The sequence below is a fragment of the Podarcis vaucheri genome (genome assembly GCF_965113315.1).
Source record: "Podarcis vaucheri genome assembly, chromosome: 18".
NCBI lineage: Eukaryota > Metazoa > Chordata > Lepidosauria > Squamata > Lacertidae > Podarcis > Podarcis vaucheri.
The window spans coordinates 1,441,138-1,684,146 of NC_138756.1; the positions used below are offsets into that span (position 1 = coordinate 1,441,138).

At 49.1% G+C, this 243,009-nt stretch overlaps 7 protein-coding genes and 2 long non-coding RNA genes across 20 annotated transcripts; 3 read left to right on the plus strand and 6 right to left on the minus strand.

Annotated features, from left to right (window-relative positions):
• Nucleotides 1-3,983: 3,983 nt before the first annotated feature.
• GDF1 (growth differentiation factor 1) lies at nt 3,984-14,275 on the minus strand. The gene is made up of 2 exons (XM_082207009.1): nt 13,933-14,275; nt 3,984-5,732 (listed from the first exon to the last, which is right to left on the minus strand). The coding sequence occupies exons 1-2, from the start codon at nt 14,216-14,218 to the stop codon at nt 4,939-4,941; spliced, it is 1,080 nt and encodes a 359-aa protein (XP_082063135.1). The 5' UTR covers nt 14,219-14,275; the 3' UTR covers nt 3,984-4,938.
• A 1,067-nt stretch (nt 14,276-15,342) lies between these two features.
• Nucleotides 15,343-46,204, minus strand: CERS1 (ceramide synthase 1; the record flags this gene model as incomplete). Its single annotated transcript, XM_082207013.1, has 7 exons — nt 15,343-19,684; nt 20,961-21,094; nt 22,270-22,417; nt 22,746-22,907; nt 25,150-25,330; nt 29,107-29,266; nt 45,986-46,204. The coding sequence occupies 7 exons, from the start codon at nt 46,202-46,204 to the stop codon at nt 19,642-19,644; spliced, it is 1,047 nt and encodes a 348-aa protein (XP_082063139.1). The 3' UTR covers nt 15,343-19,641.
• Nucleotides 46,205-66,150: 19,946 nt separating this feature from the next.
• On the plus strand, nt 66,151-79,086 carry DDX49 (DEAD-box helicase 49). The gene is made up of 13 exons (XM_082206990.1): nt 66,151-66,309; nt 67,011-67,134; nt 67,793-67,878; nt 68,072-68,193; nt 71,402-71,589; nt 72,153-72,293; nt 73,413-73,488; nt 73,890-73,966; nt 74,455-74,552; nt 74,720-74,794; nt 76,118-76,206; nt 76,737-76,808; nt 77,720-79,086. The coding sequence occupies exons 1-13, from the start codon at nt 66,195-66,197 to the stop codon at nt 77,900-77,902; spliced, it is 1,446 nt and encodes a 481-aa protein (XP_082063116.1). The 5' UTR covers nt 66,151-66,194; the 3' UTR covers nt 77,903-79,086.
• Nucleotides 79,087-91,082: 11,996 nt separating this feature from the next.
• Nucleotides 91,083-133,099, minus strand: HOMER3 (homer scaffold protein 3). 3 transcript variants are annotated; one of them, XM_082207011.1, is made up of 11 exons: nt 132,941-133,099; nt 132,431-132,574; nt 110,907-111,066; nt 110,164-110,320; nt 109,289-109,420; nt 108,650-108,757; nt 107,766-107,887; nt 107,350-107,506; nt 100,268-100,375; nt 95,714-95,788; nt 91,083-94,181 (listed from the first exon to the last, which is right to left on the minus strand). In XM_082207011.1, exons 3-11 carry the CDS (start codon nt 110,918-110,920, stop codon nt 93,993-93,995), a joined length of 1,062 nt encoding a protein of 353 aa, XP_082063137.1. In that variant the 5' UTR covers nt 110,921-111,066; nt 132,431-132,574; nt 132,941-133,099; the 3' UTR covers nt 91,083-93,992. The 3 variants fall into 3 exon arrangements, with proteins under 3 accessions (XP_082063137.1, XP_082063136.1, XP_082063138.1); XM_082207010.1 differs by having other exon boundaries at nt 95,708-95,788; XM_082207012.1 differs by lacking the exon at nt 110,907-111,066 and having other exon boundaries at nt 95,708-95,788.
• A 3,238-nt stretch (nt 133,100-136,337) lies between these two features.
• LOC309523198 (semaphorin-4E-like) lies at nt 136,338-160,478 on the minus strand. 3 transcript variants are annotated; one of them, XM_082206972.1, is made up of 15 exons: nt 160,385-160,478; nt 157,478-157,649; nt 156,144-156,289; nt 155,466-155,525; nt 154,480-154,578; nt 153,084-153,183; nt 152,149-152,259; nt 148,701-148,846; nt 148,255-148,430; nt 146,069-146,225; nt 145,714-145,939; nt 144,835-144,950; nt 143,848-144,014; nt 142,275-142,327; nt 136,338-137,230 (listed from the first exon to the last, which is right to left on the minus strand). In XM_082206972.1, exons 2-15 carry the CDS (start codon nt 157,593-157,595, stop codon nt 136,446-136,448), a joined length of 2,460 nt encoding a protein of 819 aa, XP_082063098.1. In that variant the 5' UTR covers nt 157,596-157,649; nt 160,385-160,478; the 3' UTR covers nt 136,338-136,445. The 3 variants fall into 3 exon arrangements, with proteins under 3 accessions (XP_082063098.1, XP_082063099.1, XP_082063100.1); XM_082206973.1 differs by lacking the exon at nt 155,466-155,525; XM_082206974.1 differs by lacking the exon at nt 154,480-154,578.
• A 2,596-nt stretch (nt 160,479-163,074) lies between these two features.
• On the minus strand, nt 163,075-191,093 carry SUGP2 (SURP and G-patch domain containing 2). 3 transcript variants are annotated; one of them, XM_082206949.1, is made up of 11 exons: nt 190,957-191,093; nt 181,858-181,979; nt 178,575-180,047; nt 177,046-177,163; nt 175,486-175,934; nt 173,179-173,290; nt 171,834-172,234; nt 171,664-171,725; nt 170,654-170,796; nt 167,967-168,090; nt 163,075-163,404 (listed from the first exon to the last, which is right to left on the minus strand). In XM_082206949.1, the coding sequence occupies exons 2-10, from the start codon at nt 181,970-181,972 to the stop codon at nt 167,967-167,969; spliced, it is 2,997 nt and encodes a 998-aa protein (XP_082063075.1). In that variant the 5' UTR covers nt 181,973-181,979; nt 190,957-191,093; the 3' UTR covers nt 163,075-163,404. The 3 variants fall into 3 exon arrangements, with proteins under 3 accessions (XP_082063075.1, XP_082063076.1, XP_082063077.1); XM_082206950.1 differs by lacking the exon at nt 163,075-163,404 and adding an exon at nt 167,241-167,758; XM_082206951.1 differs by lacking the exons at nt 163,075-163,404; nt 190,957-191,093 and adding an exon at nt 190,724-190,879 and having other exon boundaries at nt 167,885-168,090.
• Nucleotides 191,094-196,065: 4,972 nt separating this feature from the next.
• LOC309523144 lies at nt 196,066-198,798 on the plus strand. The gene is made up of 4 exons (XR_014215266.1): nt 196,066-196,222; nt 196,811-196,903; nt 197,215-197,367; nt 198,775-198,798. It is a non-coding gene; the product is annotated as an uncharacterized lncRNA (long non-coding RNA).
• Nucleotides 198,799-199,830: 1,032 nt separating this feature from the next.
• On the minus strand, nt 199,831-216,628 carry LOC309522854 (armadillo repeat-containing protein 6-like). Of its 5 annotated transcripts, none has more exons than XM_082206498.1 (8): nt 216,609-216,628; nt 214,090-214,216; nt 212,083-212,165; nt 208,774-209,344; nt 207,603-207,748; nt 205,916-206,047; nt 201,942-202,079; nt 199,831-200,575 (listed from the first exon to the last, which is right to left on the minus strand). In XM_082206498.1, exons 2-8 carry the CDS (start codon nt 214,208-214,210, stop codon nt 200,363-200,365), a joined length of 1,404 nt encoding a protein of 467 aa, XP_082062624.1. In that variant the 5' UTR covers nt 214,211-214,216; nt 216,609-216,628; the 3' UTR covers nt 199,831-200,362. The 5 variants fall into 5 exon arrangements, with proteins under 5 accessions (XP_082062624.1, XP_082062622.1, XP_082062621.1 ...); XM_082206496.1 differs by lacking the exon at nt 216,609-216,628 and adding an exon at nt 216,245-216,429 and having other exon boundaries at nt 214,090-214,211; XM_082206495.1 differs by lacking the exon at nt 216,609-216,628 and adding an exon at nt 216,250-216,428.
• Nucleotides 216,629-216,677: 49 nt separating this feature from the next.
• LOC309523076 lies at nt 216,678-219,028 on the plus strand. Of its 2 annotated transcripts, none has more exons than XR_014215218.1 (3): nt 216,678-216,738; nt 218,128-218,287; nt 218,417-219,028. It is a non-coding gene; the product is annotated as an uncharacterized lncRNA (long non-coding RNA). The 2 variants fall into 2 exon arrangements; XR_014215219.1 differs by lacking the exon at nt 216,678-216,738 and adding an exon at nt 216,777-216,800.
• The last annotated feature ends 23,981 nt before the right edge of the window (nt 219,029-243,009 follow it).

A 243,009-nucleotide genomic window follows, 5' to 3' on the forward strand; every position in this document is an offset into this window, starting at 1 on the left:
TACTGAGGAACTCGAGGTTAACCTAACATGAATGTACTTAAGAGAACTCCCTGCGCTTTTTTTCTTTTTTCTTTAAAAAAAAAAGAATAGAGATTTTGGGATCTCGTTCCTCCTCTTCTCCCCCCACCCCACCAAAGAAAAAGATCAGCCCTACCCCATCCTTCTGCAAGAAGTGTGCTTGGCCTCCTTGGTATCCATTAGACCTGACAACCTGTAGGGAGGTGGGGGGCAAGCAGGGAGGCTCGGAGGGCCTGTTACTCCAGTTCCCACCCCACTGGGTAGGCTATGTTGGCTGTGTAGGTTTTCAAAGCTAGACTTTTAAGCGCTTTTGTCTCTTTTTTGTGCAAGGCGATCTGCTGAGTAAAGATATTCCTCCCCCCAAAAAAAAAATCCTTCTGTGGCTGCCCGATTCCTCCCACCCCTCCTCACATTTTGCTAGTTAGCACCTGCTTGCTTCTGCTTTGTGCTGGGTTACTTTCCCCCTCCCCTTTGTAGCAGTTAAAATGAAATCCTTTTGAGTTTTTATATAAATCCATTTAAAGAAAAAAGAAAAAACATCAGTGCTAGCACCGTGTTTATTTTTTTTATTTTATTTTTTTCCATCTCAAGTTTGCTTTAAAATCTGTTTGTCATCAAATTAATAAAGAGCCTCTTGCATTCAGCCTCTGGGGACTTTCTTACATTTTGTAATATGATGTATGGTTTTTTCCATATGCACTTTTTAGTTTTAGAAGCCTGAACGTTTTCCGATGCAGGTTGAACCCAATCTTATTGGGGGTTTTCCAGGGCAGTGCTGCCTAATCTGTGGCCATTCAGCTGAACTCCCATAGGATGCTGGATGTTGGAGTCTGGCCACAGTTTAGCCACCCTTTCTTACAGACTTAACTTTGCAATCTTCTTCCAAATGAACACTCAGAGACAAATAATGCACATGTGACAGAATTGCACTTGTGTTTATTGCCCAACCTGGATTTTCACTCTTATGATCCCTTGGCGTGCTGGGGGTGGGTGACACATGGGTGCTGTTCTACATATTTGCAGAGTTTATATTCTGGCTTTGGGTAAATTGGAGTCCAGGAATGATTACGCTTCCTTGGGTCACATACAGTGGTACCTCGGGTTACATATGCTTCGGGTTACAGACTCCACTAACCCAGAAATAGTACCTCGGGTTAAGAACTTCGCTTCAGGATGAGAAGAGAAATTGTGCTCCGGTGGCACGGCGGCAGCGGGAGGCCCCATTAGCTAAAGTGGTGCTTCAGGTTAAGAACAGTTTCAGGTTAAGAACGGACCTCCGGAACGAATTAAGTACTTAACCCGGGGTACCACTGTACTTAGATGCTTCCCTGCACGCTAGGGGGAAAAGGTTGTAGAATCTTCTGAATGATTTGTGCATCATTGATGGTACAGTCCCCCTCTGGCATGTTCTAGGCTTTTTTTACCTTCCTAAGGAACTTTCCCCTTTGTTTTAATGACAGCTAAGATTCTCCAGAAGTGGACATTGGCACGTAAGATCCCTCCTGCATGCCACAAAAGGCCTATCTCAGCTGGTGGCAGATCAGATGTCCTTGGCAAAACTTGGTATAAGTTTGCTCACAGCGGAGCATCTATAAAGAGTGTTGACAACTTCTTCATAAAGTTGTCTTGCTTTAAAAAGGGGGAAAGCTTTTGAACTTTCCATTGATGCAAAACAGATGACGCTGGTAGACAGCCACCACCCTGGAGGTAGAATTAACCTGTGCCTCCGTGGATAGCTGAGAGTCCAAAATGACTCCCAGGCTGCACACCTGGTTCTTCCGGGACACAGTGAGCCCACGAGGGACCCATACCTGCCTTCCCCTGTCCACCAGAAACAGTACTTCTGTCTTGTCAGAATTCAACCTCAAGCTGTTTACTGCCATCCATTGTCCAGTCTACCTCGGTACAGTCTACACAGACTGGCAATCTCATCAGGGATTTCTGGACAGGAAGCCAGCTGCTGCTGCTGCTGCCAAGCAGGTACTCCACCCATGAAAGTACATGGCACCTTCAGCTCCTGCAGAGGAAGGCTGCAGGGTGTAAGGTGCCCCTGCCTGTACGGGCCAGTCGTGTCCGACTCTAGGATTGTGTGCTCATCTCACTCTAGAGGCCGGGAGCCAGCGCTGTCCACAGACACTTACGGGTCACATTGTGTGACATCGCTGCTCTGGCGAGCCAGCACCAGCGCAGCACACAGAAACGCCATTTACCTTCCCGCTATAAAGCGGTCCCTATTTATCTACTTGCACTTAAGAGTGCTTTCGAACTGCTAGGTGGGCAGGAGCTGGGACCGAAAGACGGGAGCTCATCCCGCCGCGGGGATTCGAACCACCGACCATACGATCGGCAAGTCCTAGGCACTGAGGTTTTACCCACAGCGCCACCTGCGTCCCCTGTATGATAATACAGGGTGAGTCTTTTAAAAGAGGCCCCGTGGAACATGTGTACTCTGTATCCATGGGGCCTCTCTTAAAGGACTCACCTTGTATAAAAAAATACAGATTATTGTATCCAAAATAGGATGCCCTCCAATCCCTTAAAACCCCGATGGTTCCCATGCAAAACTAGGCAAGCCTAATTAACCAGTGTTGTGTAGTGGTTAGAGTGTTTGCATCGGACCTAGAGCAGGGTTTGAATCCTCTCTGCCATAAAATCTCATTGGGTGACCTTGGGAGCCAGTCACCCTCTCTCAGCCTAAGCTACCTCCAAGGATGTGGGGATTAAATGAAGCAGGCAGAACCATGTGTGCCACCTTGAGTTTGAGGAAAAGGCAGTGGATAAATGTAACAAATGATTAATAAATTAATTACATAGAATTGTAGTTGGAAAGGACCCCAAGGCAGTGTTTGAAATTGTCCAGGTGCCCGGCACAGTTTGCACTTGGCTATTGGCCACTGACCAAGTGAGGATGCCCAGGTGCCAGGATGGCGCCTGACGTCTCCACCTCCTGGAGGTGCCAGCCTGGGGATCCTTGGATCTGGACTGTTTTCACACACTAATACCCCATCCTGTAGAATCTATTTTATCTGCACAGTCAGAATGAATTTCAAGAACCACAACGCTTTTTCTGTACAGCCTGAGCAGGAGCAGGGAACAATGAGTGTTAATTGTCGCTTGTCTTCACTTACCTCACCTCACTGCCCTGCTCACAGTTGTGAAGAATATTCCTGCGTTACCACTAAGAAAAAAGGGTCAGAATAGGCCAGTGTATATGTAGACTGTCTCTGGATGAAGTGGCTTTTCTTTCAGTTCTCAAAGCTCTTAACCTCGCTCAAGGTAGTCATCTGAACTAGCCAAATGTTTAACAGAATTAATCAGTCAGTCCATCCTTTGAAAAATAAGGCTTTAGAACTGTCTTGCCCCAAAACAGCAACTGAATGTTTCATTTTGGTGACTAACCTTGGTTTAAGGAACCATTTGGCACCTGGCTTATATATATGAGTGTCTAACACTGCCCAAGCGTCATCTAGTTCAACTCTGCAATGTGATACATTACCAAAATAGCCTTCAGATGTGCTGGGGTTTCCTGTGACATTCCAGATATTGGGGCACAACATCCCGTCAACCACATTCAACATACATTTAAAGTGCTCTACAAACTATCATGGACGCGGGTGGCGCTGTGGGTTAAATCACAGAGCCTAGGGCTTGCCGATCAGAAGTTCGGCGGTTTGAATCCCCGCGACGGGGTGAGCTCCCGTTGCTCTGCCCCTGCTCCTGCCAACCTAGCAGTTCGAAAGCACCTCAAAGTGCAAGTAGATAAATAGGTACCGCTCCGGCGGGAAGGTAAACGGTGTTTCCATGCGCTGCTCTGGTTCGCCAGAAGCAGCTTAGTCATGCTGGCCACATGACCCGGAAGCTGTATGCTGGCTCCCTTGGCCAGTAAAGCAAGATGAGCGCCACAGCCCCAGTCATCCGCGACTGGACCTAATGGTCAGGGGTCCCTTTACCTTTACTATAAACTCGGATTTCCCCAACTAATTCTGGGAACTGTAGTTTGCTTAAGAATACTGAGAGTTGTTGGGAGACCTCATCTATTGCCCTCCCCTATATCATATATGGGTATGATGACACTGGAATGGCTCAATCAGAGCATAAGACTCACAATCTCAGGGTTGTGGGTTCAAGCCCCATGTTGGGCAAAAGATTCCTGCATTTGCAGTGGGTTGGACTAGATGACCCTTGGGGTCCTTCCCAACACTACAGTTTTATGATTCTGTGTGAAGGTGGCCAAATGCCAGCAGTGATGGGAACTGCAGTCCAGGCCACAAGTCCCCCACCCCTAACCTAGAAGGTGGTTCCCCCATTAAGATAGCTCTCTCCCCACCTGCTACTTCAGTAACCTTCAGCCAGCAAGCTAGCGTTTGTTCTCCAGGTGGAAACTGACCAAAATCACATAGGCATGCAGCCTTTCTTGTTGTTGTATATCACTCTCCATTTTCAGCTCTTAACCCCCATTGATTAAAGGGACCCCAATCATCACCTTTTGTTCTGCTTTAATGACAAATTGCAATTACCTTTTAAAAAGCCTTCACCAAAACCACAACGGCAAAAAATGAAGACCCCCCCCAACCCCCATGAAGCTATTAATACATTTCTTTTTAAAAATCCCCCAAAACTTCAGATTTCTTCATGTCATTCACTATTAGAATTAAAACTTTTACAATAGTTCCACCCTAGGAAAACAATCTGGAAGCGATTAGGTAGTGTTAAAAACCCATGTGCAGTCTTTGCTTTGTGCAGAAAATAAAATACATCTCTGTTTAAGCGAGCGCTGCTTCACACCTAAAGCCCAAGGGGCCAGGAATGCAGGATACTCTGGTTCTCAATGCAGAGCTCCAGCAGGGAGAGGCTGGCCAACGCCCCTCTGCGCGAGTGCCCCACCGCAACAAAGCCATGCCAGGGAACACCCCACCCCTTTTACCGGCACCCGCACTCGTCCACCACCATGTCCTCATAGTGCCTCAGCACAACGTTGTCGTCATTGTCGTAATACAAGATGGAGATGGGCGAGAGGCGGACAGGGACGCAGCAGGGCTGGGGGGTCCCTTCCGGGTCGAGGGAGTGCACCACTGTCTGCAGAATGGCGTGGTTGGTGCTGTTGAGATCCTCGGCCAGTGGGAAGGGGCACTCGCCCAGGCAGTAGTTTGCCAGGTAACCCTGGGGGGCGATGATCCAGTCTTCCCAGCCAACGTCGCGGAAGCTGATGTACAGCCGTCGCGGCTTGCAGACATTGCTGTCGGCTGTCGGGACGTAGTAGGTGCTCCGCCGCTTCCGGGTTCTCCTGCACTGTCCGTGCGCCAGGGAGACCACAAGGAGGGAGGTGTCAAGGAAGGAATCTGCACCAGAGCACAGCTTCCCACCGGCGATTTCAAGCACCAAGCCCAGGTTCCGGGCAGGGGTTTGCCACACCTTTGCTGCCTCGGTCAGGTTGAAGACAAAGGACTTGTGGAGATGGATGAAGCTTTGCTCCACCAAGAGCTTCCGGCTGTAGGCGTGCGAGGACATCCCTCGCAGAGCGGCCTGGGTGGCCTGGTACAGGCTCAGCTCCAAAGGGTGGCCCGGACTGGCGACCTGGTACTGGTTGTGGCGGAAACGGATCTGCAGCTGCGCCATCGTCACCTGCTCCCCTTTGTCTAGGGTGGAGAAATTGAAGTACAGCCGCTTCTGGAGGCACAGCCAACTCCGTGGCTTGTCGCTGTGGATGAATTGGCCTAGGAGAGGAGGAACAATGCTGAGGCAAGGACCAGTCTGGCAAGAGTGAGCCAGCAGTAAATCACACGGTGCACTCCTTATTAGCAAAAACAGGATCTGCACAGGAGTATAAGGCCTAATGAGCGCAGCAACCCATTCCTGGTGGTTGTACTCCATGAAAATCAGTTGTTGAGACCGAAAGGTCCCTCCTCCCCACAGCTGTCTCCAGGGTTTTCCTCAAACAATCTGAGACTGGGCCTGCCCACAGCCAACCTCTCCTCCACCCTTTTCATGCCTCTCCTGGTTCTGGGAGACCAGCGGGGAGGGGAGCTTTTCGCAGCAGGAGGGGGAGACTCCCATGGCTCTTCCCCTCTCTGCCTCTTGGCCTCCCTCCTCTCCTGCTTCAGCTCCTGCCTCTGAGTCTGGACTGCTCTCTGCCTCACACTCTCCCAGCCCACTAAGCCCTGTCCTCTTCTGACAACATCTGTTCCCAGTCTTCTCCCTCTGTCCGCTCATCATTGTCCCACCACCACTAGGGTTACTATGTCTTGAAGAACACAAAAGAGGTCAGCCTGAGCTGGTGCAGGGGCTGCAGCCACTGTGCCCACGTACCTCTTTCCCCAGCTTGGGCTGGCAGCGGCTGCCACCTGCACAGCAGCCCAAGCCGCTGGCAGCCCAAGCGGAGGCAGGACCCCAGCTCCTACCTGATCTTTGCTGTGACAGCCTCACTCCGCCATGGCGCTTCCACTTCTGGGTCACAGCACCCTCCCAAACATGTGTGGGCACCCCCAAACCCCTTCCGAAAATAACTAAAAAACCCTAAACCAGACATTTCCCTTGAAATGTAAAAATTAGCCCAGGGGGACATGTTGACCCCCCCCCAAAAGAGGACATATCTGGGTTTTCCCAGACATATAACCACCCCTCCCTGGGCTCTGAACCTTTTCCCCTTGAGGGTCCCCCAGCTGGTTCCTCCCACCATTCCTCTGTGTCCAGCCTGACACAGCCCTATTGCATGGCGCTGGGAGAGCCACTGTGGTATCAGACTCGGACCTCAGAGACAGCAAGGTTCAAGTTCCCCCTTGGCCTTAAAGCTTCCTGAGTGTGGCCTTGAAGACCACCGGCCTCTGCCTCTCCTAGCCTAAACCACCTCACTGGGTTGTTGTGGGGGGGGATTAAATGAGGAGGGGGAGAGAGACCTCAAGCTCCTTGGAGAAAAAAGGCAGGAATATATAAGGCATTAAATAAAAATAAATAAATCCTGCCCCAAGTGGGTTTCTAAGCTATTTTAAGAGTATCAAAACCCATTTCACTGAATATCTTATTGTGTCCTGTTGTGTCTTATTGTGTTTTAATTTGTTGGAAGCCACCCAGAGTGGCTGGGGCAGCCCAGTCAGTTGGGCAGAATATAAATAATAAGAAAAATTATTATTATTATTATTATTATTATTATTATTATTATTAAGGAGTCCTGCTTAGAATCATAGAATCATAGAATCCTAGAGTTGGAAGAGACCACAAGGGCCATCGAGTCCAACCCCCTGCCAAGCAGGAAACACCATCAGAGCACTCCTGACATATGGTTGTCAAGCCTCTGCTTAAAGACCTCCAAAGTAGGAGACTCCACCACACTCCTTGGCAGCAAATTCCACTGTCGAACAGCTCTTACTGTCAGGAAGTTCTTCCTAATGTTTAGGTGGAATCTTCTTTCTTGTAGTTTGGATCCATTGCTCCGTGTCCGCTTCTCCGGAGCAGCAGAAAACAACCTTTCTCCCTCCTCTATGTGACATCCTTTTATATATTTGAACATGGCTATCATATCACCCCTTAACCTCCTCTTCTCCAGGCTAAACATGCCCAGCTCCCTTAGCCGTTCCTCATAAGGCATCGTTTCCAGGCCTTTGACCATTTTGGTTGCCCTCCTCTGGACACGTTCCAGTTTGTCCGTGTCCTTCTTGAACTGTGGTGCCCAGAACTGGACACAGTACTCCAGGTGTGGTCTGACCAGAGCAGAATACAGTGGCACTATTACTTCCCTTGATCTAGATGCTATACTCCTATTGATGCAGCCCAGAATTGCATTGGCTTTTTTAGCTGCCGCATCACACTGTTGGCTCATGTCAAGTTTGTGGTCAACCAAGACTCCTAGATCCTTTTCACATGTACTGCTCTCAAGCCAGGTGTCACCCATCTTGTATTTGTGCCTCTCATTTTTTTTGCCCAAGTGCAATACTTTACATTTCTCCCTGTTAAAATTCATCTTGTTTATTTTTGCCCAGTTCTCTAATCTGTCAAGGTCATTTTGAAGTGTGATCCTGTCCTCTGGGGTGTTAGCCACCCCTCCCAGTTTGGTGTCATCTGCAAATTTGATCAGGATGCCCTTGAGTCCATCATCCAAGTCGTTGATAAAGATGTTGAATAAGACCGGGCCCAAGACAGAACCCTGTGGCACCCCACTAGTCACTCTTCTCCAGGATGAAGAGGAACCATTGATGAGCACCCTTTGGGTTTGGTCAGTCAGCCAGTTACAAATCCACTGAGTGGTAGCATAGTCAAGACCGCATTTTACCAGCTTCTTTACAAGAATATCATGGGGCACCTTGTCAAATGCCTTGCTGAAATCAAGGTAGGCTACATCCACTGCGTTCCCTTCATCTACCAGGCTTGTAATTCTGTCAAAAAACGAGATCAGGTTAGTCTGACATGACTTATTTTTCAGAAATCCATGCTGACTATTGGTGATCACAGCATTCCTTTCTAGGTGCTCACAAACTGTTTGCTTAATGATCTGCTCCAGAATCTTCCCTGCTATTGATGTCAGACTGACTGGGCGGTAATTATTTGGGTCCTCTCTTTTCCCCTTTTTGAAAATAGGGACAACATTTGCCCTCCTCCAGTCTGCCGGGACTTCGCCTGTTCTCCAGGAATTCTCAAAGATGACTGCCAGTGGTTCTGAGATCACATCTGCCAGTTCTTTTAATACTCTTGGATGCAGTTCATCTGGCCCTGGAGACTTGAATACATCTAAACTAGCCAAATATTCTTGTACTATCTCCTTAGTTATTCTGGGCTGTGCTTCCTTTGCTGAATCATTTGCTCCAAATTCTTCAGGTCGGGCATTGTTTTCTTTATCGGAGAAGACTGAGGCAAAGAAGGCATTGAGGAGTTCAGCCCTTTCTGTGTCCCCTGTTTGTATTTCACCATCTTCTCCTCTGAGTGATCCCATTGTTTCTTTGTTCTTCCTTTTGCTACGAACATACCCATAAAAGCCTTTTTTGTTGCTTTTAACCTCTCTAGCAAGCATGAGTTCATTCTGTGCTTTAGCTTTTCTGACTTTGTGTCTACACGTGCTGGCTATTTGTTTGAATTCCTCTTTGGTGGTTTCCCCCCTTTTCCATTTTTTGTACACATCCTTTTTTAATCTTAATTCAGTTAAAAGTTCTTTAGATAGCCACCCTGGCTTCTTTAGGCACCTTCCATGTTTCCGTCTCATTGGTATTGCCTGATGTTGTGCTTTTAGTATCTCCCTCTTAACAAACTCCCAGCCATCATGAACTCCCTTTCCTTTTAGTATTGTTGTCCATGGGATCTCACCCAGCACTTCCCTAAGTTTTATGAAGTCGGCTTTCTTAAAGTCAAGAAATTGAGTCCTAGTATGCTTGGCTGCTCCTTTCCGCTGTATAGTAAACTTCAGAAGAGCATGATTTTAAGCTTAAAATTGTACTATGAAGCAGCAGCATTCTGCTGGCTGAAAGAGTGGATGCTCCTCGAGAATACAGATATCTTGGACTTAGAAGGTTTCAATAATGCATTTGGCTGGCATGCATATTTATGGTATGACAAAATCAAAGTGCATAGTGCCTTTAAAAATCATATTGTAAGGAAAGCGTTGTTCAAGGTTTGGATGAGATATAAAGATCTGTTGGAAAACAAAACCCCTAGATGGTTGTCACCCTTAGAGGCTAAGGCCCACAAGAAAGTTAATATGGAGGACGGATGGCCAAAGTATTGTGAGATCTTAGAACAGGATGGAGAGAAACTGAAATTAAAGAGCCATGAAAAACTAAAACCCAAAGTACAAGATTGGCTCCACTATTATCAAATAATGGAGGTTTTCAAACAAGACAGGAAAATTGGCTTCCAGGTGGAAAAATCAAAACTTGAGACAGAATTGTTAGAACCCAATACTAAGAATTTGTCAAGAATGTATAACTTGCTGTTGAAATGGAATACACAAGACGAAACAGTTAAATCAGTTATGATTAAGTGGGCACAGGATATTGGTCATAATATTATGTTTGCTGACTGGGAAAGGTTGTGGAACACTGGTATTAAATTTACGGCATGTAGTGCTTTAAAGGAAAATGTTATGAAAATGGTCTATAGGTGGTACATGACCCCAGTTAAGCTAGCAAAAATTTACCATTTGCCTGATAACAAATGTTGGAAATGTAATGAAACTGAAGGTACTTTTTATCATCTTTGGTGGACATGCCCGAAGATTAAGGCTTTCTGGGAGATGATATATAATGAAATGAAAAAGGTATTTAAATATACCTTCCTTAAGAAACCAGAGGCCTTTCTCTTGGGCATTGTCGGCCAATTGGTGCCAAAAAAGGATAGAACTTTTTTCATGTATGCAACAACAGCAGCAAGAATATTGATCGCAAAGTATTGGAAGACACAAGATTTACCCACCTTGGAAGAATGGCAGATGAAAGTGATTGACTATATGACATTGGCGGAAATGACGAGCAGAATTCGTGACCAGGGAAAGGAGACTGCGGAAGAAGACTGGAAGAAATTTAAGATTTATCTTAAGAACTATTATAAACTTGATGAAGCTTAGAATGTCGAGATTTTACAGAGAGAAAGGGTTGCAGTAATATAAGATTAGATTAAGAAAGGACTATGATGAATTAGGATGGGAAAGAACATTTATAAGTTGCTATAAAATTTGGACATGAGGATGCAGAAAGGGGAGGTATGGGGAAGTCCGAGGAAAGAAGTCTATGAAAGGACATTCTGAAATTATATTTGTTTGTTTGTCTGTTTTTCTTTTATGTTTGTTTGTTATAAAAACTTTTGTAAAACTAATAAAAATTTTATAAAAAAAAAAAAAGTAAACTTCAGAAGAGCATGATCACTCGCGCCTAATGATCCTTCCACTTCTACCCCACTAACCAGGTCATCAACATTGGTTAGGACCAGATCTAAAATGGCTGTTCCTCTTGTTGCTTCTCCCACTTTCTGGACAATGAAGTTGTCTGCAAGGCCAGTGAGGAATCTGTTTGACCTTATGCTCTTGGCTGAGTTTGGATCAGTTCAACGCCCCATCTAGTCCAGCACCTTGTTCTCACAGGGGCCAACCAGGATACGAGCAGGAGAGCTGCTCTTGTTCAGACACATGGCTGCCTCCCACCTTGGATGGCCACCTCTGGACTAGATGGGCCATTGGCCTGATCCTGCCGGCTCTTCAGATGTTCTGATGTGCCTGTTCACACCAAGAAACATCTGTGGCACCCAGGTGAGGGGAGCCAAGCATCCAAAGCTTTCTTTAAGAACAGTTGAGTTCACAGGCATTGAGAGGCCCATTATCGCCTGGCTGTGAAAAGTCTCACCAAGGTATAGAAATGGAGGGAGAGGCCAAGGCTCTGGTTTCTGCAGTGGATGGAGGAAAGGAGGTGAGAAGAGCAGGCCTTCAAGGCATCTGGTCACAGAGCAGCTTCTGCTAAAGATGGTCAAATGCTGGCGGGGAAGAAGGATTTCCCAGCCACCAGCAAAGCCCTTTTTTATTTTTGCATACAAACGACCTGCAAAGTTGGAGCAGTTTTCCTTCAGTAAGACTGGGGGGTGGGGACCATTTCAGCTTTGCAGTTTATCATGCCTGACTTCTTATATATATATATATATACTGTAAATGTATGTGTTTAAATCAGGCTTGCATTTTATGAATAAGCACATAAACACACACACAGAACAGTAAATGAACACACAAGAAAATAGTAATTTGTCAACAAGTTAAGCTATTTAAGACAGAGATTAATTGATTAGCCAGTTAATAAAGTAACAAATTAGGAAGGGGGAATGGTTAAGAGGAAACAAAGGGTTAAATCCAATATGAGTTGCACTGATAATTGAAATTAATGGGCATGATTAACCTAAGCTCACTGGGCTGCATAGATTTGCTCTGAGTAGAACTTAATTGAGCCTATTAGCATGTCTATTGCTCTACTCTGAGTAGAACTTGTGGCAAACCCCAGGCCACTATCCCATAAGAAAATTTACTTGGAAGTAAGCTCAACTGGGCCCAGGGGGATTTAATCCTTTGTATGTCTACTCATAAGTAAGCTCTGCTGAGTTCAGCTGGACTTCCAAGTTAAGTTTGTGTAGGATTCCAACTAGCCTCATACGCAAAATACGCGCCAAACTATGCAAAGATCACTTTGAAGGCTATCAAATTTGTGAGGGAATAAGCTTTTCATGGACCCTAGCCCACTTTCATATTAGGCATGAGGTGAAATCTAAGTTGGCAGGTATTGTGTGTGTGTAAAATAGGGATATAAAGGAGAAAATGGGAAGGTGGAATAGTGGAGAAAATTAGTCAGTGATAAACTGGATATTAAAGACAGTCCTTGATAGTCTGCAGATCATAACTCAGTGGGTGGATCATGAGACTCTTAATATTAGGGTTATTGGGCAAGAAGATCTGGGGTCCAAGATGACCTTAACAGATTGGAGAACTGGGCCCAAACTAGCAAAATGAATTTCAAAAGGGACAAGTGTCAGATTCTGCACTCAGGCAGGAAGATGGGGGAAGCCGAGCTTACTAGCAGGACATGTGAAAAGGATCTCTGGGTCTTGGTGGACCACAAGCTTAACATGAGTCCACAGGGTGATGCAGCAGCAGCAGCAACAAAAAAAAAAAAAGTGCCATTCAAGGCTCCATCAACAGCAGTCTAATGTTCTGGTCAAGGGAAGTAAAAGTACTGCTCTGTTCTGCCTTGGTCAGACCATACCTGGAAGATGGTGTCCAGTTCTGGGCACCACAATTTAAGAAGGATATTGACAAGATGGAATATGTGCAGAGGAGGGCAACCAAGACAACCAAGGGTCTGGAAACCAAGCCTGATGAGGAATGGTTGAGGGAGTTGGGGAGGTTTAGCCTGGCGAACAGGAGATAGCCATCTTCCAATATCTCAAGGGCTGTCACATGCATTTTGATGGTCATCTGTCATGGACTCTTTAGTTGAGATTCCTGCATTGTAGGGGGCTGAGCTACATGACCTTTGGGGTCCCTTCCATCTCCACGATGCTATGAACACTTACAATGCAATGATTTAGCTCACAAACGAGGACATCAAACTTCCAGCCCATTACAAGTGTTAATACAACCATCTCAAGAATCCTGGTCTAAAAATTTGATGCCATTACCTGGAGGGTTGCAGGCTATTGTTTTCTTATGAGTCTTTATTTATAATATTGCCCAATCCACACTCATGCTAATTTATTTATCTTTCTTTGTTAATCACTTTCCACACAGGGGTCTCAAGGTGATGTACAGAATGCAGTAAAAATGCCTTTTTAAAAAATCCTTGGGTGAAAATAAGGACAGGGAATAACTGTGGAAATACCACAGAGGAATGATCAGCTGCGATGTTTTTTTTGTGATTTCATAGAATCCTAGAACTGTAGGGCAGGAAGGGATCCTGAGAATCATCTAGTCCAACCCCTTGAGACAAGCCTGAGACAAAGCGCAGCTTTTATAATAATTGCAGACTACTTTCAACACCTCTGGCCTGATGAGTAGTTATTTAAAAAGCATCAATCAAAACAAAGTTTGTTTTTGTCCTGGACTTGGGACTATGCTCTCTGGTGAACTAAGTTCTACTCAGAATAGACCCAATGAGCCTGGGTTAGTCATGCCCAATAATTTCAACGTGTCTACTCTGAGTAGGACTGACATTGCTTACCATCCTGGGCTTTTATTCCCCAAACTGGCCTGATTTTATTAATGTTAGGAGAATTTAAGAGGATGCAGAATCCATTTCTGGTTTTATTGGGTGAAGAAAAGAAAGCTATAATATGACCTCAGTGGGACTTTCTTCTGAGTAGACCTGTGTAGGATTGCACCTCTTCTAACCTCAGGGAGAAAATCATGGCCACCTCAAACCAGAAAACCCATCAAACAGAGCTCCCAAAACCTTTGCAGCAACGTACCTTGGTCTGGGAAGACTCGGATGATATTGCCCGGGACCCTGAATTCTTCCACCCAGCAAGGCGTCCTCGCTTCCTGGGAAGCTGGAGAGAGGCCGGCTCTCTTGTGGAACATCTTCCAGAGCAGATGGGGCACGGGAGGCGGAGATCTGGGGCTGGGCCTGGTCGTGAGTCCCAGAGATTTCAGCACCAAACTTTCCTGCCTTTGCAAATGCATCCCTCCCACCAGCCAGACCCAGAGCATCCCGGCTGCTCCCAGAATCAGCTGGAAAGAGTGCGAATGCGCCATTCTCGTCTAGTCTCTTTTCGGAGACGCCTGGCTTTTCAGAGCCCCCTTGGCTGGCGATGGGGAGAACTGGGGCAAGACTTGCGGAGGAAGAGGCAGCTGATGAGGCTGGATTGGCTAATGGGGCCCTTTGATCTCTGGGCAGCTGGCCAGGGGCCGAGGGGGCTTCTGGGTAAGGACCCGACTTGAGGGTCCGGGTGATGGGCGCATCTGGTTAACCCTTCCCCGCCCAGGGCAAGCCAGGTGAGTTCAGTCCTGGGTGCGCGAAAGAGTTTTGCTGCTTTTATTCTACCCAATTTATCCTCCATATATGGATGCAGTTGTTTATAAAGATTCACAACACCCCTGCGAGGTGGGCTAGCTTGAGAGACCCCAGGTGATTGCACAGGATCATGGAATTGTAGAGTTGGAAGGAACCTGAGGGTCATCTAGTCCAACCCCCTGACTGACGGCTGCCCAACCACTGGAGGGATTCCCCCCCCCCCAAAAAAAAATCCCCCCCTGTAGTCATGGAGGGGGCTTTGGGTGTTTTTTGTTTCAGTGTGCTTACCTATAATCTTTAATGTTTTGTAAGGTATCCTGGGAACCCACTGAAAGGTGGAGAGAGGCAGTGTGGTGCAGTGGTTAGAGTGCCAGGCTTGGCCCTGGGAGAGACCAGGGTTGGGACCCCCCACTCCGCCATGAAACTCACTGGGTTGTGGGGGGATTAAAGGAATGTGGGGAGAGGAGAGACCTTGAGCAAAAAAACTGGAATATAAATGCAATAAATTAATAGAGACAAATCAAATTGTTATCAACCTATTATCTTGCAACCTTGGTTCTCCTTTCCAGTTAAGATGCAGCTCTCTCCCCGTAGCTGTCAACTTTCAGATTTGAAAATAAGGGATCAGCAGCCTCACCTGTCCCAGGGACAGTCTATGGGATGTCTAACAATCCAGGATAACAGCGGGAAGCAGTGGGAATAAGGGAATTTCCCGCAAAAAAGGGAAGGTTGACAGCTATGTCTCTCCCCCATCTTGTTCCCTTTTAAACATGTCAAGCAGCAGCAGAAATCCCAACTCAGGAATACAGAACTCTACACTCAACTTTAAGCAGCTAGAAAGGTAATAAACAGCTCTTACAACAAATGCGATTTCTCCTTCTTTTAATGAGGATTCCGCCACAAGAGAGTTGGCATTTAAATTAACACAGAAACAAACACAGTGCCTCAGATCCCTCTCCCACAGACAAATCCCTCTCTGAAGCAAAGCCACAAGTCATAAAAGAGCAGGGGAGGAAGTGTGAACACAGGTGCAAGGGATGGATCCGGACCAGGCCTAGAAGTCTGGAATGAGCTTTGTCATAAGACAAAGCACCAAACAGGAACCTTGTGTGTGTGAAGACATAATCCACCTGGATGGGATTTGACCCCCGCCCCAAAAAAGCTTGCCTCTAGCTTACTCAAGAGTAGACACATAGAAGAGAATAGGCATGACTAATTTGGGCCCATTAACATCAATGGGCTGCATCCACTATCCAGCACTGAAGCTAACGAACACAACCACTAACACTAGGGCCACTAACTTCAATGAGCCTACTCTGAATAGGACTACCGCCAGGAGCAACCCATTGAAGTTAATGGGGCCCATTAGTCGCATCCATACATTTCAATGGGTCTACTCTGAGAATGATTCAGTTGGCTGCAACCTTGTTTTGCCCAGAAGCATCTGAGATCCCAAAACATGCTAGTCCCTTTTATGGAAAGCCCAGTGGATTTGAAGCCTTGTTGGGTTCTCTGGTGATCCCTGTTTCACATCACACTCGGTTGCGACCAGAAACCTTTCCCCACTTACTCAGAAGTCAGCTGCAATGTGTTGAACCAGCCTTTAGGATTGCAGCCTTAGAAGGGAAGATTTCTGCCCACTCACTGGAGATGGGGGCAAATTTAACTTGACAACACATCCTCACATCTTTTAAGCTAATTACACTCTTCCAGGATACCCATTGCAGATGAAGAATCTGGTGTGGTTCCTGAAGTCTGAACATTTATTTTAAAAAAAATACAGGCTTTGGGGTTTTTTAAGGGAAATATCTGGCAGGGTGCCGCCTTCTTTCGTCCCAACATCTGGAGAGTCGCCAGTTCCCCATCCCTGTTGCACCTGGGTAGCCACATGAAAACAGGGTCTTGAGCTCAATGGGCCCTTAGTAACCACATTTAGAGGTTCACAAATCCATCCCCGCCTTATTTTCCTTCCAAGGGAAGACTCACCAGAAGTCAACAGACTGCTGTGGACAGGCATGCGCAACACTCAAGTGGCAAGGGATCCTCTCTCTCTTGGCCTTGGACAGATTTGGTCAAGGAACAAGCCGTGTCACCAGCGCAGTCCCACTACGGGACACAATTTATTTAAGGTATTCCTAAACTTTTGCTTAATGTTTAAAATCTCTAAACAGTGTGCAAAACAAATTACAGTGCAGGAACACCAGGTGTGTTTGAGTGCAGCATATTGTTTGCGGCATCTGGCTTGCAGAGAACATCGGCTTTCACTAAAGAAACCAAGCTGCCAGCCCTCATGGATGCAATGGTCTGCCTGAATCCTCAGAAACAGGAGCCGTGCACCAAATATGATTCCCAGTGATAGGAGGGGTTCGACGCTCCACACTTCTTCCCTAGGAACGAACCTCCAAACCAGGGTTTCCCAAACTTGGGTCTCTGGCTCTTTTGGGACTACAACTCCCACCATCCTCAGCTAGCAGGACCAGTGGTCAGGGATGATGGGAATTGTAGTCCCAAAACAGCTGGAGACCCAAGTTTGGGAAACACTGACAGGTGTGCGCAAAAAATCAGAGAACTTGTTCAACTTCTCATCATTGATGCAAGTCAGGGAATCTAACTCCCCCCCCCCTCCCTGCAGTGGGGAATTCTACAGTTCTTGGTGCTTTCAATTCTTCCATGGAGGGGAAAGGGAGAGGCAGATTTTTTAAACCTGGCACACATATGCAGGCTGCTGTGACCATGGCCTCATCCTGCAGCACCAAGCAGAAGGGGGCTGAGAGGGCAAATGGATGCAATGGCTTCCCAGATGATTTAATTATCAAAAGAAGGGCTCGTTCACACAGACTCCAGCATCCCAACTTGTGTTGAAAGTGTCTATGCTTGCTGGTTTGTTTAAATCGACCAAACTGCATTTCTGTTGAACAATACATGTGGATAAATGTCCACGTGTCCACAGACAGAAGTTCAAAGATTGTACACTTCTGGGATGTAGTGTGTGAACACCCTGAAAACGCAACTTATGGATCCAGGGGTGCTTTCGGGTACAAATGTCCCCATCTGCATTACAAATTTCTCTCCCTCCTGCATCTTCTTCCACCTTAGCAGGTAATTATTTGCGTCCACATCTACTGTTGCTAACTCAGGGTGAGCAGAATACAAGGAACACCAGAAGCTGCCCTACACAGCGTCAGACCATTGGATGAAACGAGATCAAGACTGTGTGCAGCTCTCCTGGGCCTGGGGGTCACTCCCAACCCAAACTGGCGATGCCGGGGACTGAACCCCCAGCCCTACTGAACGCAAAGCAAATGATCTACCGCTGAGCTGTGGTCATTCAGTTTAAGGTCATTCTGCTCCTCATGGAATATAGAGCTGGCTGAAATAGGAAGCCAATAAGCTGCCTTCTGTTGCATCAATGGGTCAGCGGAGTTCAGTAATGCCTACACAAATTGGCAGCAGCTCTCCAGGCTTCCAGACCCGGGGTGTCCTTTCACGGAGATGCTGAACCGGGGACCCTCCACTGTGAGGCAGATGCTCTAAGCTCAACCCTTTCCTGGGAGATCTCTTGGAGATTTGCTGGAGATGGGAAACTGTTTCTGACTCTGGGGCAGCTGTTGGCAGAGCAGAAGACTCTTAATCCCAGGTTCCTGCACTGCAGGGGGTTGGACTAGATGGCCCTTGTGGTCCCAGCTCTGTGATTCCGTCCCCTGCCAGCCGTGCATTTGCCACTCGGGCTTTCCGCCCCCAAAGGATTCTTGCCACCTTCCTCTGCTTTTCCCTGGGGTTAAAGGTTGGGGGGGGTTAATAGTGTGACATGGATGGGCACTGCCCCAAAGCCAGCTCTGGGGTGCCCAACTGAGCCACAGACATCAATTGGCGCTGTATTAGGGCGCTGGGACTGGCAGAACCATGTTTGAAGCTCTGCTCACCTGCAACCCTTGTGGTGCCGTGAGATCCTTGGAGGCTGGATAGGGTAAAGATAATAAATCTGCCACCAGAGATTGCATTCTATATACCCAAACTTCATTGGAGGTCCATGCTGGTGCTGCTTCAAGGTATTCTCTCGCAGGAGAGAGAATGCAAAACGGGAGTCACCTCCATCCATCTGGATAGAAAGACAGACGCCAAAAGTTTTGGGCTGTCTGAATGGCACCCTCGTGCCCTGGCAGGAAAGGAAGCTGCCCAGCTGCCTCTGCTCATTGGGTGCAGCACCTAGCTCACAGAGACTCCTTTTTCCTTATGGGGCACTGTGGTACAGTCCTTGCAGACAGACTCCGAAGGCAGAGGCTCCACGCAGCCCCATCAGGCAGACACAGCCCCAGCCCCTCTGTCTCCCCGCATTCCTGGTGCCCTGTTTTTTCATCACAAACATTTTAGATATAAAAACAGGCAGCCAATTTCACCATCATCTCCCCCCACCCGTCCTCTGCCCTTACAAACAGAATGTTTTAAAAGTCTGTTTTCAGGAACTAATTTGGAAAATTACAGTAGTTTTGGATACTTCCTTTGCACACAACAGGAAAAATGTACACACCCCCTGAGACAGGTCCAAACACCCTTTCCCCCTTCTGCGGACGATATCCAGTAAAATATATATTTTAAAAAGGCAGGGTGTGCGTGCTTGCAAGGCGAGGAATAAAGTGCCGCAGAGCATTGTGGGATAGCCGTCCCCAGGTGAACACCACCACCCCTCCTGTCAATCCATTCACAAGTGTTATTCCCCACCCCCTCAATCTGATCGGCCACTCGCTTCGCTTTACCAGTCAGGGCTCTGGAGAATGAGGAGGGTGGGGAAAGCTGTTGCATCCTCTCGAGGGGCCACCCCAAAGAAGGCTGCGCAGGGCAGAGCTGGTCTTTACAAGGGGGCGTTGGCGGAGGGGGGACTTTTGCTGCTCCCTTTGTGGGTCTCTTCACTGGGCATGTTGCATCCACCCCAGGTCTGTGAAAAAGGCCCCCTTTCCATCCACTCCGTGGGAGTCCTCACCGCCAGCGCCAACTCTGGCCAAATACAAGAGCTTTTTTAAAGAACAATGCAACCGCCAGTGAGTTTCCTGCAGACGCTTCCCCCTCCCCACCCCACAGCTCTAGGTATCAAGATGGGGGGCGGGATCTTCTCTGGGCTGCCAAACAAGCTGGGGGTCCTTGCCAGCAGGGATCCAGCGGGTGCCGTCTACAACCGCTTGTCTTTCACGAGTCCGTTCTTCAAATGTTTCCTGTGGAAGAGAGAGCAAGAGAGCTGAACCCCCTGGAATTAACAGGCCCAAGTCAGCCCTGTCGAAAGAAGGGAAGACTAGCCTGCCGGATCAGGCCCCAGGGGACCCCTCTGGTCCAGCCTCCTCTTCTCACTGCAGCCAGCCAGGCGCCTGTTGTGGGAAACGGGCAAGCAGGGCACTGATTTCAGAGCCCTTTCCCACAACAGCACCTGGGATGCAGAAAGATTTCTCCCTCTGAGCATCACCCTGTTGACTAGTGGCCGTTCCTCTGTGAGTTTTGAAGCCAGCCAGGTTGGTGGTCATACTGCCTCCTGTGGCAAGGAGTTCCATAGTTTAACTAGGTGCTGAATCTCCCAGCCTTCAGCTTCATTAGATACTCCCAAGCTGTAGCGTTAGGAAAAAAGGTCTTTCTCCCTCTCGCCTATAAACTTTCTCTATGCCATGCATCATTTTTTAATATCAAGCTGCCTCTTATTCACCTTTTCTCAAATCGAAAAAGCCCTAAACACTGCAACCTTGCCTCATAGGGGAGCCAATCCACCCCTTTGAGGGAAAGGGCCCTTTTCTGCCCGTTCATTTCAATAGGACTACTCTGAGTAAGACTAATGTAAGGACACACACCTATGCTTCTGTATAGCAACCTTCCAGAGGCTTTAGTACAGCTTTTGTGTGTTTTAAATTCATGTCACAACAATGAGCTTTATAATCCTGTGGCTGCAATTCACTCAGCGTGCTAAAATTACAAACCACTTTGCGAAGCTTACGCTCCAAAAACCCGACTGGGAATAGTTGAAACTAAAATTCAGATACAAAATAGGCATTTGTCAAACCCTTAATAGTGGTCGCCACGCTCCCCTGGCTTGGCCCTGCCTCCCCCTGGGAAAAACACCCCACTCCTTTCAATGCCAAAGAGCTGAATGGAACATCCACGTTCAGACACAGTCTACCTCAGAGTGGTTTACATGCTCCACCTCTGGGCTTCAAACTAGCAGAATGATGCCCACGGCGAAGGGTTTCATTCAACAAGACGATTCTTGTGGAGGATAGTTGTATCAAAAGAACTCCACATTCAGGTGCAAACTATCCCTGAATGCTGGGGGGGGGGGTGTTGCAGGGGGGGCAGCTAAACATCTGGGAGAGGGCGGGTGCTCTTGCACTCTACTCGCAGGGTTTCCAGAAGAGCGTGGCTGTCCACTAACGGAAGCAGGGAAGCCCGGCAAAATGAATGTTGGTGCGAATTTGATTTTCTTCCTCCCTCCTTCCCTGGCACACTAACCCTTCCTTCCAGCAGCTGGGGGTGTGAAACTCCCGGTCTCTCTTCTTGCAGGCTGCGTCAACATCATATTCCCGGACGTCGTTCACTTCCCGAACTTGCCCCAGCAAGACCTTCACTACGAAGAGGATGATGTACTGCAAAGAGGAAGGGAGAGGGGGCAATCATAGAAATGTAGAGTTGGAAGGGAACTCCAAGGGTCATCTAGCCCAACCCCTTGCAATCCAGGAATCTTTTGCCCAACATGGGGCTCGAACTCATGACCCTGAAATTAAGAACCCCATTCCCCGCTCCCCATGATGCTTTGCACTACATTACCCAGCCCCCCACTTTCCTGAGAACCTGGCTCATCCCAGCCGGGGTGACGTGGGCCTAAGATGGCCTGCACTCCCATGATAAAAACATAATAAAATAGCCATTATGATAAGAGTCCTCTTCCCCCACACTTTCTCAGGCAATAGATTATTGAATAGCCTTGGCCTGGGTAAAGAGGAATGTTTTTGCCTGGCACCTAAAGACATGTAATAATGGCTCCAGGTGAACCTCTGGGGAGAGCACCCCACATTCACTATGTAAGTAAAGCCAACTTTTACTTTTTCACAAAGCAATGTGTGTGGGTGTTATTTCTAAAGGAGAGAAAAACGGCAATACCAGGCAAAATCCAGTCTGCCTTAAAGCATCCTGGATTTTTTTAAAAAAATCTTATTTATTAATTTTTCACATAAAAGAAATCTTTACATATTTTAATATAACCCATAAATTACTTTATCTGTTGACTTCCATGTCCATGGTTTTCATATTTACCCTGAAATGCTGCATATTTTGTCTATACTATTCAATACACATAATTTTACGTATTTATCTTAATAATTTGTGCTGTCACTCATATTTCAAGTCCTGGTCATCTCACTATAGTAGTTCTTTAAATCCCTCCCAAAACATTTCAGTTCTCAAGGCATTTTTCATCATTTTGATCTCTAATCTTTGCTTTGCTGTTAATTTTGCCAGTTGCACGTAGTCCATCCTTTTCAAAAGCCAATCTTCATTTGTTGCTAGATTGGGAAGACGAACAAAGCATCCTGGACTATTGTTTCTAGAAGGTTAAATCAACCTTGCCTTAGCTTCCAAGTTTATCCTGCAAAGGACAGTCCTCTGCTGACTTCATTCACGTGAGAAAGGTAATAACTAAACAACATATCCTCTCCTTGTATCTAAATCCTTTCCCTTCCCACAGCACTGAGGCTCGTGAGGCCTGTCAGCTGGAGGTTCCCAACTCCTGCAGGGCAAGGCGATGGTGAGGCTCGCTACTCACCAGAAACCAGTAGATGTTCATCAGAGTCAGGACAAAGAGCAAAGCATTGAAAAAGAAGTAGAAGGGGATGTCCGGGACCGTCTGGAGGCTGGTGTGGCAGGTGGCGTAGAGTACTTTGAGAGGGAACCAGTACAAGCGGAACCAGAACCTGCGGGGAGAAGGGACCTGGTCTAGGAGGACTAAAATCTTGTTGTGTGTTCACTTAATAAAATCTATATATGGTTTGATTGTAAAAAATAATAATAACCTCAAAGCAATTTACAATTTTGGAAAACTTTTCACACAAGAGCAGTCTATCTGAACAGCAAAATACTGGGATTGCAGCACCACAGCGATATATTTTAGCCGCAACCAAACAATAATTTGTAACATGCCTTCCTGCTGGGTTTTCTTTTTGAGGGGGGTGGAGTTGCAGAACCGCCCCCCCCCTCGGAATGGGCTGCACATGTGCAGAGTTTGAGGGCAGCCAAACTCACCAGCTTACGCTGAAGGAGACGCAACCGGCGTTCGAGATCAAATCGTTCAGACGATGGTAGACCCCGCCCCGATATTTGAAGTAGACATTGAGCTTTGTGAACTCCAGCTGAACGTCGCTGATGTCGTGAAGGAAGAGGACGAGGATTCCCACGTTGTGGTACCTGAAGGCAACGTTGCCAGGAGGGGAGGATACAAGCACAGGTGAGCCACAGCACAACCCTTGACGCACACCTGGGTTCCATTAACGGCATGTAGAGTTTAAGTGCATATACTGTACGGAGAATTTCTGCCCGAGATGTCTGCAAAAGCCACAGTGCCGCCCAAAACAAGAATCATAGAGTTGAAAGGTAACCAAGGGTCATCTAGTCCCACCCCTGCAACCAGGGCACTGAACGTCCTGCCATAAATTATGTGGTGCGGCAGCATCCTCAGTCACTTGTGCGTGGCCTCCTAAAATCTCCACAGTGCTTTGCGGATGAAATATTACATCTCCAGTTAAGACTGAAGCTGGCACCAGCTGATTTTCAAATACCGTATTTTGCGCCCCATAGGACGCTCCGGCCCATAGGACGCACCTAGTTTTTTGGGGGGGAAATAAAGAAAAAAAATTATTCCCCCCCCAGGTGCGGGGCTGGAAGAACCAGGTCGGGGAACAGTGGGAAGGCACGCTCTGCTTCCCCGCTGTCCCCCGAGCTTGTGGGGCTGGCGATGGGCAGGCAGCTCTGTGCCACCATCCGGAGCGGGGCGGGACTTAGCGCCCCGCTCCCGGTGGCCGCGCAAAGCTGCGCTGATCCCGGGACTGCAGGCAGCTCTGCGCAACCCTCGGAGCCGGTCTCCCGAGGGTTGCGCAGAGCTTCCTGAAGCCTGGAGAGCGAGAGGGGTCGGTGCGCACCGACCCCCCTCGCTCTCCAGGCTTCAGCGAAAGCCTGCATTCGCCTCATAAGATGCAGGCACATTTCCCCTTCATTTTTGGAGGGGGAAAAGTGCGTCTTATGGGGCGAAAAATACGGTAATCACCTGGAGACTCTCCAAGTAGCCGGTGGTGTCTAGAATGAACCCCACCTTTTTCTGGTGAGTAATCTACTTTTGAACTTGGAACATAGAAGAAGCTGGTGCCAAACGCCTTGCTCTGCTTCCCTCAGGACCTCAACAATGTCTAGGCAACACGATTTATAGAATTCCTTCAAACCATAGCAAGTTCAAAATGAATGTCTCTGAAAATCTTAAAAGACCCCCCCCCCCCGCCGTCAGTGAGGCCAAGAGGGGGGTCTTATTGTCTGGGCAGACCAGGACCTCCAGACACGCTGCCCAGTCATTTTGCAGCAGCACCTCAGCAGTTACGAAGAGGGACGGGTATCTTCAGCCACAGTGTGCACTGTGATTCTCCAGCGGTTTCACTTCACCACCAGAGGTGCACTCCGTTCTCTCTCGAGATGGATGGGTGCCAACAATAATTTTTTAAAAAACAAGCTGGTGGGAAATGCCCATCTCTGCCCAAGACCCCACAGGGCCTCTGCTAGGCTTTGTATTCCTATAAGTAGTCTGTACTAGTGCAATGCGGCCCCCTATGCTCCCATTTCAGGCGATGAGGACCAGTGTGGGAAACTCAGGGGTATAAGCCAGGGACCAAATGGCTCCTTAAACCAAGGTGACAGTCGCCAAAATGGAATGTCTAGTGGACATTGTGGGGCAAGTCTTATTTTCCAAATGATGGACTGACTGCAAATGATTCCCAGTTGAACATCTGCCTAGTTCAGAGGACAACCTTGAGCTAAGATGAGAGCTTTGAGAAATTAAAGAGGAAAAGTCCCTTGATCCAGGGATGGTCCACATAACTATTGGCCTATTCCGACCTCTTTTTCTTTATGCTGACTGCTCCTGCTCAGGCTGCACAAAGAAAGCGTTTTGGTTCCTGAGATTCTTTCTGATAGCGCAGATAAAATATAATGGATATGATTATACAGAACAGGGTATTAGTGTGTGAAAACAGCCCAGATCCGAGGATCTCCAGGCAAGTACCTCCACATCCTGGCCCCCAGGCATCTTCACTTGGTCGTAAGGGGTCAGAAGCCAGGTGCAAAATGTGCTTGGAGCCTGAGGACTAGAATCTTACTCTATCCTGCGGGGAAGGACCAGAGTTTGGTGGCCTTAAGCATGCTCTCAGCACAGAGGACCCAAGGTTCAATCTCCAACGGCATCTGCAGGTAGGGCTGGGTGCGACCCCCAAGTCTGAAACCCTGGAGAGCTGCTGCCAATCAGTGCAGGCAATGCTGAACTAGAGGGACCTTAGTCTGGTTTGGAACCCAGGACTTTGTGCATGCACAGAGTGCGCTCTGCCACCAAGCAGAGGTGTAGCCAGGCAGGAAACAAGGAGGGAGGGAGCATGTGGGGATGGGGACACACCTGAACATGTAAGAGAAGGTGATGAGCGTGAGGGCCACCACGTGGTGGACAAGCATGACGATCGAGTCCCTGCGCCAGGCGTCCATGTAGAATGTGGCATAGATGGAGTGGCCGTAGAAGCTGCCTTGCATCAGGTAGGCCATGGCAATGTCTGGCGGGACCTCCATGCCCCTCTTCCAGCCTGGAAAGCCGCAAAGGAGAAGGGAGAAAGCAAGGTCAGTGAATCATAGAAGGGACCCCCAAGGGTCATCTAGCCCAACCCCCCAACCCCCCGCAGTGCAGGAATCAATTATTATTCTAGCTGCCATGGAGAATTTGATCTCACACTCTGGCTTTCCATCTACAGCCCCCTACCAACTGAGCCAACGGCTGTAGGAAGCTTGCAAGCAGGGCCAGGGGGCAAGAATAATACAATCAAAGAATTGCAGAGTTGGGAGGGACCCCAAGGGTCATCCAGTCCACCCCCTGGAATGCAGGAAACTCAGCTAAAGCTGGCCATCCAGCTCTGCTTAAAAACCTCCAAGGAAGGAGAGGCCACAATCTCCTGAGGGAATCATAGAATCCTAGAATCCTAGAGTTGGAAGAGACCACAAGGGCCATCGAGTCCAACCCCCTGCCAAGCAGGAAACACCATCAGAGCACTCCTGACATACGGTTGTCAAGCCTCTGCTTAAAGACCTCCAAAGCAGGAGACTCCACCACACTCCTTGGCAGCAAATTCCACTGTCAAACAGCTCTTACTGTCAGGAAGTTCTTCCTAATGTTTAGGTGGAATCTTCTTTCTTGTAGTTTGGATCCATTGCTCCGTGTCCGCTTCTCTGGAGCAGCAGAAAACAACCTTTCTCCCTCCTCTATGTGACATCCTTTTATATATTTGAACATGGCTATCATATCACCCCTTAACCTCCTCTTCTCCAGGCTAAACATGCCCAGCTCCCTTAACCGTTCCTCATAAGGCATTGTTTCTAGGCCTTGGACCATTTTGGTTGCCCTCCTCTGGACACATTTCAGTTTGTCAGTGTCCTTCTTGAACTGTGGTGCCCAGAAGTGGACACAGTACTCCAGGTGAGGTCTGACCAGAGCAGAATACAGTGGCACTATTACTTCCCTTGATCTAGATGCTAGACTCCTATTGATGCAGCCCAGAATTGCATTGGCTTTTTTAGCTGCCGCGTCACACTGTTGGCTCATGTCAAGTTTGTGGTCAACCAAGACTCCTAGATCCTTTTCACATGTACTGCTCTCAAGCCAGGTGTCACCCATCTTGTATTTGTGCCTCTCATTTTTTTTGCCCAAGTGCAATACTTTACATTTCTCCCTGTTAAAATTCATCTTGTTTGTTTTGGCCCAGTTCTCTAATCTGTCAAGGTCGTTTTGAAGTGTGATCCTGTCCTCTGGGGTGTTAGCCACCCCTCCCAGTTTGGTGTCATCTGCAAATTTGATCAGGATGCCCTTGAGTCCATCATCCAAGTCGTTGATAAAGATGTTGAATAAGACCGGGCCCAAGACAGAACCCTGTGGCATCCCACTAGTCACTCTTCTCCAGGATGAAGAGGAACCATTGATGAGCACCCTTTGGGAGATCATTCCACTCTTGAATAGCTCTTACTGTCAGAAAGTTTTTCCTGTTTTTGCTGTCAGAATCTCCTTTCTTGTAACTTGAAGCCATGGGTTCAAGTCCTACCCTCCAAAGCAGGAGAAAACAAGCATGCTCCATCTTCCATGTGGCAGCCCTTGAGCTATTGGAAGATGGCTCTCCTATCTCTTCTCAGTCTCCTCTTTCCCAGGCTAAACATACCTAGTTGCTTCAACCATTCCTCATCAAGTTTGGTTTCCAGACCCTTGACCATCTCCTTCACCCTCCTCTGCACATATTCCGTCTTGTCAACATCCTTCTTAAATTGTGGTGCCCAGAGCTGGACACGGGACTCCAGGTGGTGTCTGACCAAGGCAGAAGAGAGCCTTTCCCTTGGTCAGCCTCCTGGGAGCCAAAGCAATTCAAGGGACAGAGTTGCCACATGCCCCAGATCCACTCTCACCCCCATCAGGAACCCCGGATGCCCCAGAATCCTGCAGTCATACCAACAAGGAAAGAACAAAGCATGCTAGCTAGTGGGCGTCCTGAATGGACATTCCGGGCTGTGACCACAAGGGGGCATTGCTGCAAAAAAAATGAATTTAGATTAATTCACTTTTGAGTCCCATCCTATCCCCAGAGACACCTGTGATTTTGCAGCTGCAGAAATGCAGGCACCTGTATTATCTATTTTGCAAAAGGCAAAGGAAAAAAAGGCTCAATGCGCAGTTAAGAAGGGAAAACATCTAGTGAAAGTGAACTATTAGGTTTTCATCCACGCAGAAGGAAAGGAAGTTTATTTTAGAAATAATAATTGTTGAACTATTGTGGATTGACAATTTGATGAACAGCCTCCCTTGTAGATACTGGAAATGTTAAAATATTGTACGTGCAGAAATTGGCAAGTGGACAGCTGATGGTTCAGGACAAAAAGTTAAAAGCAACAAAAAAAAATGTAATATAAGATTAATTATAGAGAATGGAAGGTGACTCAGAAATAACTAGGAAAATAATGCAGCAACAAAAAGAAATTATGGGCACATTGAGGACGGAATGTGGGAGGCCAGTATTTGGAAAAATTGTATTAAATTTGCTTTGATTTGTTAAAATTTGGAAAATCAATAAAAATGATTTAGAAAAAAAAGAGGCCCTCTTTTATTTTCTTTCAAGGACCAGAGCTTTGTGTGCAGAAGGTTCCTGGTTTAAGCCTTGATGGTATCTGTGTAGGGGAAGGAAACCCCAGAGAAGCTGCTGCTGCTGCCAGCCAGTGTAGACAGTCTTGGGCTGAAGGAAGGAAGAGCTTCCTTTGTTCCCATGACACCAGTTCTTCATTCATAACCTTGAGAACTAGCACCCTGTCTTGATTTTAGGAGAGGGGTGATAGCTTAGCGGCACAGTTCCTGCTGCCAAGAGGAGGCGGGGCAACAAATGTAAATTTTGCCAAGTTTCTTCACACACGGAGCGAAAGACTCAGCTGAGCAACGTCCATCCTCCATCCAGGGAAGCAGAGAGGCATCACTGGAGTTGAAGGAGACATGCAGGTTCAACTGGCAGCTGTCCTACGTAATACAGGATTGCCACGTATTTCAATATAAAATGCTATGTCCTGTATTGATACAGTTTTGCCCTGTATTCCAGGCCTTCTCTCTCTCTCTCTCTCTCTCTCTCTCTCTCTCTCTCTCTCTCTCTGCCAAATTAGGGATCCTCTCCAACTGCATCTTTGAAAGGCAAGTGAAAGGTCACGTTTTTAAGCTCTAGGTACCAAGCACAGACAGATTCACAAATGTGTGTGTCAAATTCTGGAGGGGCCATTGTGTTAGGCTGCAATAGCAGACCCTCCCCGTGCCCCTATTTTCCAGGGACAGCCCCAGATTTACAGAAGCCGTACCAGTTTCTGATTTGATGCCGAAATGTCCCACTTTTCCTCAGGAAGTCCCCATTTTCATCGGGAAAATGTGGGAGGGTCTGGATAATAGGATGTTCCAATTTTCATTGGAGAAAATTAATGTTGGCGGGTATGCAATAAATTGCAATGGATTGCTCTGAAGTCACTTCAGCACCAGATAAAAATAATATCGCCCCCAACCACCCCGCCCTGTCCTGTATTTTGCCAGGACAAAGGTGGCAACCCTAATCTCCACAGAGGACAGCTGCCTAGTTGGACTAGATGATCCTCAGGGTCCCTTCCAACTCTCCAATACTATGATTCTACATCCAGTCTGGTGAAAACACCCCGGGGGGGGTGAGGTGAGGGGGTGGCCTGGGAAGAGTCTCAAGGGTTGGACAGAGAGGTTCACAGGGCCCGAGCTTCCCTGGGAAAAGGTTTTGCAAGAGGGAAGCCTCTGCCCAAATCTTAACTTGACCTGCGCTGCTTACCGTACCATAAAAGACGGAAGGAGGGTCGTGGAAAAAGGGGTATCCAGCGAAGAAGAGCAGGTAGGCGCTGTACGACCAGGAGAGGGTGTAGAAGGCCAGCTTCCAGGCACTCTCGGGCATCTTGGCAGCATCCTTGGGGGGCAGCTGGCACCACTCACCAAAGGGCTGGCAGAGAGAAGAAAGGATAGGCCGTTAATGGAGTCAGGTGGAATCCTGACAAGACAGAAGTGCTGCTTCTAGGGGACGGGGGACTCCCTGGTCCTGAATGGGGTCACTGTGCCCCTGAAGGATCAGGTGCGCAGCCTGGGGGTCATTTTGGACTCACAGCTGTCCAAGGAGGCGCAGGTCCATTCTGCGTCCAGGGCTGCAGCCGACCCTTCTGCAGTGCAAGAATCTCAACAAATGCATCCACAAGAGATGCCACCCAACCTCAGCTTAAAAACTTCCCATTCCCTACTGAAACTAAGAGGTGGAGGAATGAGTCTGTTTAGAAAAGGCCTTTCCTCCTGAGAGATGGAAATGCCTCTTTTTGCATCAGGGATGAGGCACTCTTATCGCTCCAGGTATCGGTAAAGGTAAAGGACCCCAGGCAGTTAAGTCCAGTCAAATTCAACTATGGGGTGCGGTGCTCATCTCCACATTTAGACTGAAGGAGTCGGTGTTTGTCTGCAGCTTTCCGGGTCATGTGGCCAGCAGGACTAAACCGTTTCTGGCACAACGGGACACCGTGACGGAAACCAGAGCAGCGCACGGAAAGGCTGTTTACCTTCCCGCCTCAGTGGTACCTATTTATCTACTTGCACTTTGACGTGCTTTCGAACTGCTAGATTGGCAGAAGCTGGGACAGAGCAATGGGAGCTCACCCCATTGTACGGATTTGAACTGCCAACCTTAAGGGGCTCAGTAGTTTAGACCACAGCGCCACCTGCGTCCCTCTAGCTGCTAGCAGATATCGTTAGAGAGATGCCAGATATCACTAGAGAGATGATGGGGAACCCACAGTGCCAAATTTATGTATAAGCTAAACAAGCTCTAGCTTAGGACCCCACTCTCTTGGGGGCCCCCAAAAATTTTAAAGGAAAAAACCTGGATGTACATTTCACAATACAGTATAAGATAAAAACAAATAAAACCTACATACAGCAACAGTGTTTTGTGTTGTGTAGGCTCCTATGATGTAAGTCATGGGCCAGTCTACTCCCTAAAATATCACTCGTTAGGAACCTATTAGGTCCATAAATTACCACACAGCATATATTCAACACCAAAAAAAAGCAACAATTTGTTGTTGACAAAGGACAGCTGGACATATAACGGGCCCCATTACCTTCCGTAGCTGAGGGCCTCATCAAACCTAAATCTGGCCCTGGGAACCCGCAATTTACAGAAGGCGGCCCAGTCTCTGATTTGATCCCAGAATGTTCTGCTTTTCCCCAGGACGTCCCTATTTTCATTGGAGAAAATTAATGTTGGAGGCTATGGAAGGAGGAAGGCCCCTCTTTCAAAGAGATAAGAGATTCCCTCCAGAGATAAGCGGAAGGCCTCTTCTCAGATCAGAGACAGGGGAACCAAAATCCCGCCAAATGTCGCTGAGGCTCCAAACGCAGCCAGCATGCCCAATGGACAGGGCAAACTGTAGTCCAGCAACATTTGGAGAGCCACAGGTCAGTTTGATTTATTTTTCGGGCGGTGGGGGGGGGCACGTAAGCTGTTCCTCCGATCCCTGATTTTGCCACAGCAGGGCTTGTTCTGCTCCGGCTGTGAACTGATCACCCGAGCAGCTGAGGTCTTAATATAGCATTCCCAAGCAGGGAGCCCGTCTCAAAAGCTGCTGAGGTTGTGGCCTCTGTTTCACGGTCAGGTTTTTTTTTCTTTCCAGTTTCCACCTCCTCGAATTTCCCTCTGCTTTTCCGGCTCCCTTGTGTTGCACGAGTCCCTGGCGGGGTTCCTGCTCTGCAAAGATGCCCAGGAAGGGCAGAAGAAGCAGGCAATGCGCTCGCAGGCGCCCAAGGAAGCCGAAGGCCAGAAGAGTCAGGACTAAAGCTGGGCGATATCTGGTTTTCAATATCGCAATATATCACCAGCTAAACTTCATGATATATTAATACATCACAATGTCTGAAATAAGCATGGAGCCTGCATCGTGATTTTTGCATAGCACACACACACACACACACACACACACACACACACACACACACACACATCTTGATTCATGATCTATTGCCAAGTCAAAAATTATGAAACCAGTATCGTGGTATGGACTTCAAATCAGTAATCCACAAAGACAACCCACCCTCCCACTATTTTTCATACACAAAAGTCTGACTAGTAATAATAAACAAAAACCCTCTCCCTTTTTTATTATACTATTTTGTTGTAAATGATTGGCTTCCTTCTCTAGACTGTGGAGCCTTCCAAAAAGAATAATAGAATTGCAGGGTTGGAAGGGATCCCAAAAAAACATCTAGCCAAAGCCCCAGTGTTGATGGACTCCTCATCATGAATCTGGTAAGTCTTTCAAGGGGCCACAAGACTCTCCATTGTATCCATCCAGTTAGAAGTGGCAAGTTTTACACAGGCTCCTCAGATGCAAAGGCCCCAAAGGAATCAATGGGGCTTCCTGCCAGGTTATGGTCTCCTCAGAAGGTGGTGGCCTCTCCTTCCTTGGAGGTTTTCCAGCAGAGGTTGGGTGTCCATCTGTCAGGGATGCTTTAGCTGGGATCCCTGCATTGCAGGGGGTTGGACTAGATGACCCTAGGGGGTCCCTTCCAACTCTACCATTCTATGATTCTATGAAATTCCACTTAGAGAACAACCCATTGAAATGACTGGATCCAAGTTCGACACACCCTTTAATTTCATACACACACATATACACACATTTTTATTAGTTTTTTAAACATATCATTTCTGACAATCATCTAATATAACTTCTTATCTTATACAATATTTTAGACTTTTGTCAATACCCCTAATGATTCTCCACTCTTTATCACTTATTCTGTATTTCTTAATTTCTCTATTACTCTTAATTATCATTAACTAATAGTTCTCCTCATAGCCTTTCTTGCAATATTTCAAATAGTCCTCCTTCCAGAACTTCTTGCAGTCCTACTAGACTAATCTGTTCATTACTATTACTTTTCAAATAGTTCGTATATTTACTCCAGTCTTCTAAGAATCTCTGGTCCCACAGCAGTGGCGTAGTGTGGGTTGTCAGCACCCGGGGCAAGGCAAGTAATTTGCACCCCCTAACCCGTGGATTTGCGCCCCCTAACCCCCAGATGTTGCGCCCGGTGCGGCCGGCCCCCCCTGCACCCCCCACGCTACGCCACTGTCCCACAGGTTTCGAATCCTTCCTGTTAATTTATCTAATTCTGCATAGTCCATCAATTTCATCCGCCATTCTTCTTTCGTCGGTAATTCTTCTTGCTTCCATTTTTGTGCCAATAATATTCTTGCTGCCGACACACCCTTTAATTTCAATGGGCCTCCTCTGAGTAGGACTATCACTGGATGCAACCCAGTTAAACACATTTTGCCCTAATTTTAAGCAAGTTTTGCTTTGGGAGAAGGCAGGACTTATTCCATCAAATTGTGCGAGAAAGAAATTATTTGACGTTATTCTCCCCCCCCCCTTATCTTTCTCTCCAAACACTAGATTCCAGCCAGGCCCTTTAAAAAAAAGAAAAACCACATGCTTTGGCTCATTTTGGATGTAGGTGAGCCAGAAGGCAGTCCAGTGTCAGTAAGTGGGGCTGTGGTGGTGAACCCTCCCAGAGCAAGTTCTCTGCCTGACCTCCGTCTGCAAAGCCTGCCTCTTACGCAAGAGACAGGCACCACCATCAAAGGCATCCTCTTCCAAGAGCGGTCCCCGGTTGCCCCTAGCAACAGAGGTCTTCCTGTGCTGGTTGCCCTGGCAACAGCAGCTGGCTGGCAGCCAGGGGACCAGACTGCTGTCATTCATGTATCCTACCCTATACTTATTTTAAAAAATGAGAGCGAGGAGCAGGAGGAGGAGAAATTATTGATGCCCGAGGCTGCAGTGCAGCTCTCTCCCCGGGGGCAAGAGAAAGCCCAGTCTTGGGAGGTTATTTTTTGCAATTAAGGATCGGAATATATGAAACACGTCTGAGGAAACAGCCCTCTGCCTGTGTCAAATTATGTTTTTCTCTCTCTCCTCCACCCTCAATTTTCAGAGGTCTCCCACCCCTCTCTTTGAGCTTCTGTTCTGGTGCCACCTAAGTTCTTGAGCTCTAGAACGTCACCCTTTTATAATCAGTAGCAACTGTGAGTGCATTTCTGTATCTTACCTTTCCTCCCCTAGGGGCTCAAGGATGACACCCCACCCCCCACCCCGCCACATGTTCCTGTTTTAGTTCCACAGCAATCCTGCGAGGCAGGGAAGCCCCAGCCCAAGCCAAGGTTTTTTCTTCTAAAAGGCTTCACATGAGCCCAGATTTCCTGACACCCCCCTTCATTTCACTTCACCCCCTAAACATCTCCCGACCTCAACATAAACTCCCATAGGCCTTGCCTCCTTAAATGACACCTTGTCCCCCCTTAATTTCCTGAATTGCAGGAGGTTGGACTAGATGATCCTTGGGATCTCTTCCAGCACAGCTGGATGGCCAGAGGCATTTCACTCCCCTGTTCTCCTCACTATCTAGACTGTTTTTTCCTTGGGCCAAAGACCAGGATTATGGAAATCCGTAAAAAGCACCTGGGTGCACCAACGGAGCCCTATAAAATAGGAAGGGGTGGGTTCCTGTCTCTGCAGGTGAGCTTGCTAGGCAGCCCCAGATCTGAAAGCAAGCCCACGTTGGGCCTCAGTCTTCCCCATCTGCAGTATGGGCATAAACCATACTCGTCCATCTCACAGGGTTGCAGCAAAGATTACCTGAAGACGCTGATTTAATTTTAAAATGTATAGGGGGGAAGTGTGATTTATTTTTCAGTGTTCAATGCATTAAAATAATGAGGAATACATGTACACACACACACATGCACAGTAACTAACATAGCAATGATAGAAATATATAGCAGTGCCTGGCTAGCTCAGTTTGGTTACAGCTGATAATGCCAAGGTCGCAGATTTGATCCCCGTCAGGGACAGCTGCCTATTTCTGCATCACAGGGAGTTGGACTAGATGACCCCCAGGGTCCCTCCCAACTCTACAGTTCTATGATTCTATATATAACACAATAAATTTTTGATTCAGTTTAAGAGGCAGCTGGAGAAGGCGGAAGCTAAAAATACATAACCTGCTGCAAGACAGCAATCTCCCTTGTTACTGTATGTTAGTCATGATAAGCAAATCTAGATTAGGTAATTAACCACATCTTTCTGCAAATCCACCACAATCTTGGCCAAAGTGCTGCTTTTATGCTTTAAAAATGGTTTCCCTCCACAGATGCAGAAACACACACATTTACGTCTTTTTTGGTGTCAGGGAAAAGGAAAGCACACAGACACTTGATTCTCACAAGCTATTGAAACCTGATTACTTTTAAACCTAATTTCTTTGTACTTTGCTGAATTAAAGAGAGCTGTTTTAAATATTGCTACCCTCCTGCTCCACAGACAAGGACTGTCACCCTGGAAGAGTCAAGTGAAATACATGAATGCACGGAGGCATTTCCTGCTGCCTGGCTGGAGCAGAAGACATTTTAACAGGACTGGCTGCCTAAGCAGGGCAGATGGTAACACACAACACTGCGGTGTAAAATGCAACCCAGATTAACTTTACACTCCCTGGTCCTTATCACACCTTTGCCCGCCACAACGACACACCGATCAGGTTCTTTTTCCATTGCCTGCCACAGATCAGATCACTGCCAGAACATAAGATAGCTGCATCGGTAGAGCATGAGACTCTTAATCTCGGGGTCGCGGGTTCGAGTTCTGCGTTGGGCAAAAGTATTCTTGCATTGCGGGGGTTGGACTAGATGACCCTCATGGTCTCTTTCAACCAGTGTTTCAACCACTTGAGACCAAGTGAAGGTGCTTGGGCTCCAGGATGGCGCCTGACATCTCCGCCATCTGGTGGCGCTTGCCTGGGGATCCTTGGATCTGGAATAATTTCACCCACTGATACCCAATCCTGTAGAATCTTGTTTTATCTGCACAATCAGAATGAATTTCAGGGACCAAAATGCATTTTCTGTGCAGCCTGAGCAGCAGCAGCGAAGAGCGTTATGGTTCATTGTTGTCTCTTGTCTTCACCCGCCCTGCTCACAGTTGGGAAGGATATCCCTCTGTTGTCTAGAGTCCCACAGGAGTTTGTCCGCCTGGGAAGGGAGCTCACCTGGGAGAAGGGAAACTGTGGTCCTCAACCTCCACTGACGTTTATCTTGGGGAGAAGAAAAGGGACAGGATTCCACCTCCCTCCACAAATCTGGAGTGGAATCCCTAAGGCAGTCCTTCCACAAACTCCTCCAGCCACGCAGGTGCCAAACGTCTTGCTCTGCTTTCCTTTGGAGCCCATCAGTGAAGCCAAAAACGTTGTCTTGTCATCTGGGCAGCCCAGGACCTCCAGACACAGCCCAGGCTTGCACCCAGGGCAGATCGCCTTGGTGCTGCTCACACGAGGTTCGGCTTCACCCCTGGAGGCACACTCCGTTGTCTCTTGAGACAGACAGATGCCAACAGTATGGGCCTTCCTGTAAAGTCATGCTAAGGTTCTAGTCCTCATGGACCTTTCAAATAGCTGATTTAAGCATAGGAAGCTGCCTCAGACTGCATTGCTCCATCTCACTCAGTATGACCTACACTGACTGGCAGCAAATCTCCAGACTTTCAGGGAAGGGGACATTCCTGGCCTGGCCTTCTTAAGACAACCTCAGCTTCTAAACCAGGGGCCAGCAAACTTTTTCAACGGGGGGGGGGGGGCAGTCCACTGTCCCTCAGACCTTGTAGGGGGGCTGGACTGTATTTTGGAGGGGGGGAATGAGCGAATTCCTATGCCCCACAAATAACCCAGAGATGCATTTTAAATAAAAGGACACATTCTACTCATGTAAAAACACGCTGATTCCCAGACCGTCCACCGGCCAGATTTAGAAGGCGATTGGGCCGCATCCAGCCCCCGGGCCTTAGTTTGCCTACCCATGTTCTAAACCCAACTGAAGCCACAGCAGATCAAAGACCCATTTGCTGAGACAGAGATCGGTCATGGCTGCGAGAAGCCACAACTTTTGCTGACAATTTCTCTCCCCTTGTGGTTTCCTCTGCAGCCTACGCAGAGAGGCTGAAACTACCACGGTCTGATCTGATCCTGAACTAAAGCGGGGAGGGTGGGGTGAGAGAAAAAGCAGCTTTCAGAAAGAGGCAGCAGTTTGCTGAGAGATGGGGAGAGAGTCCATTTCACTTTGCTATGTTCCCATCCGGCCTCCCCGGAGGAGAGGAGAAGCTGAAGCCAAGTTGCAGTGTCTGGAAGCGCTGTGTGGTCATCTCAGCGCAACTGCATGTATCAAGCAGAGGTGACCTTCCCCAAAACTGATGAGCCTGGCGACACAAAACCCAGAGGCAGCCTTGAAGATGGAAGGTTTCTCCCTCTCTTTCTCCGCAGGCCGCATAGAAAAGCAAAGAATCACAACTCTATTTTTTATTGAAAAATTAGGAGGCAGTTTTTTTTAAAAAATGGGAGGCAACTTTCTAGTCCTCAAGCACAGTGAGATTTGGGGAAGGTGATTAGAAACCGGAGGCAACAGAAGCCAGAGCTGCTGTATCTTTAGTAGTTGCATTGAAGGAGTTTTTAAAGGTTGTGATTGTTACTCAGTTTGGACATCTCTATTCCGCAGACCTCCCCAATTTATTTTATTCTTCTGAACTGCTTGATTGTAGCGAAACCACTAAGAAGAGGGAATTTTGGCAAGAAGAGATGAGGAAACTCATCAACCCGAAGCCCTCATTTGGTGTTCTTCAAATTCACCCCTGCAATGACAGCTAGAAACTTGATTCCGTTTTTAAAAGTGAGAAAGAGGAAACAAGGGGTGGGATTAAAACTGACTTTTACTCAATGTAGGGCTATTGAAATTAACAGACCTAACAGGCATATGCCTTAATTTCACTGTGTCTACTCTGAGCAGGCTGAGTGTTGAATTCCACCCATGGAGATTAAAATCACCACTAGTAGAAATTGAATATTATGTCCCATCTCAACCACAGGCAGGTGAAAACCAAGACTTAAAACTACCTCTGTGCTAGGCAGAAATGGGCATTCAGATAATGGCCAAATCATTTCACCTAATGCAAATTTGTCCCATGTAATGCTGTTTCCCTGACTTCCTCAAAGATGGTGAGGCAAGAAAGCCCCACCCCCGCCCCCAGCAGGCAAGTTTCTATTCACAGCTTGGTGAATAAACTTAAAAGTTACAAGTCCACATCCCCACCTATACCTCTTTGCAGGTCCTTTTGTAAAGCCAAAGGTGTAGGTGACACAATACTATTGTATATGCTTCACAGTAAGTGTGAAAACTTGTGCACACTTTGGTTTCCCACACGCACGCACACCAACTTGCCTCCATCTCCTCTCCTTGCACCAGACTCTTCCGCAACCCATAGACAACCTCCACTCCTCTGCAGGCACAATCGCAGCCAGGGGCTCATCCCATGCTTTCTGTGACATCACAGAAGTCTTAGCCAATGGCTGCCAGATGCTTCCTCCTCACCCCATACTGCCTTGGGGCTTCCGAACTTCTTTTTTTTTTAAGCATTTGCACCCAGCCTTTTCTCTCCCCACCCTTTTCCTTCCGCTGTTTTTAACAATAAAAAGAAGAACAAAATGTTTCAACCCCGATCCTTGAAACATGCAGGAGAACATTCCAGATCCCCAAACAAAGGGTTGTTTCAAAATGTTTCCCCTTGACTGCAAGCTTGTCAGTTCTTGCTTCCCTCTTTCTTCCTCCAAGGATCCCGGGGGGGGGGGCGGTGTACACGGTCCCCCCCCCATTTTATCCTCACAACACCCCTGGGATGCAGGCTAGGCCAAGAGGCAAGGACTGCTCCCCGCAGAGGCACCCAATGAGCTTCACGGCTGATTGTGGGGTTGACCCCTGGTCTCCCAGGTCCTGGTCTGACACCCTAACCCAGAGTTTCCCAAACTTGGGTCTCCGGCTGTTTTTGGACTACAATTCCCATCATCCCTGACCACAGGTCCTGCTAGCTAGGGGAGATGGGAGTTGTAGTCCAAAAACAGCTGGAGAGCCAGGTTTGGGAAACCCTGCTCTAACCACTGCACACTGTCTCTGCTGGGAAGGGCCTGTTGTCGCCATCCCTGACCACTGGGCATGCTGGCTGGTGGGGGCTGGCAGGGGCATCCAGAGGGCGCAGCATTAGCCAACCCCAATCCAGCCAGCAGCAGTTTTCCTCTTCCCCAACATCTGGCTCGCTCCATAAGTGGCTGAATTACAACTCCCAAAGACAGCAGAAGAGCTGTGCAGGATGAGACCCAAGGGGCCCCATCTAAGTCCAGCCTCCTGTCCTCAGAACGGCAGACCAGTGAGAGCAGCAGCCTCTTCCCATTCTAAGTTAGACTGCCTCTCTCCATGGAGGCTCCACTGAGGAATCATAAGGAACTAAAAAGACCCCCTTGTGTTTCATAGCAACTGGTATTAAGAGTCAGCCTCCGTTGTCTGATCATTGCAACATTTTCTCCCTCTCTCAAAATGCCGGAACTCGTGGCCGTCCAATGAAGGTTCTGAAGAGAAAAGGAAGTCCTTTGCATGGTTTAAACTATGGAACTCACTGCCACTGGAGGCACCAATGGCCACCAGCTTGGATGGCTTTAAAAGAGAATTGAGCTTACTAGTGGAATGGCTCCGAAGATTAAGAAGGTAGAAATCTGCCCAAAAACCTGTTCCGACCATAACGCCGTGAAGATGGAAATGAAATTTACAACAACTGGTCAGTTTAGATGGAGAATGAATGACACCCTATTTCGAGATAGAGAGATCCACATGAAGGCCCAAAAAACTCTAAAGGACTATTTTGAAATCAATCTAAAGGGCGATGTGGAAAAAAGAGTGATCTGGGACGCAAGTAAAGCTGTGATGCGAGGATTTTTGATTCAACAAAACTCAATAAAGAAGAGAAAACAGAATGAGAAAAAGGAAAAAAATTTGGAAAAGATAAAAGAAGGAGAGAAAAAATTAAGATCAAAACCAAAGTCCCAGGAGATTTTGAGGGAGATTAAGTTGTATCAAACACAATATATGGAATTGATGAACCAAGAGATAGAATGGAAAATAAAGCAAATGAAACAAAAGACATTTGAGTCGGCAGACAAATGTGGTAAACTTCTGGCATGGCAACTTAAGAAAAGACAGAAATTAAACACAGTTACAAGTCTAGAAGTGGATGGAAAAAATATATCTAAACCCAACGAGATAAGAAATTGCTTTGTGAGTTATTTCAAAAAACTCTATTCCCAAGGATTACAAAATGAAGAGGACATAGATAAATTCCTTAATAAATATGGATTACAAAAAATCTCTCATCATAGCAAGGTGGAGCTAAACCAGAGAATAACAGAACAAGAGATAGAGGGTGCCATTCAGGATATGCAATTGGGCAAATCTCCAGGGCCAGATGGACTGACTTCCAGATATTACAAATCTTTAAAGGAATGGCTAATACAACCGTTGAAGGAAGTTTGTAACGAGATCTTAGAGGGAAAAAAGGCACCCGAATCGTGGAAAGAAGCATATATCTCACTCATACCAAAGACAGAGACTGAAAAGACTCAATTGAAGAACTACCGCCCAATTTCATTATTGAATGTGGATTACAAAATTTTTGCAGACCATTTAGCAAAAAGATTTAAAAGAGTATTGATGGAGAAGATTCACAGAGACCAAGCAGGCTTTCTCCCAAAAAGACACCTCTCAGACAATGTTAGGAACATAATAGACATTTTGGAAAAGTTAGAGGTGAATATAAATACTAAAGCAGTTTTGATATTTGTGGATGCGGAGAAAGCCTTTGACAATATTTCGTGGAGTTTTATGAAAAAGAATCTTCATGGGATGGGGGTAGGACAAGGATTTGAGAATGGTATGGGTGCAATATATTCTGAACAAAAAGCTAAGCTAATTGTAAACAATGTAATAACTGAGGAACTTAAGATAGAAAAAGGAACACGACAGGGGTGCCCAATTTCCCCATTGCTTTTTATTTCGGTCCTGGAGGTGTTGCTGAACATGATTAGAGATGACCAGCAAGTTAAAGGTGTACAGGTCGGAACTAAACACTATAAGTTAAGAGCGTTCGCAGATGACCTTGTATTGACTTTGCAGGAGCCAAACACTAGTACAAAAAGAGTGTTGGAAATAATCCAACAATTTGGGCAGGTAGCCGGATTTAAATTGAATAAACAAAAAACTAAAGTCTTAGGGAAAAACCTAACAGATATGGAAAAGAATAAGTTTCAAGAAGAGACAGGTCTGACGGTGGTTAAGAAGGTGAAATATCTAGGGGTTAATTTAACATCTAAAAATTTGAATCTGTATAAGGATAATTATGAAAAATGCTGGTCAGAAATTAAAAAAGATCTAGAAATATGGTCAAATTTGAGATTGTCAATGTTAGGCCGAATTGCAGTGATTAAGATGAATGTATTGCCTAGAATGTTGTTTTTATTTCAAACTTTGCAGATTATTGACAAGATGGACTGTTTCAAGAGGTGGCAGAAAGATATTGCGAAATTTGTCTGGCAGGGCAAAAAGCCCAGAATAAAATATAAAATATTAACAGATGCAAAAGAAAGAGGGGGATTTGCCCTGCCGGACTTAAAATTGTACTATGAAGCAGCAGCATTCTGCTGGCTGAAAGAGTGGATGCTCCTCGAGAATACAGATATCTTGGACTTAGAAGGTTTCAATAATGCATTTGGCTGGCATGCATATCTATGGTATGACAAAATCAAAGTGCATAGTGCCTTTAAAAATCATATCGTAAGGAAAGCGTTGTTCAATGTTTGGATGAGATATAAAGATCTGTTGGAAAACAAAACCCCTAGATGGTTGTCACCCTTAGAGGCTAAGGCCCACAAGAAAGTTAATATGGAGGACGGATGGCCAAAGTATTGTGAGATCTTAGAACAGGATGGAGAGAAACTGAAATTAAAGAGCCATGAAAAACTAAAACCCAAAGTACAAGATTGGCTCCACTACTATCAAATAATGGAGGTTTTCAAACAAGACAGGAAAATTGGCTTCCAGGTGGAAAAATCAAAACTTGAGACAGAACTGTTAGAACCCAATACTAAGAACTTGTCAAGAATGTATAACTTGCTGTTGAAATGGAATACACAAGATGAAACAGTTAAATCAGTTATGATTAAGTGGGCACAGGATATTGGTCATAATATTATGTCTGCTGACTGGGAAAGGTTGTGGAACACTGGTATTAAATTTACGGCATGTAGTGCTTTAAAGGAAAATGTTATGAAAATGGTCTATAGGTGGTACATGACCCCAGTTAAGCTAGCAAAAATTTACCATTTGCCTGATAACAAATGTTGGAAATGTAAGGAAACTGAAGGTATTTTTTATCATCTTTGGTGGACATGCCCGAAGATTAAGGCTTTCTGGGAGATGATATATAATGAAATGAAAAAGGTATTTAAATATACCTTCCTTAAGAAACCAGAGGCCTTTCTCTTGGGCATTGTCGGCCAATTGGTGCCAAAAAAGGATAGAACTTTTTTCATGTATGCAACAACAGCAGCAAGAATATTGATCGCAAAGTATTGGAAGACACAAGATTTACCCACCTTGGAAGAATGGCAGATGAAAGTGATTGACTATATGACATTGGCGGAAATGACGAGCAGAATTCGTGACCAGGGAAAGGAGACTGCGGAAGAAGACTGGAAGAAATTCAAGATTTATCTTAAGAACTATTATAAACTTGATGAAGCTTAGAATGTCGAGATTTTACAGAGAGAAAGGGTTGCAGTAATATAAGATCAGATTAAGAAAGGACTATGATGAATTAGGATGGGAAAGAACATTTATAAGTTGCTATAAAATTTGGACATGAGGATGCAGAAAGGGGAGGTATGGGGAAGTCCGAGGAAAGAAGTCTATGAAAGGATATTTTGAAATTATATTTGTTTGTTTGTTTGTTTTTCTTTTATGTTTGTTTGTTATAAAAACTTTTGTAAAACTAATAAAAATTTTATAAAAAATAAATAAATAAAAGAGAATTGAGCTAATTCATGAATAACAACAACATAATCATTTTATTATTTGTACCCCGTCCATCTGACTGGGTTGCCCCAGCCACTCTGAGCAGCTTCCAACATATAAAAAATATTCCCTATACAGGGCTGCCTTCAGACGTCTTCTATACATTAGATAGTTATTTCCTTGACATCTGCTAGGAGGGCGTTCCATAGGGCAGGTGCCACTACCGAGAAGGCCCTCTGCCTGGTTCCCTGTAACCTCGCTTCTCACAGTGAGGGAACCGCCAGAAGGCCCTCGGAGCTGGACCTCAGTGTCCAGGCAGAACGATGGAGGTGGAGACACTCCTTCAGGTATACTGGGCTGAGGCCATTTAGGCCTTTAAAGGTCAGCACCAACACTTTGAATTGTGCTCGGAAACATACTGGGAGCCAGGGAAGATCCTTTAGGTTATATGGTCCCAGTCACCAGTCTAGCTGCCTCATTCTGAGTTAGTTGCAGTTTCTGAGTCACCTTCCAAGGTAGCCCCACGGAGAGCGCATTGCAGTAGGCCAATCGGGAGATAACCAGAGCATGCACCACCTACAGGCTACAGCTGTGAAAAGTGAGGATACCAGTCTGGCAGCCGCATTCTGGAATGGCTTTTGATGGCTGCTCCCCATGAAGGATCTGCTCAACCTCTGCAGTTGGGAATGACAATGCCTTCCGAATTTTTACTGCAAAGCACAGGACGGCTGAGCGCTGTGGAGCTCGCATTCTGCTTGCAGGATTCCCACAGGTGTCTGATCGGCAGGAGCAGGTGGGTCCCTGGCCTGATGCAGGAGGCTCTTCTGAACTTCTTAAGAACCTAAGACTGGGTCCTGCAGCCGTTGGATCAGGTCAGGGGTGGGGGAATCTAGTCCAGTATCCTGTTCTCACAACGGTTATCTGGTAAGTGTAAGGAAGCTCTCTACATTCCTGTTTAAACTGGCCCTTTACGCTGAACCATGAGGACCAGATCCTTACCTCTCTTGGCATCTAAAGACAGTAACTCACAGGGAATGGCTGCAACTCAGAACCAGGACACCTGCTTTGAAATCAGAAGGTCCCAGGTTCCATCCCCATCATCTCCTCAACCCCAGAGTCAAAGATACTGAGCTAGATGGCCTGACTCAACATGAGGGACCGTAGAATCATAGATTTGGAAGGGACCCTGAGGGTCATCTAGTCCAACAATGCAGGAATCTTTTGCCCTATGTGGGGCTCAAACCTACAACCCTGAGATCAGGAGTCTCCTGCTCTACCCACTGAGCGATGTTCCTTTCTAAAATCCAAACCAATGATGACATTAGGGAGTATCTTATCAATGTATCCAGTACTTGTGAAAGCTTTCAACACGCAATCGAAGGCTTTTCTCTAAAGAAATACTATAGTATGATGAACTCATGATCAGGATTTGAAGTATGAGCAATGGGAGGAATTAGAAACGATTTTATTGCTGTTATAGTATAAGAGACAGAAGACAGGGCACAGCAGAGGGGGAGAAATAAAAACACAACTGAAATGGGGTGGGAAGTTGACAAAAGAAAAGAAAAATGTATTACATATTGGAGTGCATATGTTAAACTTTTGAACATTTAATAAAATATCATTTAAATAAAAGAAGTATTTCAACAGGAGTCTTATTGGACCACCAGCTTAACATGAGTCCACAGTGTGATGCAGCAGCAAAAAGGCTAATGCTATTCTAGGCTGCATCAACAGAAGTCCAGTGTCCAGGTCAAGGGAAGGAATAGTGCCACTCTATTCTGCCTTGGTCAGAATAATGTGTCCAATTCTGGGCACCACAATTTAAGAAGGATGTTGACAAGCTGGAAGGTGTGCAGAGGAGGGAGACCAAGATGATCAAGGGTCTGGAAACCAAGCCTGATGAGGAGCTGGGTATGTTTAGCCTGGAAAAGAGGAGATGGGAGAGCCATTTTCCTATATCTCAAGGGCTGTCACATGGAAGATGGACCAATCTTGTCTTCTACTCTTGAAGGTAGGACTCAAACCAGTGGCTTCAAGTTACAGGAAAGGAGATTCCAACTAAACATTCGGGAAAACTTTATGACTGTAAGAGCCGTTCAGCAATGGAACAGACTCCCACGAGAGGTGATGGACCTGGGAGGTTTTTAAGCAGAGGTTGGGGGCCATCTGTCACAGATGCTTGAGCTGAGATTCCTGCATTGCAGGGGGTTGGGCTGGATGACCCCTGGGGTCCCTTCCCACTCTGCAGTTCTATGATTCTATTATTCTAACATGCAGAGCTTTAAAAAGAAGAAGAAGAGGAAGAAATTCCTATATGCCCCAGTTGTCCCCCCCCAAGAGATGCACACATTTATGAAATGTATATTTTGGAGGCCCCCCCCCCAGTCCCACTGAGTTGGTCACGTCCATCCACTTTGGTCAGTCTACTCTGAGGATGAATCTAACATCAGATGCCATCTTCGAATCTGAACACACACTCCTAAAACTGGGTTTTTTAAAAAGCTAGCCAACTCACAACAAATAAGACTTCTCGTTCCCTGCAAATTTTGCATCCCTGCCTCCCCGCCCCCCATAGGTACCCAACAACAAGCTTCAAGCCACAAGACTTCAAGGCCCCGTTCCAGCGCCACCTCACAGACAACGCCAAGTTTTGCTGCAAAAAATGCCATGTCAAGGATGCGGATTTCGCACCCGGCAGAAAGATGTGACGACATGTTTTGACACACAGAGAGAGCACAATTTTCAAGGCCACCCTGTTCCCCAAGAATACAACACAATGACTGATTCCTCCCCACCCTTGGCAATGCAAAGGACCAAACACTTTCACCTGCCCCTCATTGCACCCCCCCCCCAAATTACAATGGCACATTTCACTTGCCTCTCTGGATATAATGCAAAGACCGTTTTATTCCACCACAGCAAAATAGATTTCTTGGTTGTGCCCCCCCCCCATACACGTACAAACGTAGTTCCCCTCCATGCAATGATCTGACCAATTTTACGCACTCCATCAATGCACAAACGAGATGCTCCTTTTTCTGGAGGCAATGCACTGACCCATTTCCACCGTGGATTTCATTTTTCCCACCACATGCACCAGATTCTTCCTCAAAGGTGATGGTTATTAACCCTCCCTGCAGTGCAAAGCCATCTCACTCCCCACCGCTGCTCAAAAAGAGGGGTTTTTAAAATGACCAGTTTTACAGCCCTGAAGTGCAAAATCAGATTCTTCCCCCCTCACCAAAAGAAGACAGTGTGCAATAGCCAATTTGACCCTTGCGGTACAAAGCCATATCATCCCCACGCCAAAAAATGAAAGGACCAGTGCAGCCCTTGCAATGCAAAACCAGCCCCCCCCCATAAGCCAAGAGCCAATGTAACATTTGCAATGCAAAGTTAATTCCCCCACCCACACAGGAGAAACGAGGCGGGCACCGATTTCACTGTTGGAATGCATTGGAAAGCCACCCCCAGCCCAAAATATTAGGCCAGTTTAGCCCCTTCAAAGCAAAGCTATATTCTCTCCCCCCCCCAATAAAAGTCAAGGGTGGGTTTAACCCCTGCAGCGCAAAGCCACGTTCTCCCCCTCCCCGCATAAAAAGACGAGTCACTGATGGGTTTCAGCCTCTCCCCCCCCCAAATCAAAGCCATGGACCAGCTTAACCCTTGCCAGGAGCCACGAACCCGAAAGAGGCGGCGGGTGGCGGCTCGGCGGGCGACGGTCCAGCCGACGGCGCCCAGCAGGCAGAGCAGCGCCTCGCTCCAGGCCAGCCGCGCGCTCTCGGCCCAGGTCCGGCGGGCCAGCTCCCAGCCGCAGCCCGAGCAGCTCCGCAGCGCCCCGGCCAGGCTCGCGTAGCCGCGCCGCACCAGCGCCTCGTAGCCCGGCGCCGCCGCCGCCGCCATCCTCCTCGCCGCCCCGCCGAGAAGCGCTGCCGCAGCGCCCGCGCGCCCCCGCCAGATGCGCGCAGCTGGAGGGCCGGCCTGGCGCGCACTCGCCCGCCCGCGCGCGCGCCCGCCTCGGGGAGGGAAAGAGGGGCGGCCGGCGGGGGGGGGGGGAGGCTCCGCAGGTACCTGGGGGGCGGGGGTCTTAGAAATGGTCAGAAAAGGTTAGTGATAAAAAAAACTATAAAAAAGACCAAATTATCATCCAAATTATTTCTACTGGATTATGATTTGATATGTTAATTGGATGATTTAATTAAAATGATTTAACAAAAAAATAATGTTAATGGATAGCAAATCCCAGGTATCAGATTTGCAAATTATAGCCCTCTCAGATACCTAATACAGGTAACTGACTTAACAAATGCCGGATATAAAAAATATTTTCCCTAGCAAATCCCGAGTATCTCTCTCTCTCTAATTTGACCAGTTATATATCTGCCAGACAGAAGACAGGCATCTGGGATTTGCTGTCTAATAATTGGTCAAATATTTTGTAACTAAGGGCGGCTCCCAGGTATCAGTTTTGCAAACTATAGCCCCTCCCAGATACCACCTTCCATCTAATATTGTTGTCAGCCAATCCCAGATGTCTCTCTCAACAATGTTTATTAAAAAAACATTTAAAAGACAGACAGATGATAGGCATCTGGGAGTCGCTATGATTTCTAAACTAGATGTCTGGGATTTATCAATAACAACATATTTTATAAAATATACTGTTGATATAGGTATCTGGGATTTGTTATGGTGGAAAATCCCAGATACTGCTTATAATTTGTAAACTGTATTGTTCGATATAATAATATTATTGTATTTAATGATATAAATAATATGGTTGCACTTTTCGATCCAAAAGTGGTACCACATTTATGCTCCAGATTTACTCCTAGGAGCTCAAGATGGCTTCTTCCCACCCCAATTTTTGGATTCACAACGACCCTGTGAGGTGGGGCAAGCTGAGAAAACCTGCACTGAACTTCATGGCTTAAGCTGGGGGTTTAGTTTGCCTTGCATTGAATCTCCTGGGCATTGAATCTCCTGGGCATAGTCGGCCAATTGGTGCCAAAGAAGGATAGAACTTTTTTTATGTACGCTACAACAGCAGCAAGAATACTCATTGCAGAGTATTGGAAGACACAAGATTTACCCACCCTGGAAGAGTGGCAGGTGAAGGTGATCGACTACATGGAATTGGCAGAAATGACTGGCAGAATCCGAGACCAGGGAGAAGAGATAATGAAAGAAGACTGGAAGAAATTTAAAGACTATTTACAGAAATATTGTAAAATTAATGAATGCTAGAAGGATGTTGGATAGAAACTAAGGGGTTTCCAGCTGTAATGCTTTAGGAGATACGAAAAAAAGGTTTACAAATGGGTAAAAGCTTAATGGTAAGGATTTGCTGAACTAACAAATTGAAGTGGAATACAAAGAAGGGAGGTATGAGGAGGTCTGGGGAAATAAGTGTAAGGAAGATATGTTATGGAAAATTATCTGTTTTTTAACTGTTTTTATGTTGTATTTTGTATTTTGTTTTTTTATTTTTCTGTTTCATTGTTATATTTTTAAAAACTTTAATAAATATCTTTTTTTAAAAAAAAAGAGAACGCCCGCCCGGGGGGACTCACCCCAGAGCCGGACGTGGGCAAAGGTGGCCTATCCTTGCCCGTCCGGCCCTGCCACCCGCTTCACGCCCAGTGCTTGGACAGCCACTCCCTGACTCACCCCATGATGTGGACCTCTGCCTGGTGTCCCCGTGCGAGTTTGAGCACCCCAATTCGGAGTGCTCGCCCTCAGCCAACTTTAGCCCCATGAGCGGGGGGGGGGGAGGGAGGCTCCGCAGGTACCTGGGGGGTTGGGGTCTTAGAAATGGTCAGAAAAGGTTAATGATTAAAAAAAACTATAAAAAAGACCAAATTATCATCCAAGTTATTTCTACTAGATTATGATTTGATATGTTAATTGGATGATTTAATAAAAACGATTTAACAAAAAAATGTTAATGATAGCAAATCCCAGGTATCAGTTTTGCAAATTATAGCCCCTCTCAGATACCTAATACAGGTAACTGACTTAACAAATGCCGGATATAAAAAATATTTTCCCTAGCAAATCCCGAGTATCTCTCTCTCTATAATTTGACTAGTTATAAAACAGCATATCCCAGATGCCTATCTTCTGTCTGCCAGGCATCTGGGATTTGCTGTCTAATAATTGGTCAAATATTTTGTAACTAAGGGCGGCTCCCAGGTATCAGTTTTGCAAACTATAGCCCCTCCCAGATACCACCTTCCATCTAATATTGTTGTCAGCCAATCCCAGATCTCTCTCTCAACAATGTTTATTAAAAAAACATTTAAAAGACAGACAGATGATAGGCATCTGGGAGTCGCTATGATTTCTAAACTAGATGTCTGGGATTTATCAATAACAACATATTTTATAAAATATACTGTTGATATAGGTATCTGGGATTTGTTATGGTGGAAAATCCCAGATACTGCTTATAATTTGTAAACTGTATTGTTCGATATAATATTATTGTATTTAATGGTATAAATAATATGGTTGCATTTTTTGACCCAAAAGTGGTACCACATTTATGCTCCAGATTTACCGTATTTTTCGCCCCATAGGACGCACTTTTTCCCCTCCCAAAATGAAGGGGGAATGTGTGTGCGTCCTATGGGGCAAATGCAGGCTTTTGCTGAAGCTTGGAGAGCGAGAGGGGTCGATGCACACCGACCCTCTCGCTCTCCAGGCTTCAGGAACACATCCACAAGCCTTGCAAGCCCGGTGGGAGTTCCCGCAGGGCTGTCTAGGCTTGTGGGCAGCAGCCTGCAGCCCCCGTGAGTGTCTGCAAGCCTCACGCGCCCGGCAGGAGGTCCTGCCGGGTGCGCGAGGCTTGGGGCAGCAGCCTGTCACCCGAAGCACGGGGAGCCCTCCAGAGGGCTTCCCCTGCTTCGGGCAGGTGAGCGCAAGGCTTGGGGCGGCAGCCAGGGCTGGGGGGGGGGGATAATTTTTTAAAATTCATTTCCCCCCCAAAAAATGAGGTGCATCCTATGGGCCGGTGCGCCTTATAGGACGAAAAATACGGTACTCCCAGGAGCTCAAGATGGCTTCTCCCCACCCCAATTTTTGGATTCACAACGACCCTGTGAGGTGGGTCAAGCTGAGAAAACCTGCACTGAACTTCATGGCTTAAGCTGGGGGTTTAGTTTGCCTTGCATTGAATCAGAGGTGTTGACTGAGGTCAGTGTTGTCCACACTGACTGGCAGCAGCTGTCCAGGGTTTCAAGTGGGGGTCTGGAGATGCAGTCAACCTAGGACCTTCTGCCACTGAGCTATGGGCCTCTTCTTGAAAATAAACTAAGTTTGCAGTCTTCATGCTTCTAAATAAATGAAGAACACAGGAACTTGCCTTCTACGGAGTTTCACCTACTTCAGCGTTGTCCACACTGGGTGGCAGTCTCTCCCAGCCAACCTAGCAATGCTGCAGGCCAGACCTGGCGCCTTCTGCATGCCAAGCAGCTGCGCTAGCCCCTCTGTTATTGCCCTTCTGCATTCAAACCCTGGTCATCCAGAGCCAGGTTTCACTTGTTCATTATTTCATTATTATGTATAACTTTTTTATCATGCGGCTCTTCGGCCCCCACCCCCAAAAGAGGCACCCAGAACAGTTTAAACACTCTAAAGAGACACAGCACTAGAGGAAAAGTGACGGGGAGGGAGGAGGAGTTGGAAGCAGTGGTGCCAACTTGAATAAAATATGGGGAGGGGCAGGTAAGCCCCACCCCACATAACCCATCACAAGACACAGCACAAACACACGATTGGAATGGCAATGCCCATCAACTGGCACATTTTGGACGTGGCTTGGACTAGATGACCGCTGAGGGTCCCTTCCAACTCTGATTCTACAACTGCTGTGCGAAGAGGCTGGTCAGCCTCTTCCAGGTTTCAAAGCACGTCCAGAGAACCAGCTGGGGAGGAAAATAGCCCCCACTTCTTGCTGCCAAACCCCAAGAGTGATGCAGGGGGTGGGGAGAGGGGGAAATAAAAGAATGGAATGGGGTCAGCGGCCCTATCGCCTTTGTTCAGGCCGTTCAGAGTCCGGCCATTGTTTCCAAACCACCATGCAGGGGTCCAGAGGCGCTGAGACACACACACTCACACACACACACACACAAGCCTGCCTTTCTTCGGAAAAAGCTCTCTCCCCTCCTACACAGCCCTAGACAAAGGAGACCTTCACTGGGCTCCCCTCCCCATCCACAGGGCTTCTGCCAGGGAACAGCTTTCCCCGCGAAGGACAAAGGGCCCCATTCAGAAATGTTGCATGTGCCGCACAGGACACCACGGCCTGACAGCGGGGGGAGCTGAAAAAGCTCCCCACCACCTTACACAATGTTGCTCCCCCCCCCACTGCAGTGGGGGCCACGGCATTAAGGCAAGCTCTAACCCCTGCACCTCAAAGTCAGCTTTGAAAGAGCACGAGGAAGGAGGGAGGAAGAGAGAAAGTCCCCCATGAGAAGATTTGGTTTGCAACCTCAGCTAGTTTTGCAAAGATTCTTCAGGTGCCTCCAGAAGCTGCTCCAGTTTCTGGTTTGATCCCAGAATGTCCCGCTTTTCCTTAGGATGTCCCTATTTTCATCAGAGAAATGTGGGAGGGCTGGAGTTATGCGACCCCCGAGCCGAGGAGTAACTATACAACCTTTAGAAGACATCTGAAGGCAGCCCTGTAAAGGGAAGTTTTTTAATATTTAAAATTTTATTATGTTTTCATATATGTTGGAAGCTATCCAAACTGACCATGGCAACTAGTAAAATTATTATTATTATTATGCAATAGGACATCCATATTTTCATCGGAGAAATGTTGGAGGGTATGGAAGGGCCTGGGCATATTCTTTCCACAAAGAGCAAGACTACCTTGTGTGGGACAAGCAAGAGGTTTCAATTTCATGAAAGGCAGTGGAAGGTTCTGGGTTCAAATCCAATTCTGGTCTCTGTATGGGAGGGTCCCCAAAGAGCCTGCCCCAGCAGGGCAAAGGGCTCCCCCCCCCACTTTGAATAGCAAGTGCCATTTTTGGCATGAGCTAAAGGGCTCTTCCTGCCCCCTGGAAGGCAGAAAGGAGCTTCTCAACTGCTCCTGTCTTGCAGGAAATGCCCTTTGTCCCCATGAAATTCCATGCATCTTGGCTGGTTGTACTCCTGCGCAGGAGCTGCCCAAGGCCTTGAGAATAGTTTGAGTCTTTTGAGCAGCTTACCCTGGAAAAAAAGGCATCAAGATTTTTGTGAGATCTGATTGAGTTGAAGGCCATCTTCCCAACACTACTTTTTTTTAATTTTCAATACTGTTTTTATTTATTTTCATGGTACAGCAAATAAATTTTGAGAAAACAACTGTTACAACAGTAAACAACAAGTAACGTCCTTCTAAAACCTCGCTGCATTATGGGCTCCCTAACACTCAAAAAATCAAACAGAATCTTGGAACATGCAGAGATGGGAAGATTGATAGCACTGATAAGAGATACAAATTTTGAATATTTCAAAGGAGACTTTCCTAGTCTATATAAAAAGTTGTTTCTCATAAGTGAAAGCCACAGCGGTGTTTGGAGAGTAGGAAAACAGCAGAACATATTAAGAAACATGTTAGGGTGAAATTAGATAAGACAGGACTGTTGGGCGAGTGGGAAGTCACTAGTTCTATTGAATTGGAATATAATTGTTGAGTAATAAATGCAACTTTCTATACGGAAAAGGGATAAAATATTATTTTAAAAACCAAATAAAATCTCTAGGCATGTCCCCAATCTTGAAAGGGGTGCTCCATTTTTGCCAGAGCTTCAGGATGACCCCCCACAAACACACTTCATTTGGTATCTACTAATAAATAAAAAGTAAAGGAAAACCCAAGGGTCAGGAATTGGTTCTTTTATCCCAGGGTGTGAGGAAACCTTTTGAGGGCGGCATGATCTGAATTTCCACCTTGGGGAGGTTGCATGCCAGTGTGTGTAAGGCCCCAGGCAAAAGGAGGAAAGGGCCCCATTGTACAGAGAGGAAGATTTGGGCTACACCAAAAGCCAGAGGCTTTGTTGTACATCCTCCCAAAGCAGGCTTCTCTCTGCCTGGGCAGGAAATAGGCCTCACCTCTGTAATGGCCAGCTAGAAGTGCTCAGGCAGGGGCTTGGAGCTGAGCCCACCGTCCAGGTGAAGTCCTTCTGGTCTGGGGGGCCACAAAACAAACCTCCTGTCAATATCACTGGGCTCCCACGAAGGTGAACTCCGGAGCAGGGAAATGATTTCAGCTGTAAAGCCCCAGGTTCACCTCCACGCTGACGATCCTGGGCTGCCCTAGTCCAAGGCGGCTTAAGGTTTTCACAATCAGAAAGAGCCAGGTAGTTAAATCTAGCAGAGGTTTTATTGGGAATGTTTTGAACTACAGTCTGCAGAAATCTCTTTTCTGCATTGCACAGGGCAAAAAATGTTTTAGGCTTTCGATGCTGTCCCATGGCGGACCAGTGTGGGGAGGACCGGTTTCAGGTTTCACCTGTACGGGAGAAGCGGTGATCCTGGCACACAGAATCCTGCTCTGCAAGACATTGCCATCTGGAGCTTCCTTGCACCCGGCCAGTCTAGGCGCTGGGTGCGTACTGCAAAGCCAGGCGGTCAAAGTCATTCTCCTTCAAGGCAAAGAGACAAACGAAGCAGAAGAGTGTGAATTACAAGGGGATGAAACCTTGATTGAAACAGACCCAGAATCGTAGAAATGTAGAGCTGGAAGGGACTCCGAGGTTCACCTAGTCCAATCTCCTGCTAGGCAGGATTCTGAGCTAAAGCATCCCTGACAGACGGCCGTGGACCTGACAAGAGTGTGCCATTTGTGCAGTGATCATGCACAGTGCATTGGGAGAAGTAAGTTGTTCAAGGCTCCAGAGAACACCCCTCCCCCCCCCAAAAAAAAACATTGTGCCTGTTGCGTCTCTGCATGATCTATCCTTCCGGCATTCTCAATCAGTCTCTGCTTGGGGCCAGAATTTTCACCTCCACGTGACTGGAGGTAGCAGAATTGCCTGACACGAAAGAGGAGCCTGTCGCTCGCCTCTCTGCGTGAACCACACCCAAACCAGAAATCTGCCAGTAGGACGAGAGCACAAGAGCAACTCTCCACTCCCGCAGCTTCCAGCTACGGGGATCCAGGGGTACGGCTGCCTCCCACCGTCCAGGCAGAGCCAGGCCATTGTGGATCGTGGCCATCAATGAATTTGTCTAATCCTCTTTGAAGCCATCCAGGTTGGTGGCTGTTGCTGCCTCCTGCCGGAGGGAGTTCCACAGTTTATGCCCTGCAGGGAATCAAGTCTCCCACGGCACATCCTTGTGAATGTGTGAAGGGGGCCCCTGCTCACCCACTGCTCTCTCTCTCTCTCTCTAACTTTATTCCAGAACCAAAAAAGAATTACAAACATCAAGTTCAAAATCCATATTCGTTTCGTAACATAAGCCTATTACATAGTTGACTAGATTAAAACATACCTAATTGCTATAGACTTCCCTTTGCTATATATAAATGCAACGCAATTAGAAATATTATATTAGAATTTTTTTATAAATTCCCCTATACCCCCCACTCCCCTTCACCCATGTGTGATCTCAATATTTTTTTAACTTCTTCCATCTTGTTGTGTTGTTGTAGTTTAATTATTATTCAATTGATTCTTTTTTTATTTCCTTGCTTACCCCTGCACGCTTTACACATTATCTATTAATATTCCAGTTCCGAAACCATATTTTTTCATGTATTCCTTCACTCCTCCCACTCTTTAATTATTCTCTGATTTGAACGGCCTCTAATGGTTGCTGTCAATTCTGCCGTTTCCACAAACTCACAGAGCCTGCTTTGCCATTCTAATAATGATAGTATTTTCTCCCCCTTCCAATTCTTTGCGATCAATATTCTGGCTGTTGCTGTTGCGTAAAGGAATACATTTTTCTTATCTCTGGGAATTTTGGAACGAGGTATATGAGGAGTTGAAAAAAACTATTTAAGATTTCGTTTATCAAAAAGCCAGAGGCTTTTCTGTTAGGCCTGATCTCTAATGACCTGCCCACCCACTGCTCTCACGGGGGGCAAGTCAACTTCTGGTAGGTCCAAGACAGTGTTTCCCCAACTTGGGTCCCCAGCTGTTTCCGGACTACAGTTCCCATCATCCCTGGCCACTAGGCTGGCTAAATAGGGATGGTGGGAGTTGTAGTCCAACAATAGCCGGAGAACCAAGTTGAGGAAACCCTGGGCTGTCTTTGTTCTTACATCCTTGGATGGCCATATGTCATGGAGGCTTTAGCTGAGGTTCCTGCACTGCAAGGGGTTGGACTGGATGACCCTCGGGGTCCCTTCCAACTCTACAGTTCTATGATCCTACGATCCCCAGCCCAACCCACCCCGGGCTGGGTGAACAGAAGAGACGGTCCTCTTACCTTGGTCTGGTGTTCCTTGATAAAGGGGTGATGTCGGTGGGCATCTTTCAGCTGCGACAGGTAACGGTTGGTGACCTCAAAGGGAGGAAGAAGACGGAGGGTCAGACAAAGGGAGAGTAAAGGGGTCGTCGGGAGGGGAGAACATGGCCCAGGTGGGGGGCTTTCCATGGGATGGGATTGTGACATTTTGCTCTTTGGGGGCTGGCAGAAATTCCTGCTGCTGTTACAGTTACGGAGCAAATTGTCCCTATGGACCCAAAGGTTAGAGTTACACATCTCTCCAGAGTTTCACAGCTTAACAAAGCAAGATTTAATCATGCACCTGAGAACAGCTGCAAAGCTAGTCATCGCCAGACAGTGCAGATCCCTCAGCAGAGACCTTTTTTGAAGCTCAGGTCTCACATGCCTGGGGCTTGATGCTCATGGACAAATTAACTGCCTTGAGGCATGAACATCGTAGGGGGATGAGGAGCGCCATAGTTCCATTTTATTCAACATGCAGAATCCACGGAGCATGGCTTTCACGCACCAGGAACACCATGGAATGACACTTTCCATGAATTACTTTATTGATGCTTGAGAAAATTTAAGAGCTGTACAAAAGCTGCATCCTACTCAGAAGCAAATCCACCCTCTGAAGGAAAGAGTGCTATTTATTATGTAACTATCTTTTAAGTTTTTTAATATAAAAAATGTGTTCTTTAAAATCTAATGCATGTTTCTGTATGGTAACATTTAAAAATCCGCTGCAGGTCGCTTGGAGAGCTCTGAGTAACAAGCAAGTAGAAGTTTCCCATTTTATAAATCACTTTGAGGTTTCCCCACAATCGTTTCATGAAATAAAAAAATTAAAAAATAAGAATAAGAATAAAATAATAATAATAATAATAATAATAATAATAATAAGCACCAACATAAAACCAAAGAATACCCTCTGGTCTTTTTCCAGTAAGTGTAGGAAATCCAGCACCAACATAAAACCAAAGAATACCCTCTGGTCTTTTTCCAGTAAGTGTAGGAAATCCAGATTAACACAAGCAAAAATTTAGGGGAGGGGAATATCCTTAAAAAGGGATGGAGGAGTAGAGATGGGCACTGATTTTCCTAGATGAAGGGCAGTGGAGAGGGAAGAAGGCAAGGAGCTGGGAACAGAAGCTTCTCACTTTGTATGCTTTTTAATGTTAAGGTCTTAAAGAAAAGAAATCCCACTAAGGTCTCAGCTGGGAAGCTTCACTTGGTGCAAATGTCTCCCCCACCCCAGATAGTAGTTGGAATGAAAAGGAAGCACAGATTTTGGAGCAGGTGGGAAGCAGAGAAGGAACCACGAAGCGAGAAACAGGCAGAGGGAAGGCTAGTTTCCAGATATGGAAGGGCAGCATCTGCCCCCCTCCTGGGGCAGCTGGACTCTCGACTGCTGCCGGGATGCTGGGAGTTGGAGCCTGGTGGGTTGCAGAGACCCCCCCCCTAAAAAAAGAGGGGACGGCCCTCACCTCTGGAGGCTTCCCCAAGTGCTGTGAGAGGACGACAAAGTTGATCAGGGTTTCAGGATGGCTGCTGTCCTGTAGGAAAGGAGGAGAAGTCAAGGCTAAAGGAGAGGGAGCCGCTTGTCTTCTGCTGCTTCAGAGGGCAGGACCTGAACTGAGGGATTCAAATCGCAAGGAAGGAGTTTCCGACTCAACTTTCTGAGGGTAAGAGCTGCTCAACTCCCTCAGAGCGTGGCAGACTCTCCTTCCTGGGAGGTTTTTAAGCAGAGATTGGCAGGCCACCTGTGGGGCGGGGGGGACCTTTAGCCGAGATTCCTGCATTGCAGAGCTTGGACTGGATGGCCCTTGGGGGGGGGGGTTCTTTCCATTCTGCGATTCTAACAAGGGAGGACACCTCATCACAGGGCCAGCTGATTAATTCCTCTAGCCCCTGAGCTGGTGGCACAAAACCTGCTCCACACGGGGCTGAGTCTCTCTGCCTGAATTCAATTGGAAGGGAGTCCCAAAGTTTAGGAGCTGCCACCCTGAATGTGGAGCAGGTGTTATGTAGCACCTGTAACAGGGGCAGCTCTGCTGACGGGGTGAGACGACCTCGTAAGCCCCAATGTTCTAGTCCTCATTGAGCAGAGGACAGGACCAGAACAGGAATGAGTCTCTGGTTGGCCCCATCGGCCGTTGGGGCTCCCTGGCTCCCACCCTGCCAGTTCCTATGGGGAACAGCCGCTGCTGCACTGACCGCCTCCCAGGTGGGGATCTCAGAGGCTCTTGGCGGGCAGGGGGGGGGTCCCTCACCTTGTCCAGAGCCTCCTGGAGAACCCCCTCGGCATCATCCCATTTGCCCTGGCCCATGTAGCAAGCGGCCTGGCCGTTGAGGAGCAAGAGGGTGGGCGACCACTTCTCAGACATCTCCTGGAAGATGTAATAGGCGTCCTGCAACTTCTCGCCGCCCTGCAGAGAGAGAGTCACAAGCGGAGAGGCCACCTCAAGCCTTTCTCCAGCCAGAGGGCTGCTTCCCCTGCCTGGGCGGGGCTAAAGGTTAAAGTGGGTGGAGCAAGGCAGGCACATTCCTAGACATGCCCCTCACTCTGCCCAGCAAGGGTTCTGATGACACATTTCTAGCCAGGCAATTTTTTTCACCATTTCTATTTAGTATACTTACATACCGCCCTTCATCAAAAGATTGCAGGGCCGTTCACAGAATAAAACACAAGTAAATAATTTAACCCAAACAACAAAACAATAACCCTTCATAAATAAAATAAACAAAACCTTCCAAGGATGTTGCAAACCAGGGCCAGCAGAGAGGTCTAGAGGGCTACATGTGGACGATATGATATGATAATCTTTATTGTCATTGTCCCATACAGAACAACGAAACTGAAAAAATCTACACCAGACATTCAAAAACCAACAAGTCTGCTATCCCAGCCTGGTTAACCCCCTAAAAACTCTGATATCCCATAATTAAATACAATATACTCCCACAGAGACTACCTTACACTGGGTTTAAAACCAAAATCACATTTGGATAGAAACTGTTTCTCAGGCGGCTAGTCCTAGTCTTTATAACCCTGTACCTTCTTCCAGAAGGCAGAAGCTGAAAGAGATCATTTCTGGGGTGTGCACTATCCTGCGCTATCTCTGCAGCTTTCTTATGGCACCTGGAAGCATAGATTTGATCCAAGGTGGGAAGAGTGCACCCAATTACTCTCTCCGCAGTCTTTACAACCCTGGACACCATTGTTTTTCCCCTGGGCATGATGCTCCCTAGCCACGGCGAAGAACAGGAGAACGGCCCACCGAGCCCAGCGCCCTGTTCTCACAGCAGCCAACCGGATGCTCCAAATGGGAAACCTGCAAGCAGGACCAGATCACAAGAGCACCGTCCCTCTCTGGGGTTTCCAGCAACTGGTATTCAGACGCACGACTGCCTCCAGCCATGGGAGCAGAGCAGAGCCACCCTGGCTAGGAACCATCACTAGCTTTCTCCTCCATGAATTTGCCCAAACCTCTTTCAAAAGCCGTCTAGGTTGGTGGTGATCACTACCTCTTGTGGCAGGGAGTAGCACAGGTCAACAATGGTACTTCCTCTTGTCTGTCCTGGATCTTCCAACGTTCAGCTTTGCTGGATGTCCACAAGTTCTGGCGCTATGAGAGAGGGAGGAAAACCTTCCACTCTCCACGGTTTTCATGCCATGTGTAATTTTGTCCCCTTCTGCCAGGCCATCTTTCTCACCTTTTCTCTGAACTAAATAGTCCAAAACACTGCAAACTCCATTCCCTATCCTGAAGCCTTTTTTGGGGGAGGGGGCTGCTAGGCCATGTCCATCTCCCGGTGTTTTAATAAAAAAATGACAGAATGACTTGGCTTCACCCTTGACACAGGAATGCACGACATGGTACCCACCAGGGCGAGATTCAGCCAAGCCGTCGCCAGCTGGGTCAGAGTCGCGTCTTCGTCTTGCTCCTGCATCTTCTTCAGCTCCTTCCTGGAGGGAGAGAGAGAATGTTACGGGAGATGGAACCTGGGACTTCTGCAGGCAGCACAGGTTCTGTAACACTCAGCCATGTTCGTTCCCATAAAGACACTCGAAGATTCTAGTCCTCATGGTCCACAGCAAAAAAAGATGATTTAAACATAGGAAGCTGCCTTATCCTGAACCAGACGATTTAATCCACGTAGCTCAGTACTGTCTACAGCAGGGGTCGACAAACTAAGGCCCGCGGGCCGGATCAGGCCCAATTGCCTTCAGGATCCGGCCCGCGGACTGTCCGTGGATCAATGTGGGGATTCTGTTCGTTTGGACTGCACAATTTTTTCCCCTGAGCCATTCCACCACCACCCCACACACACACCCCATGGTGCCGCCTCCTCCCTCCCTCCTCCTGGCTTCTCCCCGCCCTGCCTAGAGGAGGAAGGGGGCTGAGCTGAGCTGGCTGACAGCCATTTTTGCAGCCCCTCTCTGGAGCCAGCCCTTTTGCACCGCTCATCTTCCCTCTGCCACTGCCGCCCTGCTGCTCCTGTGGGCCAGAGAACAGAGCAGACCAGCTCGCTCTGCCTACCCACAAGAAGCAGCAGCAGCAGCGGTGGCGGCAGCAGCCCCAGGGAAGGTAAACGCAGCAGCTGGGGCTGGGGGGGAGGACTACTTGCCCCCCTCGGCTCTTTTTCCAGCTCCCCCCTCAGTGCCGCTTCTCTGGCCCGTCACAAGGTCTGAGGGACAGTGGACCGGCCCGCGGCTAAAATTTTTTGCTGACCCCTGGTCTACACTGACCAGCAGAGACTCTCCCAGCCTGGAGATGCCGATGAGGACTGAAGCTGGGACCTTCAGACCAAGGCTCTGCTGCTGAGTTACAGTCCTTCCCCAATGGTTAGGGATGGCCCAGGGCAGATGTCTAGCAGCTGCAGCTGGTACGCCGGCTGAGACTCTGCCTGTCTACTCCCTGTCTCACCGGAGTGGTTATCTCCTGCTTGGACTACTGCCATGCGCTCTCCATGGGGCTACCTTTGAAGGTGACTTGGAAACAACAACGAATCCAGAATGCAACAGCTAGACTGGTGACAGGGACCATATAACCCCAGTCCTAAAGGATCTTCATTGGCTCCCAGTACTTTCTGAGCACAATTCAAAGTGTTGGTGCTGACCTTTAAAGCCCTAAATGGCCTCAGCCCAGGGTACCTGAAGGAGCATCTCCACCCCCATTGTTCAGCCCAGACATGGAGGTCCAGCTCCGAGGGCCTTCTGGCGGTTCCCTCCCGGAGAGAAGTGAGGTTAGATGGAACCAGGCAGGGGGCTTTCTCAGTAGTCATGCCTGCCCTATGGAACGCCCTCCCATCAGGGGGGAGATAAACAGCTATGTGATTTTTAAAAGACACCTGAAGGCATCCCTGTTCAGGAAAGCTTTTAGTGTTTAATGCTGCATTGTGTTTTGACTATTTCTTGTCGGCAGCCAGAGTGGCAGCATATAAACAAATATTAATATTAATATTAATATTAATAATAATAATAATAATAGTAACAACAACAACAACAACAACAACAACAACTGACTGGCAACATTGAGAAGACCCACCCAAAATCACGCCTAAAAGCTTCTGAGGTGCTGCTGCTCAGAGTAGACCTGCTGAGGGCAGAGGCCTCCAATCATGTGGCTCCAAACTGGAACTCGCTTATGCGTGACACAGTCAAGCATTTTGTGGCTGGTTACGCATTGCACCGCACATGCAGGAGGAGGTGGACGAGGGGATGGACGGACGGACAGACAGAAGCCGGCTGGTGCCAAAAGCGACTCCAGTTCTGGGGAAACTTACCGGGCCAGATCCAGGCGATCCAATTTCAGAAGGATCTGAATAGTCATTGCCATGCTAGAGGGAACAAGAGAAAGGAGAGTTTTAGGAACTTGCACCTGTGAGTTTGCTGCCTGTGGACCTTGGGTCAGACAAGAGCCAGGTTCTTAACGTCTGAAAGACTCGTGGGCTTAGTGCCCAAAGAATCCTGGGAACTGTACAGTGGTACCTTGGGTTACAAATGCTTCAGGTTACAGACTCCGCTAACCCAGAAATAGTGCTTCAGGTTAAGAACTTTGCTTCAGGATGAGAACAGAAATTGTGCAGCGGCGGCGCAGCAGCAGCAGGAGGCCCCATTAGCTAAAGTGGTGCTTCAGGTTAAGATCAGTTTCAGGTTAAGTACGGACCTCCGGAACGAATTAAGTACTTAACCTGAGGTGCCGCTGTAGTTTGATTAGGATGCCAAGAGCTGTTAGGAGACACCCCCAAATCCTCTCCCAGAGCTACAGTTCCCAGGGAAGAAGGATTGGTTGCTAAAACATTCCAATAATTAGAACTCTCTTAACTCTCAGCAGCTTTAGAAAACTACACTTCCTGGTATTATTTGCAGTTTAAAAGATAGTGCTTTAAATGTTCAGTGCAAATAGAACCTAACTTAGTTCAATTAATTTCAATGAGCTGTATGTTAGTCCAAATTTGCTATTAGTATCAGTATTATTAATTAAATTTGTGTACCGCCCTACACCAGCAAGTCTCAGGGTGGTTCTCAACATAAAAACACAATATAAAAACACAAAATACATAGCAAAAATAATCCCCCCCTCCCATGACATTTTAAAAGGGCGTTCAGCCAAAGGCCTGGTTGAAGGTTTTTGCCTGGCACCTAAAGGTGAGTAATGAAAATGCCAGCTGAATATCTCTAGGGAGAGCATTCCACAGACAAGGAGCCACTGCAGAAAAAGCTCGGTCTCATGTTACCACCCTCCAGACCTCTCGTGGTGGAGGCACATGAAGGAAGGCCTCAGAAGATGATCTCAGGGTCCAGGTAGGTTCATATGGAAAGAGGTGGTCCTTGAGGAATTGCAGTCCTGAGCAATACCTACTCAAGAGTAGCCCCACTGAAACTAGAAGGCCTATCTTAGCCATGTGCACTCAGTTCAGTGCATCTACTCCAAGCAGAGCAAGCATTAGTCAACTCAGTGCAACTCTTTGAACGTGGTTGGCTATCAGTTCCTCGAAATATGGAAGGAGCCACTCTCCTGGAGAAGCCCCGGCCACAGTTTTGTTTCGACCGTTTGTACTGGGCTCTTCAACCAAAAAGGCTCCCACAGAGCAGCTGACATGCATTCATTTGAAACAAGGTGCTCTGGGCCCAGAGGCTTACAATCTAAAAAGACACACACACACACGAAGAAAAAGGCACAGGGAAGGAAGATGGGGAAAACAAACTCAGGCACCAATTCGTCAACACTTGTTCTTATAAAGGTCAGCTGGCACAGTTCAGGTTTGTGCTATAAGCCAAGAAAGAAAGCCGCCACCACAACAACTCAATTCCACTCACCCCTCTAAGCTGTCCCCCTGGTGCAAGGTCCGCAATGCTGCGTCCAGGTTCTGGTCGTGAAAGTAGACTGAGGCCGCCATAAGAAGGAAAGTGTTGTGAGTGACGTCAATGCTCTTAGCCATCTTCTTGTCCAGTTCAGCCACAATCGCATCTCTTTTGACACAGGGCCCAGGGTGGGGAGAGAGAGGAATGCCACTAAAGTAAGCATCAGGAAATGGAAGCAGCCCAGACCCCTCCACTCCCAGCTGTCACCTGGGAGTTGCCCCAGGGTGTCTTTGAAGACCACAGTTAATGGCAAAAACCACCATTTGCAAGCACACCTGCGAATGCCTCTCCCCACATGATCCCTGGATCCTGCAGTCCTTTTCACAGGCCCCTTGCTAAATGCCTAGTGTTAGAAATTCCCCAAGCGGCACAAGGCCAGCTGTGACCACATGGAGTTCTCCATCTGGCTGGCCCCTCCAGCTTTCTTAAGCAAGTAAGCAGAAGAGCTTATTCATTGCATTTATCTCCTACCTTTTTATCCAAGGGGTCCATTGTTCACCAACACCCCTCCTCAGCTAATCCCTACAACAACACAGAGGCTGTGACTGACTCACAAGGTCATCCAGAAAGCTCCATGACTGAGTGGGGATTTGAACGCTGATCTCCCAGGTCCAGGGCCGGCAAGGTTTACCTCACCTGGGCCAGTTCACTCCCACAGAGATCGCTCCGTGGGCTGGATCACGTCTGCACATGTGCAGACTCAATTTCCAGCGCTGCAGAAGCGAGTCCTGCTCCGTGCTGCACCGGTTTAGTGCAGCGCACAGGGACTCACTGAGCAGGTGGCTTGGTTCGGGGATGGCTCGTGGGCCGTTTAAATGACCCCCGTGGGCCACTTGTCGCCCACAGGTTGCCGACCCCTGTCCTCTCACCACTACACCCCACTAGCTTCCTAGAATCCTTCTGCTATGGGGCAGCTCTATAAATTAAGTAGGCAAATAAAAATGGGGCAGAATGTCACTTAAGGAAAGATCTGAAATCTTTTCCTTGAAGCTTGAATTTGTCTTATTCTGTACTGTTTTATTTGATGTTTTAATGCGCTATAAACCACTTTGAAGGGTTTTTTTCCAAAATATAAAGAGGTATAGAAATGAAATGATTAATAATAAAAATTTCACTGGGGGGGGGGAAATGACACCTAGACATTTTGTTGTGGTGACCATAACCCAGGTTTAAGGTGCCATTTTGCAATTAACTTATACATCTGAGTTTCTACCACTGCATGCATCTCATCTGAGGGGACCACACAAGGCAGGGACTTTTCAGTGGTTGCGCCCCTTTTGCTGTAGGCTCTCCCCAGGCTTTTTTTAAAATTGTTTTTATTACTTATCAAATTGCTTACAGAACCACAAAGACAAATAAACCAACAACAATAATCCCATAATATACAATAATCCCATAATATACAACAACAATAATCCCATAATATACAACAACAATAATCCCATAATCCAACAAGAGGCAGGACCTACAAAAGCTAAGCACATGAATTAACATCAAATCTAAAATCATGGCAACCATAATTCTCTAGATGAAAGAGGGAGAGATATTTGAAACTAAACTACATGAAATAAAATCCCACCACACTGAGTGGAAACGATCAGGATCTTCCTGCCCCTTAGAGACCCATTTTTTCCCCCTGCAATAACTAAATTCAAAGGATTTTTACGGTATATCAGTGGGACAGAGCTAGGTTTTTTTAATGATTTCCATTGCTGCGTGATGGAAAGTTCATCAAAAAGTTCCTTTTGATGGAAAGTTCATCAAAAGTTCCTTCTATCTACATATGTAACAGGGATAACTGGGGACAGCTTTTACATGCTAAGGGTCAACCTGTCATCCAGAGTGCGCTGCAATTTTAAAATCTGGATATTATGCTAGAATCCCATCACCATTCCTAGGAATTTGATTTCCCAGGAGAAAGGCTGCTGCTGTGTCTGGGCACCCAGACCCACCTTTGGCTCTCGTTAGAAAGGTATTCTGCAAACATCCGCACAGCTTGGAGTTCCGGAGGTGAGCTGGGCTTGATTTCATCCAACACCACTCCATATTTTCGCTGTACAAAAGGAGAAATGGGAAGGCTCAAAAGTGAATTTAGAAAGATAGAAGGCATGGCTGTTTCTGAGACAGTTGCTTTCAAGGTGTTATAAAAAAACACACATGGAATTTCAAAACTCAACCCACGCACTGGGCAAACCTGGAAGCAGGCAAACTGTCCTTTTTTTTCAGAAGCCTCACCTGGGCAATGTAGGCACGATACAGGAAGATATCCCTTTCCATCTCTTTGTCAGGACTGGAGGGCTGAAGAAACAAGAGGGGGGAAGTAGAATTATTTGCAGAGTTGAAGGGCAGGAGTGGGAGATGTCCCAAAGCTTCAAGCAGGATTTGAGAAGAAATGTCACATTTTGATCACCTTGACAAACAGGCCTTTGGCAGGCTGTTGACATGCCATCCTCTATCTCACTCCTTTCGCCTGTCCTATCTCCCAGGAAGCTTCAAGGATATGTTTGGCGGGACAGTCCCGGATTTACAGAAGTCATCCCAGTTTCTGATTGATCCTGGAATGTCCCACTTTCCCTTAGGATGCCCCATTGTCATTGGAGGATCTGGAGTTCTGCGACCCCCGAACCAAGGAGATACGTAACTGTACAACCTTTTGAAGACACCTGAAGGGAAGGTTTTTTATGTGTAACGTTTCATTATGTTCCTATATACGTTGGAGGCTGCCCAGAGTGGCTGGGGCAACCCAGGGTATAATAGTTGTTGTTGTTCTGATTATGGACTTGGGCTGATTATGGACTCTTTCCACTGGGGAGGCGCAATCAATCCCCACAGACATCCCCCCGCAGCATCTCTGGCTCTTCTCGTATTTATGGGGACCGCCTCTCCTGGTCTGCCCTGCAGAGGACCTTAAGGTCGATGAATAACCATTGTTAGACATCCCGGGCCCTAAGGAAGTCAGACTATCCTCCGCCAGGGCCAGGGCCTTCTCAATGATGGCTCCGACCTGGTGGAATCCACTGTCCCAGGAGACCAGGGCCCTTCAGGATTTAACTTCCTTCTGCCGGGCCTGTAAGACAGAGCTATTCCGCCTGGCTTTCAATTTGAACTTAGCCTGATCCTTTATTCCCCTTCCTTCCCTCCCCTTTTTATGAAGATTACCCGCTCTGGGATCCCACAGCTAATTCTCCCCTGGTCTCCTCGCTGGCCCAAATAGGACTAATTCAGCCAGCTAGCCCTGGGGATCATCTAATGCTTATTGGATGGATTTCCCCCCTAAATTGATTTTTGAATTCTGAATTTATTGTTATTCACGTTTTATACTGTATTTTATGCTGTTTTTTGTTGCATCAATGAAGTGGTTTAAATTTGTTGTTTGCCGCCCTGAGCCCGGTTTTCTGAACCGGGAAGGGCGGGGTATAAATAAAAAATTATTATTATTATTATTCTGTGACCTTGACTCGCTGCGCTTCATTAATGGCCGCCTGCGAGGCGCCGATGTAGAAGTTGTTCCTGACGTCGAAGAGCTCGTCGGCCTCGCCCTGGGTCGCCGCCGCCGCCGCCATCGCTGCGCTTCCTCGCCTTCGCCTCCAGGACCAGGAGCGGACACGTCTTCGCCGCCGGACTCTCCTCAGCGCCCCTCGCAAGGCACGCCGGGAAGCGCCGATTGGCCGGCCTTCGCCCTTTCGCCGCACCCGCCCGCCCGCCTGACCAATCGGGAAGCCCCGCGGGCGAAATGCTTGCCGGGAGCTGGAGTTTTGGGCCCGGAGGGAAAAGGAGATACGAAAAGGGAAGAGGGACCCGCTCACTGCATACGGGCTCCGCCTGCTGGAAAACAAGCAGCTAGCTAATATTTTAAAGAAAACAACCGCCCTCTTCCTGTCAGAGCCATTGAAACCCCTGAGCCCCGCACGGGAGTTGTATGTGCTGGGACCAGGGCTTGGTTTATTGGGCGCAATGCATGCTGGGCGTCGTAGTCCAAAGGGCGGGCCCTGGGAGGGGAGCGAGGCGTGACGCGCAGCAGGTGCGCCGGCGCCTGTCGCGGTGCCTTGTGGGATTGCTTCCCTTCCTCCTGAGCGGCGAGGGGCTCCGGCCATGTCCGGCTTCCGCGCGCTGGGCCTGTCGCCCTGGCTGGTGTCGCAGGCAGAGCAGCTGGGCCTGTCGAGGCCCGCGCCGGTGCAGGAGGCCTGCATCCCGCCCGCCCTCCAAGGTAAGCCCGGCTCCCTCGCGCCTCAGGAAACGGACACGCAGGCCCCGCCCCTGTCGTGTGAGCTAGGCCCCGCCCACGCCTCGGTCACCCCATGGCTATCTAAGCCACGCCCACTATGCCCGCAGTTCTGGAAGCCACGCCTCTTCCACGAGCCCACCCTCCTGATCTTCTGGCCCCGCCCCTCCGCAGACACCCCGCCCCTTCACGCAGGTCCCGCCCACCCCTGCCTCAGCGAGCTAGGCCCTGCCCACCCTATTGCTGTTTAAGCCCCTCCCACTCTGCCCCCTTCTGGAAGCCACGCCTCTTCCACGAGCCCACCCTCCTGATCTTCTGTCCACGCCCCTCCACAGACACCCCGCCCCTTCACGCAGGTCCCGCCCACCCCTGCCTCAGCGAGCTAGGCCCTGCCCACCCTATTGCTGTTTAAGCCCCTCCCACTCTGCCCCCTTCTGGAAGCCACGCCTCTTCCACGAGCCCACCCTCCTGATCTTCTGTCCACGCCCCTCCACAGACACCCCGCCCCTTCACACAGGCCACGCCCATTGATGGCAAGGCCTGTTGAGCCCCCCCCCCCCATTGCTCCAAAGCAGCTGCCTCAGCCTTTCCTAGGAACGGCTGCCCTGGCTGGGGAAAGAGTGCCTCTGAGCACGTGCAGAGCGCCTCCCCGCTTGCTGCCCTTCCCCTCTGCTTTCCTCCCGCAGGCCGTGACTGCATGGGGTGTGCCCAGACCGGCAGCGGCAAGACGGCCGCCTTTGTGCTGCCCATCCTGCAGAAGCTCTCCGAAGATCCGTATGGCATCTTCTGCCTGGTGCTGACGCCCACGAGGTAAGAGCCAGGCTGCTGCTTTTGCTTGCTGGAGAAAAGTCCTTGGTCCTCATCGAGGGCGGCCCCTGCGTTGAACCAATGCTCAGATATCATTGTTGTTAATCAAATTACTATTATTATTATTATTTATTAAGTTCATATAGGGACGCGGGGGGGCGCTGTGGTCTAAACCACTGAGCCTCTTGGGCTTGCCGATCAGAAGGCCGGCGGTTCGAATCCCCATAACAGGGTGAGCTCCCATTGCTTGGTCCCAGCTCCTGCCCACCTAGCACTTCGAAAGCACGTCAAAGTGCAAGTAGAAAAATAGGTACCACTCTGGCAGGAAGGTGAACGGTATTTCCGTGCGCTGCTCTGGTTCGCCAGAAGCGGCTTAGTCATGCTGGCCACATGACCTGCAAAAACTCTGTGGACAAATGTCGGCTCCCTCGGCCAGTAAAGCAAGATGAGCACCACAACCCCAGAGTCGTTCACGACTAGACTTAACTGTCAGGGGTCCTTTACCTTTATCTTTAAGTTCAGATAGCGCTTTTTTGTCTCGGAGCAGTTCACGACAATATAAAAAACAAGAAATACATCATTATCATCATCATCGTACCCCACTCTTTCTGCCCAAGGAGTGGCGTGTTTTTTTAATCTCCTGTCATTCCTTCTCCGGCAGGGAACTGGCCCACCAGATCGCCGAGCAGTTCCGGGTCTTGGGGAAGCCGCTGGGCCTAAAGGACTGCATCGTCGTTGGTGGGATGGGTACGTAAGCCCTGTTCAGAAAACGGAGGGGATCTTCCTCCGCCCTTCTCCCAAACAAAATTAAGGCATCTTGAAGGGCCACCAAGCAGCTGAAGATAATATATTGGCAAATCTGCACACAGCAGGGTGTGGGGGGTGTCACTCTGCGCCCTTTGAGAGGGCTAAGGTATCCCCTTCTTTCCCCACTTTGCAGATATGGTGGCTCAAGCCCTAGAGCTGTCCCGCAAGCCCCACGTCGTCATCGCCACCCCGGGCCGGCTGGCCGACCACCTGCGAAGTTCCAACACCTTCAGCCTTCAAAAGATCAAGTTCTTGGTAAGTCCCAGAGAGTTCACCCTAATTTCCAAGGAGGCCCCTAGTTCGGCAGCCAGGCCTGGATCCGGCCACTTTCAAGCCTCCGCAGGGCTGTGCGATGCCTCTCTCCCCACAGCGGCTCAGAAAGCTTTTGGCTTTTTGCATTTCTGTTTCTCAGCAAGAAAAAGTGCAAATGCAGCAAAGAAAAGAAACAAAGGACATGTCATGTATAATTTAGTTGCGATTCCTGCATTGCCGGGGGTGGGACTAGCTGGCCCTCAGAGTCCCTTCCAACGCTGCAATGCTATGATTATGTGAATAAAAAATATGAACCGTAAGCCTTGACAGCCTGGAAGGGCAAAAGGACAAAAACGCAGCACAGCTCCAAAGGGACAGGCAACTATTAGCAAAGATTCCCTTTGCAAATAATAAAGATTCATAAAAATAAAAGTATTATCTGCCTCCCAAGTTCCATTATTATTGTGAATAACAGTTCTATAGAGTCTTAAGCAAGCCAGACATTCACATATACTGATGGTTTTGCAGACGCCCATGTCAAATGCCCACTTTATGCAGAACCAAGGAATCGATTTATAAAACCTTTCTGCAGGAAAGGAGCTTAACCATGGCGGAGAGGGTGACTTTACAACTTACAAAGTTGCTCTCTATGCTCTGACAGCCGGGAAATTAGGGCAAATAAATTAGTTAAACAAACCGTTAATTGTAAAGGGGACGCTGAGATCTAACTTACACAATCTGCATGCAACTCCCCTTTATTTTATCTTGTATATGGATAATGTCATGGCATTCAGCTAGCACAGTAAAAGTTTGATTGATATACTGATGCACTGAGAGCTTCCTCTGCTGGTCTGAACGCTTCATTCAATATACGGCCTTGACCCAGTATACCTGAAGGAGCGTCTCCACCCCCATCGTTCAGCCCAGACACTGAGGTCCAGCTCTGAGGGACTTCTGGCTGTTCCCTCACTGCAAGAAGTGAAGTCACAGGAAACCAGGCAGAGACCCTTCTCAGTAGTAGCGCCTACCCGGTGGAATCCCCTCCCATCAGATGTCAAAGAAATAAACAATTATCAGACTTTTAGAAGACAGCTGAAGGTAGCCCCGTATTGGGAAGTTTTTAATGTTTGATGTTGTCTATGTATGTGCTGGAAGAGTGGCTGGGGAAACCCAGCCAGATGAGTGGGGTATAAATAAATAGTAGTAGTAGTAGAAGAAGAAGCAGTAGTAGTAGTAGTAGTATCTCCCCCTCCGCCTTCCATCAGCCATGAACGTTGGCTGGGGCTGCTTGGAGTCCCTTGCCCTGGGAAGGAGTAGAATGGCCTGCCTGGAGGTCTGACATTCCCATGTGGTTTTATGCTGTATATAAAGCAGAGACAGAGGTTAGAACAAAGAGGAAAATTTAAAGGTGGAAAACTATAGAACAGGCATGTACAGTTGCACATGGGTTAGAATAGCGAGGTCCAAGTAAAGAATATCAGCCTTACCCGATTATCAAGTGTCGTTCCAGGTTTGTCTTGTCCAGGTTGTCTTGAAAAAAATGGTTCTGCTGTGTATGTCGTAAAAGACTGCCAGATCATAAAGAAAGTGTCTGGTGCTTCTTGCCCTTGCCCAGATCTCACATTAGGCGACATTTTCTCCTTTATGGCTAAGGGGCAGTGCAAGTGGTGGCAAGCACCCAGTGTCAGATTTGGGGTTGTTTTTTTTTTGTTTTGTTTTTTTTTAATATTTTATTAAGGATTTTCTTTTTTTACAGAAGTGTAGTGCCTCATTTTTGGTTTGTTTTTTTTCATGTAACATTTTTACAAATCCATTTCATTTGTTGAGGCATTAGGGGGAGAAGAAAAAAGAGAGAGAGAAGAAAAGGGGGGTGGCAGGAGGGAAGATGGATGGGGGTGGGGTCGGGTGGCGGTGTTTCTATTATGTTTAATGTGTGTAGAGTTTGGTGTCAGCGTTGTTTGTGTTGTTCACTTGTGTTCCTTTGGTGGAGAGAGAGGTTGGGGTTGGCCTAGGGTGTGATTGTTTGCTTGTGATTGGCTGTGGTGATCTTTGTTTTCGTGTGTGAGTGAGGTGGGTGGGTGTTTTGGATCAGGTTAGCCATATTGATTTGTATGCTGTTGGTGGATTATTGTCAATGTCCTGTTGGGCTGTGTGTGTAATAAAGGGGAGCCATACCGGGGTGAAGGTGTCTTCTTCTGTTTGTCCCCGTGTCAGTTTCAGTTTGTTAGTTAATTTTTCTAGTAGGGCTGTTTCCCATACTATTTGGTACCATTGGTCCATGCTTACTCCTGACAGGTCTCTCCAGTGTCTGGTTATGGTGTTTCTGGTTGCTGAGAGCAGGTGGGTTATGAGTTCTTTGTGGTGTAAATGGGCATTGTTGTCTTGGAAGATGTTTAGTAGGGCCAATTCTGGGGTGATGTCTATTACTTGCTTAGTTATTGTACATATTTCTTGTATGGCTGTCGTCCAGAATAGTTGGATTTTGGGACACTCCCACCACATGTGGAGGTATGTGCCTGTAGAGGTGCACCCTCTCCAGCATTTTGGTGAGGTTCCTGGGTGTATTAGCGCTAGTTTCCTTGGTGTTAGGTACCACCTGTAGGTGAGTTTCAATGTGAGTTCTTTTCTTTTCGTTGATATGGATTTAAAGGGGGGGTTAGACCACATTCTGGTCCATTGAGTGGGGTTAATCTCATAGCCTATGTCATTCTCCCATTGTTTTTTGATTGCGTCTAGGGGATTTGCGGGATTTTGGAGTATTATTTTGTATATTGCGGATACCGTCCCTTTACCGTTTCCCTTTGTTGTTAGGAGGAGGTTTTCGAAGGTTGTCAGGGGCCTAGTTGCTGCTGATTTTACTGTTGGGTTGTTTAAGAGGGCGTGTAGTTGGTGTTGTGTTATTTGGGGTTGTTTTTCATTGAATTGCGGTTACTATTCAGGCTGTCAATATCATACATAACACCAATTCTTTTAACAACACATTGGTATAATCAAAAGCATTCAGTGGCGTTTATTTTGGAAAACAAACAATATTTTATTTAGTAATGTTCATCCTTTCTGTCAAAAGCAAATGCCAAAAACCTTGCAGCAACTTAAAATTCCCACAATCCCTCTCTTTCCCTGGGAGGATTTCCCTTTCTGCTCCGTCCCCTTCCGTCTCTGGCAGTTCACTGGTGACACACCTGTCCCTGCCCCCTCCATTTTGGCTCAGGTCCTAGATGAAGCTGACCGGCTGCTGGAGCAGGGCTGCACCGACTTCACCAAAGACCTGGAAGTCATCTTGGCCGCAGTCCCAGCCAGCAGGCAGACTATGCTCTTCAGTGCCACTCTGACCGACACCCTGAACGAGCTCAAGCAGATTGCCATGAACAAGCCCTTCTTCTGGGAATCCAAATCCGAGTGAGTTTGACCTCCAGGCTCTGAGTGGTAGACAGTGTACATCAAGGTTCCCCAAACTTGGCTCTCCAGCTGTTCTTGGACTACAACTCCCATCATCCCTAGCCAGCAGGACCAGGGGTCAGGGGTGATGGGAACTGTAGTCCCAAAACAACTGGAGACCCAAGTTTGGGAAACCCTGGCTTAAGAGATACCTGAATGGATAGATGAGAGGCAGCCAAATGTCCTAAACGTGCATTATATTGTCATTGGCGTTGTCATTGTTGTTATATATTGTTTTATTATATGGATGATGATGATGATTCGGAGGCCTCGCAACAACCCTCATGTAGCCGGTCTCAGTCCCAACCTGCCATCTTCTTGCCCTGTTGCAAATGGAGGGGAAGAGACTGTATCTCACACTTTGTATGCTGGGAGGTCCCATGTTTAGTCCCCTCCTTTTGGAGAGTCCGGAAAACCACTACTGGAGACTCAGGGCCACTAAGAGACAGCCTTGTGCTGGGGAGGCACAGAGCCAGGTCTGGTGCAAGGAAGTTCTTAAACTCTCCTCTTCCCCATCCTCCCAGAGTCCGGACAGTGGAGCAGCTGGACCAACGCTACCTGCTGGTGCCTGAGAAGGTGAAGGACGCCTACCTTGTCCACCTGGTCCAGACATTCCAGGATGAGCATGAAGACTGGTCCATCATCATCTTCACCAACACATGCAAGTGAGTCTGGGGTGGCCTCCCTCTGTTTCTCTGCCACTCTTCCCTGCTGGCTCAAAAGCTCACCTTCCGTTCTCAATTCCCAAGAGGGGAGAGTTCCCCAGGCTCACAGCTGGCTTGGAGGCAATCCTGAACTTCTGCTCCAGGGAGGGGCAGGTGCCAGGTTCAGCCCAGACTCCTCACTCCTGTCCCCGGAGGATTAACTGAGGCTGTCATTGCCTCCTAGCTATGATGGCAGCGCTCTACCCTCCCCTGTCTGGAGGGAATAAACACCTCTGGGTAACACCAGTTGCTGAGGAATCACAAGCAGAGAGAGTTGCTTTGCTCTGAGCTTGCTTGTGGGCTTCCTGCTTGGGGCAGGTGGTTGACCACAGTGAGGACAGGATGCTGGACTAGATGGTAGGGAAATTCTTATGCCCTCAGGGCTTTTATGGTAGCTGTCTAGAACCCCATGGAGTTCTGTCTTTGAATTCCCATTTCTGGGGAAGAGCAGGAGAGGGCCCTGGTACCCTTCCAGGGGGCTTCCCTGAGGGGCTCCTGGTTGGCCCCAAGATGGACTAGATGGAGGACCTCCTTGGGCCTCTTTGGATGTTCCCCTTGCAGGAGGATGCCTTTGAGGTGGCCGAAGGGCAGTTGGCTTGTGCTCAGAAGCTCTCTTCCCTGCCAGCTGGCTTGTGGAAGCTTTTGACCTGTAGAAGAGAAACAGCTTTGCAGATTCAAGAATATGCTTGGGCAGGAGAGAAAAAGGGTAAGGCAGAGTAAGACAGAAACCTTTTTGGCTCTTTCCAATATATTGCATTCCCCTCTAGGCAAGTCAGGGTGGTATTTGTCAGTCCTCTGAACAGCCCTGCCAGGTAAAGTACAGCTAGCTAGAGATGATGGGTGTTGTAGTCCAAAAACAGCTGGAGACCCAAGTTTGGAAAACACTGACCTCAGTCCTGCATTAGTAATTTGTGGCCACAGAGAACGGAAGCAACAACCATAACGGAAGACCCTTGGCCCCCTGGATGTGGCAGAGGGTTTCCAAGAGTTCCCCTGAAGTGCCACGGTTGACCCTCTTCCCCTCCAGAGAGCAGGGGCCGGCCAGGCCAGAGGAAGGACTTAGGTCTCTTGTTCTTGCAGGAACTGCCAAATCCTGAATATGATGCTCAGGAGGTTCAACTTCCCTTCGGTGGCTCTGCACTCCATGATGAAGCAGGTGAGCCAGAGGCTGGCAGAGGCCTTGCACTAACAGCTGGAGGGGAGGGAGGGAGCAAGCGGAGCCACATGCTGATGTTTCTTAAAGCAAGACGCAGTTGCTGTGTGGATTCTTTGGTGTGAGAGAATCCGTGGTCCCTCTTTGTTTCGCCAGGAGCCCCCACACACCCACAGAGGGAGTTCTTGCTGGGGTTAGTTCTTCCTTCCTCTGCTTCCCCCCAGTGGGTGGACCGTACCTTAGTGGGGAGGGCACCTACTTAGCCTGCAGGTTTCACCCCTGGCACCTCCAGTTTAAAAAGGGTCTCTGCCTCCCCATCCACCTGGACACTTAGCCCAGCCACTTCCTACATTTCCCTGCTCTGACTGCCTTTCCCCCTTCTCTCTCTCCACTCTTTCTAACAGAAGCAGCGCTTTGCAGCCCTGGCCAAGTTCAAATCCAGCGTCTTTAAGATTCTCATCGCTACAGATGTGGCCGCCAGGTGGGTGCTGCCTATCGTTCTTAACCACCCGCTTCCATCTATATTTAATATCCTAATTATTTTTCGCTGCTACTCGCGGCTCAAGTCCTACTTGTAGGTTTATCTGACTGCTTAACTTCTTCAAATACTCTTCTTCAAATACTCTGCAAAGGGTTCCACTCCTCCCTTAACAATGATTCCTCCTGATCCCTAATTTTTGTTGTCATTCTCGCCAACTCCACATATTTTATCAATTTATTTTGACATTCTTCTTTGGTTGGTATTTCTTGGTCTTTCCACCTTTGTGCATAGATTATTCTTGCTGCTGTTGTCACATACAAAGAAAGATTAAAAGTACCTTCTTGGGAACACCTGAGTTTGTTATCCTTCTCTGGTGATTTTAAATGTATATATTTCCCCTTTTTAATTTTTGGTGGGGACAGTGCTGGGTGGATGGTTCTTCCCGACTTCTAACCCTGCCCCTCTCTTCTTCGTCTCTCTCAATTCAGGGGCCTTGACATCCCCACAGTCCAAGTGGTCATCAACCACAACACGCCGGGGCTCCCCAAAATCTACATCCACCGGGTAGGCCGAACTGCCCGGGCAGGTAAGGACGGCTGCTACAACCTGCTGATTAGCCACCATTATCAGAGTAGGAACTGGCTCCTGCATGGATGGAACATGCGGCACTTTCTTTCGCATTGGGGGGTCCCTGGTGGGGAGGAGAATTGTCCTGTGTGCATGAACCCCCTTCTTCTCTCCATCCTTCCCCAGGCCGAAATGGCATCGCCATCACGCTGGTGACGCAGTATGACATCCACCTGGTCCACGCCATCGAGGAGCAGATCAGTGAGTCGAGAAAGAGAGCTTGGGAGCGACAGCCCATCGCACAGGAACTGCCAAGTTACCGGTTTGGCGGCTCCTCCGGCCACCTGGGAAAGAGGGCGAAAAATGGCTGGGAAGGGGTTTGACGCGGCAGCACAACCTCCCTCCTACCTGCCGCCCTCCAGGCGGGAACAGCTCCCGTCAGCACCCACCCAGCACAGAGTCGTAATCCGAAAAGTCCACAGGGCACTGTGTTGGGGAAGGCTGCGGTCAAGCCCTAGTCAGCTTTGCTGACATTTATCAGCCTCCCTTCCCACTGGCAGGCCACTCGTTTTGCAGTTGCTTCCCCCCCCCCCCCGTTCTTCACACTGTTCCTGGTTGCCACCGCTGACCCTCTGTTCGCATGTACAGTGGTACTTCGGTTTAAGAGCAGTCCTTTTTAGGAACGATTTGCAAGACCAGAAGTGGTGTCCTGGTTTGTGAACTTTACCTCGGTCTAAGAAGGGAATCCAAACAGTGGAAGGGCACCAGCGGTGGGAGGCCTCATTAGGGAAAGCGCGCCTCGGTTTAAGAATGGTTTCGGTTTAAGGACGGACTTCCACAACGAATTAAGTTCATAAACCGAGGTACCACTGTACTTCATTTGTGTCTTAAACTTGTAAGCTCCTTAGAAACCTGCTCTGACCTTAAGCAACATATACATGTTCAGTAACAATAAAACTGGCCAATTATAGCAGCCACAGATAGAAAGCCCAAAAAGGCTGAGGAGGTTCGATGGAGGTGCTAAGAAATGTCTCAAATCCTTGCCCAAGATGCAGCCTCATCCCCCTTGCACCACCAGCTCAATTCTGGAAGCGCTCTGTGAGCAGAGGTGGGGGCCCCATTGGCGCCTCCATTGGCACTCACCTAAAAATAATAATTTTTTTATTTATACCGCACCCATTTGGCTGGGTTGCCCCAGCCACTCTGGGTGGATTTGAACACATATAAAAACATAATATAACATCAGACATTAAAAACTTCCCTGAACAGGGCTTTTCTAAATGTCAGATAGTTCCTTATCACCTTGACATCTGATGGGAGGGCATTCCACAGGGCGGACACCACCACTGAGAAGGCCCTCTGCCTGGTTCCCTGTAACCTCACTTCTCGCAGGGAGGGAACTGCCAGAAGGCCCTGGGAGCTGGACCCTGGCTGGCTGAAGGGGGGGGTGGAGACACTTCTTCAGGTATATGGGGCTGTTTAGGGCTTTAAAGGTCAGCACCAGCACTTTGAATAGGGCTCAGAAATGTGCTGGGAACCAGTGTAGATCCTTTAGGAACACCCCCATGCCTTTCTGCCTTGCAGAGATCAAGCTTCAGGAGTTCTCCGTGGAGGAACACAGCGTACTGAACATCCTTACCCAAGTGAACGTTGTGCGACGGGAATGCGAGATTGTGAGTGATGGCTTTGGGGTGGGCCGGGTTGTAGATCTGCAGTCTGGGAATACCAGTGAACTTTGCGGGGAAGCACAGATTTGAACTCAGATCTCCCCACTCCAAGATCAGTGTTTTAGCCTCCTCCCATTTCCCTGCCTCCCCAGGTAAAGCAAAACGGAAGCCTGAGGATACATATATGCTTTGAAAACAGTGGTTCCATGAACTCGTCCCCAGCATCCCCTGCCCTTTAAAAAAGCATGATTCAGAATAGCGGTTTGCATGACCCACTAAGCAAGATAACAACACAATGAAATTCAAAACACTCGCAATTAATTTCATGTTTGTTCAAAATCTGATTAAAACCTTTTTAGCTTAATTAATTCAGCAAAACTGATGGAATCACTTGCTCCAGCGATATCAGCTTTTCAAATCCCAGTAGTCCTTTACAGCACCAGCCCCTCTGTAGGTAATCCCTCTCCCCCCCCCCCGGACAGTACTGCCTGGGAAGCACTGCTTTAAAACAACCTTTATGTTTCTTTTCTTCCTAGAGATTGGAGGCAACCGATTTTGATGAGAAGAAGGAAATAAACAAACGGAAGCAGATGATCCTAGAAGGAAAGGTACAATCATTTCAGGGGAGGGGGTGGCCCTGTGTGTGTGTGTCCCTCCCTCCTCTGCAGCAATTCCCCCTCTCGCCACATCTGTTTGCCTTAGGTGATCTTTAAGAGCGCCACATCTGCAGCAACTAGTTACATCTCCCTTCAAGGCACAAAGGGTCTCTTGGCAGCACAGTTCACAGCCCCCACCCCCTGCCCCCGCTTCTCCACTCCCTGCTCTCAGCAGCAGCAGCAAGCAGCCTTGGCTCGGCCAGATTTCAACATCGCAATGTATCACCAGATCGCAGTGTTTGGCTGGTGATGCATCGCAATGTTGAAAAGCTGACATCACCCACCCCCTAGTCCAGGGGTTCCCAAACTAAGGTCCGCGGGCTGGATAAGGCCCAAGGTACTCGTTTATCGAGCTCGCAGTGATGCCCACTGCCACCGCCCACTCTTACTGGCACTGCGCTTCGTGGCTGCCCACTTCCAGGTCAGAAGAGCACCAGAAATGGCTTGTGCGCATGCACAAGCATTATTTCCAGTGCACATCCGGGTCGGAGGAGGCCCATGCACATGCGCACAAGCTATTTCTGGTGCTCCGACCCAGAAGCGTGCCAGAAATAGTGTGTGCGCACGCGTATGGGCATACGCTCCCCCACCCTCCGGCCCACTGCGCGATTGGTGCTGGAGTCACCGGCCCAAGGCGCGGTAAGTTTGCCGACCCCTGCCCTAGTCCTTGAGCAAACCCTGCTCCGTGCCCTCCCTCAGTAAGCGGCAGGTCCAGCAGGTGCCCAGCCAGAACAGCCCTGGTCAGGTGTCGAAAGAAAGCCTGTGGGAGGTGGGAGACTGGTAAAGTCAGGGTGCTATGCGCTCCTCTGGCCAAGAGGGTCTGCTTCTCAGTCTCCTTGCCTTCTCTCCTCCTCGCTCACCAGGACCCAGACCTGGAGGCACAGCGAAAGGCTGAGCTGGCAAAGATCAGGAAGAAGAATGTCGAGTTTCGGAGCAGAGTCCAGCAGGTCCTGGAAGACAAGAAGCAGGTCGTCCTCCATCGGAAGCTACGGAAGAAGCGGCAGCGGCGGCAGCAACAACGGAAGCAACCGGCGGCAGAGAAGTGAGGCTGCCTCTCCCCGCCCCCTCACCACCCGGGGTTCTTGTGCCTTCCGTCTGGTGTGGGGAAGAAGTGGTGCGGTCCCCCCTCTTTGCCCACCAGGGCTGGCCCCAGGCTGAGAAGGGCACCCCAGAGCCAAGATGGGCTCCATCAAAAGTTATTTCTTGGGGCAGAAGGTGGGGGGACTGCGGACAGGACAGGAGGATTCTGGGAATCCAGTTTTATTGAAATTTTCCATGAGACAATAAAAAGAACGGACTAATCTACAAGGTCTAATAACGAGAGAAATTAGAAGAAAAGAAAGGATATAGGAAACTACAAAGCCCTCTCTCGCTGCTGTATCTTAACTTTTATCCCATACAGAGAAAGGTGAGTCTTCCCAACTCTCACCTGGGAGTATCCCTCTCTCTCACCCTGGAGATCACCAGGAATCCAGTTTCCCAGGAAATCTGAATATGGAACTGGGCACCTTATCTTCATCAGTTTACCGTGGTTACTCTCGTGCCTGTACAGGAGTATCTCTCATTCCACACAGCTGGGACTTTTGTCCCAGTTGCTTTTGACCCCTCAAGATGGTCTGTTTTCAAACTGGTCCCTTCATTACAGGATCACCTTCAGACGAATTCCTTAGTTACAATACCACCTTCATTGTCTACTCTCTTCTTGTACCCACGCTCTGCTGACAGATTCCGAAAACAGTTGCACCACCCAGCTTTTCCTGGGTCCTTTGTGGTTTGGATCCTGAGGACTGCAGCGATGGAAGGTCTCTCAGCCCCAGAAATCCAGCTGGTGGGAAAACAGGGTGCCTCCTATAAATTATAAGCCACGGGGAGGAGGAAATAATCAGCGTTTCTGTCTAGATCTCATTTGGGGTGGCTGCACCTCCACTTGGGAGTTGGGTTGTTAAGATCTTCATGAAGAGAAGCTGAAACCTGCCACCAGTGTGTTCAATTGCAAACTCTCGACACATTCTCAGGGTTCTCGTCCCATGACGAAAAAGTCGGGAACAGAAGAGACAGACCAAAATGAAAATTTGTGAGATAACGACTGTCCTCCTGCTGCAGAGTCTTTGCCCTGCGGGGCTGGAGGGCGGCAGGTTGGAAAGGCTGCTCTCTAACCCCAACAACCAAGACCAGTAACCCCCAAACTCTGTCAATAAATACAAATTCTGTCGAGTCCAACCTACCCAAAGTGCCTCTCTGCATGAGTCTGTGCTCTTTTTTGGGTAGTGAGCAGGTAGTTCTTTGTCTTACACGTATTTCTTTTCATGAAGGGAAAGGCTGAAGGAAATCAGGGTACAGTTGAAACATGCCTTCAGTTTTAATTGGGGAGGGGGAGCCCAGTGGGGGGGCAGACATGCAGATCATTTAATAAAAGTGACTTTTTAGAACTATGATTTGGCTTTGGATAGTTTGGTGTTCACAACAACAAAGCAAAGAGCCAAGCTCCTAGCCCTCATGCCCGCACTGCAGCCCTGTCTCGAAAGTCGGAAGGGGGCCGGGGAAGATGAATTCCAGGGGGTTCCTGAAGGCACCTTTCTCCATCCTCCAGGTGGCCGTACATGATCATTGGGCACTGGAGCTGACGGGAGTTGTAGTCAAGCAACACCCAAAGGATGCCAGATGGAGGAAGGCACAGAGATCCGGCTCTGAGGGTCTTCTGGTGGCTCCCTCACGGCAAGATGTGAGGTTGCAGGGAACCAGGCAGAAGGCCTTCCTGGTGGTGGTCCCTGTGGAACACACTCCCACCAGGTGTCAAGGAGATAAAGAACTATATGACTTTCAGAAAACATCTGAAGGCAGCCCTGTATAGGGAAATTTTTTTATGCTTGGTGTTTAATTGTGTCTTTATATCTGTTGGAAGCCACTCAGAGTGGCTGTAGAAACTCCGTCAGATGGGTGGGGTACGACTACTACTAATAATATGGCTGTCTTGCATGAGGAGGAACACCATCCTAAATCATGCAGAGTCTGCCGCCTTGCTTCAAACTGCAGAGTAGGACTGGGTGATACAGCGATATATCACCCAAAACCGGTTTGAAGTCCATGTTATGATACCAGTTTCATAGTTTAAAGGTAAAGGTAAAGGTACCCCTGCCCAAGCGGGCCAGTCTTGACAGACTCTGGGGTTTGTGCGCCCATCTCACATCTATTGGCCGGGGGCCAGCGCTGTCCGGGGACACTTCCGGGTCACGTGGCCAGCGTGACAACGCTGCTCTGGCGAGCCAGAGCCGCACACGGAACGCCGTTTACCTTCCCGCTGGTAAGCGGTACCTATTTATCTACTTGCCCCCGGGGGTGCTTTCGAACTGCTAGGTGGGCAGGCGCTGGGACCGAGCAGCGGGAGCGCACCCCGCTGCGGGGATTCGAACCGCCGACCTTTCGATCGGCAAGCCCTAGGCGTTGAGGCTTTAGCCCACAGCGCCACCCGCGTCCCTCTAGTTTCATAGTTTATGACCTGGCAATATATTGTGGATCTTCATGTGTGCATGTGCACTATGCAAAAATCACAATGTGGGGAAAACCATCCCTATTTCAGACATTGTGGTATATCAGTATATTGCAGTATTTAGCCAGTGTATTTAGTATATTTCGATGTTGAAAACCGGATATTGTCCAGCCCTACTGCAGACCATGTTTTTTACTGCAGACTCTTGCTTTTCCTTAACTCTGACAGAGGACAAGAATTTCCTTCCCCTCCAAAGGACCTGTGGTCTCTCCCTGAGCGTCTTTTTTTCACGCAGCAGCTTTAGTATTGAGCACAGTTCTGAACTTTTCAGATGGGGATGCTCTGTGTCTTCCTCAACCACACCCTCGCCTAGCAGACTGGCTCACCCACTCCCAGCCCCTCCAGAGTAGCTGCGCAGCACTGACAATGAGGGGGGGGGGACCCCATTTGCTGAAGAAGCAGGCAGATCGGCAGAGGGATTTTGCTCTTCTGGTCTTGCCGCCAGCTGCTCCTCATCTGCCAAAACACCCCTCTGATCTCACATCGCGCTTCTGCCTTGGCAGAGATTAAAGAAACAGGTCTTGGCAGGCAGCCTTCATCTTCCTTATCACCTGCCGCTACCTTTCAAGGTGTTGCTTTTTTTGAAGCAGAGAGCCCCCCCCCCTGTTCCACTCCCAAACCTCCCCTCAGCTATTCAAGAAGAGAGCAGAGGCGCAAAGACTTGTGGGGATTCCAGCATCTCCGATCTGACTTGACAGCTCTTAGTGCTGTTGGATTGTGGTTTTTGAAAAAACTTGCAGCTCCCTGCATATCGCACTCAAGTTTGAAGAGAGGGGGGCATATGAATTTTTTTACTATTCCTAGGGGAGTTGAAACACCAACACCACCCAGGCCAGAATAACGGCCTCCAGTTATTCCTGAACACTGCAGATTTTGAGATACAGGAAACTTCCTTCTGGAAGGTGCCTTGCACGCCTCCTGCAGCCAAGCGGGCTCCAAATGTCTTGCTCTTCTTTGGACACCCTCAGTGAGGCCGTGACGCACAGCCCAGGCTTGTACCCCAGAGAGGTCACTTGGGGGCTGCAGCCGTTTGACTTCAACCCTGGCGGCACCCACTGTGGTCTCTTAAGACAGCCTGGAGGCTTGAACCCGGGACCTTCTGGGTGTGAAGCAGGTGCTCTGACCACAATATCCCTTTCCTTAAATCCAGGCTGCGCCTTTGTGCCTCAGCTGCTGCTCACATGTTCTCGCTCTCGTTCTCCATCAGCTGAGGTTCTTGGAGGGGTTCCCTGATTCGGTTGCCATGGACACCGTTCCCAAGGTAGCAACTCCACTCCATCCACGCCTCTTTCAACTCTTCCCCTTCCGCTGTCGGGGTGCGCCAGCCACAACCAGAAGAAGAAAAGAAACGCACACACCCCTTGCAACAAAGAGATTGCAGCAGCAAACGCTTTTCAAGGACTGACTTCGCGGAGGGCAAACGATCGAGGTGCCACTGCTCTGCCTTTCTTGTAAAGGAAGTGGCAACTGCTACCCACCAACCCATCAAACCACCGGCCACTGGAGGCCTTGTTTATTACCTTGCTTGCTTATTTATTTATTGCGTTTTGCCCCAACATTTTTCTTCAAGGCTCTCTTCCTCCCCATTTATCCTCACAGCAACCCTGCGAGGGAGGACTAAGAATCATAGGCAGTGAAGGGACTGCAGTAATATTCAGTCATACAGTGGTACCTCTGGTTACGAACTTAATTCATTCCGGAGGTCCATTCTTAACCTGAAACTGTTCTTAACCTGAGGTACCACTTTAGCTAATGGGGCCTCCCGCTGCCGCTGCGCAATTTCTGTTCACATCTTTAGGTAAAGTTCTTAACCCGAGGTACTACTTCTGGGTTAGCGGAGTCTGTAACCCGAAGTGTTTATAACCCGATGTAGCACTGTATTGCTCCCTGAGCGAGGCCAACATTTTTTGTCAGACGCAGGTCACCAATAAAGGAAATAAATTATTATTATTATTTGAATATATATACTGCCCTATACCCAGAGGTCTCAGGGTGGTTCACAGAACAAAATAAAAATAGAAAACCACAAAATATATAATCAAAATAAAAACAACAACCCAATAACACACACACACCGGTCATCTCCACTCACGGTGAAGTTAACTCTTTATTTATTTTCATACAACTTAGCAACCCTTCCCAGGTGGTCTTGCCCCTATGGAGGCGTTGCCAGGACGGAAGGTCCCTGCCTTGCACCTTAAGGCTCCTCCTCTCCCAGATGTTTCCCAAACAGTCTCCAACTGTGCCTGCGCACCTCTGGCCTCTGTTTTGCCTTCCGTGTTATTCTGCGTGTTCTTGGAGAGAGCTTGTTGCAGTCAGAGAGGGAGACTCCCTGGTTCTTGACTCCCCTCCTCTGCTTCAGCTGGGAGTCTGAACTGCTCCCTGTCACAGACTCCTCCTGCTCACGAAACCCTGTTGCCCCTTCAGGATCCAACCCCTCCTCCCATTCTCCTCCCTCTGACCTCTCCTTGGTGTCCCACCTCCATTCCCCAGGCTCTGAGCCTTCCTCCTTTTGGGGGGTTCCCCTCCCAGCGCCTCCCACACTCCTCTTTGCCCAGCCTGCCCACCACAGCTCACCAAATGGACCTTCTCAATCATGGAGCGTCTTGGTTTGGCATCCCCTCGGCTCCTCACCCCGTGGGGGGGAACTGCCTGCACTGCCCAAAATCTGGCACTGCCTGTTCTCATGGGGAAACCGAGGGGCTGGGCTGGGGGTGGTGTTTGCCAGGAGTCACACCAAGGTGGGCAGCAACCAAAGCGGGAGGGGGGGTGCCCAGAGCCGCCCCAAGGTCAGTCTGAACAAGGAGCATCTGAACAAGGGAGGGCCAGGTGGGAGGCAAAGCCAGAGCAGTCTGTCTGTCCCCCTCCAGTGCAACCTGGCCACCCCCCAAAGGTTTGGTGTAAGACCAGGGCCTCCACTGGTGAGGAATCCCCAGTGGCGTAGCGTGGGTTGTCAGCACCCGGGGCAAGGCAAGTAATTTGCGCCCCCTAACCCGTGGATTTGCGCCCCCTAACCCTAACCCCCAGATGTTGCGCCCGGTGCGGCCGGCCCCCCTGCACCCCCCACGTTACGCCACTGGGAATCCCCCACCCGCGAGGCTCTGGTGCAGCTGGCAAATCCAAGCCCTTTCAAGATCTTGGCTCTGACTCCTCTTGGCTTCCGCTGCTGATCCTGGGCCAGGCAGTAAATCTCTTCTCTACCCCCCACCTTCTGACCTCATTTTGCCTGCTTAGCATCGGCCTTCGTAGTCTTGCTCTACAAGCCTGCCAGAAATTTGCTGCAGAGGCCTTCCCCACCGCCTCGCTGCCTCCTCACCTTCCACCAAACCTCAGGGCTTGGTGAGGCTTATTTCTCAGCTTAGAAGCATTTTCAGGTCGAAAAAGCCTCATAGGCAAGCTTGCAAATATCAGCAGGAAAGCTGGTGCTCTCTCTCTAAAAAAAGAAGACACATCACTAAAGGAAAAAGGTACTGGGAGGGAGGAGGAATGGAATGGAAAGAGCAAAAGCGCTGGCGCCAGTTCTGCAAGGCACAATTCTTACTGCTTGGGTGACAATATTGAGAGGAGGAGTCGGAAGTGGCTGATCTTTTGGCCGAACCCTGCCTTGCGCTGGGTGGGACCAGATGATCCTCAGGGTCCCTTCCAACTTCACAATTCTGTGATTCTGTGATCCATGGTGAGAATCCCAGCTATCCCTCTCCTAGGGAATTTGATGGCTGTGTTGGGGGGCCTGCCCGATGCCTGTTCCTTGCCTGTTCACCCACCTTTCCCAAAGCGATCAGTAGTTTTTGCCTGCCTCCTATGTGTTGAGCCCAGAGGGTGAGGGAGCCCCAGAAATGAGCTGAGATGGGCTGAGAGTCTTAGTCCCCAAAGCTGGAAACTTCGTGCCCCCCAAGTCATCTTTATGGCTTCTATAGGAACAGAGGAAAGGCTTTCTAGAGTCGGTGTGAGCAACGTCAGGCGCGGGGCCCGAATGCCAGACCCCAGCCCCCCTATCTGGCTCTCGAAACTGTCCTCAGGCCACAGCCCCTCTCCTTGGTCCACACTCTCCACCAGCCCTCTCGTCCCGCTGAGCAGTTGCTCCCTGGCTGGGAATGTCTCCTTCAGCTCTGATCCTAACTCTCGCTCACCTAGAAGGAGAACAAAAAGGAGCACAGAAACGAGCCAAGCCTTTTAAAAAAGTATCAGATAAATAAAATACATCTCTTGCTCCTTCCACTTTTGCGGCCCCCGGAAGCGAATGCGGCCCCCGAGGTCCTCCACCCTTGCTCTCTGCAGCATCAAATGTTTGGGGGTGTTTTTTTCCGGGAAGCCAGGGCTGTTCTCCTGGTGGAATCGGCCAGTGCATGTTCTAAATTGCAGATTTCTTTATTATTTCCAAGGTTCTTCCTGTGCTGTTAATGTGTGGGGCTGACAAGGCAGGAAGAGAGAACAGAAACCTGCCAGGCGCTGCCAATCCTCTCCACAGAGGTGTGTGGGCTCCGTCCTCTCAACCTTGGAGGGAGGAGAAAACGCCACTAGGCTGTTCAAAGGGGGAAGCAGCCTTCCCTCCGCGAGGCTTTGCAAAGAGGCAAATGCTCCACTCCAGAGTGACAAACTGGAGGGAAGCCAGACATTTAATCAATTAACTGATTTAAAAACCAAAAAAAGTTGAGCCGTTTTATGCTCATTTTCTGCTCTTGGCTGGAATCTTGCACGCATCTGTGGTTTCCACCACAGATTAAGATTGTGCCCCTTGTTCAGAGTAGGATTCTGGAATAAAAGAGGCATTAGCATCTAAAGACAGTGTAGTGCAGTGGTTAGAGTCTAGGACGAGGACCTGGGAGAGACCAGGGTTCAAATCCCGCCCCATTCGGCCGTGAAGCTGCCACTAGGTAACCTGGGGGCCGGTCACTGTCTCTCTCAGCCTGACCTACACCACAGGGCTGTTGTTGTGGGGGCTGAATGAGCGGGAGGGAGATCCTTTTATCTGCCTCTGCCTCTGGCTTGCCTGGCTGGAAAGCGGAGAGGGGTGGGAGGGGGGAATGAATTAACATTTGCTGCCCCTCCCTCTCTTGCATCTGCCCTCCACTGCCCTCTCCCCCCCCACCCCAAGGCTGCCTTTAGTTTGGAAAAGGGCTCCCCATACACTCACCGCCCCTGGACCCACATCTAACCTGCCTGCCCCACAGTCTCCCTGGGGGGGAGTTGGCTGACCAGCCACTAGGCGGCAGCACTTGTGGGTCTTCTCATCCCTTTAGCCTCACTTTTGAAAATTCCCTGGGAGGCGACAGGAAAGGGGTGACTTGGGTCTGATCCTGCAAGCCTCGGCTCCTCTCTGCTTCAGCGCCAACCTATTTAGTCACGACTCCTTGTGAACTAGCAGCTGCTTTGCATTTTGAAATGTGGGTGCGGAGAAATCCTGCGGAGGAGGAACCCATCGCTTGCTGCCTCCCAGAGCAGGACTCTGGCTAGATGGGCCAGGAATAAGGGGACTTCCTAGGTTCCTCATCGTCCTGCTCTCTTCTGCTTTGGTCAGGCCAAACCTGGAGTCCAGTTCTGGGCGCCACAATTTAAGGAGGATTTTTAACAAGCTGGAAGGTGTGCAGAGGAGGGCGACCAAGATGATCCGGGGTCTGGAAACCAGACCATATGAGGAACGGTTGAAGGAGCTGGGGATGTTTAGCCTGGGAAAGAGGAGGCTGAGAACAGATAGGAGAGCCATATTCAGACATCTAAAAGGCTGTCACATGGAAGAGGGAGCCAACTTGTTTTCTGCTGCCCCAGAAAGGAGGATCCAAACCAATAGATTCAAATTGCAAGAAAGGAGATTGCGACTCAACATCAGGAAGAATTTTCTGGCAGTAAGAACCAGTGGAATGGACTCCCTCAGAAGATGGGGACTCTCCTTCCTCCCAGGCTTTTATGCTGCTGGGGGGCCACCTGCCATGGATGCTTGAGCTGAGATTCCTGCATTGGAGGGGGCTGGACTAGATGACCCTTGGGTGTACCTTCCAACTTTGCGATTCTCCTCTTCTACTGAGAGCCTACTCTTCCACCCCTCCAATTTAAGGAGAGGCATTCCCTGCTGCACGCAAGAGATGGAGGAAGGCCTCTCCTTGGAACAGGGATAGAGAGCATCTGCATCCTTCCAGATGTTATCGGTCCCCCACTCCCCCAGCAGCAGCCCACTGGAGTCGGCAAGGCCACGGGCAACCCCCCTCCCTGGGCTCGGCAGCCCTCGAGAAGCACCACCTCGCCCCACAACCATTCTGCCGGGATGCCCCCTTTTGAAAGCTGCCCCCGAGCATCCACAATTTCGTTGTTCTCCATGGGACAATGACAGCACAGATTATCGTATCGTAGGGAGTCCCACAGGTGAGCGAGCCCTTGTGAGAAGCAGGAGCTTTTTCCACGCTGTCTCTTTCTCAGTCCCCTCCGCAAGCTGAGCTGAAACTGGAGCCAGCGACAGACAGGAGAGCAGGAGGCGAAGGCCTGCGAGGGAAGATCCATCTGGGCTCCTCGCCTCTTTCTGCCCTGGGAAAAGGGTGACCCCGCCGAGCCGGGACGCGGCTCTCGAGGGAGACACTCGCCTCCGGGCTGCGCAAGGAAGCCGGCAGCGCGCTCTCCCCTTCTCTGCCCTTCCTGCCAGATGCTCCCCCGGAGGATGAGCGAGGGGCGGCCTCTCCCTGAGGATGTCGGTGTCCGAGGCTGAGGAAGGTCACCCTCTTGATTTCCTGGCAGCAGAAGCCGGGGGGGCCCCCAAATGTCCTCTGTCCGCCCGCTGGAGCGAGGTTCCCTGGAGAAGATGCGCAAGTGGCCTTGCGGGGGGAGAGAGGCAGGACAAGGCGTTGCTCTCCTTTTGCGCCAGGGTCCTTCCTCTGGAAAGAAAGTCACGACTCCAGTCCTCGTGGAATTATAGAGTTCGAAGGGGTTCCCGTGGTCATCTAGTCCAACCCCCTTGCAATGCAGGAATCTCAACTCAAGCATCCAGGACACGCCCATCCAGCCTCTGTTTAAAAATCTCCAAGGAAGGAGAGTCCTCGAATCCTAGACCCGGCCACGCTGCCCAGGGAGGCCTGGAGAGCTCCGTCGGCTGACAGTGCCAAGGTTGCAGGTTCGATCCCCATCTGGGACAGCTGCCTGTTCCTTCACTGCGGGGGTTGACTAGATGACCCTCAGGGTCCCTTCCAAGTCTGCAATTCTAGGAGGACTCATTTTCTGCCATCTCCCACCTGCCCCCCATTGAGCTGGAGCTGTGTTGGCACCCCCGGGTGGGGGCGGGGAGGTGGGGTTGCCCTGCTCTCTCCACCTTCTCTCTGGCTCAGGGACAACTGGCAGGGAGCCGCCAGGAAGGGACGCCAGCAGAGGGAACAGCTCCCAGATGCAGCGCCAGTTGGCTTGGAGACCCCTCGGATTCTGGCATCGCCCCGCCCGGACAGCTGCTAGGTTGGATTAAATGCCCCGAGCGCCCACTTGGGGAAGAGAAGGCACAGCTCCCCCCCCCCGCCCAGATTCTTCACACCAAGGCACCTTATTTAACTTGGGGTGCCTTCTACGGCTGAGACGTCCCCCCGATCCAGCCACCAGGCTTCCGCCCACCTTGTCTTCGCAGGATCAGGGCCCCCCAGGCTTAGGCGAGGCAATCCACGGGGTGGGGGCGCTACCAGGTTTTTCCCCCGAGGGGCTCCCAGCCGGTGTCTCTCTGTGTCTCTGAGCAGGGCGAAGGGCAGCCTAGTTTCGCCTCTGCCTCCTGCACGGTGAGGAGAGGAGCACACAGAGAGCCTGCTGAATCGGGACCAGGGCCCATCGAGACAGGATCCTGTCCTCAGTGGCGAGGCCCGAAAGCAAGATCCGAGCACAAGAGTAATCCAGCGGCTGTTACTCCAAAGCAACTGCAGAGGCATCCTGGCTAGTAGCCATCAGTAGAGAGTGAATCTGAAGCCTTCCAACTGGGTGTGGGAGCGGATTCCGTAGTTTCGCAAGGGGCTGGATTGGTGCCATCCATGGACTGGTGGGGGGAGCAGAGGAGGTGGGAGGAACCAGCTGGGGACCCCCCAAGGGAAGGAAGCTGAGAGCCCGAAGGGGGGGGGTGGAGACGAGTGGCCAGAGGGAGAAGCCTGGGAAGAGGAGGGGCTGGAAGCTGAAAGGGCGACAGGGCGGAGTGAGCGGGGAGAGTCTGTGCCAGAGAGATGCCCATGTGGGAAACCCGCAAACCAGACCCCGGCACAAGAGCAACTCTCTCCCCTCCTGCGCTTTCCAGATATTAGGTCTCCAACCGTAGAGGCTCCCACTCTGAATTAAGGTGTCAGCCCAGCTGGCGTCCCCCCCCCCAAAACTCTATAGGTCTGGCTTCTCTATGCAGCAAGCATCCATTCTGGGGGTTGGCTTGGGCCAAAGGCACCCGCTTTGGAGACAGCAGGTCCCTCTTTCTTCACTGCCCCCCCCATCTCTAAACAGGAGTTTCAGATCTGACTGGCACCCATCCCCTTGGGGACACGTCAATCCCTCGGCCTCTGCGGCTGTTGCCTGCCGGCTGCGCCTGTCAAACATTAAGCCACCCGCTTTCTCAGCAGATTCCTCCTCTTCCCCTCTTCCTCCGCTTGCTGCAGCTGGCAGGCTCATTGCCCGACGGGGGTCCCTGAAGCCCCACACCTCACTCTTTGCACACCCCACTTTGTCAGACATGAAGGAGGGACGGGGGGAGGGGCAGCGGCGATGGAGAGAGAAAAAAGGAGAATTTTCTGGGGAAGGGCTTCCATGGCAAAGCAGGCCCAGAGGCCATCACTCTCATGAGGCCTCTCTCTCTCTCTCTCTCTCTCTCTCTGTATATGTATATATCTCCCGCACTTTTCCTCTGAGGAGGTGAATGAGATCCATAGTCCTCCTCTCCCCCCACACGTCAAGGTTGCAGGTTTGATTCCTGTATGGGACAGCTGCATATTTCTGAATTGTACAAAGTTGGAGTGATGATCCTCAGGGTCCTTTTCAACTCTACAATTCTGCTACACTCACTATGACCCTGCGAGGGAGACCAGGCTGAGAGAGGCAGTGACTAGCTCCCAAGATCACCCAGTGAGCTTGAACTCAGGTCTTAGTCCCACACTGCAGCCCCCACACCAGCACTTGGGTCCTGGGCACAAATGGTGGCAAAATTGGGCTTCAAAGCATCTCCTCGCTTTCAAAAGCACAGCTGTGGGGGAGGGAGATGATTCATGGGGCGCAAGGGAAAAGGAAAGGCATTCCTGGAAAGGCCAGACCCCCCCCTTTGTAGTCTTTCTCCCTCCATTTTGCTAAAATGGAGCCACCTGACCAGGCTACACCCCTGAGCACAAGGGAAGTCCCTGTCCCACTCTATTCTGCCTTGGTCAGACCACTGGAACAGTGCCTCCAATTCTGGGCACCACAATTGAAGGATGTTGACAAGCTAGAACAGGGGGAGCCAACCTTTTTATACCTACCGCCCACTAATCATAGAATCATAGAGTTGGAAGAGACCACAAGGGCCATCGAGTCCAACCCCCTGCCAAGCAGGAAACACCATCAGAGCACTCCTGACATATGGTTGTCAAGCCTCTGCTTAAAGACCTCCAAAGTAGGAGACTCCACCACACTCCTTGGCAGCAAATTCCACTGTCGAACAGCTCTTACTGTCAGGAAGTTCTTCCTAATGTTTAGGTGGAATCTTCTTTCTTGTAGTTTGGATCCATTGCTCCGTGTCCGCTTCTCTGGAGCAGCAGAAAACAACTTTTCTCCCTCCTCTATGTGACATCCTTTTATATATTTGAACATGCATCTTTCTTGATGGTAAAATTTCCTTACCGCCCACCAGTGCTCGATGGAAGGATTCAGCTTGTGCCGCAGAACCCCTAAGCCAGAACGTGTGCAGAGATGACCAAATGAGATGACCAAGGAAACTAAGCTTTATGAGGAACGGTTGAAGGAGCTAGGTATGTTTAACCTGAAAAAGAGGAGACGGAGAGGAGACAGAAGAGCCATCTTCAAACATCTTAAGGGCTGTCACATGGAAGAAGGAGCCACCTTGTTTTCCTCTGCTCTGGAGGGTAGGACTCATAGCTTCAAGTTACAAGAAAGGAAATTCTGACTAAACATCAGGAAGAACTTTCTGACAGTGAGAGCTGTTTGACAGTGGAATGGACTCCCACGAGAGGTGATGAGCTCTCCTTCCTTGGCGGTTTTTAAGCAGAGGTTGGGTGGCCATCTGTCAGGGATGCTTGAGCTGAGATCCCTGCATTGCAGGGGGTTGGACTAGATGACCCTTGGGGTCCCTTCCAAGTCTACGATTCCATGACCTCAGAAGTTGGTGGACTCTCCTTCATTGGAGGTTTTCAAACAGAAGTTGGATGGACATCCATCCATCGGGGTTTCTTTAGCTCCTCCGTTTCCCGGCAACTGGGACTCAGAAGCATGGATGCCTGGGAGACTGCCCTCTCCCTCCATGGCAGAGTGGCAGGAAAAGAAAGCATCCAGAAAGATCTTGCACTATTTCGCAATGGAGCTTTGAAACGGATTCCGGCTGGAACCTGGTCAACCTTGAGCAGCCCAGGAGTGGGTGGCCGCGAGATCAAGAGCAGCCTGGTGGATTTGGCTGACGCTGCCAAGCCCCATTCACAATTAAGTTCCCAATTAAAGAGGAGGGAAAGAGAAAGGCAAGGGGAGAGAAACACCCAGGGTCGTAGTTCCACCATTGCTTTGTCTTATTGAACACCTCCAGTAAAACCCGGCAATCATCAGGTCACTTATACACAGCCGACAATCCACAGGTTTGCTTGAATACATTCTTTCTGCGACACGGGGACATTCTGAATTCGTCACCAGGCTAAAACTCTTGTCTACTTAGTCTTAGAGAGACACAACAATAATCTGCTTTGGCTAAATACGGAGGGGTTGTAGCCCCACTCTAAATAATTCCAGCTCAACCCCCACCCACCCGTCCTCCCCTTCAGCATCACCTGTTTCTAGAGCTTCCACTGGGCATTGCCCAAATCTGTCCAAGCTTTCGTCTTCATGCAACAAATAATCAGATTTGCAAAACCAATTAGGGCCATGTTTTCATTTTGTGTTTTTTTTTGGGGGGGGAGGTTTAGAACTTCAAGAAAAGCGCAGGTTTGTGGGAAATAGCCCTGTCGCTGTACAATAGGTATGGCAAGACAAATGGAGGCAGCGTCCCTGGATGCTCAGAGAAAACAAGCAAGCCTCAAGGGCCTCTATCTGAGCCTCCCGGAAGCATGGTCTCTTCTTGGGTTCTTCAAAGTCAGGAGGACTAGAACCTTAACTGAGAGTGGAGTTTTCAAATCTGCCAAATTTCACATGGGGTCTGTGTATCAGTCTGCCTGGTGAAGGCAGCTGCATGGCAAATTCCCAGGCCATTGTCCCAACTTTTCCTCTTCTTTTTAACCACTAAAATAAAATAGGAGAAGCAAAACTGGCGCTGAGCTTTGACTAACCCTGGGCACATTAATTTTGTACGTCTTGGATGCGCTAGACCAGCATTAGCCCCCTTCCCTCCACATTCCATGTGTTCAACCTGACTGGACACGCAGTTGACTCTTTGAGCGCAGGTAATGGAGCAGCCCCCTAGCTTAGCAGGTGCAAGGCAAGGGCAGCTTGGCACACACCCAGCTGTGCCCACTGCCTGCGGCTGCCACCTCACTCTGCCCCATGGCAAGAAAGGGCCCGGCAGAAAGAGAGGGCTTTGGCTGCAGAGCGCTGATTTGTTCCTTCCTTCCAGCCGCAGCTCAAATGCAAGGCAAACTGCTCAAACATTCTCCTCTTTTGTAGATCCATTTCCCAGTGGACACCAGGACAACCCATCAGCTGACTGGTGCAGAGAGAGCGCCTTCAAAAGCGCTTGCAGTAACTGGATTGGCAGGTATGGCAAGCGCCTCTGAAGTCTGGGTGTGGTTGAAACCTAATGGAGACATGCAAATTGAAAATTGCAATGGAGCAGCCTGGCACTGCCATCGTCAGGTGTGCAGCAGGTGGGCACAGGTTGGGGAACCACATTGTAGCCCTGTGGACCATATGAACGTACCAGACCCTGCAATCATTCTCTGAGGCCTCTCTCCCTGTGCCTCCTCAAGAGGTCCGGAGGGAGGCCACACGAGAACGGGGCCTTTTCTGCAGTGGCTCCCTGTTTGTGGGATGCTCTCCGCAAGGAGGTTTGCCTGGCGCCTTCATTATACACCTTTAGGTGCCAGGTGAAAACGTTTGTCTTCAACCAGGTCTTTGGCTGATTGACACCCAATGCCCTTTTAAAATGTGTTGGGGTTTTTAAAATGCATTTTGTGTTTTTATCTTGTGAACCACCCTGAAACTTGCAGGTATATAGGGTGGCATACAAATTTAACCAATAATCAGTGCTCTCCCCCCCCCACGGGGTACTCCTGGGTACGCAGTACCGGCACTTGTTTTCTTAGAAGAAAATCACTGGTTAAAAATGTGGCACTTAGTGTAAGAACTTCATAGTGAGTACCGGCCCCTTTTTTTTCTAGAAGAAAAGCACTGCAAATAATAATAATATTTTCGGTTCATGGGCCAGAGGTCCCATCACCTTTGGGCTAGCAAAGCAGACGAGGACCTACGTTCCTGCCAATGGGTCACCCCCCCCTGCCTGACTTCTTGGAATACGCCTTGAGCAAGCTGCACTTCCTTCTCAAACCAGGAGAGGGTCAGGTTCTTGGTTTCGCACAATATTTGCAGAACTGGGCAACCTGCCAGTTTGGCAGCTGGCTTGGCTTGCTGCCCCTCTCCCACTGGCCCCCTGGAAATAGCCTTTTCCCCTCTGACATTAGCACCCCCCACTCCCCCCCCTCCGCACACACCCCAGTTTCCCCTGCCAGCTTTCCCAAGCTGAATATTCATTCCCACACTCGCATTACCCCACTAAGCCAAATGCCCTCCTCGCTTTGAAAAGAAAACCAAACGTACAATGGAAGGAGGGTGTCGTTGGGAGGAGGGGGGGGCGGAGAGAAGAAAATAGCCCCATTTACTTCCAGGAAGAGAGTCAAGGTTCCCTCGGGGGGGTGAGGGGGAAGTCTCTGATAATCTATAAAAAGCAAGCTTGTTAAAAAGACTCAGCCAGGAGGATTACAAGAAAGGTTTTTGAATCAGCCGCTGGTTCTGGTAAGGCTGGGGGGGGGGGGAGAAGAGTTCTCTATCAAAAACCTACTGGATCAGGGAAGGGAGGGGGGAACCACCGTACTAACTTGGCTAGAAAAAGGATAACTGGGTCTGTAGAAATGGAAGGATCCGAAAGGGAACTAAGGCCAGGAAAAAGAAGCCTGAAGCTGTCAGCCAGGATAGCTCAGCTGGTGAGAGCCTGGTGCTGAGAACGCCAAGGCTGCAGGTTTGATCCCCTTATGGGACAGGTGCCTATTCCTGCCTTGCAGGGGGTTGGACTGGATGATCCTCAGGCTCCCTTCTAACTCTACGATTCTATGATGTCCAGCATCCTCTTGGAGGAGCATTTCTGGAGGACCAAAAAGGTGCCCCACCAGCTACCCACTTCAGAGCCACGTCGCCTGTCCGCTTCCGCCAGGAGGAGAACCATCGGGGCAGCCTCCTCACCTCCCCACTTCTGGCCAGGCTCAGTTGCTCTCCACCAGCTTGGCCAAGTCCTGCCGCAGCTCGCTCAGCTCGAAGATCTTCATGTCCATGATTTCCGCCACTTTGGCCACTTCGTGGTACATCTTCTCCCGCTCAGAAAGCGTCTCCGACAGAGACTGCTCAGCCAGGCGAAGGCGCCGCTCCAAGTCTGTGTTGCGCCTCTCCAAGTCCTGGCGAGAAAAAGGGGGAGAGGAGAATGACCTCAGGGTCCCTGTGGTCATGAGGGACCCTCCTGCTGGCTGCCCCAGGACCATCGCCCCCCAGGGAAGAGGAGCACCTGGGTTGCACACAGACCATCTCTCAGTTCCCCAGAAATGTTCAATCCATGTTTCTTTTGCAGGGGGTCTTGTGTGAGTGCCTGGAGGTGGTTGGAAGATGGATGGCTGAAATGGATTGAGGCTGAATCCTGACAAGACAGAAGTGCTATTTCAGGGTGACAGGGGGTGGGAGGGGGTGGTCCTGAATGGGGTCAGTGTGAAACACCAGGTCCGCAGCCTGGGGGTGATTTTGGACCATGGAGGCACAGGTCAATTCTGTGTCCAGGGCAGCTGTTTACCAGCTCCATCTGGTACGCAGGCTGAGACCCTACCTGCCTGCAGACTGTCTTGCCAGAGTGGTGCATGCTCTGGTTATCTCCCGCTTGGACTTCAATGCGCTCTCCGTGGGGCTTCCTTTGAAGGTGACTTAGAAACTACAACTTATCCAGAATGTGGCAGCTAGACTGGTGGCTGGGAGCAGCTGCTGAGACCACATAACAGCGGTCCTGAAAGACCTACATTGGCTCCCAGTACTTTTCCAAGCTAGGGACGCCGGTGGCGCTGTGGTCTAAACCACTGAGCCTAGGGATTGCCTATCAGAAGGCCGGCGGTTCAAATCCCCGCAGCGGGGTGAGCTCCCATTGCTCGGTCCTTGCTCCTGCCCACCTAGCAGTTTGAAAGCACATCAAAGTGCAAGTAGATAAATAGGTACCACTCCGGTGGGAAGGTAAACAGCATTTCCGTGCACTGCTTTGGTTCGCCAGAAGTGGCTTAGTCATGCTGGCCACATGACCCGGAAGCTGTCTGCGGACAAACGCTGGCTCCCTCGGCCAGTAAAGTGAGATGAGCGCCGCAACCCCAGAGTCGTCTGCGACTGGACTTAACAATCAGGGGTCCCTTTACCTTTCCAAGCACAAATCAAAGTGTTGGTGCTGACCTTCAAAGCCCTAAATAGACTCGGCCCTGTATACCCGAAGGAGCATCTCCACCCCCCATCATCCAGCCCAGACACAGAGGCCCAGCTCCAAGGGTCTTCTAGGGGTTCCCTCCCTGTGAGAAATGAGGTTACAGCGAACCAGGCAGAGGGCCTTCTTGGTGCTGGCACCTGCCCTGTGGAACGCCCTCCTATCAGATGTCAAGGAGATAAAGAAGTATACAAGCTTTAGAAGACATCTGAAGGCAGCCCTGTATAGGGGAGTTTTTAATGTTTTGATGTTTCATTATGTTTTTATGTGTCTTGGAAGCCACCCAGAGCAGCTGGGGTAACAAATAATAAAACAATTGTTGTTACAGGAATTGACAGGCAGGCCTAAGTCACTTAGGGGGTGGCAAACCAATGCTTTTAATTGGGAGCAAATCGTGTTGAGGGAAAGCTGGTGCCTCTGCTCAGGGGGATTTGGCCGAGTCACCATTGCAGCTGCCCCTCCTGCCCCCATTACCTGCACCTTCTGGCGGGTGTCCTCACACTCTTCATCCGTCTCCCAGCTTCCTCCTTTCTGCCCCTTTAGCTGCCGTAGTTCCTGGGTTGTTTAAAAAAACACACAAACAGGAATGGAAGAACGTTCCTTTTGGCCCTTCCTGGTCTGCAATGCTACGATTCTACGAAACAAAAGAGAGAACTATACCTTTAAAGAGCATGGCTCCCCCCACAATCCTGGGAACTGTAGTTTACTGCTAACAAAGCTACACCCCAAGCACCATTAGCAAACTACAGTTCCCAGCATTCTCTGGGCAAGGAACAGTGGGGTCACTCAGAGGAGAAGATGGTGAAATGCAAACAGGGGACACAGAAAGGGCTGAACTCCTCAATACCTTCTTTGCCTCAGTCTTCTCCGATAAAGAAAACAATGCCCGACCTGAAGAATTTGGAGCAAATGATTCAGCAAAGGAAACACAGCCCAGAATAACTAAGGAGATAGTACAATAATATTTGGCTAGTTTAGATGTATTCAAGTCTCCAGGGCCAGATGAACTGCATCCAAGAGTATTAAAAGAACTGGCAGATGTGATCTCAGAACCACTGGCAGTCATCTTTGAGAATTCCTGGAGAACAGGCGAAGTCCCGGCAGACTGGAGGAGGGCAAATGTTGTCCCTATTTTCAAAAAGGGGAAAAGAGAGGACCCAAATAATTACCGCCCAGTCAGTCTGACATCAATAGCAGGGAAGATTCTGGAGCAGATCATTAAGCAAACAGTCTGTGAGCACCTAGAAAGGAATGCTGTGATCACCAATAGTCAGCATGGATTTCTGAAAAATAAGTCATGTCAGACTAACCTGATCTCGTTTTTTGACAGAATTACAAGCCTGGTAGATGAAGGGAACGCAGTGGATGTAGCCTACCTTGATTTCAGCAAGGCATTTGACAAGGTGCCCCATGATATTCTTGTAAAGAAGCTGGTAAAATGCGGTCTTGACTATGCTACCACTCAGTGGATTTGTAACTGGCTGACTGCCCGAACCCAAAGGGTGCTCATCAATGGTTCCTCTTCATCCTGGAGAAGAGTGACTAGTGGGGTGCCACAGGGTTCTGTCTTGGGCCCGGTCTTATTCAACATCTTTATCAACGACTTGGATGATGGACTCAAGGGCATCCTGATCAAATTTGCAGATGACACCAAACTGGGAGGGGTGGCTAACACCCCAGAGGACAGGATCACACTTCAAAACGACCTTGACAGATTAGAGAACTGGGCAAAAACAAACAAGATGAATTTTAACAGGGAGAAATGTAAAGTATTGCACTTGGGCAAAAAAAAATGAGAGGCACAAATACAAGATGGGTGACACCTGGCTTGAGAGCAGTACATGTGAAAAGGATCTAGGAGTCTTGGTTGACCACAAACTTGACATGAGCCAATAGTGTGACGCGGCAGCTAAAAAAGCCAATGCAATTCTGGGCTGCATCAATAGGAGTATAGCATCTAGATCAAGGGAAGTAATAGTGCCACTGTATTCTGCTCTGGTCAGACCTCACCTGGAGTACTGTGTCCAGTTCTGGGCACCACAGTTCAAGAAGGACACTGACAAACTGGAACGTGTCCAGAGGAGGGCAACCAAAATGGTCAAAGGCCTGGAAACGATGCCTTATGAGGAACGGCTAAGGGAGCTGGGCATGTTTAGCCTGGAGAAGAGGAGGTTAAGGGGTGATATGATAGCCATGTTCAAATATATAAAAGGATGTCACATAGAGGAGGGAGAAAGGTTGTTTTCTGCTGCTCCAGAGAAGCGGACACGGAGCAATGGATCCAAACTACAAGAAAGAAGATTCCACCTAAACATTAGGAAGAACTTCCTGACAGTAAGAGCTGTTCGACAGTGGAATTTGCTGCCAAGGAGTGTGGTGGAGTCTCCTACTTTGGAGGTCTTTAAGCAGAGGCTTGACAACCATATGTCAGGAGTGCTCTGATGGTGTTTCCTGCTTGGCAGGGGGTTGGACTCGATGGCCCTTCTGGTCTCTTCCAACTCTAGGATTCTAAGGGGAGTCACAAGCTTTACATGTGATATGTTTGGAGGCCCTCCCAGTGTCCCTATTTTCCAGGGACAGTCCCAGATTTACAAAAGCTGTCCCAGTTTCTGATTTGATGCTGGAACATCCTGCTTTTCCTTAGAACGTCCCTCTTTTCGGTGGAGAAATATTGGACTGCTATGCAACCCTCAAGTCAAGGAGATAAGTAAGTATACACCTTGAGAAGACATCCAAAGGCAGCCCTGGATAGGGATTTTTTTTTTTAACGTTTCATGTTTTCTTGTGCTTTTATAGATGTTGGAAGCTGCCTAGAGTGGCTGGTGCAACCAAGTCACATGGGCAGGGTGTTGGTGTTGAATAGGACATCCTTCTTTCCATTGGGGAGATGTTGGAGGATATGTGTCCACAGCCTCGGTCAGACAGCCCTCCCACCAACCCCATTATTTGTTCTGCAAAATGTGGTTTGGTTGCAGCTTTCAAAACTACAGTGGACACTCGGGTTGCGAACATGATCCATGCAGGATGCACGTTCGCAATCCACAGCGGCGCGTCTGAGCACATGCGGGTTGCGATTCGGCGCTTCTGTGCAAAGCGTGACTTAGTGCTTCTGCGCATGTGCGACTGCTGAAACCTGGAAGTAACCCGTTCCGGTACTTCCGGGTTTCGGCGGTCCATAACCCCAAAAAATGCAACCTGAAGCCTCTGTAACCCGAGGTATGACTGTATTAAAATGAAAAGGGATACATTCTGACCAGCTTTCCACCCCCTTGCAGAATGCAATGGCTGGGAGGCTAAACGAGCCCAATCGCCAACCTGGCCCCCTCTGGGTGGCTTAGACTACAACTCCCAACCGCCCCAGGCAGCAATGAGCCAACTCAGAGGGCCGATGCCAGGAGCACAGAGGCAATTAATGCACCTGCCCCTCTGGATAGTCACATTTCTGCATGCAATAACCTATTTTCCCTAATACTGTACAACCCCCATTGTGTGCTATTCTGACCATGCCTTTTTAGGAATACTTGACGCCAGTGCTTTTTTTTCTAGAAAAAGAGGTACAGGAACTTTCCCCCCTTTTTTTGACGGACAACCCCAATTTCTCCCCAATGCCTACTCATGAGTTTGATGTATTGGCTTAATAAGAATATACACATCTGTATATTAAGGTATGGTAATGTAACAGTGTTTTTTCTTTGTCGTCCACTTTTTTCATTCTTTTTTTCTCACTCTCTCTTTTTTATAAATGAAATTCTTCTAATAAAATATTAATCTAGTCTCAAATCCCGGGGCTCAGCACATGCTCAGAGGAACTCTCGCTCCTTCATTTACGTCCACAGGGCTGAACCACAGCACTGCCCGGGGGACACCTCAGGCACCTAGCAAATTGCAACAAAGCCCCCCCCCCCCGATCCTGAGAGGCTGCAGCTTAGCCCACTCCCTACAGAAATGCTAATTCTTAGAGCTATGAGTCGTGGGGGGGGGGCATGGAGTAGAGAGCACAGAGCCTCTTCTCACCAGTGCACGAGTTTCTGCCTTGCGCAGCATTCTCGGAAAGGCGGATCTGCGTCTAGAGCAGGCGCCTGCCCTGTAATTAAACCTCTGCTTTAAAGTGTTAATTTAATTGGCGCCCCAGCAAGAGCAGAGGTGGTGTGTGGGCTCCTGGCAGCTGCTGGTGTGGAAAGGAGAGCGATGGAGGAGGGAGCAGGGCTGGCAGGGCCAGGAGGGATGGGGGAACTCCAGCTAATCTGTTGTGGGGGGTGGGTGAAAGAGAGGGGGGTGTTGGTCTGTTGGGGCAACAGGGGCAGCCCTGTGCCCAGTCGAGAGGGAGTGTGCAAAAGGGATCTGAGAGACTGTCCTGATGTCTCATCCAACCATGAGACACGGTGGCTCTCAAAGGATGAAGCATGTTCCCACCCTGGTGTGGCAGGAAGATTCCAGGACAGCTAAGAAGCATTTAAACATTTCTGTGTAATATAGCATAGCATCAAAATTTGTTTATTTTTATTTGCAGAATGTGGGAAGATATCTTTTCAAAATGAGAGTAAGGTACCAAGATCCGGAATCGGCGTGACGAACTGTTTCAAAAGGACTGGAGCAAATTTATATTTAATATGAAAGAAAATTGCAAACAGGTTTGAGTTGAAATGTTTCGTAATGTGAAAATAAGGAGCTGATTTACATATAAGGAGGTGAATGTCAAAAGAAGATATAAGGTAAAAAAGCGGCTATAGAAATGTGAAGAATTTGTAAAAGATGTTTGGAAGTCAGAAAGAGGAAGGGAAGGAGGTCAATGCTTTGTTTGAGCAAGTTATGGATTTATGTAATGAAAATGTAATGAAATATGGAAAACTCAATAAAAATTATGTTAAAAAAGAGAGAGAGAGTAAGGTACCAAGAACAAATATGAAAGATCTGAATACAGCAAGGCTTCTTTGTGTTGATGAAAATTTATGGGAAAAGCCACAGCAGGAAGCCACTGTCTGATATCGTAAGCTTTGCCTCTGAGCCACCAGGAGGGCGACAGCGGCCCCTCACCTCGTCCCTGGCTTTCACCAACTGCTCCAGTTCTTCCAGGGCTGGGCTGGACTCCTCCTTGGCCTCCCCTGAGGATTCGTGGCCTCTCTGGGCTTCCAGCTCGGCCACCTGAGGAAGAGGATGAGAGAACGGACAGGTTGAGGGGCAGAAGAGACGAAGGGAGAGACAGCACCCCAGCTCCCCAAGGCCTGGCGCCAGCAGAGCCCTCCATCGCACCCGAGGGCAGGAGCCTGGCTTAGGGGGTGCCCCACACACGGGGCTCCACCTCTTCTCCATACAGTATTCTGCCAGGCCCTCCTGGCACCTTCCCTGGCATCGTTTTTAAAAATAATAATTTCTATTCACTTTTCAAAAGTTTAATATACATACTTCAATACATAATAAGTTGGTCTTTTCCAGACTTCCCGGCCCATTTTCCGCGGTGTTTTACTTTCCCCCCACTGCACAATGCCTACCAATGTCTTATACCAATAACTCATCAATGCTGTTCTCTCAAATTCCTTCCGTTGCTCATATTTCTAATCCAGCTCGCGAGTTCACCAAACTATGCTATTTCCCTAAATAGTCTGAAAAGGACGTCCATTCTTCCAAGAAAACTGTCACTGTCAGAGTCTCTTACTTTGGCGGTCAACTTTACCAATTCCACGTAGTTCGTCACCTTACTTATTCATTCTTCTTTGGTGGGAACTTCTGCCTCCTTCCATTTTTGTGCAGAGAGAATCCTAGCTGCTGGTGTTACATACATAAAGAACCGAATCATCTTTTTTTAAAACTTCTGTCCCTATAATTCCTAAGAAAAAGGCTTCCCGTGGGGTGGGGGGGTGTTTAATCACTTTAAACAGCTTTTTTATCTCATTATACATCATTTCCCGCAAAGCCCTCACTTCCTCACAAATGGTGGAGAAAAGATCCATTTGCCTGCTTACACTTTCAGCAGTTATGCCTTCCCCAACATCCTTTTTTGGGCTAGGCAAAAACTTCTTTGACGGACTAGGAGGGTGATTGTCTGTAAGTATTAAGGAGGGTGTTGGCCCTCTGGGTGTGATTGGACTACAACTCCCGTCAGCCATGACCGCTGAGCATGCTGGGAGATGTAGTTCAGCAACACCCAGAAGGTCAGAAGTTCACCAGCCCCACCGTAAATTGTAAAACTTGTCGCTGTTGGGGGTGTTTGGTGGTTTCCCCCCCTTCTGTAATAATATTTTATTCTTTTTTCCATATAGAAAGTTACATTTGCTACTCAACAATTATATTCCAATTCAACCAAACTAGTGACTTCCCGCTCACCCAACATCAATGTTTATAACTCAAATTACATATATTGCATTTTAAGTTTCCGTCTTATCTAATTTCATCCTCTCTAACATGTTCCTTAATATGTTCTGCTGGGTTTTTTTGTACTTCAAACCCCACACTTTGCATATGGGAAATAACTTTTAGATAGACTAGATAAAGTTTCCAGTCTTCTTTAAACGGTTCTAAATTTGTATCTTTTATCAGTGCTGTCACTTTTGCCATCTCTGCATATTCCAACGTTTTCATCCGCCATGCTTCCTTGGAGGGGGTTCTCTCCTCCTTCCTTTTCTGGGCACAGAGAATCGTTGTCCCTGGAGCCGAGGCTTCCTTTGGGATTTTGCTGTCTAGGATCCCCAGGAGGAAGGATTCTGGCCTCTTGGAAAAATCACTTTAATCTGTTTATTGATTTCATTATAGATCATATCCCAAAAGGTCGTTGCTGCAGGTGAATGGCGCACAATTGAGAAGACCCATATCGAGAAGATCCACTTGTGGGTGCTAAATTCCAGCCTCGCTCAGGGCACCACCATATCCCCAAAGATTACCAGGCAGAGCTCAGCCATCATGTCTAGCAGCCATCAATCGCCTTTGATCAATTATAGCCAATTTGTGGGGGGTCTTACGCAACCAAAGCCGTCTTCCGAAAGACAAGGCCTTTTGCCGATCAGGAGAGCGTATGCATTGGAGCAGCAATATTGAGCTAGATGGGGCCTCTGGCCTGTCTCCAAGACAGCTGCCCATGTTCCTGAGATGGAAGCCATGCTTCGATGCGCCCTTTCTCCCAGCACAAAGGAGGCGACTTCGGGTGTCCTCCCTCCTCCTCCTGCCCCTCCTCGCAAAGCCAGGCCAGCTGATGCAAAAGCGTCCAGCGACAGGGCCGGATCCTCAAGCCTGTGTTGTGGGAAGCTGTGCCGGCAGCCCTAGGCATCGTTGCAAAACCCCCACGACAACAACAACCCATCAGAGAGGTAGCCAGGCACTGCCTCTCTTCCGAATGCCGCTGCCTGCAGAACGGGGTCGGCTGGAGAGAGAGGGAATGTCAATTATTCATCAAGACGGAGGGTTACATTTTTAGAAGTGCATTCTTCAAGCCTGCAGCTGCTGCTTTGGAAAGGCGGGGGGTGGGGGTGGGGGGTGGAAGAGAGCGAGATCCCAGGGACAAATCTGGAACCTCAGACGTTTGAGGAAAGGAAGATTCTAGCCCTCATGGCTATGGTGACAAGCTGAAGGAGGCAAGCGCGATCTTGCAGGATCAGAAGAAAAGACCATGATCCTGACATTTCGGTTCTGTTTGGGGGTTCATGTCTTGTTTGGGGGCTTCCCTGTGGGGCAGTTGGCCGGCCACTGTGAGAACAGGGTGCTGGGCTTAGCTGGGCCCCCTTGGCCGGATCCAGCCGCCAGACTCTTCTGACATTCCACATAGCCAGTAGGTCGCTGTGTTCTGCATGGAGGTTTCTCTTTCAAGGCCCCAAAATGTTAGCCCCCCCCCCCGCAGTAACTCAGAGCAGGGCTTTTAGTGTGGCCTGTTGTTTTTCGAGGGGTGTTTGGGCTTTCCCGAATTTGTTTCTCACAAATTTGTTTCCGTTCCATATTACAGTTGTGTTTTTAGCCTTGCAAAAGGCTTCAGGGTTTCGAAACACAACTCCCAAAACCTCCAGCATGCAAAAAACAAATAATAAACACAACAAGATCCGCTGGAAATGTTAACTCTCCCCCCGCCAAATACTGAAGTGCAATTTTAAAAACACACATCAGTCAAAGAGTGGCGTTACAACCGATGTACTGGAAATGATGGGCTGGAGTCATTCAGGCGACTGAGTCTGCTCAGAGTATGACTAACGCAGGAGAGATCACCTTGATATTTCCTGAAAGTGAAGCCGCCTTGCAGAGAATTGCCTCCAGAATCCACCACTTCTCTCCCCACCAGCAAAGGAATTTCAGCTCCAGTGTGTCCATTTAAGTTGATTTATTTAAAACGCTGACAGCTCACCTTTCCCTGTTCGAGGTGCTTGCAAGCGAAACTGGGGTTGTCATATTTCAACAAGTAAAAACCAGGACACCCCAAAAGTTCTTGAGTTGTTTTTTACGAAAACACACACACACACAAAACCCGCACGATTTTTCAATTGACTTGCCTAAGATCCAGGACAAAGCGCAAACTTTTGGAAAGTCCCCTCGGATGTCAATTCCACCTTTGAAACCCCAGTAATGTCTGGGAAAATCCAGCCATATGGCAGCCCTAACAAAATTCGGTTTTTTATGGTTAACATTTCGAAAGAGGGAGAAGGAATGTGTGTGTGTTTGTGTGTGTATCAGAGGGGTGGGGAACAAACTCCCTTCCTCCCCCCCCCCCAGAAATGAGGAGGGGCTGCAGCTCAGCGGCAGAGCCCATGCTTTCCACAAATAAGGTCCTGAGTTCAGTTTCCATCATCTCCCGGTGGGGCAGGGAAGGCCCCCTGTCTAAGACCGGGCAGAGATGCTGCCACGAATGCAGAGCGCAGTGAGCTGGGGGGGGTCACTGGGTCTGACGGCACAAGGCTCCTAGTTCAATTAGCCCCTTAGCCAGAAGCCTGAGGGCTAGATCCTTGGCTTATTTCAACAAACCGTACCAAAGTTCTGTGGCAGGACATGTGCTTTGGCTGCAGAAGGTTCAGTTCCCCCCCCCCCGCATCTCCAGGTAGGGCTGGAAGAGGCTCCTGGAACCCTGGAGAACAGCTGCCAGTCAGTGCAGGTAATACTGCGCTAGATGGACAAGTGGCCTGGCTCAGATTCCCCAGTTCCTGTAGGATGCGATACTCAAATCATGCGCTCACTGAATCTACTCTAAAGGGTTCCCCATGAATCAGAGAATTGGAAGGAACCCTGAGGATAATCTGGTCCAGTGTTTCCCAAAGCGGGTGATACTGTGGGGTGCTGGAATAATCGGGGGGGGGCAGGGGCGGTAGCAGCCTCAGGTGCAACTGGGAGGGGGGTGAATAAAAATTATTAAATTGATAGCAGCGCACCAGGTTCATCTTTCTCATTAGGATTATTTTTAATATTATCCTTCACTATCTTAATTTTCTGTATGTAATGCGAATGTTACTATGGCTGATTTTAATAAATAATTTTATAATTTCAAGCTTCAAGGTGTCATATTTACAACATCATCTTTCTTCTCTATGTCATAGGGCATAGGCAGAAATACAGGGACATAAAAGAACGCAAATTTGTCGCTGCATCTTTCTGCTTGTTTGCTTAAAGAAGGTAGCTTTCCGGGGGGTGCTGAGTTTTGTTGTTTTTTTCCTGAAAAGGGGGCAGTAGGCCAAATAAGTATGGGAACCTCTGATTCTTGTCCAGCCCCCTGCAAGGCAGGAATATGCTGCTGTCCCACACGGGAATCGAACCTGCAGCTCTGCTCTAACCAACGGAGCTATGCATGCGCTGATAATGGCCAAAAAGCGAGGAGGGAGGGTGAGAGAAAGAGACAGAGGGCATGCTGTATTTACCAGTCCCCGTCCTCCACCCCCCGCCGGCAAAACAGAGTTGCACCAGTCAGGGTGGGGCAGTGACCTCTCCTTTGTCTGCAGAGACTGAAGTGGGGGGGGGGCTTGACAAGAGGTGGCTGCTCTCTCTCTCTCTCTCTCCCTCTTCCCCTCCCCAGCCGCTCCCCCCCCCACCTGACGACCTTGGGCGGGAGCTAATATTAGCAAGCAAGGAGCGTCTTTCGCCATGCAATGAAGCCAGGGACGTGCACAGCGACCTCTGAGAGAGGAATTACACGCATGCCTCTCTCTCTCCCTCCTGCCACATGGAAATACTTCCCCAGAGATGAGCGGCGGATCTGGTGCCGATTCCCCCAAGCTCTGAGTGTCTGGGCCGTATCCTGATTAAACTATCCCCAAAGCGTCAGCTTCTGCTGGGAAATGGGGGCAGATTCCACCAGAGCTCTATGTGCAGAGCGATGGGGTGAGTTGCTCAAAGAGGGAGCTGCCCAAACTAAAGTCTCCTGCTGGCTGCTAAAAATGTTAAAAGCCCTATATGATATATATGGGGGGAGAGAACCCAGGAGGCACCAACAGCACATTCCAGTCCGGCCGCCACGGCACAAGGTGAGGCTAGAGAGCACCCTTTGCCCCCCGGGCGTGATCTGGTTGGTCAAAACAACACATATCGGCAACATTAAGATCACAGACCATGCACCGGTAGAATCATAGAATGGCAGAATTGGAAGGGACCCCGAGGGTCATCTAGTCCTACCCCCTGCAATGCAAGAGTATTTTGCCCAACATGGGGCTCGAACCCACAACCCTGAGATTAAGAGTCCCATGCTCTGAGAACTGAGTTATCCCACAGAGGTCAACCTCAAACTAGAAGAGGAAATACAAACTGCCCCATCATGATCTTTCAGCCCCATATTGTCAGCAAATGAAACAAGAGAGAGTCTCTTGAAGACCCTCCAAAACTACTTTGTGAAGAGACTGAGTTGCTGACCAGGGCTTGCGCACCTCCCTTCCCTCAGCCTCCGCTGGGCAGTGGGCAGTTCTGTCCTGTCCCTCTTCTAGGGGTCATTGTTAGCCCCCAATCGCCCTAAATGCAGAGATGCTGCCGAACCACCTGAGCTCAGAGGAGGCTGTCTTTTTGGGGGGCGAGGGATTAGAGAGGTCCTTATCCTACCCCCCCCCCGTGCAGTCAGCGTCTCCTGGGCCCACAGAGGCTGTATGTCAAAGTCCAGAGGCTTCCGCCCTGGAGACCATATAGCACTGGTCCTAAAGGATCTTCACTGGCTCCCAGTTATGTTTCCAAGCACAATTCAAAGTCTTGGTGCTGACCTTTAAAGCCCTAAATGGCCTCGGCCCTGTAGACCTGAAGGAGCGTCTCCACCCTCATTGTTCAGCCTGGACACAGAGGTCCATCTCTGAGTGCCTTCTGGTGGTTCCCTCCCTGCAAGAAGTGAGGATACAGGAAAGCAGGCAGAGAGCCTTCTCAGTGGTGGCACCTGTCCTGTGGAACACCCTTCCACCAGATGTCAAGGAGATAAAAAACTATACAACATTTAGAACATCTGAAAGTAGCCGTGTATCGGGAAGCTTTTTAATGTTTGATGTTATATGATATTTTTATATCTGTTGGAAACCACCCAGAGTGGCCGGGGTAACCCAGCCATTTGGGTGGGGTATAAATAATGAAATTATTATTATTATTATTATTATTATTATTATTATTATTATTACTACTACTACTACTACGACTACTACTACTACTACTATTCACAGCAAAACCACAGCCCCTCTTACTCCCATAGAATCAGTGCCTATTGGTGTCATAGAACTGTAGAGTTGGAAGGGAACCCAGGAGTCATCTAGTCCAACCCCTTGAAATGCAGCAATCCTGCCCAGAGCCGTCGCTGGGTGGGCTTGAACCACGAACCTTCTGGTTAACAGCCAGGAATGGCATATGAAATGGATGGACTCTGCTGAAATGTCAAAACTGACTGCCAAATTAAGAGGACATAATGTGTCTAAGGAAGAATGGAGACCACAGGTGGATTACCTATCCAATTATCCCCCATATATGAAGTCGCCACAGGCAGGATTTGAAATATAAGCAGCGGAATAATGGAAGATTAAGCAAAACTCTCGCCTTGAAACTTCCCTTGTACCACCAAGACCATCACCTGGAGCAGAATGTCATGGCGCCCAGAGATCAGGATAGCGGTGAGGTGCGCTGCCAAGATGGCGGCCGTCTCGGTCAGCCCCCCAGCCAGGCTCCCACACCAAAGCCCCCCCCCAAGGTCGCTCCCTCACCCGTTGCCGCAGGGTCTCCGTCTCCTCCTGGTAGGCCGCCAGCTGCTTCTTCCACTGCTCCACGTTGGCATTGGCCTCGTTCAATGCGGCCACCAGCTTGTTGTTGTTGTCTTGCAGCGTGAAGAACTCTGCCTCCCACTGGACTTCGCAGACAGAGCTGGGAAGGAGACAGAGAGGGTCAGCGGTGGATGCCAAGGGCCACAGAGTTGGAAGGGACCCCGAGGGCCATCTAGTCCAACCCCCTGCAAGGCAGGAATATTCTGCCCAAGATGCAGCTCAAACCCAGGACCCGGAGAGTCATGCGCTTTGCCAACTGAGCTATCCCAGCTGCTGGGGAGTAAGTGAGATTTGAGCAGGAATAAAATAGCCACTGTTTGGGTGCCCCTTCCCCAAGCCACCTCCATCGCCCTCCTCACCCTTCGGAGAGCATCTTCTTGATCCTCTCCCTCTCCGTTGTCATCTCCATGTCGGCGCTCTGGCTGCGGAAGAGCTTGTCGTCTCCAGGTCCATTGGAACTGATGATGGGGCTGGGGAGGATCTGTGGGGCAGGAGAGCATGGGGAGGGGCAGGTGAAGCAGAGCCCAAGTTCAGGTGCCCTCAAGAGCCGCCTGTCGCATTCCAGGAAGGTGGGATCTCATGCACGGACAAACACAGCCTCCGAGGGGTCAAGTCCCCGTGCCACACTGGGAAATCCCAAACCTTCCAAAAATCCCAGGTGGTTCTCTTGCTATCCAAACCTAGAAGAACCCCCTCCCTTCCTCACCATAAACTTTTTTATGCTCCTCCTCCTCTGGAACTCCATGCCACTGGATGCTCAGAATTCAACTAGAACTGTCGCTTAGCACTTCAAAAGCATTGCTAAGTATTAAAATGGTGGCTTTATTTTTAACAAACGCTCCCTGCTCAATGCGAAGCTTCCCTTCTCTCCTCCTCCTCCTTCTCCAGGCCAAGGGACTGTTCACACTCCCTCCTCCGCACGGGCTGCTGATCCATCTGTCCCCAGACCCGGGAACGTGGCGTCCTCCACCCCCCAGATCCACCTGCCTGCCCCTTTTACCCAGGAGGAACTGCCAAGGAGCAGCTGGGGGGGGTGGTACTGCAATTCTCCTGTTTCTTCACCTGCCCCACACCTGGTGTCAGGTATGGGAGAGGTGGACAGGCTCAAAACAATTTCATGGGCCAAATTAGGGCCCTGCTGGGCCTCGTTTTCAGAGGTTCCCCCTGCCTGGTCTACATCCCAATGAACTGGCCCATCCCCCGCTGCAGGGTTTTGGAGGAACAGGACACCTGGCCTGCTTACCTGGTGGGACGTCAAACTGAGGGCTGGGCTGGTCAGCTCCGTCTTATCCTGCGACTTCTCCCTTGCCAGGCGAGCCGCTTCCTTCACCTCCTGAAACTTCTCTGCAAACTAAGCAGGGAAAATAAAACGGAGGGGTTCGGCCGCCATCTTGGATATTTGTAAAATGGCTCAACAAAGAGGCCCTGCCCTCTTCTACCTTGCTAGCTGAACAGCACCCTTTAACTCCTTTTTATAATTTATTTTTTTTATTACATTTCCCCAAAGTTTCCAAAGCTGCTAGGTAGGAGAACAAGAGCCAGAGAGTTGTGTGAGGGCTGAGCCAGAAGCTGGAGACACAGAGACCTGCTTGCTCTGTGCTGGACCCAAAGCTGTGACTAAGGAAGATCTCTTGGGGTGCGAATGCTGTGAGCCCCCCTCACAATGCTCAGGTCATACTCATGTGCATATATCCTCAGGACACTGCCGTCTCTGCCAATCTTCCTTCCTTCCGACACTGAGCCCTGGTCAAGCAACTGGAACCCCCTGGAGTTTCCCACTGCTCAGAGATTAGGGTAGTGCATCGCTTTGCACTGTGTGTTAAGTTTAATAAAAAAACAAACCCCGTTCCTTCCTTTCCTTGTGCTGCCCCTGAGTTCTTACCTGGGAGAGGTGCTGCTCAGAGGCAAATCCCAGGCCATAGACGGTGTTTGCCCTGCTGTCAGCCCATTGGCCAAATTTCTGTGAGGTCTTGGTGAACGTCATGTTGGGGGTGATGGTGCTGTTGATGATGGCCTTTGGGGAGCAGAGAAAGGCAAGCGTTTTAAGAGTCTCCTTCGGCCTCAGGTCACGAGAAAGTGGCTGGAGCAAAGCTCTCCTCCCTTTCTCAGAACACTAGAATTTGCAGACACCATTGGGACACGGGTGGCGCTGTGGGTTAAACCACAGAGCCTAGGACTTGCCGATCAGAAGGTCGGTGGTTCGAATCCCTGCGACGGGATGAGCTCGGTCCCTGCTCCTGCCAACCTAGCAGTTCGAAAGCACGTCCAAGTGCAAGTAGATAAATAGGTACCGCTTTGGCGGGAAGGTAAACGGCATTTCCATGCGCTGCTCTGGTCCACCAGAAGCGGTTTAGTCCTGCTGGCCACATGACCCGGAAGCTGTATGCCGGCTCCCTCGGCCAGTAAAGCGAGATGGGCACTGCAACCCCAGAGTCGGTCACAACTGGACCTAATGGTCAGGGGTCCCCTTTACCTTTACCTTTAAGGAAGCTAAGGGATGGGAGATTCAGGGCAGAGGAAAGAAAACACTTCTTCGTGCAACGCAGAGTTGGACAGAGGAACTCCCTGCCACAGTGACGGCCAACAACTTGGCTTCGAAAGAGGATTGCGTGGAGGAGAGGGCTATCAAAGGTTACTAGCCATGATGGCTGTGCTCTGTTTTTATAGATTATCTCTTTAAAAAAATAAAAAAGCGCTTTTCCAAAATGCATTCCTACAATGGGGTTTGTTTTCTCCTGCTCTCGCCGCCTCTCTCACCTTGGTGCCTCCCACACTGATGATTCGGTAGACGTTGCGTGTGGCATCGTAGAAGTAGGAGACGGTCAGCGCGTGCTTGCTGGTTGGGATCCAGTTCCTCTTGGTGGCCGGGTCGATCTGGAAGATGTGTGCCCTGGTGCTGAAGATCGGCTGCTCCCTGCAAAGGAGGGCGGGAGCAGAAGGGGGTGCTGAGCAGCGGCTGAGATTGGCAGCCAGCAATTGCTCCCCCCCCCAGCCCACCTCGTGTGCTCTCCTGCTTAGTGCCAGGCCATATCTGAGAGACCTTCTTCCCTGCAATGAACCTGCCTGGGCTCTGAGATCTCGGGGCAGAGGCTCCTCTCTTGGTACCACCACCCTCTCTGCAGGACAGTGGCTTCCTGGTTGCTCCCAGACAGCTTGGGAACTCTCCGTTCCTAGAGAAATTAGACCAGCTCCCTTCTTGTCACTCACCTTTGGTCCCTTTCCCTAAAAACGAAGCTAAGTTTCTGGTCCTCATTCTTCTGAATCAAAGGCTATAGGGAGATAGGAATCAGAAGGTTGATCTCTCCAGCTCTAATGATTCAGCTATACCCATTCCCTGGAAACTGAAGCCCCCCCCCCCTCCCCACCAAGCAACGATCGACTTATGGCAGCTCAAAGCTCAAAATCAAAAGAGGGATTTCAAAGTCTTGGCCTTTGTTAGTTCGAATGTTAACACAGAGAGACGGGGGAGCAGAGCGCAGAGATTAAGGCAAGGCTGTTACCTAATTGTTGACATTGGTTAATTCTGACCGAAGCAGATGGTTAGGTGACAAGTGGGGGTTGGGAGAGGGGTCTGAGGACGGTCATCAACCATCAGGGTAGTCCTTTCGGTCCCTGGGCGAAATTCCCAGTTTGGCTGGGGTCTGGCGGGCGATTCATTTCCTAGCGATGGAAAATGACGGCTGTTAATTGACACACAAAACACAGGAGAGAAAGAGACGGAGGCAGAAAGCAATATTGCTGAGCAAGAGCCGGCCAGAGGTTTTCTGAGCTGTTAATCTGTAATGATTTTGGGCCACTTAGGAAGAAGCGGGAAGGAGGGAGAGACAGACACAGAGAGAATCAATCTTTGCAACCCCTGTATACTGGGCTCCCATGTCTCAGGGAGATTTAGATTTCCTGACACCTAGAGAGGCGAATGCATCAAGAGTTAGCGACACAAACAAATGTTGCATCTCTGCTTCCTTTGCTGCATGTATTTTTTTAAAAAATAGTGGGTGATAATGATGATGATGGTTCTTAATTGAATTTGCATGCAGCCCTTCACCCGCAGATCTCAGGGCTATTCACAACATAAAAATACAATAGAAAACAACAGTAGTTGAAAGTCTGCTGAGAGGCTTGGTGTGGGCAGCAGACCTGGTCCCTTGCAGCCTGCCACAGCAAAGCACATTCGGGAATCAGAGGAGCAGAGAACCACGGATTAAAAACAACCAACCCAAGATGATACAGTGGTACCTCGTGTTACGGACGGGATCCGTTCCGGAGGCCTGTCCGTAACATGAAATGCCTGCAACTCAAAGCGCTGCATCTGCGCAGGCGCATGGCGCGATTTGGCGCTTCTGCACATGCATGAGCAGCAAAACCTGGAAGTAACCCGTTCCGGTACTTCCGCGGGATGTAAGGCGAAAAGACACAACATGAAGCGGATGCAACACAAGGTATGACTGTACAATGGAACCATCGTTTTCAAGACAACCCTAGTCACAAGCCTGGCAGATCTGGAACTAGACTTGATAACGCTGGAATCTTTGAGTTGGACTTTGTGATTTTAGTTCACAGAAACGCCGAGTAGGAGTTAATGAAATTATGCATGACATGGAGAAAGTGGACAGAGGAAAGTTCTTCTCCCTCCGAACATGAGAACTTGTGGACATCCAAGGAAGATTCTGAACAGGTCAAAGTCCTTCTCCACACAGCACATAGTTAACTGCGGAACTCCCTCCCACAGGAGATGGCTTCAGAAGAGGAGAACACACATCCATGGAGGAGGAGACAGCTACTGATGTCCACTGGCCAAGATGGCTTTGCTCTGCTTTTGAATACCAGTCGCTGGGAGTCACAGGAGGGGAGAGGGCTTGTGTTCAAATCCTGCTTGCCGGTTTCCCACAGGCAACAATTTGGCCACTGGGCTGCTGGCCCAATCTAGCAGAGCTCCTCCTATGCTTTTATTTTAGCCCACTCATTCTCCGGGCCTCTTTCAAAGTTTCGTTTGTCATCTTTTAATTCGCACCTGTCGTTCTAACTGCTCTCTCTGGCTTTAAATATATTATAAAACAGAACGAAGAAATATTTACCAAGAAGGAAACACACACAGAGCCAGCTGGGATGGTTCCCTTCGCTCTTCTTCACAATACCTCACTGAGCAGGAGCAGTCTATCTGAGGAGTGTGGGCTCTGAATTTCAGCAGCTATTCTTAAATCACCCTCATAACCCCCTAGCCCGGCTCTTGATGCAGGTTCCTGTCCAGAGAAATCGCACGATTTATTGTCATAACCTGGTCTTTGCTTTGAGGCGGCTCCCAGGCTTGTGGTCCAAAATTGCACCACTTATGCCAGTGGTTCTCAAACTTGTTTCTCTGGGCCACACTTTGAGAATAAAAATGTGCTTGCCCCACACTGATTTTTGTTGCTGTTGACAAGAAGCATCTTGAAAAACAAAAAGAAACCATTCCTAGCAGTGCTTGGTTTATAACACAAACGCTACTGCTTTATAATATGATCACAGGACACCCAGAAGATATTACAGTGGTGCCTCGCAAGACGAAATTAATTCGTTCCGCGAGTTTTGTCGTCTTGCGATTTTTTTTGTCTTGCGAAGCACGGTGTCGGGAAAGTTTTGGAAAAGCTTCAAAAATCACCAAAGTCTTTAGAAACCTCAAAAAAGGCTACCACACCGCGTTCTATGAGTTGCTCCTCGAAGTCAAGTCGCAACTGTATTAACGGTGTTAAGAAAAAGGAAACAAACTTGCAAGACGTTTCCGTCTTGCGAAGCAAGCTCATAGGGAAAATCGTCTTGCGAAGCAGCTCAAAAAACAAAAAAACCCTTTCGTCTAGCGAGTTTTTTGTCTTGCGAGGCATTCGTCTTGCGAGGTACCACTGTAAACAGTGCAGCTACAAAAGGGCACAAATCATTTCCTCACAACCTCACAATGCATATGATAGCAGCGTCGCACAACAAATGTTAACTGACCTGTGGGCAGAGCTCTAGAACTGAAAACAGAGATGATAGATGAACATTTGCAATCCATGAAAATCTTCCAATAAAAACAATTTATATATATATATATATATATATATATATATATATATATATATATATGCAGGTTTTGGTGTCTTCGGGTGTCTTCCCGTGTAAGAGTCGGGGTGTCTGTGCGACGTTTCGACGAGGTCTCACTCGTCATCTTCAGGCTGGTGCTTTCGGCTTCTTGTTACTGGAACAGAGCAGAATCTGGTGTTTGAGTTCCTATAAATACTGTTGAGGGGTGTGGTGTATAGCCTCCAACGTTCTGGGCAGAGAGGAAGTTCCTAGATTAGTGTGCCTTTTCTTCTTTTGTTCCTTAATTACTTGAGGGATATCTTGAGTGATTTCATGAGTGATATTCTGAATACCACTGGGTGGGTCATTAAGTGTAGATTAGTTGCTAAAGCTTTCGTGTCTTGACCTCTTGAGCTTGTGAAGAGTTTTTCTGAGAAGATGGCTGTGCTGCATTTAGTTGTGCTCTGGCTTGGCTTCGTGTATAGGGGCGAGCTGTGGTTTTGTGCCTTGTGCCAGCCAGATCTGTGTAGGGATTGCAGGGGGGTGCAGCATCCGGAGGTGCCACTATAGTTTGGCTACTGGATGGAGTCTGTAATATGTCTGTGGAGAGGGTCTGGGTTTGGGTCTGGTGTGGTTGATTGGTGACGGCGTTCTGTGTGCCTCTGGTTCTGGTGTCGGTTTTTGTGGGGAGGGCTAATTTCCAGATGTCTGGCAGGCGGGACGTGTCGTCACGCTTGTTCATGTTGTGAGGGTGTTTCTCTATCTCGATGGCTTCCATGATTATTCTCTTGTGGTGATGTTCCATGTTAAAGAGCAATTTGGAATCTGCAAAATTAATTTCGTGTCCTGTTTCTTTCATGTGTTGGAAAAGAGAGGAAGTTTTTTCTTCTTTTTTGACGGCATTCTTGTGTTCTGCGATACGTGCATTTATTCGTCTGTTTGTTTGTCCAATGTACGTGGCTGGGCAGACTTTGCAGGGTATTTCATAGACCCCTTGGTTTTCCAGCTGGATTTTGTCTTTTGGGTTTCTGAGGATATTGGCTATTTTTTGGTTGGTGCAGAAGGCTGTTTTGATATTGTGTTTATGGAGGATTTTGCTGATTTTGTCTGTAGTGCCCTTGATATAAGGAAGGAGGGCCATGCCATTGTTTTCTTCTGTGTCTTGGTTTTTGGGGGGTGTTTCTTTTTGGATTAGCTTCGTAACCCTGTTTTTCTGGTATCCATTGGCGATTAACACATTTGAGAGATTCTGTAACTCAGTTGTCAAGTGGTCTTTGTCAGCCAGGCGTTTGGTTCTGGAGATGAGAGTCTTGGCTACGGAGTTTATTTGTGCAGGGTGGTGGTGTGATTGTGCATGTAAGTAGCGGTTGGTGTGTGTTTTTTTCCGGTAGATAGTGTGTCCTAGGGAGCCATCAGGTTTTTTGTAGATTAGGACGTCAAGAAAGGGGAGTTGGTTGTTGTCTTCTATTTCCATAGTGAATTGTATTTTGGGGTGTAGGCTGTTGAGATGTGTGAGGAAGCTATCTAGTTTTTCTTTCCCGTGTGGCCAAATTACAAAGGTGTCGTCAACATATCTGAGCCAAAGTTTGGGTTTGTGTTCTGACTTGTCTAAAGCATTGGTTTCAAAGTGTTCCATGTACAAATTTGCGATGACCGGTGAGAGGGGTGATCCCATAGGTGCTCCTTCTATCTGTTTGTATCTTTGTCCATTGTGGATGAAGTACGTGTTGGTTAGGCAGTGGTTGGTCAGGTCCAGGATGTATTTGGGGGGGTTGTATTTGTTTTGAATGGCTGTCAAGGCTTCATTAATGGGCACTTGAGTGAAGAGAGATACAACATCGAAGCTCACAAGTAGGTCATCGGGATGTAGGTATTGCTTCTTTATTGTCACATAAGACAGACAGACACACCAACAAACTCTACAAACTAGAGAAACGCCAGAAGCCCAGCCACCCTCCACAACAACCCATGAAACAAACAGTACATAACATATCAGACAGGATCCTCACCCCAACTGAAACCAAAGTACTCTCCAAAGGTTTCAACTTTGCAGTCGCCCCGAGACGCATCCCCACGGAAAACATCATATGCGGAGTCGAAGCTAGCCTGACCAAAATCGACCCAGATGAAGCCAATAAAATCAGACTTGAAGTCACCAACATCCTCTGCTCCAGCAAACCACCCAGAAGCAATTTACACAAAGAAGAACAGAAAGCACTCACCAACCTGAGGAAAGACAACAACATAATCATTCTCCCAGCAGACAAAGGCAACGCCACTGTTGTGATGAACACATCGGACTACCAAGCAAAACTATCAAATCTACTCCAAGACCCTACCTACCAACCTATAAAAACAGATCCCACCACCTATCTGGAAAAAACCACCAAATCCAAAATAAAAGCCTCTCCTATCAGTGAAGAAATCCAGCTAAGAATCATCCCCAGAGAAAAATCATCCAGATGCCCCAAACTCTACGGTCTCCCCAAGATACACAAAGAAGGAACACCACTCAGACCAATAGTCAGCTCCATAGGCTCACCTCTACAAAATCTCGCTAAATTTCTCGCTAAGCAACTTCAGCCCTATGCAGAATCCATCGCTTCACACGTTACTAACTCCTTCCAGTTCATAGAAACAATAAAGAAGCAATACCTACATCCCGATGACCTACTTGTGAGCTTCGATGTTGTATCTCTCTTCACTCAAGTGCCCATTAATGAAGCCTTGACAGCCATTCAAAACAAATACAACCCCCCCAAATACATCCTGGACCTGACCAACCACTGCCTAACCAACACGTACTTCATCCACAATGGACAAAGATACAAACAGATAGAAGGAGCACCTATGGGATCACCCCTCTCACCGGTCATCGCAAATTTGTACATGGAACACTTTGAAACCAATGCTTTAGACAAGTCAGAACACAAACCCAAACTTTGGCTCAGATATGTTGACGACACCTTTGTAATTTGGCCACACGGGAAAGAAAAACTAGATAGCTTCCTCACACATCTCAACAGCCTACACCCCAAAATACAATTCACTATGGAAATAGAAGACAACAACCAACTCCCCTTTCTTGACGTCCTAATCTACAAAAAACCTGATGGCTCCCTAGGACACACTATCTACCGGAAAAAAACACACACCAACCGCTACTTACATGCACAATCACACCACCACCCTGCACAAATAAACTCCGTAGCCAAGACTCTCATCTCCAGAACCAAACGCCTGGCTGACAAAGACCACTTGACAACTGAGTTACAGAATCTCTCAAATGTGTTAATCGCCAATGGATACCAGAAAAACAGGGTTACGAAGCTAATCCAAAAAGAAACACCCCCCAAAAACCAAGACACAGAAGAAAACAATGGCATGGCCCTCCTTCCTTATATCAAGGGCACTACAGACAAAATCAGCAAAATCCTCCATAAACACAATATCAAAACAGCCTTCTGCACCAACCAAAAAATAGCCAATATCCTCAGAAACCCAAAAGACAAAATCCAGCTGGAAAACCAAGGGGTCTATGAAATACCCTGCAAAGTCTGCCCAGCCACGTACATTGGACAAACAAACAGACGAATAAATGCACGTATCGCAGAACACAAGAATGCCGTCAAAAAAGAAGAAAAAACTTCCTCTCTTTTCCAACACATGAAAGAAACAGGACACGAAATTAATTTTGCAGATTCCAAATTGCTCTTTAACATGGAACATCACCACAAGAGAATAATCATGGAAGCCATCGAGATAGAGAAACACCCTCACAACATGAACAAGCGTGACGACACGTCCCGCCTGCCAGACATCTGGAAATTAGCCCTCCCCACAAAAACCGACACCAGAACCAGAGGCACACAGAACGCCGTCACCAATCAACCACACCAGACCCAAACCCAGACCCTCTCCACAGACATATTACAGACTCCATCCAGTAGCCAAACTATAGTGGCACCTCCGGATGCTGCACCCCCCTGCAATCCCTACACAGATCTGGCTGGCACAAGGCACAAAACCACAGCTCGCCCCTATACACGAAGCCAAGCCAGAGCACAACTAAATGCAGCACAGCCATCTTCTCAGAAAAACTCTTCACAAGCTCAAGAGGTCAAGACACGAAAGCTTTAGCAACTAATCTACACTTAATGACCCACCCAGTGGTATTCAGAATATCACTCATGAAATCACTCAAGATATCCCTCAAGTAATTAAGGAACAAAAGAAGAAAAGGCACACTAATCTAGGAACTTCCTCTCTGCCCAGAACGTTGGAGGCTATACACCACACCCCTCAACAGTATTTATAGGAACTCAAACACCAGATTCTGCTCTGTTCCAGTAACAAGAAGCCGAAAGCACCAGCCTGAAGATGACGAGTGAGACCTCGTCGAAACGTCGCACAGACACCCCGACTCTTACACGGGAAGACACCCGAAGACACCAAAACCTGCATATATATATATATATATATATATATATATATATATGGTATTTCTTCTTCTTCTTTGTAAATTATTTTACTCTGTGTGCTTGTAAAGGGACCCCTGAGCGTTAGGTCCAGTCACGGCCGACTCTGGGGTTGCGGCGCTCATCTCGCTTTATTGGCTGAGGGAGCCAGCGTGCAGCTTCCGGGTCATGTGGCCAGCAGGACTAAGCTGCTTCTGGCGAACCAGAGCAGTGCATGGAAACGCTGTTTACCTTCCCGCCGGAGCAGTACCTATTTATCTACTTGCACTTGATGTGCTTTTGAACTGCTAGGTTGGCAGGAGCAGGGACCGAGCAATGGGAGCTCACTCTGTCGCGGGGATTCGAACCGCCAACCTTCTGATCGGCAAGTCCTAGGCTCTGTGGTTTAACCCACAGTGCCACCCGTGCTTGTAATTATGTACTTTTCATTTTTCAATAAAGAATATATATATTAAGTAGGTATACAAACTCAGAGGCAGAGCTTGCTTCTGTTGGGCAATCTCTGGATAGTGGCTCCCTGGTTGTGGAAAGCTCTCCCCAGAGAGGTTCACCTCCGGTACCTTCATTCTATATTTTTAGGAACGAGGCAAAAACATTCCTCTTCAACCAGGCCTTTGGGCGATTAATAGCCTTCTGTGGGAAGGGGGTTATTATGGTCTTGCTGTTTTGGTTCAATTATTTTCTTGTGTTTTATCTTGTATTTTCTTCTGTGAACCACACAGATCTTTTGATGAAGGCTGGTATTTAGTAGTAGTAGTAGCAGCAGTAATAATAATAATAATAATAATAATAATAATAATAATAATATAGTGAGTCTAATTTGAGACAAACTCATTTCCTCATCAAAACAAAGAAGCCTTGCTGTTTTCTGATCTTTCATATTTGTTCTCAGTATCGCTAGATCCTCTCTTATTTTGAAAAGATTCTGACCCACATTCTGCAAATAAAAAAAAATGTATTTTGATACTAAACTATACTACCCTGCAATGCTTAGATGTTTCTCTGATCATCCTGGGATCCTTCCCGCCACGCTTGCTATCCTCTCCTGGCGCACCACACCCCTGGGGGCAGGGTTTGGAGGTCCCAAGCGGCAGGGACTGATCTGCCGACTGTGTGAGTCCCACACCCACTTCCATGACAGGCGCACATTCCAGCAAGCCATGTCCCCGCCCACCCCCAGTCTGCAGGCTGCCTTTTTCTCTCTTTCGTTCTTTGGCTTGCTTACAGATGCTTCCAACCAGCCGTTCAGGCTGCAGACAATGGCTCTTGCTCCGCTGCCAGAAACAAACTCCCTTTGCTGATTTCTTTATGCCAGACTGCTCTTTAAAAAAGGAGGGGAAGGCAAAGAGGAGCAGCGTAGCCTGGTCAGTTGGCAACCCCATCTGGGAATCAAAACAAGGCCAAAGGAAGGAAGCCAGGGTGGTTGGGGGTTCGAGATCTAATGCACATATCCTGCAACATTTCTCTGATGAAAATAGGGGCATCCTATTTAGTGGTGGTAGTAGTAGTAGTAGTGTTATATCCTGCCCATCTGACTGGGTTTCCCAGCCACTCTGAGCGGCTTACAACATACTGTATACAGAAACATAATACAGTCATACCTCGGGTTAAATACGCTTCAGGCTGAGCATTTTCAGGTTGCATTCTGCAGTGACCCGGGAGTAATGGAATGGGTTTCGCTGCTCGCGCATGCGCAAACGCTCAAAATGATGTCACATGCAGAAGCGGTGAACTGCGGCATGTGCAGACGCGGGTTGCGTTCTGCTCAGGATGCAAACGGGGCTCCGGAACGGATCCCGTTCGCATCCAGAGGTACCACTGTAATTATTATTATTATTAATAATACCTCGCCCATCTGGGCAGCCTCCAGCAAAATATTAAAATACAATAATTCATCAAATATTAAAAGCTTCCCTAAACAGGGCTGCCTTCAGATATCTTCTAAAAGTCTGGTAGTTGTTTTTTCCTTTGACATCTGATGGAAGGGCGTTCCACAGGGCAGGCGCCACCACCGAGAAGGCCCTCTGCCTGGTTCCCTGTAACCTCACTTCTCTCAAGGAGGGAACCGCCAGGAGGCCCTCAGAGCTGGACCTCAGTGGAGACGCACCTTTAGGTATACTGGGCCAAGGCTGTTTAGGGCTTTAAAGGCCAGCATCAACACTTTGAATTGCACTCAGAAATGTACTAGGGGCCAACGTAGATCCTTTAGGACCAGTGTTATGTGGTCTCAGTGGCCACTCTCAGTCACCAGTCTAGCTACCGCATTCTAGATTAGTTGTAGTTTCTGGGCCACCTTCAAAGGTAGCCCAGCGTAGAGAACATAGTAAAACATTACACATTAAAAAACTTCCCTATGCACGGCTGCCTTCAGACGTTTTCTAAATGTTGTATCTCCTTGTACTTATCTCCTTGGCTCAAGGGTTGCATAACACTCCAACATTTCACTGATGAGAATAGGGAAATCCTAACGAAAAGTGGGACATTCCAGGCAGTGGTGTCGCAAGGGGGGCGGGGGGGGGGCGATGCGCCCTGGGTGCCATGTCTGGAGGGGTGACAAGAGGGCACACCGTGGGGAGCTCACCTCGCCATCCCTGGGCGCGGTGGCACAATGGGCGCCGCATGCGGAGGATCCTCCATTCGTGGCTGCAGCCGCGAGCAGAGGATCCCGCCACCGTCCCTACGGCATTCGAGCGGCACCAGCGGCAAACTGCTACATACAACGCATGCGCAGTGTCGCATGCACGCACTGTATGTAGCAATACCACACAATGCGCCCTATGTAACGATGCTATGCATGTGTCGTACGTAGCGGCGCAATGCATGCGCAGCCAGTGGTTTGCCCCACCCCGGGTGTCGGTTAGCCTTCATTCACCCCTGATTCCAGGATCAAATCAGAAACCAGGATGGCTTCTGTAAATCTGAGGCTGTCCCTGGAAAATAGGGACACTGGGGGGGGGGGGCAAAGTCTGCTTCTTTCCCACAAATGTTCAGACTGGATATGCAAACACTGATGTACGACAGGCCTGCAGCTCCCATGTTGTTAAGCACAGAATCTGTGTGAGATTGTAGACCCGGGGAAAGTTTTTTTCAGGATCATATCCCAAAATCACATGAGAGCACGGAACCCCAAATGGCTGCCAAGCTCTCGCAATTAAAAATGGGACACCCCATTTTCCCCCATGACAGTTGCAATGTAAAATATAGAAATATAGATAGATGCCTTATACAGTGGTACCTCAGGTTACAAACACTTTGGGTTACAGACTCCGCTAACCAGGAAGTAGTACCTCAGGTTAAGAACTCTACCTCAGGATGAGAACAGAAATTGCGCAGTGGCGGCAGCAGGAGGCCCCGTTAGCTAAAGTGGTACCTCAGGTTAAGAACGGTTTCAGGTTAAGAATGGACCTCCAGAACGAATTAAGTTCGTAACCAGAGGTACCACTGTAAAGGTAAAGGTAAAGGGACCCCTGACTGTTAGGTCCAGTCATGGCCGACTCTGGGGTTGCGGCGCTCATCTCGCTTTACTGGCCGAGGGAGCCGGCGTACAGCTTCCGGGTCATGTGGCCAGCATGACTAAGCTGCTTCTGGCGAACCAGAGCAGCACACGGAAACGCCGTTTACCTTCCCGTCGGAGCGGTACCTATTTATCTACTTGCACTTTGGCTTGCTTTTGAACTGCTAGGTTGGCAGGAGCAGGGACCGAGCAACAAGAGCTCAACCTGTCGTAGGGATTCGAACCGCCGACCTTCTGATCGGCAAGTCCTGGGCTCTGTGGTTTAACCCACAGCGCCATCTGCGTCCCATAGTGAGGTACCCAAAGTGGTACCTCAGGTTAAGAACAGTTTCAGGTTAAGAACGGACCTCCGGATTGAATTAAGTTCGTAACCAGAGGTACCATTGTACTTAATGCTTTATTATGTTTTTATATATGTTGGAAGCTGCCCAAAGTGGCTGGGATAATAATAATAACAGCAGCAGCAGCAGCAACAACAACAATAGCAATAGCAATCGAAATAACAACAACAGTAATAATAATAATAATAATAATAATAATAATAATTACACCATATTACCCTGCAAAAGAGCAACAATCTGAAAGCGACCAGGGGCAGACTTTGGACTTTCAAATTTCGGCAAGTCCAAAATTCCCCATGCCCCAACCTCCCGTTCTGCACGCCTACTATGTCACAGTTGCAGTGCCCCCCACCCCCGACTCAGCGGTCACACTCCCTCTGATCTGCCTGCAAAGCTTCATTAACTACGAACTCCAAAATCTGGGATCCTGTTGAATCTGGTGCCAAAGTTTTGCAGTCATTTTGCAGCAAAACCCCCATGTTTTGCAGGACCCCACAAACGTGGGGTTTCCCCCGCAAAACAACTGCAAAGCTTTGGCACCAGTTTCGAGGCGATCCCATATTTTGAGGTTTGTAGTTAAGGATGTCTGCCTCCAAAGTGGCCCTTGAGAGAGGACAGAGCAGGACCAGTTAAGCAGGTGGACGTCACGCGAAGCAGCAGCTGGGACTGCAGCTTTGCAGTCTCGACATGCTCAGCCCAGGACATTCTTCAGAGCATGCCAGCAGCCTCTGGTTGCCTGGAGGCACTGGGAGAGCGCTTCACGCACGGCTGCAGAGGGCTTTGAAGAGGCACTTAGAAACCAGCCGGCCACCAGCAGGGCCTAGCGGGGAGAAAGGAGCGTCTCCGCATGTGAGCGGGTGTGCGTGTCCTGGGGCAGAGGGGCGTGCGCACGCGTGCGTGCATGCGAGAGAGCATTCTCCTCCGCATGCCGGCTCCTCGGGACTCTTGAAGCGTGCAAGATTGGCACTTGATTGTTTGCAGAGAGAGAGAGAGCAAGGATGCTGGGAGCATAGCAAAAAGAAATGAATGAATCTCTTTTTAGATATAAAAGGAGCAGGACAAAGGACAGTGAGGAGATGGGAATGGGAGGGGAGACGTGCTGATAAAACCAGCCTCACAGAGAGAGGAGGCATCACAGCGCAAAGGGCGAACCGGTCGGAGCACGCAGGGCCACAGCGGTGAAGCTTTTTGCTGCTGGGGGCTGCCTGGCCACGGTGGATGGAGCCAAGGGCCACAGGGCCCCGTTCTCTGTCTGGCTGCCTACACACCACACATTCAAAGCATGTTTTCATCCCAACCCTAGAATTCTGGGAGCTGTAGCACATGCCCCCATGACACCTTAACTCCCAGCACCTTTAGAAAACTATAGTTCCCATGATTCCTTTTTAGGGGGATAAATGTATGCTGTGCATGGGTTTCTGGCAAAACCCCCTTTCTGCTGCCCCTTGCACCTCTCTTCCTTGTCACATACACGAAAGGGACTGCGTATGGTTTTGGGGGTGCAGGTTGCTCCCCCCCAATAAAAAGTAAACCCAGAGTTGATGCTGTTGCACCCAGGTCCTCTTTGCAGGCTTCCCATGGGGGCAACTGGTTGGCCACTTTGAGAACAGGACATTGGGCTAGACGGGCCACTGGCCTGATCCTGCCACAGGGGTCTTCTCACAACCTTGCTCCTGGGGAAGCGCTCCAGTGCAAAGCTGGGACAGAATCATAGAATTGTAGAGTTGGAAGGGACCCTGAGGATCATCTAGCCCACCCCTGCAATCCAGCTGTTCCCTACGGGGATTGAACCTGCAGCCTTCGCATTAACATCAGCAACATGCTCTAACCAGCGGAGACTCCTAATCTCACGGCCGTGGGTTTGAGCCCCACATTGAGCAAAAGATTTCTGCAATGCAGTGGGTTGGACTAGATGGCCCTCGGGAACCCATTCAACGCTACAATTCTATGCTTCTATGGCAATGCACCCAGCCTTCCCTTTTCCACGGTAACTTTCAAGCCTGTTTAAAAATAGCCTCCGAACGCTCTCAGGTCAGGCCAGCCGCCTCTCCTTCTCCCCGTTTTCTTCTCTGAGCTCAGAGGCTTCGCAGCAGTAGATGCTGACAATGCCTGACTTTGCTGGTCTCTCTCTCTCTCTCTCTCTCTCTCTCTCTCTCTCTCTCTCTCTCTCTCTATGTGTATGGGGGGGGGGCTGAGATATTTCCACCCAGCCACATGGAAATAAATGCCATTTGCAGAGAGAAATCCACTGCACAGCTACTCCACAGGCAAATTTTCCCTTGCCCTGGTTCCCTCAGGTTTTTCAAAGCGACTATTTTAAAAACAGGAATGGGTAAAAAAAGGAAGAGATGAAAGAGTGGAGGAGAAAGGACTACGGCAACCTCTGCCATCCAGCCATGTGTGCAGCTGCATCTCTTCCTGTCCGCACTTCCTCCCCCCCCCCCCATTCATTAACTCTGCCTCTCTCCTGGCCGCCTTCCCCCAGACATCAGCAGCTGCCTGGCCAAATCCCTCTCCACACCCAAGTCCCGTCTGCATGCCTTGGTTTCGTATCCTGGCCTTCTTCCGATGAACTGGACAGCTCAGCTGGCAGAGCAAGAGATTCTTAATCTCAGGGTTGGGGGTTTGAGTTCCACCTGGGGCAAAAAGGTTCCTGCACTGCAGGGGGTTGGACTAGATGACCCTCAGGGTCCCTCACAGCTCTACAGTTCTATGAATCAAACTCTGGGCGGGGCGAGAAAGTCCACTGGGAGTGGGCAGGCCTTTTTGGACCCTGGGGTCACAGCCTGCAATGGATAAATGCTTTAAATTCTGCTAGCTTCTCTGGAAAAGGATGCAAAGCAATCTCTAGGGGACTAAGAACAGCCTTGCAGGATCAGACCAGAGGGGACCCATCTGGTCCCGTGGTGGGGAACCTGCAGGCAGGATCCTGTGCACAAGAGCGATGCTTTTCCCCTCCCCTCCTGCGGTTTCCAGCCACCGATATTCAGAACAGAAGCATTACTTCTGAATAGGCAGGGCAGAGCCATTGTGACAGCTTCACCCAACATGAATTTGCCAACTTTCCTCAGCAACTTCCACTGCACATTGAGCAAAAGATTCCGGCATCACAGCGGCTAGGACTAGACGGCCTCATGCTCCCTTCCAACTCTACAGTTCTATGAGTGGCAGACTGACTTCTGCATACGGAGGACGCATCCAGCTGCCGTGGCTAATAGTCACCAACAGATCTATCCTCCTCTACGAATTTACCGAATCCATTTTTAGAACAATCAGACCGAGTGGCCGCTAGTTCCACAGACTAGCCTGGTCTCGTGGGAAGCGCTTTTTCGTTCTATTCTTTTTCAAGACCCCAGTAAATCCCCCTTGAGGAAAGAAAGGAGGGCTTTTTGCACATCCAGTATGACCTGATCTACTCTTCCCTGCCAAAACACTGAAAGGGGGTCGCTGGGCTCCTGTTGCCAAGACCTCCCTCCCTCCCTCCCTCCCTCCCTCCCTCCCTCTCTCTCTCTCTCTCCTTCCAACTTTTAAGCAGGTGCCCAGCAGCATCCCTGACCACATGAGTTATTAAAATAGTACTCCTCCTCTCCCCCGCCCCCCAATTTCCAAACTACCCCTCCCTGCTGTGTCTAAAGGGGGCGTGAGGGGAGGAAGGAGATTCTGATTGGTCTCTGCTGACCACCTCACTCATCCAATGGGAGGCTTTGCAATGGGGGGGGGCTGCTAGGAAGAGGGAAAGCGAGAGAAGGTGGAAACCACCAGTGGGCTGAACAGATCTTGTGCATTCATTCCCTTCATCCCTCTCCTGCAACCTCCAATCTGCAAATCTCCCTCAGGGCCATCTTTTCTGCAACCTCAAAAATCTGCCTCTTCTTCAGGTTTGGTGAGTTGTGCCTTTGCCTCACCAGCTCCTTCCTCATGCCCTCCTGTGTGCCTCTGCCCCTTCCTCCCCTCTTCTCTGAATTTCATCTCTGCCCTTGGCCTGAGAGGGCCTCTCCTTGGATGCCACGGCTGAGGACGGGGGCAGACACATCCCGACATGGAGCACAAAATCATAGAATTGTAGAGTTGGGAGGGACCCTGAGGGTCATCTAGTCCAACCCCCCCCCAATGCAGGAATAGGCAGCTGTCCCTTCGGGGATCAAACCTGCAACCTTGGCATTATCAGCACCACACTCTAACCAACTGAGCTATTGCACCATCTATATAAAGAAACACTTCCGTGGCCTGAGGACCAGGGTTTGGGGAAACCCACTGTCTGGTCACGGTGCTGCTAGCAATAGGTGCTGCCAGAGGAGGAATAATAATAATAATAATAATAATAATAATAATAATAATAATATGCCGTCCATCCAACTGGGTTGCCTCAGCCACTCTGATGGCACCCAACCAAATATTAAAAACAACAAAACATTAACCATTAAAAACTTCCTGATACAGGGCTGCCTTCATATGTCTTTGGAAAGTTAGACAGTTCTTTATCTCCTTGACATTTGATGGGAGGGCGTTCCATAGGACGGGAGCCACCACCGAGAAGGCCCTCTGCCTGGCTCCCTGTCGCTTCCCATCTCGTAGTGAGGGAACCACCAGGAGGCCCTTGGCGATCGGCCCCAGTCTCTGGGCTCCATCTAAACAATGTTGAAATGATGCCCCTCAATGAGGCCAAACTTAGATTCACAAAATGTACCCCTGTGTACCCCCAGCAAAAAGCACTGCATGGCACTATATAGAGTCATCGGCTGGCTTCATGGTTTTCCCCACATTGTGATTTTTGCATAGCACACACATACACACAACATGATTCATAATATATTGTCAGTTCAAAAACTATGAAACCGATACCAGGATATGGGCTTCAAAGTGGTTTTGGACAATATATCCATATATTGCTCCTCCCTCTACCTTCCCCAAAGGCTCTCCATGATCTGCTGCAGCTTTTTGCTGGGTATGGCCCTTTGCGGACCCTGCAAGCCCTGGACAGATTCTCCAAGGAGGAGGACAGCCTTCTTTGCAAACTCTCTGCCTTCGCTTCCCGCGGCTGCCTCACATCCGATGAGGCAGCGGAGGAGACGCAGCAGAGAGCTGGCAGCCAGCCCAGTGCCTGCTGAGTCAGCTCAGCTGAACCGGCCAAGGTGAGAGTTTGCTCCTCTCTCTTTTTTTATAGCTCACATGGCTTCATGCACATTGCCCTGAAACGTAGAATGAGAAGGGCATCCCCCAACCCCCCAAGCAGGAAATATGGTTGGTCAGAGGTGGTGGAGGCACACATCCTGTCTCAAACGGAATGGCAGGAGCCCCACACTATGTCCACGGAGCTCACACCTTGCGGAGGAATCCCACTCAACCCTTAGAGAAATATCAGGACAGTCTCATGTGAGCGGGTGGAGAACAGGGCTATTTCATTCTTGAAAATAAAAAGGATTCTAGGGGAAAGGTTATAGGGGAGAACATGTGAGCAGAATTCAGAAGAAGATAAAAGGCTCAGGAACTGGCATTCCCAGGTACAGCTAAGGAGGAGTCTGGAAACCTGAGAGAGATGCTTCTGGTCGATACAGACCAGGAGCAGGGAAGCTTTTTCAATAAATCAACGGACTGAAGTTAGTGAGGACTGTCAGGTGCAGCCCAATGCAGGGTCACAGGTATTAGAATCACAGGATCAAAGAATCATAGTCTTGGAAAGGACCCAAGGGTCATCTAGTCCAACCCCTTGCAATGAGGAATCTCAGCTAAAGCAACCATAGCAGGTGGCCCCCAAACCCAGTGGTGTAGCGTGGGGGGTGCAGGGGGGGCTGGCCGCACCGGGTGCAACATCTGGGGGGTAGGGTTAGGGGGCGCAAATCCACGGGTTAGGGGGCGCAAATCCACGGGTTAGGGGGCGCAAATTACTTGCCTTGCCCCGGGTGCTGACAACCCACGCTACGCCACTGCCCAAACCTCTGCTCAAAAACCTCCCAGGAAGGAGCGTCCTTCAGCTCTTACTGTCAGAAGGCTTTTTCCTAATGCTGAGCTGGAATCTGCTTTCTTGTTACTTGAAGCCATTGTTCCCACCCCCGGCCTGATGCAGGATTCCTCAACCTCAGCCCTCCGGATGTTTTTGGCCTACAACTCCCATGCACCCTAGCTAGCAGGAGCAGTCGTCAGGGATGATGGGAATTGTAGTCTCAAAACATCTGGAGGGCCGAGGTTGAGGAAGCCCGGCCTAATGATTCAAAAAAGGGAGAATGAGAAGCCTTTCCGATTAGTGCCATTAACCACAGTGCTCAAATGAGAGTGGCTGGAAAGGGTTTGGGTTTTTAAATAAAATAAACACATCATCATCATCATCGTGAGTTAGTTCTATTAGCGCCATTTATGAGCTTGATGTCAAACCAGGTTGTAAAACAGCATCTGTTTGGGGGTTGCGGTGAACGCTCACTGGTGGCTCTGAACAACATCATGCTCCACCGGTGCATGTGGGGAACGAGGGCGGGGTGGGTGGGGGTCATGCATGCAGGAATAAGCACAGCGCTTCCAACGGTGTGGAGAGCCAGGGACAATTCCGCTTGGAGCAGCTAGAAGTGGGTGGACTTTTGCACACAGCCCCCCTCTCGCCTTCCATTCTGCATCCTAGTTGTGGTGCCCCAAAGGCTCCACGCCCAGTGCAAGCGAAGCAGCTGCACTCCCTTAATTCAGCCTCTGGTGCCAGAAGTCAGCACACCTGGAAGCAGTCTGCAGTCTGCCCTGAACCTATGGTCGCCCTCTTAAGAACATAAGAAGATTCACGTGGATCAGGCCAAAGTCTACTCCTCATAGCAGCAAAATACCCTATAGAACTTCAGATAGACTGCCTCTGGGCCTGGAAGTTCCATTCCAACCAAGGCCCATCCAGATAAGCATGAGAGCCCCCTCCCCTCATGGGCGTAGCCAGGATTTGTGTTGCGGAGGGCAGGACCAAGCCACCTGCAACACTGCTGGTCAGTTTGTAGAAGCCACGCCTATTGCTCAGTGGGCGGTTGCCAGTTGCTAGAATGCGCCACAACATCACCCAGGTGACCTCGGCAAGCATTTCAATTGCAAATATTCTGATTATTTCTACTTTTAGTAAAGTATTTTCATTCACCTGATTTGGGAGGGGCAGTTGCCCCCGCTGCTCCCTGGCTACACCCATGCCTCTCCTCCTAGGGTTCCCAGCAACCAGTATTCAGAACATGGAGGCAGAGCCTAGCCATTGTGGCCAGGAGCTGCCAACAGACTTCTCTTCCGGGAATTTGCCCAGTCTTTTTAAGCCCTCCAAGCTGGTGTCCATTGCTGCTTCCTGCAGCAGCGAGTTCCATAGTTCTATGCACTTTCACAGGAAGGACCATGAACACGAGTTCTAGCATCACTATAAATGTGGTGTGCAGCCCCAGGTGCCTTTGGGAGGGTGGGCAGGATACAAACTGAATGAATGAATGAATAGGATAAGAATAAGAGAGAAAATCCTTTCACTTCCTTAGTCTCTCGCAAAAGGGTGGCTGATCCTTTTTTCTTTCCACTTTTACATCCCCATGTGCCCATGAGGTCCACGCAGATCAGCTGGGGCAGAAGCATTGTCCCTATTTGTCAAATGATCAGTTTCATAGAATCATAGAACTGCAGTTGGAAGGGACCCCAAGGGTCATCTAGCCCAACCCCCTGCAATGAGGAAACTCAGCTAGTTCATTCCTAACAGATGGCCATCCAACCTCTGCTTAAAAAGCTCCAAGGAAGGAGAGGCCACCACCTTCCTAGCTAGTCCATTCTCCACTCTCGGACAGCTCTGGTGACTTGAAGTCATGGCTTCAATCCTCCCCTCCAGAGCAGGAGGAAACAAGCTGGCTCCCTCTTCCATGTGACAACCTTTTAGATGTCTGAATATGGCTCTCCTATCTCCTCTCAGTCTCCTCTTTCCCAGGCTAAACATACCCAGATCCTTCAACTGTTCCTCATCTGGCTTGGTTTCCAGTCTCCTCTTTTCATGACCAGGGAGAGAGCGTGTGCCCCTGTCTACTGCCCTCCAGCTTTGGACGTATTTCATTTTTTCTTTTTCCGCCATGCCAAAACTGATGAGGTCTACAAGGGCCTTGCAGAACTGGGGTGTGGAGTTGATGGAGCCCCACTGAAAAACGATGGTGAGTGGACAGTTCTGTATAAACCCATCACTAATGCGCTATTCCTGCACTGATGAGCCTTTCTGCTGCTTCGCTTCAATTGTGTCATATTTCTGCACGGGCCTCTCCAGACTGCAGTTTTTTTGTGGGTGTATTACGTATTAATTATTGTTGTTAATTACCCACCCTTCACCCAAAGGTCCCAGGCTGGGTTAAAACACAATACAGTGGTACCTCGGGTTAAGTACTTAATTTGTTCCGGAGGTCCGTTCTTAACCTGAAACTGTTCTTAACCTGAAGCACACTTTAGCTAACGGAGCCTGCTGCTGCTGCCGCGCCGCTGGAGCACGATTTCTGTTCTCATCCTTAAGTAAAGTTCTTAACCTGAGGTACTATTTCTGGGTTAGCAGAGTCTGTAACCTGAAGCGTCTGTAACCTGAAGCATCTGTAACCCGAGGTACCACTGTACAGGCAGCCCCCAGTATTTGTGCATTCAAGATGTGTGTGACCCTCCAACATTTCTCTGATGAAAATAAGGACGTCCTATTCCACAATATTATTATTATTAATAATTTTACTACTTATATCCCGCTCATCTGACTGGGTTTCCCCAGCTGCTCTGGGCAGCTTCTAGCATATATAAAACAATAATAAAACATTTTTTAAAAAACTTCCCTCTACAGGGCTGCCTTCAGGAGTCTTCTAAAGGTTGTCTAGTTACTTATCTCCTTGGCTTGGGGGTCACATAGCTCCAACATTTCCCCCATGAAAACAGGGACGTCCTAAAGAAAAACAGGACACTCCAGGATCAAATCAGAAACTGGGACACCGAACCCAGGAGTGACCCAGAAACATCATAAGACGTCACTGAAATGTCACTGGAATGGGTGCTTGCCAGCTTTTCCAACGAGTTTCAATTATACGCAAGGTGCAAGGTGCCTGGGAACGTAAGCCCCACATAAACAGGGGGCTGCCTGTGCCTCGGTTTACAAACTTAATCCACTCCGGAAGTCCGTTCTTAAACCAAGGCACACTTTCCCTAATAAGGCCTCCTGCCGCTGGTGCCCTTCAACCGTTCGGATTCCGTTCTTAGACCGAGGTAAAGTTCACAAACCAGAACACTGCTTCCAGTTTTGCGGAGTTCGGAAACCGAATAGTTTGTACCTAGGGCTAAAGGTGCCCAAAACGACCATGTCATTGGCACAATAATCGTGCCTTTAGTGGTGGTTATCCTTGACTGTCTACACATTGTTCTGCATTATTACTCATTCCCCCCAGCGTTGCAGTGATATTGCAACAAAGTCGCAAAGAGAAAAATAAACAAGCAAGCAAACCCCAAACTTTGGGGATATGAAAATTTTCAGGATGTCCAACCCAAAACTCTTGCAGGCGCCAATAGTGTTGAAAGCCAGGTCACACGTTACTGTCCGGATGCCATCACAAGCGCAAGTCATCGTGAACACACGCTAAAGGACACCTAGAATATACAACTAAACTGGCGCACTTCCTGAACACTTCACTGGGTCGCCCTGTGGACGCCCTGCCTGCTCAGAACCCAAATTGATTATGAGAGTTTAACAGCTGGGTGTCCCAGGTTCAGATCCTGCCCTGCTGTGAGGACAGCCAGAGCTGGCTTCACATTTTGCACATGTTCCCATGCGCCCTTGGCAAGGAGCCATATTGGTGCCCCCTTTCCCCTTTGCCAGAAGAGCCTGCACACCTCACCCGGCCGCCCAGAGCAGCAGAGGAACAGCCAGGGGAGCGGGCAGGATCCTAGCCACTCCAAGCCACCTTGCAGAGGCGGGGTTATGTGGGGGCCCTGGGCCTACACCCCTGCACCCAAGGAAAGAGAGGCTGGAGGAGCAACAGGCTGTTGCCCCAGTGGGGGTTGCAAGATGGAACTTGTGGAGGTAATGGTGAGGCGGGAGGGGGGGCGGGGAGGCCAGCTGACCCTCGTGCTCCACCCCACTTTCTCCAAAACTGGGGGTCAGGTGAATCTAGTCACTGAGCAGAGTGAGGCGCCCAATGATCCATCCTGCCTTTCAGCAGAGAAGGGCTAGAGAGGATGACTGAAAACAGGACCACTTTTTTCTGCTGTTATCATTATTGCTATTGTTACTGCTATTGTTATTATTTAAAATGAAACTTCTTGCACCCTGTGATGGCCAGAAACAGGGGGGGCTGGGGAGGGGAAAGAGGAAGGGAGCCTGTGGCAGGATCAGTTTAAAAGGTCACTGGCAGCAGAAGAGGGAGGAGATAAATCCTCCCCTTTTGCAGCAGGGGCTGCCCTGACCAGAATCCATTGGCTCCAAATGAGAACCTTGTGGCAGAGAATTTCAGAAAAAACGCCTCTCCCCGGGACCTCGAAACTTTCGAGCGATTCAGCGGTTTGGCTTTGTTGCAAATCTGTTCATTCATGGGAAGCAAAATCTTTTTTTTAACAAAACCCCGCACACACATAGTTTTTTTGTTTTAGAAAGTGGCAAAAAACCATCACCCCCAATTCTTTTTGTGCAAGCTGTGCAAAAGTCAAAGGCTGCTTCTCACCCCATCTTCGTCTCCCGGAGGTCTCTTTTCTTCCAGGTCTCCCTCTGATCCTTTCCACGTTGCTTTCCCCACCTCCTTTCTTCGGCTCTTTCTCTCCGGATCCGGATCCTCCTCAAATTTCCGGAATTTCACTTTGGGAATCCACTAGTTGGGAAGCGGGAGGGGGGGGACGGCGGGGGGGGGCAGGGCGGATGCGGGCGGACAAAAGGGAGAGATTTGAAATAGTGTATGAGTCTGGAGCCATGCATTGCAAAGGCAGATTACCCAGACCGGAGCGACCCCCCTCTCCCCGCAAACCACAAAGGGGTCCCCCCACCCACGAGGGAGCCCCGCCAGAAGAACTTTGCCTCTCCTGCTGAGCAGATGTGTGTGTGTGTCAGGAAGAGGGTGGAAACAGAGGAAGGCTGTCAGCTGGCTCCCCCCCCCCGGGTGTGTTGCAAATATTTCTCCTTCTCTAAGCCCGACCCCAAACATTTGCAAATAAATCAGAATCAAAGTCGGTCTCCTTACCCGTTTCTATGGCCTTTTGTGGGGTAGCTTGGCAAGGTCTTTGTTCTCCTTTTTTCATTAAAAAAAATTCTCTTCCTTCCTCCACCAACTCTCTGCTGCTTCATCTCTCGGTCACATTTCTTCTTTGAGTTATTTCCAAGGGCTGGGGGGGGGGGGAGTGTCCTATTTGTCGGCTCCTGGGCGCCACCTGCTGGAAGGCTCTGGCGCGCATTTCGCTTGCAGACCCTCTGCGGGGGCGCAGAGTCACTTTCAGGACCCCCGGATCTCTTTGGGGGCGAAGCGACTGCAAGGACAGGGAAGGAAGGGCACCCCAGCCCATGCTGGGGTTTGTTTTAAGCACTGCTGTGTTTTCAATATATATAAAGGGGAGGGGCGGAATCTTTGCATCCTGATCCTGGGGGCCGTATCACCTTCCCAGGGAGCCTTCCAGGGCCCACATGCTCTATGTTTCTATCATATTCTTATTTTTGTCATTACTATTATTACTATTGGGGTGTTAGGGAGGTGTGGTCGTTTGACCACCTTTGGTCCCCACCCTGCACTCAGCTGAGCTCTCACCTGTGGTTCCTGGAAGCTGTCAGCAAGCGACCACAATCCCTGGAACGTCTTCTCTAGGCCTGTGAAGGCCGGCTCCAGTAGATGGAGCAGATGAGACCAAGAGTTTCTGCACAGGTTGAAGAGGGAAGTGAGAGGCAGGTGGGGCTCATCCCCCTGGGAAGGGAAACTCTGATCCTAAACCTCTCTTGCCTTGTGGGATGTCTTCGGGAGAAGAAAAGGGCAAGGACTAAACCCTATGCAAATCTGGAGTGGAGTCCCTAAGACGGCTGGATGGTGTCTTGTATGCAAGGGGTTTGACTAGATGGCCCTTGGGGTCACCTTTGCAATGCTTCAATTCTATGAGTGTCCCCAACACAAAACTCTCAAGCAGAACTGAAGCCCGAGAGGACCTCTCTCCCTCCCACCATTTGCATGATCTGTATAGGGAAGTTTTTAATGTTTGATGTTTTATTGCATTCTTCTATCTGTTGAGGGATGTGGGTGGCGCTGTGGTCTAAACCACTGAGCCTTGGGCTTGCCAAACAGAAGGTCAGCGGTTCGAATCCCTGCAACGGGGTGAGCTCCTGTTGTTCGGTCCTTGCTCCTGCCAACCTAGCAGTTCAAAAGCACATCAAAGTGCAAGTAGATAAATAGGTACCGCTCTGGTGGGAAGGTAAATGGCGTTTCCGTGCGCTGCTCTGGTTTGCCAGAAGCGGCTTAGTCCTGCTGGCCACATGACCCGGAAGCTGTACGCCGGCTCCCTCGGCCAGTAAAGCGAGATGAGCGCCGCAACCCCAGAGTCGTCCGCGACTGGGCTTAACAGTCAGGGGTCCCTTCTTTACCTTTACCTATATCTGTTGGAAGCCACCCGGGAAGCTGGGGCAACCCGGTCAGAAGGGCAGAGTACTAATAGTAGTAGTAGTAGTAGTAGTAGTAGTAATGGCTGGTAGCAGCCCTTGGGGATGTGTGCAGGGGGAAGTTTCCTAAATTAAAACTAGATGGACTTGCTTTGGTATATTTCCAGCAGGACTCAGAAAACATCCATTCCTTTACTTAAGTTTATAGAAAGTGGTTGCTTTCTTTTTGGCTATTTTTTCCTCTCCCTTTTAAAAAGACACCTGTCCTCTTTTCAGAGGTTAGGGATCTTTCAGACCTTTCAGAGGGACTCCTCTTGAGCTGGCTGCAACACCAGCACCCAGCACCCCTGCCCTGGGCGTAGCCTCCTTCTCTGAGCAGGAGCCGTCTCAGGGCTCTGAGTCAGATCCTCATGTGGAAACTTGTGAACGGCTGGGTGATTAATGCTCCAAATAAAAAGCACCCCTTCCTTTCCTGTTGAACATTTGGGAGAGGCACTTCTGATCCCAGCAAGATGGGACAAGGCACATAAACAGCACTCCCAGAGCAAGGCCCGCAATATGCCCACATCCCGTTCCAGCCCCCGCCAACCCAATTAAGACAATCTGCCTCGTGCCCAATAATTAGTTTCTAAAATGAGCCTCAAGGCAGGTTGAGGGTGCCCCTACTTGCCCTACTTTCTACGGTGTCTTTAGCACCATTTGAATTTTGTCTTATTTGGCCATGGTGGCGGTAAAAGGACAGGAAGGATGGAGCAAAACAAGGAAACGGGTGATGATGCAGAGCATGGCATTGTCCAAGCGCTTGCCAAATCACACCTTCCTTAAAATAATTCACTTTATCCACCAGTGTCTATGCTTTGAGAAATGAAGTTCAACAAACCCTTCTTGCATGCAGGAGTGTGCCTGCTCTCTCTCTGCACAAGTCCCTGTTCCAGCTTTGCCTCTTCCCTATCAGCCTCTGAGAAAGGCAGGTGATTTTGCCCCGCTTCTGAATTCTACCACTTTGAGGGGTTTTTTTCCTAGCCAAGTGGTATGCAACTTTTACAAAATAAAATGGGTGGCACTGGCTCATTCAGTCATTCCCAATGTAGACACACAGAGGAAGTACCTATCCTCTGAGGAGGCTGCAAATTGCATCCCTGCATGAACTGCTGCCACCACTCTGGCTTACTCTTCTTCCAATCAACCTCCACCGCGGAGGTATGCAGTTCTGACATGTCTCTGCATCTGGGGTGACTGGATCTGTCACTTCTGATGCAGAGATGCAGCAGAATCGATGCCTGCCGGGAGGAGGTTCCCGGTTGCACCCCTGCATGAATGTCTGCTCTGGGTTTCTTCTATGAAGGATGGACTTCTCTTCTTCCTACACACTCAGGCGCAAGGAGTAGTTTCTAATTTTAATTTGGTGTGAGAGGAATAAGCACACCTTGGCAACTATTTGAGCAGAAATGAATGTGTGATGGTGCAGAAATTTCCTAAAAGGAGGGTCACATTTGGATGCAAATGGAGACAGCTCACCAAACAAACTACTTGAACAAACGACTGCACTGCATCCACCCTCCAAAAACAAGTGCGCTCCTGCTTGGGCTTTCTGCCACTATCCCCACACTGAGCAAGGCATGCCACCCTTTCCCAACTCTGGGCTGCTGTGCATGCTTTTAAGAAATGTGTTTTGTTTTCTGCTGCGAACCTTGTAGTTCCCTCTCTCTGGCATGCTGACACTTGTCTCCCATTTCTCACTTACCCTGTTCTGGGGGCGATCCTGGCAGCACTCACCAGCTGCGCTCGCTATTAGGATGAGCAACGAGTGCCCTGGGACTCACATGCTCCCCCCCATGCGCCACCAAGTTTCCGACAACTGCGCTGACCAGCAGCAACAAAGAAAGGAATCCTGGCAAAGGAAGGGACAAGAAGTCATAGTTTTGCCCAATGGACACAACGGCAGCCTAACGACGTGGGAATCAAGCCACCAAGTTAACATTAAAGAAAGGCAGCTTGGCATCAACTTTACTTTTTTATTTATTTTCCAAACCCTCTGAAAATGGGGGGTCCTGGGCACACAATGGGACAGTTCGTGGGGTTTCCGTGGTGTGGACCCTCTGCCAAGGCCGTCATGCTGCAAGGCCTTCTTCGTCAGTGAGCTGGACTTTGCTGACCAGGCAGTTTGAAGAACAGCAGGCCGCCCTGCCTGCGGCGAGGCTGGTGGTCTGCTTTGCCCTTGCGCTGCATGCCTCTTGGGGTGAGCTTGCCAGCAGGGCTGATTCGCTGGCCGAGCCGGAGATGGGACAGGAGGCCAAGCTTCCCTGAATCAAGACTGTTTGCTCTGGCTCAGGACTCGCTGCCCCAAGGGCATCCACCGTTTCTGACCTCCTGCTCCACACACTTTTCCCGGGGAGAGAGAGGTGGCCCTCGTAAAGGTTCCAGGAGAGCAAGGAAAGGAAAAGCAGGGCGAAGGCTCCTCCCCAAAGCACCAATGTGAACGAGAGCCCTTGGACTCTCTGAGGTTGCTCCAGCCTTGCCGGGTCCTCCGTCTGGAGAGACGCCAAGGGCTGCGACTTTGGAGCTGCAGAGACGGCACACTCCCGATTTGATGGATCGCTCTCGGGAGCCACAGCGAAGCTGCTCTCTTGCTGCAGGTAAAGGAAATAGGTGGACATGGAGATGCGGAATTCTCTTCCGTTGGATGTCTCAACAGACTGGCACTCGTAAAGCCCGGTGTCAGAAGCCGTCATGTTAAACACGACCAGTCCCCTGGCGTGGAAGAGATATTTGGGCTCTTCGTCCTGCAGGCTGCTCCCATTGAATGTCCAGACAGATGTGGCCAGGTTGGACAGAGAGCTGCAGCTGAGATGTGGGCTGCTACCCAGGGGGACAGGGAGCCTCCTGACGTTCTTAGCTGAGAAAGGAAAGAAGCCAGAGGTGGTTACCCTTCTGCTACACTCACCTCCCTCCATCATTTCAATGACCTTCCCAACCTCCTCCTATAGCCCTTGCACTGTTTTGCTTCTTATTATGATTGTTTTTAGTAGGAGTAGTACCCCACTCCACCTGACTGGTTGCCCCAGCCACTCTGGGAGGCTTCCAGCATATATAAAACATTAAACATTAAAAACTTCCCTACACAGAGCTGCCTTCAGATATCTTCATAAGGTTGTATAGTTACTTATCTCCTTGACATCTGATGGGAGGGCATTCCACAGGGCGGGTGCCAACGCCAAGAAGGCCCTCTGCCTGATTCCCTGTAATCTCACTTCTCGCAGTGGGGGAACTGCCAGAAGGCCCTCGGAGCTGGACCTCAGTGTCTGGGCTGGTATAGAGGGCCAAGGCTGTTTAGGACTTTGAAGGTCAGCACCAACACTTTGAATTGTGCTCAGAAACATACTGGGAGCCAATGTAGGTCTTTCAGGACCGGTGTTATATGGTCCCAACAGCCACTCCCAGTCACCAGTCTAGCTGCCACATTCCGGACTAGTTGTAGTTTCCCAGTCACTGTTAGGTAGCTTTAAGCTTCTAGTCCTTGTGTTTTTTAAGGGCCCCCACCACCATCTGAGGCGCAGAGGGTGGAAATGTGGGACAGGTTTTTTTTGGTAGCAGTACCCAGAGCTGGCTAACCCCACCCCTTTTGCACATTTAGAATCATGGAATTGTAGAGCTGGAAGGGACCACAAGGGCCATCTAGTCCCACCTCCTGCAATGCAGGAATCTTTCGCCCATCGTGTGGATCGAACCCACAACCCTGAGATTAATAAGTCTCATGTACTACCAAGTGAGCTATCCCAGGTCAAAAATGAGTCAGTAGATCACCTGTTAAACAGGTGGATATTTCATAGAATCATAGAGTTGGAAGGCACCCATCCAGTCCAAGATCTTGCAATGTTGGAATATGCAGCTGTCCCATGTGGGGATTGAACCTGCAACCTTGGCATTGTCAGCACCGCACTCTAACCAACTGAGCTCTCCGGGCTGAGCTGGATATAAATAAATATTATTTAGGGCAACAGTATTTAGAAGCACATTTAATCTAGGCTCGGAGGGTGCTCTCAGACCTGACTTGACTTGGGCTGTGCTGCTGAGGTTCTTTTCCTGCCATTTGTGGCTGCTTTGTTAGTTTACAAGCACTTGAGGGTTTTAGGGTGGTAGCTAGCAGCTCTGAGGTCCCGGTTTCTGATGGAAGGGTGGGAGATGGATGTTATAAAGCAATAAATGACGCTCTGGCAATGGCATGCCATGGTGGCCTAGGTGTGTTTGTGATCCTGAGATTGATACAGCCAACGTGAGCGTTGTCCCTTTGACCCCTATAGGAAAGAGTTTTCCATTTGTGTAGTGGCTCTCAGAGAAAGAGAAGAGATTCTTGCTGTTTCCCCCTCCTCGCATCTTTGGAAGCGCTGCTTAACATGTGCTGCACGGAGGGTTGGGGCTCCTGAAATTTTAATGCGCTTTCTGCTCTTTAATATTTGCCGTCTTGTATGAGATGCGCTCAGCGGCAACGGCACCGACAATCTCTGCTGCAAGCCGCTGTTGCTGGTCCCGCTGACATTCACTCCCCAGCACCCGGGAATTCCCTGGGTTCAGCCTGGGGCTAAAAATTAAAGGCGGCAGCTTTTGAGAGAATGGCTACAAAAGGAAAAAGCGAACATGCCTTCAGTCCCATTCTCTAGAGCCAGGAGGGGGTTCATGCTAACAAAAGAGGGGGGGGGATCTGTGCCTGTGGGAGCAAAGGCAAGCTTTTTTTAAACCAAACACAATTTTTTCATGCAGTGCCTCTGGGAAATATCAGAAGTCGCCATGCAGCAGATTCAAAGGGAGATGCACGCAATTAACCAAAGAGGCAGCAACTGTGATCCTAGGTTCAAATCAGACTCTGGGGGCACAGTAATGATTTGCCCTTAAGTGATAGCCCAGTTGGTTAGAGTGAGATGCTGATAATGCCAAGGTTGGAGGTTCAATCCCCATAAGGGACAGCTGCATATTCCTGTACTGCAGAGGGTAGGACTCGATGATCCCCAGGGTTCCTCCCAACTCTATGAATCTAGGATTCAAGATCATGTAGTTGTTTGCAAAAGGGACATAGGTGGCGCTGTGGGTTAAACCACAGAGCCTAGGACTTGCTGATCAGAAGGTTGGCGGTTCAAATCCCCGTGACGGGGTGAGCACCCGTTGTTGGTCCTGCCAACCCTAGAAGTTGAAAGCACATAAAAGTGCAAGCAGATAAAATAGGTACCGCTCCAGCGGGAAGGTAAACGGTGTTTCCATGTGCTGCTCTGGTTCGCCAGAGGCGGCTTAGTCCTGCTGGCCACATGACCTGGAAGCTGTACGCCGGCTCCCTCGGCCAATAAAGCGAGATGAGCGCTACAACCCCAGAGTCGTCCGCAGCTGGACCTAATGGTCAGGGGTACCTTTACCTTTAGTTGTTTGCAATGTAGACAGAATACCTCCAGGCTGCATGGAGGGCTGAGAGGCCTGAGAGGGTAGGGGGAACTGGATGGCACAGCGTCCACTAGTGGCAAATCTGGAACATGCATTCATGGCCTCTGATGCCAAAAGTGCATTTCGGGTGCATGTGAGAAGTGCCTGCAGGCTTGCGAGGGCATAGTGTCTGTCTGGGTGGAGGACAGCAGCATTACCGCTACCATGGAGAAAGCAACAGGCTCTTTGGAAAGGAGGTGCAGGGCTCCTGGCCACCCGCCTGCCTGCGACATCACTGTTGCCAGGCAAAGTCAAGTTCCGAAGGGCAGTTCCAGATTACCAAATAGGCAGAATAAGCACCAACCTATGGGCCCCACACATATTAGGGGCCCCATGACAACGGATCAAAATAATATTGATTTGATCTTGAAAGAAAATTACAACCAAGCCTGGGCGGAGACTGCCTAGGGGCCTCCACAGGGTTTAATCCAGCACTGCCAAAGGGGTTCTATGGCACTGACATGGCTGGAGCTCTGGACAGGCTGCCGGCTGGAAACAGAGGCTGCAAACGATCCCTTGCAGTGAAGCCTGGCAGGCATTCTCAGCTGGGTCACATCAAGGTCAGAGGATTCCTGGGCTTACTTGGGGCCCTTTAAGCCACAGCTGCCCAACAGGCTGGCATTTTTCTCTCCGATACCCTGAGGATTTCTCTTTCTTTCTTTCTTTCTTTCTTTCTTTCTTTCTGCACTAGCTGCAGCCTTGTCCTGAAGAGTGACCTTTTCACACTGCCTGCTCACATCTGACTTGTCTCTCAAGCTCTGTGATTGACAGGCACCTCTGGTTTTGTGGCTCCCCTGCCCAGCTCCCATGACCTTTGAAATCTCAACCCCTGGCAGCCTCCCTGCTGCCTGGATGGGTGCCTGAACTCCCTTCCCCATTGGGTGTGAGGCCTCCATCTCCCAGCCCTTTTCCTGCAGATCCTGCACAAGCACAGGAATGTTTTAATTGTATATTTGACATCTGCATCGCAGGGGGTTGGACGAGATGGCCCTCGGGGTCCCACCCAGCTCTACAATTCCATGATTTTATGAGTCATGGGTGGTGGTGGGGGAAGAGACAAATGTCATAATAAGACTGAGTGTGAGAGAAGGTGCTCCTCCAGATAACTTGCTTATCCAGAAGCTGCATGATGTCTGTTCTTCAGACAGCATTTGTCCTTATTTCTTTGCAGGGGAGGTTATATGTCTTTCCATCATTTGACAGCTTATCTCACACTTTTCAGCACATCTCCTGATCACAAAAAGTGGGCAACGTCTGAAAGTGGGTGGGTGGCCATGTGGCCAAACTGCTGCCCCAACGGGAAACCAGGAGGCAGGATTCAAGCACCAGAGTCCTCTCTCCCCTCCTGCAGTTTACAGCAAAAACCAGGTTCCTGCAAAGGGAAGCCCACAAAGAGGAGGTGACAGCAGTGGCCTTCTCCCACTCTTGTTCGCCACTCTTCTAAGGTGGACTGGCTCTGTCCATGGAGGATCCATTTAGAAATCATAAGAGCCCTTCAGCAGCTGGGCCAGGCCAGCCTTGTCTAGTCCAGCCTCCTGTCTGCACAGCGGCCACGCAGATGCCCCAAACAGAAGCCGGCAAGCAAGAGTCAAGCACCTCGACCCTCCTGTGGTTTCCATCAACTGAGATCTTTTGTTTTCTTTAATGATTCTTTAGCTGGACCATTGCGGTGGAGACGCTTCTTCAGGTATACAGGGTCGAGGCCATTTAGGCCTTTAATGATCAGCACCAATAATCTGAATCATGCTCGGAAACACATTGGGAGTCAGTGAAGGTCTTTTAGGACTGGAGCTATATGGTCCCAGTCACCACTCTGGCAGCCACATTCTGGATTAGTTGCAGTTTCCGGGTCAACTTCAAAGGTAACCCTATGTAGAGCACATTGTAACAGTCCAAGCAGGGGAATAACCAGAGCATGCACCACTCTGGCAAGACAGTCCACAGGCAGTTAGGTCTCAGGCATGGGGAGGCAAACTAAGGCCTGGGGGCCGGATCTGGCCCAATTGCCTTCTAAATCTGGCCCACGGATGGTCCGGGAATCAGTGTGTTTTTACATGAGTAGAATGTGTCCTTTTGTTTAAAACCCATCTCTGGGTTATTTGTGGTGTATAGGAATTCGTTCATTCCTCCCAAAAAAATATAGTCCAGCCCCCCACAAGGTCTGAGGGACAGTGGACCAGCCCCCTGCTGAAAAAGTTTGCTGACCTCAGACTCTCAGCCGGCGCGCCAGATGGAGCAGTTGCTCTGGACCCAGTATACCTTCTGTAACTTGGCATCCTGTGGATCATTATGGTGCCGGCTTTAGAAAGGTAAAATTCACATGTGTTTCTCTACCCAGTTTAACCTCTGGCCCTGAGCACCACTTGTGAACTGGCTAACTACATCCAGGCAGAGCACTTGCTTACAGAACCTATTATCTCCAGAAAATAATAATAACAACAATATATATATATATATATAAAACATTCCCCTACCCACTTCAGGGCACCTGGAGGCATCACCATTCCTGACACTCTGAATCAGATCCCTGCAGGGAGGAAGATGGCGAATTAACATGAATACTTCATGCAGGCATGAAAAAATAGAAACATCAAGTCAAAGACAAATAGACTGAAAAACAGTTTCTATCCAAGAGCTGTGGCCCTTTTGAATGCTGTAACTCGTTAGTGTGACCTGGGAGTTTGATGGGTGTGGTGTGGGTGTGGCTGGAATGTGGTTTGTTTGGTTGTTGTTGTTGTCTTGCTTTTGTTGTTTTAAGGGATGGCATCCAATTTCGTTGCACTTTGTGCAATGTTGCACTTGTGTAATGACAATAAAGAATCTATCTATCTATCTATCTATCTATCTATCTAAAAAGCATTTGGCGTTGCGCAACCACTTCTCTCAGAAAGCATCCTCGCCTGGCCTTGAAATTCACAGAATCATGGCTGAGGGGCTCGGAGCGAACAGGGACTCTCCTGTGAAGAGCAAAGAACAATGTGCTTCGGTGGCGCACGCTGAAGTGTGGCTGAGAGTGCGTGGGTTTCATAGCCTCACCTTGAGCATTTATTCTCCGCACCGGCAGGGCTGGAGCCTGGTAGGTGGGAAGCACACTGTGCCAGCCCAGTTCAATCTCTGGTAACAGACAGAGAAGCTTTTCCCCAGCCCCATATGGAGATGCCGGTGATGGAACGTGAGATCTTCTGGACATGAAGGGCTCTGTCACTGAACTATGGTCCTCCGCCTCAAAATAAACTAAAATCCTAATCCTCATGGTTCTGAGGAAAGGTTCTGATTCACAGGGGTACAGAGGGGAGCTTCTACTGAGTCAGACCACTGTTCCTTCCTTTACAGATAAATATAAGATTCTAGTCCTCATGGTCTTGAACAAAGAGCTAAGTTTTCCACAGAAAACCACAAAGCTGCCTCGTGTCAAGTCATATCGCTGGTTCATCTTGCTCACGATTGTCTCCAGAGTTTCCCAAACTTGGGTCTCCAGCTGTTGTTGGACTACAACTCCCACTATCCCTAATTAGCAGGACAAGTGGTCAGTGATGATTGGCATTGTAGTCCAAAAACAGCTGGGAGTTTGGGCAACACTGGTCTTGCCTGGAGATGCAGAGGACCTTCTGCATGCTCCAACCCTTAAAGTAAGATTCCAGTCCTCCTGGCTTTGGCTTAAGAGCTTATTGAAACAGAAGCACAGAAAGGTGCCTTACGCCAAGAGATCATTGGTCCATCTGCCCCAGAAGTAGCTCTCCAGGGTGTCAGATGGGGTTTCCCCCCAGCCCTGTGTAGACGCTGGGGTGGATCCTGGCCCTTCTGCATGCCACACAGTTGCTCTGCCACTGAGCTAAGGGAGGTAGAAGTAAGCAGAAGAATAATGTGTGTTCGTTTCAGTTACAGGCACAGAGGTCGCCTAGAGGGCTCAGAGTGAAATGAGAGGCAGTGATGTTAAGTGAATGGTAAATAATGCACGGCGTAGCTTTCAAACCCTCTCAAATGCTGCATAAATGCTAATAGCTATTGTTATTATGTATCCCACAGGGCAGGGGTTGTGCTACTCACCGCAAACCCCCAGACCGGTTCGCCACGGGGATGCAGGCGCCAAGAGGCAGTGACCAGGCACAGTAAGGATCCCTGGCTAAGACGCAGTCGAGGCAGAACTTGTACCGGCTGCAGGTGGCCACGGGAAGCTGCACCAGCCGGGAGGCAGACCCAGCATACAGCAGGCCCTGGAAAGGGAGCACCAAGCAGACAAGACTGCAGTGTAGCTCAGCTGGCATGAGAGCCTTAATCTCAGGGCCATGGGTTCCAGGCTGGACATGTTGCAGGGGGTTGGGCATATGACCCTTGTGGCCCCTTCCAACTCTGATTCTAAGACATCTTTCCTGCACTGGACTAAACTGTACATGAAAGAGATGCACGCAAAAGGGCAGGCAGAACAAGACATGTCAGGCTAGGACTTGGGGTGCCATGGTTCAAATCCCCACTTGGTCAGGAAGCTCACTTGGGGGCAGTGGGCCAGTCCTTGCCTCTCCGCCTGACCTTCCTCACATGACTGTTGTGGGGATTAGAGGAGGAGCCGGAGAAGCAGGTGCACCTTGGGGGGAATGTGGGGTGCAAAGGCAATAACTAAATGAATAAAATGATGTGAAAGGAAAAGGCTAAACGGTGAGGAAGGTGTGGTGTCATGCTGCACAGCCCATGTAGGCATTTAGAGGCCAAGCCGAAAGGCAGCCACTCTTTCAAATTTCAATTTCTCTGGTTTTGGCATTGCAGTTCTCCAGCCAGGCAACACGTACAAAACTGACACATGACAGGTTAAACATAAAAATGCCTAACATACAAAAATGCATTGTGCTGGGGGAAACTGCTCTGCAAAAGGGGAAACTACAACAAAAAAGGTCAACATGGGGAGAAATTCAGACCCAAATGTCACTGGATTTTCAAAACTTGAAAATAAATAAACTGCAAATTGCTGCAGAATTGTAGTTTCGGAAAGATGAGTAACTGAGAGAAACCAGAATGGATGGATCAGGGCAGATGTCCTACCTTTTGTGCAGCCAGCTTGAGTGTCTGCACAGGCTCTGGAGATGGAAACAGCTGTAACTCTTCCACAATGAAAATCTCCCCCTGGAGGTTGACAGCTTTATGCAAATAGCCCTTATCTGCACAAAATCAAGCACACTTTTAAACTCCAATTAAAGTAAATGGGGTGGGGAGAAGAAGAGAAGGGACCACTGTTTTGAAGGAAACATGGTCTAAATTACTCAAAAGCAGGAAAAATGTGAGGTTAAGTCTCCTGCCCTCCTAAAAAGGTGCTTTATTCATCGGATAAAGAAGCCAAAAAGACCTTGGTAAAGTCACTGCTTGCCCCAGCCACTCTGGGTGGCTTCCAACATAGGTATATAAAAAGTCATAATAAAACATTAAACTTTAAAAACTTCCCTATACAGGGCTGCCTTCAGATGTCTTCTAAAGGTATGTGTAGTTACTTATCTCCTCGGCTCAGGGGTCGCATAACCTCCATATCCTCCCACGTTTCTCTGATGAAAATGGGGATATCCCCTGCTTCCTGGTAGCCGCCCTGCCAACCTTGCAGGGGGGGGATGCCTACATCAGCCCCCACCACTCTCACTCCAAGAAAGAAGTTATTTGCCCCTCTCCTTTGTTTGGAACAGATGGGAGGATGACCGTCCCACCTTGGCACCCAGCAAAAGGAAGGCATGTTTAGAGAGGGAGTGTTTGATGTGAGAAAGACTGAGTCAGCACAAGAAGGAACTGAGCGGGAAAAGCAAAGAGTCTCTCAAGCATGGCAGGTTTTTGAGATGTTTCCCAAGACCTTCAGCAGATTCCATGGGAGGTAGCAGAGGGCACACGGGCGCCTGCTTGTGCCATGCTGGCAATTCCCAATCTAGGAAGTTGGCCTACCTGTCCCTAGGAAAAGGATGTCGTACGTTGCATTATCCATGCCACTAGTTTGGTCTACCACAAGATGTGTGTATCGCACGCCTCTTTTGACCAACATCGGCTGGCGGCCAATGGGGTTCACGGTGCCATCCATCAGGGGATGGTCCCTGGCAAACTGGAGGACTCTGTCCGGCAAGTCAAGGGAAGAGCTGTATCCCTCCTGGTGCCTGGCAGAAATGTCGAGGCACTAGAAAAAGGAAGATGGTTACAGTATTCCTTTTATTCAGACGTTCACCTGTTTGGTACAAGTGATATCCACTTGAACACTTACCACATGGGGGCATAGATGGTCAACCAGGGGAGGGGGACAACTTACAGCGCCCGGGCGAGGCGTGGGGACCTCTCCCCTGTGCACCACCCATTTTGCATGTGAATTCTCAACGGCAAGGGGGCCTTTGAAGTTTCCTTTCTGGAAGAGGTCTTGAACAGCTTCCATCCTGAACGCACAAATGGCGGAGATGTCCAATCTCCCCCTGAAACAAGATGGAAAGGAAATAAGTTCTGCGATAGAGCATGTCTTTCCAGAATGCCTCCGTGCTTCTGGAACCAAAGGATTTGTCTGATGAAGAAATTTGCCCACAAATAAGATGAAAACTCCCTCCCACTCTTCAGAAGTGGAAGAAGCAAATCATGCAGAGATGCAAGAAGCAGCCATCTCTGAAGGTGGGGGGGGGGGGGATCTGGGCTCAGCCTATGAAGCTGCCTTATCCTTGGCTGTCCAACAAGCCAAAGATTGTACAGCTAGCATGGTCCAACTTCTCAGGCAGAGAAAGATCTTTCCCTTTCCAACCTTTTCCCCCCAAACAGGAGATGCCAGAGATTGAACTTTCTGTATGCAAAGCGGGTGGCGCACCACAGTGAACTACAGTGCTTCCCGAATAAACAAAGAATTGGTTATTTTACCAATTTACTGTTTACAGAAACAGGCACTTCTCTCCCATTTGCTCCAGCAGAGGCTTGGCAACAATAATTCTACAGGCCGGGGGGAAACAACAACAGCACAGCTCGGCCACACAGTCTGCATGATGCATTAACTGTTTCTCAGGTGCCAATTGCAATCTTCAGATGCCCACTTTTCCCAATCATCCTTTGGTGACAAAGCTTCTTCGTATGAAAAAGTCAGAAACAGAAAGGGTGGGGCAGTGGGGAGAAAATTATTCACACAGGAGACTTCTGCCTTGAGTCAAACCAGGTTACCGAAATGTGGGCCGCCCTTAAGTTGTATCTGTCAATTATTCACAAGACCTCAATAAAAGCTTGTGTTGCTGCCATGTTAGGGGGCCTTTAGTGAGGCTTTTTCTGCCATTCCTGTGGGATGGCTGATGTAGTTCTGTCATCATTGCCATGTGCTCTTATCTGGGCTGTTGGGAGTTGCAGGGAAAACACGCAAAGAAAGCTGGTGTAGCTGCGGTTTCTGCTTTATGCTCAAAACAGCACATGTTCCCCACCATTTTTTGAAGGAAAAACTGGAGGTTGGCTTTTGCTGCCCAACTCCTCAATGAGCTCTGAGTCCCCTAAGTCCATGAGAAGAATGGCTGGAGGTAGGATCCAGAGAAAACAAGGCAGGTCTTTATTTTTCTGTTGCAACAGAGTACCCCGCCCTCCTTGCAAGGATGTGAGAGAGCAAGAACAAAGTGTGAAGAAACTTTTAAATACTTTAGACATTGCCCAACCCCTTAGCCAAAGACTGAACTAAAAGCATCATACATACATCACAGAAAGAGGGTTTCCAGCACAAAAAATTGAGTGTGCAGTCATCTCTCCTGTCTGCCAGGATACCTGATAATGTTTTACTGACTGCATTACCTGGGCAGCCTGGCCATTTTTTTGAGATGTTAAATATTTTAGTTCTTCAATCCGGGTCAGAGGCCCACCCTATTCATACACAAATGTGCCCTTAAAACAGATTTTGTAGGATTTGTAAGTGAAAAGGTTTCTCCGATATATTTCCTTCTGTAGAGGAAATATTTTGGGTTATTAAGAACCAAACTGCGGGAGGCAGTGGAAGACAGGAGTGCCTGGCGTGCTCTGGTCCATGGGGTCACGAAGAGTCGGACACGACTAAACGACTAAACAACAACAAAGAATCAAGATGGCATCAGGACTGCCCCACAGAACAATTTCAGACATGTGATTTATTAACTGATGTATGTGTGCTTACCTTGTGCATTTATGAACATTTATTGTATATTTGAGACCTTAGAATTCTTGTAACACAGTCCTTCTGCACACAGCAAATATTTAAACGATGAAACTCCCTGCCACAGGAGGCAGTGGCGGCTGCCAACTTTGATGGCTTTAAAAGAAACTCAGGTTCTGGCCCTGATGTCCAGGCTCTGCCTCCAAATCCCAGGGGCTGGAAACGAGAGGCGGGGAGGGGGCTCTTGGGCTCAGGCCCTGCTGGAGGGCTTCCCTTTGGGGCAACTGTTTGGCCACGGGGAGGACAGGAGGATGGCCTAGCAGCGTTCCTCTTGTGTTCTTACGGCTGTGAGAAAATCTTACCACTGCTGGGTGAAAATCCCATAAAAGATGCTTTCCTGCCAGTTGGTGGTTTTGATCATGAAGACGGCGTGGAGGACATTGAACTGAAAATCTGATTCAGGAGCTGAGCAGACAAGGGTGGCCTTTAGAAACGAGGTCCACTTTTTCTTCAGGGTGCGCCTCCCACCGAGATCACCCTGTGGAAAATAACCCAACAAGCTGGCAGCGAGCAACTCTTCCCCCTCCCCTGAATCAGGGCCTCATTCCCTGGGCAGGGCTGGGGGAGCTTCATGCCAATAGTGGGCAGGGTCAGAGCTAAAGTGGATGGGGCCCGTCCTTTTCTTCCTGGCACCCCCTTTTCTCTTTCTCCCACCCCTTCCACACAGAACTGAAGGTGCCATGTTCTAGCCTAGGGATGGAGACCTTTTCCCGCACTGGTAAGACAATCAAGGGGTCCAGGTACGCACTGTGCAGATCTGGGCTACCCGCGAGACCAGAAGTTTGTCATAGAAGTCAAACTCAACCGCCGCTTCTGTGAAGAAGACATAAACTCTGTCCGAGTCGGAGCCTGCCCCATTCTCCTGCACGAGATCCATGTGAACAAAGGTGGGCTCTGAAGAAGACAATGACACAGGGTTATTGTTCAATAATAATAATTTATAATAATAATAATTTATTACAGCCGTAGGCCCATACAGATAAAAACAAGACATAAATAACAGCCTGTGCACGTGGAAAAAAACAGCTGCTAAAACACTACTATAACAATAAAATACTATAATATGGAATGGCATACTACGCCTTAATTAGCTTGTGGTGCTCCCTGGCAACGCTTTTGGGTAAGGACAGCGACCAGGAACCTAGCCACTTTCAGGGTCATATGGAGGGTTATTGTTCAATGTCAGGGGTAGAGATCCTAACCAGCTGAAGCACCGTACTCTCACCACTCAGACTTCCAAACTTCATGATTCTTTTAGGAGGGAATCCACCCCCTCTGATACCAAAAGGGGAGGGGGGAAGAGTTCTGCAGCATCCAACAAAAATTATGTTATAGCATCGATATATCGTTCAAAACCACTTTGAAGCCCATATTGTGATATCGGTTTCATAATTTTTGACCTGGCAATATATATATATATATAGAGTGTGTGTGTGTGTGTGTGTGTGCGCGCGCGCGCGCGCGAAAAATCACAATGTGGGAAAAACCATGAAGCCAGCCAATGCCTCTACATAACTCCATTCTTATTTGAGACATTGTGATATATCAGCATATTGTGATGTATAGCTGCTGATATATCACAAAGCTGAAAACCATCTCCATCCCTATTTCAGACATTCTGATGTATCAGTATATTGCGATGTTTAGCTGGTGATACACTGCGATGTTGAAAACCAGGTATCACCCAGCCCTAATCAGTAGTGATAAGCCACCAACCTAGATGGTTTCAAAAGAGGAGGAGGAAGCGAAGTCTATCCATGGCTACCAGTCATGATGGCTCTGCCCTTCCTCCACTGTCAGAGGCAGGCAAGGGAAACCTCAGGAGGGAAGAGTTGCTTTTGTGTGTCCGTCTTACTTGTGGGATTCTCATTGGGACACCTGGCGCCCATGGGGATGGGTAGGGTGGAAGGCAGGGAGCCCAACAGTAGACAGGTAAGACTCCCTGGAAAAGACCCTGATGTTGGGAAAGATGGAGGGCACAAGGAGAAGGGACGACAGAGGACGAGATGGTTGGGCAGGGTTCTTGAAGCTACCAGCATAAGTTTGACCAAACTGCGGGAGGCAGTGGAAGACAGGAGTGCCTGGTGTGCTCTGGTCCATGGGGTCACGAAGAGTCGGACATGACTAAATGACTGAACAAAAAAAACAAGAAACAAGGCAGGCAGGCAGGTGGGGGACAAGTGAGGGCAGACTGAGGCTGGTGGGGAAGTGCCCTTTTCCTAAATGGATCATGTGAACATAAGAAGAGTCTGTTGGATCAGGTCAGGCTCTTCTTACATTCCCAAAATCTTATGGAATGGAACACACTTCATCAGACACTTGAAAGATCCCTCCTCTAGACGTTCCGACACTCAGTGCAAGACTCCCAGGGCAGTCTACAGAAATGCAATAAAGCGCAATAAAATAACAATAAAATAGCACGCAGCAGTCATCAAGAAGAAAAAGGGGAAACATAATCGTCCAGTGATTTCCAAGAGGCCCTGAAACCGAATAAAAGCAGGGAGATGAATTCCCTTATTTTAAAATTTCAAGTGTTTTGTGCATCCTTGCTTGGGTCTCTCTCCCCTTCTGTGTTGAAACTTGCAAAACAGCAAAAATCAGCATAGATTAACATCAGGCATCCAGCGGTACAAAGAAACCTAGATTACTCCTTCATAGAAAGGACAGTTTGTTATCACTCAGGCTAAATGAGAACATTCTTGCCCTCATTTAAATAAAGGGGCCGTTTATAGAAATTAATTAAATTGCCTTGCATCTCCTTTCTGTTGCGACAAGGCAGAGCAAATAAAGCCTTTCTGATGGCAAGGAAAATGGGTGAAAATAGGCCTGTCAACAGATTAAAGAACTTTATTTATGGATTAATTATCTGATTTGGAAGCGCTTAATCACGGGGAGCACGTTTACAAATTGCAAAAACATCGGTGACGGAGCCCCCTTGGGAGGAACTTGATTGCAAGTTAAAAATTTAATAACAAAATTTAATAAGCTGAAAGATGGTGCTTATTGTTGAGACATGAAAGGTCATCCATATTGTAGCTTGCTTATTTGCAGCAGGGAAGCCTGCAAAGCTAATCGGCTGAGAGGCTGTGATAGCATCCATAGGTGGTTCGATGCCATTTGCGGTATTTATTTATTTAGTTATTAAATTTGTATATTTCATCCTTTTTAAAAGTTCACAGGGTGCTTCACAACATAAAATGCAAAATGAGAACACAAAATACATAATAAAACAAAAACAAACTCATAATTCCCCCTCCCACAAACACATTGAAAAGACCATAGAATGTTAATCAGCCAAAGACCTGGTTATAGAGAAATCTTAAAGATATGTAATGAAGGCACAAAGTGAGTCTCCCTAGGGAGAGCACTCCACAGATGGGGAGCCACTGCCGAAAAGACCCGTTCTCATGTGGCTGCCCTCTGGATCTCTCATGGAGGAGGAACATGAAGAAGGGCCTCAGAGGTTGAACACAGGATCAGGGTCAGTTCATATGGGGAGAGGTGGTCCTTAAGCATTGCAGGGGGTTGGAGCCAGCCCAAATTGACTTCCATTTGCTCTAGTGTGCCTTTGTGACCTCATTAGCCATTGCACCAACTGCTGCTGTCACCTCAGCCCTATCTGCAGGGTTAACAGCGTATGCACCACATGCACAGTAATGGGGCGTAAGCAAATGTCAGCCGACTGTGGAGGACACAGTGACAACACGTTTTTACTCACCCCCAACCCAAATCTTTCCTGAACCAAACCTGTGCACCAGTTCCCTGGATCTCTTTCAATCTAAGGACTGGGATACTGTATTTTAAAACATGGACTTGTGCTACTTTTAACATCCCCTCCAGCACTAGCCTGGTTTGATGGTTTGTTTTGTTTTTTTAAAGATCTCCCTTTAACAAAATCTGTTTGGTGTTTTAATGAAAACCTGCTTTTTAAGCTACCATGTAAAGAAAAGCTGTGCACATAGCGTTTGGCTGCTGCGCCGCTTTCTCGCCAGATGATGCCGAGGCAGGGGGTGTGTTTTCCAACAATGGCAGATTTAATTGCATGTGCAAAGGGCCCAGTACATGACAAGAGGCAGAGGCGGGCAGATGCCGTCACGAGATCGAAATAAGCACTGCACCTCCAAGCTCCATTAATTGGCGACATCTGCCTGGCGGAGGGGTTAAAGTGACATACCTTTTTTTAAAAAGAGACTTACCGTTAAGCCATGACGCTTTAAATTCCGTCCTTAAAGGATTCCTCAAACTCCGTAGTATAATTGGCTCCGAACCCAAGAAGTTGTTTGAAGTGGCGGAATAAAGTGCACCGTCTGGGCAGGAGAATAAAGAGACAGGCTTTTTAAAAATCTCTGGCACTAATGACAGAGAACAGGTAAGTATTTTGTGTGTGCATGACAGGCTGATGGCTATATTCAGAAGCAGGGCAAGCGAGCACATGGGCGTAGCCTGGGGGCAGCTGCCCCCCCAATCAAGTAAATAAATAAAAATACTTAACTAAAAGTATAAATAACCAGAATATTTGAAATAATAATTTAATAATAATTTTATTATTTATACCCCGCCCATCTGGCTGGGTTTCCAGCCAAATGTTTTGACAGATTTTTCTGAGTGCTTGGGGTCAAAAGAAGACATTTCATTCCAAATCTGCTAGACAGAGCCAGACAGAGGATGATGACAGGTGGGTGTCCTGGCCCCCGTCTAACATAAATCCTGGCTACAATCATGACCCAGAATCATTCAAAATCTTAAGCACCCAAGATGGAAGGATTAAAGGTGGGTGGAGCTGGAAAATGCTGTTAGCATCTCAGAACTGTATCCAGTGTTAGCCCTATTCAGGGCAGATCCATTGAAATGGATGGACATGACTAACTTTGGGGAAAGTCCACGGGGTGGGGTGGGGGAGGAGGCTGGCTTTATGCAAGCAGACAGACTGGGCTGTGTGTAACAAAATAAAAATAAATCGGCTTTCTGATTCCCTTTTCAAGCCAGTCTTTTGTTCAAGGCCTGAAAGGACACACCAGATCCAAAATATCCCCAGACACCTAATTGGAACAATTAGCACTCTGCAGCCATGACTAAGTGGGAAAGATCTCAGCTCCCTCCGTGGTGGTGTTGTGACAATGAGAAAACTCACCAACCACCAGAGACGTGTATCGTGTCCTCGGCTCAAAGGGGCATCTTCCCCGGCTTTCTACCACCTTGGACAGCAGCTTTAGCTTCCTATTGTCCATGACCTATTTGCAAACCAAGCAAAACCAAATGAGCCGAGCTTTTCTGTTTAGAGACAGCAGCCAAGGTGAAGCCCACATTCCCTCAGGGGGCCACATGGCAGGGATGGAAGGGGCAAGAGGTGAGAAGGGGATGGGCGAACAGATGCAGGCCTCTCTGTTCAACCATCAGGACTCTCCTGGGTTGCCCCAGCCACTCAGGGCAGCTACCAGCAAAATATAAAAACACAATAAAACATCAAGCACTTCTGCTACTGAAAGCTTTGCTCAAAGAACAGGGTTTTAGACATATATGCTTTAAAGCAACATAAACAAATAAATAATGCTTTTAAGGGGAACAGAACTCACAGATCATGGAACATAGAATCATAGAATTGTAGAGTTGGAAGAGACCCCAAGGATCATCTAGTCCAAGCCCCTGCAAAGCAGGAACCAAAGACCTCTTGGACCATAAGGGGATTGAACCCATGACCTTGCCATCATTAGCACCATGCGCTAACCAACGGAGCTAACACAGGACGCTGCTTTTTACTGAGGCAAGTGGTCCAACTGGCCTAGTATCGCCCGCACAGACTGGTAGCAGCTATCCAGGGTTTCAGACAGGAAACTCTACCAGCCCCAGCTGCAGGTGCCACTGGCGACTTGATCCTGGGGGCCTTCTACATTCAAGGCAGTTGCTCCCCCTCTGCGCTACGGCCCTCCCCCAACTACACTATATGAGAAAGGGGAGGTGTCAGGGTACTGTTGACAGCTCCTGGCTGACTGCCCAGGAAAGCAGAAAGGCAGAGAAAACACAGGCTTTTTAGTTCTTTTTACTATTATTCCAGATGCCAAGGCAAGGCAACCAAGCACCTTTCAGTATCTAACATTGCTCTGAGTGAAGCTCCACACACGACACACCCCTTCTTCGTACTTCCCTGTTCATCAGACTCCTCCCCTCTCATACAGTTGCTGTTCAGGGCCACCTGCCTCCAATCCCTCTGCTCTGCTATTCTCAGTGAATGCCTGGTTTGTGGGGAGGGAATGGGTTCTGGGAGTCTCCCCAGTGACTGCTCGGGCTCTGCCTGCTCAATGCTACCTAGATTCTCATCTCCCATTATTTCCCAACTTCTTCCCTCTTGTTCTTCCTCTGGGGTGTGCCCTGTGTCGAACCAGTCCTGTAGATCTACACTACCTGCCCCTTCCTCCTCTCTGGAAGGCTCCTGGGGAGGTGGTCTCCATCACTCCTCTGCATCTGCCCAGTCCCTGACACTAGGGCACGATACTTATAGGTGTTCCACGAAGCTTATTTTGCAAACTTACCACGTAACGACAAGCAGGATAAAATGCATTGGTTCCGCAAACATATAAGCTGGTAGCATTTATCTTATGCAGAATGAGGATGTAATTCTGGCAATCTGCCTTTTAAAAAACAACAACACACACACACAAAATGAAACAGTGGGGGGAAGGGAGAAACAGATCAAAAGCACATGTAGCTCTGAAAGCTATTCTGCTACTGGAGTTAAGCAGCCAAGTCTAGACTCAAAAGTCACCTGACTTACAATACTGAAGATAGCAGGGATTTGTTCATTCATTCAAAGACTCAGCAACTCACTGAGAGAGATGCCTTGGACAGCCACTGCCCGTCAGGGTAGGTGGTGGTGGTGGTGGTGGTGGTGGTGATGATGATGATGATAATAATAATAATAATAATAATAATAATAATTTATTACTTGTACCCCGGCCATCTGACTGGACAGCTTCCAACAGAATCAAAACACAGCAAAATATCAAACATTAAAAACTTACTGATATCCCTTCAGATATCTTGGGAAAGTCTTATGGTTGTTTTATTTCCTTGACATCTGATGGGAGGGTGTCCCATCTTGCTACCCTCTACCCGGCTCCCTGTAACCTCACTTTTTGAAGTGAGGGAACCACCAGAAGACCCTCGCTCCTTCAGGTCTATGGGCCAAGGCCATTTAGGGCTTTATAGGTCAGCACCAACATTTTGGATTTTGCTAGGAAATGTACCGGGAGCCAGTGTAGTTCCTTTAGGACTGGTGTTATGTGGCCGCTCCCAGTCACCAGTCTGGGTTAGATGGACTAAAGGTTTGACTTAGTGTATAAGGCAGCTTTCTAAACCTGGTGAGGGTCTTAAGAGATTTGCAGCCAGAGGTCCCAAATCTGCCTCCGGAGAGTTACCGTCTCCAGGGAGGGCAATTGGAGTCCGTGGATTGCACCCTGTTCCTGGACAGAGACCCACATTGCTAAAGTGACCCAGAAGCACCACGACCAAGACCTACTTTACTCTTTCCTCGTCGAAGGCACTCAAGCTTCCTGTTCTCTGGGGCAAACCAGGCCTCCTGGGAACCCAAAAGCAAATGAAACATTAGGATGAGTGAACGGAGACTGCAGACCAATTCCATTTTCTACTTTATAGTCACCACTGCTTTTAGCTGAACACTTCCTGGGCTGGAAGTAGAAGTACTAGGCTTACTTTTGGGGCAAAGTTGTTGAGCTTTTTTTCTCCAGTTTTTCCCAGAGCTGTGAAGCTTTTTTTGTTATGTTTTTAGGGCATATTCGCCCACCCATAGATGCTCTTTCAGCGGCTTGCCTTGCAAGGGGGCTCACTCACATGCCACGAAGGCAGAAGGTTCCCCGTCATCCCCAGGTAAAAGGATATCAGGTTATTAGGAAAGACCTTCTCTCAGTCTGGAGAGCCACTGCCAGTCAGAGTAGACAATGCTGCACTAAATGGACAAGTCATCTCACCCGGGGCAAGGCAGGTTCCTATTTTCCACCTCCCAGCCCTGACATAAAAAGCTTTTAAGTTAGGCTTTTTTTACTTTTTTTTAAAAATAAAAGAAAACAAGGGACTAGAAATAATCTAACAATTTGGTTTCTTTGCAAAAAGTCTCCTGAAAGACACACAAGTGTGAATATTTTAAACAATGAAATAATAATAAATTAATATTACATACCCTGGTTATTTCTTTAGAGATATCACTCAAGTCCAAAGCAAGGATATAGCCTTTGGCTCCCACATACAAAATGTTGGTTTCTTCACTCAGGAAGAGGGTGGAAAAATGTGATAGTCCTTGTTTCCAAAAAACGTTAAAATTCTCAGCTATAATAATAATAATAATGCCTTTATTGTCAATGTACAACCTGTGTACAATGAAATTTAAATGGAATATAAATGGAAGAGAGAAGACAAGGCCTAAACATGACTTGAAAACGACTATCTGGGTATCTGCATTCCACTTTCCCAGCAACGCTGAGCTCAAAATGGCTTATAGTAAAAGCATTAAAAATTAGCGAACATTACTGTCACTATAATCATAATGATCTGATGTAGAATTATATAATTATATATCATATAATAATTCTATCTGCTGCAAAACAGAGAGATTTACTTATAGTTTCTCTTGCATTGCTTTCTTTTGGTGGGTCTACTCCGTGTGGAACAAAGATCCAAGCCTTTGCTTTTCTGTTTTGTTCCCTGCCAGTGGTAAATTGGTCTACAGGTGATGGGTTGAATCCAAACTAAGTCAGCTGCCCCAAGTTTCTCATGGAAATGCACGGGACTCAGGTTTTGCTGTGCTTAAATGTTCACATTGATTTTGGTGGGGCCCAAGTTCAACAAATGCAAGTCTCCGGATTCAACCTGATGTAAATAAGTTAGCTTTAGAATACAGAGGGGCAATACCCTATGTGGCCTCCAGCATTTTATGGACCCAATCTCATGTGCCCTTAAAGTGTTTTCAACTCAGGAGGAGCTTGTCTTTCCTACACTCCACCTCCAGCAAACATTTGGATTTCAAAAAGAACAAATTTTCCTGTTACATCACACCCACCGCCACCTTGGCAACCTGCCAGTTCTGACCACTCCTGGGTGAGCAGACAATTCTTAATAGCTCAGTGCTTGGTTCCCCATTGTTCCTTAACAGCTAGCCTCAGCTAGCCTGGCCAGGTTGGTTTGCATAAACTAACCCATTACTTCTTTGCCTGGCACAATTCTGAAGCTTGTATTTTCCCTTCATATACAAATATTATCTGAATACTACATTTTATTACTTTCTAATATGCACTGTTACCCCAGCTATAACAATAATGAAAACGATCCCTTCTAAGAAAATAAGAAGTTGCCCTGTTGTATCAGATCTCCCTAGCCCTGACTTTGTCAGCTGGTGCCCTCCAACTCATGGGAGTTTCAGTCCAAAACCTCTGGAGGGCACCAGCTTGGCAAAGGCTGACAGAGTCCGACAGACTGCCTCAGCACCCTTTTCATTAACAATTGTCGTGGGACACCCACAGTGGTACACCACCGTTTTTCTTGGTACACAGTCCAGAAGACCCTGTGTGTTGTTGAGTGACCGGATCGTCCCCCAGAGGGCAAGAAGGTGAAAGAAGGCTGTGATGACGCCCGACATTTTGTTGCAGAGCCCTGCAGTCTCTCCCGCGTTGGCTCAGTAGCCTTGAACAACCTGAGGTGCAAAAGACGGTTTCAAAGGTTTCATACGGCAATGTTTGCAGTCTCTACGGTGGACTTTACAATAAACCCTAGACAATTTCTTTCTTTCTTATAATAATAATAATAATACATTTTTATTTATACCCCGCCCTCCCCAACCACAGCCGGGCTCAGGGTGGCTAACACCAATAAAATTTCAATAAAACATAATGGGGGGGGGGGAGAGAACAAACAAACAAACAAACAAACAAAAAACCAGTTTATTAAAATACGGGTTAAAATGCAATTTAAAATGCAGCCTCATTTTAAAATTAGCCCATAGATCAAAACCCTAAGGGAAGGGAAACTTAAGGGTCAGACTGAGTCCATACCAAAGGCCAGGCAGAACAGCTCCATCTTGCAGGCCCTGCGGAAAGATGTCAAGTCCCACAGGGCCCTAGTCTCTTGTGACAGAGCGTTCCACCAAGTCGGGGCCAGTACTGAAAAGGCCCTAGTTGAGACCAATCTAACCACCTTGCGGCTTGGGACCTCCAGGGTTGTTATTTGTGGACCTTAAGGTCCTCCGCAGGGCATACCAGGAGAGGTGGTCCCGTAGGTAGGAGGGTCCTAGGCCGCATAGGGCTTTAAAGGTCAAAACCAGCACCTTAAACGTGACCCTGTACTCCACCGGGAGCCAGTGCAGTCAGCGCAGCCAGTGCATTTGTATGTAAGCTGTGCATGGTTCTGTCCTGCCCCCCGTTTTAGCCTCACAAGAGGCAGATTCAGCTGAGAAACAGTGACTGGCTCAAGGGCAGCTACGGAGCTTCATGGCTGAGTGTGGATCCAAAGCCAGGTCTCCCGGGTCCCAGCCAACCTATTATTACCTTTAGAACAGAGCCCTTACACGCACACAAATACCAATCACCATTTTTGCTTCTTAAATTGTGGCGTCCAGAACTGGACACAGGACTCCAGGTGTGATCTGACCTGCAGAACAGAGCAGGATTATGACTTCCCTTCATCAGGACACAAGACCTCTAGTGCTGCAGCCTAGAATAGCATTCACTTTTTTCCCTGCTGCATCACACTGTTGATTCATGTTCAGCTTGTGATCTACTAAGACGCCTAAATCCTTTTCACATCTACTACTGGCAAGCCAGGTGTCCCAGGGCTTATATTTGTGCAGCTGGTTGGATGCCATTTTCCAGAGGTGGTATCCAACAAATTCCAATAATAATAATAATAGCAGTTGTAGTAGTAGTAATAAAATTATGCCCCACCCACTCTGGGCGGCTTATACTCAGAACAGACCCATAACATGGTTACAAGTGCCAAATAAAACTCCTGCCACAGCTGTAGGAAGGCAACAATTTTAGCATGGCAGCACCTGCACGTTGGAACTTCCTGCCTGTTGACCTCAAGCAGGCAACTCCACAGCACTCTTTTTGGAACCTGCTTAAAATATTTTTTGTTTAGGCAAGCCTCTCCAGACATGTAGGAGTCACATGCATCCTTGATTTTAGTGCTACTGTTGATTTCAATCACCTTTGAAATGTTTTATGAATACCTGTTTTTAATTGCTTTTATTGATAATCTAATTTTTCTTTTTGTGAACCACTTTGGGGCTCTCTCATAATGAAGTGGTGTACATAAATGTGGAAATAAAATTTAAAAAATAATTAACATTAGGCATTCTGAGCGGTCCTTATCTTGCCATTAACCTTACAATAGTCCTGTAAGATAAACTGGCAAGATAATGTAAAATATGTAATGTCAGGTAATGCAAGGTAATGCTGACAAAGTGTGTTTTAATCTCTTGCTGCTAGGGTTAATTACCTTTTGAAAGGTTTTAGTTGTTTGGAACCGTGCTTTATTGATCATTTCAATATTTTTTTGCAAACCACTTAGAGGTTATTCTTATTATTCTTTATTAAGTTTATAAACTTTCTAAGTTTTGCAATACAAAATAAAGAACTGGGCCTAAGTTGTTGAATTTCATCTGAGGAGGTCTGACATGGGAGACGATCCTTGAATCCTGCTGCTGCCACAATAGTCAACGTGGTCTAAACTACGGAGCCTCTTGCAGATCAGAAAGTTGGCAATTCAAATCCCAGCTCCTGCCAACCTAGCAGTTCGAAAGCAGGCCAGTGCAAGGAACCCTAGCCCCCCCCAACACAAAAAAAATCACCTTGAGGTTTTGTTTCTTTGTCCTGTAATGACCCCATATTTATATGTGTGTGTGTGTGTGTGTACGTGTGTGTGTACACACCCCCTCAGGACACCTCCCTCCCCCCACCAAATATCCCCAAATTCTCTCTCCATAATTGTCCCTCTAAGCAAGGGCGTCTCCCCACAAAAAACAACGCCCTTGCTAGGACAAAAGACACCCCAACCCCAAAATATTCCTCTCAGGAAACCCCCTCCCTGGTCTTCAGTTGCAGCCCCCCCCCGCCCCCAGAATGCTCCTCAGGGCAGCCCCTCCCCGCCAATTTGACCAGCTCCCCCACATCCCCTTATTTCACGCATTCCCGGGGGGCTGGACTGGAGGGCCTTTGGGGTCCCCCTATTACAGCCCCCTCCCCAATTTCGCCCTTATCCACCTCACCTTTCTATTCACCTGCCACAAGCCCCCAGGCGCCACCCCGCTTTATTTTCGGCCCTCACCCCCCACCCAATTATTAAACCTGCCAATATTATTATTATTATTACTATTATTCCCCCCCTTCGGGTTCTCCGCCGGCTTTCCCCGCTCCCCCCTCCTCAAATTACCGGGCGGGGGAGGGGGAAACGGCCGGGGGGGCGCTTTTATACGCCCACGTGACCTGCGCCCCCTCCCACTTGGCCCCGCCCCCTCCGAGCTCCGGCCCGCGCGTCGCTCGAGGGCGAACAAAGGAGCTTCGGGGGCGGCGCTGGAGGCTTCCCTGCGCACAGGCGGCCATTCGGGAGTTCCGAACCGTCAGTCCATCAAATGGATTATTACCTATTGTTATTGGTAATAATTGGGGTCCCTCCACCCTACGCCAAGCTGCAGTTACATATTTTGTAATTACAATAAGTAAATAGTAGTAGTAGTAGTAATACTAGTAATAATAATAATCAGCAGCAGCAGCAGCTTCGGTGCTTCAGTTCTGGACTTTGCAAGAAAGCAATCAATCAATCAATCAATAGGCAGGCTTCAGTTCTGGACTTTGAAACAAACAGATTGCCAATTATTGTGATCTCCTTACACCCTACTCCTTACTGCAATTCTGTGTTTTGTAATAATAATAATAATAATGATGATCCATACATCTCAGGGCAGTTTACAGCATTTTAAAAATGGGGGTGGGGGAGAGAGACACAAAAGACATAATGAAAACAAGAACAAAAAATAATTATATGAATTAGTTTTCTTACGAGCCTAAACTTCTATTCAGTAGATCCATCCAAATTAAATTTCTACTAAACTTCTATTCAGTAGAACCATCCAAATGAATGGAGCCAAGTTAGACCTATCTATTTCATCTTAGGGAGTCTGCTTTCAGGAGGGCTGACGTCTTGGTGTCTTGCGCCACCTTCAAGCGCAGAGCAGCCTAGGAGAAGAGGCAGCAACTTGAGGCCTGCCTAGTCACACCCCAAGCAAGAGGTTCACATGCAGAGTTACTTATAGAGCTGAGTTGACTGAGACTGAGCACCAAGAGAGATGGGGTGCCCCCAGGGTGGAGAAAGATTGCCCATTGCAAGAGTCTAACCCCTGAAAGAATGAGACACACAGGAGGAGGACAGTCACAAACCACACTTCCATGCTCTCACCTTGGACACCGATTCTTGGCCAGAAGAGCTAGGACAGCAGTTGCCAACCTCAGAAGACATGAAAGTGGCTGTGAAAGGTACAGTGCACAGAACAATTATTGCCACCCCCAGAGGAGAGAGAGACAGGAGGAGATGGATTTGGGGGATCCATTCTTGATCTAACCCAATCAGATCCAAGGCTACTGACCATGGATGAGTATGCCAATAACATACTTGCTAACTTCCGTGGAGACAACATTGGAGAAAGGGAACTGCAGCCTAGAGATGATAAGCTGGGAGGAAGGAGTAGGAAGTACTCAAAACCGTAAGTTTCCTCTTTGTTTCTGCCTGGTTTTCTGTTACGTGGAACAATTGTCTTGTTTTAGGGGTGGGAGCTGGGTCTGGCTGACACAACAGACAGGCTGTGAGCTGGTGCTGGTGTTGCTGCTATTAAACATGCTCTAGTTATCTCCCGCTTGGACTACTGCAATGCACTCTCTATGGGGCTACCTTTGAAGGTGACCCAGAAACTACAACTAATCCAGAATGCAGTAGCTAAACTGGTGACTGGTGTAGGAAAATGGTTGTTAGTGCCCATGTGGCAAGATGGGCGCGTGGATGGAAATTTACTGCAGCCTGACCTTTTGGCAGGGCAGGCTGTGCTAGGCATGATGAGCGCGTGAACACCTCATACTAGACTAATGATTGGTTCACACAGCGTAGCCTGGCGGTGGGGTGATGCCCATGTATGGTATTTGTCTTTAGCTGCAGGTTGATACAATGTTGTATTTTCTCCAATAATAGTCGAAGCTGCTGCTGGCGAGAGGCTGGAGGCAGAGAGTATGTTTTGTACTGGACACACAATAAACGTTGAGCTGCAGCAGTCAGACTTTTCAACTCATCTTGGTGTGAGGCTGATTTTTTACTGATGGCGAGCAGGTTCTCGTCAGACTGGGAGTGGCCGCCGAGATCATATTACACCGGTCTTGAAAGACCTACATTGGCTCCCAGTACGTTTCCAAGCACAATTCAAAGTGTTGGTGTTGCCCCTGAAAGCCCTAAATGGCCTCGGCCTTGAAACCTGAAGGAGCGTCTCCACCCCCATCGTTCTGCCCGGACACTGAGGTCCAGCGCCGAGGGCCTTCTGGCAGTTCCCTCGCTGCGAGAAGGGAAGTTACAGGGAACCAGGCAGAGGGCCTTCTCAGTGGTGGCGCCCACCCTGTGGAACAACGCCCTCCTATCAGATGGTAAAGAAATAAACAACTATCTAACATTCAGAAGACATCTGAAGTCAGCCCTGTTTAGGGAAGTTTTTAATGTCTGGTGTTTTAATGTATTTTTAATCTTTTGTTGGAAGCCGCCCAGAGTGGCTGGGGAAACCCAGCCAGATGGGCAGGGTATAAATAATAAATTTTATTATTGTTATTGTTATTCCTGACTCCTGTCCTTGCTCATGGCTGGGGTTTCTGTGTGTTTCCTCCTGTTCCTCCCCTCCTGACTTGCAGCATCAAGTATTTCCCAGCTCTTCTCCTCCTCCTCCTCTGGGGCGTGTCCTGTTTCCCACCACCATGAACCTGGGTCCAAACTGTACTCTCCTGCCATTTTCCTGGAAGCCACTCTTCCTCATCCAGCCAATCCCTGACACCTATGTATGTACAGCAGCTAGAAGTAACAGCCAGGAACTGAAATGAGGCTAATAATCAGGTTCGTGTTTATTGAAGGCTTTTTTGTTAAAAAATAAAATAAAGCAAAAGGATTACATGCCGTTAAACATTTAAAAAAGAAACGATGAATCGGCTAACAAACCTATCTTTCCACTACGGGTCAATACTGTTCAGATGGCACAGGAAAGGGAGAAGGGAGGAAATCCTGATCAAGAGCCACTGAAAAAACACCACCATCCCCAAACGGAGGGTTTGGGGGAGAGACACAGGATAAAGAATACACATGCCCTAGCGACTGCAGCAGCAGGAAAGTGTTCGTGGATGCTTGAGGTCTTCGTGAGAGAGCCTGGAAAACTAGAATAAGAAAAAAAACTAGTGAACCAAATTGGCTAAAGCAGATTGTTAGAAGATATCACACACAGGAAAGGGGTGGATCTTGGTTTTAAAATAACCCCAAAAGATCCTTGGGTGAAAGCAGCAATGGGAATTTAAATAACACCAGTGTTGCTCAGTTCAATGCTGCCCTAAAACAAATCTTAGCATAAAGGAAGACTGGCTGTAATCATGATTATCTTGAAGGGTTGGAGAAGAGTAAAAGTCCTCTTTGGCCCCATCCCAAGAAAAACAGTGTTCCATCTTTAAATAAAATTTTAAAAAATCAAAGTTTGCTATGTACTCCTGCAGCTATGGAGAGAGTCCAGAATCAGGAGGACCACCTCAACGAAATTGGGTTTAAACACACAGCCATTTATTCCCCCAGCCTGGATATGAACATTCATAAATTGACACCCCAGGAATTGGGTTCAAGCCACAAAGGCAACAGAATCAGCTGGAGGAGAGGAACCCAGCCCTCCCACAAAATGCAAGAGAAAAGGTTTGGGTTATGCAGTCATCTCACTCACTGCAAGCTCCTGAAGTCAGGAGGAGAAAAGGTTCTAGCAACTCGAAAGAAGACACGAGAGTTGGCTGTAAATATGAGGTGGGGTGAAAACAAAACTGTGGCTGAACACAGAAGCTTCACATCAAAGGAGAGGAGCTATTTAAACTGCAACAACTCATTTATGGGCCAGGGGAATCAGCAATCTGACTCACAGGGGGCCAAAAGGCCAGGTTGGGCTAAAAGCCAATTTTAAAAAAATAAAAATGCAATGCTCAATTATGAAAGAGAAACCAAAACACCCCTAGAAATTAAGTAAGAGAGTGGTTTTAACAGGAGGGTGGCCAGACCCCTGTGGCAGCTTCAGCTTGACAGAACTGGATCCTGCAGGCCGAAGGGGGTCTCGTGGGGTTCTTCAACATCTTGCTATCAGCAGCAAACTTCTTGGCTCAAACAACGATGGGAGCCCCACCTATTCCCATGAACGACTCTTGCATTTCTCAGAATGGCAGAGGAAGAAGTTCCCCATTGCATGCGCCTGATGGCGACATGGAGCTCAGGCTGACTTCAACACCACACTCTTTGATTTGGAGTTTCCTGGGGCAGAAAAGCTCGTTCTGAGCAGGAAGGAATGCCGCAAACCACAGCGGAGTGCGGTTTCCCACTGAAAAGTCCACTTTGGCTATGAAGGGGGAAGGAGGTGCGAATGATCCTGCACATCACAAGACCCCCACCACAAATGGGTGGCTGTGAGAAACCAAGGTCCACAACGGACAGAATGTTTCAGAGTTAACAACTGGTTTGTGTCCGGTCACCAAGATGAAGTAGCCTTTTGCAGAAAAGCCGGGAGAGGCTTGGTGGCAAATCGTTACTGGAGGACTCCAGAGGGAAAATGGATTAAAGAGAGTGTGTGGACGCTCATCATTCAGAAAACACTGTCAAATTCAAATCGGGATGCTGTCAAGACGGTCGGTTCGTAAGTAGAGTTCTTGCACATTCTAGAGGTGTCCTATTCAGCAATGGAGTGAACCCAAATTTCAGACAACCTTGTACCCCCCGCAAAAAAAAAAAAGCTCTCCAGAGACCTTCCTGCAGGAAAACAGCACTAAGGTTCCTTTGCAGAAGGAAAAGGTAACCAAGACTGTTGAAGAAGACGGAAATGCAGGCCAAGCGAAATCCTGCATGCCTGACAGTGGCACTGATCGCTGATAACACAGAAACAAAAGTGAGATTCTTATCTGCCCTACATGGTATCGGTTTCTACATACTGTTTGTATTTTATTTAAAGCAAACAAAGCGATGGTTCAATAAATCGAACAAGTAATGGTTATTCAATAACTGCTGCTTGTCGTGCAGACCCAAAGCAGTTGAAAAGAAAAATACATCACATTGTGTAAAGGTGGAATTTCTGAATCTTGCGAAAGGCAGGATGATCATATTGTCCACATAGAGGACAGTCCATTTTTTGTCCTGTCTGGAATGGATACAGGCACACACACACACACCTACGCAGGGGTTATGCTCCGGGGGCCCCACATGCAGAAGTGAAGTTGCATAAAGTGGGGAGCATGCTGCTTTAATAGGGAGGGCGCACGGGGAAGAGACAGACTCACATGCGTCAATGGGCTTGCTGCCCTGAGCCTTCCGTCCCATCCCTCCCGGGCAGCAGTCCTGAGAGACTTCCAGGCCACAGCTGTTCACTTCCTTTGATTTCCTCCTCCCCTCCCCTTACCGCTTTGACCCACAGCCCCCCAATCAGCTCAGCTAGTCACACTCTCCCCCCGCCACTCCTTTTCTCCTCTGAGCACTGACCCTGCCTTGTTGGGAGATGGATTTGTGCCTCACCTACTGGCTCAGGGCCGCACGGCTAGTGGGGCACTGGGTAGCCCATCCTCTAGGGCAGTGTTTCCCAACCTTTTTTGGGCAAAGGCACACTTGTTTCATGAAAAAAATCTCGAGGCACACCACCATTACAGCCCCGTGACGTCAGCGCGCAGCGTCACGCCGGGAGGGACATGAATTGCTAGCAAATTACATAATCACCTCCTTGAGGGCTGGCTCATCTTCTCCGAAGGCAGGACCCCATTAATTAACAGCACAGACTCACACCATAGCCAAGACGAGGGGGAAAAACCTCAGTCATGCACAGTCATGCACATGTGGGGGCTAAATGAGGACGAAGACCGGGCAGAGAGCAGGGTTCAAATCACCCCACCTGGCCAGGACAATCCCTGGGTGCTCCCTTGGGCCACTCGCCTGACCCACCTCGCAGGGCTGTTGTTGCGAGGATAGCACGGGGAGAACCACGCGCGCCCCCGGGAGCTCCTTGGAGGAGAAAGCGGGCGATGAATGCAATGCACGAAATATATGAGAGGCGACCAGGTTTTGCAGGTGAGGGGCCCCCGCCAGCCTCCGCTTCCAACACCCGGCGCAACGACGCCGAAGTTTCCCCCCGGGCTCGGCTCGGGGAGCAGCGCTGCTCCCCCCCCGGCTCCCCTTTGCCCTCCCGGCTCTCTCTGCCGTCCACTGGGGACCCCCCTCACCTGCCAAGTCCAGAGCGCCGGTGGAAGTTGCATGCATGCATGCAGGGCGCCGCGTTGCCATTGCATTGCACTGCACTCCATGCAACGCCTGCATGCATGCATTGCCTTGCACGCCCGCCAAGGGGTCTCCTCACGGTCTGATGCGTCCCCTCCGGCGCGGATGCAGCATTGCAAAAATAAAAAACCCCCGACACAGCCCTACCTGGGGGGCAGCCTCCGCCTCCGCGGCTCCGCCTCCGCGGGGATCCCCGGGCTCCATCCTGCCGCCCGATCTCCACGGGGGCGCAGGCAGGCTGCGCGGGGTCTGCGCGGAAGAGCCCCTGCCCGCCCGGACGCCGCCGCTGCGCTCATTCCATGGCCGGGAGAACAGCGCTTCAAACAAAACGCCCGGCCACGCTGGGAAACGTAGTTTGCGCACCCCGCGCGGGCGCGGAGCCCAAGGGCGAGGGGACTACGGATCCCGGCAGCCCCCGCACCGGGGACGGAGGGGGAGAGGCCGGGTGCAGGGATGGAGGGACGGGTGGGTGAGCGAGTGAGTGGCAGCCGCCAAGCCTTGGCCGAGAGCCAGGAAGGGCCTCCCCGGAGGAGGAGGGAGGCGCAGAGCGGGAGGGAGGGAGGGAACCCCAGGGGTCATCTAGTGACGGCGCCCCAATCGAAAATGTGACTTTAAAAAAAAATCTTTCGAATTTTTTAATTTTTCCCGCGGCACACCAGGCAACATCTCGCGGCACACTAGTGTGCCGCGGAACAGTGGTTGGGAAACACTGCTCTAGGGTGTCCTTGAGAGGTGCTTTCAGACCAGCAGTGAAGTGCCCAGGCGCTGATCCCATGTGCCCACGTCCCCTCCCTCTGCCCACTCACACCTTGAGATTGTTGCTGCAGCCAGGACCAGGCTGGTGCGTGTGTGTGTGTGGACATGTGCCCCACAGCACTCAGAGTGGGGATCTGAGCTGCAGGTAGAAGCAGCCAATTGATTTATTATTTCCTGGCACTGCATGCACACGTGGTTGTACGCAAGTCGGCCTTGCGTAAGTGGGGGGGGGGGGAGCCTGACATCCTAGGTTCTTGTTAAGAGATTTGATCAAAAAGCAGACCCAGCCGTTCCCGCATCCAAAGAATGGCAATGTTTGTTTTGATTTGTTTAGGAGGTTACGGATTCTTAAGAGCAATTTGCTCTTCTAATTGCTCCAAATTTAAAAGGGGTGGGGGGTTCTCAGAAGATGGCCTGTCCTCTCTCCAGACCTCTCTCCAGCACAATGATCTTCGCTTCTTTGGTTCAAAGCTCATTCTGGTCATTCATAATGGAAACAAACATGAAAAAACGGTTAAAAGCAAACCCAGATAAGCTTTGTGCACACACCGAAAATATCTCCCTGGTCAAAGAAGAAGAAGAAGAAAAAGCTTGAAAACAGAAGAAGAGAGAAACAGTTATTTTAATCTTGCAATTAATTCAAAAGGGGGTGAGGGACAAAGCTGGCTTGCTGCATACAACCTACCTATTTATTACAGGCTCTTTTCAGATAGTACATCTGGATCATCCTCTGGCGGAAGGTGGCAAAGGTGTCCTCCTTGTTCTCGTCCCCCGCCACACCCAAGCCCTCCCCCGCTGAGGTGGAGCCCCTAAAAGGGAGGCAAAGCAAAGAGAAAGTGAGCACATGCCCAGCCACCGGCTTCCTTGACCAAAGCGCAGGGCCAACGGGCGATGTCTTGGCCGCTGTGTTTCCAAAGAGGTGACCGAGCTCCAGGTCAGTCCTTCCCCACGCCCAGTTCCTTTGGCTCGTGACAACCCCAAAAGCATAGGAGTCCATTTTGGACAGTGCTAGGAAACAGGCAAACAAAGCAAAGAAACAGAAAGGCGTGTTGGGATATGTAAGAACATCAGAAGCAGGTGGAACAAGCCAAAGGGTTCAGCATCCTGTTAGCCCAACCAGATGCCCCCAATGGGAAATCCACAAGCAGGATTCGAACACAAGAGCTGCTCTCCCCTCCTGTGGTTTCCAGCCACTGGCATTCAGAAGCCCTGCTGCCCTCAGTGTGCAGGCGGAGCAGAGCCCTCCTGGCTAGCAGCCATTTGTCTCATCCTCTTTTAAAGCCATCCAGGTTGGAGGCCATCCTGTGGCAGCGAGTTCCACAGCTTAACCACAGACTGCGCAAAGAAGGGCTTCCTTACATCTGTCCTGAATCTCTCAATGTCCAGCTTCACTGGACGTCCATGAGTTCTACAGTGTTACGAGGGAGAAAGACCTCTTTCTGTCCCACTTTCCCCATGCTGTGCATAATTTTATGATGCACCTTTTCTCTGAGCTCCAAAGTCCCAAATGCTGCCTCCCGAAACTCATACAAGTTGGTGGCCATCCCTGCCTCCTGCAGGAGGGAGCTGCATGAAGAAGGCCTTTCTTCGGGTGGGAGACCCTGGGGTCACGGCTCGTAAATGAGCCGCTTGCTTCATTCAGCAGTGGGTCTGTGAGGGTGTTGGGCAGGGGGCGTCCTCCCCACCCCTGCTCTGGCAGAAGGCGAACACAGCTTCCCAGCACTTGCAAAACAGCTGCTCTCACTACAGATGCTCCTGTCGAACACATGAAACTTGGATGCCATCTCAAATCGCTGGTCCAGCACAGTAGGCGCTGTCTGCTTTGAATGGCAGAAGACGTTGGACAAGCCAGCCAAGACCCACTTTAAAGAAGGGGTGGTTGGGATCTTATGGGCGAGCCGTGTAGGATGCTCCTCTGCCAAAAGCACGAAGGCTGGCAATGTGTCTAAGACAGGGATGGGCTGTTCTCAGAGGCTGGGCTCATCTTTGCCTCTGCAGAGGCCATGAGGTCAACTCCCCCCTTGAGGAAGGACCATGTTGCCTCTTAAGCATTTGTAAGAACTCGGCCATTCCACATGGCAGCTCCTGCACTTTGGAGCTCTCTCCTTCCCTATTGCAGCCAGCAGCAGTTCTGTTTATAATTATTATTTTATTATTTATATGCCACTCACCTGACTGGGTTCCCCCAGCCGCTCTGGAGTCTCAACAAAAAATTAAAAACACAATAAAACATCAACCATTAAAAACTTCCCTGAACAATGCTGGCTTCAGATGTCTTCTAAAAGTACCAATTTTTCTCTCTGACATCTGATGGGAGGGCGTTCCACAGGGCGGGTGCCACTGCCAAGTAGGCCCTCTGCCTGGTTCCCTGTACCTCCATTTCTCACAATGAGGGAACTGCCACAAGGCTCTTAGAGCCGAGTGTCCAAGCTAGACAATGGAGGTGGAGAAGCTCCTTCAGGTATACAGGAGCAAGTCAGTTTAGCTGACTGCAGCCTCTGGGAGCTTGTGACAAGGACTTGGGGGCATTGGCATGAAAGGACCAGAGCGCTGTCTTATGGTATATGCAGGACGGCCAGGAAGCTGCCATGTTTGTCTTTCTGCCTGAGAATGTGCAAAACTACAAGAGCAGCAAGTGAAAACTGGTTGCCTTGCTGGAAGAGAGGACAGAACGTGAGGCCCACCTATCCACACATCAAGGCCAGATTTGGAATTTCTAGCTAAAGAGAGCAGACTGTCCTGGAACAGTGATGCAGGGTGAGTGTCGGCCCCTAGAGAAGATCATCAACCACAGCAGGAGACAAACCCTTGGAGGAGAGTTTCTTAAAGATGAAATATTGAAGGCACAAAGGTAGATGATTCCAACCCGAAAGAGAAGTCGGAGGCCCAGCCTCATGCTTTCTGTGGCACGTCACCTGTGTTCTGCTGGTACATACTGTGAAGATCACAGAGTATCTATTTGACACACACCGTGATGCTGTCAATGCCTAACAGAAATGGGGAGCATTCCTCAGCACCGTGAAAAATAAGCCAGGTAGCCACACCAGAACTCACTTCCCAGAAATCACTTAGAAGGTACCTGCAAGTTTCTTTCTGGGAGGGCTAAAGTCTTTGGGGTTTTTTGTTTTCTGTTTCTAAATGACAGCTCAGAGCTGGGGGCGCCTGCCCAGGGGCACCACTGGAAGCCTTTGTGGGCAGAACAAAGATGCTCCTTCAGGTATACAGGAGCAAGTCAGTTTAGCTGACTGCAGCCGCTGAGCTGGCGACCTCTGCAACAGGGACTAACTGTGGTGAGATATCAATCCATTCCAAAACCTGTTTGTTTTTGTTTTTATAAAAAAGGAGTGTGCCACTCGCTCACGTGCTACGTACACTTTGACGGGGTCCTTGATGCCCTTTCCGTGGGCACCAAGCCCAAGGCCTTCCTTCCAGCCCATTTTCTGCAGCATCTGGAAGCCAATGTTCTTCTGGTTCAGCCGCTTGTGGGAAAACTCCAAATCCTGTGATTTTTGCCACTGAGAACAAAACTGATCATCAGCATCATTATCACAAACACCTGGCTCAGCTATTGCATTAAGGCAACAGAATGCCGTAGCAGGATTGTTGTTGTTGTTGTTAATAATAATAATAATAATAATAATAATAATAATTTGCATAATCTAATAACATTATACAATATTATATTAATAATATAATAATAATTTGTTTCAGTCTATTGCAGTGTTTCCCAAACTTGGGTCTCCAGCTGTTGTTCGACTACAACTCCCATCATCCCTAGCTAGCAGGACCCATGGTAAGAGATGATGGGAACTGTAGTCCAAAAACAGTTGGAGACCCAAGTTTGGGAAGCCTTGGTCTATTGTTTTAAATTTTTGTGTGTTTTAAATTATGCTGCAAGATTTTTTTAGTGACAACTTTGCTTTTTCATCGGCTTTTTTTTTTTATAATTAAAAACTTACCCTAAAAAAAAACACAACGCAACACTTTGGGGTTGCTTCTATAGTCAAGCTGTGGGTAACTTTTATGAAGAGAAATAACTAAATAAATGCACTTTGAATAAATGGGCAATTAACTGATCTTTTAAAAATTTTATTGTCTTCTTCAGAAATTTGTGCGAACCACTCCTCTGAACAATGCTTTTTATAGGGTTGGGGACATTGGGGATCAGTTCAGGGAACCAAGGGGGCCTGAGAAAGTTTGGGAACTGCTGGGCTGAGGTTATTGCCAGTACCTAACTGGTGAACAGAAGCTGACACTTACATTTTATGGAGGTTTCAAGCTGGCTTTGAAAGCTGCATTGGGAGGCCTCTGCCTGGAAACCACAGTGCATTAAATCTCTTAAAGAATAAATGCACGTATTTATTATTTTGCCCCCTTCTCACCTTATTTTTGTGGGACTGATAGCCGTGGGGTCGGTCATATGCAATCCGGACGGGGTCGTGGACTGTAATGCAAAAAAAGCAAATCCAGAGGTCAAAGGTCAATCCAGACACAAACAAAATTTGACAAAGAATTCCCTGCCTGGCTTAACCCGCCCAGCTGCCTCACTCACCTTTCGGTTCATCAATGAGACAGACCCTCTTGGAGGCTGGGATCAGGCCCACCTTCAGGGACCTGCTGCTGGCCCTCTTGCGCCCAAAGCCCCTGCCCCGCAGAGGACCCTGGGCAGATGCTTCTGAGGTGGTGCCCTCAGGCTGCCCTTCTCCAGCTGTACTGGAGGCTCCCACGCTGGCAGACCCTGCTTGAGCTTCCCCCTCTTCCATTCCAGGCTGGGGAGCTTCCTCCTCCTCCTCTTCTTCCTCCTCCTCCTCCTTGTTCTCCAAGTCGCCCTCCGAGGGTGCGGGGCTCTCGCTGGCAGGCCCTGGAACGGCGCTGAAGTTCATGGAGGGGCACAGCTCGTAGACTTTCATCCGGTAAAACCTGAAGGCTGAGCTCTCACGGTCATGCAGGAACCTGAGTGAGAGCACAGGAGGACTTCACTGCACTGTGGCTGTGTGACATTTCTGCGTCACTTCCCCTATGAGGACCCTGGGGTGGCCCAGACAAGTATCTGGGGACAAGCTGCAGCTCTGAGCTTCACAAGCTCTGAGCTTCACAACCAGGCTTGCTCACTGATTTATTTCTAAAAACATTTAGATACCACTGTATCAAAGAAATATATCACAGCGGTTTGCAACAAAACTATAACCCATCTGCTGCACTGACTGAGACTAGAATGGAGTCACTGTGCCCCTAAAGGACCAGGTGTGCAGCCTGAGGGTCTGTCCATGTCTCGCCAGAGTGGTCCATGCTCTGGTTATCTCCCACTTGGACTACTGCCATGCGCTCTACGTGGGGCTGCCTTTGAAGGTGACTTGGAAACAACAACTAACCCAGAATGTGGCAGCTAGACTGGTGACTGGGACCATATAACTCCGGTTCTAAAGGATCTACACTGGCTCCCAGTACGTTTCCAAGCACAATTCAAAGGCCTGGTGCTGACCTTTAAAGCCCTAAACAGCCTTGGCCCTGTATACCCGAAGCAGCACCTCCCCATTGTTCAGGCCAGCCACTGAGGGTCTTCTGCTGGTTCCCTCCCTGCGAGAAGTGAGGTTACAGCGAACCAGGCAGAGGGCCTTCTTGGTAGTGGCACCCACCCTGTGGAATGCCCTCCCATCAGATGTCAAGGAAATGAACAACTATCTGACTTTTAGAAGACATCTGAAGGCAGCCCTGTTTATGGTACGTTTTTAATGTTTGATGTTATATTACGCCAATAATAAATATAGTAATAGTAACATGCCACCACTTTACAGATGTTGAGTGCTGTTACTGCAATGCCTGGCTCATGCAATGAGGCTCGGGATGCTCCAGGAGCATGCCACATGATTTGCCCGGGGAGGGAGAGGGTAGCTCACCACAGATCCGGGTTATCTGTGCTGTTGTCAATGCTGAACTGCTCAATCTCAGGTCCCACCTCCGCCACAAACTTGGCCAGCCTCTCTGCTGTCACCATCGTTTTGGGATCCACTGGAAAACAGGGAGTGGGGGGGAGATAACAAAATTATTCCCGCTCCATTTTAAACAGGGCTTATATTGCTGGAACACTGGTGGGATACAGCCACAAAACACAGGGATACAGGACGCTAAATAGGGATGATGGGAGTTGTAGTTCAAAAATAACTGGAGACTAGAGCTGGATGATATCTGGTTTTCAACACTGTGATATATCAGCAGCCAAATACCGCAATATGTAGATATATCATGGTGTCTGGAATGTATCTCGGCTGCAGAAAATAACACAAAATTGGCATGTGCTCTGCTAACTAGGCTCAGGTGGCCTCAGGGGCACAAAGCACCTTCCATCAGGTTCAGGTGGTGGCCCAGCTATGCCCTTAACTTCATCTATGCTCTAGTAACCTCCAGGTTAGATTACTGCAGCACATTATATGTGGGGCTGACTCTAGACAGTTCGGAAATCTCAGTTGGTGCAGAATTTTACAGCCCGGCTTCTCACCAGGGCAAGGTGGTTTGAGCATACTGCATCGATCCTGGCCTGCCAATGAGTTTCTGGGCTGTTTTTTGACCTCTAAACCTTAAATGGCTCAAGGACTGCCTCTCCAACACAGACCCTGCCCTCATCCTCTGAGAGGTCCGGACAGTGGCAATACGAGAACAGGTCTTTTCTGCAACATGGTCTAACTCGTGATAAGACAGCTTCCTATATTCCTGTGTAATAATGTTAAGAAGAGCCTGCCAGAGAGGTCAACCTCCTAAGTGTCCCCATAAGCTACCCACAGCGAAGATCCCAGAGAGAATTATGGGAGCAAAGGCCAGCTCAGGAAAGGAGCACCTCCTTTGGATTCAAAAGCCCCTGGGCACAAAATGCCCACTCCCACTGAAGGAGCAGAGGGAAGAAAACACCATTGTCTCAAGGCAGCTGTTCAGTGGGCCAAAGGATTGACTCAGCGGAAGGCAGCTCAGCAGCTCAAGGGTCACAGGTCCCACCTCCAGCTAAAAAGGAGGGGAAAGAACCTCTCAGTCCAGGACCCCACAGAGGCACTGGCAGGCAATGCAAAGCGAGACCAGGCTAAGACTGGGGGATATCTGGTTTGTTTTCAACATCACAATATATCAGCAGCTAAACATCATGATATAATGATGAATCATGAAGTCTGAAAAAAGGGTGCAACGTCGTACAGTAGAGGCATTGGCTGGCTTCGTGGTTTTTCCTGCTCTTGTGATTCCTTGTAGGGGAGCGCTGAGCCACCAGAGTTAACAGGGGCTGCAGGAATTGAGAGACACACTGACTGGCTTCAGTGTTTCCCCCCAAACTGTGATTTTTGCATACAGCACACAAGCACACACAAACCACAATTTGTGGTATGTTGCCAGGTCAAAAATTATGAAACCGGTATCGTGATATGGACTTCAAACTGGTTTTGGGTGATATATCGCCAAGTCCTCATAATAAATAACAATAAGTTTATTATTTCTATTCCGTCCATATGTCTGGGTTGCCCCAGCCACTCTGGGCAGCTTCCTATATATAAACATAAGAAAACATTGCACATTAAAAAGCTTCCCTATACAGGGCTGCCTTCAGAAGTCTTCTAAAGGCTATTATTATTATTATTAGGTAAAGGTAAAGGTAAAGGTAAAGGGACCCCTGACCATTAGGTCCAGTCGCGGACGACTCTGGGGTTGCGGCGCTCATCTCGCTTTATTGGCCAAGTACAGCTTCTGGGTCATGTGGCCAGCAGAACTAAGCCGCTTCTGGCAAACCAGAGCAGCGCACGGAAATGCCGTTTACCTTCCCAATGCAGCGGTACCTATTTATCTACTTGCACTTTGACGTGCTTTCAAACTGCTAGGTTGGCAGGAGCAGGGGCCGAGCAACGGGAGCTCACCCCGTTGCGGGGATTCGAACCGCCAACCTTCTGATCGGCAAGTCCTAGGCTCTGTGGTTTAACCCACAGCGCCACCTGCATCCCTATTATTATTATTATTATTATTATTATTATTATTAAAATTTGTATACCGCCCTATACTTGCAGGTCTCACAGATATCGTGAGTCCCAATATATTGCCAGGTCAAAAATTATGGAACTGATACCACAATATGGATTTCAATCCAGTTTTGGGTGATACACAGTACTGATATATCGCCCAGCCCTGGAACATACCACATCCTGCCTGCCTTGTCCCCCCTGAAATTCACCTACCGTCAGGGAACTGGCATGCTAGCCCAAGCGAGCTTCCAGCACTCAAACCTTCCCCGGACACATCTTCTGGGTCGGTGGCTGAGTCGCAGACTCCCGCCTTTTCCAAGGCGGTCTCTGCTGGGTGGGCTTTGGGGCTCTGCGGCAGGCCCTGCTGCTGGAGCATTGTCTCGGGGGACAGGAGCGTCTGGGTCCCCACGGTGGCTCGCTTCACCCTCTGGGCTCTCGCCACCCGCCGCTGAAGGATCCTGGGCCTCCTCTTCCAGAAGAACCGCTTCTTGATGTGGAGGACCTTGCGGGCGCGCAGCAAGGCCTGCATGACAGCCAAATCCTGCAGCTCAGGGGTCTTCTCCTGCTTGGGCTTTTCCTTGGCTGCAGACCTCAGCCGATGCATCTCGGACAGCTTGAGCTTGTAATATTTGTGCTCTAGGCTGTCCTCTTCCTCCAGAAACCTGTTTTGACCGGGGAGGGGGGGAAGGAGCAGCTAATCAAAACAGTAGAATAATCACGAGAAACAATTTGCAACAATAACTTAAAATGTACAAAAAGTTAAAAAGAATAGACCAAAACCAGTTAAAATTCACATCAACTTTCTAAACATCTGGGCAGGATTTTCTGAACAAGAATGTTTTCAGCAGGCACCGAAAATGATAGAGTGAAGGCCCCTGACTGATATCAATAGGCAGGGAGTCCCAAAGTGTGAAACGAGTTGAGTTATGTAGATAAATAGCGGGTATTAAAAAGGTAAGTTAGGCTGGCCCGAGAAGCCCTGTTCCTGGAAGGCTCTGAGAGTCAAGGGAGCGGGAAAAACCACAAAACTCCCAGAAGATGTCCTCCTCCTTCTCCTGCGGGTGAGGGGAGCACCCTGTTGCAACAGATCAATAAAGATCAGGCTTACAAGCTGCTCTGCTTCTCAATATTCTCTGGCTGGCCTCTGTTCTTTTCTCCGACCGATGGAGAACCTACAAAGGATTCTATAAGGGCTCTTGTGTTCCCCATAGGACAGGGGTCAGAAACCCACGGCTCCGGAACCGCATGTGGCTCTTTTACACCTTTGCCGCGGCTCCGGGGCGGATACTAGCGAGGGCAGGAGGCGCATTGTGCGCCCCGACACTCCCCACTGTGGCGGGCGCTGTACTGGCTGTGACGTCGCCTGGGGGCAGTGCGTGCGTTAGTCACGCACCGTCCCGACGTCACCTTCCCGCCCACTGTCAGATCAGAGGGCAGCGGCGCACATGTTTGCGGCTCCCAATTTTTTTTTTCTTCGGAAACGGGTCCAAGTGGCTCTTTTTGCCTTAAAGGTTGCAGACCCCTGCCATAAGGGAATAAGGGCAGATTTTCATTTATTACAGATGGCGACCACGAAGGGACACTCGGTTGCCTGGATTCTGGGGGCGAGGAAGAACTGGTGATCCAGCGCCCACCAGGCCATTTGCCAGGAGGGCCACCAGTCCTCCAGCGATCCCAGGGTCTGGAAATAACTGTAGTGCCAGTGGGGCTAACCAGAGGAAGCAACACTTGATCAGGTCAGCCATAAAAAAGACACTACCAGAAGATATTTACCAGTACTCTGGGTTGTCCTTCAACTGAGCTCTCTCTTTCCCTTTCAGAGTGCCGGAAACGATGCCCTCCACCAGCTTCTCGATTGTCTCTGTGACCTTCTGGTCAGCGCGTTGCGGAACTAGGACAAGAAACAGGGGTGGGGGTTAGGATAAAATGAAAAGCTTCCTCGTGGGAACCTCACAGTCACAAACGTACAGTAGGGCCACAACTCACGCGTGATTTACTTATGCATTTGCAGCTTTGTATGGGAGTAGGCGGGGGATAATAAATAAATGGAGAGCTGGGGAGGGAGGTAGGCAGTTGGGAGAGGCCATCTAAAATCTCACGAGACCTTTCCAGAGCCCAGCAAACCAGAGGGCATAAAAAACTATTTCTGCACCAGGTTTTCCTGCTGCAGAAAAAGCTTTTAAGCTTACTGGGCTCCAGGAAGGTCACACGAGACCTCTGGGAGGCGGGGGTGGGGTGTGAGATGTCAGATAGCCGTGAAAGCCTCCAACAGCCTTCCAGAGGCCTCACACCACCTTCCCAGAGCCTGGTTCTCTGTTGCAGTGTTGAGGAGTCCACGGGGCAAATGAGGAAATTATTCCCAAGCGCAGGCTGTATGCAAAAGTAAGGTAGAGAGAGCTATGTGGGGTCAGTTCCCGGGGTCTCACTGACTTTGTATGATTTTGCCTTTGCACATGAACCCCTAGAAAGTAACTCCGCATAGGTTGCAGCCCTCCCATATTACAGATCCTGCAAATAAGACATCAATCCTCATTTTTCTGCAGCTGCCCGAGAAAAAGGACTTTAAAAAATGCACAAATCATTAACATTATTGGCGATTTTGGGTGTGGGTTTTTCCTTTGGGTATATTTAATTTTGGGGAATGGGAAGGCAAGGCAGAGCAAGCCTCACATCATGCCAACAAGCCCCAGACCCAAACTATAACCCTGACAATTCAAAATGTTGGTGCTGACCTTAAAGCCCTAAACAACCTTGACCCAGTATACCTGAAGGCTTCTCTGGAGCCCCCATCATTCAGCCCAGACACTGATGTCCGGCTCCGAGAGCAGCCTTTTGGCGGTTTCCTCCCTGCGAGAAGGGAAGTTACAGGGAAACAGGCAGAGGGCCTTCTCGGTGGTGGCACCCACCCTATGGTATGCCCTCCCATCAGATGTCAAGGAAATAAAGACCGATCTGACTTTTAGAAGACACCTGAAGGCAGCCTTGTACAGGGAAGTTTTTAATGGTTGATGTTTTATTGTGTTTTTTGTATTTTGGTGGGAGCTGCCCAGAGTAGCTGGTGTAACCCAGTCCGATGGGAAGCACATGAATCGTAACATCATCACCATTATTAACCCTTAGAAATAAAATTAAATGCTCACAGGGACAACAGGAGCAAGGTGGGAGAAGAGGACAAAGACTCACAAACTGAAACAACGTGAACACTAGAAAGTCTATAGGTGGAAATAATTCTTCCCCCAAAGAAAAAGGACCCAGCCGCCCCTGACAACAGGCAGAGTCAGTGGGAAGTAGCACCCGCTTACTCTTAATCTTTGGCTTGGTTTCCGGAGCGCCCTGTGGACTGGGGGTCTCCACCCTTGGCCTCTTCAGCTGCATCTGGGACCCGCTCTTCTCCAGCCAGCCCTGCAGGTGTTCAATGTACTCCTTCCCAAACAAGGCCGAGGTGTCAAAATTGGGGAACAAGATGGGCCTAGGGGCCACCCCCTTCAGCCCGATGGCCTCCAGGATCTTCTCCTGCCGGAAGAAGGAGGCCATGGCGAAGGTCTGGCCGACGAGCACCAGGGCCTTCCGGCAGAGGGAGGCAGTGGTCTCGAAGGCGGCCGCCATCTGCCCCGGGTCGCTGAAGCTGCTGGATTTCAAGCTCAGCTCATAGGCATTGCAGGCCATCAGGAGTGGGACGGCGCTCTTCAGGAGGCAGGCCTGGAGGTGCATCATGTGCCGGTCAAAAGGTCTGATGAGCTGGAAGAAGCCATTCTTGGTGGCCACCAGCTTCTTTTCCAGCAGCAGGTTCAAGAACTGGCCGTCCACTTTGGGCGTCCGCAGCGCCGGGTGCTGCAGAGTCCGCACGGCGGAATAGCAGAAGTCCTGGTGCTCCATCTTCAGCGAGCACTTGAAGGAGGCCAGCATCTTGGCGCACGTCTCTGTCTCCAGCTTGAAGAGGATGCGGAACATTTCCATGTACTCCGGGTCTTCCTTGACCTTGTGGAAGCCGGCCCACTTGATGATCTCCACCCCAAAGGAGGTGAAAACATCCAGCGGGCCACTGAGGTCCAGCGGCGGCTCTTTGTGCCGGGCATGGCTCACGGTTTCCGGGTCGTCGTGCTGCAGGGGGCCCCTCAGGGGCAGGGACGGCCGCTGGCCGAGCTGAAGGAGCTGAGGAGCGGGGAAGGCCCTCCTCTTGGAGGGGGCGGCAGGCTCCCCCAGCAGGTCGCCTGAGGACAAAGCCTGGACCCATTTCTTCACGGGGAGGACCGCAGCTGTCTTGCTTTTGACCAGGCCCTGTGGTGCCCGGATGCGTTTTGCCGTCAGGTCCCTCCCCGCGTGTAAAGAGGGAGCAAACTCTCTCTCCGCTTCCAGGCCATGCTCCAGGTTATAATCCTGACTCCGCACAGTCCCAAACTCCTCTTCCAATAGCCCTGGAGAATGGAAGCCACTCGACAGCTCTGCTGAACTGGAGGTCTCTCGGGAGGAGACACGGCCATAGTCCCTTTGCCGAGAGGCCAGGCGACCGTAACCCTGCTCCCTGGCGGATGGGCCGGGGAGCTCCCTTTCCGCAGAAGACAAACGGCCGTAGTCCCGGGAAGGGGCCTGGGCGTAATCTTGGTTCCGTGAGCATGTGGGTGTGTAGTAATCCTCCTCCTCTGACTGATAGGGAGGCACCGAATAGTCTTCGTTGGCGGCTTCTCCCCTCCAGTCGCTGTGCAGGTACTTTCTCTCCTCATGGAAATCCCCGTCCTCATCCTCGTACCGAGTTCGCTGCGCTGGGCGCGAATGAACTGTGGGGGGGAGAAAAAAGAAAGCTATTTCTCATGGCACAAAACCAAGGACACCGGGAGAACTCAACGGGATCTTCTTCAACTAATTAGTGCAACATGATGGCAGCTGTGTAAAAACTAAGTAAAACAAAATTGGTGCAAAGACTCTTTTGTAACAGAATGGCATTATTACGTACATCGTTGAAAGATTAAAATAGAGGCCTCTCCTCTCATTATAAAATCTTCTGAATAACTTTGATAAACATTTTATTGCCTTCTACACAAATAATAATTTGATATAAAAACTGGGAGGTTTTGTGTGCAAGGCAAATGCTCCACTACTGAATCACAGCCTTTCTCAAGGAAGCAGGATTTCCAAACAGGAGCCAAAACCCAGAGGTAGAAAACCCATGTTTTGCACGCTCTTAATCTCAGGGTTGTGGGTTCAAACCCCATGTTGGGCAAAAGATTCCTGAATTGCAAGGTGTTGGAATAGACGACCCTTGTGGTCCCTTCAAACTCTACAATTCTATGAAGGCAAGAGGGTATTTATTTGCAAATTTGCAGAAAACTGAAAGTCTAAAGGTCACCAAAAGGGATCTGGAAAGGGTATCGGTTGAAGGATGGGAGGAGGAGGGGAAAAAGGAAAAGCAGGAGAACTTGCTTCCTTGAACCAATAATAATGATGATGATGATGATGATGACCTTTAGATCACTGGCCTTAACTGATGGGTTGGGACCCACTAGCACAGCGGTTCCAATCTTTTAGGGGCCACCACTCCCTTGGTTCCATAAACTCATCCCCAGCACCCCCTAACCTACCCTCTATAAAGAATGTGAATAGAACAGGCCTGGTTCTTGTGTTGCCACCCTCCAGACCTCTTGTAGAGGAGGCACATGAAGAAGGGCCACAGAACATAATCTCAATACAGTGGTACCTCGGGTTAAGTACTTAATTCCTTCCGGAGGTCCGTTCTTAACCTGAAACTGTTCTTAACCTGAAGCACCATTTTATCTAATGGGGCTTCCTGCTGCCGCTGCACGATTTCTGTTCTCATCCTGAAGCAAAGTTCTTAACCCGAGGTAATATTTCTGAGTTAGTGGAGTCTGTAACCTGAAGCGTATGTAACCTGAGGTACCACTGTATCAGGGTCAGCTCATATGGAAAGAGGCTGTCATGAGGCACTGCAGCAGGTTGGACTAGATGATCCTCAGGGTCCCTCCCAACTCTACAGTTCTAGGATCATTGGGACTTTAATGAGGTTAGCAGCACACTCCACTTGGGGGCTGGCCACTAACCACAAACCCTTTAATGCCAAGCCAAGGGAACCTTTTCTGGCTCAATGGACGTATCCCATTTTGGGGAGACCTTCTGCGCAAGGGTCGAGGCTGAAGGGGTGCAGCAAAGAAGGTGAATCCAACCTTTTGACAGTAGGGTAGGCTAGCTGCTGCACACACTTGCACTCACGCGCCTATCAATCTACCCTCCATCCTGGCAAGCAAAAGGCATGGTCAATGCTCAAGGACACATCCCAGCTACACAAAAGCACTCGTGTGCAAAGCAGGGCTGGCAAGGAGAGTGGCCTGGGGAGAATCTGGAGGGTGGCATCTGCCCTCCGAGGCCAGCGTGTCCCCATCCCTGCTTTAGGGGAGGGTCTCAGAAACAGAAGAGCGCGAGGCCTGTGGGATTATTTTCTGGCTCCGATTAAATTTACTGGGGTCATAACGCTCACCTAAAACGACTTGAGTCTCTGAGGCCGGAAGCAGGACCGGGGTCAAAGGCTGACGAGCAGCAGCAACAAATAGCTCAGGGGCATTGGACCAACCATACCTCTCAGCTGGTGGAGGGCCTCGTCGATGGGGTCACTCCTGTCCAGACAATGCCGTTTCGCCTTGACTTGCATGAGGGCATCAAAAGACTCCCGCGCCATCCGCCGAGCAGCCATCTGGGCTCTGGAATGAGAAAGGAGGAAGAGCTAGGGAGGAGGGGGGAACAGTTGGCATCCATATCGCCAAGCGGTCCTTTAGCATGATTCTTAAATCAGGGAGCAAGTAAAATAAAGCGAGTAAGTCTCTTCTACTACATGCCCTGAATCTTCCAATGTTCAGCTTCACTGGATGCCCAAGAGTTCTACTGTTAGGAGAGAAGGAGAAAAACCTTTTCTCTATGCACAGCAAGGGAGAGAACTAGGGACCTCGCATTCTTGTTTCTGGGCTTCCCAGGGGCATCTAGGTGGCCAGCATAAGGACAAGGGGGGGGTGGATGCAGCAGGGCTTTTCTTATGCTCTACCTGCTCTCAAACGCATCAGGTGACTTACGCCAGGTGACTCAACTGCTACCAGGCCAAAGCCTAATCTATGGTGGGCCACAGCAGCAGCATTGCCGAATAACACTAATAGTAATAATTTTTATTATTTATACCCCACCCATCTGTGTTATATGTAATTTTTTATTTTATTTTAACAAGTGGGTCCCCAACTCATGTTGAAGACTAACCGACTTACACCTCTGTCACCAGATGCAATATTCAAAGCTGCATTACTCCCGCTTCCAACTTTCTTCCAATGAAAGGAGACAGTAACTTTCAGCTCGCTGAGAGACTCCAGGGCAGCAGGTTGGAGGACAGCGGAGTTTTCATTTTTAAGTTTTGCAAGACTGGGCCAACAAGTTTAGAAAGGAGCCTCTGGGGTAGGGTTAAAGGAGTGGCCTATTCTTCTCTTCTCTTGTCCTTGTTTCTGCTGAAAAGCATCCACCATCCATGTTAAGAGGTAGAGCTGGGTATCATCCGCATACTGGTGAACACCCAACCCCAACCCCCTGGTGAACTCTCCCAGCCATTTCATGTACAGTCATACCTCGGGTTGAAGTAGCTTTGGGATGAGTATTTTTGGATTGCGCTCCGCGGCGACCCAGAAGTAATGGAACGTGTTACTTCTGGGTTTCACCGCTCGCGCAGATGCTCAAAATGACATCATGCACATGCGCAGAAGCAGCAAATAGCGACCCGTGCAGAAGCGCGGATGCGGGTTGCGTTTGCTTCAGGATGCAAACGGGGCTCCGGAACGGATCATGTTTGCATCCAGAGGTACCACTGTAGATGTTAAAAAGCATGGGGGAGAGCATGGAGTCCTGAGTGGTCCCGAACACTCATCTCCCACCACTACTTTCTGGACACTGCCCAGCAGGAAGGAGCAGAACCCCTGCAAGGGTCGAGAAGACAGGTTTTGCCATCTTCCGGAGGCGGCGCGAATGGCAATGGCGGTCTCCTTCCAGCTGTGAAGGGGAAGCTCCGCAGAAACGGGTCGTCCGCTACGGCGAAGCGGAGACCCAGGTTGTAAACCCACAGGCAGCGATAGCCTGTGGCCGTGGGACTCGGCGGGCACCATCAGCGCCCCCGAAACGTCGAATTGACCTCGTAAGGGGCTCCGGAGCGTGAAAGGGCTGGCGCGGTGCTGTGAGTCGATCGCTCTTTCTGTGGAGTGAAGCCGCAAAGCTGCTCGCTGACCTCTTTTCCTGGGACTATTCGGCTTAAAACAACTTCCCGTGAGGTGAAGTTTTTCTGAATTTGGGACTAAATTGACTGATAATTTGGCACGGAAGCGGGAGACGCAACCAGGAAGTCCGTTTCCCGGCTTTGTTTAAAGATCCAAAGCAAAGACTTTAAACTCTCTAATGCCTTGAAGCTGTGATTTTTAAAAGGAACTAACCCGTGCAACAATTGAGTTGATTTTGTTTTGATATTAGTGGATTTTATCCTCCTATTTGTGGATGCTTTTTTACCTCTTCCTCAGTGGATTTACAAATATACCAAGAAACCCCGGCAGTCGGGCTGCCAGACTATTAGAACTGTCAGACTGTGGACTTTGCTACACTGGATTTGCTACATTGGATTGCTATCTGAACTGTTTCATTGCTACATTGAATCTGCACTTTTTAGAGACATTGTAAGTACTTTAAAGAATAACTCTGTAAAAGTTAAAGGATCTGGAGGACTTTTGGGACTTTGAGGCTGTTGAACATTGTTATCAATACTTAAGGGAATTGGAGTAACTTGGAAAAATTCTACATGAACAATAGCTTTGTTTTCTCCCTTAAGAAACATCTAAACTCCCTCTAGAGGAACTTTGGATTATAACTACTGGGTTTTTTTCTTCTTCTCTGCTTTTTTTCTTTTTTTCTGACTGTGGTTGTGGATTCCCATGGGAATTGCATACTGACTGACCTTGACACGTAGACAGAAGTGGGATGAGCGGAACTGGGAGAACAAGATCAGCCAAAGCTAAATCACTACAAACTACTATAATCTCACAGCTGCGCAGATCATCTGTCCCTATTGTCTCTGTGACACAAGAAGATGAATTAAAGCAAGCTAGGCCGGAAGTAATGGCTACAGGAGGGGATTCTCCTTCAGTATTAGATAAAATCTTTGAAAAATTGGAGGGCCTGAGTAAACAAGTGGCTGAACAATCATCTAAAATCGACCAAAACACAGCTAGTGTTAACAATTTGACTCAACAAGTTGCTTTAAATGCACAATCAATTGGGAAATTATTGGAAGCCACCACAGAAAATCGTAAATTAGCTGAGGAGACTAAGCAGAAAGCAGAGGCTGTGCAAGAGGAAGTTAAACCTATGTGCAAGCAGATTGGCGAACACCAGGCATATCTGTCTATGATAGAACTAAGAAGTAAGGAAAATAACTTGAGATTGAGGTCAGTTCCAGAACTTGAAAAAGGGGATCTAGCTGAATACTTGACAAAGGAGTTTACAGAATTTTGGCCTTTGGAAAAAGATAAAGACTTTAAAATTGTAAGTGCATTCAGACTTGGAAAAGGAGGGAGGAAGGGCAAGTTTAGAGATTGCCTGATCTCTCTGAGAACGAAGGAAGAAAGAGATAAGATACTGAGTGCACACTTTCAGAAGGCCCTTGAAATTCAGGATTTGAGAGTGGAAATCTACAAAGATATCCCGAAACACTTATTGGAACTTAGATCTTGCTATGGAGATTTGGTGAAATTGCTGAGAAGTAACAGAATTGTTTTTAGGTGGGAGTTCCCCCAGGGAATATCTTTCACTTTTAGAGGGAAGAAAGTGAAAATCAAAACAGCTGAAGACAAGGAAAAGTTTTTGAGTGACCACGGAGAAGACCTTCAGAAAGGCACTGTAGAAGAACCAGGAGCCTCAGGATCCGGGCTACTAACATTCACACCCACACCCTTGGGGCCTGAAGAGCAGGAGAGAGAGATACCACCACTACCAAAGGGAGAATAGAATTGTCCAAGATGTCACTGCAGCTACTAAGTTGGAATATTCGTGGCTTTAACTCTCCAGAAAAAAGGAGGAAGATCTTCCATTTATTAAAAAAGGAACAATTAGATATTATTTGCCTACAGGAAACACATGTGATTAGGCTCCATAGGAAAGTGCTAATCAATAAGAGATTAGGCCAAGAATTTGTTTCATCTGACCGAGTGAAGAAGAGAGGAGTTGTGATATATGCAAAGGAGAGCCTGTCACCAAAATTTCTTTTTAAAGATGAGCAAGGAAGAATTTTGGCAATTGAAATTCAAGGGGAAAAATTCCTGATTTTGGGGATTTATGCACCAAATGAGGGGAAATCGGAATTTTATAAGAAGCTGCATGAAACAATGTTGAACTATATGGACTATAACAACATTATTATGATGGGTGATATGAATGGGGTGGTATCTACGAATATGGACAAAGCGCAAAGTCAAAGTATGACAAAAGAGGGCAGACTACCCAAAACTTTCTTTGAATTAACTGACAATATGGATTTGGTTGACATCTGGAGGATAAAGAACCCCTTGGGAAGAGAGGGGACATTCTTCTCTGAAGCTAAAATGACATGGACAAGAATCGACCAAATATGGATAACTAGAGGACTAGAAAGGTGGAAATCTGCCCAAAAACCTGCTCCGACCATAACGCAGTAAAGATGGAAATGAAACTAACTTCAACTGGTTCCTTTAGATGGAAGATGAATGACACCTTACTAAGAGATCAGGAGATAGTTAAGAAGGCCCAAAAGACCTTGAGTGACTATTTTGAAATAAATCTGAAAACTACAGTGGAAAAAAGGGTAATCTGGGACGCAAGCAAAGCGGTCATGAGGGGGTTTCTGATACAACAGAATGTGATAAAGAAAAGAGCTCAGAATGAGAAAAAAGATAAGATCTTGGAGAAAATAAAAGAAGGAGAGAAAAAATTAAGATCGAAACCAAAGTCACAGGAGATTCTGAGAGAAATTAAACTTTATCAAGCACAATATACAAAATTGATAAACCAGGAAGTTGAATGGAAAATCAAACAAATGAAACAAAGGACTTTTGAATCGGCTAATAAATGCGGAAAACTGCTAGCATGGCAGTTGAAAAAGAGACAAAAATTGAATACGGTTACCAACTTAGAGATTGAAGGGAGAAATATTCAGAACCCTGTGGAGATCAGAAAATGTTTCCAGATATACTTCAAACAACTTTATACCCAAGGGCCGCAAAAAGAGACTGAGATAGACCAATTTCTAAGAAACAATGGATTACCAAAACTATCTCAAGAAAATAAGACAATACTGAACTATAAAATAACAGAACAAGAGATTGAAGGTGCCATTCAGAATATGCAATTGGGCAAATCTCCAGGACCGGATGGGCTTACCTCCAAGTATTATAAGATTTTGAAAGACTATCTGATTCAACCACTGAAGGAGGTTTGCAATGAGATTATGGAGGGGAAGAAGGCACCGGAATCGTGGAAAGAAGCTTTCATCACACTTATACCTAAATCTGAAACTGAAAAGACACAACTTAAGAACTACCGTCCCATCTCCCTTTTAAATGTGGATTACAAAATTTTTGCAGATATTTTAGCAAATAGATTAAAAAGAGTGTTAAATGAAGTGATTCATAAAGATCAGGCAGGTTTTCTCCCAGGTAGACATTTGTCTGATAATACAAGGAACATTATTGACATTTTGGAACTTTTGCAAACGAATACTAATACAAAAGCAGTGTTGATCTTTATTGATGCGGAGAAGGCCTTTAACAATATCTCATGGAATTTTATGAAGAAAAATCTTAAAGGGATGGGAGTGGGACGGGGGTTTGAAAATGGCATAGACGCAATTTATTCAGAACAAAAGGCAAAATTGATAGTCAATAATGTGGTGACAGAAGAGTTTAAAATTGAGAAAGGAACACGACAGGGCTGCCCTATTTCCCCACTGCTATTTATTTCGGTCCTGGAGGTGCTCTTGAACATGATCAGAGGGGACCGGTTGGTTGAAGGAATCCAGGTCGGAGCCAAACAGTATAAACTTAAGGCTTTTGCAGATGATTTGGTTTTGACATTACAGGAGCCAGAATCTAGTACGAAAAGCCCTGGAAGAATGGCAGATGAAGGTGATAGACTATATGACATTGGCGGAAATGACCGACAGAATCCGTGAACAGGGGAAAGAGACGGCGGATGAAGACTGGAAGAAATTTAAAATTTATCTCAAGAAATATTATAAAATTAATGAATGCTAAAATGTTGAGGTTCTTGAAAGGGAGATTGCAGCGGCAGAGGATTGAGTAAAGGGAAGGAACAAATTCGATAAAATTAAGTTTAGGACTTGCTGAAACAATTTTGGAAATTGGGATGTAGAAAGGGGAGGTTTGGGGGAGTCAGAGAAATGAGGCTTATGAAAAAAGGAGATGAAATTATACATGTTTGTTTTGTCTTTTTATTTGTTTGTATTGTTTATAAAAATTTTGTAAAACCAATAAAAAATTTTATTAAAAAAAACAGAATCTAGTACGAAAAGGGTGTTAGAATTGATTCAAGAATTTGGTCGGGTGGCAGGATTTAAACTAAACAAGCAGAAAACTAAGGTTTTGGAAAAAAAACTTGACAATTTTGGAAAAAGAAAGGTTTCAGAAGGAGACAGAGTTAAATGTGGTTAAAAAGGTGAAATATCTAGGGATCAATATGACGGCTAAAAACCTGAATCTATTTAAAGATAACTATGAAAAATGTTGGTCAGAAATCAAAAAGGATTTAGAAATTTGGTCAAAATTGAAGCTTTCCTTGTTGGGTCGAATTGCTGCTATAAAGATGAATGTATTGCCAAAAATGTTGTTTTTGTTTCAGACCTTGCAGATTCTGGACAAGATGGAATGTTTCAAGAAGTGGCAGAGGGATATCTCTAGGTTTGTCTGGCAGGGCAAAAAGCCCAGAATAAAATTTAAAATATTAACTGATGCTAAAGAAAGAGGGGGGTTTGCCCTGCCAGACATGAAACTGTATTATGAATCAGCAGCTTTCTGCTGGTTGAAAGATCGGCTACTTCTAAAGAACACTGATATTTTGGATCTGGAAGGGTTCAACAATGTGTTTGGGTGGCATGCATATTTGTGGTACGACAAGGTTAAAGCTCATAAAGCTTTTAAGAATCATATTGTCAGGAAGGCAGTGTTTAATGTCTGGATAAGATACAAAGATTTACTTGAAAGTAAGACTCCAAGGTGGTTGTCACCAATAGAAGCTAAGGCTCAGAAAAGACTCAATATGGAGGCCAACTGGCCAAAATATTGGGAGATAGTAGAAAAAGATGGAGACACATGGAAATTGCAGAGTTTTGAGAAATTGAAGGACAAAGTGCGAGATTGATTACATTATGGTCAGATCAGGGAGGTCTTTAACAAGGACAAAAAAACAGGCTTCCAAGTGGAAAAATCGAAATTAGAAACAGAACTGTTAGAACCTAAAATTAAGGTACTTTCAAGAATGTATAACTTGCTGTTAAAATGGAACACTCAGGATGAAACGGTTAAATCAGCTATGATAAAATGGGCGCAAGACATTGGCTACAATATTATGTTTGCTGACTGGGAACGGTTATGGACCACCGGTGTGAAATTTACGGCATGTAATGCCTTGAAAGAAAATATTATGAAAATGATATACAGGTGGTACATGACCCCAGTCAAGCTTGCAAAAATATACCATTTGCCAGACAATAAGTGTTGGAAATGTAAAGAGACTGAAGGAACATTCTTTCACCTTTGGTGGACGTGCCCAAGAGTCAAGGCCTTCTGGGAAATGATCTATAATGAACTAAAAAAGGTATTTAAATATACCTTCCTTAAGAAACCAGAGGCCTTCCTTTTGGGCATCGTCGGCCAAATGGTGCCAAAGAAGGACAGAACTTTCTTTATGTATGCGACAACAGCAGCAAGAATACTTATTGCAAAGTACTGGCAGACAGAAGATTTGCCCACTTTGGAAGAATGGCAGACGCAACTGATAGACTACATGGAATTGGCAGAAATGACTGGCAGAATTCGTGACCTGGGAGAAGAGACAGTGGAAGAGGACTGGAACAAATTTAAGGATTATTTGCAAAAGTATTGTAAACTGTATGAATGTTAGAATGATGCAGGATATAAAGATAACGTGGCATCAAGTGATATATGTGAAAGGAGTATGCAAAATTGGTTTATAAGAACAAAGGTAAAATTTGAACAATATTATGTCAAGCTTAAACAATAGATAATAAAAGGGGAAAATTGGAGACATAATAGTTGAAATGTATAATATAAAATAAGATTTGAAAAAAAGGTGAAACATTGCTGAATAAGATTTTGTAAATGGGAACACAGAAAAGGGAGATGTGAGGGAGTCAAGAAAGAGGGTTATGGAAATAACATCTAAGAAAGTGAACCTTTTTTTCTATGCTTTTTTATGTCTCTTTTTTTTTCTTCTTTTTTGCCCGCTTTGTATGTTTTTTCTTGTCTTTCTTGGTGTTTTTTTTTATTGATTGTGATGGTGTTTTTCTTTTTTATTGGTTGTGAAGGTGAAATGTGTTGTATTGTTTAAAACCTTTAATAAATATTTTATATATATATAAAAAAAGAAGACAGGTTTTGCCAATCCAAGCTGCTTGTTTGCATTCTCGGGGTGACAAGTTGAAACTGATCCCATAAAACCTGGCACTCCCACGATTTTATGTGCAAAAGCTTTGCAAAATAGCTGCAGAGGGGGGTGTTGGGGTCCAGCTGCCGCCTCTCAGCCTAGCCTAGCTCCCAGGGGTGTTGTGGGGGACTGAGGGGAAGGGGAGCGCCACATACACCACCTTGAGCTCCTGGGGGGGGGGGGGGCTATCGATACCATAATACATATATTTTAAAAATTCATTTATTGCACAAATAACATAAAGTACATACAATACAAACATTACACATTACTGTACAAATGATCCAAGAAATTACAAACATAGAAGAGAGGGAGGAAAGAAGAGAAAAGAAAAAGAAATAGAAAATGAGTTTGTTTGAAATAAAAAGAACCTTCCAACTACTGTATACCCGTTGTACTATTTTGCGATTTAAATTTTTATTTTTTTTACAGTTTCCTAGAATTGTTTTTTTCTCCTCCTTAATTCCGATTTTCTCAACCGTTGCATTATTTTACAAGACTCATTCGATATCTGCCAGGAGACTTTTGCTACCGTAATAATTTAAAATATCCTCAAATAATGGGGAGAGAGCCCTTTGCCCAGCACCAAAACCAGTGAACAGTGGTGGTAGCAGCAAAGGTTATCCAAGTGGGCCAACGTGCAGACAAGCAGCCCCTCTCTGGAAGGCGCCCAGAGGGCAGGAACCGCGGGGTCTTTTGACGGAGGTTGCCAACTTACCAGGCTCTCCCTTCAGGCTCCGGCATCAGCTCGCAGGGCCCTGGGAAAAGTGAAAGCCGCGCTCGCTGCTTCCCTGGGGCAGGAAACTGGCTGCTCCAAGGCAGAAGAGCAGGCTGCCTCCAGGTCAGTTGGCAACCTCCGGCCTTCCTCCTCCCCCCACTCCCCCTTTTCTTTCTTTCTTTCTTTCTTTCTTTCTTTCTTTCTTTCTTTCCCCCCTCAGAACTTCCACTTACCGAAGGCTGAATAAGAAAAGGGAGGGGCGGAGGTCCCCCCTTATTTAAAATTAGTACAGAATCTCCTCAGCAACACGCAGCCCCGAAACCAGGCAGGGAAGAGGGGGCTGCCACTACGCACGCGCAGAGATTCTACCGCGCACGCGCGTGGAGATTCTACTGCGCGCACGCGCAGCGGCTTTCTATCCAAGCCCCGCCCTTTTTAAAAGATCTCGCGCCTCCAGCCCTTCTTCCCTCCCTCTTGTGCGCACGCGCAACACACGCACACACAAAAGAAAACCCCACAAACCCCGCCCCCTGCAGGCGTTTCCCCGCCCACCAGCCCTAGTTATGCGCAGGCGCGGTGAAGTGCCCTCGGCCCCCCTTCCGCCGCGAGGGCTCTGTCGTGAGGCGCATGCGCACAACGTGCTTGTCAATTTTTCTCTCTTGGGGCTCAGTTGCTTTTGCAGGCGGAAGCGCTTCTTTTTCTTTCTGCTCCAAATGAACGAATCATTAGTAAATCCCATTGTTGTAATTTCATGTTGTAATCCGCCCTGAGCTCTACGGATGAAGGGCGGTATGCAAATTTAATTAATAATAATAATAATAAGTAGTAGTAGTAGTGATTGCTTCCTTTCCAACAGAAACGAGGAAAAGCTGCTTTCCAAACGGGCAAAACTTAGACATGAATCCTAGAATTGTAAAGTTGGAAGGAACCCCCAGGGGTCATCCAGCCCCCTGCAAGGCGGGAATTTCAGCTCCAGCCTCCAGGAAGGCTCCTCACTGCCCTTGAGTCTCTCAGTGAGCTAGAGCAGGGGTCTGCAACCCGCGGCTCCGGAGCCGCATGTGGCTCTTTTACACCTTTGCCGCGGCTCCGGGGCGGATACTAGCGAGGGGAGGAGGCGCATTGTGCGCCCTGACACTCCCCACTATGGCGGGCGCTGTACTGGCTGTGACGTCACATGGGGGCTGTGCGTGCGTTAGTCACGCACCGTCCCAACGTCACCTTCCCGCCCACCTGCCCGCTACATTGTAAGGGGCATGTACGCTGGTCACTGCATTGAAAGGGGGCATGTACGCTGGTCACTGTTTTTAAGGGGAGTGAAGAACACACACACACAAAAAGGTAACTTGCTAATTTAACGTTTATTTCTATGAGGAGGAGTAATTCTGAGGGGTCAAAGAAAGAAATAATAAAAAGTAACAAAAAAGTTATTTTTATAATGACGAGTTTTGCGGCTCCCAGTTTTTTTTCCCTTCGGAAACGGGTCCAAGTGGCTCTTTTTGTCTTAAAGGTTGCAGACCCCTGAGCTAGAGGAAGCCTGAAAGCTGGAGTAATGCAGCTTTGAATATTGCATCTGTGAAGAGGGGTGTAACTCTAACCAACACTTCTTAAAAATAAAATAAAATTCTTCTTTTGGCGACCGCTTGTAACCAAGTAAGATTCTCTTCCATGAATACGGTCTTAACAGTGTGTCCATAAGTGACTGTGGAGGCCAATTCTGGATCCACACATCCTTCCGCAGTGGGGACATTGGTTTCTGGGCAGGAATTGATCATGGAGACAGATTTGCCAAGCAAGCCTTTCTCTTAGCACGTTTCTCCCTTGCGTCCTGAGTTTCTGCTTCATAGTCTGTGACACCTTTGGTTGAGGCTGTTCTCCAACTGGAGCACTCGCAGGCCAGTGTTTCCCGATTTTCCATGCTTATACTGCATTTTTTAGATTTACCTTCAAAGCATCTTTAAACCTCTTTTGTTGTCCACTGGCATTACGATGACCATTCTTGAGTTGGGAATAGAGTAGTTGCTTTGGAAGACAATAATCGGGCGTCCGCACAACATAACCAGTCCAAATAAAATAATACATAAATGGCCATAGAAAACAAGCTTGTTCCATCTTCCATGTGACAGCCTTTGAGATATTGGAAGATGGCTTTCATATCTCCTCTTTCCAGGCTAAACATACCCAACTCCTTCAACCATTCCTCATCAGACTTGCTTTCCAGCCCCTTGATCATCTTGGTCTCCCTCCTCTGCACACCTTCCAAATAGTCAACATCCTTCTCAAATTGTGGTGCCCAGAACTGGACAGAGTATTCCAGGTGTGGTCTTCCCTTGATTGGGACACTTGATGTGGGAGATCAAATGCAGGAAAATCTGAGCTTGCAGGGCAGCAGCTGAAGGAGGAGCAAAAGAGTTTTCTTGTGTGTGTGTTTGTGGCTGATTAGCTGCTCTCCCTGTGCAAAGGTCAGAGGGGGCAGGGTTTCTGTTGAGTCAGGTGATTAGCTGTGGGAGGAAATTATCAGAGCTTGCAGGGCAGCGCAGTTTGATCCATCTTTTAGATTTAGGGTAGCTAGTCTCAAACGTTTGTTGGGGGAGACCTAGGGTTTTTTGGGGGGGTTATTTGTCCTGTCTTCACGCTTTTTAAGATGGAGGACCGCTGTAGCCACCCCCAACGACATGTTTTCAAGATGGAGGGTGAGGGAACAACTGCAGTCGCCTGCGGTTCCTGCACAATGTTTGCCATCTTGCCAAAGGTTGCAGGCAGCTTTACCTGCAGCAATTGTAGGTTGATTGCCCTCTTAGAAGACAAAGTCCAGCAACTGGAGGAACGTGTAGCTACGCTCCAAAGAATTAGAGAGCTGGAGCTCTTCTTGGAAGCAACAGAGAACACCGTCTCCACCAAGGAGGAGACAGGGGACACCCCTGAGAAGGAGGCTAACTTGACATGAGCCAACAGTGTGACGCGGCAGCTAAAAAAGCCAATGCAATTCTGGGCTGCATCAATAGGAGTATAGCATCTAGATCAGGGGTCAGCAACCCGCGGCTCCAGAGCCGCATGTGGCTCTTTTACACCTTTGCCGCGGCTCCAGGGCGGATACTAGCGAGGGGAGGAGGCGCATTGTGCGTCCCGACACTCCCCACTGTGGCGGGCGCTGTACTGGCTGTGACGTCGCATGGGGGCGGTGCATGCGTTAGTCACGCACCGTCCCGACGTCACCTTCCCGCCCGCTACATTGTAAGGGGCCTGTACGCTGGTCACTGCATTGAAAGGGGGCATGTACGCTGGTCACTGTTTTGAAGGGGAGTGAAGAACACACACACACAAAAAGGTAACTTGTTAATTTAACGTTTATTTCAATGAGGAGGAGTAATTCTGAGGGGTCAAACAAAGAATAAAAAAGTGACAAAAAAGTTATTTTTATAATGACGAGTTTTGCGGCTCCCAGGTTTTTTTTCTTCGGAAACAGGTCCAAGTGGCTCTTTTTGTCTTAAAGGTTGCAGACCCCTGATCTAGATCAAGGGAAGTAATAGTGCCACTGTATTCTGCTCTGGTCAGACCTCACCTGGAGTACTGTGTCCAGTTCTGGGCACCACAGCTCAAGAAGGACACTGACAAACTGGAACGTGTCCAGAGGAGGGCAACCAAAATGGTCAAAGGCCTGGAAACGATGCCTTATGAGGAACGGTTAAGGGAGCTGGGCATGTTTAGCCTGGAGAAGAGGAGGTCAAGGGGTGATATGATAGCCATGTTCAAATATATAAAAGGATGTCACATAGAGGAGGGAGAAAGGTTGTTTTCTGCTGCTCCAGAGAAGCGGACACGGAGCAATGGATCCAAACTACAAGAAAGAAGATTCCACCTAAACATTAGGAAGAACTTCCTGACAGTAAGAGCTGTTCGACAGTGGAATTTGCTGCCAAGGAGTGTGGTGGAGTCTCCTACTTTGGAGGTCTTTAAGCAGAGGCTTGACAACCATATGTCAGGAGTGCTCTGATGGTGTTTCCTGCTTGGCAGGGGATTGGACTCGATGGCCCTTGTGGTCTCTTCCAACTCTATGATTCTATGATTCTAAGATCCTGATGTAGAATAGAATGTCCCTATTTTCATCTGAGAACTGTTGGAGGGGAGGCTGGTGCTTCTTTTAACTGCAATTACTGCATTGCAGGAGGCTGGACTAGAGGACCCTCAGGGGTCTCTTGCCGCTCTACAATTCTATGATTATTCTAATGCAGGACTTGATGCAGGACTTGATGCAGGAAGGCTGAAGCAGGTACACAGCTCACCTGGAAATTGGCTTCTCAACTAAAGTGAGATGGGCTTTAGTCACATTGAATCCTTAATCTGTTTAATTCTTTGTGCCTCCACACGTTGCTGAACAAGAACTCCAATCATCCCTGGCTAATGGACTGGAGTTATAGTTCAGCAGCCCAGGAGGACCAAAGGTACCCGGCGCCTGATTTAAAGGGTGGCAGTTTCTTCCTAAATTTGTACCTATACATAATAAAAGAACTTTGTCTTAATTCTATGTGTCTATTGGTCTCCGCTTTTTTCCTCCATTTTCTCTGGGGGAATGCAGTAAGCTGTCACTCTAAGGGGAAACAGGTCCACCCTCAGAGGAGATGGACGGACCCAAGGACAGATATTGTAGCCTTATTGGAGTTCACCGATTGGGTCTGCGTTGCTCTGGGACAGGAGGAAGGAAGTCAAAATGACACAGAGGTTGGTTCAAAGAAAGAGTTTATTCTGCTCTCCGGATAGCAGAAGGCACTTGCGTGATCAAGTCTACAGCAAGTCCAAAGAAATGACAGGTTTCATGCAGTTTATATATCCTCCAGGCACCCTCTCACTCCTCCCCTAGGAGCCCAACCACGTTGGCGTACGTACACAGGTTGACATCACATATGTTCCTGCTCTGGTACTCTCAACCATAAAAGGATCTTCCTTCCTGTACTTCTGACCATAAAAGGATATTCCTGTTCCTACTCCTATCTTGGAGCAAGAGGTCACTACTTCCGAGAACATGCTCTGGCATTAGTCCCAGACTTGGGTCTCCCCGTCATTTGTGGTCAGAACATAAGATATGTCTGTATCTGTTCTACTGGTAAAGTCAAGGCCAGTCTTGACGTCAAACTGATAAGGGAGAGAGCTGTGTTCTTGTTTTGCATTTGTTCAACGGCTAAAGTTTATGCATTTTAGCTAAGGAGAAATGGGGATTTTGGTGCAGTTTAAAAACTGCCTGCACAGTCAGTTTTGGGGTTTGGGAAACCCATTCCTTCAATATGCAACCTGTTTGTGACGTCATCTCAAAACCCCAACCACATTTTGCGGTTGAGGGCCACCCCCCCACCCAGCCTTGGGTCAGCAGCCTGTGGGTGGCTTGGCGTGGCTGGGACAGAATCAGAAAAGCTGGGGGTTATTTTTTTAAAAAATCACCACATATTAAAAAACAAGAAAGACAGCGTGACCATCAGCTAAGTCTCAAGATCAATGGCTGGGAAACTGGTGAGGGGACCAATCTCCATTGCTAACGGGAAATTGCTAAGGGTGTTTTGAGTCCTTATTTTATTCTGGTGTTTCAGTTATGGGTGCCTTGGGTTCTAATTTTTTATTGTGTATTTATTTTGCATTTTAATGTTCATGTTACTGGTTTTTGTATTTTGGAAAGAGCTGCTTATGGCACACTGTTAAAGAAAAAACCCCCTGCCTTCTCAAAAATTCCGGTAACAACACAAATCACTAAATGTATAATAAGCATTCTCTTTCTCCCTCTGCTACAAGCATTCTTTCTTGAAACCCCCTTGTTCCGTGTGGCTTCGATCCCATTAGCTTCCACCCAGCGTAGACCCATTCAGAGTCAAGGGCCAGAGTTATTCCTTCTCATTCATTTCAGTGGGTCTACTCTGAGCATGGCTGATGTCAGATACAAGCCAGAGCCTCAGGATTACATTCCTGGAAAGGCTTTGCCTCTTCCTCATGCTGACACCCTCCCTCTTGTCAGCCTCCTACTGTAGCTTCCTTGGGGCAGAGCCCTGCTTGTGTGGCAGATGCCACGCCTTCTCTCCCCTCACCCTTCTCCCTCTTCCTCCACAGTTCCCTGAAACAGATATTGGGGATTCCGAGGATGTGTGCAGGAGGAGGTCCCTGAGCTTGGAAACCCTGGGGGGCTCTGAAGACATTAAAGAGGTACGTGGCAGAGAGAGGAGGGAAGCCCAGGCAGGGAAGAGGGCCGGCCGGGTCACCTTCTGGACGGGTTGCGAGCAAGGGGGCAGGCAGGCAGGCAGGGGGCTGCTGAGGGCAGGCTGTGCTTGCTGCCCCACTCATCCTGATGGACCAGCCCCCCATGGCGCCAGGGCTTGAGGGCTTTCCTGGCCAGCTACTCAATGCAGGCAAGAGAGTCCAGCTTCTGGGTTCCTTCCTGTCTCATTCTGGGCTGCTGTCTTTTTCTTCACTGCCCCCCACCCCACCCACCCCCTCGGGGGTCCTGTCTCTGCCAGCAGTCAGCATCTGAGGGCCAAGAACCTTGTGACCAAGCGGCTAGCAAGGAGGAAGAGCCCAAGGAAGACCCAGGCAGCCCCCTGGAGGGAGAAGGCGAGGGCAAGAAGGAGGCCCCCAGACCACAGGGCACAGATCTGCTGGATTTTCAATGGGTAGGTGGCAGCGGCCTGAGGGGCAATTGGCAGAAGGGGAGGGGGGCATATCAACCCCACAACTGTTGCAACAAGGTCCTCACACTCCCCACACAGGGAGGAAGGAGAACCCAGAACATTGGTGTGCAAGCCCTTATGTGGACTTTTGAAATTGCCCACCCTGTAGCCCAAGACCCCCCCCCCCAAGGACATACATCCCAGAAGGAGGTGGTCTCCAGCACCTTGCTGATTTGTAAGGCTTCCCACTGCGAGGCCAGGATGCTGGGCGAATGTTTCCTTCTCCTGATCCATCAGGGATCTACTTAGGCCGTTGCGTACACAGTGTGACTATTGAGTGAACAACCCTTTCGGGGGGAGTGTCACCTCGCAGCCAGTTGGGATGAACCTGGAAGCTTCTGGGAAGCAACTTCTGGCTCTCCGTAAGCGAGACCTAGCTCAGTAGTGGAACATTTCCTATGTATGCAGAAGGCCACCGGTTCAATCTCCAGGGAAGACGGAGGAAAGAGCCGTAGCCAAAACCCAAGGCAGCTTTTGACAGCAAGGACAGAGCTAGACAAAACAAGGATCTTAGTTTGTGTGTGTGTGTGCGCGCTCACATGACAGCTTTACCTAGCCCAATGGGTGGGGTGCCTGCAACCCTTCAGATAATGATGGGGTGGTTGGGGAGGGGTGGTAGCTCTGTGGGGGGGGCATGTTGTGATCCTTCTGGGGTCGTTTGTGCACCTTTGGTCTCCACCTGCAGCCAACTCTCACTTGTGGTTTCCAGACGCCATCAGCAGGCAACAGTGGCCACAATCCTGGGAGCAGCTTTCATTGGCTGGCTAAATCGGGTGAGGGGAGCCAATGGGTCTCAAACCCTCAGTGAGTCAGGGGCTTCCCCTGCATGCGAAGCCAGGCTCCTGGGGAGGGAGCCTGTCTCGAAGAAAACTCTGCCTTGTGGGACATCTCTGAGAGAGAAAAGGCCAAGAAGTGAGCCCTATGCAAATCCAGAGTGGAGTCCCTAAGGCGGTTGGGTGGCGCCTTGTCCGCCTCCTTCTGGCAACTCCTGCAGCCCAGCTGGTGCCAATCGTCTTGCTCTGCTTTCCTTTGGACCCCTCAGTGAGGCCGGAAGGGGGGTCTTGTCCTCTGGGCAGCCCAGGACCTCCAGACACTTTGCCCAGGTTTGCGCCGTGGGGAGGCCATTTCAGTGCTGCCAACACAGCAATTCACCCCTGGAGGCGCATTCCACTGTCCCTCGAGACAGGCGGATGCCACACCCGCCCACACCCCTCGCCATCATCTCAGACCACTGGCTGGAGGAACTTTCGATGGGGCTCCGGAGGTTCCCCCTCCCAGCTCTAGGAGGCATTCCCTGCTCTTGGAAGAGCATCCCTCTTCTGATTAGAGGCATTTTCCTTCCTCGTGCAGCCAGCAGGGAATGTCTCCTCTTAGGACCAGGGAAGGAAAACCTGCAGAGTCTGGGTGTTGCTGGATTCCGTCTCCCATCACTCCCGACTGTCTGCAATGCCGGCTGGACTGAGGGAAGCTGGAGTCCCGTGACATCTAGAGAGCTCCTCCCTGTCTCTGCCAAACAAGCTTCTTCAGAAAGAAAAACTGAAGCCTTCAACGTGCATCTTTTATGCTCGTTCCTTCACGCTGCTCCCTGCTTGCATCATACCCTCCAACATTTCTCTCATGAAAATAAGGACATCCATCCTAAGGCATGGGTAGGCAAACTAAGGCCCAGGGGCCGGATCCGGCCCAATCGCCTTCGAAATCCGGCCCGCGGATGGTCCGGGAATCAGCGTGTTTTTACATGAGTAGAATGTGCCCTTTTATTTAAAATGCATCTCTGGATTATTTGTGGGGCATAGGAATTCGTTCATTTTTTCCCTTCCAAAATATAGTCTGCCCCCCCCCCAAGGGGGGCACTGGACCGGCCCCCTGCTGAAAAAGTTTGCTGACCCCTGTCCTAAGGAAAAGAAGGACATTCTGGGATTAATCAGAAACCGGGACGGCTTTTGTAAATCTGGGACTGTCCCTGGAAAAAAGGGACACTGGGAGGGTCTGTTCTTGGAAACATGTTCTTAGAAACCAAAGCCCCAAAGGCCAGCAATCTGCATCTCTTAACACTCATAAGGGCTGAAAACTTGACTTTAAAAAAAGAAAGGAAGAAACGGAGGATGTGAGAGAGCCAACTTTTATCCAACTAGAATGAGAATGGTTGAGTTGGAAGAGATTCCCCGGTCCTCTAGTCCAACTTTCTGCAATGCCGGAATCTCAGCGGATGGCAATCCAAGCTCTGCTTCCAAACCTCCAAGGAAGGAGAGTCTGCAACCTCCCGAAGGAGACCATTCCACTGTCGAACGGATCTTGCCAACAACAGAAAGTTACTCCTAATGTTTAGTTGGAATCTCCTTTCTTGTAACTATCATGAGACCAAAGAGGAGAACCGTAGAGAACAATAATGAGACAGGCACATGGTTGCTTTAAACCGGCAGCATGATGACACAAGAGGAAAAAGAACGGCCAAGGGCCAGAGGATGGCACATCTGGAGGAAGAGTGGAGGACAGCAGGGAGCAGTGGTTGCCTAATTGAAGGTGGAGAAGCCTGCCAGGCCACATGGAGAGCCAGGGTAGGGCCAAAATACAGCTGTAAATGGAACAAGCAGTCTGCCAGCCTCCCCCCCCCCCCATTGTTGCTGCTTTTTGCTCTTGGCCATTTTTATAGAAAGGGAAGCTTTCTCCGCAGGCGCCACTCCATTCTCTAGGGTCGGCCAGTCAAGTTCTTGAAGCAGCAAATATTTAAGATAACAACAAAAACCGCACTGAAGACTTGGCGCAGAAAAGTAAATGGCGGCACAGCGGTGAATTTCTGGGGACTGTGCAGCTAATGGCCCCCAAGGCCAACACCCTCCTTCTCCCTTGGGCTGCGTTTATTCCCGTCTGCAAGTCCATCTTGCTCTCCGCTCATCCCCACCGCTTCCAACCCCCCGTTTCCCGGCGTCTCCGGGTGTCAACGTGCCAGGCTGCCCTTCTGGCCCGTCCAGAGCTCCCTCAGCTCCACCTGGCAGCCCAGGTCCCTCAAGGCGGCCTTGGCCACATCCTCGCACGTCCGGTGGGCGGCCCGGGCCTCGGCGATCAAGTCCTCAGCGCCCATTTCCAGAATGAGCTGGGAGAAATCCCGAGTGTGGGAGACGAGGTTGCGGATCAGCATGCAGGCTTGTTTCTGGACGGAGAAAGAGAAAAATGGCAAACGATTCACTTCGTTAGCAGAAGAAAGCGCCCAGCGTCGCCTGGGAACTCTGAGAAGCAACAACAAAAATATCAGTGCCGTTTCGATTCAAAATGTCGCATCCAAACGTAGGCCGAAACCTGCGCCTTGATCTCAAGGACCACTATGCAATGTTTGAATAAAATCAGCACCATTTTGAAAGGTTCTGCTCGCCACCTTGAGTCAAAACTTGTATCCCTAAGCAGGCAGAAACTGCTCCTTGATCTCAGAAACCATCATGCAGACGTTGCCTATGGTACCTTAAGAGATGCCCAAATGTAAGGGGCGAGGAGAGAAACAGCTCTCCCAAATATATGGCACCTTAAACAACATTGATACACCTTGGTTTTCACTTCATGTAAATGTAAATTATTTACGAAATTATAATGTTTGCAATACCAATAAAATCAACAGTGTGTAAAAAATGGTATATAATATTGCACTCTAGGGATTCATTGTGTGGTTTTCCAGTATGGTGTTAAGATGTTTCTGTTAATTTCAGTGGGCCTTCTGAGTAGGACTAATACTACTAATAGTAACAATTTTATTATTTATGCCCGCCTCTCTGGCTGGGTTTCCCCAGTCGCTTTGGGTGGCTTCCAACACACATAAAAACACAATAGAACGTCAAACGTAAAAAGCTTCCCAATAAGTCAGATAGTTGTTTATCTCCTTGACGTCTGATGGGAGGGTGTACCACAGGGAGGGTGCCACCACCAAGAAGGCCCTTTGCCTGGTTCCCTGTGCTGAGGCTGTTTAGGGCTTTCAAGGTCAGCATCAACACTTTGAATCATGCTTGGAAAGGTACTGGGAGCCAATGTAGGTCTTTCATGACCGGTGTAATATGATCTCAGGGGTCACTCCAAGTCACCAGCCACATTCTGGTTTAGTTGTAGTTTCCGGGTCACCTTTTAAGGTAGCCCCACATAGAGTGCATTGCAGTAGTCCAAGCAGTAGATAACTTGAGCATGTGCCACTCTGACGAGACAGTCTGTGGGCAGGGAGGGTCTCAGATGGAGCTGATAAACAGCTGCCCTGGATGCAGGATTGACCTGCGCCTCCATGGACAGCTGTGAGTCCAAAATGACTCCCAGGCTGTGCACCTGGTCCTTTGGGGGCACAGTTACCCCATTCAGGACCAGGGAGTCCCCCACACCTGCCTGCCCCCTGTCCCCCAGAAACAGTAGTTCCAACACCAGACGCAGCCCATCTTATACCCTTGTGGGAAAGCAGGCTTGATACCTTCAGAGGTAATTGTGGTTACGCCAGGGCAGAGGGTGGGTGAAAGAGCGACTCCTGTCTCACAGCGCAAAATTGTTACCTGCACGCCAGCTTCCTTGGGGTGCATCTTCATGGCCTGCAGCGCTGCCAAGGCCCCGCCCCCTTCCATGATGACCCGGCAGTTCTCGGGCTTCCGCAGCGCCAGCATGCACAAGGCCGCACAACTCTGCTCACACACCTGAGGGCGGAAACGCAGGCAGCCATGTTCAACTGACTGGCGACACACTTGCATTTTTATTGTACAGCAAGCTTGACGCCACTCTTGCATTTTATCGTACAGTAATAGTATTTCTGCAACTTTAAGTTCTTTTCAACTGCTTTTAATATAGTGTAACATTTATTTGCTTATTAAATTTGCATGCCGCCCCTTCCAACTTTACAATTCTATGATCCCTTGGAACAGGGCAGAGCTCTTTCTTCTGGAGGGGGCTGATCCAGGGGAGGGGTGCAAAAGATGAGGGAGGGGGTTCAAGAACAGCAAAGGAACTGGGAGCAACCAAGGAGAGCCAATGTGGTGTAGTGGTTAAAGCAGGGGTTTTCAACCAGTGTGCCATGGCACCCTGGGGTGCCTTGAATGATGATTGGGGTGCAGCGGGCAGCACTGGCTTCTGTCCCTCTTCCCTTCCCTCCCTCCTCTGATGCCCTCTTGCCCCTCTGCCTCCCAAAGGCTTGCACAGCTGTTTGTTGCAGCAGCCCGGCTATAGGTTTCCCAGGGGAAAGGGGCCTCTGGGAGGCATCTCTCTTTGGGGCAGCGGGGGGCAGCTCAGAGGCCAGGGGTGTCAGCAGTGGCTGCCTAGAGGACTCCCAAGAAGAGGGAGTGGGGAGGCTGAGTGAACGCACAAGCGAAAGTGCTCAAAAAGGGATGAGGGGCTGCTGGTTCACCAGGAAAGGGGTGAGCCCCACAGGGGTGCCGCAAAAAGAATGTACAGTGGTGCCTCTCAAGACGAAATTAATTCGTTCCGCAAGTTTTTTCTTCTTGCGAGTTTTTCGTCTTGCGAAGCACGGTTTCCCATAGGAATGCATTGAAAATCAATTAATGCGTTCCTAGGGAAACCGCCTTCAGACCAGGTCCGGGGACAGTCTGTCCCCCGACCTCTTCTGAAGGCTGGGGGGGGGAACAAGGGCTTTTCTTCCCACCCCCAGCCTTCAGAAGGCTGTTCTGAAGGCTGGTGGTGGGAAGAAAAGCCCTTCTTCCCACCTCCCGCCCCGCAAGCTCCGGGGACAGGAGGGCTTCGCTGCCGACCGCCAGCATTTTAAAATCTCCCCGGGACAGCAGAGAAGTCTCTGCTGTCCCGGGGAGATTTTAAAATGCTGGCGGGCTCCTGCCATAGGCGCGCGTCACCTCTCCAGCCGGGAGAGGGTCGCAGGGGGCTGCTTTAGCCCCGCACGCGCTCTCCCAGCTGGAGAGGTGATGCGCGCCTATGGAGGCTCCTGCCATAGGCGCGCGTCACCTCTCCAGCCGGGGGAGGGTCGCAGGGGGCTGCTTTGGTGACGCGCGCCTATGGAGGCTCCTGCCATAGGCGCACGTCACCTCTCCATCCGGGAGAGGGTCGCAGGGGGCTGCTTCTTTGCTGTCCCGGGGAGATTTTAAAATGCTGGCGGGCGGGAGCGAACGCTTCGCTCCCGCTCGCCAGCATTTTAAGATCGCCCGGGGCAGCGGAGAAGTCTCCGCTGTCCCGGGAAGGCAGGCGGGGGGGAGCAAGGCAGGCGGGGGGGGGGTCCAGGACCTCTTCTGAAGGCCGGCTGTGGGCGAAAGTCTTTGCTCCCGACCGCCAGCAATTTAAAACAGGTCCCCGGAGATTTCCCTATGGGCTTTCGTCTTGCGAAAGCAAGCCCATAGGGAAATTCGTCTTGCGAAGCGCCTCCAAAACAGAAAACCCTTTCGTCTTGCGGGTTTTCCGTCTTGCGAGGCATTCGTCTTGCGGGGTACCACTGTAGTTGGTCAAGGGAGTCATGGACTCAAAAATGTTGAAGACCTCTAAGTTAGAGGGTCAGTACAGGACCCAAGAGAAGCTCACTGAGTGACTCTTCTTCTTCTTCAGTGATCACTCATAGCCGAGTAAGATTGTCTTCCACAAACACAGTTTTAAATGTGAGTCCGTAAGTTACTGTGGAGGCCAATTCTGGTGATCTGTCCAGCAGTCATCAGCACTCACCATAGCTCTGGTAAGGAGCAAATCACGGCAATCTTCCGCTCGGACGGTTACATAGTCTAAGCGGTGCCAGTGGTTTGACCAAGGGTGCCTCCAAGATGTTTTAAATTTATTTTATTGTCGAGAGTGTGTTGGTAATACCAAGGTTGTGCGCAGCACATATCATCAAAAGTCAGATTCTGTTCTGGTTGCTGTTGCCAATTCCTTCTTTCCCTATAGTCCCAGGCCACAGATCAAAATCTTGCCCAACTCTTGCATTAAAATTACCCAGGAGGATGTCCAGCTGGGAGTAAAAATTTTATTTAATGTCTTCATCAGCAATCAGTGTTGGTGCATAAGCGCTTAGAATAGGAGCCTGATGTGTAATGGTTCTAGGGCTTGCTCGTGCGTAAGCCTGTGCCAACACCTGGCAGGGTTGCCAGAGTGAACCTTTCCTGTCCGGACAGCCACTCTCCCGTGGCTGACTCAATCGCTGGCAGAATCCGTCCGTGGCCGTTTCTTAAACTTCTTCCAGCAAAGAAGCTCTTTGACGCCTAGTCTCCTCCGACCCTCTCTGCGCGAAAGCCTTCTGCGCAAGGAGGGCGTAGGCAGCGGAGGACCCCTACTCTCCCCGCTGGTCCCCGGCAAGGAGTCATGGGACCCCCACGCCGCTTCCCCCATCTGCCCCCCTTCTCCACTGGTGCTACGCCAATTCTCTTCCCCAGAAGATGGGCTGCCTCTCCCAATCCCGGGACGCTCTCTGGGATCCCTCTGGATTTTGATCTCTCCCTCTGGCACTGATGGCAGTTCCCTGACATGATGGTTTGGGGTGAGTTTTAGTTGAAGTGTTGAAAGTCGCTCATTAATGCCATTAGGGACTTCTGACAAGAGCTTCACAAGATCGTTTTTGATAGCAAAGCCTACTCCGTGTATTCAACGTTCTTGTTCAGGCAGACCTTTCCAGAAGAAAGTGTAGCCTCCCTTTTCTTCCTTCAGTTGTCCCTCACCTGCTCTTTGAGTTCCTTGAAGCGATGCAATATTGAAGTTAAAACATCACAGCTTCAATTGTCTTTTACGACCGCTGGGTGGCGACCTCGGCGCAGTAATCCAGTCAGGGGAAAAGGCAGGCAGACTATGTTTAGGGCACCTTTTTTAGCCCCTCCCCCTTTTTGGGGTGAGCAGAGTGGTTCCTAAATAGGGCTGCTCAGTCATGGATACAGCTGCCAAGCTACTCAACTGCCTCGTTCCTTGACTCAGAGCGACTGAATCTGTATCCACCGCCCATGTGCCGGTTCTTGACTAGGGGCTTCCAGATGTCACGGTCCTGCCCCCGATACCATTTGCCGATCCCCATGGGACTTTTGGGGTTTGGGTTTGGGAGAGGTTTTTGGAAGACGCCTGTGTGTGAATTTGTTTTATGCGTGTAGATCAGGGCACGCTGACCAACGCACGGTCTTCACAGTAAGGCTCTATTCCAATGGCATGAGGATCACAATGACCGGTAGACTCTTCCTCCGCCTTCACAGCCGTTGTCACACACCGCTTGTCACCTTCCGCCTGTTCTGCCCTTCAGGACTTCTGGGATCATGCTTTGTCTAGCTCCTCCCCTTTGACCTTACCGCCTTGAGTGACCCTGCTGGGAGTACGAGACTCCCGACGGCTGCGCTCACAAGGGTCCTAGGAACGTGCAAGCCCACTCCCCATGACAAGGTGATGGGCTGCTTGGGGCCTCTCAGTCTAACCCCCTCACATCGTGGTCGTGAGGGTTACACCTGTAGAGGTGAACGACCGAACGCCGCTTTAAGCTGCTTGGAGGAAGAGGCGGGATAAATGCAACAGACCAGCCAATAAATGGAAGCTTCCTCTACCGACACCCACTCACCAAAGGGCTGCCGAGGTGCCGGGTCATGGCCAGCACGATGAGGTCTGTCCCTCCGGCATTGACGATGGCGTCCTTCACGTCGTCGTTGCCCGCGATCGCCTGGATGGCGCTCATCACCTGCTTCACCAGGTCCTACAATCCGCAGCGGAAGGGCAAAGACCCAAGGCGTGAGGACAGGTTTGGAAAGAAAGCCTCACGGTCGCAGAGTTGGAAGGGACCCTGGGGGTCCTCTAGTCCCACCCGCTGCAAGGCAGGAATCCCGGCTCCAGCATCCAGGACAGACGGCCAGCCCACCAAGTCAGCTAAAGTTTGGATCTGGGGTGGAGAAGAAACACTAAGATACTGGAAAAACAAATACTATTATTTTTTTTAGGGGAGCGGCTGTAGCTCCAAGGCAGAGCATCTGCTTCCCAGGAGTCTAGAGTCAGGCAGGTGGTCTGATGCAGTCGGAATAAAAAAATGTCCAGCAACACCTTAGAGACCAACTCAGGTGGATCTGAAGAAGTGTGCATGCGCACAAAAGCTTCTACCCAGAAGAAACTTAGCTGGTCTCTAAGGTGCTAATGGGCATTTATTATTATTATTATTTCGACTCCTTTCCAAGATGATGATGAAGACTTCTATACCGCCCTCCATCTGAAGATCACAGGGCAGTTTGCAATATAAGAACACAAGAAATACTATAACAACAAACAAAAACTCCCCCATGCAAAGTTTAAAAGGCCATAGATTGTTCTTTTCATTACAGTGGTGCCTCGCAAGACAAAAAGTATCTGTTCTCTTATTCTCTTCGTCTAGCGGTTTTTTCGTCTTGCGAAGCAAGCCCATTGAAGGATTAGCGGATTAGCGCTATTAGCGGCTTTTGGCGGCTTATCTGCTCGGATCAGCTGATAAGGGGCTTAGCGGCTTAGAAAAAGAGGGGGGAAAGGAAAAAAAACCCAGCAGGAACTTGCAAGACATTGTCCTCTTGCGAAGCAAGCCCATAGGAAATTCGTTTTGCGAAGCACCTCCAAAACGGAAAACTCTTTCGTCTAGCGAGTTTTCCGTCTTGCGAGGCATTCATCTTGCGGGACACCACTGTATTAATATTACCCAACGCAAGCCCACGGAAATGAAAATGGTCAAGTCTGTGCTGCAGTTAGGACAGCCTCCCTAACGCTTTTGGCTTTTATATATCTGAAAGTCCCTTTGCTTTTAGCTGTTTTTACCCCCCCCCCCCCCAAAAAAAAAGGGGGGAGGGGGAGTTTTGGCGCATTGGTGAGAAAACTCTCAAAAGTCCCTGATCCCGTTGGAATCATTTTTCTGAAATCAAATTTTCCAGGAGAAGTTTGGTCTCAGACTTCCTTTCAAACAAACCACAGATCAACAAAAACTAAAAAAAATGAGTGTAATCCCTGGCATTTCTGGAATGTCCCCTGGAACTCCTGGGGAACGGCTGCCAGCCAGTGTTGATAATACTGAGCCAGATGGATTGCTGGCGCAGTGCAATATGAAGATGCTGCCTAGATTTTTAGTCCATCAGTCCTTCCTTCGGAATAATGAGGACCGAAATCTTGATTTATTTCGATCCACTGCATATTCACGGATCAGGCCAGCCCTGCCTGGAGTGCCACTGCCAGTCAGAGTAGGCACTACTGGGTTGGACAGACACAGTGCTCTGACGTGGCAGCTACCTACTTCGTAGTACCTGGTGGTCAATGCAGTCGGCCAGCAGCGCCACCATGAAGTTTAAACCGCCCAGGTCCACAATCTCCTGGCAGAACTCGTTCCGGACAGAGAGGCGCCCCAGAGTGGCACAGATCTCCCTCAGGACGCTGCAGTCGTCGGGGAAGGCTGAGAGGAGGAGGAGGAGGAAGAGAAAGCGAGACGGTCTGTGAATCGTACCTGGTTGTGAAAAGTAAAAGTGAGCTTTTGGGCTTCATACATACAGAAGGGAAAAAAAGGAATTTGAAAAACGGCAATTACTGATTCATTGTGGATTTGATGATTTGTGGAGTAACCTCACTTGTAGATAAGAATAAGAATTTATTATTCATACCCCGCCCATCTGGCAGGGTTTCCCCAGCCACTGTGGGCGGCTTCCAAAAAAGATTAAAAATACAATAAACAGCAGTCATTAAAAACTTCCCTAAACAGGGCTGCCTTCAGATGTCATCTAAACGTCTGATAGTTTTCCTTGACATCTGATGATGGGAAGGCGTTCCACTGGGCGGGTGCCACTACTGAGAAGGCCCTCTGCCTGGTTCCCCGTTAACTTGGCTTCTCACAGTGAGGGAACCGCCAGAAGATCTCAGCGCTAGATCTCAGTGTCTGGGCAGAACAATGGGGGTGGAGACGCTCCTTCAGGTATACTGAGCCGAGGCCGTTTAGGGCTTTCAGGGTCAACACCAACACAGCTGCCCCATTCAGGACCAGGGAGTCCCCCACACCTGCCCGCCCCATCTCCCAAGAACAGTACTTCTGTCGTGAAGTCAATCCTCAATATTGCAAATGTTAAAATATCGTACGTGCAGGAATTGGCAAACAGAGAGCCAATGGTTCAGAATAAGTTTAATGGAATGAGCATTGGAAACAACCCAGGAAACAAAGCAGCAACAAGAGGAAACCTTGTGTGGAGTGTGGGAAACCTATTTTGGGGGACATTGCATTGAATTTGGAAAATCAATAAAAAGGATTTGGCAAAAACCGACAACACCCAAACCACTTCTTGGTTGTCTTTGATTGGCGTTGGAAAGACAGAGAGGGAGGTCTTCCCTCCGGTAACGCTGGAATCGAATTCCCCCCACCTCCCTCTGGCCTGATCCAGAAGGGCTCTCCTTGCCTTCCCCTGGCTGGGGAGGAAGGGGCAATGCTTCTACCTTTGGCGGCTTCGATGAGGACCCTCAGTCCACCGTGCTCCGTCACGATCATCTTGGCGTGCTCGTGGGCGTGGCCAAAGGGCACCCGGATATCGTCGTCGAAGGTCATGAAGCGCAGCCCCGCGCAGGCCTCCCGGACCACATCGGCCCGGTCCCCATGGCGGACAACGGCCCCCACCAGCAGGGAGAGGACGCCGCCTTTCACCAGGTCCTGCCGGTTCTGCTCGTGCTTGAGGGACGCCTGCCGGACGCAGCGGATCGTGGCCAGGGTCAGGTCGCCATCGTCCTGCCGCTCCCGCAAGACCCGCAGAAGCAGCTCCTGCCCGGGGGCATCGAGGAAGTCGGGCTGGCCGTCCAGGAGGGCGGAGAGGGCGCGGAGGGCTTTGAGGAGGGAGCAGCCTTCCTCCCAAGCCAGGCGGCAGGCGGCCAGCACGGCAGGGTAAGCGCCCTTCTGCCCCGCCAAGTAGCGGACGGCCATCTCCTGCCGGCACTGCTCCGCAAAGCTCACCAGCAGCTCGTCCACCGCGCCCGAGTCGCCATCAGCAACGGCCTTCTGCAAGGAGCCCAGCGTCTGCGGAAGGAAAGGAGCGAGTCGGGCTGGGCAATATCTGCGACACACCAGGAGATCACAATGGCTGATGCAAGGACGGGGCTGGGGATTAACATCGCGATGCCATTTTGCACCTGGCCAGGTGAAGATGCCTGGGTGCCAGGGGGGCGTCTGGCGTCTCCACCACCTGGCAGTGCCTGCCTGGGGGTCCTTGGGTTTGGGACACCCCATCCTGTAGAACTCCATTGTATCGGCACAATCAGAATGAATTTCAGGAAAGCCCTATTAAAAAATATGACCTTCGAGCCGCCTGGCCCCCAAATGGCAAGTAGGCATTCCATTCTGCCGACCGTAACCCTGGTTTAAGGAGCCGTTTGACGCCCAGCTTATATATTTGACCTTCTGATGCTTAGGGCCCTATGGGTCTGCTTAACACTGAGTCGGACCACTGAGCTCAGTATTCCAGAACAAGTGCTGCCCTCCCACTGAGCTGTGCTCCTTTCCTAAGAAACAAACCAAGATCCTAGTGCTCATAGTTTTGATTAAAGCCCTGGTTTAAATAGGAATACAGTCATACCTCGTGTTGCGTTCCGCTCTTCTTACGGACTTTCAGCTTACGAATGTAGCAAACCCAGAAGTGTTTACTTCCGGGTTCGCCACCCATCCATGCGCAGAAGAGGCACTCTAGTTGCAGACTTTTTGGAGTGCAAACGGCACCCCGAAATGGATTAAGTCCGCCACTAGAGGTACCACTGTAATAATAATAATAATAATAATAATAATAATAATAATAATAATAATAATTTTTTATTTATACCCCGCCCTCCCCAGCCAAGGCCGGGCTCAGAGCGGCTTACAAGCAATAATAAAAACAAGATGAATTATTACAACTTAAAAAACAAAAATAAAATACAACATTAAGATAATGCAACATTAAAATATTACAATGTAGCCTCATCGCAGGAGAAGGAAAAGAAAAAAGAAAGAGGGAGGAAATCAAATTGGCTCCAAGCCAAAGGCCAGGCGGAACAACTCTGTCTTACAGACCCTGCAGAAAGAAATCAGATCCTGCAGGGCCCTGGTCTCATGAGACAGAGCGTTCCACCAAGTGGGGCCAGTGCTGAAAAGGCCCTGGCTCTGGTTGAAGCCAATCTAACTTCCTTAGGGCCTGGGACCACTAGGGTGTTGTTATTTATGGACCTTGAGGCTCTCCGTGGGGCATACCAGGCGAGGCGGTCCCGTAGGTACGAGGGTCCTAGGCCGTGAAGGGCTTTAAAGGTCAAAAGCAGCACCTTAAATCTGACCCTGTACTCCACCGGGAGCCAGTGCAGCTTGTAAAGCACTGGGTGAATATGCTCCCATGGCAGAGACCCCGTGAGGAGCCTAGCTGCAGCATTCTGTACCCGCTGGAGTTTCTGGGACAGCTTCAAGGGCAGCCCCGCATAGAGCGAATTACAGTAGTCAAGCCTGGAGATGACTGTCGCATGGATCACTGTGGCCAGATCGGGGCGGGAAAGGTAAGGGACCAACTGCTTGATGCGGCGAAGGTGGAAAAATGTCGCCTTGGCTGTTGCTGTAACTTGCGCCTCCATGGAAAGGGAGGCGTCAAGGATTACACCCAAACTCTTAACGGAAGGCAATGGCACTAACTGGGCCCCCTCAAGAGAAGGGAGTTGGTCCCTCATCCCCATACCATCCCGACCCAGCCATAGGACCTCTGTCTTCGAAGGATTTAGTTTCAATCGGCTCCCACGAAACCATCCAGCCACAGCTTCCAGGCATCTGGTCAGTGTGTCCGGGGCCGAGTCAGTGTGGCCATCCATCAGCAGATAGAGCTGAGTGTCATCAGCATATTGGTGACAGCCCAGCCCAAAGCTCCGGATAATCTGGGCAAGGGGGCGCATAAAGATGTTAAAAAGCAGAGAATCGCGCCCTGTGGCACTCCACACACCAAGGAGTGGCGTGACGACATTTCCCTCCCTAGTGCCACCCTCTGTCCCCGACCAGAGATAAAAGAGCACAACCAGTTACGGGCTATGCCCTGTATCCCCACGTCTGCAAGGCGATGGTCCAGAAGATCATGATCGACCATGTCAAAGGCTGCTGACAAATCTAAAAGGATCAGCAGCCCTGACCCGCCTCGATCCAGTTGTCTACGGATATCATCTGTTAGGGCAACCAGAGCCGTCTCCGTCCCAAAACCAGGACGGAAACCGGACTGAAATGGATCTAATGCCGATGTTTCCTCCAGAAACCTACCAAGCTGTTCAGCAACCGCTCTCTCAATTACCTTACCCAGGTATGGAAGATTTGAAACTGGGCGGTAATTGGATAGGTCTAAGGGATCTAATGAAGTTTTCTTTAAGAGTGGACGCACCACTGCTTCCTTCAGTTCCCCTGGGAATGTCCCCGTGTCAAGGGACAAATTGATAATTTCAACCAGGGGGGTCCGCGCAACATCTGGACACTCCCTAATCAGCGAAGATGGGCACGGATCAAGGAGGCAGGTGGTGGGCCTACCAACTTGGAGGAATCTATCCACATCAGTAGGGAGTATCCGATCGAAATGGTCCAACACTGGACCTGAAGTCAGTCGAGGGGCCTCCAGTTCAGTTACTGTATCTAAATTGGCAAGGAGGGAACATTCCCAGCCCAACTTCAGGATGCCCGGGACTCAGCCTGAGGTCCTCACGGCCCCTTCCCAAAGCGACCCCTGGGGCTTTCCTCCTTTCTTGGGCAGCCCCAGGCACCCTTCTCACCTGCAAAACAGCATGCTGGGGCTCTTGCCCACCCACAGAGGCGGAATTGGGGGCTGTCTTCACTATGTTGCTTAAGTCAACACCTGGAGAAAAGACACGGAGCGGTGGGGGCAATGAGAAGGGGTCCTCAGTAGGGATTCTTAGAACAGGTTAAAAGCAACAAAAAAGGCTTTTATGGGTATGTTCGTAGCAAAAGGAAGAACAAAGAAACAGTGGGGTCACTCAGAGGAGAAGATGGTGAAATGCAAACAGGGGACACAGAAAGGGCTGAACTCCTCAATGCCTTCTTTGCCTCAGTCTTCTCCGATAAAGAAGACAATGCCCGACCTGAAGAATTTGAAGCAAATGATTCAGCAAAGGAAACACAGCCCAGAATAACTAAGGAGATAGTACAAGAATATTTGGCTAGATTAGATGTATTCAAGTCTCCAGGGCCAGATGAACTGCATCCAAGAGTATTAAAAGAACTGGCAGATGTGATCTCAGAACCACTGGCAGTCATCTTTGAGAATTCCTGGAGAACAGGCGAAGTCCCGGCAGACTGGAGGAGGGCAAATGTTGTTCCTATTTTCAAAAAGGGGAAAAGAGAGGACCCAAATAATTACCGCCCAGTCAGTCTGACATCAATAGCAGGGAAGATTCTGGAGCAGATCATTAAGCAAACAGTCTGTGAGCACCTAGAAAGGAATGCTGTGATCACCAATAGTCAGCATGGATTTCTGAAAAATAAGTCATGTCAGACTAACCTGATCTCGTTTTTTGACAGAATTACAAGCCTGGTAGATAAAGGGAACGCAGTGGATGTAGCCTACCTTGATTTCAGCAAAGCATTTGACAAGGTGCCCCATGATATTCTTGTAAAGAAGCTGGTAAAATGCGGTCTTGACTATGCTACCACTCATTGGTTTTGTAACTGGCTGACTGACCGAACCCAAAGGGTGCTCATCAATGGTTCCTCTTCATCCTGGAGAAGAGTGACTAGTGGGGTGCCACAGGGTTCTGTCTTGGGCCCAGTCTTATTCAACATCTTTATCAACGACTTGGATGATGGACTCAAGGGCATCCTGATCAAATTTGCAGATGACACCAAACTGGGAGGGGTGGCTAACACCCCAGAGGACAGGATCACACTTCAAAACGACCTTGACAGATTAGAGAACTGGGCAAAAACAAACAAGATGAATTTTAACAGGGAGAAATGTAAAGTATTGCACTTGGGCAAAAAAAAATGAGAGGCACAAATACAAGATGGGTGACACCTGGCTTGAGAGCAGTACATGTGAAAAGGATCTAGGAGTCTTGGTTGACCACAAACTTGACATGAGCCAACAGTGTGACGCGGCAGCTAAAAAAGCCAATGCAATTCTGGGCTGCATCAATAGGAGTATAGCATCTAGATCAAGGGAAGTAATAGTGCCACTGTATTCTGCTCTGGTCAGACCACACCTGGAGTACTGTGTCCAGTTCTGGGCACCACAATTCAAGAAGGACACTGACAAACTGGAACGTGTCCAGAAGAGGGCAACCAAAATGGTCAAAGGCCTGGAAACGATGCCTTATGAGGAACGGCTAAGGGAGCTGGGCATGTTTAGCCTGGAGAAGAGGAGGTTAAGGGGTGATATGATAGCCATGTTCAAATATATAAAAGGATGTCACATAGAGGAGGGAGAAAGGTTGTTTTCTACTGCTCCAGAGAAGCGGACACGGAGCAATGGATCCAAACTACAAGAAAGAATGATTCCACCTAAACATTAGGAAGAACTTCCTGACAGTAAGAGCTGTTCGACAGTGGAATTTGCTGCCAAGGAGTGTGGTGGAGTCTCCTACTTTGGAGGTCTTTAAGCAGAGGCTTGACAACCATATGTCAGGAGTGCTCTGATGGTGTTTCCTGCTTGGCAGGGGGTTGGACTCGATGGCCCTTGTGGTCTCTTCCAACTCTACGATTCTATGATTCTATGATTCTATGATACCCAGCCAGTTAAAAACATCTCTTCGCAAAAACCACACCTTGAGACTCAAACTGCTGGACGGCTTCGATCACGGCCTCTTCCGGATCCATGCCAAGGTCGCTGATGTTCTCCTGCACAACATCGTCAAACGTCTCCTGGGTGATCCGCTTGGCCGCCATTCTGACCTGCGGGACAAGAGTTTGACAGTTGGAAGGGACTCCGAGGGACATCTAGTCCAACCCCCCGCAATGCAGGAATCTCTCCTCAAGAATCCATGACAGACGGACAGCTGCCCAACCTCTGCTTCCAAACCTCCAAGGAAGGAGAGTCCGCAAGAGAACAGTTTACATATGGTGGTGTGTGTTCTTTTTAAAAAAGAAAGATACTGTATAAGATCCCCAAAGAAAGGGAAGGAGTGTAGCTGAGGGGTTAGAGCACCCAATTTGCCTGCAGACAAGCGCAGCTTCAGTGAGAGATATTGGCTGAAACTCTGGAGAGCCACGGCTGGTCAGCGTATACAATACTGAGCTAGACTGACCAATGGTCTCCTGCAGAACAAGGCGGTCACTTGTGCCCCTGTCAGTGCTAGAAACTCAGATATATAAGCTAGGTGCCAAATGGGTCCAAGGCTGCAGTCGCTAAAGAGTTTAACGAGGTCTGAACAGGCCAATAGATGTGTGGACTGTCCCTGGATCAGGGGACTTTTCTTCTTTAAGTTCTCAAAGCTCTTAACCTCGCTCAAGGCTGTCTTCTGAACTAGCCAGATGTTTAACTGAGAATCAATCACAGTCAATGTATAAAGTAAGACTTTAAAGCTGTCTTGTCCCAAAATGGCAACTAGACATTCTGGTTTTTTAAAAATAGATTTATATCCCAATTTTTAACCCAAAGAGCTCATTGTGGCACACAAACGTCTCCCCGCCCCTTCCCTTTTTGTCATCACACCAGCCCTTCCAGGTAGGTTAGGCTGAGAGAAAGACTGGCCCAAGGTAATTAGGTAATTCCGTGAGCTTCATGGCCAAGTGCAGATTTCAAACCTGGTCTTTCTGGCGACTGTAACCTCGGTTTAAGGTGCCATTTGGTTGTTAGCTCATATGTCTTGAGTGTCTACCACTGCTTGGAAGAGTGTCCAATGGAACGCAGGGGGGTCTTTTCTGCTGAGTAATCAGTTTCTGATTGTGCATGAACAAGACATTCTTTCATGCAGAAAGCGGGAAGGATAATCAGCTCCACAGATTGCTCCCTTTCCAAATGCTGCATCCTGCCTGAATATCCCCTATGATTTTCCTTTTCAGAAGATCTGCAGCCTGAGGTTTTTCAGACGTTTTAAAAAGCTGATCTGTTTCCCCCATGCTGCTAATAGAAGGTTTTATCGTACTGTATGTGCTCCCATAGCTTTTGAATGGCATTTTAAAAAGTAGCCAGCTAGGCCATGTTGACTTTTGTTCATTGTTTTATGATATTTGGATTATTTTGCATTAATTTTATTTTTAAAGATTTGTTGGTCTCTGGAAGATTTGCAATGAACAGCAGTATAAAAAATACAAAAATGATTAAATAAATTATTTTTTAAAAGTCAAGGTCAGGGCTCAGCACTGGTGCAGGGGAGTGGGGGTGTGTGTGAAATAACATACAGAAGGATTGATCAGAATGCCTCCTTTTAGCTTATTATTATTTTTGTTTGTTGTTGTTGTTTAGTCATTTAGTCGTGTTCGACTCTTCGTGACCCCATGGACCAGAGCACGCCAAAAATAATAATAAAAATTTTATTTTTATTATATTATAAACGTCAGTCTACCGTGGCTGGCAGCAGGCACCCAGTCTTAGAAGCTGGACTGAAATCTGGGCTCAAAGGTGGTGAGATAACCAGCTGCTTCCCCAAAGCCCTGGAGCTGAGATGCCTCCAAGGACTCAAATATGGTTATCTATTCTCGTTATCTAGTTACGACCCCCCAAACGCAACCTGAATATCAGAACGCGGCATGAAAAGCAGTCTCCAGCCCTCACGACCCCCTCCTCCTCCAGCCCCGAAGACGCGGCCTGAGAGGCAGCTGTGCCTCTGAGCACACACAGAGTGCCGGCGAGCCCACCCTACCTCCTTGCACCCACCGCCAACGGCCTCCGCCCCTGACTGGCGGGGGGGACACCGGGACTCTGAGCATGGGCAGAGCGCAACCCCCTCCTCCCCCCCCCCGATTCTATTATTGCATCACTTCACCTGGTGTGTCCCTCGGCGCTCGCCGTCCCGTCAAAGACGCCGCATCGGCAGCGAGGGTCGTTAGCGCGGCTGGCGCGCCCTAAGTTTGTCTCCAGGCGGCTGCCGTCCGCGAAAGCACAGGCAGCGCGTGCGCAGAGCGCGACCGGCCCGCCCCTTAACGGCCAGCTTAACGGCGCTGCGCGTGCGCCTCGAGGCGTTAGTGTACTGCGCCTGCGCCTGCCTGAGGCAACCGTTACTCCGGGCGGCGTCGAGCTCGCTCAGCCTTCCGTCAGGAATGGCCTCCGTAGCCCCTAATCCGCCGCAGAGGCCGCTCGCCCCCCTCGACCCAGGCGGGAGGCCTCCTCCCGTTTACTGCGCACCTTACTGCGCCTGCGCGGAAAGCGCCCCCGGCCTTGGCGACGCCTTTTGCCGCGAAGAAAGCGCAGGAAGGCCGGGCGAGGAAAGTGGGCCTTGTGCGCATGCGCCAGACGGAGAGCGAGGCAGAGGCTGGTAAGTTGGCAACCCCCGAAAAGAAGAGTCTCCCAGCCCGAGGCTTTTTCTTGCTGTCGCAGGTCTTGCTTTCGTATGTTAAATATTTTCACTTTCTAAAACTGATTTTGGAAACCGTGTTTTAGAATTGCCCGGATGGCGTTGCTCAAGGGTGGGACATGGTTTATTTGGATTAAACTGATAAAAGCTTGTATTTTCCATATGGAAAAATTTAATAAAAAGCATTTGAAAAAATAAAATAAATAAAATAAACTGATAAAACCTTCTAGAGGGGGCACCTCTGGATACAAACAGGATCCGTTCGGGAGCCCCGTTCGCATCCAGAAGCCGACGCAACCCGGGTCTGTGCGCCTGCGTGTGTTGCGATTCGGCGCTTCATTTTGAGCATCTGCGCATGCGCAAGTGGCGAAACCAGAATTGACATGCTCCGTTACTTCTGGGTCACTGCGGAGAGCAACCCAAAAGATTCATCCCGAATGACTGTACTGGGAGGAGGCAGGCAGGGAGGGCTTTTTCCTTTTTTGAGGGGAGATGATAGAATATACTTGGTGTTGCTCTAGTCATGTCTGTAGGTGCCAGTCACCTGTGGCGTTTTAGGGGAGGGGGAGAGACATGTCGTGCTCCTTCTGGGGTCGTGTCTCCACCTTTGGTCCCCACCCTGCACTCCGCTCTCATCTGCGGCTCCCGGAAGCATTCAGCAGGCGACAGTGGCCACAATCCTGGGACCGGCTTCGACTGACCAGCTAAAGCAGGAATCTCCAGAAAGAGGATGTGATACACGATCAGCCACACATTCGTTTTCATATAGAAATTACCATATTGGTAAAAAACACCTTTTAAAAAACAGAGAAAGTGCTGCTTCCTTCGAAGACGGTGCCTGGAATGAGAGGCCTGTTAGGCCAGGTGTGATTTCCTTGAACATCAGTGGGAATGTGCCCAGTTGAGGGTCCCACACTTTAAAGGAGGTTAGGGACAAACTGGAACGGGTGGGGAACAGTCCGATGAAGAAAGTTTGGAAGGGAGTGGACGTGTTTAGCCTGGCCGGGGTAAAAGAGGCCCCATTTGCGGGCAGAAGTCCTCCGCCCATGTGACCCTGCATCTACAAGGTTAACACAAGGCTGCCAGGGTGGCCGGTTGGTGGTAACCCAAGACAAGGCAGTGGCTTCCCGTTTGTGAGATGCCCTCACTCGTGAGGTGCATCCGACTCCCTCGCTATTAGCTTCTATGAGAATTTTAAAGGTATCCCTGTTTAAACAAGGTATTTGGGAGTTGAAAGCCCTGTCCCTGGCAATTCTGAAGTTGTTTGGAGAGCCGCTGATTGCTTTTAGGATTTGTTACCTGTTTTTAGAATAATTTTAATTTGGTGGCTTTTATGTTTTGTTATGGAAGTTTCAGTGGATATCGGCAACACCAAGGATGTGTGCAGGAGGAGCCCAAATGGGAAGAAACCCCTTGACCCCCAGAGAGACGCTGACTCGGACCGTCCCTGAGCTTAGTCCATGAAACCTACAAGAGCGACACCTTGGGAGACTCTGGATGCCTCAAGGAGGTGTGTGGCGGACAGAGGAGGAGGGAAGACGAAGGACGGCCTTGCAGGGTCAGGCCAGGTTGCAGGGGATTCTGGGAAGTCTCACCCCTCTTCCCAGCACTGATGGTGAATTGTTTTCTTTTCTCACAGGTCAGATCAGCGAAGGAAGGTGGGAAGAAGAATCCCCAGCGGGGGTCATCTGCTCGGAGCCTCACCCCCGTCAAGGAGACTCCTGGTACCCCATCAGAGCCCCACGAGACTTACTTGTGTGGCGGCGGCAAGGACATGCCCCCGGGGCGACCATCAGAGCCCTGCACGACCCCCTCACGCCTCACTCAGTTCCCCCGTCTCCGCCTGCCCAGTGGCCTCGGGTCTGCTTGGCCCCTCTGCTGGTGCTGGTGCTTGGTTGCACTGGTGGCGGTGCTTTTTGGAAAACCACCCGGTGGCTGCTGGTGCTGGGTAGTGGCCGGGGAAGAACTGGTGTTTCCTCATCCTCAAAGTGCCTCTGGGTGCATGCAGCTGCTGTGTTGGCGAATCCACCGCCTCAGCTGCGTGCAGAGCAGCCTCCTCTCTGCTTGCGCCCTGCTGGTGCTGGGTTCCAGTGGTGGCGCAGGTGGTGGCACTTTTTTAAAGGCCCTTTGGACACAGGCGATGAGGGAACGCAGGCCAAGGCACGAGGGGGTCTTGGGACTCCTTTTCCCACTTTCCATTTCTAGCCTGACAATTCACCTCCAGGTTCTGGGAAACTGCCATGATCATTAATCAGTCTATCGATTAATTTAATCTGTATGCCGTCCTTCATCTGAAGCTCTCAGGGAGGCTTGCAGCATAAAAATACAAAATAAAAACACAGCATACACATTAAAAACAAAAACAAACTCATAAGCCAACCTCCCAATCCACAAGCATGTTTAATAGGCCATGCATTCTTTAATTAGCCAAAGGCCTGGCTCTAGAGCAGAAAGGCCACTACTGTTGTGCTACGAGCCCTGCTGGGCACCTCTCAGAATCTGAACTCACCCCGCACCCTACTTGCTTCGCATCTCCAGCAGCCTCCAGGCTGTCAGAACAAACATTGATGGCTCCCGCCTCCTTTCTGGGCTGGGCAGAGAGTGCTGGTCCTGCTTATCTGACCTTCAAAGATGTTTCTTCTTTTTTTTGCACTTCCATGCCATGATAGGCGAGGGAGGGCTTCTGTGGGGTCCCTGGCCCTCAGGAGGGGTACTCCTCCTTGTTCACCTGGAAACGCATGCAAACAGATAACTTGCAAGATAAATACTGAACCAAAAGCAACCTAAGAGAAATATCTCTTTTTTTTTTAATGACCGGATAAACCACTCATTCAATTGACTGATTGCTTGGAGGAGTTTCAGATAAATATATAGATTGTAATATTTATTATTATCATCTATATGCTTAGACATATTTCTGGACATCTTTTTGAGGCAATTTTGTGCCCCACCCCTCACCTGCGCCCCTGGCGGGGGCCCATCTCACCACCCCCTAGCTAGGGCCCTGCCTGGACCACAGAGAAACCCTCTCCATAAAACTACAGGGATCTCTAAATCTGGCCTTCCTCCTCCACCCCCAGGATCACTGGGAAACACTTCCCCTGCCACACAAAGTCACAACATACCTCCGGATTTTGCTGGGTTTCCCTGCACCGCTGGGCTGCTGCTGGTTCCCCAAACCACGGCCCTGCAAAGGAAGAAGGACATTGTACTCTCTGGGGGGCAGAACAAGCACCCCTGCCAGGCTGCCCATGCCCACGTCACCACAGGCTGCCAGCCTGCTCCTGCCTGGGCACCTGACCCCTGGCTTGGAAGGAGGGGGGCAAGGGGCTGGGGCGGGGTGGGACTGCAACCCCCCAACCCAGCCCTGTTTCACACAGGTCAGCGCCATGACCTCCCTGCACATGTGGGGAATGGATTCCCCATGGAATTAACCTACCACAATCTCCAGAGGTTGTGCCCCTCCGTCCTCCTTCATTGTTTTCCGCCTCAGCAGCCTCTTTTGTCCTAGGAGACAGAAAGGAAAATAAAAAACAGAGGAAGAGGTTACAGGTGGGAAATGTCCGGGAATCCCAAAGTCTAAACTCAGAGACCTAGACTCAGGATCCAGCCTGGACCTCAACCTTTCCCTGTTCCCTCCCTGTGTCCTATTAAAGATTGTAAGCCCCTCAGGGCAGGACCCTTTCATGTGCAGCAATGGCGCAAAGAAATAATTCAGAAGTAATTTCACCAGGCTCCTGCCCCATGCAAGCTGAAGCCTGCTAGGCGCCTTTCCTGAGTACTCCAAAGCCAAGCCCTGGCTCCATGGCTCACCTGAATTAATGGAATCCTCTTGCCGCCAAGTTGGGAGAGACCCCCTTCTTTCGGCATTGAACGGCCACATTCTCAGAGCAATGGCGGCTGTGCTGCTCAGAGCAGTGGCGGCTGCTTCAGCCCCCCCCCCCTTGGGCCCCCTTCTAGAACCCACCGCTCTCAACCGACTCTCACCTACCCCCCCTTCAAACTCCCTTTCCCCATGGAATTAACTTACCACAATCTCCAATGTTTCTTTCAGTGGCACACCAGCCTCCTTCATGGTTTGCCGTCTCAGCAGCCTTTTATGTCCTAGGAGACAGAAAGGAAAATTAAAAAGGAAGAGGTTACATGGCTCCATGGCTCACCTGAATAAAGCGAATCCTCCTGCCGCCACATCCTGACAGCAATAGCAATGGTGGCTGTGCTGCTGCTTCTAAGTCCAGCTCAGCTTCAGCCCCCCCCCTCATGCCCCCTTCTAGAACCCACAACTCTCAACCGACTCTCACCTGCCCCCTTCAAACTCCCTTTCCAAGCCTCCTTCCATCTTCCGTCTCCACCAGAATTCCACTCTCTCTCTTCCCCCTCCCTCCCTGCTTGACATTCCCTTTGGAATTGTAATAGCATCACCTCACAATAATAATATTGCCACTCATCTCCTCTAGGCCTCCTACCTGGAGAATCCATCTTTCTCTACCAAGTCTCACTGTCCTCTGACAGGCATCCCCCTTGCAGGGCATTATAAGGCTTGCTTGCGTAGCAGCACTTTGTGACATCAGCTGGCAAACGGGCCAGGCTGCTGGGTTGTCCCGCAGCTGAATGAAGAAAAATAAAACCAGACTTGCGGAGGTGAGGGAGGGCTGCTGTGGGGTCCCTGGCCCTCAGGAGGGGTACTCCTGTTCAGTGGGAAACGCATGCAAACAGATAACTTACAAGATAAATACTTGTTACAACTTTTGAGTTTGTGAATCTACACCCGTGTTCCAGTCTATTTCGGAATGTGCTGCGAAGTTAACCTAATGTTTCTGCTGCAAAAGCCTAGTTGAGCACAATGCTCTCTCAAGCTAAAATGCAGTGTATGTATTTCATTAAGCATATGCCTATGAAAGTATGGTGTTCCTTCTAAGAAAAATATCTGAGTCCAGTTTTAACTTTGATTTGGACAGAAGTTATTGTAAGGCTCCTGATATGAGTCTCTTTAAGACTTCCTGGCCTCTTTTCTTAGAAAATCCCCCCCCCCCCCGTTTCACTCTGTCTCTTTCAGGGTTTTTTTTCCTTCTCCTTCTTACTTCTGTGCCAGGTAAATTTACTCCCGAGTAAGCTTCCTTTTGTTGTAAATAAAAATATGCCCTTTTCCCTTATGGGGTATCCAAGAGCCCATATAGAGTCCTTACATAGGTTCCCTATTGGTAGGAGAAAAGAACAGAGGCCAAGCAGAGAATATTGAGAAGCAAAGCAGCTAGTAAGCTTGATCTTTATTGATCTGTTGCAACAGGGTGCTCCCCTCACACGCAGGAAAGGAGGAGGACCCAGAAAAATAGTGTGCATACCCTTATAAAGACTTTTGAAATTCCACCCTGTAGATGAAGACCACCCCCAGAAACATCATACATACATCACAGAAAAAGGCAGTCTAAACAGAAATTTGAATTTCTTCTTGTTTATCTCTTGTCTGGCAGGTTACTTGATTGGATTGCCTGCGGAGCCTGGCCAGTCTTTTGTAGTGATAAATATTTAGTTCCTGGGCCAGGTCACAGGCTCACAACCTATTCAAACCCCCCATAAGACAGGATTTGTGAAGGAAAAGACAATGGGGAGGCTTTTCCATTTTGACCTTGCAGAGAAAACATTTGGTCAGTTTAGGAATCAAAATGGTTCCAGGTTGGTCTTCCTGTGCTGATCTATGTATGTGCTTTGTTGGTACACTTATGAACATTACCATATATCCAAGACCATAAAATTCCTATCACAGTGGCGTAGGTATCTGGAGCTGGAGAAGTGACTGCAAGTGTTTCTTGTGACAATAAATATTTAATTCTCCACCATGTGCATTTCTTTGACTGAGCAGCGCCTAAAAGCCGTGCCCAGGGAGCCCCAAAACCCTCCCTTCGCAAGCACTCTGCACGTGCACAGGTACTGCAACGTCCTGTGTCCCTGAGCCAATTTCTTGCGGCAGAGGGAGAAACATGGGTGGTCTCTCACTTAGCATCTCCGTCTGTCTCGAGAGACAATGTAGGAGTTCCTGAGGGGGTTGAGGTCAAGCCCTTGAACGGTTGCAGTGTCTGCTGTGGTTGCAGAGACTGATGTGGGAGAGACATGTTTTGTTGCAGCCGGGGCAGAGGAAGGCCTCCGGTTTTGCTGCTGCAGAAGTGCCAGGGCGTTTCTTCTCTCTGCGCTCCTCCCAGTGGCCATTCCTCCTCTGGTCACCTGACTGCCTGTCTCCAGGCACCATGGTCTTCAGCAAGGGATTCCCACATGGCGGGATCAATGTTGCCAGCCTTCATGCCACGTTGGCAGACATCTTTGTGAGGCTCTTTGGGGCTGGGAAGAACTTCCGGCCACAGGCTCAAGGCGACTTTCCAGGCTGTGTTTGAAGATGGGCCCTGGGACTGGGTGACGTCTGGCTTTCAACATTGTGCTCTATCCCCAGAGAAACATTGCAATATACTGACCGATCACAGTGTCTGAAATACGAATGGAGCGAGGTAGAGGCGAACAGGGCAATGTCCCGGCAGCTCTACTACTTTAGGGGTCTGAAACAGACTTTTTTTTTTTACTTTACAATCATCATTTTATAGTACAGAGCAACAGATCCATGAGAGAAGCAATGATCAGCTTCACAGTTTCCCCCACATCACGGTTTTTTACACAGCACACGTAATGCAATTTGCGATGTAGGGCCACATCTATCAGCCTGGAAAGCTCAGTTGTTTTGAGCTGATAACGCCAAGGTTGCAGCTTCGATCCCCAACTGGGGCAACTGCGTATTCCTGCATGCAGGGGGTTGGACTAGATGATCCTTGGAGTCCCTTCCAACTCTGCAATTCTGTGATTCAATGCATATTATGAAACCGTTCCCACCATGTGGACTTCAAACCAGCTATGGATGATGTTGCCCAGCCCTAATGGGCACCACAGCGACAAAGAGAAAGGGAGAGTGTGCAGTTTGTCTCAGAAGGAGGACCGGGGGCATGTGGGAGTCCCTGGCTCGCCTTCCCTCTCTGACCTCACCCCTCCTGGCAGAAGGCTCCCCTTCTCCAGCTTCCTGCTCCCGCCTGGGGGCGGCTGCAGAGATGCTTCTCTCCCCGCTCTTTCCCAGGGGTGAGCTCAGCTCCTGAGTCTCTGCCAGGCCAGCGTGACTGGAGGGCAGGCGACAAAGGAAGCCTCTCCGCTCCATCCGCCCCCCCTTCCCGGCAGGCTCCGTGCCCCCCCCCCCATGCCTCACATGATGCCTCGGTCATTGGCCTTTACCGAAAAGCCCCGTGTCACGGTTGGCTCAAGGCTCACAGGGAAATAAAGCCCCCCCCCTCCCTCCCTCATCTCTTTGCAGAATAAACCCTTCCTCCAGATTGCAACACCCGCCTCGTGGGCTCCTGTGTCTATTTTGAGCCCGTCGTGGGTGCTGCACTTCATTCCCCAAACAAGAGCTGCTCACATCGTAGAGCGGAGGGAGAGCAGTCACAAGGCCGCCCTGCACACGCCGGCAGTCTTTGTCATCAAGAAGGTGCCGTCATGTTGCTGGCCTCATGTGACATGGGTGACTCTCCAGGGAAACCCAGAGGCCTGCCTGATCCTTCGCAGCCGAGCGGCAAGAGCTGAGTTCCTCCTCCTGCAGGAAGGCTCCGCTGGCAGCATTTGCGCCTGGCTTCATTTTGCAAAAGGGGTTTGCCACCGTTCTTTGAGCATGGGGCAGGGAGCCAGCAGAAGCCAAAGGCAGCTGAATGTTCTGAGATTCAGGACAAGCAAAAGAAAGTTCTTCTTCGTGCATTAATGAAATAATTATGTATTTGCCACCCACCTGCCTGGGTTGCTCCAGACACTCTGGGCGGCTTCCAGTGAAATAGGAAAAGAATAAAACATCAAAAGCTTCCTTGTGCTCTGCTCTGCCTCCGTGGTCTGAGGCTTCTGGATCCTGGCTGCTGGAGAGTGCAGGTGGGGCGAATTGCACTTGCGCTTGGATCCTGCTTGTGGGTTTCCTGCAAGAGGTACCTGGCTACTCACTGTGAGAAGAGGAGGCTGGACTGATCCAGCAGGCTTTTCACAGGATTATTGGAAAGGACCCTGAGGGTCATCTAGCCCAACCCCCTGCGACACAGGAGTATTTTGCGCAGCATGGGGCTCGAACCCACAACCCTGAGTTCAAGAGCCGCCTCCTCTCATGGCTGAGCTATCCCAGGAATGTTCCTGAAGCACAGGGTTAGAGATCCACCTCTCTGCTGCCACTCAATGGTGGTGGGGTTAGAATTTGAATTTGTCCCGAATGAGGGAGAAGCACAGACTGGAGCAGTGCAGACTCCTCTGTGCACTGAGAAGAGCAATTGCAGGAGCAATTTCTGCACAAACTTCCCAGTGCTGGTGGAAGAGCAGAGGAGCTGGTTTGCTCCAGCGGATTCTGTCTCTGGGGAGACCCTCAGAGGTCCACATCGGACGGGAGCACTTTTGTCTTTTTCATTCTTGTTCTCTTTTATCTTTCTTTTTCTTTTTGTCACTTGTTTTATAAATGAAGTTCTTCTTTTAAAAAAGTAAACAAACACACACATATACAGTATAAGCTTTTCGCTGCCCACTTTCCCCAAGACATTGCCCAGTTGCCGCGGTGGTGTGTTCAGCTCATTTTCAAGGGATGCAAAACCACAATTATGGAGGCAGCGGATTTAAAAATAAATAAATTTGAAAATCCACCTCTGCCAACTGTGGGTAAGGGAACAGCCCTTTAGAGTCCTCCTGCTTTGTCAGTTGCCTAAAACAGAGCCTCTTCGGCCTCCTGCTCTACTCCCCCCAAGCTTCTTTTAGCATTGGGACCCTTCCCTTTCCACACTCCTCCTTCTCCTCCTTTTTCTTCTTCAGCAGCAGTGGCTCAAAGCATTTCTCCACCAGCGAAACATCTGGTCTCCTGCCAAGCTTTCATGGGTGGTGCAGAGGGTCGGTGGCTTTCGAGGGGCTGCAGCAGCGGTGGGTGGGTGGGTGGGTGGCCCCGAACAGAGAGAGACACACAGGCAACCTCTTGGGGGCAGGATCCATAAAATGCTGCGGCACCTGAGAGGCAGGTTGGCAGGTTTCCTGCTCACAAAGGAGCTTTTGCAGGCAGTACCCCTCCCCCTGGGAAATGCTGTGCCATGTGGCGCAGGATGGAGCACTGTCCATATGGGACAGTTGCTGCTTTCCTGAGAAGAAATTCTGGAGGAGTCCATCATTCCTGTTTCTTGGTTTTTCGACAGCATCTTCGTGGCCAACACCTATTTTAAACTGGCCAGCTTATTGGGGCAGAACCCAGAGTGGTCCGTCCTCTGGTTATCTCCCCTCACTGCGATTAAGTGAAGCTACAGGGAGCTATGCAGGGGGCCTTCTCAGCTGTGGCCCCCACCCTGTGGAACCCCCTCCTGTCAGAGGGTGATAGGACATAAAGAACTACCTGACCTTTAGATGCACATTTCCCATAGGTCCCTCCTGCTTTCCCACTGCCCCCCAAAGGGAAGTTGGAGAGACAGCTGCCAATTCTCTGCAAGGGACAGTCCCGGCCCCAAAGGGGGGCAGGCGTTCATGTGAGCTGGGCTCTGCCCTGAACACCCAACTCCTTGCCCTTCTTTAGCTGGGTCTGGACAGCACTTGAAATGTGAAAAGAATCTGCTTTCCAATTTATTGGGGAACCTTTTCCAGCCCTCAAAGCAGAATAAATGGTGCAGCTTGCGAAGAGGCCAACAGCTGCTCCCTCCTGCGCTGCTGCACTGGCCTCCTCCGCAGGGCTGGTTTTTGCTTCTTTCCCGGGCAAACACACCAGCCTGCTCCTCTCCACAGGCACCCAGAGAGGGAAGGATGAGGGCCGCTTCACGTAACGCTGCGGCCTTTTCACTTAAATGCCCTTTCAACCTTAATTCCTGTTTAACCTTTATAAGAAAAAAAACCCTGCTCCTTTTCCTTTACGGGGTATCCATAGCCTGTATATAGTGGGTTCCCTTTCGGTAGGAGAAAATAACAGAGGCCAACCAGAGTATATTGAGAAGCAAAGCGGCTAGGAAGCCTGATCTTTGTTGCAATAGAAAAGTACTGTTGCAACAGGACCCCCACTCCCCACACACAGGAGCGAGGAGAGAACTCAGAACAATGGTGTGCATACCCTTATGTAGACATTTGAAGTTGCCTACCCTGTAGCCCAAGGCCACCCCCTGAAACTTTATACATACATCACAGAAGGAGGCGCTCTACAGTAGAAATCCCGTTTGCCAGGATACCTGATAAGGGTCACTGATTGCTTTATCTGGGCAGCCTGGCCATTTTTTTGCGATGATTTGTGATGGTTCCTGAATTCAGGTCACAGGCTCACCTATTCATATACAAATATGCCCTTAAGACAGGATTTGTAAGCAAAAGACAATGCAAATACTTTCCCATTTCTTTTCTCCTTCAGAAAAATATTTGGGAGAATAAAAATGGCTTCAAGGACTGCTCTCCTGTACTATTTCAGACACATGGTTTATATACTTATGTATGTGTTTGCCTCGTACATTTATAACATTTAATTTACATTTGAGACCTTAGAATTCTTATAAGAACCTTAATTCCCCTGGGTATAAGACTCCTGCATTGTGGGCGGTTGGACTAGATGACCTTGCTGGGTCCCTTCCAACTCTAGAATTCTGTGATTCTGTGAGCTTTTTTTGCTAGCATCCATCTGTCTCAAGAGACAATAGAATGTGCCTCTGGGGGTGAAAGCAACTGCTGGAGTATCCCACTGTGGCTGCAAAGACCGGTAACTCGTAACTGCTGCCTCCCACCTTGTTTTTGTGGCAACCAAGTGACCTCCCCTTGGCGCAGGCCTGGGGCGTGAGTCTGGGGGTCCTGGGCTGCCCAGACAATGAGACACACACCCCCTGGCCTCACAGATGGGGTGAAGAAGGAAAGCAGAGCAAGACGCTGGGCATCCGCTGGGCTGCAGGATTTGCCAGAAGGAGGCGTGTAAGGTGCCATCCAGCCGCCTTGGGGACTTTGCTCCAGATTTATGCAGGGTTTACTCCTGATCCTTTCCCCCTCCCAAAGATGTCCACAAGGCAGCGGGTGCAGATGCTTCCTCAGGCTTCTCTCCCAGAGCCTGTCTCATGGATGGGTATAGCCGCAAGGACCAGATTAAGGGGCATGGAGTTCCTGAGTGCTTTTGTGGACCTTGCCACTGCTGCAACCCCCGGCTCCTGTGCATCTTTTGAAATCCCCAACCCTACCTTTCATCTCACACACCCCTGTGAACCCAGGCAGCTTTCTGGAGCCACCTCTGCAGACACAAACTAGGATGGGTTACCTGCCGCCACCCCAAAGGTTGCTCCCTTGCCCTGTGACGGAAGCTAGTGCAGCAGCTCACCTGTGACACTTGAGCTCTGCCATGCCTGGAGCAAAGTTTGAAGGCCCGGCTGTTTCACTGGCAGCTCAGGTTCAGAAATCCCACTCCAAGGGGCCACTTCTGGGGTTTGCCAGCCCCCCCCAGCCCACGGAGCCACGTCTGGCTGTTAACAGGAAAGCCAGCGATGGCAGTCAGTGCAGCAGCCGGCTTTGCAAGGGACACCAAGACTTTCAGGGTGGCCGTGGGCACTGGTTTCTGTGCCTGCGCATCTTTCGGAGAGGATAAGAAAAGGCAGGGGGGCCCCACCCAGTCCACCATCCTCACAGTGGCCAGCCAGATGCCTCAATGGGAAACCCACAAGCAGGATTCGAACACCAGACCATGATCTCCCCTCCCCAACTGGCATTGCTGCCTCCCAGCTGTGGAGGCAGAGGCGAGCCGCAGTAATGGCAGGGGCCACTAATAGCCATCTCCCTCCTCCTCCTCCTCCATGATTTTGTCACCAACCAAGGGGAATCCTCTTCTGCCTCCTGCAGGAGGGAGTTCCGCGGTTCGGCTCCCTGGGCAAGATCTTTAAGCGCCATCTGCAACAACAGCAGCAAGAATACTTATTGCAAAACATTGGAAGACTCAAGATTTGCCCACTCTGGAAGAATGGCAGACGCAACTGATAAGCAATATACATTCCATTCCGAGCCACATCACTCGATGTCACGTATTGACCAGGTCTGGATATCAAATGAACTTTGTCCTAGGGTAAAACAAGTTGAAATCAAACCGAGAGTAATCTCTGATCACAGTCCGATAGAATGGGAACTGGAGAGCTATGACAGAAGAACTTTCAGATGGAGACTAAAGGATTATCTTTTAAATGATCAAAGAATTGTAGAAAATGCGCATAAAAAGCTATCAGAATATTTCATGGATAATCGAGATAAAGGTACAAACATTAACGTAGTCTGGGACGCCAGCAAAGCTGTGATAAGAGGATACTTTATCCAACAGAATTTGATTAAAAATAGGAACAGAGAGAAAGGAAAAGAGGAAATCTTAAGGCAGATTATGGACAGTGAACAAAAATTAATTCGAAAACCCAACTCTCAGAAAATAAAAGAAAACATAAAAATTCTCCAAGCCCAATTTGCTGCGATAATAAATAGAGAGATAGAGTGGAATATTAAAAAGTTAAGACAAAAGAGCTTCGAATTCTCAAATAAATCCGGAAAGTGGTTGGCGTGGCAGATTAAGAAGAGAAAAGAACAAAGTACAATAAATAGAATTATAATAGAGGGAGAAGAGGTTACTGATCCAAAAGGAATTAGGAAAGAGTTTCTAGATTACTATAGAAGCCTTTATAAAAAGAAAGATAGAAACAACTCAAGGAAGATAGAAAGATTTCTGAAAGAGAAAATGGTGCAGAAAATCCCAATCGACAAGAAGCAACGATTGAATAAGTTAATTGAAACAGAAGAGATAGAGGAGGTAATCAAAGATCTAAAAAGAGGGAAGGCTCCGGGACCCGATGGATTCACAGCAAGTTACTACAAAGAGATGAAATCTGTACTTGTGAACCCTTTGAAGGAGACTATGAATAATGCTTTAAGAAAAGGAGAAATCCCGGAGACCTGGAAGGAGGCGTTCATTACTCTCATCCCGAAGCAGGACATAGATTTAACTCAGGTTAACAACTATAGGCCAATCTCGTTGTTGAACACGGACTACAAAATATTTTCAGGTATTCTAGCAAGAAGACTGAAGTCCATATTGGTGGAAATCATTCATAAAGACCAGGCTGGATTTCTTCCAGGCAGGAATATGAGGGACAATATAAGAAATATAATTAATATGCTAGAATTCCTATCGGTTAGAATCGACAAGCAGGCGATAATGATGTTTGTAGACGCGGAAAAAGCGTTCGACAACGTGGCGTGGGATTTTATGATGAAGAACTTAGAACACCTGGATGTAGGCAGATATTTTTTTAATGGAGTGAACGCAATATACAGAGATCAAAAGGCCAAACTGATCATAAACAACATTGTGACAGAAGAAATAAAGATACAGAAGGGAACACGACAGGGATGTCCACTCTCCCCGTTGCTGTTCATAATAGTATTGGAAGTACTTCTGAATTCAATCAGACAAAATGGGAAAATTAAAGGAGTGACAATTGGACAAAACGCCTATAAGACCAAAGCATTTGCAGATGATTTAGTCATTATGACGGAAGACCCAATAACTACAATAGAAGAAATCTTAAAGGAAATAGACCAATTTGGAGAAATAGCAGGCTTTAAATTAAATAAGAGGAAAACAAAGATGATGGTAAAGAATATAGATCAAAGAACAATAGAAATAATCCAAGAACAGTCACAGATACAGGTGGTTAAGAAAATAAAATATTTGGGGATTTGGCTTACGCCTAAAAATATAGACTTATTTAAAAATAACTATGAGCCAGTGTGGAGAGAAATAAGAAAAGACCTGGAAACATGGGGAAGACTGAAACTGTCTCTATGGGGAAGGATTAATACTATTAAAATGAATGTATTACCGAGGGTATTATTTTTATTTCAGACCATTCCCATAATTAAGGGGAGTAGAGTGTTCAAGGAATGGCAGAGAGTACTATCAAGATTTATATGGCAGGGCAAAAAACCCCGTATAAAATATAAACTGTTGACAGATAGAAGGGAAAGGGGAGGCTTTGCCTTACCGGACTTGGGACTCTACTACGAGGCAGTATGTCTCTGCTGGATAAAAGACTGGGCCAAGCTAAAGAATAAGGAGTTACTCGATTTAGAGGGTTTTAATAACAGGTTCGGCTGGCATGCCTATCTGTGGTGTGGTAAGAGGAAAATGCATAAGGGGTTTGAAAATCATATTTTTAGAGGCCCACTTATCGAAGTATGGGAAAGATATAAGAACATACTAGAACCTAAGATCCCACACTGGCTTTCACCCCTCGAAGTGATGAGCCTCAAGAAAATCAATATGAGTGGAGACTGGGCAACATATGAACAACTGCTAATGAAAGAGAATGGGAAATGGAAATTAAAACCGTATGAGCAGATTAAGGGGTACGTGTACGACTGGTTGCACCATGTCCAAGTTAACGAGATGTTTAGAAAAGAGGCTAAAGATAGAGGGTACGCAGATAAAGAATCAAAATTCCAGATGGAAATTATAAATAGCGAGGTGAAAATAATATCTAGGATGTATAAGATGTTGTTGGATTGGAATTTGGCAGACGAAGAAGTTAAGACAGTAATGATTCGATGGGCTAATGATGTGGGCCATGCTATACAATTTGAGGATTGGGAGAATGTATGGAAAGAGGGTCTGGATTTCACTGCGTGTATGATGGTGAAAGAGAACGTCATGAAGATGTTTTACAGGTGGTACATAACACCTGCGAAATTGTCAAAAATGTACAAAGTAGACAGCAAATGTTGGAAGTGTGAAGAGAAGGAGGGTGTTTTTTATCACATGTGGTGGGAGTGCAGGAGAGTGAGAGAATATTGGGAGGAAGTATATATTGAATTAAAAAAGGTTCTAAAATATACGTTTACCAAAAAACCCGAAATTTTCCTGCTAGGAATACTAGGGAATGAAATTAAGAAGAAAGACCACAAATTTATGTATTATGCAGTAACAGCAGCAAGGATAGTCCTTGCTCAGAAGTGGAAAAAAAAGGAAATGCCAACAATAGAGGAGTGGAGATCAAAGTTACTGGACTACGCGGATTTGGACAGATTAACTGGAAAGATCAGACATCTAAGAGACCAAAAGTTTGTCAAGGACTGGGGGAAAATATGTGGATTACTTGGAGCATCTTAGTGAAGGTCGAATAACGTTAAGGGGATTCAGAGAAGCACTGTGAAAGAGGAAGAGGTATTGTCCAAGGTAAATAGAGGTAGAAGAATGTCTAATGACAATACATATTAGGTAATGTGTATCTTAGAATTTTATTGCGGAAGATTTACGGGCGGGTTGAAGGAAGTCCAGGAAGAAACGACTATGTTAACTTGATAGGTGAAAATTTTTTTATTGTATATATGGTATATCTGTCTTGTGTTGTTATTTCTTTTCTTTATTCTTATGCTTTAGTATTTCATTCTTTACTTTTGGAAAACTAATAAATACTTATCTGGGGGGGAAAAAAGGAAATCTGTGGAACTCCCTCCCAGAAGGTTGCAGGTTCAGTTCCCATATGGCATGGCAGGGGGTTGGGCTAGATGACCCTCAGGGTCCCTTCCAATTCTACGATTCCCTGATTCTATGACTAACTCATGGAGATGACTATGGGCACATCTGTGGCTACAGGCCATGTTAGCTCTGCTCTGCCTGCATGGTGGGAGACAATCAGGCAATTCCTTTCCCCCTCCTTGCAATTTCTGTTAGTGCAAAAATACTCTTAATCTCAGGGTCCTGGGCAAAATATTCCTGCACTGCAGTGGGTTGGGCTGGATGACCCTCAGGGTCCCTTCCAGCTCTGATATTCTATCCCTGCTTCAGCAGCTAAGGAGAGTCCTCCAGATTTCACCCATGTGGTTGGAGATGGGAGCAGGGTCACACCCTCCCTCCAGCCCCTTGGAGCCAGGGAAGGGGGCAGAGAGAAGAGGCAGCTCTCCATGTCTGCAGAAGCTGACTTAGGCCTCACTCTGAAAAGATTTGTGACCCGGCGTTCATGGGTCATGAAGTGCCTCTGTCTCCATTCACCTAGGAAAGGGAGCCGGGGACGGAGGCACCGGGCTTCTGCCACTGCTTCTGTGGCCTCCTCCTCTCACGTAGGGACCTGGCCCTGCTCCAGCCCTGCCAGGCAGCAGGAAGGTTTGCAGAGTAAAGAAGCGAGAGGGAAGCAAAGGCTTCCTTGTTGGGTGGGGAGGGGCCCCAGGGGTCGTCCCCCTGCAAGGCAGGAACCCCAGTTTGGGTGCCTTGGGAGCATTTGCACCCTGGGAGGGGGCTGGCAACGAAGTCATGGCAATGCTGAGCGTCCTCTCACTCGCACCCCCCAGTTCAGGGCCTTGGGGGTGGGGGGGTGGGGCAGCCTGGGTGATTTCCCCAGCTTGGCCCGGGGCGCTGACTCACCCCATGGGTGCCCAGTCTGCCCTTCTGACAGCGAAGCATGTGGGAATACACCTCTCTCTCTCCTTGGTGGCTGTGAGTCCCGCTGCCTATCACAGGCACCCTCCCTGGGGCTGCCAGAAGCCATGATCTCTGCAGGGGACAAAGACAGGGGAAAGCAGGCAGGGTTCTCGGGAGGAGGCCTCTCAAATCTCCTCCTGCGCCAGAAACAGGGAGCCAGGAGGGGGAAAGGGCAGGATTCTCATGCCCCTCCAACCAGGGTGCAAGCTTGTCGCTGCCACAATCCAGATCTCTGGCCCAGGCTCCGTCCCCCCCCCCCCCAAATGCTTTTTAGGGAACTGCTAAGCCTTTTCTCCCTCTAGACTTGCAGCATCTCGGGCAGAGGGGGGACGGGGACATTCCCGGTGCATTCAAAAGGGTTCCCTGTGTTCAGCACACACACCCACACACCCCGGGCTGGGAATGCCCTGCGAACCCGAGACCCCGGAGAGCCACTCAGTCAGTGCCAGCAGTACTGAGCTGCAATGGCCTGACTGCATCAAGGCGGCTGAGATTGCAAACAGATGAATATCAGCCTGGATAGCTCAGTGAGTTAAAAGGGTGCTGATAAGGCCAAGGTTGCAGATTCAGTCATGGTAAGAGACAACTGCATATTCCGGCCTTGCAGGGGCTTTTGCTAGACGACCCTCAGGGGTCCTCCAACACTTCAGCTATGTGATCTCCCCTCCACAGTTGAATCCTCACTGCTGGAAACCACAAGGAGGGAAGAGTTGCTCTTGTGCTCAGATCATAGAATCATCAGAAGGGACCCCAAGTGTCATCCCGTCCAACCCTCTGATGCAGGAACATGGGAACGGAGCCTGCAGCCTTGGCGTTGTCAGCACCACACTCTCAGGAATGGAGCTGCCCTGCCCAGGGTCCTGTTCTCACAGTCGCCAAACGCAGCTAGCACTAGGGAGCCCAGATAGACTGCCTCTGGGCCTGGAGGTTCCCTAAAGCCACAAGAAGACCCAAAGCCCCCCCCCCCGAAACTGCCACACCCCCATAGGATCAGGGCCCCATTGGGAGGGGGTCGGGCCTCCCCATGCACGGAGAAGCCATTTTGCACAAGCAGCTGTTACGGTAAAATCTGGGTGCGAGGCTGCTCTGCCACCCAGCTCGTCGGACTAAGTCCCTGCGGAGCAAAATGAGCGCAGCCGGAGACGGGAGCAAGATGCAGAAGATCCACATTTATTGCGCAACAGGTTCAAGGCGAGACGGAACCCCGAGGATGGGGTGACATGAACATTTAAAACTTCCCTCCCTTACCCATGATACAGTGCAGAAGCATCATCAATACATCACAGTTACATCATGAATATATCAAGAAAGGGTTGGCTTACACAGGATTAACATATGGAGGAGGGAGGGGGATATGTAGAGTTGGGGATATGCACAGATTAAAATGCTGGGACAGATTCTTCGGGCATATATAAGTATATGCCACCCCCGGAGCATTTTATGGTGGCATTTAATTTGGAGAGCAAATTAAATTCCGTACCACAGCCATTTGAGGTCACAACTTGCTGCATTCTGAACTTTATTGGGAAATGACACGGTGTTTAAAAACAGGGTTTTGCTTCATAAATCGTCCATTCAGAAATGGGGACGTTGTGCCAGAGGTGGAGGGGCAGCCCCCACCATAAAAGGGGTCTCCTCTCCCTTGGACAAGGCGGATGGAGGGTGCCGCGTTGGACAGCCATGTGCCCCCATCCTGCCCCCCCTGCGGGATCTGGCCCCTCAGGCCTCCTTGGGGCTCCGGCTGGCTGGATTCTCCCCCCCCCCCTTACAATATATGATATATCTTTATTGTCACTGTCCCATGCAGGACAATGAAATTGAAAAAACTACATAAAACTACATAAAAACTGCATAAAACTACCACAAAACTAGTACAAAACTACATAAAACTACTACAAAACTACATAAACTACATAAAAACTGCATAAAACTACTACAAAACTACATAAGACTACTACAAAACTACATAAAACTACATAAAACTACATAAAAACTACATAAAACATTCAAAAATCCCTAAAAACTCTAAAACCCCATTTTAAAATGCACTATACTATAGAAACCCTTTGGCTCTGGGGGGCTTGGACCCCTGGTCAACCTGGCTTTCTTGGCCGCTGCAGGCGCCTTGGCCTCTGCCTGGGGGGCCCCTCATCCTCGGCCCCCCGTCTTGCTTTCCTTCGCTGGAGGTTTCCCTGGATCCTGCGAGGTAGGAGAGAGAGAGGAGAAGGGGCTCAAGTGGCAGAATGGCAGACTTGGAAGAGACCCTGAGGGCCACCCAGCCCTGCCAGTTGGAAGCCATGCTGGACCCTGCTGAGCTCTGCCAATGTGCCAGCAGCCTTATTGCTGCCCACAAGTCACCCCAGTGGCCCTTGAGGCTCTGAATCTCGGAGCCAAAGATGCCTGCATTGCAGGGGGTGGACTGGATGACCCTGGGGGTCCCCTTCCAACTACCCTATGGAGAAGCAATGAAGGAGTTCCCCACTTCCTTGGGTGCAAGCTAAAGGGAGATCCAAATGCAAACATTTGTTCCTTCAGGCCAGGGATGGGGTACACTCTCAAGGGCCAGATGCGGCCCTCCATGACTTACTGCCTGGCCCTCAAAAGGCTCTGCCAGTGCTTTTGCCCTTGGACAACTGCCTCTCCTTTCGAGGAGGGGTGAGTGTGCGTCACCTGCTAACCAAAGGCAGCCCTGACATTGGCCACTCATTCGCCTCCCCCACTGGCCCCCGGAAGGTTGTGCAGATGGGCGTGCGGCCCCCGGGACGGAAAGGGGACCTGGACTGTGCAGGAGAGGAGGCGGCTGCATGGCAGCATCTCAGTGGCCTGAGGCCAGTTCTGGATGCTGCTCTTTGGAAGAAATTCAGAGGAGGGCAAAGAAAAAGAATCAGAGATAAGTGGGGAGACAGAGGAAGCCCCTGGAGGAAAGTGTGAAGGAGCTTGCAGAGAGAGGTTCAGCTTGGAGGGGCGGAGGCAGAGAGTTAAGACCTCAGCAGGCTTGGAGGCCCAGCTGTTAGAGAAGCAGAGTTGGGAGGGGTCCCCAGAGGTCATCCAGCCCAGCCCCTGCCATGCAGGGCTCTCAGATCAAGCATCCCTGACAGATGCCCGCCCAAGCTCTGCTTAGAAACCTCCAAGGAAGGAGAGCCCCCCATCTTCTCAGGGACCCCAGCAAAGAAGACCAACCGCCCTGAGTTCTGCAGGTGAAGGGGGGTGCACTAGGAATCAACAATAATAATAATAATAATAATGAGACCCAGGACTTCCCTTGCTAGCTTTCGCCTTGGGGCTTGTGCTGGGACCCGCCGCCTCCTCCTCCTTCTCCCCTTCTGCGATTGCTGGAGAGGGAGCAAAAACACCCCAGAAGTCACAGCTGAGCAGGGGGAGCCCAGGGTGGGGGCCCAGCCTCTTAAGCAAGGGGTCTGTGGCCAGAGCGGAAAGGCTGGCCGAGCCAAGGAGAGAGAGAGAGAGAGAGAGAGATGGCCATCCAGAAGGAGAGCTAGGCTTGGACCTTCTTTGCCGCCCTTGCTCCTCCCAGAAACACGGCGGCTGCTGCTTTTGGACTCTCCTCAGGGCAGGAGACCCACCGGCTGACCCAGCTCAGGCGCCCTGAAGCAGGATTGCGACCCACCAGCCAGGCGCCGCTTTCCCAGCCGTCTTCAGGGAAGACCTGGAAAAAGAGCCCTGCAGCTGCAAGACCAGGCCCAAAGTCCAGTCCAGCCTCCTGTCCTCACAGCAGACCAATGCCCCCCAGGACCCAGATAGACTGCCTCTGGACCTGGAGGCTCCATGAGGGCCGCTGAAGAAGCTGGCTGCTGGATCAGACCTGCCCCCTCCATCCTCACACAATATCGGGTTGTGGAGGTGGACTGCCTCCACTGTGCAAAAGCAGTGCAGGATTTCTTGTTCCAGAAAGGAAGTAAAGACCACACATTTTCCAGCACAGGAACATAAAGAGAGCCCATCTAGCACAGCCTCCTGTTCTCCCAGGGCCAAGCATGTGCCCATTGTGGGTTAGGACCCGAGTGCAAGAGCCCTGCCCCTGGTCTGCCATTCAGGGGTAGACTGCCCCTGGCCCTGGAGGTGCTGCTATCCCAACAGACCTGCTTAGGAGGAGGGGAAGCCAAAGGGTCCCTGGTCTCCCAGCTGCCCCACAAGCAGGACCAATGAATCCCAACCATTGCCCTGATTCTCCTGCCTCCATCCATGGAGGCCCCCAGCCCCCCTGCAACCCCAGAGCCAGGGGTGCTTGTGGCCCTTCCTCCTTACCTCCCAGCCTCGGTTTCTCCACAGGAGCCTTGGCCGCTTCCTTCGGGGTGGGCGCTGTTTTCCCCTCCAAGTGCTTTTCCGGGCTCTTCTCCCCCCGGCATACGCTGGGCCCAGCTGGAGGCGTTGGGACACAAGAAAGGACATTTAAGAGCAGGGAGAGAAAAGGCTCCCTTTCCCAGGAGTTCTGGGGGTGTGTGGGGGGGTCTTTCTGAGCTCTCAGGGCAGATTCCACAGAGATGTTTGGCTCTAAACCTGGGTCTCCTGCTGTTGTTGGACTACAACTCCCATCATCCCTAGCTAGCAGGAGCCTGTCTTCACATGCAAGGGAAGCCCCAAACTCCCTGAGGGTCAGCTGGCCAGTCAAAGCCATCCTGGGATTGTGGCCGCTGTCGCCTGCTGGCAGCTTCTAAAAGGCGGGAGGGGCTCAGAAGGAGCAGGACATGTCCCCCCCCAGATCCCCCCCCAGCCTCTTCCCCTCACCTTGAATCTCCCTGTGGCCCCCAGGGCGGAAGAGTTTTGGGGCCGGATGAGCCAGCCCCTTTCCAGGCCTCTGGCCAGGGCCACCTTCAGGCGGATGGGCTCCACGCCAGGGCAGGTGCCCAGGATGTGGCGCTTGTTAGGGGGAAATCGAGGTGCGAGGCTGCTCCGTCCCCCAGCTGGCCGGGCAGAGCCTGTGGTCCCTGCGGAAGAAAGGAAGGAGTCCAGCCAACCGGAGCAAAGAGCTGTAGACCAAAGTTGATTGCGCAAGAGGTTCAAAAGCAAATTTGGGACTTCCGGTCAGCATCATCGTTTAATGGCGGACAGCCCTCTGAGCTCCGGAGGGAGTCTGCTTCGCGGGTTCGGGTCCTGCCGCTACGGCGAAGCGGGGACCTTTAAAAATCCCAGGTAGTGAAGCCTGGGAGCGAGGAGACTCGGTGGGTACCTTTGCGCCCCCCGAAACCGGGAAGAAGCCTTTTTAAAGGCTTCAGAACGGCAGCGGGTGAGTGCCGCGGTACTGAGAGTCGTCACCCGGTCCGTGGAGCGAAGCCGCATCGCCATAGACGGAAAGCGCTGATTCCTTCCTGAAGATTGGATTTAAAAGCAACTACCTGTGAGTAGAACTAAAAGACTAAATCGGAATTGGAAATAAATTTAAAGAAATTTGGTACCAAAACGGGAAAAGGTATTAACAGGAAGTCTGCCTTTTCCGCTCTGCAGAAAGATCAAAGCAAAGAGACTTTAAAGCTGTAACTTTGTAACTCTGAAGGGTTGCGCTTTGGAAGTGAGCAAATCCAACATCAAAAGATCAAACCCCCCCCCCCTCTGCCTGCAGGAGCAGAGGGGAGTAAAATTGGCTTTCTTTACCTGCTTAAGAAGAGGGATTGAAAATTAACCTGCTGCATAAATTCCCTGGGGACGGACTGCCTTGACTGGGAAATTGACTAGAGGACTGCCAATGTTAAAGGGAAACTGAAGTAATTTTGTGAAAAGAAACAATATTGATGGGCTGCTCTGCACTTAAAAAGCAACTAAAGTAACAAAAGGTAACTAAAATTGTGACTCTTTCCTGGGACACTGTAAACTTTTAAAAAGAGACATTTTGCTGCTAAGATCTTAAAGTGAAGTTGGAATGTTTCTCCCCCTAGAGCACGGGTGTCAAACACAAGGCCCGCGGGCCGAATCCGGCCCGCCAGACCTCGTCATGTGGCCCGTGTAGCCTTTCCAGGATCATGGGACGAAACTGGCCAGGCAGCCGCGGCCCCGCTCCCCCGGGGAACGTGCCCCATCACCCTCCGCTCCTGCCTTGCTCCCTGTGACAGGAATTCCCCAAAGTGCATCAGCATCTGCCGCTTGCCCAGCAGCCTCAGCACCGCCTTGCACCCGGCGCCCCCGCCATCCTCGGCGCAGGGAGCGAGGGGCGCGCGGGCAGGCGCTGCCCGGCGGAGCGACGGCTCCTTCCGAGCGGCTGGCAGCGTCTGGGCAGGACTGGCCTCCCGCCTGGTCCTGCGGCGGCTGCAGACGCGACCGAAGCAGCGCAGGGAAGGAGATGCCCGGCCGCCCAGCCCAGCCCCGCGCGCTCCCGCTCTCTCTCGGCGGCCGGGGAGCGGGGCCAAAGCGGGACCCCACCTGAGTGGCGGCTGCGCGAGCCAATAGGCGAGCTGGGGGAGAGGGGGAGGCGGGGCCCCGGGGAACAAAGGAGGGAGGGGGTGCCCGGGAGAAGGGGGCGGGGAGCTTGGCCGGACAGCCTCGCCCGGGGCGGGGCGGGAGGAGTGGGAAGCGCGGCGTGGCGCCCGGGACGCCCGAGTTCCGTTGGGTTAGAAGCCGGCGGCCTACCTCTGCTTGCCGCGGAAGGCAGCCGGGTCTGGATCGTGCCCCGAGAGTGGCGGGGTCCCACGCGCAGCCTGCCCTTCAGGTTGGGAAGCTGCTCCTGGGGCTCCACCTGAAGCCACGCAGAGCCCTCAAGGCGCCCTTGGCGCGACTTGGCCGGGGCAAAAGGCGAAGCGGAGCCTCTGGAGGGAAAGGCGGTCGGATTCCCCTCCTCGGCGGGTCTGGTAGTCTCCTGCCTCCCCTGAGGAAGGGTCTCTTCTTCAGCTTTTCTGATCCTTCGTGGCCCTCTTGGGAGAAGCCGAAATAAATAATGCGGCCCCTGATGAATTTGAGTTTGACACCCCTGCCCTAGAGGATAAGATATAAGGACTTATTGGAAAATAAAACCCCAAGGTGGCTATTGCCAATGGAAGCTAAGGCCGTGAAAAAACTCAATATGGAGGTCAGATGGCCGAAGTATTGTGAAATTTTGGAACAAGAGGGAGATAAAATGAAAAGATTACTCGCATGTAAGCCTTCCCTCTGTTTTAAGAATTCTAAGGTGCCAGAAATAAAAGGAATGTAAGTACACAAGGTAAAACACACACACACAAATATAACCCAGTCAGATAGGCGAACTGTAAATAATAATAAAAATTATTATTATTTCTAAAATAGAACAGGGGAGCAATCCAGAAGTCATCTTCACTCTTAACAACCCCAAATTTGTTCTCTGCAAAAGAGAATAGCTTGGAAACACCTCTCCCAAAGGTTCTTTTCACTTACAGATCCTTCCAATCCAGTCAAAAGAGCACATTTTGTGTGTGAATAGGGCAGGTTTCAGAAACCATTTCAAAAATGTCCCCGACTGGCCAGGATAAGGCAACCTGCCAGCATTCTCAGATCTTCTGACAAACCCTCACAAGCCACACTCAGATTTCTGCTGCAGATTCAGAATTCGGTGTGGTGCTTTGAGGTGGTCTTTGGCCAAGGGGCGGGGCAGTCCCTAAAATCTTTCCAAACTGCCACACCCCTTCGCTGGGGGTCATCTCTTTTGAATAACACCTCCAAGGACTCCTGGGAGGGCAGGGGGCTGAGGACCCCCTGCTTTCTCTCTGGGTGCCTTCAGAGATCCTCTCCTTCACCCCCCCCCCCCGTGCTCCCAGGCCAAGGGAGAGAAGCCTCCAGGTTTCCCTGGAGAAAGCTCCAAAACCAGCACTCCCAGTCTGAACTGGAGGAACTGGGCTCTCTTGGGGCACCTACCTGCTGACAACGCCGCCATTCCAAGCAACTGCCCCCCTCTTCCGCCCCTTCCCTCCGGGAAGCTTCTTTCAGCTCAGCCCCTTGCTAAGCCCCTTTTCTGCAGAAGGGAGCCTGGGCTGCAGATGAGTCACACCTGGGCTGCAGGTGGACTCCTCCCTTGCAAACCCTGTGGCCCCGATCCTGACCCCCCTTGCACCAGGGAGCCCAGGAGGGAGGCTCTGCTGCAGGGCATTGAACAGGGCAGGGGTGTCTCCTGTTTGGGGGGAGAAGCCAGAAGCTTTTCCTGCCCTTTTTCACCTCGTCTCTGTGCAGCCCTTCAAGGCACCGTCCAACTGTCCTGGAACCTGTCTGCATAAAACAAAAACAACCCAATTCCCCCCCCCCCGCAACGCATTTTAGAAGTTCATTGAATGTCAGTCAGCCAAAGGCCTGGTTAAAGAACCGAGACTTTATTTCACCTGGGTCAAAGACCCAGTTTGGCACATTTGTGTACATGCACACCGGCTGGGCACCTCAATGGTGCCCCTCTGGAGGCAAAACCCCCGGCTAGCCCCCTGGCCCACCCCTAGCTAAGGCACTGGGTAGCCAATTTCTCCCATAGAGCTCAGAATGTATTAGGAAAATTATATAGAAAGGCTTATTGTTTTGTGTACATTCAAATGTAAGATAAAACATATGCAAAGGGACTTGACAGGAAGTCAAAGTTGAAGAAAATATTTTGGAAGATAAAAGTGGAAAAATATTATCATTTTGTGTGCGGGTATGGGTGTGTGGGTCTCTGCACATATGTGTGTTGTTGGATGAAATATTTGGGAGGAAATAAGACGGTAAATAGGGACGCGGGTGGCGCTGTGGGTTAAAGCCTCAGCGCCTAGGGCTTGCCGATCGAAAGGTCGGCGGTTCGAATCCCCGCGGCGGGGTGCGCTCCCGTCGTTCGGTCCCAGCGCCTGCCAACCTAGCAGTTCGAAAGCACCCCCGGGGGCAAGTAGATAAATAGGTACCGCTTACCAGCGGGAAGGTAAACGGCGTTCCGTGTGCGGCTCTGGCTCGCCAGATGCAGCTTTGTCACGCTGGCCACGTGACCCGGAAGTGTCTGCGGACAGCGCTGGCCCCTGGCCTATAGATGTGAGATGGGCGCACAAACCCCAGAGTCTGTCAAGACTGGCCCGTTCGGGCAGGGGTACCTTTACCTTTACCTTTAAGACGGTAAATAACAAATAACAAACTGTAGCAGGAACCCCCCCCCCATCATTCAGTTTGTACAAACTTCACACACACTCACACTCACACACTACATGCGCTACACTTCTGTTATAAATTCGTAGAAAATGAACCATACATCGGATTTGCACTGTTCCACTTTTATTTTACTCCATGAAGGAAGGACTACAAAATGGGGAAGGTTTGATACAGGCCAGCCATAATAAAATAAAGGGGCAAAATGGTCTTTCCAAGTACAAAGTACGAGACCGTTGTAACTTTTAGTGGGTGGCTTAGGCCCCCCACCTGGAACCCAGGGCACAGCGGCCACCTCAGGGATCCTTCAACAAAATCAGGGTGTGAACCCTTAGGGAGAGCTGAACACATCAAATTTGTGTTGTTAAACTATAACCTAAAGCTAGAATGTGAAACCGTAAACTTAATGGTGCTCAGAAGGCAGTAGATATAATAACAGCCCAGCCTGAGAGCCCACGCATTAGAGATCTTAGTTTCTCTAAAAAAAAAAATGAATAAGAGATGTACTCAAAGATTTAGAAATATTTAAAGGTTTTGTGTTTACATTGGCCTCGGCATCCACAGACTGTTCTTAAATGCACATAGTTTTTAAATTGCAAGCTTGCTTCAAAATTTTAAATCTAAGGAAGCCATGTTGGGCCTCATCAATCTTAAACAGGACAAAAAAAAATTAGAATGAAGTGTGCAAATGTTTG

Coding starts and splice junctions, on each gene's coding strand:
- GDF1 (XM_082207009.1), bottom strand. CDS start 14,218: ATGGCGCATTCGCACTCTTTCCAGCTGATTCTGGGAGCAGCCGGGATG. Junction 5,733..13,932: donor CCGAGTCTTCCCAGACCAAG/GTACGTTGCTGC, acceptor CTCCTCTCCTAG/GCCAATTCATCCACAGCGAC.
- DDX49 (XM_082206990.1), top strand. CDS start 66,195: ATGTCCGGCTTCCGCGCGCTGGGCCTGTCGCCCTGGCTGGTGTCGCAG. Junction 68,194..71,401: donor TTCAAAAGATCAAGTTCTTG/GTAAGTCCCAGA, acceptor ATTTTGGCTCAG/GTCCTAGATGAAGCTGACCG. Junction 76,207..76,736: donor TGCGACGGGAATGCGAGATT/GTGAGTGATGGC, acceptor TTTTCTTCCTAG/AGATTGGAGGCAACCGATTT.
- HOMER3 (XM_082207010.1), bottom strand. Junction 107,507..107,765: donor AAGAAGATGCTCTCCGAAGG/GTGAGGAGGGCG, acceptor TCTCCTTCCCAG/CTCTGTCTGCGAAGTCCAGT. Junction 94,182..95,707: donor ACACCCGCCAGAAGGTGCAG/GTAATGGGGGCA, acceptor TTTTCTCGCCAG/GACTTGGAGAGGCGCAACAC.
- LOC309523198 (XM_082206972.1), bottom strand. CDS start 157,595: ATGTCGGGCGTCATCACAGCCTTCTTTCACCTTCTTGCCCTCTGGGGG. Junction 153,184..154,479: donor ATCCTGCTTGTCGTTACGTG/GTAAGTTTGCAA, acceptor GTTTGCAAATAG/GTCATGGACAATAGGAAGCT. Junction 144,015..144,834: donor TCAAGCTGGCTGCACAAAAG/GTAGGACATCTG, acceptor CTCCCTTTCCAG/GGCCTGCTGTATGCTGGGTC.
- SUGP2 (XM_082206949.1), bottom strand. CDS start 181,972: ATGGCTGCTCGGCGGATGGCGCGGGAGTCTTTTGATGCCCTCATGCAA. Junction 180,048..181,857: donor GGCCCTCCACCAGCTGAGAG/GTATGGTTGGTC, acceptor TCCCCCCCACAG/TTCATTCGCGCCCAGCGCAG. Junction 175,935..177,045: donor AAGGACAACCCAGAGTACTG/GTAAATATCTTC, acceptor CGGTCAAAACAG/GTTTCTGGAGGAAGAGGACA.
- LOC309522854 (XM_082206494.1), bottom strand. CDS start 216,015: ATGCCGCGTTCTGATATTCAGGTTGC. Junction 209,345..212,082: donor CCCAGCATGCTGTTTTGCAG/GTGAGAAGGGTG, acceptor TTCCTTCCGCAG/ACGCTGGGCTCCTTGCAGAA. Junction 202,080..205,915: donor GGCACCTCGGCAGCCCTTTG/GTGAGTGGGTGT, acceptor TTCCGCCCTCAG/GTGTGTGAGCAGAGTTGTGC.